The 263,332-nt window shown below is 52.2% G+C and overlaps 25 protein-coding genes, 3 long non-coding RNA genes and 2 other non-coding genes across 71 annotated transcripts in view; 17 read left to right on the top strand and 13 right to left on the bottom strand.

The window, feature by feature from the left end:
- CADM3 (cell adhesion molecule 3) overlaps nucleotides 1-9,010 on the bottom strand; it is a 15,988-nt gene extending 6,978 nt beyond the window's left edge. For 3 of the 5 annotated variants that reach the window (XM_085210067.1, XM_085210068.1, XM_085210070.1), the window contains exons 1-3: nucleotides 8,852-9,009; nucleotides 549-689; nucleotides 280-432 (exon numbers count right to left, since the gene is read on the bottom strand). In XM_085210067.1, coding sequence (XP_085066193.1) covers nucleotides 280-432; nucleotides 549-689; nucleotides 8,852-8,930 — 373 coding nt within the window. In that variant the 5' untranslated portion in view covers nucleotides 8,931-9,009. Of the gene's footprint in view, nucleotides 1-279; nucleotides 433-548; nucleotides 690-8,851 lie in introns of all 5 variants that reach the window. The other 2 variants (XM_085210065.1, XM_085210066.1) reach the window with 1 other exon arrangement.
- On the top strand, nucleotides 684-2,939 carry LOC146542652 (uncharacterized). The gene is made up of 2 exons (XR_014879864.1): nucleotides 684-2,018; nucleotides 2,350-2,939. It is a non-coding gene; the product is annotated as an uncharacterized LOC146542652 (long non-coding RNA).
- A 64,139-nt stretch (nucleotides 9,011-73,149) lies between the features above and the next one.
- Nucleotides 73,150-82,646, top strand: LOC100538808 (Fc receptor-like protein 4). Of its 16 annotated transcripts, XM_085209727.1 has the most exons (13): nucleotides 74,290-74,624; nucleotides 77,339-77,684; nucleotides 77,766-77,877; nucleotides 77,947-78,030; nucleotides 78,365-78,396; nucleotides 78,909-79,009; nucleotides 79,501-79,521; nucleotides 79,667-79,924; nucleotides 80,418-80,687; nucleotides 81,013-81,297; nucleotides 81,519-81,788; nucleotides 82,093-82,289; nucleotides 82,429-82,646. In XM_085209727.1, exons 4-13 carry the CDS (start codon nucleotides 77,998-78,000, stop codon nucleotides 82,501-82,503), a joined length of 1,542 nt encoding a protein of 513 aa, XP_085065853.1. In that variant the 5' UTR covers nucleotides 74,290-74,624; nucleotides 77,339-77,684; nucleotides 77,766-77,877; nucleotides 77,947-77,997; the 3' UTR covers nucleotides 82,504-82,646. The 16 variants fall into 16 exon arrangements, 15 of the variants coding, with proteins under 15 accessions (XP_085065857.1, XP_085065853.1, XP_085065846.1 ...); XM_085209720.1 differs by having other exon boundaries at nucleotides 77,766-78,030; XM_085209726.1 differs by having other exon boundaries at nucleotides 77,339-77,877; nucleotides 77,950-78,030.
- TRNAR-UCU (transfer RNA arginine (anticodon UCU)) lies at nucleotides 77,796-77,869 on the top strand. Its single transcript has one exon. It is a non-coding gene; the product is annotated as a tRNA-Arg (tRNA).
- Nucleotides 82,647-84,222: 1,576 nt separating the features above from the next.
- On the bottom strand, nucleotides 84,223-87,500 carry LOC146542651 (uncharacterized). Of its 2 annotated transcripts, none has more exons than XM_085209746.1 (4): nucleotides 87,306-87,500; nucleotides 85,974-86,036; nucleotides 85,656-85,742; nucleotides 84,223-84,964 (listed from the first exon to the last, which is right to left on the bottom strand). In XM_085209746.1, the coding sequence occupies exons 1-4, from the start codon at nucleotides 87,352-87,354 to the stop codon at nucleotides 84,834-84,836; spliced, it is 330 nt and encodes a 109-aa protein (XP_085065872.1). In that variant the 5' UTR covers nucleotides 87,355-87,500; the 3' UTR covers nucleotides 84,223-84,833. The 2 variants fall into 2 exon arrangements, with proteins under 2 accessions (XP_085065872.1, XP_085065873.1); XM_085209747.1 differs by having other exon boundaries at nucleotides 85,651-85,742; nucleotides 87,306-87,484.
- Nucleotides 87,501-90,646: 3,146 nt separating this feature from the next.
- LOC116217461 (uncharacterized) lies at nucleotides 90,647-95,615 on the bottom strand. 4 transcript variants are annotated; one of them, XM_085209715.1, is made up of 6 exons: nucleotides 95,090-95,615; nucleotides 93,492-93,830; nucleotides 93,075-93,380; nucleotides 92,433-92,602; nucleotides 91,667-91,792; nucleotides 90,647-90,832 (listed from the first exon to the last, which is right to left on the bottom strand). In XM_085209715.1, the coding sequence occupies exons 1-6, from the start codon at nucleotides 95,613-95,615 to the stop codon at nucleotides 90,674-90,676; spliced, it is 1,626 nt and encodes a 541-aa protein (XP_085065841.1). In that variant the 3' UTR covers nucleotides 90,647-90,673. The 4 variants fall into 4 exon arrangements, with proteins under 4 accessions (XP_085065841.1, XP_085065843.1, XP_085065842.1 ...); XM_085209717.1 differs by lacking the exon at nucleotides 95,090-95,615 and adding an exon at nucleotides 94,309-94,621; XM_085209716.1 differs by lacking the exons at nucleotides 90,647-90,832; nucleotides 91,667-91,792 and adding an exon at nucleotides 91,009-91,633.
- Nucleotides 95,616-96,105: 490 nt separating this feature from the next.
- Nucleotides 96,106-98,660, top strand: LOC116217463 (uncharacterized). Of its 2 annotated transcripts, none has more exons than XM_031556931.2 (6): nucleotides 96,106-96,239; nucleotides 96,314-96,640; nucleotides 97,055-97,321; nucleotides 97,600-97,704; nucleotides 97,856-97,929; nucleotides 98,533-98,660. In XM_031556931.2, exons 1-6 carry the CDS (start codon nucleotides 96,173-96,175, stop codon nucleotides 98,581-98,583), a joined length of 891 nt encoding a protein of 296 aa, XP_031412791.2. In that variant the 5' UTR covers nucleotides 96,106-96,172; the 3' UTR covers nucleotides 98,584-98,660. The 2 variants fall into 2 exon arrangements, with proteins under 2 accessions (XP_031412791.2, XP_031412792.2); XM_031556932.2 differs by having other exon boundaries at nucleotides 96,116-96,239; nucleotides 96,323-96,640.
- Nucleotides 98,661-98,829: 169 nt separating this feature from the next.
- APH1A (aph-1A gamma-secretase subunit) lies at nucleotides 98,830-102,715 on the top strand. The gene is made up of 7 exons (XM_031556912.2): nucleotides 98,830-98,986; nucleotides 99,910-100,080; nucleotides 100,361-100,434; nucleotides 100,524-100,646; nucleotides 100,736-100,863; nucleotides 101,328-101,451; nucleotides 101,872-102,715. The coding sequence occupies exons 1-7, from the start codon at nucleotides 98,874-98,876 to the stop codon at nucleotides 101,934-101,936; spliced, it is 798 nt and encodes a 265-aa protein (XP_031412772.2). The 5' UTR covers nucleotides 98,830-98,873; the 3' UTR covers nucleotides 101,937-102,715.
- Nucleotides 102,710-106,135, bottom strand: CA14 (carbonic anhydrase 14). Its single transcript, XM_085209748.1, has 11 exons — nucleotides 106,078-106,135; nucleotides 105,881-105,988; nucleotides 104,939-105,118; nucleotides 104,707-104,849; nucleotides 103,971-104,066; nucleotides 103,817-103,883; nucleotides 103,570-103,727; nucleotides 103,373-103,499; nucleotides 103,273-103,293; nucleotides 103,101-103,185; nucleotides 102,710-102,971 (listed from the first exon to the last, which is right to left on the bottom strand). Exons 1-11 carry the CDS (start codon nucleotides 106,133-106,135, stop codon nucleotides 102,890-102,892), a joined length of 1,125 nt encoding a protein of 374 aa, XP_085065874.1. The 3' UTR covers nucleotides 102,710-102,889.
- Nucleotides 106,136-106,788: 653 nt separating this feature from the next.
- On the top strand, nucleotides 106,789-109,547 carry CIART (circadian associated repressor of transcription). Its single transcript, XM_085209741.1, has 5 exons — nucleotides 106,789-107,318; nucleotides 107,706-107,944; nucleotides 108,120-108,195; nucleotides 108,582-108,660; nucleotides 108,779-109,547. Exons 1-5 carry the CDS (start codon nucleotides 106,976-106,978, stop codon nucleotides 109,065-109,067), a joined length of 1,026 nt encoding a protein of 341 aa, XP_085065867.1. The 5' UTR covers nucleotides 106,789-106,975; the 3' UTR covers nucleotides 109,068-109,547.
- On the bottom strand, nucleotides 109,130-112,407 carry LOC146542650 (uncharacterized). Its single transcript, XR_014879800.1, has 2 exons — nucleotides 112,273-112,407; nucleotides 109,130-111,623 (listed from the first exon to the last, which is right to left on the bottom strand). It is a non-coding gene; the product is annotated as an uncharacterized LOC146542650 (long non-coding RNA).
- Nucleotides 110,352-111,477, top strand: MRPS21 (mitochondrial ribosomal protein S21). The gene is made up of 2 exons (XM_010723919.4): nucleotides 110,352-110,574; nucleotides 111,214-111,477. The coding sequence occupies exons 1-2, from the start codon at nucleotides 110,492-110,494 to the stop codon at nucleotides 111,392-111,394; spliced, it is 264 nt and encodes an 87-aa protein (XP_010722221.1). The 5' UTR covers nucleotides 110,352-110,491; the 3' UTR covers nucleotides 111,395-111,477.
- Nucleotides 112,408-112,417: 10 nt separating the features above from the next.
- Nucleotides 112,418-125,493, top strand: PRPF3 (pre-mRNA processing factor 3). Of its 3 annotated transcripts, none has more exons than XM_085209707.1 (16): nucleotides 112,418-112,561; nucleotides 114,649-114,830; nucleotides 115,681-115,811; nucleotides 119,029-119,175; nucleotides 119,665-119,748; nucleotides 119,858-120,078; nucleotides 120,442-120,748; nucleotides 121,437-121,603; nucleotides 122,170-122,252; nucleotides 122,532-122,675; nucleotides 122,837-122,936; nucleotides 123,428-123,541; nucleotides 123,748-123,866; nucleotides 124,315-124,398; nucleotides 124,514-124,575; nucleotides 124,899-125,493. In XM_085209707.1, exons 2-16 carry the CDS (start codon nucleotides 114,686-114,688, stop codon nucleotides 125,043-125,045), a joined length of 2,055 nt encoding a protein of 684 aa, XP_085065833.1. In that variant the 5' UTR covers nucleotides 112,418-112,561; nucleotides 114,649-114,685; the 3' UTR covers nucleotides 125,046-125,493. The 3 variants fall into 3 exon arrangements, with proteins under 3 accessions (XP_085065833.1, XP_010722222.1, XP_085065834.1); XM_085209708.1 differs by lacking the exons at nucleotides 112,418-112,561; nucleotides 114,649-114,830 and adding exons at nucleotides 116,514-116,607; nucleotides 118,086-118,181 and having other exon boundaries at nucleotides 115,679-115,811; XM_010723920.3 differs by lacking the exons at nucleotides 112,418-112,561; nucleotides 114,649-114,830 and adding an exon at nucleotides 118,086-118,181 and having other exon boundaries at nucleotides 115,675-115,811.
- Nucleotides 125,494-125,842: 349 nt separating this feature from the next.
- On the top strand, nucleotides 125,843-143,086 carry RPRD2 (regulation of nuclear pre-mRNA domain containing 2). Its single transcript, XM_085209701.1, is given in 12 exon segments — nucleotides 125,843-126,475; nucleotides 132,211-132,340; nucleotides 132,660-132,760; nucleotides 133,985-134,062; nucleotides 135,324-135,376; nucleotides 136,025-136,151; nucleotides 136,464-136,639; nucleotides 137,116-137,401; nucleotides 137,755-138,021; nucleotides 138,299-138,502; nucleotides 139,169-141,799; nucleotides 141,802-143,086. Coding segments are annotated over 12 exon segments (4,362 nt in total). The 5' UTR covers nucleotides 125,843-126,270; the 3' UTR covers nucleotides 141,906-143,086.
- A 2,396-nt stretch (nucleotides 143,087-145,482) lies between these two features.
- Nucleotides 145,483-150,714, top strand: TARS2 (threonyl-tRNA synthetase 2, mitochondrial). Of its 3 annotated transcripts, XM_085209704.1 has the most exons (18): nucleotides 145,483-145,627; nucleotides 145,723-145,919; nucleotides 145,991-146,105; nucleotides 146,519-146,640; nucleotides 146,712-146,829; nucleotides 146,961-147,025; nucleotides 147,100-147,178; nucleotides 147,250-147,396; nucleotides 147,470-147,568; nucleotides 147,718-147,884; nucleotides 147,963-148,125; nucleotides 148,201-148,338; nucleotides 148,505-148,582; nucleotides 148,719-148,819; nucleotides 149,085-149,186; nucleotides 149,450-149,522; nucleotides 149,594-149,708; nucleotides 150,477-150,714. In XM_085209704.1, exons 1-18 carry the CDS (start codon nucleotides 145,562-145,564, stop codon nucleotides 150,623-150,625), a joined length of 2,094 nt encoding a protein of 697 aa, XP_085065830.1. In that variant the 5' UTR covers nucleotides 145,483-145,561; the 3' UTR covers nucleotides 150,626-150,714. The 3 variants fall into 3 exon arrangements, with proteins under 3 accessions (XP_085065830.1, XP_085065831.1, XP_085065832.1); XM_085209705.1 differs by lacking the exon at nucleotides 150,477-150,714 and having other exon boundaries at nucleotides 149,436-149,522; XM_085209706.1 differs by lacking the exons at nucleotides 145,483-145,627; nucleotides 146,961-147,025 and having other exon boundaries at nucleotides 145,780-145,919.
- A 1,100-nt stretch (nucleotides 150,715-151,814) lies between these two features.
- ECM1 (extracellular matrix protein 1) lies at nucleotides 151,815-155,929 on the top strand. The gene is made up of 7 exons (XM_019623122.3): nucleotides 151,815-151,969; nucleotides 152,542-152,601; nucleotides 152,981-153,303; nucleotides 153,753-154,103; nucleotides 154,907-155,127; nucleotides 155,537-155,624; nucleotides 155,721-155,929. The coding sequence occupies exons 1-7, from the start codon at nucleotides 151,927-151,929 to the stop codon at nucleotides 155,892-155,894; spliced, it is 1,260 nt and encodes a 419-aa protein (XP_019478667.2). The 5' UTR covers nucleotides 151,815-151,926; the 3' UTR covers nucleotides 155,895-155,929.
- Nucleotides 155,930-157,544: 1,615 nt separating this feature from the next.
- MCL1 (MCL1 apoptosis regulator, BCL2 family member) lies at nucleotides 157,545-162,488 on the bottom strand. Its single transcript, XM_085209742.1, has 3 exons — nucleotides 161,799-162,488; nucleotides 159,508-159,755; nucleotides 157,545-159,090 (listed from the first exon to the last, which is right to left on the bottom strand). The coding sequence occupies exons 1-3, from the start codon at nucleotides 162,430-162,432 to the stop codon at nucleotides 158,974-158,976; spliced, it is 999 nt and encodes a 332-aa protein (XP_085065868.1). The 5' UTR covers nucleotides 162,433-162,488; the 3' UTR covers nucleotides 157,545-158,973.
- Nucleotides 162,489-162,523: 35 nt separating this feature from the next.
- LOC146542649 (uncharacterized) lies at nucleotides 162,524-165,778 on the top strand. Its single transcript, XR_014879801.1, has 2 exons — nucleotides 162,524-162,616; nucleotides 162,923-165,778. It is a non-coding gene; the product is annotated as an uncharacterized LOC146542649 (long non-coding RNA).
- On the bottom strand, nucleotides 165,108-169,327 carry ENSA (endosulfine alpha). The gene is made up of 3 exons (XM_010723923.4): nucleotides 169,128-169,327; nucleotides 168,703-168,828; nucleotides 165,108-166,702 (listed from the first exon to the last, which is right to left on the bottom strand). The coding sequence occupies exons 1-3, from the start codon at nucleotides 169,182-169,184 to the stop codon at nucleotides 166,532-166,534; spliced, it is 354 nt and encodes a 117-aa protein (XP_010722225.1). The 5' UTR covers nucleotides 169,185-169,327; the 3' UTR covers nucleotides 165,108-166,531.
- A 543-nt stretch (nucleotides 169,328-169,870) lies between these two features.
- GOLPH3L (golgi phosphoprotein 3 like) lies at nucleotides 169,871-173,093 on the bottom strand. 3 transcript variants are annotated; one of them, XM_010723928.4, is made up of 5 exons: nucleotides 172,822-173,093; nucleotides 172,550-172,742; nucleotides 171,084-171,215; nucleotides 170,786-170,900; nucleotides 169,871-170,521 (listed from the first exon to the last, which is right to left on the bottom strand). In XM_010723928.4, the coding sequence occupies exons 2-5, from the start codon at nucleotides 172,712-172,714 to the stop codon at nucleotides 170,094-170,096; spliced, it is 840 nt and encodes a 279-aa protein (XP_010722230.1). In that variant the 5' UTR covers nucleotides 172,715-172,742; nucleotides 172,822-173,093; the 3' UTR covers nucleotides 169,871-170,093. The 3 variants fall into 3 exon arrangements, with proteins under 3 accessions (XP_010722230.1, XP_010722232.1, XP_010722231.1); XM_010723930.4 differs by having other exon boundaries at nucleotides 172,550-172,720; XM_010723929.4 differs by having other exon boundaries at nucleotides 172,550-172,720; nucleotides 172,840-173,093.
- A 164-nt stretch (nucleotides 173,094-173,257) lies between these two features.
- Nucleotides 173,258-179,025, bottom strand: HORMAD1 (HORMA domain containing 1). The gene is made up of 13 exons (XM_003212788.5): nucleotides 178,891-179,025; nucleotides 178,237-178,381; nucleotides 177,878-177,941; nucleotides 177,459-177,495; nucleotides 177,094-177,114; nucleotides 176,966-176,992; nucleotides 176,611-176,678; nucleotides 176,268-176,419; nucleotides 175,548-175,801; nucleotides 175,101-175,164; nucleotides 174,713-174,783; nucleotides 174,467-174,550; nucleotides 173,258-174,002 (listed from the first exon to the last, which is right to left on the bottom strand). The coding sequence occupies exons 1-13, from the start codon at nucleotides 178,921-178,923 to the stop codon at nucleotides 173,922-173,924; spliced, it is 1,101 nt and encodes a 366-aa protein (XP_003212836.2). The 5' UTR covers nucleotides 178,924-179,025; the 3' UTR covers nucleotides 173,258-173,921.
- Nucleotides 179,026-180,901: 1,876 nt separating this feature from the next.
- EFCAB12 (EF-hand calcium binding domain 12) lies at nucleotides 180,902-188,619 on the bottom strand. The gene is made up of 14 exons (XM_031556930.2): nucleotides 187,514-188,619; nucleotides 187,237-187,298; nucleotides 186,641-186,800; nucleotides 186,205-186,461; nucleotides 185,548-185,621; nucleotides 184,907-184,977; nucleotides 184,426-184,522; nucleotides 183,582-183,864; nucleotides 183,240-183,419; nucleotides 182,653-182,806; nucleotides 182,215-182,453; nucleotides 181,884-182,097; nucleotides 181,158-181,356; nucleotides 180,902-181,058 (listed from the first exon to the last, which is right to left on the bottom strand). The coding sequence occupies exons 1-14, from the start codon at nucleotides 187,611-187,613 to the stop codon at nucleotides 180,902-180,904; spliced, it is 2,247 nt and encodes a 748-aa protein (XP_031412790.2). The 5' UTR covers nucleotides 187,614-188,619.
- A 154-nt stretch (nucleotides 188,620-188,773) lies between these two features.
- On the top strand, nucleotides 188,774-197,627 carry KHDC4 (KH domain containing 4, pre-mRNA splicing factor). Of its 4 annotated transcripts, none has more exons than XR_014879797.1 (14): nucleotides 188,774-188,912; nucleotides 189,037-189,274; nucleotides 189,989-190,117; nucleotides 190,460-190,539; nucleotides 190,631-190,683; nucleotides 191,392-191,555; nucleotides 191,884-192,095; nucleotides 192,210-192,270; nucleotides 192,856-192,913; nucleotides 193,117-193,370; nucleotides 193,870-194,028; nucleotides 195,041-195,125; nucleotides 195,283-195,374; nucleotides 196,292-196,356. XR_014879797.1 is itself a non-coding variant. In XM_085209710.1 (14 exons), exons 1-14 carry the CDS (start codon nucleotides 188,821-188,823, stop codon nucleotides 196,489-196,491), a joined length of 1,899 nt encoding a protein of 632 aa, XP_085065836.1. In that variant the 5' UTR covers nucleotides 188,774-188,820; the 3' UTR covers nucleotides 196,492-197,627. The 4 variants fall into 4 exon arrangements, 3 of the variants coding, with proteins under 3 accessions (XP_085065836.1, XP_085065835.1, XP_085065837.1); XM_085209710.1 differs by having other exon boundaries at nucleotides 189,995-190,117; nucleotides 195,013-195,125; nucleotides 196,292-197,627; XM_085209709.1 differs by having other exon boundaries at nucleotides 195,013-195,125; nucleotides 196,292-197,627.
- Nucleotides 191,655-191,783, top strand: LOC116217465 (small Cajal body-specific RNA 4). The gene has a single exon (XR_004162053.1).
- Nucleotides 197,628-197,722: 95 nt separating the features above from the next.
- Nucleotides 197,723-203,056, top strand: RIT1 (Ras like without CAAX 1). 2 transcript variants are annotated; one of them, XM_085209743.1, is made up of 6 exons: nucleotides 197,723-197,878; nucleotides 197,965-198,083; nucleotides 198,200-198,256; nucleotides 198,421-198,494; nucleotides 199,402-199,593; nucleotides 200,583-203,056. In XM_085209743.1, the coding sequence occupies exons 2-6, from the start codon at nucleotides 197,996-197,998 to the stop codon at nucleotides 200,811-200,813; spliced, it is 642 nt and encodes a 213-aa protein (XP_085065869.1). In that variant the 5' UTR covers nucleotides 197,723-197,878; nucleotides 197,965-197,995; the 3' UTR covers nucleotides 200,814-203,056. The 2 variants fall into 2 exon arrangements, with proteins under 2 accessions (XP_085065869.1, XP_085065870.1); XM_085209744.1 differs by lacking the exon at nucleotides 197,965-198,083 and having other exon boundaries at nucleotides 197,794-197,878.
- A 3,719-nt stretch (nucleotides 203,057-206,775) lies between these two features.
- Nucleotides 206,776-217,270, bottom strand: SYT11 (synaptotagmin 11). Of its 2 annotated transcripts, none has more exons than XM_085209737.1 (4): nucleotides 216,812-217,270; nucleotides 212,800-213,623; nucleotides 210,872-210,992; nucleotides 206,776-209,699 (listed from the first exon to the last, which is right to left on the bottom strand). In XM_085209737.1, the coding sequence occupies exons 1-4, from the start codon at nucleotides 216,843-216,845 to the stop codon at nucleotides 209,389-209,391; spliced, it is 1,290 nt and encodes a 429-aa protein (XP_085065863.1). In that variant the 5' UTR covers nucleotides 216,846-217,270; the 3' UTR covers nucleotides 206,776-209,388. The 2 variants fall into 2 exon arrangements, with proteins under 2 accessions (XP_085065863.1, XP_085065862.1); XM_085209736.1 differs by having other exon boundaries at nucleotides 210,869-210,992; nucleotides 216,812-217,269.
- Nucleotides 217,271-217,490: 220 nt separating this feature from the next.
- LOC100541272 (GON-4-like protein) lies at nucleotides 217,491-238,404 on the top strand. Of its 2 annotated transcripts, XM_085209699.1 has the most exons (31): nucleotides 217,491-217,935; nucleotides 219,414-219,575; nucleotides 220,271-220,467; nucleotides 220,595-220,669; nucleotides 220,987-221,037; nucleotides 221,409-221,459; nucleotides 221,636-221,731; nucleotides 221,961-222,065; nucleotides 223,168-223,338; nucleotides 223,969-224,161; nucleotides 224,357-224,458; nucleotides 224,998-225,038; nucleotides 225,317-225,420; nucleotides 226,067-226,265; nucleotides 226,599-226,685; nucleotides 227,220-227,391; nucleotides 227,903-228,047; nucleotides 228,226-228,376; nucleotides 228,668-228,784; nucleotides 228,874-230,613; nucleotides 231,117-231,360; nucleotides 232,119-232,300; nucleotides 232,816-233,013; nucleotides 233,396-233,539; nucleotides 233,829-233,972; nucleotides 234,270-234,389; nucleotides 234,528-234,641; nucleotides 235,103-235,310; nucleotides 236,094-236,865; nucleotides 237,309-237,411; nucleotides 237,741-238,404. In XM_085209699.1, the coding sequence occupies exons 1-31, from the start codon at nucleotides 217,626-217,628 to the stop codon at nucleotides 237,888-237,890; spliced, it is 6,648 nt and encodes a 2,215-aa protein (XP_085065825.1). In that variant the 5' UTR covers nucleotides 217,491-217,625; the 3' UTR covers nucleotides 237,891-238,404. The 2 variants fall into 2 exon arrangements, with proteins under 2 accessions (XP_085065825.1, XP_085065826.1); XM_085209700.1 differs by lacking the exons at nucleotides 237,309-237,411; nucleotides 237,741-238,404 and having other exon boundaries at nucleotides 217,502-217,935; nucleotides 236,094-236,591; nucleotides 236,708-236,860.
- MSTO1 (misato mitochondrial distribution and morphology regulator 1) lies at nucleotides 238,352-242,148 on the bottom strand. Of its 3 annotated transcripts, XM_085209713.1 has the most exons (15): nucleotides 242,049-242,148; nucleotides 241,830-241,980; nucleotides 241,652-241,748; nucleotides 241,534-241,588; nucleotides 241,393-241,462; nucleotides 241,217-241,265; nucleotides 240,861-240,966; nucleotides 240,609-240,726; nucleotides 240,386-240,520; nucleotides 240,132-240,284; nucleotides 239,744-239,875; nucleotides 239,449-239,633; nucleotides 239,134-239,232; nucleotides 238,932-239,050; nucleotides 238,352-238,722 (listed from the first exon to the last, which is right to left on the bottom strand). In XM_085209713.1, the coding sequence occupies exons 2-15, from the start codon at nucleotides 241,902-241,904 to the stop codon at nucleotides 238,484-238,486; spliced, it is 1,632 nt and encodes a 543-aa protein (XP_085065839.1). In that variant the 5' UTR covers nucleotides 241,905-241,980; nucleotides 242,049-242,148; the 3' UTR covers nucleotides 238,352-238,483. The 3 variants fall into 3 exon arrangements, with proteins under 3 accessions (XP_085065839.1, XP_085065840.1, XP_085065838.1); XM_085209714.1 differs by lacking the exon at nucleotides 242,049-242,148 and having other exon boundaries at nucleotides 241,417-241,462; nucleotides 241,830-242,022; XM_085209712.1 differs by lacking the exon at nucleotides 242,049-242,148 and having other exon boundaries at nucleotides 241,830-242,021.
- DAP3 (death associated protein 3) lies at nucleotides 242,055-250,802 on the bottom strand. 2 transcript variants are annotated; one of them, XM_085209738.1, is made up of 13 exons: nucleotides 250,631-250,802; nucleotides 250,130-250,176; nucleotides 246,966-247,088; nucleotides 245,366-245,467; nucleotides 245,047-245,155; nucleotides 244,516-244,608; nucleotides 244,166-244,296; nucleotides 243,788-243,868; nucleotides 243,451-243,609; nucleotides 242,989-243,048; nucleotides 242,503-242,592; nucleotides 242,246-242,363; nucleotides 242,055-242,165 (listed from the first exon to the last, which is right to left on the bottom strand). In XM_085209738.1, exons 2-13 carry the CDS (start codon nucleotides 250,169-250,171, stop codon nucleotides 242,080-242,082), a joined length of 1,194 nt encoding a protein of 397 aa, XP_085065864.1. In that variant the 5' UTR covers nucleotides 250,172-250,176; nucleotides 250,631-250,802; the 3' UTR covers nucleotides 242,055-242,079. The 2 variants fall into 2 exon arrangements, with proteins under 2 accessions (XP_085065864.1, XP_010722238.2); XM_010723936.2 differs by lacking the exon at nucleotides 250,631-250,802 and adding an exon at nucleotides 250,403-250,623.
- A 32-nt stretch (nucleotides 250,803-250,834) lies between these two features.
- Nucleotides 250,835-263,332, top strand: part of ASH1L (ASH1 like histone lysine methyltransferase) — a 41,852-nt gene continuing 29,354 nt past the window's right edge. For 2 of the 3 annotated variants that reach the window (XM_085209697.1, XM_085209696.1), the window contains exons 1-3: nucleotides 250,835-251,039; nucleotides 255,645-256,164; nucleotides 259,413-263,332. The exon at nucleotides 259,413-263,332 is cut by the window's right edge and continues 830 nt beyond it. In XM_085209697.1, coding sequence (XP_085065823.1) covers nucleotides 255,745-256,164; nucleotides 259,413-263,332 — 4,340 coding nt within the window. In that variant the 5' untranslated portion in view covers nucleotides 250,835-251,039; nucleotides 255,645-255,744. The remainder of the gene's footprint in view (nucleotides 251,040-255,644; nucleotides 256,165-259,412) is intronic. The other variant, XM_085209698.1, reaches the window with a different exon arrangement.

Here is a 263,332-nt window from a genome sequence, read left to right as displayed (position 1 = left end):
TACTGATGGATGGAGAGACAGAAGTTGAGCGGCACGGTGGTGGGAATGGGTTGAAAGTTGGACTTGATGACCTTGGGGGTCTTTTCCAACCGTAACGATTCTATGGGTGGGAACGGGTTGATGGTTGGCCTTTGATGGGACTTCTCCAACCGTAATGATTCGATGACGAGGATGCGTTACAGGGTGGGGATGTGGGATAGAAGAGATAAAGGGCCATATGGAGGGCATCCCGCAGATGGGGCAGACACAGAGAGGAGGTCAGTGGGTGCCTTTGCTTACCCAGCACGGTGACGAGGGCCTTGGCGGTCCGCACGGGCATGGTGAAGATGGAGCAGGTGTATTCCCCCTCATCCGACAGCACCACGTCGCTGATGCTGATGGTCAGCTCGTTGGGTGTGGACCTCTCCAGCTGGATCCTGTTGTCTCGTAGGGCTGGGGGACAAAGGGACGGCGGGGTGAGTGAAAATGCCACCACCCTCCCCGTAGGTGGGGACGGATGACCGGCTTCTCCCCAGTCCACCTCCCCTCTGCCCACCCTGCACACACACCTCGTTTCTCCCCAAAGTAGAGGGTCTGCTGGGCAGGGTTGGACCACTGCAGCGAGGAGTCATCGGGGTCCTCCACCTGGCACTTCAGCACCACTGTGCCACCAGCCACCACCGTCTCATCCGACGTCGTGGGTTGGCTCACTGCAAGCAAGAAAGGAGAGCTCGAGGAGGGGGGCACTTCGGTCTCTCACCCTCAAATTTGGGCCCTAAATCCATCCCACGGGCTCCTGAGCTCCGCACATCCCTCCCAACCCACGTTTCCTTCGCACAGACGTCGCTGCCAAGCAGCCCAAGGGCAGAGAGGAGCAGCAGGAGGATCAGATAACCCCACCTGCCCCAAGGACGGCTATTTTGGGACGGCCGCCGCGCCGTGCTGCCCCACGGGGAAGGGAGATGTCAGCTTGCCCAGCCTGGAGGTCGGACACAACCTCCATCACATGCTGGATGTGGAGCTCCATGGAGCGTCGTCTTACATCTCAGCACTCGTGTTTAGGGCTCAAGACTCAACCTCAAGGCTGGTCCTGCCCTGTGAGCCCGCACTGCAATCCTCATTTCGCGGCCCCATTTCCCCGCACGACGCTTGCTGGCTGGGAGAAGCTCCACTTAGCAGAAGCAGACTGAATTTCTCCATTTTCTGCCCAGAAGGACGGAGGGAAGTGTTTTCTTTTGCTGACATTGTAAATTCCACAAAGCTGTCGCAGGAGGGGATGGAGAGGGCCGAGCAGGGCAGGGGGACGAGGACGCTGAGCTTCCCAGACTTGTGTTGAACTGATGGGTCTGTGGTTGGAGATGGGTCGGTTGTTGGACTGGATGACCTCGTTGCTCTTTTCCAACCACAGTGACCCTATAAGTGGGCGTAGAGGAGGTGGGCTGATGGTTGGACTTGATGATCTTAGTGGTCTTTTCCAACCTTAACGATTCTATGAACTCCAGGCTGGAAAGCGCGTGAATCCCACAGCAGCTTTGGAACACACGAGAACTTCAATATTCCAAAGACACCAAACCTGGATGAAAACCATTCCCAGGGTTCAAGGCTCCATCCCTGGGTTGCTGATGCTCCTACATCACGCTGATGGAACTCTGCTTCTCTCCACTCACTGGGGTTATCAGCTGCTGAAGGGCCTCTGCTTCCCACCTCATCCTCGTGGACCTTTATTGGTGCTGTTGCTCATCCTCCCTCCATCTGCAGCCAGTTTGGCTCCAGCTCACTTGAGTGCAGTCCTCAGGAGTTTCTCCAGCCCCAACCCTGGGGATACGGCCTGGGACAACAGCACTGCTGCTCCTCTGGGCACGGTGATGGCTGTCGGCTTGTTTTAATTTGTTAATTAAGGGATTAGGCCGCTGTTATCCAAACTCAAAGCGCTCCGACTCCGATCGAGGACGGGGCGTAACACCCACACAGCAGACTGCAGACCCAACCTTTCAATTAACGCAATTACCATCAGCTGCCACAGCGCCGGCCTCGTTAAGGTATTAACCTGGGGAAGGGTCACCACGATGGCACCAGGATCCCCGTGATGACACCGGGGTCACCGCGACGCTTTGTCCCTGGGGAGCAACAGGAGAGCCCCTCTGCTCCTCCCCTCCACCCCAGCGTCGGGACTCCCGCCCCGAGCATGGGACCCCCCTTTGGATTTCCATTGGGTGCCCCGGGGGGGGCTCCCCCGCTGTCCCCCACCCCACAGAGAGCTGCAGTGCCCCACATCCCCTCTCGCCTCCGCACCGACAGCTTGGCGCAGCAGATGGGCACGGCTCGCTTTAATTAAAACCCGCACGGCTGCAACCCGTTGGCCCTTGACAGAACAGGGACACCGATGCCGTGGGGACCCGCGAGCTTCTCCCCGTCCTGATCCAACGCAATGGGGACAAAGCTTTGTCCCCACCCCTCAGCTCCGCCATCCCTGGGAGCGCACGGGGACACCGAGCGTCAGGAGGACGCCGAAATCGCACCCGAATCCAGCAGCTCTCAGCGCAGCGCAGCGCATCCCCACCCCGACAGCTGCAAGCGTTCCGCTCCGGGTCCCGACAGCTCCCCCCCAAAAAAAACCCGGTCCGATTTTGGGGTGGAAAGACGCACGGATGCGACGTCGCCCGTTCGCCCCGCGCTGCCCATCACCGGCACCGAGCAGCGCTCCTCTCCCACATCTCCAGGAGGGGGAAGCAGATCCTCAGCTCCACGTTTCCTCCTCTGCCCGACTGCGGTGGGAGACGCAGTTTTGCGGCAATAGAGGCGTTCCGACAGCCAGATGGGACCCTCGGGGAGGAGAGGGCAGCCCGGCTGCGCCCCCAGAGCACCGCAGTGCTGTTGGCCGAGAGCCGCTGCGCCCATTCCAGCGCACCAAAGCCCGGAGAAGCGCTCCAGGAAAAATAAAATAAAATAAAATAAAATCAGCGCTTCGTTAATGAAACCTCTGCACTTCTGCAGGGCGCTGCCATCCCGGCTACGAGCGGCAAAAGCAGCGATCCCACCTCTCTTAGCTCCCCAAAAATCCACCCCAAACCGCTCAGCTCTGACATCTGCTGCGCAGGTTGGTTGGAGCTGAGTGCGAATCCACAGTCTGGGATGCCCACAGCCCGGCTTCCAGGCTGCTCCACACACTCCAGCTTTTGTTATGGGAGGAGGAAAAGCTGCTCCGGTTTCGATGCATCTGCTCAGCGCCGCTCCTCCTCTTCCTCCTCGCAGCCTTCCTCCTGCACCAGGAGCTCAGCTCCCTCGGTGCCTTTGCTGAGGGCTGTCCCCATCCCCGCTCGCTCCACGGTGCCACCGCCAACCCCCGTTTGCTCCACGCACGGCCTCAGCGCCACCCCGGCACGCATCGCCCGGCGCTGTTCTGCCGGCAGCGATGCTCTGATGGCGCTCAGACCCCTCACACACCGACGTGAGGCTCCGTGCCGTGCGGGCAGCGGGAGGGGAGGAAGCAGATGGAGCTCCGGGCTCAGAGCGGTGCCGGCAGTTCGGGACCGTCCCCACGTGCTGCTGCAGGAGCTCCGGCACGCAGGTGCTTTGGGAAGGCTCCCAAGTTTGCAGCGAAAGGGACGGATCCATCCCGGTTTGCATCTCTTGGTGCCAAACTGTCCCTCTGGCAGCTTCCTTCCCATCCCAGCCTCGCACGGAGCGGGGGATTCAATGGAACATCATTGGAATGGAGGCAAACAGCCCCTGAAAGGCAGCTTGGAACCGTAGGGCACATAGACGGGGCTGTGCACAATTCCCAGCTCTGCAACGGGTGAGTCCTTGTGGCGCAGGGTGAGATCCAGCAGTGACACAGAGGCAGAGGTGAGCAGACCCAGCGTCCGCACGAGCAAACACAGAACCACAGCGCCTTCAAGTGCGACCCGAACCAACCTGACCCCAAACGCTGTGATTTCTATCCTTCCTCTGAAGGCGGACACGCACAGACTCAGCTTCCAGCAAAGGGCAAAGCAAAGGAGAGCCCAAATCCCAACAGGTGGAAGCTCGGAGCTCGGCAGGGCTGCTCACAGCACTGAGAGCTGCAGGGCAGAGCCGGGTCGTGCTGTGGGCACTGCGGGGCCCCTCTGCTGCGGTGGGGAGGTGGGAGCCGTTGGCCGTGTGTGACTTCAGGTCAAGGTTAAGTAGCTGAAATGCATCCACAGATCGATGCGGGAGCAGCAGAAGAGGAAAGCAGCTGGAGCTGTGGGACCATAGGAGGCTCCTCTCATCACCACCCCACGGCACCAGGGCTCTTCCTGAGGGTCAGCAGCCCAACCTGCCCCACAGCCCCAAAGGCTGATGTAGGCTCTGGGACAATGTGGCCCCACAGTGACAGCTGTTTCATGGGTCACCACAGCAGCCCCCTCCCCGTTTTTGCACACAACGGAGCGCAGGGTGGGTTGGAAGCAGCCCTAACACCCCCTGCCCCACACCCAGCCCCAAGCACTGCCCAAACGGACCTCATGGGCTTCCAACCAAAGCACCCTTCTCTTCCTTCCCCATTTCCAACCAAATCTCTCCCCCCAAACACTCCACTGGAAGGATCCCACCGCCCCTCCAGCCTCCCACAACCCCCATTCCGCCCCCATACGTGGGGAGGGGTGACCTCCCCCCCCCCCCAGGTGTTCTCCTTCCCATTTGCCAACAAACAGCCAAAAACCACTCGGCCCGAGGGGCAGGAGCTAAAAAACAACACTCCCATCTCCGACTGTTGCCAAGGAAACGAGCTCTTTGCTTTGACAGTTCTGTTTTAAGGATCTCTGCTGCCCAGCGAGCGAAGTGCCGCGGCAGTGGGATCGCTCTGAGCAGTGCAGCGTTGGTGACACCGAGGGCTTCTGCCTCTGCAAGACAGATCTGTGGGGCTGCAGTGCCCCACGGGGGTCCCACACTGCGCTGTGGGACGCGCTCCAAAAGCATGGTGAGAAGTGTGACGGTCCCTGCTGGCAGCTGGGTGAAGAAGGGCAGCGGGGAGCTGCTGCTCGCCGTCCCCATCCTGGGGTGCAGCGTTAAAGCAGAGACCCTGAGATGGGGTTGGGTGTGGGGGTGCAAAGGGAGGCACAGAGATGGGGGTCTCACGGAGCAGGTGCCCACATAGGGGGCACAGCTCTCCCCATTGCATCTGCGTGATCGCGCCGTGCCCTACAACCACCGGGACTGGGATGCAGAGCCCACCACCCCAAGCACCGCAGGTCCTGCACCACCACCTCCACGCTCTCTCTGGGGTCATTTCTTTCCTGCCAGGACCCGGATGGCTGCGCGGTGCTCCGCATTGGGGTAAAACCGGGTTAGAAGCAACCCAGCACAAACAAACAGCAGCGTGAGCCTTAATGCACATTCCTCCATCTGGCAGAGGGCCCTGCCAGCACCAGGGGACTCCCAGATGTAGCCACCCCCATCCCTCCAACACCCCTGGAGAGGCGAGAACACGAGCAGGGAATCCTGGGCAGCCATCCCTTCCTCTTGCATCCCTTCCAAAGCGGTTTGGGATGGAGATGCTCCAAGCACAGCACCCTGGGTCGCCCCTCCAGCACATCCAACCCTACGCAGATGCACCCCCACCTCACCCCACGTTTTGGACAGTGCCAAAAAGGAGGGATTATGGCATCCCCTCACTGTCTGGGTATGCAGCAGAGCAGTTCTGCAGCCTTTAATCCCGGGGCATTGTCTCCAAATCCGCTGAGCGGTGCCTTTTCCCCTCCGCTCAGATGCTCCGCTACGGGTGGTTGGGTTCCACTCATCTCCAGCCCTGCACCCTCAGGGAACCATCCGTAACGGGGCCGACAGGAGTTGTTCTGCTCCCAATTTGGGAAGGGATGGGGAGCACACGGTGAGCCCCAATGGCATCCATGCACACCCCAGCGAACGGCGCTGCCTCACCAAGGGATCCCATCATCCTCCGACTGTTGGAGCACCCGGTGATGGGGCTCCATCCCCATCCACGCATCCCAGGGGTCCCACACGGGATGCCGACACCACCACGCTCCCACTGTCCCACCTCCAGGGTCATCCTGGTGCCTGCATAAAGCAGCATCGACATCCGTCCCCAAAAGAGTGGGACCCACAGCCACCAAACCAAGGGGTGCCAACAGGCGCCGTGCAACGCGGTGCGCCCCAGGGTGGAAAAACCCCAAGCCTGGTGTTGGCACACAGCATCTCCCACGGGTGAATGCAGGGCGTTGTGCAAACAAAGGCTCACACAGCTCCAGAGAGTGGAATGACTGCGGGGGAGAACTCAGCCCAGCCCCGGAGGGCAGCGATGTGAGAGCAGCCCCAGTGGGAGATCCATGCGGGAGCAGCGCGACGGCTCCGGTGTGTGGTCAGGTTTGGGGGTCGTTATTTTGGTGTTGGGGAATGGAGAGCTCCGAGAGAAATCCTGCAGTGTCATCAGCCCCAAAACCCCCGGATTGCGGGGGACCTGGACCCCACTGGGGCTCTCACTCGGCCCCATTGAAGCTCCCACTCAACCCCATTGCATCACCACGCTGAGGCTTCCGATGCTCCCATGCAGTCATTGTTTGGGTTCTCACGGGATGGGAACGGAGCCATTGCCCCCCCCCCAGCCCCCCCCCACGCCATGGTGATGCTGCAGGTAACAGCCACCCCCCCACAGCCCAGGGACTGCGTGGGACCTTAACCCCACTCAGCCCCAGCCACCACCCCATGCCCAACACTGGGATGAGGCCGTGCCCCATTCGGGGTCTCATGCGATGGGAACAGAACCACAGACCCCCCCTCCCCTTTAACCCCCCCCCTCCAGTGATGCTGCTGGTGACAGCTGCCCCCCCCACAGCCCAGGGAGCGCGTGGAACCTCAGCCCCAATCATCCCCAACACCGGGATGAAGCCGTGCCCAAACCCCGACAATTTGGTTTGGGGTCTCACGCGATGGGAAAGGAGCCACAGACCCCCCCTCCCCCCCCCATGATGATGCTGCTGCAGGTGACAGCCACCCCCTACAGCCCAGGGACAGCAGTGGGGACACAACACGGACCCCCCCCCCATCCCCAGACCCCTCCCACCTCCCCAAAGACGCAGCAGCAGTGATTGCACCCAAAACGGGGATCAAAAAAAAACCCCCAAAGCGCCGCCTGGCTCCAAAACAAAGAGAGGGGGGAAAAAAAAACAAAAAAACAAAAAAAAACAAACCCCAAAAAGCACCGCCCCGTATAAACCCCCCCTCCGTGACCCCAAACATTGCTCTCCTCATTGCCAACGGGGGCAAACAGCCTTTGTCTGAGGGCACCCCTGGGGTGGTTGGATGGGATGCGCGGATTCCATCACAGCGGCCATCCCTGCCGTGTGCCTCACCCCAAAACAGCAGATCTTAGCCCCCCCGACCCCAAAATGAGGATGGGCTCTTCTTTTTTTTTTTTGGAGGGGGTCCCATCCTTAAGAATGGGGGAAGATCTGCCCCACCCATGGGGTGTCATTGTCACCCCACCCCCCCCCCCCCAAAAGCAGAGGGGTGACATTGCCATCCTGCCCACCCCACAGCATTGTTATTGTTCCCCCCCCCCCCCCACTGTCCCCCCAGTCCCACCCCAAGGGGTTCTCACCCCCCCCCCTCCCCAATAACCACAGAATGTCACCGCCATCACTGTGCCCTCTGGACGGAGCTGCCATCATCGTGTCCCCCCCCAAACTCTGAGCTTGTCACCATCATCCTCTGTCCCCAGAGGCTGCCACCATCACCCCGCATTGGGGTGGGGGGGGGGGAGGGAGGGACACCATCATTTGTCCCCCTCCATCTGCAGATGTCCCTGCTATCATTTTGCCCCCATTTTGCCCCATAAGGCTGCCAATATTGTCCCCCCCCCCTCCAAACACAGCCCATGAGTGTCACCATCAGCCCGCCAGACAGCCCCCCCTCCCCCCAATCTCCAGAGGATGTCACCATTATCACCCCTCCCCACCCCACGGGGGGGGTGTCACCATCATCTGTCCCTTCCCCCCCACCCCTAGAAGATGCCATCACCATCACCCCCCACCCCATAGGAGTATCAATATTACCACCTCCCCCCCCCCATAGGAGTGTCACCATCATTCTACAGACACCCCCCCCCCCCCCCCCAGTTCCTATACGATGCCACCATCACCCCCCCCAACCCCCCCCCCACGGCGGTCACCATCATCTGCCCCCCTCCCCTCCCCCCCCCAGAAGATGCCATCACCCCCCACCCCACAGGCTATCAATATTGCCACCTCCCCCCCAGCCCCCCCCCATAGAGTGTCACCATCATTCTACCAACCCCCCTCCCCCCCCAATTCCCAGACGATGCCACCACCATCACCGCCCCCCCCTCCCCACCGTCTGCCCCCCCCCATCCCTAGACGATGCCATCACCCCCCCATACACACACGGGGGGGGGGGGGAAGGGGGGTCCTCCATCACCCCCAGACGATGTCACCCCTAAAGGCAGCGGGGGGGAGGAGGAGGGGGGGGGGTCCACCCCGCCGTGCCCCCCCCCCCCCCCCCCGCAGCCCCACCCGCCCCGGGAGGGGCTGTCTGGAACCTTCCGCCGCCCCGGCCCCGCCCCGGGCGGTACGCGGTGATGGAGATGGGGGGGTTAGAAGAGGGGGGGGGGGGGGTTAACGGACAGCACCGTGCGGCAGCACCGTGACCTTGAGCCCCCCCCCAACCCCCCACCCCACGGGGCAGCACCGGCGCTCCCGCGGGTGGCGGGGCTGTTTGTGGGGCGGGGCTGTGGGGCGGAGCGCACCTGCGGGGCTGACCCATATAACGGAGCCGTTCCGTTATTTCCCCCCCCCCCCCAGTAACCCCCCACTCCACCCTTCCTTCCTCCCCAACCCCCCCATTAGAGCCCCCATCCCCCCAAACCCCCCCTACTCACCATCTCGGGACAGATTCCCTTCGGCAGCCCCGAGGATGAGCAGCAGGACGATGCCGATGGGGGGGGCGGTGGGCGGCATAGCGGGGAGGGGGGGGGAGGGTGGGGGGAAAATATCCCGCACCGACCCGGAGCGCAGCGCTCAGCACCACCCGCACCGGGCGCTGCTCGCGGACTGGCGGCGGTGCGGCACCGCGCGGCTTAAATAGAGCGCAGGGAGAGACCATTCGGCCCCGCCGGGGGGGGGGTGGAAGTCGGGGGGGGGGGATGTGTGTCTGTGAGCCCCCCCCCCACCCCCCCAAATCACCTCCCCGCTCTACGGGTAAACGTGACCGTGCTGGAAGGGCTGCCTCCATCAGCATCACCACCACCCCCCCCCCACCACCACTGCGATCCGGGGGCTGAAGGTGAGGGGGGGGGTCCCGGGGTGAGGGGGGGGTCTGATATAGGGATGGTCCTGGTTCTGGTGGTGGTGCTGATCCGGATCCTGGTCTTGGTTCTGGTTCTGATTCTGGTTCTGGTGCTGATCCTGGGTCTGATCCTGGTCCTGGTCCCGGTCCTGGTTCTGATCCTGATCCTGGTCTTGGTCCTGGTTCTGGTCCTGGTTCTGGTTCTGATCTGGGACCTGATGCTGATTCTGAGTCTGATCCTCATTCTGGTCCTGGTTCTGTTTCTGATCTGGGACCTGATGCTGATTCTGAGTCTGATCCTCATTCTGGTCCCAGTTCTGATTCTGGTCCTGGTCCAATCTGACGGGGTCTTGGCCCATCTGAAGGAATCCCAGCCCCAACCTGAAGAGATGAGGGTCCTGGTCCCGGTCTCAGGAGGTCCCGGTCCCATTCTGAGAGGTTCTGGTCCCATTCTGAGAGGTTCTGTCCCATTCTGAGGGGATCTCAGCCCAATCCAAGGGGGTCCTGCAGCTGAGGGGGGTCTCAGGGTTGAGGAGACCCCAGCCCCACTCTGAAGGAGCTCCCAGTCCCAATTTCTGTCTGCGAGGATCCCGGTCCAGTTCCTGATCTGGGGTGGTTCTGGATATGAAGGGATCCCAGGTCCAGACTGAGGGGTTCCCAGTCCTGTTTAAGGGGTCCCACATCCCACCACCCCAACACAGCCCCAAATCTCCCACACCTCACAGCCTCCAGCAGAACCCCCTCCCAACCCTCTCTGGACCCAGATGCTGTTTTAGGGCCCCTCAACCCCCCCCCAGTTGGGGGGCATTGGGGCTATGGGTGGTTTTGGGGTTGGGGACCCCATGGGGGGGGGGGGGGGGGGCCCCGAGCCATAACTGACCTTTTTTTTGGGAACCTCAGCAAACTGTTGGGATGGATGGAGATTTTTGTTCTGCTGCTTCTGGGGGGATGTAGGATTAGGGGGCAGAGCATTGGGCTGGGGGGCGAGGGGGGTAAGAAGGGGTGCTGGTGCTATTTAGGGCAGTTTCACCCTATTGGGATCATCCTTTGTGGGATGGTCCGTTGGGTGCTGTGGTCAGAAGGAGCGTTGAGCTGTGACCCTACAGGGCATCAAATCCACCTGACGGCCCCGCGGGAGCTCAGCCTCAAACCTGCAGCTGATTCGCTTTTGGGGTGAAAAAAATCCTATTTTCTACCCTATGGCATCTCCTGTACCCTCCGCTATCTGTGTTACCTCCACCAGAGGGTAAAACCCAGCGCAGCCCTGGAGGACAAATTCACCCTTTTGGCCACGGTTGGTCCTAAGGGACGGATGGAGCAAACCCTGACGAGCTGCGTGCTTTCGTGCTGAGCTTTCCTACACCCTGATGCCATCCTGCAGGGATGCTGAGGGCTGTCTCTGAGTCATCTCCTCCGTGGGAAGGGGTTGTGGGTGGAACAGCTTTTCTGGTGGTGGTCACGGAGCTGCTCGGCCCGAATCTTCGTCCCCTGTTTGGATGCAGCCCTCGGGGTGATGTCCATCTCCTGTCGGTGGGGTGGATTTCGGGGATGGTTGGGGGTAGGTGAGGATGTTGGTTGTCATCACAAACAGCTGTGGCGCTCTGTGAGGTGCTGTGGGGTGCTGTGGGGTGCTGCGAGGTGCTGTAGGGAGCTGTAGGGTGCTGTAGGATACTGTGGGGAGGTGGGAGAGCAGTTCGTTCCCCAGGAGAAATTCACTACGAGCTCCGGTGGGAGTTTGGGATGGGGCAGAGAAATGGGGGGCATGGGGTCCTATGGGATGGGGCTCTGGGGGGTGTGGGTGGCTCCAGCCCCGTTGGCAGCGCTCAGGGAGGCAGTTTCCTTTGGAGAGGAGGGTCTCATGTGGCACTGGGTCTCTTTGATGGCCCCCCACCCCCTCCTTGTGATGTCTGCCCTAGAGGAGGACGTGGAGCATCGCATCCCTCCTCCCACATCCCTCTGTCAGTGGAGGTGATGGGAGTTGTCCCCGTGCCCCATCCCGGAGGCTGTGTGAACTCCAGGCTGCATTTAGAGCTTGTTCTGCCCCACGCAAAGCGAAGGGGCTTCTCAGAACACACCTCCATCCCCCTCCCCGGTGGGTGCAGCACCCCAGCTGTGCGCGTGGCTGCCGTGGGGCGACGGCCCACGGATGGAGGCAGAGGGTGGGGAGGATGCAGCCCAGGCGATGCTGTGATTCAGCCCCAGAGCATCTGCCACCAGCCGGGACTGAATGCTCACGAGGGATGCTGTCACGCTGCCGTGGCACCTCGGGGGTTCCCAGGAACGGTATCTCCTCTAAACAGACCCGTGGTGCCTGGGAAGGGCGGTGCTCCTCAGCTCTGCTCCGTCCCCAAGGCCTCCCCACATCCCCACCAGCCCAAATCTTTCTGCTGCTCCGTTGCTGGTGACAACGCCGGGCTGGGAAGGTGGGTGTTGTGTTCAGAGTGCTGTTGGCCTCTGGGTCTCCTTCTTCACCTTGCACGTGTGCCAGCAGAGACCTGAGAGCGTGCTGCAGCATCCTGCAGTGTCCTACAGTATCCTACAGCTTCCTACTGCACCCCACAGCATCCTACAGTGTCCTACAGCATCCTACAGTGTCCTACAGCACCCCACAGCATCCTACAGTGTCCTGCAGCATCCTATAGTATTCAGCAGTGTCCTACAGCACCCCACAGCACCCCACAGCACCCTACAGCACCTTACAGTGTCCTACAGTACCCTACAGCACCCTACAGCTTCCTACAGCACCTTGCAGCACCCCACAGCATCCTAGAGCATCCTTGTGTCCTACAGCATCCTACCGTATTCAGCAGTGTCCTACAGCACCCTACAGCACCTTACAGTGTCCTACAATATCCTACAGCACCCTACAGCTTCCTACAGCACCTTGCAGCACCCCACAGCCTCCTAGAGCATCCTTGTGTCCTATAGCATCCTACCGTATTCAGCAGTGTCCTACAGCACCCTACAGCACCCTACAGCACCCTACAGCACCCCACAGCACCCTACAGCATCCTACAGCACCCCACTGAATCCTACAGCATCCTACAGCACCCTACAACACCCTGCAACACCCTACCGTGTGCTACAGCACCCTACAGGGCTTCCCCAATCACCTTAGCAATGCCAGTTGTCATTTGGCCCCCTCTGACATAAAACATTCCATCTGGCATCTCTGAAAAAGGATTTCCCCCTTTGGGCTGACTGAATTTGGCTTTTTCAACCTTTAGGATGCCTTTCCCTGGGGGTGTGGATGGGGGATGGGGTGGGATCAGATGGGAGTGATCAGGGAGTGATCAGATGGGCTCAGCGTTGTGTTTCCCTCTCAGTTTTCCCAGCCCATGTCCAACCAGTGCAAAAAAAACCCTCAGAGGCCACAGAAGGCACCGAAATATGCAGGGAAGGCGCTGCAGATGGAAGAAGGGTCCTTTGGTGATATCCTCACCGACCGTCATTTGTGCTGCTCCATCCCTTTGTGCCACTTAAAACGAAGTCCTGAGCATCCTCACTTCTCCCCTCTCCTCTCCATCCTCCAGGATCGCTCCTGCACTGAGCGCCGTGGAGCTGCTCTGCCTCCACGCTCCGTATTTACACGCATGCAGTCCGAACCCCTCGTTATCACCTGCTGTTATCAAACCCTCTTCCAGGAGTTTGGTGCCATTTTGATCTCTCCCATCAAAGAGTTCGATCTCACTGCCTCCCTGCAGCCATCTGGGCATGGAGGTTGGGTCCTGCAGGGGTGTTGTTTGCAGCCAGGCTTTCACCTGCTGCTCCTTGCAGCTCTGCAGAGCTTGCAGACAGATGTTCTGCTGTTTCCTTGACTCGTGCATCTCCTCTTACATCAAGATGAAGGTCCAAGCACGTTCCTGTATTGCCTGGCTGTTTGTAATGCTTGTTCCAGACAAGTGCAGGCTTTCATCGAACCCAACCTGCAGCCGAGCTGATTTTACAGAAATATTCTGTACAGAAATATCTTGTCCTTGATTTGCTTCTGTTAAGGCTTTGGTAGTTACTCCTGCGTCACGCTGCTGTGAGTCAGATCTCAGCTCTGCTGTGTGTCAGGAGCCAGAACCCCATGGGGTGTCAGGAACCAGAACCCCATGGCAATGGGTTGGGTGGTGGGTTTGGGGAGTGGCTACAAAACCCCAAATGCAATGGATTGGGTGGTGGGTTTGGGGAGTGGCTACAAAACCCCAAATGCAATGGGTTGGGTGATGGGTTTGGGGAGTGCCTACAAAACCCCAAATGCAATGGGTTGGGTGTGGAGATGAGGGAGTGCCTACAAAACCCCAAATGCAATGGGTTGGGTGGTGGATTTGGGGAATGGCTACAAAACCCCAAATGCAATGGGTTGGGTGGTGGATTTGGGGAATGGCTACAAAACCCCAAATGCAATGGGTTGGGTGGTGGATTTGGGGAATGGCTACAAAACCCCAAATGCAATGGGTTGGGTGATGGGTTTGGGGAGTGGCTACAAAACCCCAAATGCAATGGGTTGGGTGATGGGTTTGGGGAGTGCCTACAAAACCCCAAATGCAATGGGTTGGGTGGTGGGTTTGGGGAGTGCCTACAAAACCCCAAATGCAATGGGTTGGGTGTGGAGATGAGGGAGTGGCTACAAAACCCCAAATGCAACAGGAAGGTCCCTGTTGCGCCGTGCAGATGTTGGAATGGCTGGAAGGCAAAGCAAGCTGCAAGAAATGCTTGAAATACGCCATCAGCTTTGAGGGGTGAACGGTGGATGGCGCTGTTCTGAAGACACAGTGACCAGAGAGGACTGGGAGGTCACCGGAGCACCAGCTGACCTTTATCTGCCTCCTCTGTTGAATTGCTAAGAGCATTAAGGGCTTGACTCCATCACGGCACCCAAGCATCCGAGCTCCGTTAGCAGCTCTTCCCGCCAGGAGCACGAAAACAACCTGTGGATGGAGGAGGACACCTGAGATGGAGCGACGTCCCTTGGCTGGCTCGACCCATTCAGGTGATTTCTTATACATATATATTTTTTAATTTAAATTACAAATGCCCTTCGTCCCCAGCATCCATTCTCATTCATGCTGGAGCGCGGCGAGGTGTTGCGGCCGCTCCGCTCCGACTGATGGCCAAAGTCCAAATGGCTGTTTCTAATCTACTCAGTGACATTTATTAGCTCCCGGCTTGCAGCACAGCCCTGAGCTGACTCCAAATCCAGGCTGGAAATTCACTCTTTGTGGGCTGTAGAGGTGGAGCAGAGCTTGGGATCCTCTTCAAGACCCACCCCAAGACTCTCCATCCTTGTTTTGAGGGCTTACGATGGGTTTGCTTCGCTTTGGGTGTAGGAAATGCTGCAAACGCTGCAGGATCTCATCCTGGAGGATTTTATTTTATTTTATTTTATTTTATTGCAAAGGAATGGAATTCGCCCCAATTAATGATGTATTGAGTCTAAATGCGCGCCGTGTCAAAACAATGCGTTCAAACAGCTACAAACAAAACAATGCAAAGTGCCAATCAAAAAAAAAAAAAAAAAGGAAAACGTTCTTAGAGAAAGCTGGTGTAAAAAAAAAAAAAGACATAAATGAGAAAAAAAAAAAAAAAAAAGGCCAATGTGGCAGAATTTTCTCCTTGGCAACTCTGGAACTTCAGAGCAGATAGCAAAGGCGCTGTTGCAATAACAGCTCCAGAACCCCCCCTTACTGGAAACTGCTTAATCACCCGCGGATGCAGAGAGCTGAGTTAATTTCTGGTTAAAATGCTTTGATTCTTGGAACGTCGACATTTGAGATATCGGGTTTTGCAATCCTCAGTTTCCTCACTCCACATGGAAGTGGTGGAGTCACCACCCCCAGAGATGTGGAACCTGGGGATGTGGTCAGCGATGGTGGGGCGATGGGTTGGGGGTCTTGGGGGTCTTTTCTGACCTTAACGGTTCTATGAGTGGGAATGAGGAGACTGGGGATTGGTTGGGCTTGGAGGGTCATCTCCAACCTTAATGATCCCACGACTGCATGAGTGGGCATGGTGGGGTTGGGTTGGGTTGAGGTTGGGTTTGGTCATCTAAGAGCTCTTTTCCAACCTTAAACGTTCTGTGGTTCTACAGACAGGGGAGTTTTTGTCATCGTATGGAAACGAATATCTGGACAAATCTGCTTCTGTTTGGATGAGAAAATGAGTTTTAGGCACCACAGGTGACTCATTTCCAAAGCAACCGGTGAATGACCTTGCAAGGGGAAAGGGAACTCTTGATTTATCCTACAATAACACACAGGACCTGCATCTATACATGAATGCACCGAATTGAAGGCGAAGGACTCTGCAAGGACACGGCGGCAGGAGGTGTGTTTGTTTCAGGTCCTTCTTCAGGTCTCCTCTTCTCTCCTTGTTGGTCTCAGCTGCCCCTTGCTCTGCCATTGCTATCTACACCTTTGGGATTCCATGCACCTTCCTCACCTTTCCACTGCAGCGCCAACCCAAAAAGGTTCCTGCATTTGCACCCAGGGGAAGAGGAGCTCCAGGGATGCTCTGCAAGTTGGTAGGGGGCATTTAGGAGCACACTGCAGAGGCTGAATGCAGGTGGCCGAAGGAGAGCAGTGTTGGAGTTATTCCTCTGCAAACAGGTTGGTGTTTTACTGCCTGAAGTCAAAGGAGTCCTGCACAGGTACAGCAACCAAGTTAGCGCTCCAACAGCCTCTGATGGTTAGAAACAATGGTGTAGAATAATTATATTAGATGCTCGAATGAATACAGATTGGGGAAGGCTTCGATTTGGTTCTTAGAGAGGGAAATCAAAGATCGGAGACGCATCCGAAGTGGAAATGATCTGCAGTTATAAGACAGCAGTGCATGGAGGGTGGTGTGTTGGGAGGGGATTCCCACGTTGGTGACCTGCAAAGAAACTTCCTGAAGGGGGAAGAGGCATAACGTGAGGGCAGAATCCATTTTCACAGTGGCTGTGGGTGGTTTTGGAACCTCTGTGCTGGTGTTCGTTGCGATCGTTGCGTTCATATCGGCTCCAGAAAGGGCTGTGAAGACTGAGCTGCCCCATTCATAGGGAGAAATGATTCAGGAGAGCCAAATCCGGGGCTGAATGCAAGAAATTGAAGAGGGTCCCATGATACTCGTGTGTTAAACGGCAGATGACATTCCATTCAAAGAGATGCAAAGCAGAATTCAGGGGAAGCAGAGCGGTGTGGATGGGGCGTGGATGGTGCAGCTGGCAAGGAGGGCAGGGCTGGCTTCTCAATACAGAACAGCTTATGGGGCAGATGTGGTGGGTTGAAGGGAGAGTGGCAGACATCTGTGATAGAGGGAGAGAGGGAATCTTTTGCTTTTTTTCCTTTCTTTCTCTCTTTTTTTTTTTTTTTTTCTTTTTTGCCATTTTCCGCAGCGTGAGGAGCGGGCGCATCGATGGATGCGGTCCGTGGGATCCATCTTCTTGTAACATGGATCAAAACAGGGTGAGAATCGGGGTCAAAAGATCAATCCAGGATGGAGATTTGTCCGTTTCCAGTCCCCAAAGAGTCAGAACGTCCCCGTGTGTCCTACCCAGGTCTACGAAATCAGTGTAAAGACACTGCAGTATCTATGGAGAAGGTGGGCGCATAGAGCTAAGTTGGAGCCATCCGAGGGTCCCCAGCGTCGTCTGGATGACTGATGAGGAAAGGAACCTCATGGAGAGACCAGGGGAGCAGTGGAGGAGCATCTCTGGTGCAGTTGGATGGGAGCTGCGCCTGCAGCTCCTGCGTGTGAGAGCAGAATCTCCTTCCACTGCACTGGAGCTGCTGCCCGTAGGCTCGTGACAAAGGGGCAGGAAGAGGGAGCGTGGCGTGTTTTATTCCTGAGTGACTGAGCCTGTGACACGAGACAAACACCAAGCCACTGAACAGGCAAATCTGCATCTCAGTTTTGCTTTCCTGTGAAATGAGATAGTTGGTTGTTTGGTTGTTTTGTTTTTGTTTTGTTTTTTTTACATGCCAGCTCTGCTTGTTGTAACATCTTCTGCATGGTTAAATCTGCTGCATCCCCAGCAGCTCTACCAGAAAACGAGCCAACAGAGCTCCCCGGGGACGAGAATTCACATTTTTCTCCACTCGATGGGTCTGAACAATAAGCTGCCCCATTCCTGGTGATGCTGGTGGCCTTACCAAGGCACGGTGCTGTCCCATCTGCACTGCAGAGGGATGCCACACACACCAAAGCACACGGCAGTGCTGGATGCAGAGCTCTGAGCTGCTGACCTGAGGTTGTGCCCCACCTGTGACATATGCTGGAGCTCTGGGAAGAGCAATTGCAGCAGATTATGGATTGCTCGCTGCCAGTTCTGCTCCGCGGAAAAGAAGTTTCGCCCTGCAGACCTGAGTGGGAACTCTTGGTTGGATTGCAGATGGAAAGAAACGTGATGGTGCTGTGCATTGAAATCTTCTGTGGGAGATGTGGGCTCCTCACCTTCACAGAGTGAGCCTCAGTTGCATAAGCTAGAAGAAAGCTCTGAAATTCAGGTGTGTTCTAGATTCCAAGACCCTTTGGAAACGGGATGGTGGGGGTGGCAGGTCCTAAATGAAGTCTTGAACGTATGAGAATGAAGTCAGAGGTGTATTTGGGAACATGGGAATGGCAGGCAGACCTCGAGGCACCACGAGCTGAGTGATTTTGTACTCAGAAAGGATGCAAACCAAAGGAAGAGGGCAAAGTAGATGGCAAATCCCAGAGGAACCTCGTGGGGAGGAAGGCCAGACCCATGGCAGTGCTGGATCCCACTGGGGGTTTGTACCACCGAGCTCCTGGCCTGAACAGCAAGCTGACAGCATCTGAGAAACAGCCACAGGAGAGAAGAGTCAACGTTTTATTCTGAAATCTATCAGAAATGAGGCGTGTGCCAAGGAGTTGGCGGAGGCAGCGCATGATCAGAGTATGAAAGGAGCAATTAGGAGAGACGAGCCCATTGCAAGAGGAACCGAAGCAATTGTTTGCATTGTTGTTGATTGTAGGAGAAAGCATGGAGATTCCTGTGCTGTAATTAACCTTCGTGGAGGCTCATCAGAGGATGTGTCCAATGCTGAAAAGCCTGGAGGAGAGATTATGGATCCAACTGACAAAATGGACAATGATGAGCCATCAGGGCTGGGATGTCTCGATTCAGACTTCCTAAGAAAGCCACAACAGAGGATGCTCAATGAGAAATGCTGCTCTGTAAGTGCTCCCTCCAACTGCCGTGCATCTGAAGGCTGAAATGCAGCAAATGTGAAAAAAGAGCTCCAGAAAAGATCTGGAGAAGCGTACGTTGGTATTGGTTTGCTCCCTCATACAGGAGAATGGTATTTGTAAGCAAATGGATGCCCAGGATTCACTGGGGGAGAGGAAGCAGAGCTCTCCGAAGGGCCAAAGGAGAGCAGTTTGTTTAATAGACTCTACTGGGATTCCCAAAATGCTTTTGATAATGCCCTTCACCAAAGGAAAAGAAGCAGCCATGGGATGGGGACAAAAAAAAAAAATGCTGGGGAGCATAAATAATTGTCAGAAAGGTCAGGAATGAGGTGGGAGGAAATAGCTCCAGAGATGGAGTCCTGCTGAGGCCGTGGGCTCCGTGGGAGACAAATTAATGCAGCAGAGGGGATTGCAGGGTTGCAAGTGCACGGGAAGAGTGGCTGGATGGAAAGGTGTTGGGAAACGTGGTGCACCCACCTGCCTTGTCCTCACTGGAGCGTTGGAGCTCATTGAGCCAGCGAGCTGCAGCTGCTCCCATCGTGGTTTTGCGCCCTAATTATTGGTGAGTACAAACCTCAGAGCTGCTTTCTCTACATCTCGTGTGGACGATAACCAGCAGAGCACCAAGGAGGTGGCTGATGGGGAGGGATGCTGAGCAAGATGCTGAGCAGGATGCTGAGCAGGATGCTGAGCAGGATGCATCCAGTGAGTGCAGCTCATTGCAAAATATCAGACGTTGATGTAACGGGGGCTGCTGTTTAGCAGAAGACACAGAAGAGAGCTGAGGGTCCTGAAGGATGAGTGACCAATCTGGGGTGGGAGCTGGTGGGTGTTAGAAGGGCATCTGTGCAGTGAAATCCTGACTGAGAGCAGAAAGGGAAACTGTCTCTTCATTCATTCCCATCCCGCAGATGCTGCATCCAGCTGCACTGCTTCTCCATTGAAAAATCCTGTTTGCAAAGGGCAGGGAAAGTAGAATTCAGAAGCTGGAAAGTCTGCTTTGAGAGAAGGCTCTGAGAGCCCGACATGTTTCCAAAAAGGACCAAAAAGTGTCCTGATTTTCATCTGCTATTCAGAGCACGGGTGGAAGGTTTCTGACAGTGGAAGACTGAGTAATCCCAGCTAGAGACTCAGCAAGGTCAAGTGGCTGAAGGGAAGTGGGGGTTCAAGCAAGAAAAAGGGTTCAAAATTGGAGATGTGCCGAGGGTTAACCATTGGGATGCTGGAGCTAAATGATGAGCGTGGGGCTCCAGCATCACAAAACTCCTAATGATAGTCCTGAGTTGTACTCTTTGCTTAGCAGGTATCTGGTTGTCCCAAAATGAGGGCGGGTTGGCTCTCCCTCATTGCCTTGATCTCCTCCTTGGCCATCAGGAATCGTTATCACAGAGAACTCGTTGCCAAGCCGTCTGCAGAGAAGACGTCTCTTGGACTGGAGGCTCTCCTCTCTCCTCCTTCCATCTCCTATTTTGCCAAAATTCTGCTCTGGCCACAGATAACGCCTGTGAAATTCAACTGTAAAGATGGTTTTCTGGAGAAATGTAGGCTGTGAAATCGGGCTTAGAAGTGAGCGCAAACTACACCCTTAACTGTGGAGTCCTTAGCTGGGCTTAGAAGGATGCTAATCCCCATCTGCCATAGAGGTAAATGGCCTGAGGAGGCTCGGGCTGCTCCGCTGCCGCTGGGATCTGTGTGGTAGTGCTGAAATAATTTCCTTCTCTTTTAATTAATGACTCACCCTTGTGTCTGCTCAGTGCGCCTTTGCTGCTTCGTATGAAAAATGCCCTTCATCCTCCACCAGCCCTGGACTTACTGGAAGTGTTTGGGATCAACCAGAGGCAGATGGGGGTCCGGGGTGGTTGGTGACAGCCTGCAAACAAAATGCTTTTCTCTTTCCCCTGTGTGAGCCCTGGAGACCTGCAAGGTAGGGGATTAATTTGGGAACTTGCTCAGTTTTCCAGCAATTTTGCTTTCCTCAACTCCATTGCGCAGCTCTTTGTGAGACCTCATCTCCAAGAGCTGGCCATAGCGGGTTGCACCAACCCCTCTGCTTCCTCCCCCCAAGCTCTGCTGGGTGATGCTGGGTTGGACCCAGCACAGCTCCGAGCTCTGAAATCCTCATTTCCACATTCAGCATCAACCAGAAAGCCAACGGCACGCTGGGCATCCCCCCATGTACAGCTGACAGCATTTGCAGCCCTCGTGCACCTCCTGTCGCTCTGCCCTCTGCAAGCAGAACCACAGAGTCATAGAATGGTAGAATTTCAAGTTTCGTCCCGCTTCCTTTTGGCCACATCATCATTTATTTTGGGGGGGAGCCCACCAAGGGCTGAGTGCTGTGCAAAGCACCAAGCAAAGAACATCTCTGCTCCAAGAAATGCATCGTAACTCACACGTGGCAACCAAAATCTGCTCCACTGGCAAAGTATTTTAGATTGCATTGATCCCAGAAGCACAGCTCTCACTGAAGCTGATGATTTCCGAGTATCTTTGTGGCCATCACATGTTCTAGGTGGCATTGAAAAGAATTGGAGAACTTGAGACCAATCTCAGCTTTCCTTCTGCTCGCCCTCAAGGCGCTTTGCAACACGATGATGGCTTCTTCCTTACAGTTCATCTTCTTTGCCAAGTTGGTTGACCCTCCAAAACTGGGGCAGCATTCAACTGCAGGATGTGGGGACCCTCCCTTGGGCTTGAATTTTTCTTTATTTTTCAAAACACCAGGAAAAAGCACGCAGTTTAATGTCACTGCAAAACACAGCGGGGTTTAGTATTCACAGCCACCCAAATCCCACCCTGAGCAGCAGCCAGATGCAGCATCCCCATCACAGTTCGCTTTTGGCAACCCTGCCCATGGCAGAGGGGTTACAACCAGGTGCTTTCTGAGGTCCCTTCCAACCCAAGTTGGAGTTGCTTGAGTTGGAGAGGATCTCCAAAAGCCATCCAGCCCAACTTGTCCGCTTGCTGTAGACCTCCCTGTTCATTTCTGACCCCTAATCCCCCATCCCTGTGCAATTATAGTTTTGATTTCCAGTTAGAAAGAGGTGTTGAGAAGCAGCAAAAGTGGTCAAGGGGATGAAACAGCTGCTGCAGGAGACTGAGAGGGCCTGGACCCCCATTTGCACAGATGGTGGTCAGAGGGGGAGCGTGGCTGAGGTTTCCCCCTCCATGGAGGTGCACAGCACAAATCCCACAGCCCAGAGCAACGTGCACTGTGGTGAATCTGGGAGGAGAGTGGCTTAAAGCAGAAGAAAGGAGTTCATCTTCACCCCACGGGGAGTAAAATGGATAAATTGGAGCCGGAGGGGGGAAAGGAAGCACAGTGCCAGGGTCAGAACGCTTCAGAGTCAATGGGACCATGAGTAGAGACCAAAGAACTCATCTTCATCAACACCATCCCAAAGAATTTACGGCTGCCTCCATCCTGGCACCACTCTGCAGCTCACGGAGGGGAAAAGCAAGATTTGCTGGGAATGCTTTGAGCAGAACGCGCCGACCCCTGGATGAGGACAGACACTGCTTTCTCACTGGAGTAGTCACAGTTGGAAAGCCAGCACCAAAATATTTATCAGTGACTAAAACTTTGGATCCTTGCTTTTTGAAAGGGTACCTTTTTAGATGGCAAACTTCTGCATGGAAAATAAAACCATCTGGGAGAGCTCCAGAGCCTTTCAGTGCTGTGTTTTGGAGGGAGAGCATTCCCAGCTTCTCTCCATGGGTAAACATGCTCCGCAAAACATCGCTGGATAGGCTTGCTGGGTGGCAGATCATTGCTCCATGCATGTGGTCACAGCCATCTCCATCAGTGAGCCCTTTTGGGGATGCTCCCCATGAGGCTGCGTTGCTGTGATGCTGAGTAATGGCTCTGTGTGGGGCTTTACTGGAAGAACCCACTGCTCTGCTGTGAGCATCGTGGTGGGCAGAGGCTGAGAGCAAAGGAAGAAGGTTCAAAGAGGAGGAATTACATCAGAAAAGGCGTTTACTTGGCTGATTTTAGTGCCTTTTGATGCGTTCCTGACGTTCCCCAGAGAGACACCCTTTGCATTTTGCCCCCACCCGGAGGGCTGTGAGCTCTGGGGAGAGGAGAGGGCTCCACTGGCTCCTTGCCTGAGGGGCAGAGCTTTCATTCCATGCTGTGACCCTCACCATCCACACATCCCATAGCAGAAGGTTCGGCCCTCGTTAATGTGGCTCTGATCGCCGTGTGTAACTCACATGGCTGCTTTCTGCATTGAACTGCAGCTCAGGCACTGCATCAAAGCAAGGGAGAGAGTGAGTGCGTCCTCCCACGGCGTGGGCTCTCAGGGGATGCCTGGGGTTGGGGATGCAGGGCCGAGCAGCGTGTGGATCTGACAGCAGTGAGAAGGTGGGGTTCCCTTGGTGCATTCCTCACTGCTGTGCAAGCATCCCAGCCCCACACTCCGAGCTCCTGGAGCTCAGATCAAGATCAGACCCATAGGATAAGTCAGGTGCGGAGGGTCCTCAGGAGGCCGTCGGGTCCGTGGCTGCAGCCGCACACACGAGGATGCCCCCATCTCAGCCCATTCCTCTGCTCCAATCCCATCTCCTGAGCTCCCAAAGCTTCAGCTGAGGGCCCCTCCTCCCTGCAGGACTCCCAGGAAATACTTTACTTCCCAAAAGTTCCATCCCTGTGCTGTCCGAGAGCTGCCCATCGCCTCCAAGCACATCAAGGACAAAGGCAGAGTTATGAACCCGCTCTAGCTCTGAGATAAGACTCAGTATAATTAGAAACTTTTTTATGTGAAGAAATGAATCAAGGCTCCTTCCACTCCTGGGACATTTTAACTCTTCACAGCTTCTATTATTAGTTGCCAAGCCATTTCTTTTCTCTTGGTTTCAGGCTAGAGAAACCTGGAATAAGAGAGCAGCCCACGCTGGATCCCGTTGAGCTGCTTGACCCCCTGGGTGAACGGATGGAGCATGGAGACATCCAAGGGCACCTCTGTGCTGTCCTATGGAGGAGTGCAGAGTGAGGTGGGACTGCAAAGCAGTGGTGTCTTACAGCCTTATGGGTGGGCAGGGGGAGGGAGACCACAGGGTGGGATAGTAGTGTGACTTGTGCCATAAGTAGAGGCATTTGGTGGCTGCAGCTGATGGTGGGATGCGGCACAGAGCAGGAGGGAGGTGGTGGTCCCTCCGGTGCCGAACTGAAGCTGAAGTGAAGGTGTTCCAACGGAAGTTTCATAGGTGGGAAAAAGAGAGTAAAGTAGAAAGAAGCAAACAAAGGAACAGATTTGGGACACTTTGATGCAGCCTCCTGTGGTGCACGGGGTTGGCTTTCAGCCCTGGGGAGCAGCCTCATGGAATCCTTAGGGTTGAAAGGGACTTTAATGGTCATGGAGCCCAACTCCCCTGCTCTGAGCAGAGGCACTCCCAGCTCCATCATGTTGCCCACAGCCTGAGGCAGCCTGGCCTTGAAAGTCTCCAGGGAGGGGGAATCCCCCGCTGCATCATTCCATCTTCCTATTGCCTTTATTGCAGAAGCCCCGGGGTTTTGCACTGAGCAGACAGCACAAAGCCTTCGGGCTCCTTCGGGCTCAGCTGCTTTGTGTTGCCCACTGATCAGCGGCCATCGCGTGAGCTCCCCGAGCACGCACTGCAGGGCTGGGAACAGCAAACAACCACTCTTTGTGCTGAGAGGGGCTGGAGGAGGTACTGGGAGGCTTCCAGGGTTCCCAGGAAGAAGGCAGCATTAGCAAATGGCTTGGGGGGATAAAGGGAGGGGAAGGATTCACTGCTGCAATGGAGTCTCTCCATTTGTGGGATACGGATATGGGTGATGAGTGGGGAAAGCACGTGGAGAGCGGGGAGGTGAAAGGGGATCTCCTCTTCTCTTGTGCTGCTCATGGAGAGGCACGGAGAGCCTTCTCACAGCTGGGCACTGCTAGGAACAAAGGTCCTTCTGCTTGGTTTTAAGGGAGAGGTGCTCCCTATGAGGGCAGAGCTGTGGTCCCTCCGCCTGCAGAGCCATTCTGCACCGAGTCCACAACGCTTGGAGTGCTGTTGCTCAGCTCTGCTCTGATCTGTGGTCAGAATAGGGACCAGAATGTGTCTATGGGTTTTGTGTTGGTGCACTTGAGTGGGAGAGCGTAGTAGGATGTGACACATCCCGCTCCTTTTGATAGCTGGGATGTCTGATAAGAGCCCTCCCCCCGCTACAGGCGCCCTGAGAGGGCTGTACGACAAGAATGGAGATCTTAGGAGGCACCAGAAAGAAGAGAACTCATCTTTGCCCGTGGCAAACAAGCTGTATTATTCGTGCTCTAATTTCCAGGACAACTTCTAGGAACACCTGCTGCGTTCTGCAGGGAGCAGAGGGGCTGAGCATCATCATGGCTGTGTTAAATCTGATGTGGGGGACCACCTTATGGAGAGGGCTCCTTTGGAGCAGATTACAGGAGGAGAACATCAGAGGGCACCAGGAGAATCTGTCCCCTCCCCGATGCTTCTTAGCGCTGCTGCTCCGGGTGATGAGCTCAATAGATAAAACGCAAAAGGAAGGAAATATTCCCTATTCAGAAGAGGGTTTGATGCGTGGTAAACAAGCCCTGAGGCTGCACGCTGAGTGATGAAGATATAAACTCCAGCAAACGGTGTGGAAACATAGCACAAAAGGAGGGGATGTGTATCTGTCCGGAAAAGAGTGGTTAATCTGTCTGGAAATGGAGAGCACTGAGTGGAATTGGGGAGTGCTGCAGGTGCTGAGCTCCTGGTGGGAGCTGAAAGAGGGGCAGGGTGGGCAAGGCTCTGCTCAGAGCTGCATTCAAGCCTAGGAAAACAGGGGAGCAAATGTGAAAGGATGCACATGGGCTGGATGTCTGCAATACATGGGGACAGGGCTGTGCCCACCCAGGGCTGGGACAGGACTGTGCCCACCTGGGGTCTCTGCAATACATGGGGACAGGGCTGTGCCCACCCAGGGCTGGGACAGGACTGTGCCCACCTGGGGTCTCTGCAATACATGGGGACAGGGCTGTGCCCACCCAGGGCTGGGACAGGACTGTGCCCACCTGGGGTCTCTGCAATACATGGGGACGGGGCTGTGCCCACCTGGGGTCTTGCAATACATGGGGACAGGGCTGTGCCCACCCAGGGCTGGGATAGAGCTGTGCCCACCTGGGGTCTTGCAATACATGGGGACGGGGCTGTGCCCACCCAGAGCCCTTCTCTTTCTTCAGGACCACCTGTGGCTCTGCAATGCCCCGGAGATGTTTGGAGAACACTGAATCTTTGGAAATTGCAGATCCCTCTCAGTGTTCTCACACCCTGGCAGGTTGTGTGAGGACGCTTCCAGTTCACGCAGTGTGCAAAGTGCTCTCTGTAGCTCCCCACCCCTTGGACAAACACTGGGAAGTGTGAGACTGAGAAAGACACCGGGTTTCCTTACCAGTCAGTTGGTACACCTGTACATACTGATATTAATTAGCTCTTTGCCTTTCCTAGCAGCCTCAGGACTGCTGGAATTGGCTTTGGCTGAAGGGATTGCATGGCACGACCCCACTGATACCCAACGGATATGAAGGTTTGTCTGAGCAGAGCATCCAGGAGCAGCTCCATGTCTGCATCAGCAGAATCGAGCCATGACCCAGCCTGCTTCCTGCCCAGCAGCTCTGCCTATTTACCATTTAGCTCTGAAATTGCAATAATGAGATTACTTGATATAAAGCAAAGCTCCACGAGCTTTTCCGCTCCATCTCTCCTCCTCCCGTTCTGCACAGGGCTCTCTCTCCCAGGAGGAGTCAGCAGTGGATTTGCTGTTAGCAATTGCTTTCGCTCTGGCTTTGCCTGTATCCTTCAAAGAGAATCGCTGCTCGGGAGGAAGAGCTGTGAGTTTAATCAGGCTGTTTATCCCTTCAAAGTGAGCCCTTCGCTAGGAGTAAATAGGAGAGCTCAGTGGGCTCAGCCAGGCAGGGCTCAGCCCAGAGACCTTCTGCTAACAGAGCAGAGGGAGAGGTGGGGGAGAGAGGTACAGAGCAGGGGTCTGGGTTAAGGTTTGGGTTTGGTTTGGGTTTGGGTTGGTTTGGGTTTGGGTTTAGGTTTGGGTTTGGTTTGGGTTTGGATTGGTTTGGGTTTAAGGTTTGGGTATGGGTTTGGGTTTAGGTTTGGGTACGGGTTCGGTTTGGATTGGTTTGGGTTTAAGGTTTGGGTATGGGTTTGGGTTTAGGTTTGGGTATGGGTTGGGTTTGGATTGGTTTGGGTTTAAGGTTTGGGTATGGGTTTGGGTTTAGGTTTGGGTATGGGTTGGGTTTGGATTGGTTTGGGTTTAAGGTTTGGGTATGGGTTTGGGTTTGGTTTGGGTTTGGGTTTAGGTTTGTGTTTGGTTTGGGTTTAAGGTTTGGGTATGGGTTTTGGTTTAGGTTTGGGTTTGGGTTGGGTTTAGGTTTGGGTTTGGGTTGGGTTTGGTTTGGGTTGGGTTTGGGTTTGGGTTTAGTTTTGTGTTTGGTTTGCGTTTGGATTGGTTTGGGTTTGGGTTGGAATTTACTTCAGGTTTGTGTTTGAGTTTGAGCATGGCTTTGAGTTTGGGTTGGGGTTTGGTGTTTGTGTTAAGGTTTGTGTTAAGGCTCTGTGTAACTGCAGAGATGCACTCAGAGAGGAGCCCGGCGCTGGAGGTGCAGGAGAGCATCCAGGAGAAAAGTACAAATGGACCCCAGGAGGCAACGATCATCCGTGGGACCAACAGTGATCAGACTGTGTGAATCGGGGCTCCCTGCAGGGATGGCTGCAGCAGCAGTGGGATGAGGGGCTGTGGGTCAGCAGGGTCTGCTTCCCGTGGCCTCAACACGCATGGGGAAGGGCTGATGGCTCCATGCTGCATGAGCTGCCCTATGGGAAAGGACTGAATGCAGCCTTAGGGTGGCTGAGGGTAAAGCTGGGGTGGGCGGGAGGGCTTTGGGGAGGCGCTCTGTCCATCTGTCCTCCCCCCTTGCTCTGTGCCCTGTGCTGATGGAGTCAGGGTGCAGTGCTTAAACTGCTGATGCTGACGCTTGCGCAGGATCCTGTGTATTAACTGCACTGTTGTTTTGTTGCAGACGTGTGTGAAAAATTACCCTGCTGAAGCTACACTAACGGCAGCCTGCAGTGTGTATACCTGCAAGCACAGAATGCAAAGTCTGACCCTGCCAGGTAGGGATGTGGCACAGTTCTCTCCCACTATTTAGAGCCTGAACAGCAGCAGCGTTGGTGAACCCCATTTATATGCTGGGACTTAATGGTGTTAGGACTGTGGAAAGAAACAGAAGTGCTCCTTAGCCCTAAAGGGCTGAAGATGGGGCTGTGGGGCACCCACAGTCCATAATATCCTCCTCTTTGTGTCTCTTTAGACTTCATGCCATTTGCACTCTACAGATCATTAACACGAATGCGTTGATCAAATCTCTGTGACTAACTGGAAATTGAGGTTTTATTCCTCCCTCCCCTCCAGTAAGAGCTAATAGACCCCATGCCTAAAGCTTATTATGGATCCAGATTGCACCTGTAGGGTCCTCGGGGAGCTCCTGGTGTGAGCTGTGTGCGTGTGCTGATGAATTTATAAACCTCCTGACCACAGATGAACCCTCAGGCGCAGTCACTTCAGCTGACCTGAGAAACCAACACCGACAAACACCTCTCAAACCCATCCTACCCTCACTCAACCTATGGCTCTCCACATCTCCACGTGAGAGCTCTGTGTCAGAGAACACATCAGTGGCAAAATTAACAGGGAGAACAGTTTAATTGCTTCCTCTCTGAGATCGTTCCCGGTTGATGATGTACTCCTGGCAGAGGTCTGAGCTGCACACCAGGTAGGCACTCCGGTCTCTGGTGCCACTGCCTTCCCTATGGGCTGTTTTCCTCCTGCAGAAATGGGGCGCATCCCATAGGATGGCATTGGGAGCAGCCCCAGATTTTGGGCTGCTGTGACGTGGCAGAGCTTTGCCTGCAGCCGTTGGATTTGTCACTTATCTGCCAGCAGCAAGAGGCTTTGGAAGGCTGGAACAGGAACTTGAGGTTGGGATATTCTGGCACGTGCCCTTGCCAGCAGTGATGTTCTTGTGTTTTCTTTGCTGTGTTGCTCTTGCTGAGGGCCCAGGCCAGGTTTCCATCTGCTGCTGTGATATCCCCTGCATTGATGTCTCCTTGTGAGCCCACGCGCTGCCTGCAGTCACAGCATCCCAGAGCATCGTCCAGCAACGCTCTGTGCCACCTCGACTTTCTGAAGAGCAAATTTCCATGGCAGCCTATGACACCGTGCCTCGAGGAGCTGCTTTCCAACCAATTCTTCCCCGAGGCCACCTTGGAAGCAGAAAAAAAAACCTTCCTGCAGTCCCTGTGCCCTGCAAAGCCAGATTCCCTCGGAGCGCTCCAAATGCACCGTCACGTGGAGCTGAGAAAATATGTGTGCAATATCCCAGAGCTTTGAATACGTGCCCAGGAAGAGGGATACCTGCAGGCTGCTCTGCCTACAGGAGATAGGAGAGGCTGCCTGGCACAGCACTGTGCCATGTGTGCATCTCTGCAGGGAGCTGGGCAGTCTGATCCACCCCTGCTCTGTGCCCAGCACGGATCCCCCCGCACTGATGGGCAATGTGCACGCATCCCAGTCCTGCACACTTGGGTTGCAATGGATGTAGGTGGCTAACATCGCTTTTTTTCCTTTGAAATTCAGCAAGGAAAGTGGTAGCTGGTTCCACTGCTCTGAGCAACAGCTGCATTTCATGTTCCCATCAGCTCCTGCAGCTGTGGCTGACACAAGAGGATGCTGGAAACGTGCAAAGCCTGCTGTGGGGTTCTGCAGTGGGCTGTGCTGGGGTTTTGCTTGCCCGGAATGAGAACCCCAGGGATGTGAGAGGTCCTGGGGTACAAACAGGTCACCCCAAGGATGGAGGCTCTGATGCAGACCTGCAGGAGTTCTGTGCTGGAGGCAAAGTGCGTCACAGACATCAGCGTGGGGGACAGAACTGTATGTGGATTGGGGAGCAGATGTGGCTTTGCTCCAATCGCTCACCCCACCTCGAGGGCTCAGTTTTATTCCCTTCACACCAACATCTGAGTTCAGGTTGCAATGTCTGGCTATGAGTCTCCCATAGACCTCCTGTTCGATCTGCCAGCGCCGTGGGGACGCCTGCGAGACCCCAAAACATCCGAAGCCGCTCCATTGTGCAGCTGAACCTCAGTGCTGGCACAACACCGAGCACCCCTCTCCCTCCTGGATCCGAGCAGAGCCCCTCCACGTGCTCTCCATGTCACGCCTGGATGCAATCTGCTCCCAAACAGAGTCCGAGGTGACAGCCGAGATGCCGGCGCTGGATGCGGTCACGGTTGGCTGAGACGAATCCCAGGGATGCGATTGAGGGTTGTTTCCATGCTGTTTGCTCAGCACGGAGCTGTGTGTGCTGGAGATGCTCTGGGGACCTCCTGGTGGTGGCACGTGCAGGGCGGGTGGGGACCCAGAGGTCGTGCTGCTCCCAGCCCGTTCTGTTGGGGCTGACGTTGGTTTTATCGCTGGAATTTCACGGTCTCGACGTCACGCACGAAACGCTCTTCACATCTAATTATCGTTAAATCATCGGTTTATCACCCAGATCTATCGTTCCATCAGGATTACGGGCCGCGGTGGTGAAATCTGCCTCCCGTGAACTCCAATGGAACGGCCAACTGCTCCCCGTCCGACTGACAGCCCTGTAATTACCCAACTCTTCTCATTTACCTTTCTAAATATTGGCACCGAAATATTTTTCTTCCCATCTGCTGGACCTCCTGGCTCCGTTCTCACTTCCTCACTTCCCCCCCTAGATCTGCCTTGGCAGCCCCAAGCAGTCTGCTCAGCTTTCTATCTTCCATCAGGACAGGGATTCCCACTTATCTCCAGCATTTCTCGCTGGAAGGGATTTGTGTTTCTTTCCATCCTGAAGGTTTGGAAGCCTCCCCTGGGTTTCTTCTTTCTTTTCTGCGAAGCAAAGGCTGCCCTCCTTACAGACAGCAGCAATCCGGGTCGTAAGATCACTCCAAAAGGAGCTGCCAATATTTTGGTGACATGTTTTGCAGGGTATAAAACATCTCTTTGGTCTCACAGTGGCAGCTGAGATGTTTTCCAGCCCTTCTGCATAGGCACCACTGAGGTCCATTCATGCTGATGGTGTGACATCAGGACTCACAGGGCCTCAGTTTCCCTGGGCTGCTGTGCACTCCTAAGGCTCTGTGCTGGCACCTCCTCATCCATCGCCTCCATTCTTGCCTTGCTGGAAAGCAAGCAAGCTGGGAGGAGGCACCCAGCTAAGAGGGGTGAAGGCAGGGCATGTCTTAGAGGGAATCCTTCCTGCTTTTGGAGATGTCTGTTGGCCTGAGAGCTGCTCTCTGCTGACAGAGGTCCGCGTGGGGTTGATGTCACCTTCTGGAGGTGGTGGCACTGCTGTCAGAGAGACCCCAACAGGTCTCTGCGCCATGGGATTAAACAGTGGTGCTTTAACCCACTCGTTGCCCTTTGGCACACAAGAAATAATTGGCTTCAGAACCTCTCCAGCTCTCCACTGCCTGCCCTGCAGAAGGGTCGCAGCATTTCAGTGCAGGGGAACTGGAAAGCACTGATAGCTTCTCCTTAGGAAAACATGATAAATGGGTATTTACATCAAAATGGAATCAGGGAAAGCTAACAAGTGTTAAATACCAACTCTGGAGGCTCTGATATGAAGGGAGGCACGGAGTATCAGGAACAGATGGGTCTGAAAGCTTGCAGAAAGACTCATCAGAGCAGTTCCAGCTGCCTGAAATCGTGTGGATGGCAAAAAGGAAGAGGTGGCCAGAAAGCATCACCAGCCTTGAGGGATGGGTGGTGTTGGCAGGGATTTCACCCAATGCGCTCCTGCAGCATCCCAAAGGCATCAGCAGCTGTTTGACAAGTGGTGTCCAGGTGACAGCGGGCATTTGGATTTGCAGCAGTGTGGGGAAAGCTCTTCTGTAGCAGCTCCGAAGGAAATTTAGCGGCTGTGGTTTAAGGGGAAAAGTGTTTGCAGGGTGTAATAACACGCTAAAGAGCAGGGAGTGGAGACGAGAGTGGTTTTCACAGGGAAGAATTAAGTGCAGAGTGGTGTGAAGATCTGTGCTGGAGCTGACAGAGCTCAACACATCTGCAGGAAAAGGAAGTAAGCTGGGAGGGTCGGTTCTTCCCAGTGGTGCAGTGCTGTTTGGGATGGTCCCACATAACCCTGTCTGCGGAGCTCTGCTCAGTTCCAGCTTCCTGGGGCTGCATCCAGAGCCCTGAAGAGGTCCTACAGGTCTTCTGGTCTTTTTGTCCTTGGCACGATGCCCTGCACCCCAAAATTGGCATTGTGGGACATAAAGGCACTGCAAGGAGACCCTCGTGGAGATCTGCAAGGAGATCATCAATGAGACCCTCGTGGAGATCTGCAAGGAGGCCCTCAAGGAGGTCAGGGTCTGTAGGAAGGTGAATCCTCATCACATGTCCTGAGGTTCTGCTGGGCTCGTGTTTGCTCTGGAGAAACTTCACCAGGTCCAAACTCCAGCAGTACTGCTGAGTTGGCTCAGGGTGGCTTTAAGCACCTGGATAAGCATCAGATGCTGAATTAAACAGACCAAAATCTTGAAGGCTGTGCTGAGGGTGGGACTCACCCCCAGACCCGGGTCTCCTGCACTGCACCGTGGCCTCAGAGATGGTTGGTGGCACCTGAAGCCTTGCAGATGCTCCTTTCTGTCTTGCTTTGCATTTTCCTGCATGCTTTTTGTATTTAATACACCTTAAAGGCTCACGTGTATGGCAGCACCTTATTGCTGTGATGAGCTCCAGGACCAAAAATGGTGCATGGGTACCACGAGTGATACTTGGACTGATCTGCATCCCATCTTCCATCTTTTCCCTCCATGTTTTGGGGAAATCACTCCCAGGATCTTAAAGATGAAGGATTCCTCTTCTCTGCAGTATTGCAGGAGGCACAAAAAAAGTCTTTGAAATATGTTGCAGATTTAATGCTGAGGAGGAATGCTTAATTTGGTCTCCCTAAGACACCCTTCACCGGATAAATGATGAAGGGCTGCAGCCCTTCACAAGGGGACACAAATGCTTGACCAAGAGTTGGAGAGAGCTGGGAAAAAAAAAAAAAAAAAAAATCCTCCCCAGCCACTAAATCTTCAGAACAGCAAAATAGACAAAGCTGAGCCAAAAAGCCAAGAAACCAAACCAGAGGGTCCTGTGCAGTGACATATGAATTTGCCAAAACTGCAATAAATAGACGAGCAGAGCTGAAGTGTGAAGTGTGGAGGTGTTCTCCCGCTTGTAATTATAGAGAAACAAACACACTTTGTCATCCCTGTGGGAGAAAGCATCCTTATGAAGTGCCTCGCATCCACCTTGTAGCTGAGATTAATATGGTGTTATTTACATGTTAATGCGACGCATCTCTGCTCAGACCATCACAATGCCATTAAAAATAAGTCAGTGCATCCCAAGGATTATTCAGAGGAAAATTACTAGGAGTGGAGAACGAAGAGCCCTGCAGAACGATGGCCAGGCTAAATGGAGAAGGGGAGAGGCAGTGGGTGCAGAACACATTCTAGAGATGAGCCACAAAGAAGCTCTTACCCAAAAGTAGGGCCCAGGGAAGGAGCATTCCTTGCAGATGTTTGCCTGATCCCACCTGGCAAGCAGGTTTAGATGCTCTTGCATGATGCAATTTGCAGGAGCACAGCACGGCTGCCTCCCATGTGGGGTGGTCCCACCTATGGCCACGTTACCCTGGAGCTGTCACCACTCAGTTCGTCCCCCAGTCCGTACTCCTGAAAGGGGCTGTTCTTACCCAGGCGCAGGAACCTGCACGCATCCCTCCCAAACTGCAGCCTATTTATTGATTTAACTCGATTTTTATTTTTTATTTTTGAACAAATTTCTCACAGTTTGTCAAGGCTGGATTCTTAATGCTGGCTTTTAGGTTGATCCACCCGCAGATTTAATAAGGAATGCCTTTATGCTGTCCTGAAAGCCAGCTATGAAAACACCGAATTACGCTAAGCTCAGGCCAGATTTCCACTTGATATATTTTCCTATTCTGAGCTCAACGATCTCCTGAGTAGATTTTCCAGCTGGTTTTGCACTTGATTTAGAGGAGCTTAACTTAGATGCCTTTCTCCACCTCGTTTATAGGAATGTCATACGAGATGGTGTCAAAAGCTTTATGGAAATCCCTGCAAGCGGCATCTTCCCTGTGGTGCTGAGATGGTTCTTGGAGGCTGCACGCTCCGGATCTACAAGGTCAGGAGCTCTCCAACCCCAAACCCAACTCATCCAGGGACTTCCAATCTATTCCTTCCTCCTGTCATCTCCTTGAAGATTTCACACTTCTATCCCCGGAGCTCGCGGGAGTAATTCCCTTTTTAGCAAAGGCAAAAAGCAAAGGGAGCCTCGTGCTCGTGACTGTCGCTTCCCAACACCATTTTGGCACCGCCGCCCTCCATCTGTTGTCAGCAGTTGCTGGGGAGTCTGAGGTTGTGGCTCATCTTGAGGGGCCCTCAGGCTTTGTCCATCATTCCTTGATTTCCTCTTAACCATCCAGCCCAAATCCCATGCAGCACTTTTCCCTTCCTATGTTTCAGCTCCATACAAACTCGGTGATGTTGAAAAATCAGTGTCCTCATTAGCATCCATGGTGTGCACCGTGGAAAGTTTGCCTCCCGTGGGCTCATCCTCACTGATTTCACCCATTTCCAAGGCTGTTTTTCTCCTGTCAGCCTTCCCTTTTGGCCAGAAGCAAACACAGACAGCTTTAAGGTTTTCATTTGTCTGTTTTACCTCCTGTTCTACCAACACAGTCATTAAATCTGCCGAGCAATGCGTGCTGTACAGGATCCCTGTCAAGCAACCCCAGGCAGCTGAACTCCCTCGCTGCCACCACCTTCCATCTTCCAGATGATGCTGCAAACCTCCCATTAGAATGGCTGCTCTGTTTCCTTTGCCTCATTTTCTGCCTCTGCTCCAGCAGCGCCCGCTTTTCCTCCTCCAATTCCTATTCAGAGACCATTTCCTCCTGCAGTACACACCCAGGGGACGTACCTGTGCTCCCCATCACCTCCTTTTTCTCCTCGTTTGCCCTTTCCCAACAAGCTCTGCCTCTGGATATTAATATTCCAGACAGAACTTATCCCAACAAGCCCCTGTTATGCCAATTAAATCAGAATTTTGCTTTGTAGGAAGAATTCGAGCTCCTCCTGTTTGTTCTGCTTCCACTGTTTGTATATACAGATTTCTAAGGCATTAAACACGTTGTCCACTACTGCCCTTGTCCTCTGGTGAACTACGAATGGCTCGAAAGCCATCCCAAAATCAGTACGGCTCCTTGCTTGTCAGAAGGTTGTTTCAGCACACCGCTTCTCTGGTGGTTAGAATCCCATTAATTTTCAGCCTACGTTCATGGCGAATTTATATTTATTTATTCTTGTGCCAATTTGCGCTTTGGATTAAATAGGTCTTCTCCCTCCATGGTGTTTGCTTCCCCGCCGTATTTATAGCGAGCATTTCCATCTCAGCGCTTTGTAGCACTGAACAAAGAGAGTTGTGTCACTTCCAGCTGATGGACTCCTCCTTTGGAGCAGAAATCCTTCGGATCAGCACCGGATCACGTTGGTTTTCTCCATTCGGTGACTTTGGAGCGACGGCACTCGGCACCACCAGCCCTCCTGGTGCAGTGACTCTGCTCCCCTTTGGATCAGGGTTGCTTTGACTTTAGGCCAGCAGATTTGGTGGTAATTCCTGCTGGAAGGGCTCAGTGCAGCTCCTGCAGAGCTGCTGCCTACGTGACCCATTGGGTCCCAATGGAAATCCAGTGCTGAGGACGAGCTTTGTCCGAATAACAGTGCCCCCCTCTACCAACCAAGAGCATTAGGGATCAACAAGCTGAAAAAGGGTCAAAAATGAATCAGCACAGCGACGGAAGAGTCTCCTCGAGGGGGGGATCCGTCCCCCAGGTGTGGCACAGGGCTGGCGAGGTGAATCCACTCCAGGCTGAGCTGCTGTGTGTAGGTGTGCATGGATAGACAGATCTGTGGGCGCTCAGAAAGATGCCTTGACTTCTTTTACAATCACTGGAGGCTGAAAAGAGTTTCTGCTTGCTCTGGGCACCTCTCACTTGACAGGTGAATTGCTCTGGTTCAAATAAATGGGAAGGCAGAGCTGGCCAGAGCTTTGAGACGATCTGTCTTGATCTGCCCTCCTTCCAAAGAAACCAAGAGGCTTTTAAACCCAACGCAAGCCAAGCTGTGTTGTGACACGGACTAAAATGCTGAGCTGAGATATCTCGAAGAGACAGCTCAGATGGAAGAGAAATAAAAGGGTTTTATTTAACTCCCTCCTGCAGAAAAGGGTATCACCTCCAGCTTTGCCTTCGGCCATCCAGAAGCGCACAGATGCTGCGTGATCTCTCTGGGTCCGTGGTTACATTTTCCTCTTCCTCAGCTCTGCTCCCCACTCACTGTGTCCAACCCCACCGCATCCTGCTTTGTGGGGAAGAAGGGAGAGCAGTAAGTGTTTTTGGGACTGATATTGGCAGGAACTTTGGCATCACGGAGCATCCTTGGGGCTGTACCAGCTGGGACTCCCCAGCCCCCAGGGAGCACCGTGGCTGTTCTCAGAACTGGGGACCTTTCTTGGAGGACCCAGGCAGGGACCTCCCTGCCTCCCTTCTGTACTCTTTACCCTCTCTTCTTAGGCACTGATAGAAGGACCCACAGAAGGGATGCTGTGAGTGCTCTGCGTGGTGCCAAGCCGTCCGTGCAGGGCAGGTCCCCTTGAGCTGGCATGGAGAAACCGAAACCAAAACAACCATCCTGGCACAGCAGGAGCTGGGAAGGAAGAAAAGTGCTGTGAAGGGAGGAAGGTGGTGATAAGAGCTTCCCATCAGTGGTGAGAGCAGAGCAGTGCTGGGAATCAGTGAGTTGTGAAGTTCTCCAAAGGCCAGAGCTGGTGTCGGCCCTGGGTGCTTTGCCACCTACATGCTGCTGGCACAGGGAGTTTCGGTTTGGTCTCACTCTGGTGTCTTGCAGAGGGTAGGAAACAAACAGTGCTCTGCAAAGCATCCACTGTGAGGATGGAGAAGCAGCCTGGATTAAAAAAAAAAAATGAGTGGCTTTCCTTCAAATGCAGAATATCTAAAAGCACAGCTCCTCTCTGAGGAGAGCATGCTCCATGGGAATGCACATTGCCCAATGGCACAACCTTCCTGCCTCCAGCTCACCGAGCTGCCATGCCCTGACCTACTGGGAGCATCCTGTGCCCCTGGGGGTCTGTGCCTTCCTCCCTGCAAGCAGAAGGCACCGCACTCAGGGGCAGGGGGTGGTTATTCTGATTTCTCCTTGCAGATAAAGAAGCCAAATGCCTGCTGGAGTGAGCTGACTGAGGGATTTGCTGCTGGATGGGCCACAGCACCGTCTCCAGGTGGGTTTGGTTACAGCTGAACGGTGCTCCCTGGTTGAGCACACGGAGTTTTTGTGCTCAGGAGCACAGTTGTGCGCTGGGTTTGGCTGCAAAGGATGCAGAAGTGTTTGATGGCGATGGGTCGAGTGATGCCAGCAGGTATCAGTGCTGCAGAACAGCCTCAGCCACATCTAATTTCCTGGGACAGAGAGATGTCCTGGCTGGGAGAGCTGCAGAGCCAGCAGACAGCCGGGTGCCAGCAGTGGGATGGGAGCAAGGATGCGTGGAGGAAGGCGTGCTCAGAGCAGCCGTGGGGAGGGATTGTGCCTGGGATGCACTCGGGGAAGGTTTTGGTCACACATGCGGCTCCAGGCGTCCGTGTCCCCTAAGGACACACATCCAGTGTCCTTGCGGGGAGCATGAGCTGTCACGCTCACAGCTCTGAGCACGCCATGGGGATGGGGGTGAATGGGGGTGATGCTTCCTGAGAGGAGCAGGGGACAAGCAGGGGACAAGAGGGGACCGATTCGGTTCAGCAGCAGCCCCTGAGCTGAGCATTGCTGGCTCGAGGGCAGCAGTTCTGCTGCTTGGCTGTTTCTCTGCAATGGGCTGAAGCCATGTGTGCTCCTCCCCGATTCCGGGAAGAGGATGGTGCCTTTGCAGCTGTTTGTTCTTGGGAACTGACAGTCCCAGGAATGCTGCCAAATCTCCAGCTGATGGATGAGCCCCTCTCAGAGCCTGAAAACCTTTCAGACAAACAGAGCGGAGCTCTTTCGGGAGCTGCATGTGGGGATAATGCAGAGCGAGGGGGCAGAGCTGGGAAAGGGAACGTTAGGGACAGTGGGGACAAAAATGCGTGGAAGTCCCCAGAATTTTGCTGGGAAGAGAGAGCAGGAAGCTGGGATTGCTGGGCTGAGACAGGGAACATAGGAGAGGCATTAAGACACAGCGACAGCGTGAGCTCCTGATGAGATGGAGAAACAAAGTGCCTTAAGAAGCGGGGATTTTCAGCAGCTCTAAAAGGAGCAATTTTGGAACAAATGATCTCTGTAACAGCTGCAGATCTGGGAAACTCCTGGCAACAGTGTGCTATTATACAGAGATGCCCTGGGAGCCAAACGTCTCCTCTGACACTGTTGGTGGATCCACAGTTCCAACACTCCTCTCTCAAATGAGCATTGCCTTAAAGGGAAGTCAAATTCCCCAGGGTTTGTGACCTTCCTTGCTTCCTTCCACAGGCTGCATGCCCTGTTGGTGGCACCATGAGAACCTCCGTCCTCGGCTGGAAATGTCAATGTGATGGCAAGCAGGAAAGAAGACGCCTGAAGGGAACCTTTTTGGCTCATATTTTTGGTGCTCGGGCATCCCCACAGCACTCTATATGCCCTGGGCATGCAGGCTTTCAGTCTTTCTTTCCCCATCATGGCCCACGGTCAACCATTGTTGGTCAGCTGTTGGTCACTGGCCTTCTTGGCTACAAGGGCACACTGCTGGCTTGGGTCAACTGTTGTTCAACCACTGGTCACCTGGGACCTCCAGGTCCTTCTCCACGGAGCTGCTCAGCAGGATCTCCTCACCAGGATCTCATGGAAGAGCCCTGTGGGTCTGCTCTGATCTCCACAGATCCAGGACCAAGTCTCTCGGATGGCTGTGGCCAAGCTGGTGCCTATGAACATCATTCCCAGGGAGCAGCAGCCGGGGAACAGCAGGAGAGAGAACCCAGCAAGCTGGAAAACCGAGGCCAGAAGCAGGGGGAGATGGGAACAGGCGGATGGAAGCCGGGTGGTGGGTGGGCTGGCAGGAACCCAGGGCTCAGGGACCCGCTGTGCCGGGGCTTTGCATCCGCTCCATGCATCCACATGGAGCAAAGTGTGCCTGAGCCACGCTGCACGCAACCTGGGCGTTCTGGAGGATGGTAATTGAGCTAATGAAATGACCAGAGAGGGGAAGAGGTGCAGCGTGGCTGTGCCCTCATTTGTGTCCTGGTGGGGACAGCTGGCTGGGGAGCAGCGTGGCAGCACTCTAACATCACCCAAACCCCTTGGCTGGTGGGCTTCAGTAGCTCTGTCTTCATCTTGCCAGTCCTTGTTTATGTGCATTCCCAGTTAACGAATAGGAAAGGTAATTACTGCAGCTAATTACTGATGGCACTATTTATAGCAGCCTAGCCCTCCCTAATAGGTCTGCTCGCTGCTCCCTGCTTGCATGCTGCTTTGATATAAATAGAGAGCCAGGGAGGTTGTAAGGCTGGAAGATACAGTGTGCAAAAGGAAATATGGGGTAAGAGGGTGAATCCATCCCCCCTATCCCAGGTGTGAGCCCCCCGTCCTGCTGCTTTGTTGCAGCCTCATCCAAGCCTGCTATGAGGGGAGGACCAGTGGGAGGTCGGACTTGATCCTTGTGGGGTCCCTTCCTACTTCAGATATTCCATGGTTCCAAGATTCTAGGATTCATGATTCCAAGGTTCTAGGATTTTGTAAAGTGCTCACAGACCTGACTATGCCTCACTCTGGGATGAAATCTCTGCAGAAATGATCTGCTTGGTGTCCTACCATGACCACAAGCCTGGACCAAGAGCAAACCAAGAGCTCCAGAGATGCACATTATGAGGATAACTGAGGATGTGGGTGATCCAACCCCACTGGAGCTCTAGAGCAGCATGGCCTGAGGCTGAGGATGGGACAAAGTTGAGCATTTCTGCAGTTGCTTTGCGTTTCCTCGCATTGCCTCTGCTTGGCTGGATCCCATCCCTTGTGCATCCAGCACACTCCTCAACTGGAACCTAGAAAGAATTCCAAGGAGAAAAGGGCAACTCAGGGTTTCCAACGTTGTCCCAGTTTTGTGAACAACCCGAAGGAAATACCCAGCATGGGGTTAGGTGAGGACAGTGGATGCTACCAGCCTGCGTGGGCTCAACAGCAGCTGGATGAATTAATGGACGAGAAATGCATCAAGGGCCATTAAACCTGGAGATACCATCTTGGGCATGGGGAATCCCCGAGCCACCGCCTGGTGGGGGCTGGGAAAGATGCTTTCCTGCTCTTATGCCCTTCCTTTGCTGCCTGCTGTTAAGATGGTGATGAATGGACCAGGGATGGCTGGTTTTAAGTTCTTCAATTAATCACCACAAGTGGGCATCTCTGCTTAGTCTCACCGTGCTTGGGTCACTTCTAGCCTCTTTCTTCCACCATTGCAGAACCTCTCATTGCCTAGAGACCAAAAAAAATGGAGCTTTGCTGCGTGCGGGCAACCCAAATTATGGTCCCACCGGTAATAGGAAAAGATATAAATGGAAGAGTGACTCCAGCAATGTGCTGTAAGACATTCTGGCGTGTTCCTCTTTGCTATACTTGAAGGTCTGGGACAGCAGCTGCACTCCATCCCTGACAAAGAGTCTTTTTTGATTTCCACAGATCAGGAGCATATGATGCCCTATCAGCAACGATAATTAACTGCTCTCAGATCAAAATGCAAACGGAGCTGTTCCACAGAGCTGTTTGCAGAAGGAATCAAAGAGCTGAGCAGAAGTTCGCAGCTCTGGCTCAGCAGTGGCAGAAGATTCAGTAGTGGCTGAAGTTGGAGCATTTGGTGCTGATTCCTACATCATCAGCTCGGGCTCAGAGTGCTGCCAGGTCTGGCTAAAGTCCGGCTGCTGTCCAAGCAATGACGAGTGGCTCATGTTCCATATTCCCGTGCCAAAGTTTTCTAGAGCTCTGCAAAGTTGAGGTGATGCTTTTCCCCCTCCCCGATCCGCAGACTTTGGGCATTCCTCATGGCTGGGGTCAGGATGGCACCAAGCCATGCAATGTCTTTGGGTCACAGCTGGGTCTGATTGCTGCTCCGTTGGTTGGTAGAGCTGTGAGAAGCCACGGCAGTGGGCAGCTTTTCCTCCTCTGCACCACCTGGAGCTGCATTTAAGCCCAGGCTCTTGCTCGAGGGGAGCAGGAAAGCGGTGAAGATGGAGCAGGTCAGAGTGAGCAGAGCACGATGAGATGGAGGGTGAGTTTCCTCCATATTTCTGGTGCTTTCCTTGGAGGAGAGGGGACGCAGAGCCCCTGGGGACAGAACAGGAGAGGTGGGGACAGTGGAGGACGCAGTGGTGGCACCCAGGGATGGACGGGAATCGCAGCACAATGAGCACAACCCCATTACCACATCATCTCAGCCTAAAATTAGCCCTTAATGCAGGAAAGGGGAAGGGCTTCGCGACGCGGAGCGGAATCGATAAGAGCTCCTCTGCGTCGCGCCGGAGCGACATGCCATGCTGCACTCCCCTTTTGGCAAAGCAATGTCAGCCTTTGGCCACTGGGATCGATACTCACCAGGATTTATGGTCTGTCATACAGCAGAGAAAAGAATGCCATTCCTCTGCCCGGAGACAGACGGTACGACCTGATGGAGGAGGATGGGGAGAAAACGGGCTGTTGGGCTCTAGCAAAATGGCCCAAGGTTGGGTGTTTACATCAAAAGGATGCTGCCCCACGGGCACCAGCTGAGCAAAATCCCCCTGAACCTCTTTGCAGGGTGAGGTTTGCTACAATCCACATCCATCCCTTGCTTTGGAGAGGTGACATCCCCTCCCCGCAGCCCCCAGCACATTTCGCTCTCATTGCTCAGCATTTATCTGAGATTTATGACCCTCTTTAGGAGTGCTCTCCCATTGACACGAGAGGTAAAGCCCTTCAAGGAGCGTCTGCTTTCTCCCATAAGCAGGAGAGGAATTATTGCTGTAAGCTGCAGAGAAATGGGTTTTAGGGAGAAGCCTGGCTCTCGTCTGAGACCACCTCCAGCTTCTGCCTCCTCCAGCATCAGGTCCTCAGGGCAGATCCTTGCACTGAATGAAATATTCAATGGTGCTTCATAAATCCCAGCGGGTGGTGAGGGCTGAAGTCAGCAGCTCAGTCCCAGAAGAATCCTTCAGATGGGGAGGAATGGTGGCAGGAGGGGCAGCTCTTCCCCCAGCTCTTCTCTTGGAGGCACCGGGGCTGGAGGAGCGCCAGGGCTGACTCATTGCCCTCACCTGCCCTGCAGCTCCAAGTGCTGCTATTGCAATGAAAGGCAGCATGCAATGAAAGGGGTTTTCTCTCCATCATCTCCCTTTGCTTCCTCCCTGCACTGGATTTTCAGGCACAGCACTCCCTATCAACGTTACGGGGCAGGAGATGCAGCGTCTGGGAGCTGCTTGGGGTCCTGGTGGCATTCCTGAGTGTCCCACCTGTCCCTGTCTGCACGTGCCCTGCTCTGATTCAGTCCCTTCCAATTAATTCCTACACCATCCGTGTGCGAGCGCACGCTCTGCACTATTCGAATGGTGGGAAGACGGGAAAGTCTCTGAATATTTACATTGGAAACGACGGAATTTAATCAGCAATATTAACCAGCGAAGAACCCTGCTGAGACTCTCAGTGAATAAAAAGGTTTTGACAGAGAAAAAACGAATAACCTGACAGCAGCAGATACAGAACGCAGAGTAAAAGAGCTTCAAAGGGTCCAAAGGGACGTGGCAGAGATCTTTCCCTTTGCAGTGCCTTCAAACTACAGAGCCCTAGGAATAGGGGTGGCCATATCCATCATCCTCTATGGGAACAGTGCACGGAGATCCCAGCTGTGACCTGGGGGTGGGACGCCGTGGGGTCTTTGTGGATGCTACACGTGGGTTCCCACACTGCATGGCTCAGGATTTCAGAGCAGTGCCACGTGTCAACATGCTGAGTGCTTCGGGAGTAGATCGTGCAGAATAAGAGATATGGAGAGGGTGGAGACACTGGGATGGAACTGGTGTGACTCTGGGTCTGCACTGCCCAAGCTTTCCTCTGCTCATAGGTCCTCCTTGACTCATCACCAGGCACTGCAGTGCCATTTGGCTGCCAGTTAGAGCCTTCGGCACTGCCAGCACCATCCCCAGATGTAACACAACGGAAAGCACGGCAGAACAACAAGGCTGCAACAAGTGAGGGTTTGCTCAAATGGGCAGAGAAAGAAAGAAAAGAAGCTGCTTACCTTCAGAAGGCCTCAGGTGTGCAGGGATGTCCATAAGATACCCTCACCTCCACTGCCAACCCTTAAATGAGGTCTGGGAAGGGACTCTGGGCACTCTGATCTGGTGCCCAAATTATTGGTTGGCAACACTGCCCAGGGCAGGGGGCTTGGAATTAGATTCCAACCCAACCATTCTATGGTTGTAAGGTTCCATCAAGCTGCTGTGGGCCTACAGATGTGTGTAAACGAGGGACATCTCCAGCATGGCAGAGTTGGAGCTGTGGAGCATTTGGGGACCATGGAGGAGTTCGGGTGCATGTGTTCATCAGTGCAATGCAGGCCCTCTCTCTCCTGGGTGGGAGATTACCAGAGTGCAGCTACCAAGGCAGCCCCTGATCTCCCCATTTAGCTGGGAACTGTGCAAGACACTGAGCAGACATCTCCATTCTGGCTCCGGGTGTCCCCTGTATGCAGCAACCAGGATGGGGAAGAACCGTCCTCATTCAGAAGCGCTCATCTCATCTCAATGTCTCCATCAGGCACAGCACACCGCATTTGCCAGAATTTTTGTTTGTTTTTACCCCTTTGCAGAGTGTGCACACGCTCTGTGTGTCAGGAGCAGCATCTCAGTATCAGAGCAGCATAACCCAGGATGATGAAATTGGCTTCTCCTCCAGGAAGCGAACCATAAACCTCACCTTTACCCTGGAGAGGCTCATTAACAAATATGTAAAGGAACAAGGACTGGGCAGAATGCTTGTCTGCATCATAGACTTTTAAATAGCCTTTAACTCAATCTCCTGCTCCGAGCTGAACATTAAATGGCTGCAAATGGAACTGGTGGGAAAACACGACCTCATTAAATCCACGCTCCATCCATCTCGGGTTGGAGGGAAGCAAACCGCGCACAGAGAGGACTCGAAGCAAAAAAATAGGGAATAACAGAGAGATGCAGTCTCAGCCCAACAAAGGTCATCATCTCCGGTCCATCAATTAATCTCCATCCTGCCTGGAACAGCCTGACTCCACCAGATGGGATCTCTGGGTCAGCCTGGAAGAAACAAAAAGTGGTGGTAGTTTAGAAAGAGCCCCAAACCGACCAAAAGAGTAAATTTTTTATTACTAAAGCAGGAAAATTAAACATATCCTAAATTATACATACATGGGGCTCATTACACAGACATCAGGGAGCTCTGGGCTGGCTATAAACACATTACAAGGGAAAGCTCTGCAGGTTTGTATGCTGTAAAGAAACCACTGAATAGAGCAAAATCCCAGCAAAACTGCTGCTAAAAGTGCTCAGAGGTAGAGCTCTGCTCCTTCTGTTTGGGTACGATGTCTGAATTAAGGAGCATCGCTTTCCCATCGCCCCAATGGGCTCAACGTCACACAAAGCTCAGAGGTTTGGACTCCTCCACCTCTCCTCTGTGGGATGCAGCCCTGGATAAGGAGATGAGAAACATCTGATACAGCAAAATGTGGATAAATGGGGCTGGAAGGAGCAGTCCCGTGGTGTGACAGCACTGAGCCACCATGGCACGCAGAAGCGGAGCAGACGGTCACATCCATGGTTAGGTGGGATCGAGTGTGGGGGTGCGTTGCTCTTAAACTCTTTTAATGCAACCTGGTGCAATTTCACACCTGGGCACTCCGTAGCAAAAGGTGAATTCCTACGGGCAGCCATTATTTGCTGCATCCCAAGCAAAATCCATAATTTGTGCATAGCTATGGCTGAGGATCGGGAACACAGGTGAGACACTCAGACCTGGGAAGGGCTGGATGTGCTGGAAGCCCAGTAAAGGCATCAGCAAGCAAACCCCAAACAGCAGAGAGCGATTCCAGCAGCTGTACAGAGCAACTCTGCAGAAAGAGATAATGACCAGCGCTGGGGCTGGAGGATGGAGCGCGAGAGCTCTGTGGCACAGAGCATCTTCTGCTGAGCCCCCTGTGGACCTTTGCTGGGCGAAGGTCAGGAGTGCCTCTGACACCAGTTTGTGTGGTTGATGCTTTGATTTGGCATTGCCATGCTGGTAACGAAGCTGAGTGCAGCGCATTTCTGCTCTCCTGTGTTGCGGGGAGAAGTTTTTCCATGACTCATTCCCATTCTATTCCTCCGACTGTTTGTGAAAAACACAGCAGATGCGTGCAGAGAGGTGAAGGCTCTCGTGTTTTGCATTGGAGGAGGAGTTCATCGCGTTAAGTGCCAGCAACTGACGTGTGGATGTCTTAAATTCCCTTTGGAATCCATTGAGATCTGCGGGGACATTCAGTTTACAGGGTGAAGAAAGTGATAATCAGTCTGCAGTGGGGCTGGGGCTGAACGCCGGGGGTCTCAGCACCTCGAGGCAGTCAAGAGATGAAGCCCATCAGTGCTTCAGCCCGACCTGGTTTGTATCCACGGGTCAGTGTTCAGGGCTGGGAGTTCTATTAGCAGGGGCATTTAGAGCCATTTGGAACAATCTGGGTGTGTGATCTCAAAGATCAGCACGGACCCCACGGGCAGTGTGCTGGGAGGAGCCCCCAGGCCCTCGTTTGGGTGCGTGGATCAGTGAGAAGAAAGCAGTAACCGCATCTCCACACCACCGACTTGGATCTGACGTTGAAGTCCATAAGAAACTCCGAATCTGGAGGGCATAGGCATGCAGTGCTGCAACAGTACGTCCAAAACGTGGGGGGGGAAAAAGAAAAATAACATTTCCAAATTCACATCCCAAACTGCAGAGCGTTTTGTGTCCTGGGACACCCACCCAGGAGATGCTGTGAATGATACGGGCTGATTCCTGCTGCTCAATGACCGCTTCCTCATCCCAGAAGGTTTTTTTCTCCCTTGCTGGTGATTCCTCTTCCTGACAGAGGCCAAATTAGTGCAAGCTGCATGTTGCCTTCCCGGACAGCACCAGCAAACTCAGTCCTTAAAGCCCAGCGCTAATTGAGCTGCTAATTTACCCCCCCACATACCCCCCCATGACTCACTCTCTGGACGCTGCCTCTTTGCTCTGCTCCCATTCTGCTTTCTAAAGGACTTTGGCTGAGCACAGGAACTCCAGCACCCCACGTCTGACCCCATTCACACCACTCAGTGGGGTGATGTGAGAGGCATTGCCTCGAGCGTGCGTTGGTTGCCATGAGCTCAGAGCAGAGCCGGAGTTCCATCACGCTCACAATCCAGGTCAGTGGTAAAGCGAATGCTGATTCTGCTGCCCTATAAAGCATCCGTGCGTGTGCCTGGGAGCACAGTGTGCCCCGTGCTCTGTGTGTTGTTCTCTAATGTGATAAGTGTTGCCTCATCCCCTAATAGCTCCCGGCCATAGGATGCAGACAGCGCTCCTCTCCTCCCTCCCTGCTTTCCTTCAGGGCCCATAAAAGCACCACAAACAGACACCAAGGGAGCGTTTGGACTTTTCTTTTGTTGAGTTTGGCTGCTCCTTAGAAGCTGCAGCGCATTACACCGACACAACCGCAAGCACAGGGCACTGTGTACCCCTCCCCACGCTCCTGTTCTCGTGGGGCAGTGGGAGGAAGAGGATGGAGGGCCCCGTGGTGGTGGCACAGGAACAAGGGCAGCGGATGGTCCATGCACGGACTTCTTTCCAGCATGACTTGTTGCTGGTATCTCATAAATTAAGCCAAAGGATTTCGGTTTTTTAGAAGGACGTGGTTAATGGCCATGATGGGGGTGGATTGGGGATCTTGAAATCCTTTTCTGACCTTTATGGCTCTGTGAGTGGGAATAGGGGGACGAGCTGATGGTCGGACTTGGTGGATCTTCTCCAACCTTAATAATTCAAGGATTCTATGAGTGAGCATAGCGGGGAGGCTTGGGCTTGGTGGCCTCAGAGGTCTTTTCCAACCTCATTGGTACTATGATTTGACGAATAATGAAAATTTCCATGAGGAGCATCCCTGCCTCTGGCCTGGGAGCTCAGCCTGGTATCAAAAACCCATCAGGCGCTGCCTGGGACAACTCTGATGTGGTTGCCTTTGGAAACCACTGCTGAGTGACAAGCTGACAGCTCTGCGGAGCAGCATCTGTCTGGAGGAATGGAGAGAGATCACTGTTTTATTATTATTTATTTCTACCAGGAATAATAGGCATACTAGATGCGGCACAGCCTCACTCCCACATGGAAACAGTTAATTTGGTGATCCCAGCGGAGCAAGCCAGGCACTGTGAGAGGTACTGCTGCTCCGCATTTAAAAAGCAGCAGGAAGATGCTTCCTGATAACGAGGTAATGGAACGCTCTCTGCTCCTCGAGTGGCAATGACTGAAGATGAACTTCTCCAACCCAACGAGAGCCTCCAATGGGGACATCTCCCAACAATTAACGCTGAGCGGCGCCGGGGCCGCGTCCCAGTCCATCTGCATTCCTGCACACCTCTGCTTCGCGCTGTCAGCTGCTCGCCGTCTCTCTGGTGGATGGATGTGATTACATTTCTGTAACTAATTTGGCAGCATGCGCTCAAAATCTCAGCTGACGGAGCGCGTGGCCCCGCGGTCGCGTTGCGGCAGATGGCACCGATTGGCGGCCGCCGCGGTGACACGGGGACCCAGCTCTGCCCTCAACCCCGGGCAGTTCCAGCAGTTTTCCTTCTGGATGGTGGCACGGGGCCAGGAGTCAGACGGACAGGAGGTGAGAGGATCAGATCTGTGCTGCCGTCAGCCCTCGCCCCGTTTTGCACCGCTGCGGATTGCCATGGGCGGATGCGCAAGGAGGACGCGTTTGCTGGGAAAACCCCCATGGGACACATGGAGAGGTGGAGGGATCCCTGTGACTCCATCCAGGCTCTCTTCACTGGGTCTTTTCCCCGCTGATGTGACAGAGTTGCCCTTTGGTCCTTGAATACGGGATGACCAACAGAAAAGTCCCTTTTGGGGTCACCATTCCAGCACACCAATTTGCTGTGGGTCTCAAAGCAGGGGTCACCTCGTGGGCACTGTGGGGTTGAAGTGTTGCCCAGTCCAGCAGGCACGAAGCATTTTTAATTGAAAATGAGTTGTGAGTAGCTCTGTAGGCTGCACCACACACGGGCAGGCTGAACTGTGACCTTGGGTGCTGCCCTATTGCTTGGGGCAGGGTAAATCCTGCCCCGTGGGTGACACAAAGGTGAGCTGCGTGAGGGAGACGGGGGCAGAAGCCCAGCCCTTCCCTCCTGCAGCAGGTTTTCCTACATGAATGTCCCTTAGCAACCAAAGCAGTTCCTGAAGTGCTCGTGTTCCTGGTTCTCCTCCATGAGAGGTTTATTCTGGGGAGAGCAGCTCTCCGGATTATATTGTTCCCACTCGGGCAGAGTCTACAGCATCATCATGTGCTGCCACGAGGAGCACCACGAAATGCCCTGGTGCACGTAGGCAAGATTCATAGAACCACAGAACATCCCAAGTTGGATGGAATCAAGTCCACACCCTGTCCCTACCCAGCACCCAAAATCCAAACCCAAGGTCTGAGAGCGGTGTCCCAGTGTTCCATGCTCACCATCCTCTGCTGCAGAACCTTTTCTTAATGCTCAGCTGACCCTCCCTTGATGCATCTCTGTGCCAAGCTGCTGGTAGGCAATGAGTTGGCCATAGGCCACCACGATGGAGCTGTAGGCCACCCCGAGCTTTTTTGCCTACCCAGTGCGAACCCTTTGTGTTCCAGATGATCTTTGAACTCTCTCTGCCTGGGAACTTCATTAAATAAAATTTAAATTAAAAAAAAATATGTCTGCTTAGCAATTTGAGAACGATTGAAGCGCTGTGATTGGAAAAAAGTAAAATAAAAATACCCAATTCCCCAGCCCAAAAAAAAAAAAAAAAAAAAGTAGCTTAGACAATATAAATGGGTTTAGACTTATCATCTCAACCTCTGAGGACGTGTTCAGCATGGCACAGAAATGAACAATTCCTTGCAGAGAAATCCCAGCGCTGCTGTCGCGTTGTCACCTCTGTGATGCTGCACCACAACAGCATCTTGCCGCGGTGCAACCGGTGCCGATGATGTGGATTCTGCTGTAACCAAAGGGAAAATATCTGCTGAAATCTCTGGGGTTGGCTGCCGGCCCTTCGCAGTGCTGAGGTCGGGAGGGGGGGTGATGATCTCTGCAATCCCAGGAGGGATTTTCGGCTGCTTCAGGGAGGAAAAGGCTTTGGATTAAGCTCCTCCATGGGGAAACTCGATGCCTCCGGGCACTGCGTTGCTCATTTGTTCCTCTGAGCTGCACATTTACCCACTGCTGTTTGGGTGAGTGCAGCCGTGCCCGAAGAAAGCACTCTTTGGAAAGCCTTTGGAAAACAAATCTGTTCTTTATCAGTAGGCATTTTTAGGCTGATTCCAAAATTAACCAGTTCGTTAACTGATATCCGGCATTTGGCTGGGCTGGGCAGCACATGGACGCTGAGAGAAATCACCATTCTATGACTCTATGAAACCCCTTTGGTTTCCTTTTTCACCATTCCTCCTCACGGGATTCTCCAGCCAACAGAACACAAAAGTGTTTCGGTGTTTGGCTGCAGCCATGGCAGAGCTTCAGCCATTTCCACCCAGGGGTTGCGTGAGATGAAATGTGTGCCTACAAACCGTGACTTTTTTTTCTTTTTTTTTTCCCTGCTTGTTTCAGTTTTAGGGGTTGAGGAAATAAAGCAAAGTGCCCTCGGTTCTCCTCACCAAGCTGAGAGGCTGTTTGTTTTATGTACAGTGTTTTTTTCCCTGAATCAAATTGTACACTCATCAGAAAACGGACCTTGCTGTTTGATGTATGCTGGAAAGTGCCACGCGCGTTTATTGTGCTGTATAAATAAAATATAATAATGCTGAGACTCAAGGACTCCCATGGAGTCATTCAGAAAGGAGGCAGAGGGCCAGGGAATGGATTTGGACAAGATTCAGGGGAGGGAAAGATTGTTGGTTTTGTTTATTTTAAGCAGGAAAAGATGAGAAAGAGAGCGAAACCTGCCCCAAAAACGGGTCCTGAGCTGCCAGTGCTCAGCACTACACCTTGGGGCTGACGAATGGGAATTTCCATCAGCCTTCATTCATCATCTGAGCAAAAAAACCACCATAATATGGCGAGTTTATTTAGGTATAAGAATAAAATAAGTGTGTTTGGTTGAATTCAGTGAGGCCGTGGGGTCTGTGATCTTTGTGATGTGCACAAAGCTTGACACGCACGGTCCTGGGCTCCCTGCTTGGAGCAGAATGGGTGACCTCCAGCCTCAGCCATTCTGGGTTTCTGTGTTCCTGCAGGGATAGGAAAAAAAAGAACAATCACAGGTCAGAGCTATCAACAGAGAGGAAGGAGAGAATGAGCAGATGGCAGCTTTGACCCATATACAGGGAGGTGAGGAGTGGTGGGAGCAGGGGGTCGGCGGCACCTCGGGTTTGGAGCACAGCTCCCTGTGACCCCACTGCAGAGGAGAGAACTGCCAAAATCACACCAGTATGCAGCAGGCTTTCAATAGGACACGGTGGGTCTGGGGGTTCTGTGAGCAGCACCGTTGCTCCACGCTGGGGGTTTGCATTTTCAACACCGTGTTGCTTTTTTGCTGTCGGGTCCTCTTGCTTCACACGAGCCCCCTTCTCCAGCTCAGACACAGCAGCAGTGAGATCTATGCTGATGGGCCACGTTAATGCGAAACTTCCCTGTTTGCACCTTTTTCTGGAGCAACTCCAAGGCTGATGCAAACACAAAGGGATTCATCACTCTCCAGCTGTCTGCAGACAGCAAACCAAGAGCAATGTTTGACAGTGAGGAATAATTACCTTGCCAGCTTTGCTTTATCCACATTTCAAATCCAGAAGGGAGATAAAGGAGGGGTACCCACGGCTCAGGAGGAGCACTGAGCTCAGCTGGGAGCTTCTCATCCCAGAATGATGCAGCACTGAAGTGCCACCTCGCCCACAGCGTCCTCTGCCTTCGGTCTTCCTTCTCCAATCCATCCCACCAATGGATCCTTTTGCCTACGGATGACCCTACAAATGGCACGTGGATACCCAACCGAAGCCCATCCTCAAGAATCCCTGATTCACGCCTGAGCAACGGCGTGAATCAGTGCCAATTGATTTTGCATTTCCTTTCCATCTCTTTAATTCAATTAGCTCGAATAAGAAGGGCTGCTTGACCCTGATAGGGTTAAATGAGCCTGTCTCCATGGCAACCGGCTTCCGAGGTGTGACATCTCTCTGTGTTTCCTCCAAACCCTTCTGTGTTCCTCAGTTTGGTCCCTCTTTGCACGTAGCTTAAAGCACGGCATAGGGATGTGACTGGGCTGCCCCACTGCTGTGGGGTGACTGCAGGCTCTGCTGCCGTTACGATGTGTTTTCCATTCAGATCATCTCTGGGCTGAGTCGGGACTTACAGAAAGCATCACCTTTTGGTAATCCTCGCAGAAATAAACCCGACTCTCACTTACAACACTGAGCAGAAATAGTCCCGCTGTCTCCAGTCTGATTTATCTCTGGCTGCGCTCACCTTGGAGTGGAAATCTGAAGTGCTCACCCAGCCCAAACCAAGGGCAGATGCCAAAAAATGCACAAATGGCACCAGAATGATGGGCGCACCAAGTGCCTGGAGATGCTGACACAGGATGAGACAGAAGGCCTCAGACTTAATTAGACTGTGGCTCTGCAGGAAGACCCCTTAGGCCTCCTTTGCTTTATATCCACCAGTAAATTCTTGCAAAAACAAAGGTGTTGGGCATTCTACAGTGTAAGGTCTAGGGCAAATTTTCCTTCTGGTGCCCATTCAGTCCAAATCCCAGTGGCTAAAACCTCCAAAAGTTGAGTCTGGAGCCTCCTTCCCCATTTCCGTTTTGTCTCTTCCAATGTGAAAAAAGTAAAAATAAAAAGCTAAAGAACATGGTAATAGAAGAAGGGTTCCAGGCATCGTCTTCTCAATAGGATTCGGCATAAATATGAAAGGAGGTAATGAAAGGGAAAGGCTGGGAAGTTACTTGGCTGCGCACTCCATTTATGTACCTGGCGGAGAATATGAATGGAGGAATATTTAATGCAGCAGGCAGAGATGTACTGAGACTCAAGGATGAAGGATTTTAAGCAATTTCAGGCTCAAAATAGGCTTCAAACATTTAACGAGGAGGGGAATCTATCAGGAGAGCACATCCTAAAGGAAGCAATAGATTTTGCTATCTTTTTACATCTTCAAATTGCATTTGGGAGCGGAGCTCGTTTAAGGTTCGTCAAAACTATTTTAGACACGTGTTTTGGGATGGCGTGACCTGCACCCATTGCTGCGAAGGAGATGTGGGTGCCCGGGTGAAGCACAGCTGGCTGTGTTTAAGCATCTGCAAACAGTGAACGGAGTCCCTCCCTGGGGTCCCTCTCTAAAATAGCTGCTTCAGACGAGCCGTGATAAACGCCTGGTTTAGGAGCGACTTGGGAAGCTCCTCTACAACGGGATTACAGAGGCGACCCCACAACGGGGTTGAAAATTGTCTGGCTCTAAAGTGACAAATTTATGGGCAAAATGAAGTGTGCACGCCCAGCCTCAGCTCCAGCCTCGTCAGATGCACAGACATAAATATCAGAACATTTTTTTCCTCCGGATCGCACTCTGTTCCCCAGCTGAGCCTATCTGTGATGAAATGTCTCAATAGGCTTAAGCAGATCTATCTTGCCTCTCCTATCACAGAGAATGCCAGGCAGCGCTGCTGAAAACCAGCGACGTGAGTGTTTGATGAGCTCTGCTTTCACAACATACTGGGGAAAAAATGGGTAAAACGCTATCCCCGTGTAAAAGAGACGTGCATGTCTGGTGTCACCCTACTTGATTTGGTGCAAGTGACCTCTTTTCCACCAGCTCCCCCAAACCAGGACCTGTTTCTGGGCACTGCACCCCTGCTTGAGCAATCCTGGAGAAGCACTGATCTCCAGCTCAGCCTCAGCAATGGTTTCTCCTGGCCGTGGAAACGCCACTACCAACTTGCCCAGCATCCTTAGAACCACCGAATCATTAAGGCTGGAATCAAGACCAACCATCAGCCCATTGCCACAGAGCCTTGAAGTTGGGTTGGAAGGCTCCCCAGTAAATCCGTCCCCAAATGAACACCACGGGGAGCTCCACACCAATGCATCCCAATGGCTGCCGCAGCGTTGCCATCTTTTGACATTTCCATTCTCTTTCCTTGTTGAAACTGCAGCCTTGCACACTTTGAAATGTTTGGACGATTTGATGAATTTCCAGAAGGTGCTTCCCTGGGCGTCACGTGACTGCAGAACTGGGGCACCAGCAATGCTGCTGTGAGCCCAGTGAATTGTCGGGTCTCAGTGTAATTATAAGTGAGGAATTATCGGGAGATGAACGTGTTTCTACTGGTGTGTCTCAGGGATATCTCTGCTTCTGAGATCTCACGCTCCATCCCCCCTCACCCACACGTGGCTACAGCAAAAAAAAAAAAAAAAGAAGAAGAAGAAGAAAAAGTTTTGTGCCTTTTTTCCTGTGTCCCAAATTGTCCTTTTGCTCCAACACTTCCAGTCACTGGGGGTCTCTGTGGAGCCCATCTCCTAAAGCTGAAGGAGGATAAATGCTATAGGAAGGGTAAAGGACAGCCTTCCCTCAGCTTTCCCTGAACAGGGAAAAGTTGGCACATGCACACAGTGCTGGGGGGAGGTCTCAGAGGGAGGAGGAGCACTTTGAAGTCCGCCAGTTCTCCTCTTATCCATGTGGGGTTTGATCCTCTGCAGATGACCACCTCTGTTTTTCAGACAAAACACCCACAGATGCCCTTTTTCACTTGACTCACGTGGGGAGATTTTTGTTTGTTTTGTTTCTTCCTATCCTGTCCCCCTCTTCCCTGCTCCTTTTCAGGCACGGATCAGCTGGGGGAAGGCTTCCCCCCATTGCCCACAGCCCAGGAAGATGCCCCAGAAAATCCCCCTCTTGGTTTTCATATTGCTTACGCGCTCCCGCATATTATTTCAATTAATTATTATAAAACAGGATAATGAGAAGCCCCTGGTCATCCTCTTGGAATATTTTGCTGGTTTATTGCCTCTGAGCTCTTTCTTGCATTCCTGAGGGAGACCCCATAACTCTTCCTGTTGACCTTACGGAGCAGCTGTGGTCTGTGTCACTGCTGCTCTGAACAGAAGAGCAGAGATGATGGCACCGTGCTTCCCCCCACAGCAGAACCTCATTGCACACATCCAGGAGACCTCGTAACAGTGATGTTGCCTTTGGCTGGGTCTTACTCCTTTCGTTTGCTTACGAGGACATCAGTGTGGCAGTGACAGAGACCTCACAGCAGCGGTGATTTATCACGACGGCCTCTCCCTCTCCATTCTCTTTCTTGTCAGGGGAGAAATTAGACCATGAGTTTTGGCCTTTGTGTCCAGAGGGCACCGCCTGCTTTCTGGGGGAGTTATGCACAAGTCAGGAGCTGCTCTAATGCCTAAAAGACATTTCTCTCCAAGCACTGGCTTCTCTCTCAGGTGTTTTATCGGTGTGCCTGTAGCCCAGACCTGCCCACACATTCAGCTTCGTCTCATCCCAGTGCATGAGGGCGTTTTCTGCTGTCCCGGAGGCAGCACGATCCTCTCCTTGCCTCGGTGCTCCTCTTGGCAGATGGCATCCAGCACACAAACAGGAGCTGCGACCCTCCTGGCAGAGGTTACCCACTCCTATAGGAGCTCAGAGCCAAGAGGGGCTGCGGGTGGGTGCTCAAAATGAGGTCCTCTGAATATGCAAAGTGCAGTGCATCATTAATTGTGTCCCTACACACTGTTACTACCCCCCCAAAAGCTTCAACCTGAGGCTGTAATAGCTCCTAATTACGTCGAAGCTCTGCCTGATGATTGAGCCCGGCTCATCTCTGCACAGACAACTTGCAGGTGCTGCACACACAGCTCAGGGCAATGGAGCGTGCAGCAGGAGCGGGCTGCTCTGTCACAATTGTCCAAGGAAAAGACATCTCCATCTGTGCAAGCACACCCTGTGGCAGCTGAGAGAAGTGGGGAACACTGAGCCCCACTATCCAAAGTGCAGTACTTGGACCAGAGGAGCACAGCTGCTCTGCTGATGGCTGCTCGCCACGTGCCCTACCGGCTGGTTAGGAATCAGCCATAGAATCACTGAGGTTGGAAGAGAACATTAAGATCATCAATTCCAACCATCAGCCCATCCCCACTGTGAAGATGGTGATGATCTGACGGCCTTTGGTCTTGGAGCTCTGCACAGAGGGAATGCTCCAATGGTTCCAGGCGTTGGGTCTCAGCAGCTCGCCTGTGATCTTATGGCAGGAGCACCCAGAAATGCTTCTCGAACCTCTCCCAGTTGCTGTGGTTTCTGTGCCTCGTGGTTGTTTTTTTTTCTTTGGAGCCAGATGCTCAAGAAGAGCCTATTGCCACTTGGGTGCTGTTATTCCAGCCCCACTTCTGGGTGTCAGCGGAGCTGTGGGGTTTTGTGGCCATCAGTGCCTGGTGCAGCCCAGGTTGGACTGCCATTGAGCAGAGAACTGAGAACACATTGCAAGTGCCCCATTTCCCTGGCTGTAGGCATGGATCTGCTTTGGTGACCAGCTGTGATTCCTTGTATAGAGCCAGAGGAGAGGTGAGTGACATCGGGTGCGATGCTGTTAAGAAATGCCTTCAGAATGCCTCCCCATTTCCAGCACCCGAGCTGCTTCCCTGCAATCTGCCGTGTCTGGGAGCACCTGGGGAGAGGCAGATGTTCTGTCAGTCGATGAAACAATTCCAGGTCAAAGTCACAAGGACTTCTCACCCGCTCGGAAAGCCGGAAAACTGAAAGAGCTCACACTGTGCTCTACCTCCATGTAATGGCAGCTGAGGAGCAGGCAGGATGCTCCCATCTCAGCCATATCAGAGCTGCACTGTGGGGGCTGGGTGACCTTCCAGCACTTCCACGTGTTGAGGATGCCCAGCCTGGGTCAGGAAACGCTCCCAGCAGAACAGGCTGAGGTCCTCTTCTATGAGAAGGTGTGGGATCCATGGTGACACAGCGTGAGACCCCATGGAGACGCGGTGTAGGATCCCATGGAGACACGCGATGGAACCACTTCATTTTAACATTTGACACGACTTTTCAGACTTTTCGCCGCAGTTTCCAAGAGCAACTGCAGCTATGCCCCCCTGCACCCTTTTCTTTCAGGTTTGGGGTGGTTTTTTTTTTTTCATTTTGAGCTCATTCTTCCACTGGACGCTCCCAGAGAGAATTGTTTGGTTAGCACAGCTGCCTGAGGGCCGCAGGCTTTGCTGTTTCCCCTCCATCACCGTGGGAGCAGTCGTTGTTTTCTTTTCTCTTTTCCCCCACCAGCTGCATTCCACTAAAACCAGAGGGCAGAGGCATCTGGGAGGCAGAGCTGCTCCTGGCAGCCCAGGCAGACACACAGCAGTTCTATTTGCTTCCACAAATAGTTTTGCTAATATATCAGAATTTTGCTTTTCACTTTCCACCTTTTTCTTTCTTTCTTCTGTTCCTTCCCCCTCTAGGCACTGAATACAATTAATAGGGTGATGTCCGAAGTTGCTTATTCCGGAATATTTTTCTACTTCTTTTTCCTCTCCTTATGTCCTCCTCCATTTCAGAGGAGCTCCAGTTGTTCAAAAATCACTGGGGTCACAATTCAGAGCTTGAAAAGCAAAAAAAAAAAAAAAAAAAGGGGGGGGCAAAGACTGAGTTCTCATCATTCACAAAACTCCCTACAGCAGCCAAACCCTCCCGCCCTGTCCCCATCCACCCTACCATGGGCAGCACATCCTGGACAGATGGAATCAGAGAATCACGGAATCAAGGAAGAGTTGGGTTGGAAGGAACCTTAAACATCACAGAACCATGGAATCACAGCGTGGTTGGGTCAGAAGGGACCCCCATTGCCCTTCTGCCATGGGTTGGATGCCCCACACCAGCTCAGGCTGCCCAGGGCCCCATCCATGGCCTTGGGCACCTCCAGGGATGGAGCACCCACACTTCTCTGGGCAGCGGCCCAGGGTCTCAGTGCTTTTGGGGAAGGAATTCCTCACACCTGATCCAAATCTCCCCTCTTTTAGTTAATACCATCCTCCCCCATCCCACAGCTATCTGCCTATGTCCAAAGCTGCTCTCTGCCTGTTGGATGGACGTCTCTTCTATGCAGCCACGGCAATTAAAACCCCCGCACCCAGAGCTCCAGAGCCGCCCATGGAGCAGCAGCTGAGAGGCACAAGTGCGACTGCAGGATCTGGTGAGGACCCAAGAAAGGCAGAAAGACAAAGAATTTGGACCCGTCTGCTCACATGAAGTCATCTTATCTCCTGATTGCGAAGCCAGAGAGCTGGGAGAGCATCTGAATGGCTGCTGCCTCTGCCGCAGTGATAAATTAGATCACTTTGAGAGCACTTTAGAGCTGGACGGAAAATTCAGTGGCTCTCCTGCCAATTTCATCCTGTAAGTGGAATTAACGCTTGCTTTCGCTGCACTCTCCAGCCACAAACAAGTCCCCCTGTGCAGCACTGCGAGGGACTTTGCTCCCAGGAGTTTTGTCCATCTGAACCAGCAGAAAGTGGGGAAAAGGAGAGACCTCACTGCACTCGCAGCCCCAAAGGAGTTGAAGCTCCTCCTGCTGGGTCTTTGTGCCTCAGATCGTTCAGAGGTGGGTCTGCAGAGCAAGGCTTGAGCCAACAGTGAGGAACTGCCTTGAATGCGGTGTTTTCCATTTGGGTGAAGAGCATCTGCCTGGGGAGTTTCAGAAAGCTGAGGGGGAGATTCAGCATCAGGAACAGTGGAGAGAGAGAAAAGGGAGTGTTGCCCACCACGGCAGGATCTCCATCCGTGGACGTGCCAGGTGCAGGAAGAGAAGTCCCCGAATGAACTAGAAAACAGAAGGGGAATCGCTTTAGGAAGCAACCTGACACACCAAGCCTGCTGTCTGTGCTGCCAACACGTCAACGTGGGCTCCCGACGGCAGGTCAGACATCAGCTGAGCACTGTGTTTGCAGAGGTTAATAGCATTGATGGAGTCGTGCAACACTCCTGGAGGCATTCGGGTGAGCAAAGGCTGTTGAAAATAGAGAGAGGATCTCAACATGTTCGGATCAAATCTTTTTTTCCCTCACGAAGCTGGAGTGGCCCAAGGGCAGGTGCTGGGTCTGGAAGAAGAGCTGGGAGCGTGGAGCAGAGCAGAGCCCCTTTTTGGGCAGAGTTTTCCCATCCAGTGCTTGGTGAAGCTTTCAGGAATAGGGAACCCTGCTGGGCCCCAGCACTGCAGGCTCAGGCACTGCTCTGTGAGCAGGATCTGGGTTACAAGGACGTGGTGGCAAAGGTGCAAAGGCTCTGCTGAGAGCCACCCGTGTTGAGACTGAGTGCCATTGACACGTAGGGTGAGGTAGGACAGATCTGGTGGCTCCAGCCCACTGACGTGACATGGTTTGGGGCACCCCACTAGTTTGGGGGTGACCCTGGCATCTCAAGGTCAGTGGTATTTAATCATAAAACCACAGAATGTGCCAAGTTGGAAGGGAACCACAAGGATCATCTCCTGGGACCATTGGCTGAGACCTTCCCCCGTCGCTGCAGGGACAGTCCCCCACCTCCACCGCCATGCAGCCCCCTGTGTTAACCCCAAAACCATCCCCTACCCAACGTGAAAGCTGCTCCAGGACTTTGCTAGAACCCTCTTCCAGATTTATATACCCTACGTACATCCATCAGCTCATTTGGCTTTGAAACATTTCTCCCATCTGAGAGCTGTGTATGAGGCACCTGCTTAACTTCAGGCAGTGTAAGAAGCACCAATCCATTTGATAATTAAATGTTTGCTGCCACCTAATTGTCCCTTATTACACGTATTCTTTGAGCCGAAAGCCTGTCTGCTGGCACTGTCCCCGGAGCGCTGAGCTTCAAAGAGCTCTGGAGAAGAGTTTCTTTTCTTAAAGCACAGTGTATATTTAAAATGGAGCCATCTCCAAATCTGTCAGGAAACAGATAAAGAAACAGAGAGAATAGCAGACCCAGCGGGCTAATTATAAGCAGTCAAATATAGGAAAAAGCAGATTGCAGTGAGCTGATAAAGTGACAACAGCAAGAACAGAGGAAGAGGCAGCACTTACCTATGAGCAGAGCACTCCACTGAGCACGGGCTCAGCTCTAATCACCATTTCTGTTTGCAGATCTGAAAGCCCGACCGCTTTCTGCTGGCGGAGCAGCTCAGATCTGCATCCAGAGCTCAGCTGCAGGCACCAGCACGACTTCAGCCCGAGCTGCAGCCTCACCAAGGAGTTTCCAACCACCTCTCAGGCTGCTCTGCCCTGGTTTTGAAAGCCATGCTGTGGGCTGTTCTCTGTTTGGAGCACTGATCCCGGTAGGGTTGGTTCCAACCTGCCCTTTCTGCTGCTCAGATCACCCACGTGCAGAAATCCCAGCAGGATCCCAAAGGGATGAGTGAGCTGAGTCCGTTCTTCTCCATCCAACGTCCTGAGCAAACTATTTCATTTGCACAGGCTGTCAGTGAGGAAGTGCAAATGCATTCAAGGCACTCGAGGTTATTTCTTAAGCAGAGCAGCCCATGTGTGCACGCAGCCCTACTTCCAGTTGCACCAGTTCAGGATGGTTCTATCACGCTTTTGGTTGAATTTTGCCACTGCTGTATTTTTAGCTTAGCTTTTAGCTTGTCCTGAGAAGATCAAGCTTTTGCACATAGACGGGGAGTGTGAGTGGGGGAGGTCATTGTGAGAGCAGTAAGCTCTGGTTATGGGATGGATGGGATATCGGTGGGAACGATCCCAAGACTTCCCAGGATGTGAGCAGCCTGCAGTCCTGGGACGCAGAATCATGGGATCATTAAGGCTGGAGAAGATCCATCAAGTCCAACCCTCAACCCATCCACCTATTCCCACTCACAGAGCCATTAAGATTAGAAAAGACCTGCAGGATCCCCAAGCCAACTCACATCCACCATGGCCGCTAACCGTGTCCCCAGGTGCCACACCTCCATCTTCCTTGAACACCTCCAGGAACTCCAGCACCTCCCCGGGCAGCCTGTGCCAATGCCTGACCATTCTTTTGGAGAAGAATTTTTTCCTAAAATCCAACCTGACATCTTGCTCTAGGGAACGAGATGCATCTTGAATCCAGCATCAGGGCAGTGCTTGAGCAGGGCTGGCCGGTGGAGAGCCATGGCCACCTCCTGGAGGTGACTCAGCTGTGCCAGCACAGCTGTCCAGGGCGGTGTGACTCACTCCTGCTTCTTGCCACTGGCTATAAAGGACTCACAAAGCGATGAGCTCATGGAGACACCTACCTTGTAGGCTGCTGAATGTGGGTGGATGACTCTCACTAGTAGGCTTGGCAGCCCAGCAGAGCTCCTGCATCCCTACAGGAGCAGTGGCAAGAGGCTTCGAGGCACTGAAATTGATCAGAATCACAGCAGTCCTGAGGATGGGCACAAGGACTTGGTGGTGTAACACACCTATATCAGAAAATTAAGCATGCCTGGGACCAGGCTGAGGTATGGAGGTTAAACTGCAAGTATGGAGTTCATCTTTACACCATTAAACCCTCTTCAGAGTAAAATGCCCACAAGCAGAGCTTCTTGGAACAGTCCCTCACCCATACCTGGAAATCATTCAATCATGCCACGACCAAAGCCACACTGAAAGTTGTACAGGGGGTGACACAGGGGGATGTGCAGGTGCAAAAGATGAGATATTTAGAAATTAAGCTGATGCTATCTGTGGTCTTCTGAAGTCAGGAGAGCCGGTGGTGGGAAGCTGGGTGCATCACTGTGAGATTTGGGACTCCTGGGCCATGACACTGTGAGCAGAAGGGGCTGTGAAACCAGCACTGCTCTCTAGGATTAACCTTTTTAAGGTCAGACTGTCTTACATGTAACAAGAGATGATGTGACGGCAACACCTTCCCCCCGTTGACAAACTCTGCAGCTCACATCAGCTCTCCTTGGATAAAGCCAATGGAGACACGGTTCAGCACGGTCTGCACGTTCCTCAGCCACGAGCTCTGGGGTCAGAACACGAGGATGCCTGTCAGAACCATTGCTGAGCATCACCAGTGGCACCAACGTCACCAAAACAGAGCAACGTTGTGACCCCAATGGATGCTTCACCACCAAGGCTTGGCCATGGGCAGCAGTTGGGAGTGGGTGGATGCGTCTCAAGGCACCAACACACAGCATCACCACCTGAGCACCAGCTGCATGATGCCTCATGGTCATCTTCCAGCAGCATCTGATGGAAGCAGAGTGTGGCTTTGGGGTTCTGCTCCAAATTCTGCGAGTTTTTCTTGAGCAACGTGAGTCGGTTCTTGCTCCAGATCATCACAACAAAACAGCCCCAAATGGAGACCTCACGCTCCTCTTCCTACCTGCTTCCCTTTCCTGCAAAAGGAGCGTTTTGCTGCCCTCTCCTGACCGTAAGGCGGGCTGGAAAGGCTCTGGACTGCTTGGAAATACGCCTTCAGGTGGAGAGGGGGAAATCGTGTCATTTTGCCTTCACTTCAATGCATCTCTTGTAAGCATCCCCACGCTGCCCGAGCTGCCATCCTCAGCCCACCTGGGATCAAACATCGCAGCTGGAACGTGGAGCAGCCCCTAAAGTTGCACTGGGGAGGAAAATCCAATTTTCCTGCATCTGAGGAAGCGCTGTGATAAAGCCGTTCCCGCGACGCCTGCCCCCGCTGTGCTCTGAGGAGGAGGCTGAAGCATCGTATTGATTGGAGAAAAGGCCAGATAAAGGCTTTATCTGGGATGTCTCAGTCTGAGAAGAGAAATTGAAGCATGCTTCTGTCTGGACATCCCACTCTGGTCCTTGGGGGCTGCCTGGCTGCATCCCCTGGCAGCGCACGCCGTTATCAGCACTGCCTTGCTATCAAGTTCTGTGGGTGACAATCTCCTCCAGCAGCTGCAGAACAAGAAAGAAATTGCTTATCAGCTCAGACCTGTCACATCACACCTCTGCTGTGGGGAAATTCCATTGCTTCGGTGCTTCCAGGATGGGATGCAGCTGTGCCTCATCCCGAGGATATCCAGCCCTGTGTTGAGTGCTGCTTGGCAGACGTTGGGAGATTGCTCCAGAAGGTCTTTAGGAAAAACAGCAACAGAGTGAGAAAGTGCAGGGAGAGGTGGATAGACACAGAGAAAGGACCCATTGGAAGAGCCACCCTACTTGCACCATTGGAAGAGCCCTTCCACTTCTCTCCAGCACTGGGGATGAGCTGGGTGACATCAGGCATTAAACGCAACGCCGTGCATAAAACAAGCCAGAGATTTTTACAGAGTTTTAATAACACAATAACTTGCTTTTGTTCGTGCCCTCTCCAGAAGGGCATCGTGTGCCTCTGTCAGAAGATAAAGGCTGCTTTGCTTCCCGGGTAATTTATCCTAATAGATAATCATCTTCGCCGTAGGTTGTCTAAGCCACATTTCCAGCTCCTCTCTCTCCATCTTCCAGCCGTTGCATCCCACTATGTTTTCACATATTAGAATAAAGAGCCTCTCGGCACCTCTTATTTTCTTCCTGTTAAGGTATTTACACACTGTAATGAAAGTTACTGCACAACCCTCAAGCTTTACCTCTGCACGTCCAGCATTTTCTCAGCCCTCAAAATCATCCCGGCTCCATCCTGCACCTTCATAATTTTTCTGTCTCCATCAGCATACACGCTCCCTGTGATTTGTGACCCACAGCTGTGACCCCCATCCCACGTAGCTGTGCCCTACAGCTGCCATTAGGACCTCACAGGTGGGAAATGTGGGGGAAAGGAAGGCTCCCACCCTTCAGTCCCACCACGATGTCTACTTCTATCCCAATTCTGTGTTCAGTCAGCTCTATCTTGAAGCTGATTTGCCTTAAACCACTGCCGAGTTCAGCACTTGAGTGTTCTCCAGGCCCGAGGATGTTTGTATGGTTTGATACCATCCAACGAGCTCATCCACAGCAGATGCTGTTGAATATTAGACACGAGAAAAGAAAATCCCTCTATTAGCCCTGGGGTGCTTTACATCCCTCCAACACAGCACTGCTGCAGGTTTGTACCCATGGAAGATGCTGAGGCGGTGGGTGAGAAAGTTGCATCCCTCTTCCTCCAGAGTTGTTCCAACATTCAACTTCTGATATCTTTCAGCAGCACCATAAAAGACGATTTTTCACATGTCAAGATGCCAGGAAACTCCATCACGTCGCTAATGGGCCGGGATGTAGCTAGTTGGCATCTGCTATCAGGACAGAATTACATTTCATTCCAACTCCCAAATAGAAATAAATTATTGAATGCTCCTATCTATTTTATGGCATTATTTAGACTCGTGGAAGAATTTGGGCTGGGTTTTGCAGGATGCTGATAAAGCCCTGCAGAGTTGGCCCCGATCCGGGTCGCCCGTGGCCATTCAGCTTTCCTTATCTCCACGCAGGATGTCCCACAGCCACCAGATGTGACCCCATAGGCACACAGCCCAAGCAGTGCCCCATGGATGACGCGCCCTCCTCACCATTTCAGCATCATTTCACAGCTGAGAGTCCGGCAGCAAACAGATTTCCTTCCTCCAGATGTATATATTTTTCAGGATAATTGCCCATATATCTTCAAACCATTTCTTTCCCATTCCTATCAGACCCGCTGCTGGCTTTCAGCCTTCCCTAACTTTATTACATTTTGAATTTGTTCCTCTTTTTACCCTTTATTTTGCTGCAGTGATTTACATTTCTGCTGGCTGACACTGAAGCAGAGCGGGACCTTAACCGTGGAATAACGTTGCTTTTTTTCCTTTTTTGGGCTGTGCAGAGGAACACTTAACTTAACTTTAGCACATTAATATTTTCTGCTTGCAGCAGCACAGTCAGCTTGTCTGATTTCCAGGAAAAAGGCTCAAGCTTGAAGAAACAGGATCGAACTTCTTAGCAAATGTCTGTAAATTGCCATTGCTTCATTGTGTTGCAATACTGGGAGCACTTTAGGTCAGAAAGAGATTTTTTTTCTCACACAAGAAACCCTTTGGAAAATAAAGGAAAAAAAAAAAAGAAAAGAAAGGAAAAAAAAGAAAAAAAAATTGAGTCTTTTCTGAGAGAGACAATGGAGGAAGAGATGCTTTCATTTAAAAACAAAATAATTTTTAAAAAACTTTTTTTTGTCGTCCCAGTTTTATCTCAGATCTCTGACAAATGGCTGCGTTTGTGCACAGTCCCTGATGAGATAATTCTCTTTGGCACTTTGCAATCTATTCATTTTTTAGAGTTTCGAGTTGACGCGTTGGCCATCCCACGCTCAATTCAGCCCCAACCACCCCTGAGTCACTTTATACCCCACAAAGCCCAAGTCAGCCCCACGTGTGCTGGGTGCTGGCCAATGGGGACACCTCCCCGACCAACATCTGGAAGCAGAACGGCCCCAAAAGGTCACAGCTGCGTTGGGGAACTCAATGAGGAGCTCCTCTGACCCCATGGGTTGAGCGAATTCTCCATCGCCGTTGTTGGCCATCGTTCACAAAGTGCTCAGATTCCATTTCAGATAGCTGAGTGCATCGTAAGAGGCTCTGAAGGAGGTCCTGCAGCCCATGCTGCTGTCAGCATTTATCCTTTTAATCCGCTCTGACCGAAGGCATCTCTCTCCAGAAGATGGAAAGGTTGAAGCTGTTCTGGGATTTAAGAGGATCGTCTCAATTTCCCCTCCCACGCCCCTCACTGCGCCTTCCCAGGGGATGCAGATGTTGGACGAGGGTCCCACCTGGAATCCCTGAGCGGGAAATGTCCACCTGCAGCAGCAGCAGCCATGGGAGCAAGGCAAAAGCAAGGAAGCCTTCTGCAGAATAAGGTGTGATTAAACATCGGTCTCCCTATGGAGATACGTCCTCTGCTTTCTCTCTCTTCTAAGGCCGTTTCTCTCTGTCATATAACCTTATGTCCTCTGCATTTCCACCCTTCCAGTAATATCTTGTTTACCAGGCTCACGGTTTTACTCTCCCTTGGGTACTTCTGGAATTGAAATGCCATCAACCAACTCCAAGCCAGCAGCTGAGCTGGAAGAGAACTTCACATTTCCCCCACGGAGACGCTGACTGAGGATTCCTGCAGGTTCAGATGTTACGGTTTTAGCTACACCTGAGCCACCACGGCGATGTTTTCCTTACAAAAGTATATCCTAAAAAACCCTGCCTGTGTTCCTGGTGCCACATGCTGCCCCTTCTGGGATTTGGGGCCAGAATGTGGTCTTGTGTGCAGCGTCAGAGTTTGGGATTTTGGAGGCCTAGGCCCTGATAAAGCCACGGATCTGGAATTGTAGTGATGCTTTCCCTCGTTCCTTGGTTGTCTTGAGGTTTAGACCTTCCTTTGAGGCAGAAATCGTGAATTTGTTCGCATTGCATCTCAGGCTTGACCAGGGTGAAATGCACAAAATGGGGCTTTCTGTCGTTGGGCTCACATGGGAAGGCTGAAGAAAATCATCCCACAATAATTTTCCAGGATCTCTAGGGCAGAAAAGTGGGGTTTGTTTTATGCAGAGTTATCCCCATGCCACGGTTGGACTGTTCCCATACCTTCGTGTGCCGGTCACTTCTCTACAGATTTATTGCTTGATATCCAAAGAAACCTCCATTTCACACAGAAATGCAAAGCAGGATGGTGGATCTGCCCCAGCACGGTGCTGTCCCAACGCCCTGCGCCCACACACACTGTTCCTTTGTTGCAGACCAGCTCACATTTCAGCTTGTAAAACCCGACAGCTGCTTTTCCATGGCTACAGCTTGTGCTGCAGAAGGTGCTCGTGCCCATACCTTGTGATGATGCTGAGTATTAATTGACTAATTTCTCTCTGGGTCATCAGAGAGCCTCGGTAGGGTTCATTTGCGCGAGGACAGATGTCTGCAGCAGCAGCCTGCAATCACCAGGAGCAGCTGATCCCTCTCCAAGCATCTGAAATACATCCATAGGATGCTCGTGTACATCAGTAGATAGGAAAGAGCAACGGGGAACCGATCAAGAACAGACATCCACAGGGTTGCACAAACCCAGGGTGGAATTTTTCTCCTGCGATGTTACAGAAGAGCTGGATGCTACACTTTTGGCTCTGCCACTTGGCATCGCCTCCTTGGAGGCCAACATAGGGCTTTAGATGCCATTATCTTCACAATCCAACCCGAAAAAAAGACACTGCAAAGTGTGCTCGCACCAGGACCGAGTCAAGGGCTGATGGGGTGAGTGGGAAAAGCCATGGGAGGACGGCTCTGCCCCTCTGGTGTGGGCCGTGCTCCAATTTACAAAGCACGTGGCCGGCCTACATCCACCCCCCATTCACAAACATCCCGTGGAAGATGAATCCTCTCTGGGTACGTCAATAATTGGGTTTACAAATCCTTTTCCCATCTGAAGGCAAATGTGTTTTTAAAGGGTTTAAAGCTCGTTGGTGGCAGTCCAAGTGAAATCCATGTCAAGGTCGAACTCATCAGAGACGCAAATCGTTCCCATCATTACCACGCATCACCAAATGATCTCGGGGTAGAATTAATAACACCTCACTCTACTGCAAGGCTGAATGTCTCAGCCAGTCACCCTGCATGCTGCTGAAGAGAAAAAGGCTCCTGGCTTGGGCAGCCCTCTTTGAGAGAAATTAATCCCCCTTCACCAGGTGGTTCGGATCTGAATTCCCAGTGTGTTGCACTTGGGTCTGCCTATGGAGCTGGTTTGGTGTCAGAAACCACCTCTACAGGTAAATACCTGTTGTTGGGAGCACCTGGCATCCTTCCACTTCCAGGCCAGAACAGCAAATGCTCAGCAAAAAATCAGGGTTCAGACAGCACAGAAATGCAAGAATCACAGCTGTGATTGCAGTGATTGATCTCATCGGTCTGTTGGTCCTTCCCCTCCTCTTGCCAACTCAAGAGGATGCCCAACCGATGCCACCTGAAGTCCGTTTGCACCAGCTGGGCTCCTCCTGTGCTCCCACATCATGGGATGTGCACACTCTGCATCACCTCCTGGCGTTCTCTACGTGATAAATTATCCTGCGGTGATGGGCTCAGTGAGGAGCCTGTGGGATTTGTTGCTGCCCACATCTCCCACGGGCACAGAACTCCAGCTCGGGCTTATTGCAGAATTCTTCACCCAAGTGTATTTGGGGTCCTGGTTCCCTAATGCTCCAAAAGTAATGGGAAAGAGAGGTGTTAAGCTGAGGTGGAGCCCGGCATTGACATTCCTGAGGCTGATGTCACCTCCAAGACATGGAGAACATCAACCCATCCTGAGAGACCCCACCGAATGCAGCGCTGTTAATGCTTTGGAAGCACTGCATGTGTCCAGAGCAGCTTGCAAGACCCCAGAGCAGGTGGTGAGCCCAGAGTTGCTCATTCTATAGATCGGTCTGAGATGGGGTTACGCCAACACAGAAACTCAAGGAGGAGCCTACGAGCCCAGATCATCCCTGTGCTTAATTGCACAGCCCAACCAAACCTCGTGCCCACAGTTCCCCACCGCTGATAACATTGCTGCAACTCTGAGCTACGGCGTCCTCCTCCGCAGCCACCTGCCTCTCCTGCAATATATCGTAATTATTCAAAGTGCTCCCCAATTTGCCCTTTATTATGGGGTTGATCAATCCCTCCGGTGCTGATTTGACACGCTGTGCTCAGCTCGGGCTGTTCTCACCCTCTGCTCACTGGCTTTTTGCCATTGCCGATGGAACCTGCAAAACAGAACGAGGATTTTCATCCTGTGCCCTCCCTTGGTACGTTTTGCACCTGACTGATGCCATGCCTGGGTCTTTATTACTACAAAACACTTCCTTTAACGAGGTTACTGCTCCTCTCTGGAGCAGCACAGGATTTGTTTGGAGTTTTGTTTTTTTCTCGCCGCTAAGAGCAAATTCCCATCAGGACACTCCATGCTCATCATTTATAATAAACTTCTGCAGTCCCCTGCCAGGCTGCACGGCTCTGCATCACCTGCTGACAGCAGCCCTTTGCCTGGCTAAGAGATTGATTCCTCAGGAGCCAGAGCAGCAATCAACCATCGCAGGACCTGCTCCTATGGCACCCGGACAGCTTTCACTGCTTTGTTCCTTGGGGTTGATTTCATAGGAATTCACTGATTCTGCACTGATTTACAACATTGCAGTGGTGCCTCTGTACCAGTGTGGATTAAGCACACGGGGATTAGAGTGGGAGGGATGAGACAGAAAGCACTGTTTCTGTCAGGGCTGTGCTCAGTGATGCGTTGACAGCCCGGCATCAAGCTGCTCTACGTCTCATCTGAGGATTGTGTGCACTAGAAGAGTTAATTTATGTGGCTTATTATTTTTAATAAAGCAGGAACCTGTTGGATGCGTGCGCTCTGGGCACAGTAGAGCCTGATGTGAGCCCTCTTTCCTCCTCTTGCTCCCATCTCCCAGGGCAGGACAGGCTTTTGCCATGCAGCTCACAGATGGCACTCAGTATCTCATTCTGCCTTAGTGCTTCCCCTCACAGCTGCTCCCTCATTTCCTGAGCAAAGACCTTCTACACGGCAGCAGGACATTATTTTGTCTTAATGCCATCATTAAGGGCTTGGCAAAGGTTCTCAGTCATGCACCACCAAAGAAAAATGGGATGTTGGAAGGAGGAGGTCGGGAGCCTTGCTGGAGGATGCTCTGATATTTATACTGAAGAAGAGGAACCCGCTGCAGGGATTGTGAGGTTTACCCACATCCATGATGGTGGAGAAGGAGGTGCCGAACTCTGCCTTGAACAGCCCTGCTGCTTCCAGATGCAAAGCCCAGCTCTGCGTGCAACAGGAATGACAACAAACATCAAGGGTCGATAAAACCAGAATGCACCAAAAGGGATGACAAAGACGCTGGGAGGGCTGCACGCACCCCACCCCAACAGACAGCTCCAACTTCTGCACAGACCCAACAGCCAGCCATGGGATGTGATGAAAAACAGCAGGATCTTGGAACTGGGACCAAACAGAGCAAAATGGGGGAAACTTGTGGTCAGCCACCAGCAGCGGTGCCAGTGCTGGAGAGCCAAACCCCAGAAGAACATCTCCATCTCCCCAACGGAGGTGACAGGAAAGGCCATGTTTGTCCCTCTGGCTCATGGAGGGCTCCCAGATGTGTTGTCTGCTTTTTTAATTATTTTATTTTGGAAATCATTGTCTTTAATCAAGATTGCAGCCCCCCTGCAGCTCGTGATTTCACCTCGGATGTTTGCAGATGGTTGATAGCTGTTGGCTTTCCACTCCGAGCGACAACACAGCTGGTTCGTTTCATAAGGTCCATTCAAACGTTGGGTTTTTGAAGGATGGAAGAAAAGGGCCCCTAAGAAGGAAGGAAAGGAGAGCAGAAAAGGACTGGAAGAGAATTTAGATGAGGAAGAAGATGAAGAAAGGGAGACAGGGAGATGGGCACGAGATCCAAGAAAGCCCACGTGTGCAATGATTGCAGCAATTAGCAAAGAAGGAGCTGCAGGGCCGAATGCATTCATGACAGACAGTCCTGGAGAAAAGGTGTAAAAACATTTGGTGCATTTGATCTCACATACTGGAGGGCATAGCAGTGTCTGATCGCTTCCTCAAAAGAAATTGGGGTGGAAGCATCAAAGGAAGGTGCTTGAGCCACAGGACAGCGCTCACAAATGTGGGCCTCATACAAAGCAGTCAGGGCTCATTGATGCTGGAAATTGAATTTACTTTCCTGGTCTGATGCTCCAAAGTGTCTTCTCACAGGCAGTGGGCACAGGGGACAAGGATAATGTGAAGGTAAAGGCAGACAGGTTCACGAAATGAATTACTTGATGTGGAGCCTGCAACAGCCAACGGCTCAACGCAGTGGGTGGGAGGTGGGATCCACAGCAGAGCATCCACAGCTGACATCCATGGCTCCGTGGCTCCCAAAGAGGCACAAACCCCCTACAAGGCAGCGTGGAGTCACCTGGGGGCATATAGATCATGGAGACGAATGCAAAGTCCCCATCTGATGCTCCAGAGGGGTTTGTATTTTCAGTGTTGGGACACTGAAGAGTTGCACCCATGCCCTAAGGGATGAACCACAGCATTGCCCACATCTTGCAGGCAGCCCCCACTGCCCGACTCCTGCTCTGCGGTTCTCCTGATGCCTTCCCCACTCTTTGTTTCTGTTTCTGTCTCAGCTTTCGCATGTGAATGTTTGAGCTTGTTTATCTGTTTCAGCTGAAAAAACTCCAAAAAGCTCCAGCAAAATGCTAATAGGAAGCATTAGCTGCAGCTAATTGAACTGCTTCTGTGATCCTCCATAATTATCTCCTGGTACGGCACCCCGCAAACGGCTCTCTAAGAAAGGCAGGACGGGTGCCAGCCATAATCAGATACCAGATCCGCGAGAAGCATTTTGTTTTCTTATCCAAATGAAGATTTTGGGGGGGGGGGGGTGTGGGGAGGGGGGGATTGATTACCTCGCTAAATATTTGCTGTCGAGAGCAAACTGAGCCAGTTCTGGTGGGAACCGCGAAGGGAACGCCGGGTGCTCAATTATTTACAGACTTGCTTGGCTAGCTGAGCGTGCGCCAGGAATGCAAAGAGAGCCGTCAAAGGGAATCTCGTTGGAGATTTTTCATTGAGAGTAAAAAGCAAGCAATGACAAGGGGGAATGTTCTCCGGAGTCAGAACGTTGGAGCTCGCATGGTGATAAATTGAGCTGTCATTGAGGCTTGATTATCATATCCGCAGCACGCCGTCCCCCAATTGCTCCCCAAACTCGGGGAGTTTGTAGACATGGAGCGCCTATGGGGCTGGCACTGATCTTTGAGGTCAACAGGTGTGACTGCTTGAGATCACCTTTAGAAATCATTCTTAATTCAGGCACTGGTGTTGTCCGAACCCAACCAGTGGGTCTTGAATAGAATCGTAGACTGGCATTGGTTGGAAGGGACCTCAAAGACCTTCATCCATTGCTGAGCAGCAGCCCTGTTTGCCTTGTCCAAACTTTCCATAAATCTCTGTAATTCACAGAGATGGAGGCAGCTCGTAACAATTAAAGGCCAGATTGATAAGCTGCGCGTAGATGATGAAAGTTATCACAACACTTAACGAGCTCAGTCCAGGAGAGCTGCCATAGAAGTCAGGAGAACTGCCATAGAAGCCATAAAATTGTCTTACAGGACAACCAGAATTCATGCGTGGGCTTTTTTTTTTTTTCCCAAATGGGAGAAGTTGGCAGCAGTGGCTATTAATAAGCTGTGAAGGATGGGCTGCTGTTTGGGAAGCTCAAATATCAATGAGAAGCTCTACAGCCCAGCAGCACTGGCGGTGTGATGGGGTTTTATACAGAGATATATATCAAAAAGAAAAGGAATCCTCGCAGTGGCATTGCATATCTCATTGGTTGCAGACGCTTAAACTGTCGGTAAAGATCTAGAAAATCTTAGGGGGCTGAAACCATCTCTTTAGGAGGAAGCAAGGTGATGAAATCTTCCATTCCCTGTAAAGCAGGAACCATACAAAGCCCGGGTTTAGGAGGGCTGTGGGGGAGACCTGATGGCTCTATTTATTCTGTTGTAACATTCACTGGGCCAGACGCCAAAAAGCCATCAGCTAATATCCAGCACCTCGCTATGACAGCCGTACGACTGCAAGTTCAGCTCTGTGCGCTGCTACGAGACGGCGCTCGTCTGCCTGGCAAAGGCAGCTCTGATGACACGCTGCGTGCAAAAAACTTCTTTCAGGCCTTACTGACACCATCAGTCACCGAAGGGACCTCCGCATACACACGTGTATTTTCCAGTTATGAGCTTTCACTGTGAGCAGATGGAGAGGAGAGCAGGATGGGACCAGCAGTGCTGCAGCAACACCTGGGGCAATCACAGAGCCGTTAAGGTTGGAGAAGACCAGTAGGGACCATCAATTCCAACCATCAGCCCATCGTCACCGTGCCCAACAAAGCTCTGCTGGCTGCAGGAGCTCACTGCTTGCTCCTAATCCATGCATCGCACTCCTGAGCCTCGGCTCCTTCTCTGCTAAGCCAACCATTCAGCAGGGACAAGCAACATTTCAGAACGCTCTGGGGGCAAAATCAAATCACACCTGTACGTAGCATCACGCACCGGGTAGCTGGGGATCCTCTGAATAAGAATGGGAAATTTAGAAAAGCCTTCAAACTTGCTTATGGGGGGGAAAAAGGCACTAAGAGCCCTCAAGCCTCAGCAGGTCCCCCACCCCACACCCCACACCCCACACCACGTCCCCACGGGCTCAGGATTCCCCATTTCTGCTCAATCACGGCAGTGAGTCTCTGCCTGAATTGCAAGAAAAAGGGTCTAGCTGCAGGAAATGTCTGCAGTAACGGATTCCAGCCCCGTTCTGCTTTGCTGAACTATGCTTGCCTTGTCCTGACCCTCCTCTCCTGCCCCTTCCCACTCTGCTGCTCCACTACTGGGAACAAATGCAGAACAACAGTGGCACCAAGTGGGAATCTATAGGAACACAGCAGCTGAAGCACAACGTGTACAGTGTTGGGAAGGAGCCTTTAGAATCCTGGAAGTGCTCTCCTTCGGGTCTTCACGACTTCAATATCTAGAGCATAATTTTTCCCCCTAAAATCAGCATTCCTCCAAAGCCATTTCCCTTATCAGCTCTGGAATCTCAGATAGCAGGTTTTCCCCTCTTTTCTTGCTCCCAGCCTGCACAAGAAAGACCACATCCACTTCACTCCCCCCAGATAAATACCCAGGGCTGGAATTTAAGTCTTCAGATTCCACCCTGCAGCAACGAGTTTCACATATGGAGATTCATGTCACAGGTAAAGCCCACAAAAAGCTTGCAGTCCCCTTCCTCCTCGAGTCGTTCCCTAGATGGAGGTCTGCCCTTCTGTAGCACCGCCTTGCTCTGAGGAATCATTTGGCCCAATCCTACGCAAAGTAGATGCTATTTTTTGTGGCTTTTAGCCTGGCAAACTGAACCAGCAAAATTCTATTCTGGAAAGCACTGCTGCAGCATCGGGGGATTGGTACAGTTCAGAAGAGCTTCTTCCATCCAACATCCCCTCCATGCTCCTATGGAGTTCTACCAGTAGAGTTCTACCAGTAGAGTTCAGCCCTACTCATGAGCTCTCCTACAGCAGCATAAAGTTGGTGTAACAGATAATGTGAGCTGGAAGTGAGGTAAGACTTCGGGGTGCAAAGGAGGGAAGGATCCGTCCTTTCCAGTGCCTTCCAGCCTCTGTGCTCTCCGTGAGTCTTATGAGCAGTTAGCCTAGTTTTGTTTGACTAATTAATAGAAAAGTGAAATCCTAACAGATTAAAGCTAACAACTGTGACACGCTGTTAGAATTAAGTGTAAAATCAATGATTGTCGTCTTATAATTACAACTTGTTTGATTTTTAATGGTTTTAATGCATTCTGGTGTCCTGACATGAATCTTGTGCCTTTCCAGATTAAAAGCCCTTCTGTTACAGGCTGTAACCTTGCAGGCTGTAATTCAGATCCACCTCCTACAGCCTCCCTGTCAGGTGCATGAGAGCCAAATGAACGTGGCAAGAACCAAAGCCACTGCAGGCAAGGACGGAGCATGGATGGGATGAGCAGACTGCAAAAAGGTGAGGGGAAACTGGAGCTAAGCACCTTTACAAACACACACAGTTCGATACAGCTGATCAGCATCAAGAGATAAAATAGTTAGTATGCATGAGGGAGGTGTGACGTGGATTGGTTGTGGCTGCAAACCCTACTCAGCCTCCAGAAACATTGGCTTCACCCAATCTTTCCTCTTCGCTTCAGGAACTGGTGACACTGGAATCATCCCGGCGTCCCCATTGGGTGGTGGTGGCAGCGCCCTGTTGGGGCTATAACAAAGAACAGGATGGACTCTTAGCAGGGTCTGTGTGATAGGACAAGTGGAAATGGTTTCGGGGAGGAAAATTTAGGCTGGATAGATGGAAAAAGTCGATTATAGTAAGGGCAGTGAGGCACTGGCACATGTTCCCCAGATAGGTGGTGGTGCCCCATCCCTGGAGACACCCAATGTTGGGCCAGATGGGGCTCTGAGCACCTGATGGAGCTTCAGGTTTCCCTGTTCTTTGCAGAGAGGTTGGGCCCTTTAAGGGTCCCTTCCAACTCAAAAGATTCTGTGATTCAACAGTGGCCTCCCATTGGGTGGCAGCAGCACCCACTGGGTGACATCCATTGGGTGGCAGCCCATTATTTCCCACGGGATGGAGTCGATCTGGGCGTGCTGATGGAGATGCCCATGAGGTCAGACAGCATTTCAGTGCTCTTTGCTTGCTTTGCGTGACCCAAACCACATCTCCCACCCTCCCCAACCTCCGATGTAAGCGTGGAGGAGCAGATCCGGAACAACCACCACATCTTTCTGGTTACTTTTAACAACTTTTTCTTTCCTTTTCCTACACGGCCCATTAGTGTTCCTCCAGAAAGAAAGGAGCACGAGGCCAGAAGTATGAATTAAAACAAAAAGTGGGGTTGCAGTGGTGGGAGCGCGGTACCCCCGAGCCCACACGGCTCTTTGTGCCACGTCCCCACTGCCCCCTCCCCTTCCCCCCACCTCCCCCTCCTCCACCCCCCCATCGTCTTTGTGTTTTTCCTGCAACCACCGCCTCCATCCCCATGGAAACTCTGGGGCCACCCCCCCGGGCGGAAAGGGCAGGACGAGAGGGGACAAAGGGAGTCGGGACGGAAAGGGAGAGCGGGGTCGGATCCCAAAGAAAGGGCAGGAAAAGCGGGGGGAGAAATGGGGCAAAAGTTGGAGGGAGAAGGGGAGAGGATGGGGAAAGGGTCTGGGGAGCCCGGAGGTGGAAAAAAAAATGTTTTTCTTTTCTACTTTCATTTTCTCGAAACACGGGGGAAAGTCCCGGAGTGTCGGGAGGAGACGGCGGAGCTGAGAGCATCGCACTGAGAGCGAGTGAGTGATGGGGAAAGCCTTTGGGAAGAGCTGGAGCATCGATGGTGGCACCAACGCGTCCCACCACGATGCGTTGGGGACGGCGGGGACACCGGGGGGGCGGGCAGGCTGAGCCCACACGGCCAAGTGGGGATGGGAAACTGAGGCACAGCCCTCTCTGCTCCACGTGGAGCTGGGGACGAGGTGGGAGGTGCTGCTGGTAAGGTTGATTTGGAGAGAAAACGTGATAAAACGTGATGTGGTGAGGACAGGATGCTGAGACTGATCAATATTCCTTGGAGGAGAGATCCCAGCTCCTTACAGCAGCCTTCAAAATGTGCCGTGAATTTATGAATCATAAATGGCACTGTCCTCCTGGAGGCATCAATCTCCATCATAGGCAGAGGTGTTTGTGGATCCCACGGTGTCGGGGGCATGCAGAGATTGCTGATACTGCTCTTCTGCAAGGAGCAAAGGCAGAGGGACTTTTTGCTTTCTGGCTGCTTGAAAACCAAGTGTCATTGCTGCAGAGCACTGGGTGCTCAGAAACCTCATGAGGTTGGCATGAATGTGCCTAGAACTGTACAGCTGTGCTTGGGTAACGGTGGGGTGCAGGTTTAGATGCATTCTGGCAGACTTTGAGTGTTAATGTGATCAGGCGTGCAGAGAGGATGCCGTGAGCCCCAGACACTCCAGCAGTGCCTCGTTGACTTTGTCATCACTCAAGGCATAACATTAAACTTTGGAAAGCCCTTGTGGGGGAGAAAAGGGGAGTTTTATCCTGGATTCTTGTGTTCCCAGCTCTGAGGTCTGGAAGGTTGCAGCTCCTCAGCTCGTGCTCTGCAGTACCACCAACCAATAGAGGAAAGCTGGGCAACCCCATCTCCAGCAGCTGCTGAGCTCTGTGCTGTCCCACCCAGGGTTAGGTTCATCTTTTCCCCTCAGCTATGCCAAGGCAGTAGGTGCCAACCAGAGCCATGTTGTCCTCCAGGAACTGGGTTGCATTGCTGGAGGTGGTGACCTTGCGTTGGATGCCCCAGTAATGCTTCCAACATCCTGCACCACCTGAGCAGCGGGCTCAAGGGGGGCTGGGGAGCACCTCTCTGAACTCTGCTCTGCAGCCAAAGGGGTTTGGATGTGGGGATCTCTACTTGGAGTCTTTCTTATCACCACCGTGGTGACTTCTGGCTCTGTCTCATAATGAGATGTTAATGACGAAGGGGAGACAAATGCAGGCATTGCTGATGAATGTCTTTGAGACACAAAGACGTTGCAGTTTTGAGGATGTGGTGGTCAAACCAAGGGGCTGTGCTTGGGGTGTTCGATGGCTGGCGAGAGAAGGAAGGGAAAAAAATCATTACGGTTAGGAAAAAGAAAATAGGCAGCAAGTTGGAAGGATTTGGAGAAATTTGGAGCTGTCTGTAAGGTGGGCAGCTCTTTTGGTTCCCTGGTATCATTGCACATGGTGTGCGTTCTTCCCATTTACAGCAAGCTGGGGCTGAGCTGGGGGATGATTTGCACTTTGTTTGGATATTTCTGCAGCTCTTTCATCCCCGTAACATTTTTGTGCACTGGGGACGTGTTGTAAACACCTGACAGCATTGTAACTCATGTTGGACAACCTCATCTCTTCATCTAAATGGAGATGTGGCTTTGGTCTCAAAGCAGCTGATCGAGTCTCATCGTCATCTTCTCCTACAAATGGCTCTGTTGGCATTTCTTGGCATCAAAAATAGTTGACCTGCAGGTGTGCTGGTTGCTCCAGTCTCTGCTTTTCAGGTTGGAAGTAACAGAGGGACAGTCAACAGCTTGGGGAAGGCTAGAAGAGACAGATTCTTCCCTGTCCCCATCCCCCGACCTGTGAGGCCTCCCAAATTGCTTGGTGCCCTCTCTTCCAGTGTGAAACACGCGGTGCAGTCATGAGGTGTGTGAAATTTGTTTCTCCTTTTCTGCTCAACCTCAGCTCTTTATTACTTGGTCAAAGATTTATTAGGTGGCAGTCTTTAAGCTCAGCCCTTATTCACCCTGCTGGTAGGCGTTTTCTTCGTGCATTCTCAAGGCGTAGGTGGGGTTGTGGCACTACAGTTGTTCACGCAGCCATTTATCTCAAGGGCTGTTGATTTACTGGACACCACTTGCAGCAGAAAGGGTTTTGTCTGATAGAAGTTCAACCCTTGCCTTCCTCTCCTCTCTTTGCAGCCTTCTTCCAAGGAAAAGCAGAGCAGAGAGGAGGGGAGAAACTCTGCTTCCGATTTCCCACTTGCCCTACTGATGTTCTGCAGCATTGCCTTTCAGAGCACAAACCCTCAGCGCCCACTGAAAACCCATTTGCCCATTGAAAAACAGGCGTCAAGACAATGGAAAACCCTCCTCGGAATCACCAAGGGTGGAACCCAGTGCTTTGGTTTCACCTGGGATGCACTGAGGCCACTGGTGCTGCGTTTCTGCATCGCCTGACTGCCCCATTTCTCCCTCTTTTTGGGAGTAAGCATTGCTCCAGGAACTGTGGGGTTTAGAAATGCAGAATGTGGGTCAACACAGCAAGGAAGCACATGCAGAGCTTCACCTGTTGTGTAGTAGCTCGGAGGATGTAAAAGGTTTTCCTCTTGTTTTGACACCTAAATTTTTTCTGACAGAAGATGCACTTAGAGAAGAATTAGAAACCCTTGATTGACAGCTTGCTTAAAATAAAACACGATGGCTGCATTTTCTTTATTTCTCCGCTTAAACCACAGGTTTCTTTGTTCTTCGTCGTGACAAACAGAGCTTTCTTCCTTATTGTCACTGTTTGGCACCGTAAGCGAAATCTTCTTTCGTCTTTTCTCCTGCGATGAGGATGCTGCGGTGACGCTCTGGGAGAGGCAGCGATTCACTCTGCTCCAGGATTTAGCTCTGCCCTCAGCTGAGCCACAGATGCTGCGGAGAGGTTGCCAGGGATGCAGACACAATCCTACCTCCAGGTTTTTGCTGCATCCCCGCCGCTGAGCGAGATATGGATCATACCCAGGATTATCGCCCATCCGAATGGGAGGAAGGGATGCTGAGATGTCGGGTTGCAAGGGGGATGGATCTGGGTGCCAGGTTTTTGTGCTGTCTCGGTGCCGTGGGGTGGGAGTGGGGTGCGGGGACCCCCCCAGTGATGCGGGGTGCGGGATTTTTCAGTTCTGGTGCCGATGCTGTGCTCATGGTGAGGTCTCTGTGGCGCAATGGACGAGCGCGCTGGACTTCTAATCCAGAGGTTCCGGGTTCGAGTCCCGGCAGAGATGATCTCCAGGCAGGTGTCTCTTTTATTTTATGTGTATTCCTCCATAAATCCCAATCCCACTCATTAATTACACCCCAGAAGGCTTGAGGTGGGAGATGGTGACTTTTCACGGCGTCGTCTCGGCCGCTGATGCTCGCAGTGGTTGTGTGCTCCCCATCCAAGGTGTGTTTCTTCCACCATATTCCCCTTCCCTCGTTCCTTTTGGTAGCTGCTGGATGCTTTGGGTTTTAACCCTATTTGTTCCCCCAGTTCTGCTTGTCAGACCTGTCTGATGCTTTAAGAAAACTGCTGTGTTTCCAGTAGAAATCTGGTGGTCAGGCAGTGGTTTGGAACCTTGTGTTGATATTTTGTTTGATAAGTATGGCTTGCCTTTCAAATCTATGGACAAAGGAAAAACAGCAGTAGGTCAATATTCTGAGTTCTTACCTTATAGAAATCTTTTGCAAATGCTCTTGTTTTTCATGTTTTCATGTTGATGATGCACGTTTGCTGGCAGCCACCTCCATATCCCTACGGAGGTTCATCTTTGTAAGTAGTAAACATTGACGAAAGACAAAGATCCTGACCCTACAGCAGAGCTTCTTCCACCTCTGTGACCTTTGACGACTTTTCTCCACTTGAAAAGTGGGTTTCTTTCCATTGGTGTCAGCATAGAATCTCTTTCTGGGAAGGCTAAAAAAAAGTCCAAAGAAATAATGTGCGTGACCTCAGGAGTTGGATGTAGATGGAGCCCAGAACAGTGGGGAAGGAGGGCAGCAAACGCTTTACATGAGAAGGTTCCATCACGATCCCATTCCTCTGGATGGAGGGGGGAAAGAAAAAAAGGCAACAAGTGCCAACAGCAACCCGTGAGGGATGGAGTTTCCCTAGGACACGGAAGGCATCTCAGTGGGGTTGCAGAGGTTGTGGGTTTGAGGAACATTTGCTATAAAGGGTAAAAAAGGTGTCCTCAGGCATGGCCATTAGGGCAGCACAGAGATTTCCGGTTAGTCTTTGTGAAATATTAGTTAAACAAACCCATTTCCTTCCTTTGTTCTCAGAAGAGCATCTCCGCACAGGGGACATCACCTCTGTGCGGGGGCATCCAAAGCTAGATGTGTGGATGTCAGGATGGCGGTGAGCAGAGCCCTGCTCCTCCTGGGTGAGTGCAGCCACAGGGTGAGCAGGAGCCCCAAAAAGCCCCAATGGTCTTCAGGGAGATGGATGGAGGGCCAAGGAGGCTCCATCTCCAGCGTAGGGTCTGTGGGGCGCTTGCGCTTTGAGTTGCTTTGGGATATGCCTGGAGAAGGGTTAGCTCTGTTTGGGGAAGGAGGGAGGTTAGTTTATCCTGTGTGGTTGTGGGGATTGGGATGGAGCAGTGGTCACTACATCATGTTACAGGCACAGGGCTTCCTCTGTAGGGTGGTCCCAGGCATTGCTGGGTAGGAAGGAAACGAGGGTCCAGCAAGGCTGGTGGGAGTGAGCACCAGCTGAGGGTGGGGAAGCTGTGCTATGGGGTGGTTGGGGGTGCTAGGAGGTGTTCAGGAACCTGGCAGACCTCTCCAAGCCCCAACGAAGGCTCACTTCCAAGGGCAGACAACTGCAGAAGAGCTGCCTGGGGCTTCTCACCCCATCTTTTCCTCCTCCTTGCAGCTCAAGCCCTCGGCCTTGCTGGTGAGTCTCTGTGCTTGCAGCATCATGATGTGTGAGGAGGTGTGCTGGGGCATCCCCTCCAGCGTCCCTCTTCTTTCCCCATCCCAATGCTTTGGTGCCCAAAGCAATGCTTTGCTGCTCTGCCCCAATTTCCCCTCTTCCCCAGTTGCAGAGATGGCCCTGCTGACCACGGACCCCCCCTGGAGTGTGATATTCCAAGGGGAAAGTGTCACCCTGCGGTGCCAGGGACCCCGTGTGCATGGGCAGCAGCCCACAGCCTGGTACCACAATAACAAACTGCTGGAGCACACAAAAACCAACACGTACAGGATCCAGAATGCCAGGTATAAAGAGAATGGCAGATACAAGTGCCAGAGCTCAGGCTCCACGTCCAGCAACTCCATCACCCTGAGCGTCTCCTACGGTGAGTGCTGAGAACTGCTCTGTGCTGTTCTGGACCTGCCCTGGGACAAACACAGCCCCGTGCATAAGGGAGACAGAACTGTTGGCTTTGGGTTACTGTGGGCTGAGCTTTGGGGGGGGAGCTTCTTGCATCCATATCTCTGCAAAGTGCATCTTTAGTTGGAGTGGGTTGGGTTGGAACGGACCCTAAAGGCCACCTCGTTCCAAGCCCTGCAATGGGCAAGGCTGCTTTCAACTAGGTCAGGTTGCCCAAAGGCCCATCTAGCCTGACCCTAATGATGGAAAATCTACGGCTTCTCATGAGCAGCCCAGGATACGATTGGCTTTCAGGGCTGCAGTCACACTGCTGCCTCACACCGAATTTTTCATCCATCAGTGCTACCACAAAACCCTTTCCTCTAGGGCAGCATTCATCCCCCGCTCTGTGTTGAGGTTTGGGATAACCCCAAGCCAAGTGCAGGACCTTCAGCAGAGGCCCTTGGGTTCTCTTGCAGACCTGCTGATCCTCCAGGTCCCATCGCATGCAGTGTTTGAAGGGGAGCTGCTGCAGATGCGGTGCCGGGGATGGAAGGCGGGCAGTTTGGCTGCAATGCGGTACTACAAGGATGGAGCTGACATCACCAAACTCTACACCTCAGCAGAGCAGCTCTCCATCCCCCATGCCGAAACCCACCACAGCGGCAGATATCACTGCAGTGCAGACATGCACTCCTATTTGTCATTAAAGAAAAGGGAATCTCAGCATTTATACGTTTCCATCAAAGGTAAGAAATCCCCGTTAGCCTTTGGGCTTTCCATCGTCCCCATGTGGGAGCTGCAGGACAAAGGGTGAGGGTTGAGCTCAGTACCCTGCAGCCCATTGCTCAACTCTCCCACAGTGGGATTGGGGAGAGAATTTGGGGGGAAAGGTGGAAGTCACGGGTTGAGATTGATTGGGTCAGCCATCCTGGTTCTGCTTCTTGTGCACGCTCAGCTCCTTGCTGGCAGAGTTCCTCCAAGGAAGATGTGCCCTGACAACTTCCAGGGGAACTCGTATACGCCTTTGAATCAAAATCAAGAAGAAAAAACCAATTTCCTTTTCCTTTCCAGAGCTCTTCACCTCCCCAGTGCTGAGCGTAGCCAGCTCAACGGAGCTTCTCGAAGGAAGTCCCCTCAACCTGAGCTGCACCACACAGCTCAGCCCATACAGACCCCACGCTGTCCTCTGGTACCTCTTCTATGGGAACAGCACAGTCCTTCGAGGTCCCACGACCTCCTCCGAGTACCAGATGCCAACAGTGGGGCTGATGGACACTGGGTTCTACTCCTGTGTGGTGCGGACAAAAAGCTCCGGTGTCCGGAAATGGAGTCCTCAGGTCCTCATCACCATCAAACGTGAGTGTTTGGGGTGCTGGGGAGGAGCAGCCCTTGGGTTCTGCCACCTGCAGAGATGTGCAGGGTGGTTCCATCAATGCCCGCCTCTCTACCACCACTTCTTCCTTCCTGACATCCAATGAGTGTCCCCACTCATTCACTATTTGGGAAAAACGAGCGTTTCATTGGGAGTGTCTACATTATAAACCAGCGTTTCTGTTTTCTCCCCCCACATCTCACAGGAGTCCCCATTTCGGGGGTGTCCCTGGAGGTTTGGCCCCAGGAGGGACAGGTGATGGAGGGGCAGCGCCTGGTGTTGCACTGCTCCGTGGCCGTGGGCACCGGCTCCATCTCCTTCTCCTGGCACCGAGAGGGCTCTGCAGAAGTGCTTGGGAGGGACAGAAGCTACGAGATCACATCGACCCAACAGAGTGACAACGGGCAGTATTACTGCATGGCCTCGAATGGGGACAGCCCAGCCCGGAGCCTGCTGGTGAAGGTCACTGTAGTGGGTGAGCAGCATCACGGCATGGTTGGGGCTCATGTGGGTATTGGCACTACAGGGTTGATATTGAGGGGACATCGGGGCTGTCCTGGTGCTGCTGAAGTGGGGGGAGACCCGAAGTGATCCCCAAAGGGCACCATAAAAGGGGATGGCTGCAGAAACGGATTTTGCAGGGTCCTCCTGTAGTAGGGTGGGCGTCGGGGCGTTTATTTGTTGGACATCTGAAGTCCTGTGGCTGTGCACCAGCTCCTGCTGAGGTCTGAGCTGCTGCTGACAGCTGAGAAAGCTTCAACCCGAGCTGCTCTGTGTAGATCGGCCCCACGCGGCCGTGCAATGGCCAGGAGATGGATGCAGGTTTGGGGACGGCGGTTCATCCACGCCCTGCAGCCTTTGCTCGAATCTTACACCTCTTCCTGCATCCTTCCAGCTGCTGCCACCAGAACCTGGCAACGTCCTGATGGCAGCAGCTGGGAGAAAGGCAGAATCCAACTTCCGTGTGGTTTTTCAGGTGAGCCCTGAGGGTTTGCTTGTTTCCCAGGTGCCTCCTCACTCTTCTGCAACTCTGTCAGAGCGCTGCTGCTGCTGGCAGTGCTGGGGATCCTATTGCTGGGGGTGGTTGTTGTCCATGTCCTCACTGCACGGAGCAGAGAGCCGAAAGGAATGGAGCTCCGAACGCTCATGGAAGCATCCGCATCAGTCGTGCTCCAGGAGAGGATGTTTGAGGCTGTCCCTGCAAGGGCACCCAGGAAGTGAGCAGAATGAGTGTCCCCATGTCCTTCCCCCAACCTGACCTGTCCGTGTTGCAGCAAACAGATGCTTCTGTTGGTTTTACTGTGTACATTGCCCAATAAAGCATTGCTGAGCATGGAGAGTACCAGGCCCCTTGACACCCCCAGTACAACTAAAGATCCCAGCACTCTTACCCTATCGGTTCGGCACTTCTTCTGAGCCCTTTTCCCCTCCGCACTGAGCCGAGAACGCACCCGCTTGGGCCTCCCAGCGGCCCTTTCGTGCTCCCGGGTGCGTCTGATTGGTGCAGCGCTGCAATAGATTTGCATGGCCACGCCCTTTAGCCTCGCCCGTCCATCCCGGCCACCCGGAAGTCGCTTTCTTCCCGCTGGAGCCGCTCTGCGCTGCCGCTCTCTATGGTCAGCGGTCCTCCACGTGGCTCTACTTGGGCAGCTGTGTTCTGGGGGACCCCTGGAGGCCCACCAGGACCTCCCCACTGTTTCTGGGGATTCCTCCATGGGTGGGACACCCACACTGCTCTGGGCAGCAGTTCCAGGGCCTCACTGCCCTCTGGGTAAAGAATTTAAGGTTCCTTCCGACCCAACCCCTTCTATTGTTCCATGGTTCTGTGATCTCTAAGGCCGTTCCAACCCAACCATTCTGTGATTCCACGGATCTGTGATCTTCCAGATCTCTTCCAACCCAACTGTGCTGTGATTCCGTGTCTTTAAAGTCCCCTCCAACCCAAACTCTTCTGTATTTCCATGCTTCTATGATCCTTAAAGGTCCCTTCCAAGGGAGGAACGTTGTGGAGCTCCTGCAGTAGCTGCACATCACTGCTCTGCTGTATTGGCTGATATTCACCCTCTGGAGCCTAGCAGCTGCAGGTGAAGCTGTGCTGTCAGTCACTGCAAGCCAAGGCAGTGCCAGTGGGGATATCCTGCTCTGCTCCATGCTCTTTGGGCCATACTTGGAATGGTGGTCTCACTTTTTGCCGTTCAGAAAGGCTGGAGATGGACTGGAGAGGATCCAAAGCAGAACCATAGGATGCCCCAAGGGCTGGTGAGGGGCTGGACTTGTTCAGCCTGGAGAAAAGGCTCAGGAGACCTCATCTGTGTGTCCCAGTATTTGATGGCTGGCTGCAAAGGAGTCGGACGCTCCTCGTTTACAAGGAGCCATGCACAAAAAAATGCGGAAATGGGCACCAGTGGCACTGGAGGAGATTCCAGTTGGTCCCAAGAGGACAATTTTGTCACTGTGATAACATTCAGACGCTGCAACAACTCCCCAGGGACATGGTGGAAACTGTAATACTCGAGAATTTAAGGTTTGGATACACAAAGTGTAGGATGCTCTGCTATGGGATGTGCTTTTGTCGCAAAATTGATTGGACCAGTTGACCTCTGAGGTCCCCTCCAACCTGAGCTCTGATTTCTGTAATTTCTATTAAACCTCACAGTGTTGACTCCTGGCATCTCAAAACAACCATCCTTTGGGCTGTACCAAAGCATCTCCACTAATGTGATGATCTACAGAGCTGGGAAGTGGCAAAAATCTGCTCCTAGCCCCAGAGCTGCTGAGATTTTGCTACTTAGAGAAAGAAGTGGAGCCGGGCAGGTTCACCCCACTGGGATAACAATGCTGTGCTTTCCGTGCAGGCATTGCAATCAGCACTGTGCTTCCACGCTGTCACACACAACTGAGACAGAAAGTCAATTGTTAGTCACTTTATTGGCAGGAGTTCATATTTACAACAGAATAATAGGAAGTAGGAAAGAAGCTAGTCATTACAAAGCTCCTCAGTGTTTGCACAGCTTTAATGGCTTGGGATGGCATCGTCCATCTGCTGGGGGGAAAAAAAAAAATAATCTGTGTATAAAATCACAGCAGTACTAAAAACAGAGATGACTGCTTTGTGCAGAGGATGTAACTTCCAATGCAGTGACGGTGTTCTTTTCTTCGTCTCAGCTGTCGTGTCTGCAAAGAGGGGAAGAGGTTAGGAAGTGATTCCCATGTCCTCCCATTGTGTGCTGGATGGACTTGAGGCCGTGTGGGAATTCAGAGCACACCTGGATGCCAACAGGGTTTGGGCTCTGGGATTGCGGAGTTCCCCATGCTGGAGGCTGCATGCAGAGTGTTGGATGGATGGGTGCTTTGGGAAACACCCTAAAAGTCCCTTTGGCTTTTTGTTTTTTACACAGTTCCTGTGGTGATTCATGCTTCTTCGGCTGTGGTTAGCGCAGAGCTGGGTGCCCAGAGGTCTGATGGTTGTGGAAAGGTGCTTCAGAGTGCTGCTGCTTTGGAGGCATTGCGTTTTGCTGGCTTAAAGGGGTGCTTGGAGTGAGTGCTTGGCTTTGTACCTTCGGTGCGTCATAGCAGGAGGTGCAGGAGGCTGAGGAGGAGGAGCAAAGGCAGATGGCACTGCAGGGGTAATCCCACCGAGTCCAAAAACTCCTGGGAAGTCAACGAAAAGAAATGGGTCAAAACCAGCATGGTTTGGAGCTGTAAAATGGTGGCAGAATTCATGCTCTGCCCAACTCCTCTACCTTCGTGCTGTCCCCTTGCTTAACCTTGGGGAAAATAAATGTGCCCAGGAGTATCTTTGTTGGGATAATCCCTGGTGGGAGTGTCCCTATGGGGAGCATCCCAGCTGGGAGCATCACTATTGGGAGCATCCCAGTTGGGACAGTTTCCATTGGGAGCATCCCAGTTGGGATAATGCCCATAGGGAACGTCCCAGTTGGGATCATTTGCATTGGGAGCATCCCAGCTGGGGCAATCTCCATTGATAACATCCCAGTTGGGATCATTTCCATTGGGAGCATCCCTCGAGGGACTCTCCCTGTCAGAAGCTTAGCAAAGCAAAGACCTTCAGTTTCCTTCGAATATGGGGAAGTAACACCATCTTTTCCAAATCCCTTCCCCAAAGCAACATGGTGCTCAAAGGGGTGTTCAGGAAGAATAATAGCCTGCACCGTGACAGCGCATCACAGCTGTGGTGTGGATGCCCTCTGTCCAAACACTTTTGTGTTGCCCAACAGTTGGAAGCCAACATTTCAAATCCATTTCTCACTGCAGTGGAAGAACCCTTTCTATTTTTCACTTTTTTTTCAGAAATACAAAGAGGAAGTCCGACTCACCTCACCTTCATAATATCTGTACATCATGTATACTGTGGGTATTAGCGTGGTGTTGTCATAATAGTATTCTGCAGTTGTATATAAGTAATCACCTGGAACGAAAGCACGGTCCCATGAGCCCATTTTGCATCCACATCCAGTGTAACCCCATTGGCTTGGGGGGATGCAGTCTCAGGGGCTGATGAGAACTGCTGGGGCCAGAGCAGCTCCATCAAAACAGCTCTGGGTTGTCCTTTGAATCCTCTTTCCTACCAACCCCCCCACCCCACCCCGCATTTATCACTCAATTTGCACAGAATTCGCCCAAAACAAAGATTGCTTACTGTAGTAAGATGCGTAGTCATATAAAAACTTGGTCATTTCCTCATCTCCTATCTCAGCATTTCCTAAAAAACAAAAAAAAGAAACGGTTTGCTTTCCCTCGGCGCGAGCGGAGCTTTGCACAGGGCCCTATGGGATGTGGTTTTGCGGGAACGGTTTCGCTGATTTATTGGCTTTTTGTGCAAAAGTTGCTCCCCCCGTGGGAGTAACGGATTCCCAATCTGGTCCGTAATTAAATCAAGGACGTGGAACAAAAGATATCAAGTTACGGGCTGGCCGCGGCATTGCGTTTTCCTGTATTTTAGGAATGGATTTGCAGGAAGGGAGCGGAGTAATGGGGGCTGTGGAGCTCATCCCCACTGCCCACATCCATTCCTGGGTGCCCTCGGGGTGCTGCGAGCGCTCAGCTGCCGTTTCCTCCATGCCAAGCCACTATAAATAGATGAACACACAGCTCAATCCAAACCATGGCAAGCCCCGCTCATTTCCCTTCTCCACATTGGACTTTTGTATACAGAGAGCCCATTGGGAATGAACAATTTGACTCTGTCACGTTAAGGTTGCATCGGGGCTGGTAGCACCCATGGGTGCCCCTCTCTGCCCCATGGATCACAGCCTCCCCAGCCTGGACCCAATGGTTCTCAGCCTCACACCCCACCGTTAAGGAGCACGAGGACTCTGGAGCCCATTTCCCTGCCTCTAAAGCCGCTCACATGCCACCAATCTCAGTTTTTGGAGCTCCGTGTCACCTCATATCCACCCAGCCGACATCCTACGGCCATGGGAAAAGCTCTGCTCCTTCTGTCCAGTTGGACAAACTCCCAGCACTTTCTCCCCACGCATTCTGAGAAAGCTATTTGCTGTATTTACGCTGGAGCCACGCTAAGAATAATACGGGAAATAATACGGGAGTCACAGCGAGGAACTTTCAGCCAAAAATCCCATTTAACCCCTCAAAGGACGCTCAGCTCCGTTCTTTTGCTGCCTGGGAAGCAGGAGCAGCTCCGGGTGCTGTCACTGCCCAACAGTTCTGCCTTCCCAAAGCACAACTGGAGCAATCCTGCTTCTTCCCTCGCCCCGTTTGTACCTCTCTTACAGTACACAGAGTATTAATTGGAGTGCAATACGAAAACATTGCAATGTATCAAACTCTGAGCACACGCTTTGCTGTGACCCAGAGCTCCCAGCTGTGCTCAGGTTGCTTTTGCCCCCCACTTGCTGAGAAAACACCCCCAAAACCCTTCAGCCCCACACAGCATCTCAGCACCACGACCACCCCGAGCCACAAAGCAGCAAATAGGAAGGAAAAAAAAAAAAAAAAAGTGCCTTTTTACCCAATGTAAAATGAAGAAGGATGAGTGACGCCCATACAAAGTTCATCATCCTGTACGTCCCGGCGTCGCCTTCGGACGCTGCTCCGCTCTGCTCAGTTCCTTCAGACGTCCCAGAGCTGCAGCCCAGAGGCAGGAAATGACACTGAGGGGGGTTGGACGAGCTGCCCCCGCACTGGGATATAGGATGTGGGACACTGGGACCCCCACACCACGCAAGGTCAGGTTGGGCTGTGGGCTGTGCTGCTGAGAGCTGATGCTTTCAGGGCCGGAGCTCCCAGATTCGATTCCCCCTCCCTTCAACTCTTTGGGGATTTTTTTTTATTATTATTTTTTTTCTCCAGCTGTAATTTCACTTTCTGCCTCAGTTTCCCTATCAGAAAGAAGAAACATGACCAGCTGCAGGGTGACGTTATCTGAGTCCTGTAGCACAGAAGGATGCCCTATTTTGGGGAGGCACTTTGCGCATCCACGGTGATCAGATAAGTATTGGTATCAGTTCCTTTTTTCCTCTCTTGTCTCTAAAAACAAAAACCAAAACAGGAGGAAAAAAAAAAAAAAGAAAAAAAAAAACAATATTTTTTCAGAGAGAGAAATATGGGGGGAAGCAAAATGCTGCTGCTCTGAGGTGGAGGGTTCAGAGCTTTCTCCAAAATGACAACGGAGCGCAGGATGGACTCAGGTGGAGGGGAAAGGAGGTGAGTGCATGGGGTGGAGGTGATGGAGAGCACGTTGGGGGCTCCCAGAGCAACCTCTGTGTGTTACACAGTGGGGAGAAGTTGGGTTTGATGAGAAAAAGATGCAGTTCTCGTTGCTTGTGCCCTCATTGGGATGGGCACGGCGGTGGGTGCTGCGCTGCGCTGGCTCTCAGTGTTGCACCAGGTTTGGGGGTGCAATGGGAAGCATCTCCAAATCCCCCATACATCCCCAAACACCCCCACCAGCACCCCCAAACCACCCCCAAGTATCCTCAAACCCCCCCCCCAAGCATCCCTGCACCCCCCAAGCATCCCCAAATCCTCCCACACAGCCCCAACCCCCTCTTTCATCCTCAACCCCCCTCCCCCCCACCAAACCTCCCCACATCCCAACCCCCTCGCACCCAAAGATCCCAACTCCCCCTCCAAACACCCCCAACCCCCTCACTAAGCATCCCGACCCCCCCCCTAAATATCCCAGCTCCCCTCCCAAACGTCCCAAACCTCCACCCTCAACAGCATCACAACCAAAACTTCAGCCGTGGCCAAAATTTGATATCGGATTCCAACAGGGAGGAATCCCAGCAGGATGGGGCTGGGAGCTGTGTCAGCAGCGTGGGAGTCAGAAAAGAGTTAAAACGTTGTGTTTTTAGAGCTGGTGGGAGGCACATCCGCAAGGATTCTGGTAGCTTTCATCAGAAGGACTGATGGGGTGGGAAGGAGGGTCCCTGGCAAAGCCTCAAGGCTGGATTCCGAGGGATTTTTGCTGGCTTGGAGCTGGGGTTGTTACAATCTGAGGATGTCACGATCACAACTCAACGTGCAGCACAGTGCTGATGGGGGAGTTGATGAAATTGGGATTTCTTTGGGGCAACAGGGCAGCGCAGTAGGGCGAGCAGAGCCTCGGCACCACATTTGTTTTGGGGCTGGGTGCATCGCTTTCCCTGCACACGTGTAGATGCAGAAGGAGCTCTGTGCCCAGGCCTTGCACACACGGCTTGCACTCAGCTGCTTCCAGTGCCCCATATGAGAACAAAGCCCACCGAGCTCCGGATCTGCTGCCTCCCACCCAACACCATTTCTGCTTACAACACTCACGCAGGATTTCTGGCTGGAGGAATACAGCACTCCCTCCGTGCTTTGGGTTTTAGCTTCTTCCCTTGAGGTTCATTCTTACCCAATTGTAACAGAGAACCTCAGCATCATCCAAAGGGCAGCCAAGAAATGTGGCCAAACCCAACATTTTCCCCATTCCCATTTTATGTAAGCTGTGCACTTTTAGGTCTTTTTGTGCAGTAAAGCTCCTCTGCTCCAAGCAATCTGCAAAAGATTGAGGGGTGGAGAGGCACCCAATGGTGGGAGCAATGTTTTGTAAGGGACCCCCCAGGACCAATGGTTTGGGTTGTGGTTGGGGCTCTTTGCTGCAGATGGAGCAGGAAGGTGTGGATGATCCCATCCTCTGCTTGAAGCATTGCATCATTTCCCACCTTCCGTAGGAGGAAGCAAAATTCGAAGGGAAATTAAAATCACGGGCAAATGAGGCCGTCCTGCTCACAATGAGGTTAGCAGGATTCCTAAGGAAACAGCCACTGTGGGGTGAGGTGGATGGATGGAGCTGCTCCTATGGGACGCAGCAGGGAGGAAACCCGGAGCCCAGCAGTGATGGGATGGGGATGGGATGGAGGTGGGGTTGGGATGGGGATGGAATGGGGATGGGATGGAGGTGGGGACGGGGACATGGGAATGGGGATGGGGATGGGGATGGGATGGGGATGGGGATGGGGATGGGATGGGGATGGGGATGGGGATGGGGATGGGGATGGGGATGGGTGTGGGGATGGATGTTAGGATGGGGATGGGATGGGGATGGGGATGGGGATGGGGATGGGTGTGGGGATGGGTGTGGGGATGGGGATGGGATGGGGATGAGGATGGGGATGGGTGTGGGGATGGATGTTAGGATGGGGATGGGATGGGGATGGGGATGGGGATGGGGATGGGTGTGGGGATGGGGATGGGATGGGGATGAGGATGGGGATGGGTGTGGGGATGGATGTTAGGATGGGGATGGGATGGGGATGGGGATGGGGATGGGGATGGGTGTGGGGATGGGGATGGGATGGGGATGAGGATGGGGATGGGGATGGGGATGAGGATGGGGATGGGAAGGGGATGGGGACATGGGGATGGGGACATGGGGATGGGGATGGGGATGGGGACATGGGGATGGGGACATGGCGATGGTGACACGGCGATGGTGACACGGTGTGACCAGGACCAGTGGGCACAGAGCTGAGCACTCTTCCCACTGCATTTCCCAGGGATTTCTGTTCTTTCTGCAGGAATTTCTCTCCTAAACAGAGCTTTTCTGCCCTTTCCTGCTGCTTTGTAAACAGTGTTTGCTTTGGGCTGGGCTGAGCGGGGCGAGTGCAGACGTTGGGAGTGAAAAAAAAGCCATTTTAAATGGTGATTCAACCAACCACCAAACCCAACACGCTGCAGGTTCCCACTTTCCGTGCCCACATCCGCTGCACTCGGAGCACCGTCTCCACTCCACGCTGCTCTGCGACAGCTTTTAGGGTCAGATGGCACTGAGAGCAGCCCTGCACCACGGGGGCTCAGATCTGAAACCACACATTGGAGCCATTTGCTTTGCAAGCTTTGTCTGTTCTCTTAATTAAACACAGCCCTGCTCACTCCCGGGTGGTTTCCAGGCTGGAATGCGTTCGTTTCCCTTCTTCTCCCCCAGGAGCAGCTGCTCAGAGTCGCACGGAAGCACTCAGGGTTTTCCCACAGCTCCACAATTCGGCCCCAATGTTTGGGAACAGCTTCCTATTCAGGAATGGGAAAGCAGGGAGGAAGTGGGATGCACTCAGCACAGAGCTGAGTGTTTGGGGCAAAGGAGAAATAGGGAACCTGAGGATGGGGAGCACTGTGAGCATCCCCACTGTGTGCCATGGGAGCTCTGTGCTGCTGCACAGAGAGCAAAAGGTGGAGAGAAATGGAGCTTTGCTTCGTTCCTGAGATTTAAAAGGACTTTTTCCCTGTTTAATAGCATTTGCATTTAATAGCTGTCATATGGGGCAGCACAAGGTGGTGGTGGGGATGGGCTGAAGGTTGGACTGGGAAGCAGCACATTGCCACCCATTGCAGACCCCCATAGGGATCTGAGGGGGGTGAAGGGGGTCCGTGGCTGCTCAGGGCGTGCTGGGCAATGGCACTGCGTGGGGAGCACAGTTCTTTCCCAGAGCACTTTCACTTTGGGCTGAGAAAAGCCTGAAATGGGTTTTTCCAGAGGTCTGCGTGGTGGCAATGCTGTCAACCCCATCGTTCACTTGGGATGTGCCAGAAGAGGAACACGTTTTTCAGCTGAAATTTCTCCCCACACAGCGAGGAAACAACAGTGGGGAACTCAGCCCTGAAATCCCCTCAGTGGAGATTTCCCCCAAATCCTCTTTTTTTTTTTTTTTTTTTGCAGAGATCCCATAGAGCTGCAGACCCCCACAGTGCAGAGCTGCTGCCCGCCGGGCTCCCATCGCCCTGAGCCGTTCTCTGCGGTCTCCCTTTTCTTGCTTTTTTTCCTCATTGCACACGTGGGGAAAGGGATCTCAGTGCCACCGCTGCATATTCGGTCTGCAACACAGGGGGGGAGGTGTTAAAACTCACCTGGGGGCTCCGCTGGGTCTTTGCTTGGGGAGAAGTGGGTGACCCCATATCCCATAGGAACGGCAGCCCTGTGCACACAGCTGCACTTCGGGGGGGTTCTGGGGTGTAAGAGGAGGAAGAGTGGGGCTGGGAGAGGGGGAAAAGGGCGGAAAGGGCAAAAGGAGGAAAAGAAAAGGAGCAAAAAGGGTTAAAAGGGGGGGGGGAGGAGAAAAAAAGAAAAATAAGAGGGAAAAAAAAAAGAGAAAAAGGAGGAGAAAAAAAAGGAGGGGAAAAAAAGAGAAAAAGAAAGCAAAAAGAGGCAGGCAAAAAAAGAGCAAAAAAGAAACAAAGAGAAAAAAGAGGGAAGAAAGGAAAAAGAAGGAAAAGGAAAAGGAAGGAAAAAAAGAGCAAGAAAGGAGAAAGAAAGGGGAAAAGAGGAAAAAGCAAAAAGAGCAAAAAAGAGGAAAAAGATGAAAAAGAAAAAACAAAAAGGGGGAAAAAAAGATGGGAAAAAAAAAAGCAGAAAAAAAAAAAAGGAGCAAAAAGTGCCAATAGAGAAAAAAGAGCAAAAAGAGAAAAAAGGGCAAAAAAGAGGGGAAAATTGGCAAAAAAAAAAAAAGAGAGGGGAAAAGAGCAAAAGAGAAGGGGAAAAAGAGTAAAAATAGAAAAATAGAAAAAAGGCACAAAAGAGGAAAAAAAAGAGAAAAATAAAGACAAAAAGAGGGGAAAAAAAGAGCCATAAATCAGTCAGCCTGGGCTGGGGGGAGGAGAGGGGGGGGCAGCTCACCTCACGTCCTGCAGCTCCATGGGATGGCAGAGGGGGTCTGCGCTGCTGGGGGGGCTGTGGGGCTCCGGGACCCCCGATGTGGGGCTTTTTGCAGAGCTGCAGCATCAGCTGGATGGTGATGGTGAGGACTGAGGGCAGCAGAACCGCCGGCAGCCACTGCAGGCACTGCGCTGTGAGGGGGGGGGGGGGACATGGGGGTAAATTTTGTAGTGGTCACGTAGGGGTTGTGTTGAGTGTAATGGAGGGATGGGAGGAGAGGAGCGTGGGGGGAGCGTGGGGTCGTGCAGCCAAGGGCACAGCATTGAGGGATTTCAGCACGTGGGGATGTGAGGAGATGGGGAAAAGGGGTCCCCAGAGCGCAGCCGATGGGGAACAGCTGGCAGGATTGGGATGGGATGGGCTGATAGGGGCTGGGATCTGCTGGGAGGGGGAACGATGGGCTCGGTGCCCTCCCCACATCCTTCGCTGGGTGGATTTTGCTACGGGGTGCAGAGCTGAAGCAACGGAATGGGAGCATCGGGAGCTCGGATCTGCGGCCGCGCATCCCTGGAGCCGGTGAGCACAGAGCAAAGCTGCACCAGCGATACCCAAAATTCTTCTATCCGTGCATGCAGGGGATGGAGCAGAGCAAAGGGAGCTGACCTGTGCTGCCTGGCTGGCTGGTGGTCACACTGATGCTCCTGCCTGTGCTGCTCTGCGTGGCTGTGCACCCCACGGTGCCGTCCCACTGCTCGGCTGTGAGCCAGGTGAGGCTCCAGGCACTGAGGATGCCACGTTCGTCCATGGAGGTGGCCGTCACCAAGCTGGCATTGCTGTGCTGCCAGCCAACCACGTCCCATCCCTCGGGCACATCATAGAGGTGGCAGAGCAGAGGGATGGCAGCCGAGGGTGGCTCACGCAGATCCGCATCCACGGGCAGCAGGATGGAGAGAGTGGGCTCTACGGCATCTGCAGGCAGCGGGGACAAGGGTGGGGTGGTGGCAGTGCCAGAGCCCAGCAGCACAGAGCTGTGTCCTCATCCCTCGCCTGCTTTGTCCCCAACGATGTCCCGATGCTCACCTGTGACCACCAACCTGGTGCTGTCCCCAAACTCAAAGGGATGAGTGGTGGAAGCGCAGTAATAAAAGCCGGAGTCCTCCTTCTGCACAGAGCTGATGTGAAGGGAAAACAACCCATTTGCTCTCCTCATCCCGGAGTATTTTCCATCTGAACGTGAGGAATTTGAGCTCTGGTAGATGAATTGCAATCTGCTGCCCGGCTGCTCCCGGTACCAATTCACAGCCCGGTGCTGATCCACATTCCAGCCACTATCAGTGCAGTTCAGCTCTGCTGTGTGCCCGGGGCGAACCCAAAGCCGTGCTGGGCTCTGCCGGATCTGCAGCTGTGCCAGAGCAGCTCCTGTGGGGTGAGAGGGTCTGAGTGTGGGGCAGTCTCAAATCTGGGCCTTTTGGGGTTTTATTGGGATGTGGCAGCCGGATGCTGGCTGCTGCCCAGAGCACGGCACTGCTTCAACCCCAGCATAGATCCTATGGGAAAAGGGAATTTTGTGGCTCAGAGCGACCCGTGGGTGCTACGCAGAGCTGCCCTGCACTGGGTGAGGGGTGTCGTCCCCATGTGGGGGGGCACAGAAGATGGGACACGGGGAGGAAAGGCAGCGGTGCGCAGTGGGGTTTGGATGGGATCATCAGAAGGGATTTTGCCATTGCATTCAAACTGCAAGAGAATTTAAGGGTCAAAGAAAACATGGTAGGATTTGGTGGAGAAACCAAATCCTACAGCAAATTGCATCAATGTGAGCCCTCTTCCCTCTGCTCGGACCGCTCAGCCAATGCCAAGAGCTACAGGGAGAGGAAAGTGGGGCTGGGGCAGCACATACCGGGCAGCAGCAGCAGCAGAATGGCATCAGCCGGGCTGCAGGTCATGCTTGGATGGCGCTGAGCAAAGCTGCACGGCTTCAGGCTGCTCTCAGGTCTTGCAGAACGCTCTGAGGGGGGGGTTTGGGGTGGGACGGGGCGCTGGGGCCGAGGAGGAGCCTTCCTGTGCCGCATCCTGCAGCCGAGGTTGTGGCTGAGATGACAGCAGTGATGGGACGATGCGCCCGGGTGGCATTTGGGGGCACAAAGAGGGGAGGGGGGAACTTTGGGAAGGGGTCAGAGGTTGGGAAATGAGAGCAGCAATGCAGCCCCATCACCCCCAGCCCATGTGCTTGGTGGGGCCGCGTGCTCCGCAATCCTTGCCAAAATGGAACTGAACCACAGCTTGGTGATGCATGGGGGATTTTTTTCCCTGCGTTCTGTCTGTACCCCCACCACCCCCCAGCCCCCTCCTCCAGGGCTTCAACCCTGCGCTGCTCCCCCCCAGTGCAGCCACAAGGCTGACAGAGGATTTGGGACCAAACTCCCTGCGCCCAGCCTGAGCGCAGCACATGGATGGGGGCACACAGAGCACAGCTCCGACGCTGAGATGCCGCCCATGGGCCGTGCAGGACATCAGGGGATGGGGGATGCAGAGGGACACGGGCTGCTGGGGGCCACGGGGGGGTGAGGGCAGCTCATGTGGGCTCCGCGTGGTTCCTGCAGCCGGAGCAGCGCTGCGGTTGCGCTCGCATCGCTCTTTTTATCACCCCCCCCCTCCGCCCCCCTTTGTTGTTTTGTCACCTTGCTGTTGTTTGCTCGCACGCAGCCCCTGTCTTTGCCGTCCCCCCACCCTGCTTGCTGCCCTCAGGCCGTCGGGTTCGCAGCATTTCGTCGTCTTTGCTCGACCGCAACAGCAGAGCGGGGCGGGCAGCGCTGGGGGAGCAAAACTGCCTTCGCTCCTTTGTCCTTTGAAGGTCACTTTGGTGAGAGCCCGAGGCGAGGATGGCAGTGGGGAGGTGATGTCCGTCCCCGGAAGGTCTTTGGCACCGCAGCGCTGTAGTTTGCAGTGCTGGGCGCTGGGACTGCCTTCTCCTCCACCCCGTAGGGGAGGCAGAGGGTCCTTGAGGGGCCGCCTCCAGCCCTGAGCATTGCAGGAGTGGTTAAAAACCCAAATATTTGTGTTTTCAGCCCCAAATGTGAGTCCCACACAGCAAGTGGGTTGGGAGCCAGGGTGCGATCCTGCAGACCCAGAGCAGGATGTGATCCTCATGGGGACACCGCTGTCCTCACAGGGACACTGCTGCACTCCTGGGGTCACCACTTCCATGTGGGGTCACCATCCTCCTCCTGGAGAGACCACAGCACTTGTGGGGACACCAGGAACCTCATGGGGACGCTGAGACCCACATGGGAACACTGAGAACCTCACTGGGGCATTGAGATCATCATGGGGACATTGAGACCCACATGGGGACACAGACCCTCATGGGGACCCTGAGACCCTCATGGGGACACTGAGACCCCCATGGGGACGCTGAGACTCTCATGGGGACACTGGGACCCTCATGGGGACACTGAGACCCTCATGGGGACATTGAGACTCTCATGGGGACACTGAAACCCTCATGAGGCCACTGTGACACTTCTGGGGACGTTGATTCCTTTGTGGGACACCATATTCCTTATACAGACACTCCATCCCTTACGGGGACATCCAAGCCGTGTGGGGACACCACGACCCTCAGAGAGACCCTCCTGGGGACCCCGTGGCCCTTATAGGGAAAAAGTGACTGTGATGGGGACGTGGTGTCCACGTGGCCAGGAAGCGTTGCTGCCAGGGCCAACGCTTTGAGCAGCGCCCTGCAGAAGGGCTGTGCCGCACCGATGGCACCGGGGGGTTCCTCCTGCAATCCAGTGCTGGTGGCCGTGGGGCTGCTGCCGCTGTGCACGGGTGTGTGTTGGGGCTGGGGGGGCTTCGTGCTAACGGGGTGCTGGGGGTTGGGGCTGGCAGTGACCTCGGCTCAGTCCCCGCAGCGCTGCTGGAGCTGTGGCAGCCGGATCCCGTCCTCTTTGTGGAACCTGGGGCTGCGGTGAGCATCCGATGTATGGCAAATGAGAGGATGGATGGAGCAGGCAAAGTGCTGTGGTACCGACACAGACCCGGAGAGCCGCCCCGACTGCTTCTGACCTGCATAGATGAAAGGTGGGATGTGTTCTCCTGTGAGTATCAGAATTATTTCGCTGTGCTGCACATCCAGGCTGCTCAGCCCAAGGACGCCGCTCTGTACCTCTGTGCAAACTCCATCGTCTCCAAGTTGCAGTTCAGCAATGGCACCGTGCTGCTGGTGGGAGGTAGGAAGGCATGGGGGGACCCCGAGGCTCCATTGGATGGGAACCCCACCATACCCACTGAACGGGACCCCTCGGTCTGCCCCATCTCACACAGCCCCCTGCTTCCTCTCCTCCGGAGAGCATCCCAGTGGGTTGGGACCCCCACGTCCCTCCATTGGTTGGGACTCTCCATGCTGCCCTCACTGGCTGGGACAACCCCCATCTCACCCCACTGGATGAGACCCCCCACGGACCTCTGCTTAGTGTGCCCCCAAAGATCCCCCATTGCTTGTTGTCCGCCATCCATGTCCTCCCCATTGAAATGGACCCTCATGCCTCCCCCAGTGCTTGTGACTCCCACATCCCTCCCCTGAACAGACCCCCCCCCACCCACTGGCACTATGTGGGGGTCCCTACTGTGCTCCCTTTCTGCAGACAGCTGGAGGACCCACAGCTGGGTGCAGGTTCTGGCCACCCGCTGGTCCACTCGGTCTCCCCTCAGCCCAGTCTGTGCTGTGGGTGCCTCTGGTGGCCCCGTCCTCATCTCCTGGCTGGGGGGGGACCGTCCCCAGCAGGTGCTGGGGCTGGGGAACAGCACAGAGCTGCTGCTCAGCCCTTGGGGGGCTGGGGAGCTCTGTGAGGTTCGCTTCAATGCTTCCGGGCCCCACATCCAGAGGAGCACAGAGCTGCATGAGGCTGTGGGTAAGCACAGGGCTGGGAGGATGGGGGGAAAGGAGGGTGGGGTGACCCCCCTTTGTGGCTCCTTCCTGCTGGGATGGACAGGGAGATGGTGCAATGCTGGGGTGAGGATCAGAGCAGAGTGGTGTCAGGGTCAGTGGGGTCATGGTGGCTGTGGTGGAGGCATGAGGGGAGGCCATGGGGTCATTGTAGTGTTGATGGATGCTGCTGGGGGTCCACGGGAGGATCCTGGGGGACAGTGGGGTCTGTGTGGCAGTGATGGGACACAGACTGGTCCCCAGGTGGCTGCCCATTGCCCAGCGCTGTGGGAATGGCTGTGGCTGGGATATTGCTGCTGCTGCTCAGCCTCTGCCTCAGTGCCCGTTGTCTTCTCCCTGCACGGACAGGTAAGGAGTGGGGCAGGGATGGGGTGTCTTCGTGCACCTGCTGACCCCCACTGTCCTGTGCCCCCCTTTGGGGCTGCTCCATCCCACTCTGCCATCCTCAGTTCCCCCCAGTCTCAATGCCCCCCCATCCTCCACCTCCCTGTCACCGCAGCCCAATGCTGGGACCGCGTTCCTGTCCCATCTTCAAGCCATCAGCCAACGGTCCTGGAGCCTCCAGAATCACAGGTGGGGGTCCTGGTGGGGGCAGTGAGGTGGACAGTGGTGGACAATGGGAGGATGTGGGGGACAATGGGGGGCAATGGGGAGCAATGGGTGGCGCTGGGTGGATGTGGGGAATGATGGGGAGCAATGGGGCGGCAATGAGGGGCAATGGGTGGCAATGGGTGGCAATGGGGGGATGTGGGGAACAGTGGGGACGATGGGGGGCAATGAAGGGCAATGGGTAGCAATGGGGGGATGTGGGGGATGATGGGGAGCAATGGGGTGGCAATGAGGGGCAATAGGTGGCAATGGGGGGATGATGGGGAGCAATGGGGGGCAGTGAGCGGCAATGAGGGGCAGTGGGGAAATGTGGGGGATGATGGGGGCAAAGGGGGGCAATGGAGAGATGTGGAAGACAATGGGGTGTCAATGGGGGCAATGGGTGGCAATGGGAGGATACGGGGGATGATGGGGAGCAATGGGGGTCAATGGGTGGCAATGGGGAGTTGGATGGGTGGTGGGGGTCTGCTGGGGGGGGACAATGAGGCCGTTATGGGGATGGTGGGGGGTGCCGGGGTCAGTGGAGGCGGTGGGGCCGGAGCCGCAGCGATGGTGTCGGTGCCACAGGGGGAGCTGCTGTATGCAGACCTCACCCTATCCGGACCCACAGCGCCATGACACCACCAGACCCCAAAGCCAACACCGTGCTGGGGTTTCCCAGCCCGCTTTGCCTAAAGATGAACAAATAAAGGCCTTTAAGCTTTAAAAACGGCCCGGCCCACAGCGTGCTGCTCACCTTCCCTCCCCGCACCGCCTCCAAAATGTCCCCGACGACCCCACGCTTTGCGAGTCCTCCCACCGCCAAGGGGGCGCTGTTCGCTCCTCGCTCTCTCCCGGCCTACAACTCCCGTCGTGCCCCGCGGTCGCTCCGCCCCCTTCCCTTCCCCTCCCCTTCCCCCCCCGCCGCCATGGGGGCCGCCGTCTTCTTCGGTTGTGCCGGGATCGCCTTCGGCCCCGCGCTCGCCCTCGTGCTGCTGACGGTGGCTGCCGAACCGCTGCGGGTCATTATCCTGGTGGCGGGGTGAGAGATGACCCGGGGGGGGGGGGGCTTTAGGGCCCATAGGGAGGCGCTTAGGGGGCTGCCACGGGGGTCGTTTGGGGGACCGGGAGCCTTTAAGGGGGGGTTTAAGGCCTGCTGGGGGGGATTGGGGCCGAGTGGGCCTTTAGGGCGCGTTGGGGTGGGTGTGGGGGGGTCGGGGGGTCGTGAGGGGGTCCGAGGTGCTGTTTGGTGGGGCTGGAGAGGGGCTGGGGGGTGTTGGTGGCTCTGGGGGTCTTTGGGGGAGTGTGAGGGGACGGGCGGGGACACAGCAGGGAGGCAAAGCCTCCCCTCCATGGGATACAGGAGCCTGGATTGGCTCCGACCTGCCCTCTTATCAGGCCTGGTGCTGTTATTGGGGCAGGGCTGGTGGCACAGCCCTTTGAGCCCCCCCTCCAGGGGAAGTGCTGTCTGTCGTGGTGCTGCTGGTCCCCACGTCATGGCTCCTGCCAGGGCTTCGCTGCTGCCATGGGTTAATGCAGGGTTCTCTGTCTGGGAAGGAGACAGGAGTGGATCTGAGCCGTCCCTTTCTCACTGCGCTCATCTTTCCAAGGACAGGCCCTCGACTGAGCCTTCCTGAGGTGCAGGACCGAGCAGCTTTCCCTGCTTCCTAGGGCAGCAGCTGTCTGCAGAAAAGGTTGATGTGGCCCTAAGAGAGAAAGGCAGATTTCTGTCTCCAAATCTGTTTGATTTTCAGCTGTGCGCTTCCTCAGGCAGATTGTCACGTCTCACATGACAGTGATCAAACAGCAAACTCTGCCACCAAAAACTTCCCATGCTGACCTGGAGCCAAGACAAACCACAGCAGCAGCTGATGGCTCAGCGTGTCCCAGCTGCATGATCCTTAACCTCCAGATGCTGAGTGCTGCCGGGGTTCCCTGTCTCAGCTCGCTGTTCTCTCTCTGCAGGGCGTTTTTCTGGCTGGTGTCACTGCTCCTGGCCTCTCTCATCTGGTTCATTTCGGTCCATCTCAGCGACCAGGGCAATGCCAGACTTCAGTATGGCCTCCTTGTCTTTGGGGCCGCTGTCTCCGTCCTGCTGCAGGAGGCTTTCAGATTTGCCTACTTCAAGCTGCTCAAGTAAGGGCCCGTCCATGGGCAGCGCTCCCTACTCCCTCACCCTGGGTCCTCTCAAGCTGTGTCCTGAGTGACTTTCTGGTAGCTGTGGTCACTGCTGAGCTCTGATTTTTATCCACGAGTTTCTTCCTCTTAGATCCCACACTGGAGCTGTTCTCCTTCACTCCAAACTTGTTTATAACCACCTCTCCATCCTGTTTGACACAGCTCCCTTTGCAGGGCAGATCCCCACGCAGGCCCTGTTTCTCCCCACCTCCTCATGCTTTCCCTTCTGCCCAAGCAGGAAAGCAGATGAAGGCCTGGCGACGATCAGCGAGGACGGCCGGTCGCCCATCTCTCTCAAGCAGATGGCGTATGGTGAGCGCAGAACCAGGCAGGCATCAGGTGGGCACAGCATACGACACAGTCACGGTTGGTCGCAGCTGGTGTCCTTGTCCCCTCTGCAGTGTCAGGTCTGTCCTTTGGCATCATCAGCGGCGTGTTCTCAGTCATTAATATCCTGGCAGACTCCATCGGGCCGGGCATCGTCGGGATCCATGGGGACTCACCGTACTACTTCATCACCTCGGGTGAGGCTGGGGGCTGGCTTGGATCTGCCCCACCTTAGCAGGGAGGTGTGGGGGGCTCTGAGGGGTTCTGTGTCACCCTCTTCCCACAGCATTCCTTACCATGGCTGTTGTTTTGCTCCACACCTTCTGGGGAGTGATTTTCTTCGACGCCTGCGAAAAACGCCGCTACTGGTGCTTGGGGCTGGTTGTCATCAGTCACCTCGTTACGTCGGGGCTGGTGAGTTTGGTGCACTGGAGCAGACTACCTCTGCACCTAAAGCTGTCCCCCCCAAGTAAAGCAGATGTCACCATATGCCCATCTGGGGGCAGCGAGGGGATTGTAGGGACCCCCACTGGGGTCTCAAGCTCCCTCTCTGCCACAGAGGCGTTGGGCAAGTCCTGTCCCTCTTGTGCACCTCGTGGCCAGGGCAGCCTGTTCTGCTGTGCCTTGGGGACGTGGGATTTAAGCAGAGTTAGTGGAGGGCTGCGGGTCAGCTGGGGGATTATTTGCTAAGCCCTTGGTGGGAAACTTGTAGACAGGAATTTTAGCCAGGCTTACCGGAGCACTGCCATGTTTGGAGGCAGCTACATAAAAGGAGGGCTCCCGTTTCCTCACACCCTGCAGCCATTTCACAAGGGCCTTGGAGGCGCCTGGCGTGGCTGGCAGCTGGTGACGTTCCTAACTGTTCTCTGTCTCTGCAGACATTCCTGAACCCCTGGTACGTGGCCAGCCTGGTCCCCATTTACATCATCACCTTCTGTATGGGCATCTGGGCCTTCTTCACAGCTGGGGGCTCCTTGCACAACATCCTCAAGTGCCTCTCCTGTAAGAAGTGGGCTGGGCAGGGAGGGGCATCTGATATGGGGGTGTCACTATGGCCAAGTGGGGTTGTTTGTGGTCTGATTTTTGTTTGGAGCCAGGAGCTGGACTCGGTGATCCTTATGGGCTCTTTCCAGCTTGGGATCTTGTATGGTTCTGTGCCCTGCGGGCATTTTGGTGGGTCGACCTCAGCTGCCAGAGTGCAGGGAGGTCTGTGGGCTTTGGGTGTCTGCAGCATCAGCTGAGGGGATGTGAGAGGATGGGTGTCACCCAGACCTGCCTGTCTGTCCCCAAGCAGCAGCTGCATCTCCTGGCTTTTGGGGGACTTATATCAAGCCACAAGCAAGCCCCATTCCAAAACAGCCCTGCTCCCTCTGTTGTTAAACACTCACCCTCTTCTTCCTTTCTTTCTGGGACTCTCCCCAGGCAAGCAGGAGGATGACAGCAGAGTGATGATGTACTCAGCACTGCAGGTGCCTTTTGAGGACTGAGCAGCGATGGCAGCCCTGCCCGCCTGCGCCGCCTCGATACCCAAGTGCCCTGTTTTTGGCAGCTGGGAGGTCTCAGTGCTGCCTTCACTTACGCTGAGGCTGCGGGGCTCCAAGCGGTGCCAGGGCAGCCTGGGGAAGGTTTGCTCCTCTGGAGCTCCCGGACGGCTCTGCTGGGCTCAGCTCAGCCCCATTGCAGCCCCACTGAACGACCCTCTCGCCCACCCTGACCTGGAGCTGTGGCACAAACTCTGCTCCAAGTCCCGTCCCTTCCCTGCCGCCCACACTGGGCACCTTTTGGGGCAGTTTCTGCCTGGTGCCATGCTGTAGCCTCGTGGGCACCTCTGGCCATAGTGCTCCCGTTAGCTTCGTTAATGACTTTCCATTAGTCTCTCACAGGGTCTCTGCGGGGTGAGCGCTGGGAGAAGATCCAGGTGCCACTGGGGCTGCTGTGGTGCCCCCCAGGCATGGGAGAGGACCCCCTTCCCTCACCTTCCCCAGTGAGGGGCTCTGGGCTGTGACTCTGGGACCACCCCTCTCCCCAGTGTTCGCTCCTATGCTCCCATTCCCCTTTTGTTTTTGGGACGATATCTGTTGTTTTGGGGCCACGGAGCCCCCCCATAACCAGCAAGGGGTGGGGGCTGCTCTGCCCTCCCCATTTTGCTGCTCTCCCATTCTGTTTTATTGTTTTTTCCAAGTGTCTGGGAGCTGCTGTGTGAGCGGGGGAGGGAACGAGTCTTAAATTATTTTTTTGATTCAGAGTAAAACCCTTTTAATAGTGATGAGCGTTCATGGCACCGAGATTTTATGGGATGGGGTGAAGTGGGGGGGGAAGTGGGGTCAGTGCTCTGCAACCTGCTCTGCCTGTTGGGGTTGGGAAGGGGCTTTACTTCCAGTGGGGCCCCTGCTGTAGGGCTGAGCCCCACCACACTCTTCCTGGGGGGGCCCTTCCTGGCTCAGGGTCGGTGGCTCTCATCTGAAGCCGCGCGCCGGGAGGAGGCCTTGAAAACGACGTCCTGCTCCCGTGTCCTCCGGGCACTGCCTTACAGGAGAAGGGATGGGCTGAGACCCTCCGTGAGGATTTGGGGGGGGGGGGTCCCAGTACACCCCCAGCCCTCCCTTTTGGTGGTGAGGATTCTTCAGGGGGGAAGGGAGGCTCTGACTCACCGAAGTCGTTTGTTCACGAAGTGAACGGTGAGGAAGAGGCCAAGGCTGCCGAGGACGGTGCCGAAAACGATGGCGATGACTTCACCTGTGTGACCCCCACAGAGGGCTCAGGGCGGGCAGGGGGTGTCCCCATGTCCCCACCCCCCCCAGAGCTGCCGTGGTTGTGCTTTACCTGTTGAATACCCCTGGGGACCTGCAAGAGAAGAGCCAACACTGAGCTCTGAGGGCCTTTGTGGGGTCCCCCTGCATCCGTCCCAGAGCTCAGTTCTCACTGCTGGTGAAGGACGCCAGCACTGGACGCTGGTTGAGGTCCTGGGGGTCCCGAAAATTGTCCTCCAGGCGCTCAGCTGAGGGCTCATCAACAGCTGTGGCGTACAGAGAACCCTGCAGCTGCTCCAGCTGCAAAGGGAAGGGGACAACTGCGACCTCTGTCCTCACCCCGACAGCCCCAAAAGCCCCAAAGCTTTACCTGCGCCACGCTGATGCGAACGGGCTGCTGGAAAACGGTCCAGAGCACGCTCTGCAAGCATGGTGGGGTGGTCAGGGACCCGTTGTAGCGGTAGTAGCGGTCCAGGCGCTCGGGCAGCAGCTCCTGCACGCTGAAGGAGGGGATGGACGTTGTCTGCCCTGCAGAGGACAGCAGCGTGGGGTTCCCCCTGCCTCACCCTCCCCTTTGTCTCCCACGCGCTGCCCTCTCGCTCGCGCAGCCGTCTCACCGGCGTAGCGGATGCTGCCCAGATGGTTCAGGATGTTGGCGTAGGCGGCGTTGGGCTCATCGCCAACCTGGGGGGGTGGGGGATGAGGAGGGGCTCAGGGCCGTGCTGTAAGGCTGGGGGGTGGCGGGGGGTGGCCCCGTCCCCCACCCCGTACCTCCAGCAGGATGCCGAGCACGGCCAGCCCGGCTGCGTGGTGCTGTGCCTCGCTGGCGTTGGCGTAGCGCTCCGCGTCGTAGTGCACCAAGTGCATCTGCGGCACCGTGGGGCTGGGACCCCCGGCCGTGCCCTGTGCCCCACACCTTCCCCCAGCCCCACACCCTGCCCCTGTCCTGGGCCCATTCTGTATTGATTTCTGCAGCTGGATCTGTTCGTGCACCTGATTCCCTCGCCTGTACCCATCCCCACGCCCATTTCCATGCTGCTTCTTGCACCCAAATCTATTCTTGCACCCATTTCCCATGCCCACACTCATTGCCATATGGATTCCCATGCCATTTCCCAGACCCAGAGCCATTCACCTACCCATTCCTTTGCTGATTCCTGCACCCAGACCCACCCCTGTGCCCATTTCCCATATCCATTCCTACACCATTCCCATGCCATTTCCCAGACCCCTTACCATTCCCATGCTGATCCCCTCACCCAGACCCATCCCTGTGCCCAGTTCCCTCACTTGGGACACATTCCTGTACCTGTTCCCATACCATTTCCCACACCCAGACCCATTCCTGTGCCAGTTCCCATACCTTTTCCCACACCTCTACCCATTCCCATGCCATTTCCCACACCCAAACCCATTCCCACTCCTGTTCCCATACCATTTCCCACATCCATACCCATTCCTGAGCCCATTTCCCACACCCGAACCCATTCCAACACACCCCCTATACCTCTGCGGGTGCCCGGCGCCCATCTAGGAGGTGCTCAGCCCCCTCAGGATGACCACTGTGACCCCAATGGAAATGGAGCTGTGCAGCAGCAAAGCTTCGGGGCAGCCCCTCCAGGTGTAGGGTGGGTGGCAGTGCCAGCACCACTGCAGGGAATACCATGGAAAGGGGGGGAGGCTGAGCGGGGCTGTGACACAGAGACCCCCACCACCACCCCCCCAGACCCCATTCTCACCAGTGTGGCCGTTGTTGGTGAGGCTGAAGGTGGGGACGAGGGGGTGGTCGTACCCCATGGGGCGGATGGGGGGCAGCGAGGGGTCGGGCAGCACCCGCTGCGTTGCGATGTCAATGGGGGATTGGGATCGGCCCCCGCATGCTGGGTGTCCCTCAGGCCAGTGGTGCTGCCCATGGGGACCTGTGGGGTGACAGCATGGGGACCCATAGGGACAACTCTCCCCAGCCCTATAACACACCTGGAGCACCACGTGGACCTAAACGCTATTGTTTTCCCCCAAAAGCCATTGTTTTGACCCCCTAAAAACCGGCCCCGTGGGGACATCGGTGACGTTCCCAGCCTGGTGCCACCACTAATCTGGGGACATTTTTCCAGCTGGTGAAGCAGGGACAAAGGCAGCCGCTCAGACGACCTGCGCTGACCCCACAGCGGTGGCACCCGTGGGGTCCCCATCCCCACAGAGGGGTTTAGCGGGGATTTGGCCGTGGATGGACCCTAATTGGATTTGGCAGCCGAAGCGGGGCTCTGTGCCTTATGTAAAGGAATACAATGGGCCCATTGGGGTCTTGGTATTGGGGGGAGGGTGTGGGGGCCCTACTGCCCATCCGACAGCCTCCTGGGGAGCGGGGGATGTTGGTTATGGGGGTGGTCGCCCACTGAGCACCTTCCCATTTAGGGGGACCCCTCCTCTCTGTGGCAGCACTGGGATCGGAGCCTGGGTTAGAGTGAGGTGTTGGGAGGGGGGGGGGCAGTGGGGAATTGGGATGGGGGTGACCCCAGGTTCCATTGAGGTGTCTGGAGGGGGGCAATGGGGATTTGGGGTAGGAATGAGGTGCTCAAAGTGAGGGCAATGGGGAATTGGGGTGGGGGCGACCCCGGGTTCCACTGAGGTGCCTTGGGGGGGGGGGCTCACCCCAGTGCTCCTGCACGGACCCCACTCACCCTCATACGTCCAGTGGGGACCTGTGAAGGAAGCAGAGCTGTTGGGGGACTCTGGGAGGGGAGTACAGGGCTTTGAGGGGGTCCCCCAACCCAGGGGATCCCCCAACCCTTCCCCATGGCCACGGGGAGGGGGGTGACATCAATGGAGGGAGCTGCGAATTGGGGTGAATTCCTGCAGAAATGGGCAATGAGGGGGCACTCACCAGCAGGCAGCGCAGGGCACAGAGCCCCCAGCAGCAGGAGGGCGCGCAGCATGGCAGGGGGAGCTGCTGGGTGCCGCTGCCCGCCCTTAAATACCCCCCCTGGGAATTCCTCCCCCCCCAAACCCCGGGGAGGGGAGAATGGGGATGGGAAAGGATGGAGGAGGGGAGCTGGGGGTGGGGGGAGAGGGTGAGGGGTCCCGCAGGGATGAAAAGGGGGCGGGGGGAAGGAGAGGGGACACTGAGGCGCTGGGGTGGCGGAGTAGGGAGTGACCGTTATGGGGGGGGGGGGGGGCTTGGGGGGCTCTCCGTGCTGGAGGGGTGTAGGGCTTCCTATCTGGGGGGCACATAGGGAGCACATTGGGAGGCACCGGGGGGCACTTATGGGGCAGCTGGTGGGGAACTGGGAGGCAGTGGGGGGCACTCAGAAGGTCGTGGGGGAGCAACGGGCGATACTGGGAGGGACGCACGGGGGGATGGGGGGAGGGGCTCAGACAAAGCCCCGCCCATCACCGCGCGCGTTCCCGCGCCCCCCACGCGCGTTCCCACGCCCGCGCACGGCCAGCCCCGCCCCCACGTGGGCGCACACGCGCCTGCCCCCCCCGCGAGCCATTATGTAACGGCGCTGAGGCGACGCCGCGCTCCCGTTGGCTGAGCCGCCCGCGAGCCGGCACGGAGCCGTCGCCCATTGGCTGAACGGGAAGTGGGCGGTGCTGAGCTCCGTCCCGTACTGCCGGCGGGACGCGGCCGCGGATCTGCGCTCACCGAGGGCTCCCGTAGGTTGGCCCGGCCCGGCCCGGTTCCACCGAGACCTGCCCCGCTCCCCGCCAACCCCGGCGTTGTGACCGCCGCCCGGTAGGGGGCGCTGTGTCGCGCCGCACGACCGCCTCGCCACATGGAGGGGCGTGGCCACGGCCCCACCCTCCCAACCAATCGCCTCGGGGCAGCGTCCGCATTGGGCACGGCGTGCGGAGGCAGCAACCAATCAGGTATAAGGGGCGTGGAGGCGAGAGGCGGCTCCGCCCACTACCGGGCGTGCGACAGCCAATGGGAGCGCAGGGGGCGGGGCGGCGGCGGAGGCACGTGCGGCCGCGCACGTGTACGCGTGGGGCAGCCGCAGCCGGGGCGGAACCGGCGCCGGTGCCGGGACAGCGCAACCGGGAGCGGGACGGGGACGGAGGGACGGGGAGAGCGGCACCGGGCGGGCACGGCCCCGCCGCAGCGGCTGCCGCCGGCAGGTGGGTGGGTGCGGGGCGGCGAGAGGTGGGGTGGGGGGGTATCCGTACCGAGGGAGGGGAACCGGGAACAGGGGAGGGGGAGGGGGAGGGGGAGATAAGGGCATAAGGGGCGGGGGTGCTGGGGGGGGAGGACTGGAAGCGCTCGGCAGGGAAGGGGAAAATGATAAATAATAATAATGATAATAAAAAATAAAAGATGAATGGGAAAACGACCGGAAAAAAAAAAAAGGTTTTAAAAAAAAAAAAAGATAAAAAGCGTAGAAGAAGAAAAGGTGAAGAAAAGAGGAAGAAGGTTAAAGAAAAAAAAAAAAAAGATTTGTAAGAAGGGCAAAATGAAAGGATGCAAATTCCCATCCTCACATTGATTTCCCCATTCCCCGTTTCCAGGTGACCCCATGGAACCCTCCCAGCGCTCCCCCAGTTCTGGTGATGGCGTTGGGACTGAGACCCCCCCCAAAGCCCCCCCAGCGCCCCCCCGGTCTGAGCGGAGCCGTAAGAGGAGGGCAGGGGGGGACCCGGAGCCGCCCCCGGTGCTGCGTGGTGCGAAGCGGCCAAAGGATGGGGATGGGGGTCCCCGGCACAACACCACCCCCCCCAGCGACGGCGACCGCCTCTTTGCCCAAAAAGTGAGGTTTTGGACGAAAAAAACCAGTGCGTTGCGGTGTGGGTTGGAGAGAGCGTTCCTGATTGGGTGGTTTCGGGGTGTCTTTGTGGAGGGGGGTGTTGGGGGTCTCATAGGGATGGTGGTCTTCATCCTCCTCCTCCTCCTCCTCCTCCTCCTGCTCCTCCTCCTCCTTGCAGTGCCGGGAGCTGCGGGGTTTCATCCGCCCTCTGACAGAGCTGCTCAATGGGCTGCGCATGGGGAGATACGACAAAGGTGGGTGCCCCACGATCCCAAAAACCACAGCATAGGGATTTATGGCATGGGAAATCCTCCACCACATCCCAATAGTGTCTCCAATGCTCCCCTCCCCCCCATGGGGTGGGGACTTACAGCACAATGGTTCCATCCCCATGGCCCCCTTTACAGTGACCCCAAAACTTTTCCATAGCACTGAGATTTATGATATGGGGTCTCATCCCTACGTTCCTATGTCCACCTCATGGGACAGGGATTTATGGCACAGTGGTTCTGTCCCCACGGTGTCGCCAGCATTGTCCCATGGGATGGGGATTTATGGAAGGGAGCTCCGTCCCCACGGTGTCCCCAAACTCACCCCATGGGACGGGCATTTATGGCACGGGGGGGATCCCACCCCACAGGGCTCAGCAGCTTCCAGCAGAGCGTGGCCATGGACAGAATCCAGCGGATTATCGGCGTCCTGCAAAAACCCGAAATGGGGTGAGTACCCAAAAAACCCCAAACACCCCGAGCATCTCCTCTCTATCAGGGGCTCCGCAGCCCCCAAACGCTCCCATCGTGGGGCTGAGGGCTGATGGGGGCCCCCTCCGCCTTGCAGCGCACGCTACCTGGGGACCCTGCTGCAGGTGGAGGTGATGCTCAAAGTCTGGTTCCCCCACGTCGCCCCTAAAGCCGGCCCTGAACCCGACCCCGTCGGGGTCCTCCTGCTGCTCCGAGACCGCCGCAGCGCACACGGGGACGGCGCCACGTCGGGGACATCGGGGGGGACATCGGGGACAGCATCGGGGGTGACATCAGAAACGACACCAACAGGGACAACACACCCCAAGTGCCCCCTCCCCACCCGGACTGGGGCCCCCACGCCCCCCGCAGCACCTGATGTGTGACCGTCCCCAGCACAGGATTTTCTTCTTCTTCATTTTGGTTTTTGGGTTTATTTTTTTCAGCCTTTTTTTTTTTTTTTTCCTGGTTTATTTTTTAATTGTTTGTTTGATTTTCTTTTGTTTGTTTGTTTGTTTGTTTTTCTTTTTTTATTATTATTATTTTGAAAGTGGGGGCAGGAGGCAGCGCCCCGTCCCCGGACTGCGAGAACAACCTCAAACGAAGTGGATTTTTGGGGTCCCTTTCCCCCCTCCCCCAAACCCCACAGACACGCAGCAGAGCCGCCCCCCCCCCCAACCCCGAGCGCGGTGCCTTGGGGCCTCGCTGCAACGCCGGGGGGGCACAAGGGGACAGGAGGATGGGGGTGGGGGGCGGGCCCCCCCGCAGCAGCACAGCCACCCCCCCAGCCTCGTGCCTTCCCCGCAGGGTTTTGGGGCGCGACGCGTTCCCCCCGTGGGAGCAATAAATGGCAGCGGAGCGGCTGGGCTGGGCTGTGATGGTGTCCTCTGTACTCGCTGGGGGTGTGACGTGGGGGTGGAGGGGCTGTTTTGTCTCCTTGGGTCCTGGTGTTCCCTCAACCTGGCCCCCACTGGGTCCTGGTGTCACCCCTGGGCTTGGTGTCCTTTGGATCCAGTGCTCTTCCCCCCCCCCCCATGTGGCCCAGTGGCCCTCCTGAAACTGCTGTCCCCTAAACCTGGCATCTCCACCCATGGTACATGATGTCCCCTGGGATCACTGTCCTCTGGATTTGTTGTCCTCTTTGAACCTGGTGTCCCCACTTGGAGTCCTAGTGTCATCCCTGAGCCCTGTGTCCCCTGGGGCTGCTGTCCCTTGGATCCGCTGCTTCCCCCCAAGTGGTCCAGTTCCCCCCCAGTGCTTCTGTCACCCTGTGGCCTGGTGTCACCCCTGGACCCTGTGTCACCTGCAGTTCTGCTGTGTCCATACCCACTGTCCCTTGGAGCAGCGTCCCTCCTGGACTTGTTCTGATGTCCCCCATGGGGGGGCCAGTGTCCCCCCTTTGGGCCCAGTGCCCTTTACCAGGACTTGTGTCTCTTCCTGGGCCCGGTGTCCTTTGGACCCCATAACCCCCAGTCCAATGTCTCCCCTGGTACCAGGATCCCCTGGTGCTGTTCCCAGCCCCACACGGTGACCCCTACCCAGGACCCCATAAGGATACCCGGAGGCGGAGCCTCTCTCCTGGCTCCGCCTCCTTCATTCACGCCACGCCCCCATTGACCTGCAATGTCACGCCCCTTCTAGCCCCGCCCATCGCATTAAGCCCCGCCCCTCGGCCTGGGGCCGGTGGCAATTTCCGGTTCCGGGGCACACGGAGGTGAGTGGCGGCGTCGCCGCTTCGCGAGGTCCCGGAGGTTCATGGGGTAAGGGGAGATCCCGGGGCGGTTCTGTCCTTCAGCGGAGCCCCTCGGCCATGGCGAATCATCTCCGTTTCATCGGCCGCACCGTCATGGTGCAAAATGGCAACGTGGATGCGGCCTATGGGGCGCTGAGCAGGTGAGGGGCTGCGGCTGGGCCCGGTGAGCATCGCAGGGGGTTGGGGCAGAAAGGACTTCACGGCCCCCCCTGCCTCGGGTCCGCCCTCTGATGTGAGTTGGCTGCTCCGCACAAGGGTCCCATCTCTTTTCCTGTGCAGCTCTGGGTCCTGATCCCTCTCCTTTCAGAGCAGCACCTTCCTCCTTTTTGCAGCCCATTTTTGGTTGTGTTCTTGTGGAATCAGGTGCACTCCCAGAGCTGCAGTGACTTTGGGTTCCTGCATCTCTTCAAGTCCTTGCAACCTCCCAGGTGCAGCAAGGAAGAAGCAATGTCTGGAACGCACCAGCTGTAAAGTTTGGGAGCTGACAGCAGATCTTTGCATTCCACTCAAAGATCTCTGCAGGGCTCAGCATCAGGGAAAAAGCTCATTTATTGTGAAGTGAGTTTCATGTGGTGAGCGAGCAGGGGGGACAATAAGCAGTGTGAGCTTTGATCTTGAAATGCAAAGGCTCAGCAGGCACAGGGTTCGGTGAAAGGGGAGATAAAGGCTGTCAGGACGTTACAAGCTGCTGGGCTGCGGGCAGTGCAGGAAGTGGCAATGAGGTCACAGCGGTGGGAGGAGGATGTGATCATGGTTCTCTGGTGTCCCCTTCCCCACAGGATCCTCTCACAGGATGGCATCACTGAGTCGGTGAAGCAGCGGCGTTACTACGAGAAGCCGTGCCGCAAAAGGCAGCGCTTGGCCTATGAGGCGTGCCGGCGTGTCTACAACAATGAGATGGCACGCAAGATCTCCTTCCTCTCCCGCAAGAGCCGCACAGACCCCTGGCTGGGCTGCTAGCAGGGCTGCAGCCATCTGCCTGTATGGCTGTCTGTCCATTGGGCGCTGCTTCTGTTAATAAAAGCTGTTCTGGTTCAGCCACACTTGGGTGTTGCTGTCAGAGGGGTGGGGGGAGTGGAGAAGCACTGATGGGCGTGGGTTGGAGGATTGCAGGTAAGGTTAATTAGCCGGGGTGGCTCCGTGTCCGGGTGCCGGTGGCCCTGTCTGCCCTCTTGTGGTTGTTTCCCTCCTTTTCACAGAATCACAGAACGGTTTGGGTTAGAAGGGACCTCAAGGATCACGAAGCTCCAACCCCACACCAATGCAGGGCCACCAACCTCCACGTCTCACAGCAGCCCAGGCTGCCCAGGGCCCCATCCTTGCTGCCCTTGAACACCTCCAGGGATGGACAGGGATCCACAGCCTCTCTGGGCAGCTGTTCCAGCACCTCCCTACTCTCACAGCAAACAACTTCCCCCTGACAGCCAGCTGAAAGCTGCCCTCCTTCCACTTCCAGCCATTCCCCTCATCCTGCTCTCATCCCCCCTTCCCCAGAGCTGCCTCCCCTCCTGTTTGTGGCTCCCTTGAGGTCCTGCAGGCTGCACTCAGCTCCCCCCCAGCCTCCTCTTCTCCAGCTGAACGAGCCCAGCTCCCCCAGCCTGGCTTTGCAGGGAGGTGCTGCAGCCCCCCGCTCATCTCTGTGCTCCTCTGGACCCTCTCCAACAGCTCCCTGTCTCTCTTGTCCTGGGTGCCCCAGCCCTGGGCGCAGTGCTGCAGATGGGGCCTCACAAAGCAGAGCAGAGAGGGACGATCCCCTCCCTGTCCCTGCTGCAACCCTCTGCTGCTGGAGCCCAGGATCCCGTTTGCTTTCAGAGCTGTAATCACACACTGCGGCTCACGTTCAGCCTTTCATCCCTCAGGACCCCCAGGTCCATCTCAGCAGCGCTGCTCTCCACAATCACTCCTCCTCCTTTTCCGCAGGCGGTTTCCCGCGCTCCCGTGCCACGTGATGAGGGCGCTCGGCCTCGCTTCCTCCTCTCGTTTCCTTCCCGGCAGCCCTCGGGCGGGCGGGCGCGCATGCGCAGCGCTTCCTCCGCAGACGTTTCCGCTTCCGCCCCGACGTGCCGTCGCCGTCAGGCCCGCAATCGCCGTTCGGGCCGGGGCCTGCGGGGGCCGCGCCCCGCCGCGGTGAGGGACCGGGGGGAGGCGGGAAGGCCGCGGCCGAGGGGGGCGGGACGGGGCGGGAAGGCCGCAGCCGAGCGGCTGTGAGGGAACGCGGGGCCCGGCCGTGACGCGCGGTGGCGGAGCGAGGCGAGGCCCCTCCGCCTGGCCCAGAGCCGGCCGGAACGCCGAGTTTGTGCGCTCAAATCCGGGGCTGCGGGTGGGGCTGAGGCAACGAACGCCGCGGGGTTGGGTTATATTCACAACGTTCATCGGAACCGCTAATTTCAACGGTCCCTTCGGGCGTGTGGGAGCTGCGGGGCACCGAACGGCTCCGTTTGTTGCGGCCGCAGTGCTGTGGGAGCGGCAGTTTCACGTTAGGAAGCACCGAAGGGACCCGGGTCGGTGGGTGCCTCCATGTGGGCGTTTACAGCCCGTTTTCTGCGCTTCTCGTGCTCTCGAAGTCCCACAGAGCTCCCAGCATTGACGGCGGCAGGATTGGTGCTGATTTGGGGGGGGGAGGAATGCCATTGGAGCTGCTGCTTTTCTTTCTCGGTCCTCACTGATTGCAGGAGTTGAACAGGAATGCAAAGTTTAAGCCAAGTGCAAATTAATTCGGTTTAGCCTTTCTGAGCAAGCATGCAGAAAGCTGTGATGCATCAGCACCGCTGTTGTGTCGTAGTTATCACTTATCTTGATGCTTCTTAACTCTCAATTAAGTTCGCCCTGAAGTATTACGTGCTTCCAAGTCTGGACTTAATGATGAAATGCTGTAATGATGTTCCTTTGGACTGTATCCGATGCTGCTTTTTAATGTATCTCAGTGATACTCACTGTCAAAAATGCAGGACTGCAGGCTGTGTCCAACCTCCTCCCTGCGGGTCATTAGGAGCTCTCCAGCTGAAGCTTCACCCTTTTTGTTGCTCTTTCAGACCTGTAGGTTTACTTCTCTTGGCTGTTTTTCAGTCTCTAACTTGAGAAGCACTTTATTACCACATCCAGGATCTTTGTTCTCAGTTTTAGGAGTGATAACTGTATTTTAGGTGCTGTTAGCTCTCATTTTAAGTGGCTCTAGGTTAAGGTAAAGGCTCTGCAAGGTTTTTCCTGTGGGCAAGAAATGTTGAGGTCAAACATATTTCCTTAAGAAGATTTTCTCCTGTTTCCAGATAAAGGAGACTTGGTTTCCAAATCAGATTAGTGCCTGGCTGAGTAATTAAACATTATTGCACCCGCTTTGTTGCAGCTTATGTTAAAGAACTACTAATGATTAATGGTGAGAAATTACTGTCTTGAATCTGCGATTTGGAATCGGGCTCAAAAAGATCCAACAGGGAAGGGCAGCACTGCTGATCTGCTGCTTCATTTAAGCAGCAAACACAGAGGCAGTCAGGCGTGTGCTGGTGGTTAAGTATCAGTAAACCTAGATGAGATTGCTGAGTTCCCCCTGGGCATTGCAGGGAGGCAGCCTGCAGCGAGGAGCTGGGAATGTGCTCAGAGTTGTTTGGGAAGCTCATGGGAATGGGAAGAACCAGTGGGTGACCCAAGTGTGTGTGAGGTGTTGCTGTATGTGTTTGAGGCGTTGCTTAGCAGGTGCTGTACATGAAAAGCTTTTAGTTCCTGAAACTGGTTTGTGGAGCATCTGTAAGTAGGCTGGCATGCGTGTAGCTGACAGCTGATCCAGGCTGTGTTAGCAGGAGAAACCAAGGGCTGAAGCAACACCAAGACCAAGCTTTTCTCCTTGTGTTTGTGAGAAACTGTGTGTGGAAGTGGGTCCTGATTTACAACAACTGGAACACGCTTGCCTTGCATTCTCCCAGCTCCCTTAAGGGAAGGGTGGTTTTGTGCTGGTGGGATTTAGGAGGTTCTGGACTTCACTGTGGCCATCTGCACAAAATCTGAGAGGAGTTTCTCACAGTTGGACGCTGCATCTTGTCTGTTCTTTTCTCCTGAGACCTCTGTGTTGCTCAGACAATTTTAGCTCTTGTTTTAAAAATCAGGGAGTAAAAATAACCTCTTGGAGTTTTCACCAGCTTCGAGCTCTGTCTTTAATGCACCAAAATAACAATAATCTTTGTTTTATTGAGCTCTGGTTGTCTTGTTTGCTTTCTTTACAGGTACAAGCAAGATAACTGAGATCAGCTACTAGCAAAAATGTCGCTCTCCAAAAGGGAATTGGATGAGCTGAAACCATGGATCGAGAAGACAGTGAAAAGGGTGCTGGGTTTCTCCGAGCCCACTGTGGTCACTGCAGCACTGAACTGTGTTGGGAAGGGCATGGACAAGAAGAAAGCAGCTGGTATGTCACACAACCCTGAGCTTGTATTAGAAGCAGTCAGGCCCTTTGCAGAAGGAAACATATACAGCATACACACAAGAAATGGATTATGTACTGAAATGAAAGAGCCTGTGTTGGCATCACCCATTTCTAGTCATTGTGTTGTGTTTGAAGCAGCCTCAGATCAAGTTTAAGCTCTTTCCCTCCATCTCAGGGAGGCTGAGCTTGTGCTGCTGGTGCACAGCTGCATGGCAGGTTGTGGTTTCATTGCCACTCGAGGCTGTCAGTGTTTGGGAGATGGATGCCATCCGTGTAGATCTGAAGGCAGATTTGTTCAACACGAGCTTTTGTGCTTAAAACCAAAGCTAACCAAACCCTGGAGCTCATGTCCACCTCTGTGCACAGTGATAGGGATAATGTCTGGCAGCCTCGATGAGGCACAGGTAGGTACGTGCAGGTGAGACAAGTTCAAAAGCTTTGGGATGTATTGCAGAAACGGATAAAATGAATTTAAAATCTATTTTTTCACCTAAAGGAATTTAAAATTACAATTTAATCTCTATTGTTTTGTTTGGTTGTTTTGTGCTTATTTTTTTAATCTAGTGGAAGTCTGGACTCCAGTACAGTGAGTTTAAACTCCTTACTGCAAGATGTCCTTTTTTGCTTGTCCTTTTTCTTAACTCCAGATGTCTGCATCTGCAGATCCCAGAGGCTTCCTGAGCCCTGGCTGCAGCCCCCACTGCATTAATTGGGTTGAAGCTGCATTTAAAAAGTGTTTTGTGGCTTTGCAGAAGTCTCTGTGAGTTCTGTGCTCTCCCACTCATCCTGAGCAGTGAATTCTGCCACTGACACAACTCCTCTTCTTTCTCAGACCATCTCAAGCCCTTTCTCGATGACTCCACGCTGCGATTTGTGGACAAACTCTTTGAAGCAGTGGAGGAAGGGCGAAGCTCCAGGCACTCAAAATCCAACAGTGACCGGAATCGAAAGCGAGAGCTAAAGGTGAGCCAAGGACTGATTATTGATTGTGGTTTTCTGTTGTTTGGTGGCTTTGGAGGCAGCACTGGTACTCTGTCACACTTTCCTCTTCCAGAGAGGTACATCTTGTAACGCTTAAAGTTCAAGAGAAAAGACCCTTCTCCATGATGAAGTGTGTGAGCCTTTACCTTTCAGTTCTCTTTACCTTCTGATGAGGAAGCTGAATGCTGTCCTAGGTGGTGTCCAAGGTGGAAGCCTGGGCTTTTGGTTTCTTGAACAATCTCTGCTAGGCTCGTCAACAAAGTAACTCAGATGGCAGGGCTCCATCTCTGCTTCCTCTCCTACTCACGACTGTTGCATTTGGCAGTACTGACTCTTGACTGCCTTGCAAGCTGGCAACCTGGGGTAGTGTGTCCCACCTCACAGTAACTTCTTGTTCCTCTTCCTTGCTCTGAGGAGCTGTATTTCAGTCTCTGCCAGTTGATGGTGCCCTTTTGCAAGTGAATGGGTCTTTCTGTGGTGAGTGATCTGGTGGGTTTTCGTTCTCTTTTCCATCTGGAATCCACAGAGGGCAATTGTTGGCAACCTCTTCTCCCTCACCGTAGCACAAGGTTGATTACAGCAGGGATGTAGTAGTTCTCTGGTGTTTCTCCCACCTAACACTTGTCTGGGATGGGGAAGGCTCGTGCATCCAAACCTGTTTTCACCTCCTTTGTTCTCTTGAAGACTTTACTCGCCACCTTCTGGAAATCCATTTTTTTCATCACTCGCATACTGAGTTTAAAAGTGGCTACTCTACATGCTGCTCCCTGCTTACAAAGTAAGTTTCCTTTGACTTTTTTTTCTGAGGTTCCTGTGTTATGGTAAACTGTATTGCTCTGTAAGTTTGTTTAGTCAGCACCTAACCTCAGTTATCTACAATAATCCTTTTCAGATTTCAGTTTTTCCCTCCTCAGATGTGTTGGGGAAACAGCTGCCTTCGCTCCCCATTTTCCCATTTTCAGAAACTGTTGCTTTTTCTCTCGCTCTCTGGAAGAGGTTTTAATACCTGCCAGAGAAGGGACTCCTCCAGACCTCAGATACATTCATCCTTTAAAGAACAGTGTGTTTAAGCAGTTTCCATTCTGCCTGTTTCAGTACGGCCTGAGCAGCAGTAGTGCAACCTCATTTAGTGATCTGCAGAGGTCTGAATTTTGGGTGTCCCAGTGAATGTTGTAGCTTAAAGGGCTACAGCTTTATGCAGCTTTCTTGATCAGAACAGCGGTGCCAATAAGCATCTGCCAAATATTTCTGTTCTGTGGTTCCACTTTAATTTGGGCTTTAGCCTGGCACACACTTGTCATGCCACACTGCCACTAGAAAGCAAGATTTTGACTAGGCTGTTTTCTCCTAGCTGTGCCCCCTCAATGCTTTTGCTTTTGACCTCTTGTGGAGATGGCAGAGAGAGAGTAACATCACGTATTGTATTGCTGTGTGGTACCTGTGGTGGTAAGACTTCAGGCCACAGTGTTGAAGGGAGATTTGTACCATCCTGTGGCACTGCTAACATGCACAGATCCCACACTTCTTCAGAAGTTAAATTCAGAATTGCCTGTTATTGCAGCTGGCTTCAAACTGTCTTGTCCTCTTATCTTCCTTGTGGCGGTGGCCAGTGCACTGCAGAACAGAGGGAGGGGAGGGAGCAGCATCCTGTTGCAGCCTGGCAAGCTGTCTCACACTGCACACTGAGGCAGGGATGTGGCTGGGTGTGGGGTTGGTGACTTTTCTCCAGTGAAACATCTGCGTGGGTGTCCTACATGACCACAGATGATTGATGGTGTTCTTGGCTTCTAAACTGACCCAAAGCAGGCCTGGGATGCAGCAGAGCAGACCTGTCCTCATCTCTTGGCTCCTGGTATGGAGACAGGCATCCAGCTTGCCTTCTCATCAACCTCTGTCTCTGGAATTACATCTTGGAGATCCTTCATCAAGATCTGTCCTCACACAGCTGTAAAGCGAAATGGTTGAGTGAGGCTGTCAGATCCTGATCCTGTGTAGAATGACTTTTCCCACCCCCACTGCAGGTTTCAGAGTTGAATTTATACTTACACACTTAGCTCTGTAGCATCAGGAAGTGAATTAATTCAGGATGCTACTTACTTGGTCATATTAGCTGTCTTCAGCATTCTGGCTGGCCTTCCTTCTCTCTCTTTGGTTAACTCTTGTGGGGTAGGTCATTGCTTGGGAAGTTTCAGGAACTAAAACGTAATGGTTTACACACTTTATACTATGGGCAAGTCCTTTCTCTTGAACTTGTAGGTTTTCCAAGAAGTACCTGTGTCTGGATGAGGATGTGTCCTTGTAGGATATGAACCATTATAGTGAAGAAGGGATTTCAACTAACGCTTACAACCGGTTTGTATATTTTTATTTCCAATAATGCTCTCGCACACAATACAGGAACACAATTGCATGGACAAATCCAGTTCACCATACATCAAACTGGCACTGACCAAATGAAATCCGTGACCACCAACACACAGAGCTGGGGAGCGCTTGAATGGCACCTTTTCCCAGTTCCCCAGGCACGGAGTTCTGTGTGAAGCACACTTTTGTTCTGGGAGATGGACACTTAATGCAAGTCCGTGGTATGATCAGTGCTCCACTTGCTCTCTGAGCTGTGCTTCTTAAAAGCATCTCAGCGTCAGGCTCAGAGCTGGAGCCTGCTGGGTCAGGCTGTGAGGAAATGCAGGTATGTCCCTGCCTACAGGGTCCGGAACCCTGTTCTCCCTTTGGTCAGAACACCGTAGGATGGAGCAGCTTTCACTTTCACTCCCTGTGAAGTTGACTGAAGATACAGGCACCCTTGGGGCCTGGTCACACTAACTTGTGTGCAGGCTTTCTCCATCTCTCTGAGTAGCTGAGTGAGATCTTACATCTCCTCAATTCCAAAAATCCCATGACCACCTAAGAAAGCAATGGTGGCTTTTACACAGGCGTGTCCCTGGAGTGCCTCCTGTCCTTTAAGCTGCTGGATGGATCATCATCGATGCTTCTTTTGTGAGGAACCAGGGCACAGACTTCATATAGGACAACCAGTTAGGGCAGCCTGTGAGTGCCACCCTGCAAACTCACACACAGTGCAGTGCTGACCTTTCAGTGCTGGATTTAATTCTCACGGTGGTTTCTTATCCTGAAACAGTGTTCATGATAGAAGTTCTTAGCTCTTAATCAGTTTTGTTTTTCTCTCCTTTTACCTCAGGATGTGTTCGGTGATGACTCTGAGGTATCCAAAGAATCTTCTGGTGTCAAGAAACGGCGCATACCACGATTTGAGGAGGTTGAGGATGAGCCTGAGGTTATTCCAGGCCCGCCATCAGAAAGCCCTGGAATGCTGACCAAGCTGCAGGTCAGTCTGACTGGGCTGTGTTACATCAGCTCTGTCTCCAGAACAGCGCTGTCTGCCTCTGAGATCTTGAATCCTGGTACAGCGTAATGTTTGTTTTATCCCATCCACAAGCTGTGCAAGCAAATGGCAAGCTGCTTTTGGCCATCCTTTGTTTGCTGCAGTTGCTGCCCGTATTCTTTTCGCAGAGCTCACTGCCTCTTGTGCACTGGGCTAATGACAACATGGAGTCTTCAGGTGGTGAAAGTTTGGATATTTTCTTATAACCTGCAGTAACCAAGAGGAGAAAGTCTTAGCAGACGGTGCCTGCACTGTTAGATTCCTTCACTGCAGCTGGCAGTCATCAGTTAAAGTAGCTTGATACAGTTCTATTCCCATTAAGCTGGCTTGAGCTCATTTGCAACTGTAAAGGGGTGTGAAAAGGTACTGGTGATCCTTTCTCTCCTTCCAGTAAAGTGGAGAAAAATTCACCATCCAATTTTGTTTCCACAGATCAAACAGATGATGGAAGCAGCCACCCGGCAGATCGAAGAGAGGAAAAAGCAGCTGAGCTTCATCAGTCCTCCAACACCACAGGTAGCTGCTGGAATTAGCAGGCTGCTTTGTAGCACGCAGCTATGATGTGTTGACCCGTGTTGGGTGTATTAGAACAGCTGTGTAACAAAAGTCATTTCTCTGTCAACAGCCAAAAATTTCTTCTTCGTCCCAGTCGGAACGTCTCCCCATCGGCAACACGATCCAGCCCTCCCAGGCAGCAACCTTCATGAATGATGCCATTGAGAAGGCCAGGAAAGCTGCCGAGCTGCAGGCCCGAATTCAGGCTCAGCTGGCCTTGAAACCAGGGCTTATTGGCAATGCCAACATGGTGGGGCTGGCCAATCTGCACGCCATGGGGATCGCACCGCCGTGAGTAGCTGCTGTTATTCTGAACGCTAATCCTGACAGTGGAAGTTCCAGAGTGTTAACAGAGGGTGTAGCCAAAGGGTTTCCCCTGTGCATCATCAGCTCTAGCAGCTCTTTAGTGGCTGCTGAAGGAATGAATATGTTGCAGAGATGAAATGGAGGTTACTCCTTCCCTGAGAAACACTCGACTTCTGTACACGAGATTCGAGTCCTTTCTGGCCATATAGATGAGACCTGAACAGTACAAAGAAGCCATTCGCAGAACTTTCACAAGTTATAGGTCTGGTGCTCGCGGTGGGAATATGGTTCTCAATTCCCTTGAATTAATGCTATAATCACACCTTAATGTGTTTGTTTTGCCACCAGGAAGGTGGAATTGAAGGATCAGACAAAGCCTACGCCACTGATCTTGGATGAACAAGGCCGAACTGTTGATGCGACTGGTAAAGAGATTGAATTGACTCACCGCATGCCAACCCTAAAAGCAAACATCAGAGCTGTGAAGAGAGAGCAGTTCAAACAACAGCTTAAAGAAAAGCCCTCGGAAGATATGGAATCCAACACTTACTTTGACCCCCGGGTCTCCATAACCCCAGCCCAGCGTCAGAAACGCACCTTTAAGTTCCATGAAAAAGGCAAATTTGAGAAAATTGCCCAGAGGTTGCGAACGAAGGTATTTGAGGTCTTGCCATGCTAACTGACAGCACAGAAATGAGGGTTTGGTTCAGGATGGGAATTGATTCTCCTCTCCTGGGATGTGAAGGGAGCTGTGTTCACTTGAGTAAGAAGCTTTTTGGTAAAATCACACATTGCTTTTTTTGTCAACATCGTTCATGTTGAAAAGGCAGACTCCCAGATAAGAATATATTTGTGGAGGGCGCTTCCTCACTTGACAGAAGACAAAATCTGGTGGTTTGTTGTTCTGGTTTGTTGGCTTTTTTGACAAAGGATTGAAAAATTCCAAAGGGAATAGATAGTTCTATGGCCACGTCATCCTTCTACAGAAGCAATCACCTTAGAGGTGCAGATTTAAAAGAATCTTGGTAAACTGCCCAGATTTGTGAGGAAAATGGGAGAGAAGAGCTTCATTAGACAGAAAGTCCCAGGGATGTGATGCCCAGAGAGGCATTATTTGGGGATCATTCCGTGCTCCAGGAAGGCTCAGTAATAACACCAAGTTTTTAGCAAGTTTGTTAGAAAAAGCGCTTCATCATCTTGTGTTGTGAGGTTTCCTCTGCGGTTTGCTTCAGATTTAAGCATATACATTTACATATGAGAAGATGCCTACATACTTTGCTTTTCCTGAAGTTGTGCTATTTTGGAATGACTTTTATGTGCCACTTTCCTCTCCTTGTTCTCAGGCTCAACTAGAAAAGCTGCAGGCAGAGATCTCTCAGGCTGCCAGAAAGACAGGGATACACACTTCTACCAAGTTGGCTCTTATTACCCCTAAAAAGGAGCTGAAAGAAGGGGAGATCCCAGAGATAGAGTGGTGGGACTCCTACATCATCCCTAACGGCCTTGATCTGTAAGTGTTTTATGTACCAGGCTTTGATTGTTCTCCTCCAGGAGGAAACTGGGAGTTTCTTGGGGATAATATGGGGCTCTGTGGAGCAGTGTGGCAAATTAGGCTGGGCGCATCTGCTTGTGCTGCTGAATTCTGCCACAGTCCCTGAGATACAGACAGGCGCTGGGTTTGCTCCCAGGTCTCTCCAAGGGTGTTGGTAGGCAGCTGCCCTTCTCCTTTTTTGGAGACAGTGTTCCTCCAGGGGCTGAGCAGGTGGCTGCCTGGCAGTCAGGGTGATTGTTTGGCCCCAGGTTGGTTGCGTGCTTTCTCAAGCACAAGTGCAGTTTACTCACAATTCTCAGTTGAGTTGTGGCATGCCTGTCTCCTAACTGAAATGTGTGTGGATTGGGGAACTCGTCTATGCTGCATGCCTCTGTTTTATGCTTTGGGTAGAGGTTTGTGCATGTCAAATACCTGCTGTGATTTGTCCAAGGGAAGTGTTATTTTTTTTCCATGGCTTGTGTTTAAGGGAATGCAGGAATCCAGGCTGGGAGGTTTGCAATGATGCCCAACTCTCTCCTTTCTAGAAAAGGCGGAACGTCTTCAAAAAAAGATGAATACTTTGGAATCACAAACCTCGTGGAGCACCCAGCACAGCTTAACCCACCAGGTACTGCCCTGTAGCACTCTGGTCTCAGATTTTGCCCAATTTGATTGACTAGATACAAAATATTCCAGAATGTTGACACTTGGCAAGGTGAACCAGCATGCATGCCCCAAGCTGTGGTATCACTGACTGGTGTGTCTCTATCCCTGTGAGGTAAAGGAATCATGAAAGTAAATATGAAGCTTCTGCAAAAACAGCCAGAATTGGAAGGGAGAGTCTCTGCCCAGTTTTCAGAAAGTTGGCATAACATTTGTTTTTATCTTGCCTTGTTTCTCTTTGCAGTGGACAGTGACACACCAGTGACCTTGGGTGTTTATTTAACTAAGAAAGAGCAGAAGAAGTTACGGCGACAGACTCGGAGAGAAGCCCAGAAGGAGCTACAGGAGAAAGTCAGGCTGGGCCTGATGCCACCTCCAGAGCCCAAAGGTAAGAAGAAACAGCTACAGCGTGCAGAGAGCTGGGCTGATGCAGGCCGTTAGCTGTCAAACTGAATGTGGTTGGGAATTGCAGCAGGAGTGCATGTAAGCCTGTGAACATGCTGGGTGTTTCTGTGAAATGTGGCAGTTCTTCTCTCATTTTCCATACAGTAAGAATTTCAAACTTGATGCGAGTACTGGGGACGGAAGCTGTTCAGGACCCAACGAAAGTCGAAGCTCATGTTAGAGCACAGATGGCAAAGAGACAGAAGTAGGTGGCACGCTGTGCTATTTCTTTGTTTGTCTTTTCTGGGTGGACTTTGTGGTGGTGCTGCATTCGTTCCTAGAGAAGAAAGTTCCAGAACTGACATAGCAAAGCAAGAGCAGTTTGATTTGTATGTGTGTTTGTGTGTGCTGCTCTTGCAGTTTATTTCTACTGCCTTGAATGAACCTCTCAAGGCCCAGAGCGGGGATTTGGGGCTGAGTGATCAATTTTTGGCATTGGAAAGTGGCTTTGTGCCCTGTGTTAAATGATTTTCCTACTGTGATGATGATTGACAGGATGGTTTTTATCAGTTAACACATTTAGGGAAGAATTGGACTGGTGACTGAATTAAAAGAGCCTGTGTGCTCAATTCAGGCATCTGGGTACAATTTAGAGCTGTTTTGGAATCCATTCTGTACTTAAGGATCTGTTTCAGTGTGGTAACAGGTAAACTGTAGGCTGTGTTTTTGCTTATTGCTGTGTCTTTTTGTATCCAGAGCTCACGAAGAAGCAAATGCTGCAAGAAAACTGACAGCAGAACAACGAAAAGCAAAGAAGATTAAAAAGCTGAAAGAAGATGTTTCACAGGGAGTTCACATAGCTGTGTATAGGTGAGTGCTGGGACGTGTGCTCTTGATGGATGCTTTTACTTATGTCAGTTTATAAATGGCCCACGAAATGCTCTGTAGAAACACGTGCCACTAAAGAGGAGCGTCCTTTAGCCTACTTGATAGATTGATGTGCAGAAATCAGTTTCAAGATCTTAAACAATAGCTCTGTTCTTCCACAAACAGCTGTTTTTTTATCTTGTCCATAGAGTCAGAAACTTGAGCAATCCAGCAAAAAAATTCAAAATCGAGGCGAATGCTGGCCAGCTGTACTTAACAGGCGTGGTGGTTCTACACAAAGATGTCAACGTGGTCGTGGTAGAAGGAGGTGAGGATTTCTGAGGCAGGTTTTGGTCGCGGCATAATGTTCAAAAGTTTGCTTTTGCAAAAATTACCTGCGTATGAAAATTAACAGCCAGAGGGGTACGGAAGAACAAGGAAGTAAGGAGGCACTTTGAAACTTCTTTTGTTATGGTTTTAGCGGTGCTAGTACTGAGTATTGTAGAGCACTGTAAGCCAGATAGGGAAAAAAAACAGTACGTTTGATTTTGTTGGAAAATGCATTTGATTTAAATCATTGCATCCATTCAGAGTCCAATGCAGTTACTCACAGTTTGGCTGGAAGGGCCTGGCTGTGCTGTACTTGTGTCTGATCAGCTGAGCATGCTCTGAAAGGCTTAGCTGTGTGTTTGTGGGTGGTGTTCTGCTGCCTTTTAAAACCTCCTAAAGCATGAAGGTTAAGGAACTTTGTGAATGTGAGTCTCAATTCTCCCCAGGCCCCAAAGCACAGAAGAAATTCAAACGTCTTATGCTTCATCGAATAAAATGGGATGAACAAACATCAAACACCAAGGGAGAGGGTAAGTGTAAGACCCTGTGGGGAAGGAGGTGGTAACAGATCGTATTGTAGCCATTTGACTGGTGGAGCAGTGGTGGGGGGTTCTGCAGGACTAGAATTTGTTGTTGTTTTTCCAGATGATGACGAGTCTGATGAGGAGTCTGTTAAGAAAACAAACAAATGCTCTCTGGTTTGGGAGGTGAGTGGCAGTTCTGGTTTGGTGGGAGTTCTGGGGGCTTAGGCAACGCACAAGTTAACCCTGCCTAACAGAATGGCTGATGTTCTGCAGCTTTGTATGAAATGGAAGTCTACTGGTCTGACTCAAGCTGTAACCATTTCTTAAACTATAGCAGAATTACACAGCATAGGGTGGACACTGGTGACCCATGCTTCTGCAACAGTCAGGTTAATTGCTTGCTAACCTGTAAAAACTTTTATTCTCAGGTTCCCCCGAGTCGTTCAGTTTTATTTCAGCTACTTTCTCCCACACACTTGTTGAAATGAGTCCCTTTTCTCTTCCAGGGCACAGCAAAGGATCGCAGCTTTGGCGAAATGAAATTTAAGCAGTGCCCCACTGAAAACATGGCACGGGAGCACTTTAAAAAGCACGGAGCAGAGCACTACTGGGACCTGGCTCTGAGCGAGTCCGTGCTGGAATCCACAGACTGAGGGTGCTGCTGCCCCGGCACCCCTCTTGGTTTGAGAACAATACCTCGTGGGAACTTGGACGAACCCTTCCTCCCCTCCGCTCTCTCCGCAGTACAGCGAGTATGATTAAAGAAATATTTTTTAAAACGAATCAGTTAACATTTGTTTTCTGGATACATTCAGCTCTTGGAGGTGCCGGTGCAAACCTGCTGGCTGCCACCCGCCTGTGCTGTGGGGTCTCTGAGCTCCTCTGGAAAGAATTGTTTTGGAGCAGAGGGGGAGAAATTGTTTTTAAAGTTGTTTTTGACCCCTCAGGAGCCCGAGGTACAACGGCCTGGGAGGTGTGGGGGGCACCACGGGGTCGGTGTGGGGCAGGGAGGAGCACTTGGTGTTTGTAAAGCAGAGTAGGAGACGGGGACTTAGCCCACATCCTATATTTACATAATAAACTTTTTTTGTAAAAGCTGAAGCCGCCTTCAGTTTGTGTGTGTGTTTCTGGCAGGGTTTGGAAGAGCGCCGACTGGGGGCGGGGGGGGGAATTTGGTGCTTTAACCGAAGCTTGATCTCAGGGCAGCGCGCCCTGGGAAGGGCAGCTCTGTGGGGCTGGGTCAGGCGGAACGGCTCCGTTACTTCAGGGCCCGCCTCGCTCTCCCGTCCCCGCCAAAGTGCAGGCGGCCGCCATCTTCACCGCGGGGCAGGCCGGGAGCAAAGCGTATCGCTGAGGGGAAAGGAGGGGGGTGCAGCGCAAAGCGCAGGCGCGAAGAGGAGGGAGGGCGGCGGGGCGGGGCGGCGCATGCGCATTGACTGGGAGGGCGGGCGGCGGCGCATGCGCGGCGCAGAGGCGGCGGTGTTTGGGGGGGCGCCGCCGAGGCCGTGTGAGGGAGCCTGGCACAAAATGGCGGCGGGGGGGCGGGCGCTGCGCGCGGAGGGGGCCGGCAAGTGACCGCGGCACCACCGCACCTCATCCGCCGCCCGGGGCGGGGGGGGCGAAGCGGAGACGGCCCCCTGCGGCCGCCGAACCGAGCTCGGAACGCGGCCGCCTCTCGCTGTGGGGTCGCCTCGTTCTCCACACACCCCACACCCGCCCCCCCCCGCTCTGTTTCTCCTCCCCACCCCCCCCGGGGCCGGCGCAGCGCGACGCGGCGGAGCCGTCAGGGCGGGCGGCGGCCGCGGCCCCGCGGGGCTGTGAAGGCCGTGAGCGCCGCCGCCGTCCGCGCGGCCCCGCCTGGGAGAGCAGGGCAGGAAGATGGCGGCGGGCGGCGGAGGCGGCGGCAGGGCCTCCTCCTCGGCCGCGTCCTCCTCGGCCGGAGCGCTGGAGGCCTCGCTCGACAGGAAGCTGCAGGCGGTGACCAACACCATGGAGTCCATCCAGGGCCTCTCCTCGTGGTGTCTGGAGAACAAACGGCACCACAGCACCATCGTCTACCACTGGATGAAGTGGCTGCGGCGCTGTGAGTGCGGGCGGCGATCGGGCCGGGCCGCCCCTTTCCCTTCCCGTCCTTCTGTCAGCGTTCGGTGCGCGGCCGGCCTGGAGCCGGGCCCGGGGCTCCGTGCTGGGCTGCCCGGGTGGTTGAGGGCAGCTCCTGGGAAATGGTTCCCGTTGCTGGAGGGGCTCCTTTCCTCTCCGACACTTTGGAAACTGAGATTGGGTTTCGTATTCTGTGCTCCAAAAGCTTTTCCAGCTGCGTTGTTGGGGTGGTCCGCGTCGGTGTGCTTGGAAAGGAGCAGCTTCATGGCAGCCTTGGCTGTATGCTGCCAAAGCTCAGGGCTGGCTCTGGGGCTCAGCGCGGCGCCTGCAGCCCAGCAGTAGAGTTGTGATGGTGGTGCTGGTGTTGAGCCAAAGCTGCCCAGCTCAACTTCATGGAGCGCTCAGATCTGACGTGCTTCGAGGCGTGATTTCCCAGAGGCCTTTCAGCTCCTGGGCAGGCTTTCAGCTTAGTGTCGCCGCTCTGTGCTTTGGAATAAATAAATGGAGTTGTTGCAGCCAAGCTGTGGTGCTATTGGGCCTCTGGAATTGTGCTTTGTGCTTTGCTTGAGTTGTTACAGCGCATCGTTTTGAGAGGTTGGAGGAAAGATGTGTTCAGTGGTGTGGAGTGGGGGATTGTGACCGTCCTGTTCCACAGGAAACACAGCCTGACATCAATAAGAAGGAAACGTGTTGGGTGCCAAAACTCGGATTTGGTGAATGCCAGCAACAGCACAAGAGTGGAAAAGTTGCTGTTTTCCCAAGTCTAAGCAAGGCTGAGTTAGAGCTGCTGCCTTGCTGATGTGTGAAGGTTTTGTGTGTTGGAGGAGCTAAAGTAAGCTCTGTAGTAGCATGGAGATAATATTGTCGTTCTGTGGTGTTGCTCTGCTTTGTGCTGAACCTTTTGTAAAGCTGTGCTGCAGTGGCTCGGTGACCCATGTGCATTTTGGCAGGACTTGAGTTAGTGTGGGGTGGGGGGTGAGGAGGTGCTGCATGTGCTCTGAGGGTTGTTTTGGTGATGCTTGGTAGTGAGTCAGGCAGTCTGTCAGCTGTCAGCCCTGAAAGGTACAGCTGAACAGTGCATGGGATCCAGAATCCACAAGGATGCTCCAGAGGATGGAGAACTTCTGCTATGGAGAGAGGCTGAGAGCTGAGGGTGTTCATCGAGGAGAAGAGAAAGTTCATTCTGGCGTTCCAATATCTAAAGGGAGCTTATAAACAGTAGGTAAACCAACTTATGTGTGTGGTCTGATAGGACAAGGGGGAACGGCTTTAAATTAAAAAAGGAGAGACTTAGATTAGATGATAGGAAATTCTTTAGCCAGAGGCACTGCAGTGCTGGCACTGCTGCCCAGAGGAGTGTGGGTGAACATCCATGGAGGTGCCCCAGGCCATGGATGGAGCCCTGAGCAGCCTGAGCTGGTGTGGTACCCAGCCCACAGGGGGCTGTGAGGTCCCTTCTGACCCAACCATGGGGTGATTCCATGTGCCACAAGCTCAGATGTCTGCCAGTGGTCACTGGAGTTTGTCTTATGTTGATCTGATTGGAGAAAAATCACACTGAACTTACTGAAATGTTCACTTATTTCTTGCTAATGCTTTGAGTGATTAAAGAGTGATGTAAGAACCTGTTTGTTCCCAAGGAATAGCTTTGCCTGGGCTCTGGCTGTCAGTGCTATAAATTCACACAAGGCACAACGTTGTGTGTTTATCTTCTTCAGAGCTCATCTCTGGAGCCCTGCATTCGCTGTGGTCACAGCATTTGTCTTTTTACTCCTGGCAGAGGTGGTTCTGCTTTACTCCTCCACTCCAGGGAGCTGCCAAAGTCCCTTTTCAAGCACATTCCTTGACTCTGCCCCTTCCTACTCATTTGAATGCCTTCATTAGTCCTCTTCTTGTTCCAAGGTTCATCAGAAGACGTTGCTCTCTCTTTGGGAGCCATGGATGCTCTGCTTCTGTCCTGCCAGCCCCTGTTGGCTGTGAGCTGTCAGTACCAGCCAGGACTTCTGTTTGGTTTGGTTTTCCACCAGCGATTCCGAGGTTGCCCTGGTGCATCCCCCGTGTTTGTGAGGGTTGCTTTGCACCTCACAGCCCTCTCCAGTAACGTGACTGAAGAGCCAAGAGCTTATTGTGTTCTTTGGAAGAATCCCAGAACCACAGGGGTTGAAGGGGACTTCTGGAGCTCTTCCACTCCACCCCTCCTAAGTGGGTTCCTTACAGCAGGTAGCTCAGGAAAGTGTCCAGGTGGGTCTGTGGGTCTCCAAAGAAAGAGACTCTCTGGGCAGCTTGGGCCAAAGCTCTGCCACTCAAATGTGCAGCAGTTCTTTCTCACGTTCTGGTTTGTGCCCTGTGCCCTTTTCCTGTCGCTGGGCACCACCAAACAGAGCCCAACCCCATCCTCCTGACCCCATCCTTCAGCTACTGATCAGATGCCTCTCAGCCTTTTCTTCCCCTGGCAAACAGCCCCAGGGCTCTCAGCCTTTCCCTACTGGAAGGTGCTCCAGGCTCCCACTATCTCTGCAGTTCTCTGTCTGCATAGAATTGAGGAGCTGGGCCCAGTGCTGCAGCTGTGTCCTCCCCAGAGCAGAACAGAGGGGATGAGCACCTCCCTCAGCACGCTGCCCACCCTCTTGGAGGTGCACCCCAAGGTTCTGCTGGCCACCAGGACACACTGCTGGATCTCGGTCAGCCCTTTGGCCACCAGGAGCTCCTGAAGACAACTCGGTGGTGGTGGGTACACCTCTGTTGGATGTTAGCTCCAAGCTGCCCCTGGTGCTGGCAGTGCAGCTGGAGGAGATGCACGCACCTCTGTTGTCAGTCATCCTTTGCTGCTGTTTCCCATTTGAGCCAAGGCAGCCTGAAGCGTGACAGAGGAGGAGGAGGAGCTGCTCACCCCTCAGATGTGGCTGGGATTGCCTTGTACAAAGTGCACCTTGGGGCCAAAGGAACGTTGTTTCCTTCACACAGCTTTCCTGCAGAGGTTTGCAGCGTGCTGCTAGGTTGTACCTGGGAGTGGATTCTGTGTGTTGTGCCACGTGGGTGGTTTGGTTACAAAAAGCTCCATGCTGATGGGATAACATTAATTATGCTGAGGTTCAGCACAAGCAGGGGAGTTAATGATTCTAGGCGTTAGCTGTGTGTGATGTTTGTCTTAAAGCTGGTTCTGAGTTTGCTGTGTTTGAAGGCTGTGCATGGATTGAACTGTTTAAATCTTGGTGTGTCTGCAGCACCTGCTTGAATTATGATGTGAAGTTAGTGAGATCTGCTGGAGAGCAACGTGTGAGGTGAGAGCATCCATTGACCAGAGGCTGACATAGCAATGGGGTGCTGCATTTTAATTATGTCGCAGGGCAAACTTTGCTTTGATGCATTGATTATCTGATAGGTGATTGAAGCCATAGCTGCTCAGAATTGTTTCAGAAATGGGGGGTGTGCAGCTGTGGTTGGATTTCAGCAGGGAGGGCAGCACTGTGTGCTGAGAATGTTTGTCAAAACAACCCCACTTTGCCTCGTAAGCACTTCTAAGATGAAAGCTGGGAATCACCGTTTCTGTTACCAAATCCTTGGGCTCTCCATGTTTGTTGCTATCAAAGTTTGTTCTGGAGCATCAGTACTTCAGCTACACGGCTGCACCTGCAGCAGCACTGTTGGATCCCTGCACCAGACAGGCAGCTGTGTGCCAGCGCTCCCAAATCGTCGTGTTTGGTGCTGTTTCCTTAGGCACAGTTGAGGCCCTTTTGCCAGCAGTGTGTGATTTGGGGTGAGTGGTGCATGGAGGGGACTTCACAGGGGCACAGCTTTTCATGTGTGAATGTGCTGTGTCATTCACAAGCAGAGACTGTCTGCTCTACAATAAGGCCATTGCAATAGCTGCATTCAATATGCTAAAAGTGAGCTATGCCCATATTTCTGCAGGTACACTGCTTGCAGTAAATACACTGGTGGCCATGGATACCTCTGTGTGTGTGAGATGAACACAGGAGGAGAGATGCGTTCTGTTTATCGTTCAGTTTCCAATCAAATTGTGCAAGTATGTTGTTGTCAGCTGCCAAACACAAACACAGTGTGTGCATGAGAGGTTTTCTCAGGTGTGATGTGAGGTGTGAGTGCAAGTGTGGCTTCCTTTCTTGGAGCTGGAAAGGGCTGGATGTTGCAGAGGGCCAGCAGGAGTCTGAGTTACCACTGTGGGTTTTTTGGTTGGCTTGTGTTGTGGGTTCGGGTTTTTGTGTGGTAAAAAGCTGCATGTTGCAGGTCAGGGGTTGTGCTGAGAGCATCACTTTCCTCTGCCCTGAATGCTTCCCAGCTGGAAACCTGGAGATGGGAGCAGTGGGAACACAGCCTCACTGCTGGAGGAGGCCGGAATCATTCATGAGGATGGGGTTCAGCACAGCATCAGGCTGCCTCTGCCCCAAATTGCCCAGGTGCTGAAGAGGCAGAGCAGTCAGAGAAACGTGCTGATGGGCAGCACAGCCAGGGTGCAGCCCACAGGGACACCCAAGGAGGGTGGAAGTCTGCTCCACGCTCCCACGAGCTCCAGCAAAGCAGGATATTGTCACCGTTCCTATATTTAAATCCTAACGTGATGTAGTTAAATTAAGTGAAATTAAATTAATTGGCATGTAGATCAGCTTACTGAGCGACAAGCGCTGTTACTGCTCCATTTAAGAGAAGATTTGATAGAAGAACTGAATTTGGAACTGGATATAAGTAAGATAAAAGAGGAGTTTGGTGTAGATGTTTCAAGTGAGAGCAGCAGTGCAGGTTTGTTGTCGTCTGGGGATGCAGTGACAGGAGGTTCAGGGAGCAAATCTGGTGCCAGCACAGCGGGAACAGGGGAGGCTGTTTGGAGAAGGGACTCAGATCTGAGTCCTTTGTGCTCTGCACGAGAGCTGGTGTTAAATTGTGCTTCAGGAAGGGCTGTTTGAGCAGCTCTTTTTCGGAGAAGATGCAGCACGTTGAACTCTTGTGCTGCTGAGGACTTGCTTTGAGCCAGATGCATTGAAATGATGGGGCTGGGGCCAGGAGGGAGCACTTCTATGGGGTCCATGGTTTCCTTAGGGGACAGAGAAGTGGTGTGGAAAATGTCGCTCCCCCCACGTCCTGGGTTGGGGCAACAGCAGAGGTAGTTGTGGGGCTGGAAAAGCCTCCCTGGTAAAGCTGCAAGATGTAGAGACTGTTATAGAGTGTTACAGCGCTGTGAAAAATAAGGGAGAGTGGATTTAAACACGATTATTCTTAGAAAATATGGATAAATGACTCTGGAGTTGTTATCAGAAGCCGAACAGCGCAGTGCTGGAGCTTGAGAGGCTGGGTTGGACTCGGGCTCAGAGCATTCACTGCTGTTCTTCTGCAGAACATAGTGCCGTGGTGTGTTTGACCTCACAGATGGGCCACTGCTGCTCTGCCCGGTCGTAGGTTCCTTCTGTAGCACGGAGGGCATGGCAGCAGCAGCACAGGCCCAGCAGTGCTTTGTGGTCTCTCTGAGCCCAAGTCAGAAAGGAGGCCTGGCATTACGAGGGAATGGCACCGAGTTATGGGGAGCTCTGAGTCGCCCTCTCAAGCCCCCAAGTTTTGATCACTGTTCTGAGCTTGCTGTTGCACACAGCATCGATGGGAATGCTGAACAAAACCCCAAAAGCAGGCCCCTACCTTATGTCAGAAATGCTGCAGACGTCTCTTCTCCTACCTGATAACAGACCTAAATCTTCTTTTTGTCCTCAGCTGCCTTTCCTCATCGATTGAATCTCTTTTACTTGGCCAACGATGTCATACAGAACTGCAAGAGAAAAAACGCGATTGTGTTCCGTGATACGTTTGCAGAAGTGCTTCCTGAAGCAGCTTCTTTAGTGAAGTAAGTAACTGTGAGGTTTAACATCTCAGAAAAGTGATGTTTCTTTTCCTCCTCCACACTGCAGACATCTCAAACCCTCCAGAAACAGGAGCAAAATTTCATATTGTGTTCATTACTTCACTCTTCTTAACAACAATGTGTGGCTTGAATTTCACTCAGATGCCTTGCAGTGGGAATTAGTCTTCATCTGGGCAGATAGCCACTGTCTGAAGGCTCTTTTCTTGATTTAGATGTACAATTGCTTATATTATTATTCATTTTAGAATCATGAGAAGTTACTGTCTATGTGGCAGATAAAAGCCAATGTGCTCTTTTTTAGGGATCCGTCGGTTTCCAAATCTATAGAAAGAATCTTCAAAATCTGGGAGGACAGAAACGTGTACCCTGAGGAGACCATTTTGGCACTAAAAGAAGCTCTGAGTAAGTGATTTGCCTTTCACGTTTCTTAACTTACGAACTTATAGGTGAGTCCAGTGAGAAGTTTTCTGAGATGGCTGAACAGAATGCATTTGTTGTGCACGTGTGCACTTCCCACGTTTGTGTGGGGCAAAAAAAAAAAACAGTGAGAGGTTGTGAGAAGCACTGAATGTGTTTCCTGCACCTTCCTAAAGACAATTCTGAATCCTCCAATGCAAGCTGGGGTTGTTCCAGCTAATAGTAAAGTCATCACGAGTGCGAAGTCCTCTTGGAAATGCTGAAATGTCCTGGCAGAGGAGCTGAGGCTCTGGCTTTTCCTTTGAGATGTGAGCTGAGTCTCACTGTGGGCTGAGGAACTACGGTGGCTTTGTTCCTTTCTTTCTCAGTATTAATATTAAGTTGGTTTTGCTGTTAATGTTTGTTGTGTAGGGAACAGGCTGCAAGCAAAGCTGCATGTATGTCCCTGAGTACTTAATAAGAGAACTCTGCTTAAAACCTGAAATCACTCTCACTGACTATAAGCATGTGTGGTCACTTAGGGCCAGAAATTAGCCAGCACTGAGGTCCTTAACTTGAAGGAAACCAGTCTGTGTTTCTGCTTCATTTGGTTACCTCACTGACAGCCAAAGGAGCTTCAGGAAATCCTCATCTTCGGTTCTGAAAAGCCAGTTGTAGTCACTGCAGGAGAGATGCAATATCATGGGCTCAGAGTTTGGCACACGAAAAGGCTTCAGTTGAGCATTGCATGTCGAGAAATGAAGTTTATGCATTTGTCCTGAAATCTCTCTTAGCTGCTGTAATTTTAAAGCAAACCTATTTCAGATCATTTGCAAATTAGGTGTTGTGGCTGTTTTTCCAACTTGCATTACATGTCTGTTGAATGCTCATTTCCTGCAAGCCTGTCTAAGGAGACACGTGGTGTAGTTTTGTTGTCAGATGCCTTGTGTTTTTCCTTCTTATTTTGGTTATGACTGTGATTTTTGAACTGTCTTAGTGCAAGGGCAAACAGAAACTTGATTTAAAAATGGAAGACCATCCCACAAGTTGCTGTATCCCTGAGTAAACTTAGGTTCTCTTGGGCATCCAGCAGCTCATCGAAGGAATTTGGTCTAGGTATTTTAAAACAAATTTCTGTTCACTCTTCTACCATACAACCATATGGCACCAAAACCAGATTCTTAAAGGAATCCCATAATGCCAGACTGCAAAAAATGAAATGTTTTCCAGGTACCACTTTCAAAACTCAGAAGCAGCTGAAAGAAACTCTGAACAAACAACCGAATAAGCCGTGGAAGAAATCACAAAGTAAGGAAACAATGTGAACTCTCTGAACTAATATAAAAATTGCCTTCTTGAGGAAGAAAGGCTATAGCCCAAAATGGGCAGAGTACCTGGACTAAAATACGAGCCAGCATGCACCTTCCAGGCTTGTAAAGCTCCTTACAGACTAATGTGTAAAGCACCAAGGAGTTGTTGCTAGAGAACCACTTTTTAAAGGAATGAAGTATGGAAAAAAAAAAAGTCTTTGAGAGCAGAGGTTATGAACAGTAGAGGTGAAACCTCTTGGAAACTGGCATTAGACTATGCAGAGATGGAGAGAAGACAGACAGAACCTTGTACTTTGGCAGCAGGAAGGCATGGTGAACACTACCTGCATGCTCAGGAACACATCTTCAACAGCAAAGTAGATGATAGGATAAAAGAGAACTGGAAGCTGGCAGTACAGATAATGAACTTTGCCATCCAACATTATCAGAATGCGTTTGTAATACAGCGATCTTATTGATCTTGCTATACACCAAAGCCTTGAATGCTCAATAAAGCAGGATGGTGGGATGTTAGGTGTAAGATGCAGCATGCGTCTGAGTGCTGAGATCAGAAGGTTAACAAAAGAGCTTGGAAGCTTTTATTACTTGGCTAACATCAGGAGCTGCTTTCCCAAACAAAAGTGCACTGTAAATTCAGCATGGATGAAGGATTTGTGTCATTTCACTTCTTATCAGATGTTTCTCCTGTTTTGTCCAGAAACAAATGGATTTAGTGTCTCCTGATGGTGGGATTCCACCCCTCCTCACCACTGCTGAGGGATTAGTAACATAAGGGAGTGATCAGAATAGGAGTAGGAATTTGTTTTTAAGGTTGAGAACTTGGCTAAACTTTGTAAGTAACAAAGAGGGACCACATCACAAGGAAATAATGAGCTGTGTGTCTGGCATTTAGGAAACACTTTTACCTTCCTTTGTAGAGAGGTATAAACTGTCATCCAATGGGGCTGCCAGGCGAACCTTGTGTAGACCAACTGCAGAGCTGAAAAAGGTGAACTTTTATAGCACACAAAAGCTATAAAGCAGTGGTATAATTTGTTGGCCTCAGTCAAAGACAATCTAGCTAATGGAAAGCTAGAGCACTGAGGGATGTGTGTGGTGGGAGAGCTGCAATGAGTAACAACAGCCTGTGAGTTCTTCGTTATGTTGAAATACTTTAATTAGGGCTGCCTTTCTTGACTTTTGCTTAGCATCAGTATGTCATTCCTTGGTTTCTTTATACTTTCTCTTTATTCCAGCAGCATCTGCAAACCCAAAAGCTGCTTTGAAGTCCAAGATCGTTGCTGAATTCAGAGTAAGTTTGCTAGTAGAAATGCTCTGTTGCACTAACCTCTGTCCTTAGACTGTAACTTTTGTGTAGCTTACAACCACCAGCAGCATAAGCTTGGTCAGAAGCTCTACTATTCAGTCTCCTTTTGTTCCTTGGTGTATAGTGGCTGCTAGATGTCTCAGTTGCAATTTCTATTAGAGCTGTGACCCCTTCTGTGAACTGTTATGGACAGTGGGGCAGCTGGAAAGCATTGTGAGCTGCATGGAGACTCCCTGCAGAAGTAGTGATTTTCCTTTGGAACAACCTGGTGCAACAGTTCAGCTTCTCAGGAGCAGTGTGAAATCCAAATGCTGCACTTGGAAGAGCTGGCTGCACAGACTGAGGAACCGATCACCAAGGCAGATCACCTCGGTGAGATGCAGCTTAGGGTGGCTGAGGAGTTTTTGGCAATACATTTATCTTAACTGGGTGCCCAGAACGTGTGAGATATATGACTGAAAAGCAAGCTGACTAACAAAGGCAATGATTTATTCAAAAATAAAAATAGAAAAGGTCCATCCCTGCTTTTAATTGTCAACAATTGCAGTGTTTGGTCTGTGGTGGTTGCTTTGCAAAGCGGGGTTTCTCTTCTGCAGAATGTGATGAGGATGCTTTTCTTACTTGATCTTTCAGCCACAATCTCTCATTGATGAACTGCTATTATATAAGCGCTCAGAAGACCAGATAGAACTGAAAGAGAAGCAGCTTTCCACCATGAGAGTGGATGTGTGCAGCACTGAAACACTTAAATGCTTAAAAGGTAAAGGCAGTCTAATGTATAAAAACTGATATAATGTACCCTTAACAGTCCTGGGAACTCACCATTTTTGTTGAGCCTTAAACCAGAAATTGGATTCTGGGCAGTTAAGAACCAGAAAACTGGTGCCTAAAATACTTAATTTGAAACTGTGTTTAGAAACTAGCTGATACAGGCATAAACAGTGAGACTCCAGTGTGTACCATTCACAGATGCCCTCATGTCCTTAGAGCATGCATTCTTGACCTGTTCAGTCCACCTTAAACGCTGGTTGGTGGGTGACAGGTTACTCACGTGGTGTTCATCTCCTTCTAGACAAAACAGGCGGAAAGAAGTTCTCCAAGGAGTTTGAAGAAGCAAGCTCAAAGCTGGAAGAGTTTGTGAACGGCTTAGACAAGCAAGTGAAAAATGGCCCCTCTCTAACTGAAGCCCTGGAGAATGCTGGGATATTTTATGAAGCACAGTATAAGGAAGTCAAGGTGGTAGCAAACGTAAGTAGGAGTTTCCTTCATCTTCTTCGGGCGGACTGATGTTTGTTTGTTCTGCTAGGCATGGTAGAGGCTGGAAAATGCATCATCTGTTCGTGAAAAGGAATAAAATATAAAAATTAATGGGTCAGAAGCTGAGTTACTTCCTTGCTGAAGTTCTGTAGCACTTCTGCATTTTTAAATGTGGAGAGAATTGCACTTTTTCTGAGAAATCCTAAATTCTGGAAGCCATACTAGGTGTAATCAGTGCAAGAAACAGATGAGCAAACTGAGAGGATCTGTTAGAAAATGGTTTCTATGAAAGTTTGGTCCTTGCTCTGCCAGTCAGACTGAAGACCCAAGTTCTGACTGTGGTGTATTCAGTGCAGGGTGCAGATAATTGAGAACTAAGATGATTTTCTAAGGATGTGTTCTACTCTTGTTATGTTGAGGCTTGTTGCATTCTTGTTAAGTAAATGCTAATGTCCTTTCTGTCTCAGGCTTATAAAACATTTGCTAATAGAGTGAGCAATCTGAAGAAAAAGCTGGATCAACTGAAAGCAACGCTTCCTGATCCGGAGGAGTCTCCTGTCCCTTCTCCAAGTATGGATGCCCCATCTCCAACGGGCTCTGAGTCCCCCTTCCAGGGAATGGGGGAAGAGGATAACTCTCATTCTCCAGCAGTTGGAAGCCATAAGCCGGGATCTCCGGAGCCCGTGACAGATAATCGGGATGTGGAGGACATGGAGCTCTCTGATGTGGAGGATGATACGTCTAAAATCATTGGTATGTTCTGTGGGAGCAGCAGAGTAATTGTGTGGGAATTACATCCAGACAGAACGCCTTTCTTGGGCCTCCCTTGGGACGTAGCATTTGTGTAAAACCCTGACTGGACTCTGGATGGAGCACTTGGGTTTCAGTCCTCACCCCAGCTGGGAAATCACAGTCTGACTGTGACCATCCCATCTCCCAAGCTAACCACAAAAATGCCTTTTTTTAACATATCCTACTGGAATCACTTGAGTTCTCTAACTGGGGTTAAATAAGGCTCACATTGAAAACCCTGTACCTGGAGTAATCCTTCAAAGACAGAGTGATAACCCAGGTCTCGTTTCCCCCCCTCATTCTCCCCAATGCAGTGGAAGAAAGGAAAGAAAAGCAAGCTGCTCCAACTTCAGCACCTGCGAAGACTGAAAATACCCCCAAAGTGGTGCCATGTACCACTGCCACAGCCACGACCTCAGTGACAGTGACAGCACCTGCCCCAACTCCTCCAGCTCCAAAACCAGTGAGCTCAGCTCCCATCTCTTCGTCACCAGCTCTTGCGTTGCCCAACCTCGCCAATGTTGACCTGGCAAAGATCAGCTCCATTCTTAGCAGTTTAACTTCAGTAATGAAAAACACAGGTGAGTGCTGAAGTGGTACTGGCACAGGTGTTTGGCTTTGAGGTGCTGATAATGGAGTTTTGTTTTGTAATCTTTTATTAAAGGAAAGTGGTTGCGAAATAAACGTGAATTAGTTGTTACTTAAAGGCCTGGTTGAGTTTCTCTAACGCGATTGTTGGCTTCGTGAGCCTCTCTGTGTGCATGGAACTCTGTTGCAGTTGTGCGTGTGGAAAACATGAGCCAAAAGAGCACCTGTTAAGAAATCAACATACGTGAGTGGTGTGTGCTTCCATCCTAGGTGTCAGTCCTGCATCAAGACCTTCTCCAGGAACCCCAACAAGCCCCACAAGTCTTACTAGCGGCCTGAAAACTCCTGCCATGGGGACTCCATCTGCTCCTTCCAATCCTTTAGCAAATATTCTCTCCAAAGTGGAAATAACTCCTGAAAGTATTCTGTCTGCTCTCTCCAAAACCCAGACTCAGACTGCACCAGCACTGCAAGGTACTGGAGTGAATTTTGAGTGAATGTCTGACTGTCCACTGGATGGCAATGTCAGTACTGACACGTGCTGCTGTGCAGTCCTGCAGCAGAGATGAAGGGAGAAAAAACTTATTTGGAATGTATTCCACTTTTGGCAAATGCAGGCGACTTTTTTAGATAACAAGGGTCAGTGAGGCAGTTTTATTGTCTTGGTGTACATCTTTGTATTTTTGACATGAGCTAAGGGCATTTATCCAGAGCACTTAATGGAAGAATGCTGAACGTGACAGGAGACCAAATGAGGTCTTTGTAGTTTCTTTGTGCTTCTGAGAGAGCTTTTTTTAAAATTAGAGCAGAAAAACTTCTTGAAAGTGCTATTGCTGCCTCTGCAACAGTGGTCAGTCCTGCAGCATGTGTGCCTCTGAGCCACAAAGCCAGGACGAGTTATTACCTGACCTATTCAGTTGTGTATTCTAATAGGTTAATTTAAACCTCTGGCAAAGGTTTGTGCCTCTGTGGGTATTAACATTAATATTAAAGCAACAAAATCCAGTCATTTTCCTGGCTAAAACATGAAGTAGTTTTAAGGAACATCTGTATTGAAAACACAGAAATCTTTCCCTTGACAGTAGTTGAAGTTATCTTGCCTCATACCTGAATATCTGAACGCAGCATTCTCTTTTCCAGGTTTGTCGTCTTTACTTCAGAGTGTTGCTGGAAATACCATTCAGTCAAGTGAAACTGCATCACAGAGCACTTCAGCATCACCAGCCAACACAACTGTTCCTTGCTTGAAGGGAAGAAATATTCCTTCCAACACTCAGTCTTTCATATCCAAAAATTTTGGTTACTCTCCAAATTCATCAGCTGCTGAGGTTTCCTCAACTTCAGTTAATAAGGCTCCTGTTGGACATACCGCAGGGCTTTCAAGTTCTGGTTTTAAGCCACCCACCAATTCCCTGGGATTTTCCAGTTCCCATCCTCCCAGTCCTTCTTCCCTTTTAACAACAGACACTTCAATGAGTCAACCCTCTGAAATTTCAAAGGCGAAGCTGGAATCAGAGCCCCCTTCTCCAAGCCTGGAGATGAAGATTCACAATTTCTTGAAGGGAAATCCTGGCTTCAGTGGTCTAAACTTGAATATTCCAATTTTAAGCAGCTTAGGGTCCAACATCGCACCAGAAAGTCACTCCTCTGACTTTCAGCGTGGTCCTACCAGCACTTCCATGGACAACGTGGATGGAACACCAGTCCGCGACGAGCGAAGTGGGACACCCACCCAGGATGAGATGATGGACAAACCGACCTCCAGTAACGTTGACACTATTTCTTTGCTCTCAAAAATCATGAGCCCCGGTTCTTCTACTCCCAGCAGCACGAGGTCACCTCTTCAGAGCAGAGATGATGGATATCCCCAAGAACTTTCCAATTCTGTGCATACTTACCGGCCCTTCAGCCTCGGCAGAGATTCTCCGGCCGGAATGTACAAGCAGTCTGCAGACAGCATGGAAATACCCTCCTCTTTAATGGACTCCTCTCAGGAGAAGTTTTATCCAGACACATCTTTTCAGGAAGATGAAGATTACCGTGACTTCGATTACTCCGGGCCACCGCCGTCTGCCATGTTAAACCTGGAGAAGAAGCCAGCCAAGTCTATTTTGAAATCAAGTAAACTATCTGAAGGTGCAGAGTATCAGCCAGTCCTGCCGAGCTATGGTCAAAGATCGCAGGATTTTAGTGTGAAGTCGTCGTTTCCTCAGTCAATGAGGTCTATTCTCGATCAGAGCGAGAGCTGCGACACGCTGTCAACGTCTCCGGGGATGTACGGGAGCTACAGCCTCAGGGGAAACGACTCCACCTCGGATGGGTCCCCGTCGCCCAGTAAGAACGACGTTTTTTTCACACCAGACTCCAATCATAACAACTTGCCCAAACCCGTGGTGCACTCTGGCCTCTCACAGAAGCAGTACCCGGACTCACCCCACTCGATTCCCCACCGGTCACTTTTCTCTTCTCAGAGCACTCTTCCCAGCCCCGCAGGCAGACCGCCCGCACCAGGTGTGGACAAGTCCCTGGGCTCTTCCATTTCTGCCACATCCACCATCGAATTCAAGAACATGCTTAAAAATGCCTCTCGTAAACCCTCCGAGGAGAAGCATTTCAGCCAGATTCCTAAAAGCAGTTCAAATGAAGGGGTCAGCCACAGCCAGGCTGGTGCTTCTAAAGGAGAGCAGCAGCAGCAGCAGCAGCAGCAAGAGGAGCACTACCGCATAGAGACCAGAGTGTCGTCATCGTGCTTGGATTTGCCTGACAGCACTGAGGAGAAAGGAGCCCCTATCGAGACGCTGGGCTACCACAATGCATCGAGCAGGGGAATGTCCGGGGAGCCCATCCAGACGGTGGAGTCCATCCGGGTGCTGGGGAAAGGAAGCAGAGGACACGGACGAGAGGCGAGCAGGTCAGGGTGGTTTGAGATAAGCAACACGGGGAGCGCCTTTGACAACGGGCCCTCGAGTGCGTCTGAGCTGCCAGGCATGGGTGGCTTCCAGGCGCAGTACAAGGAGCGCGTGCCGCCGTTTCAGGAGAGCGTCAACAATTTCAGAACAAACAACTTCAGCCCTGCTTTCGACCACCACATGCCGCCTCCCATCGCGCCGCCTCCCATCGAGCACGGGACTCCTTTCCCAAGGGATCCGGTCGGTCCCCCCGCCGGTCCCCCAGCCGCGCCACCCAAGGATCACGGCAGCCTCTTCCCGAGGGATCACTCGGTCCCTCCCCACATGCCGCCCGTGGATCACGCCAACCCCTTCTCGAAAGAAACCTCCTCTCCTCTCTCGCTGCCCCACGGCGTGCCCCCACCTCCCTCCGTGGAGCACACCGGGGTCCCCTTCCCCACACCCCCACCACCCCCCGTCCCTGGGGAGCACGCCGGCGTCCCCTTCCCATCGCAGCCACCGCCAGCCGGGGAGCACGGCGGCGTGCCCTTCCCCGCTCCCCCCCTCGCCGTGGAGCACGGCGGCGGCGCCTTCCCTAAGGAGCAGCACGGTACCGTTCACCAAGGGACGATGAAAGAGCATTTCAGTGTGCACGCGGGACCCAGGGAGCCAACCCAGCCCCAGCGGGACCACGGCGGCGCGCCCCTGGGCCGTGTCCGCGAAGGGGTGGGCATGGCCTCCCTGGGCAGGGAGCAGCTGGGGCCGACCCGCAGCGTCACCCCCATCGCTCACAGAGACGGTGCGAACCGCGGCGGGATGATGGTCAGAACCCCGCGGGCAGAGTTCAGGCCCCGGGAGCCCTTCATGAACAGAGACCCCTTTCACAGCCTGAAGAGGCCGCGGCCGACTTTTGGAAGGGGTTCCCCTTTCTTTGCACCAAAACGCCCCTTCTTCCCCCCCAGGTACTGAAGCAGACGCCGATCTCTTGAGCGAAGGTATTGGGACGTTGTAGGAGCAGTGGAGTAGCGCTTTCACTTGATTTTTCTTTTTATTTTTTTCTCCCCCCTCCTCGACTCCCCTCCAGCCCCCCCAGCCCCTCCCCCCCTCCAAAAAAAAGTCCCGTATAACACTTTCCTAAATTAAATGTTCTGTATTTTTTGGTTGTTTATTTCCTAAGCCACCCCCTTGGTGCGAGACTAGAGAAAATGTTTTAACGAAAAGAAGTATTGCTGTTGTAATAAAACTTCCAGTAGTAGTTTAAAAAAAAACAAAAAAAAAACAAAAAAAAGAAAGATCAAATGCGCGACGTTGGGATGTTCTTTTAGCTGATTACCAAATTGCTTTGCCTCCCGAGTCCTCAGCCCGTGTCAGACACGAGGAGAGGTCGGGGCAGGAGCTCGGCTGCTGGGAGGGATGAATAAAGGGTCCAAGCGCTTCGTGCTGTGACAAACACCAACCCTTCCTGTGCCTTTCTTGGGGACGAGCCACCTTTTCCCCCTTCTCCCGGCGCCTGCAGCTCTGTCCCTTCCTGGGGGGGCAGCTGGGAGCGTTGGGCATTGCAGAAACACCCCACGCCGTGCCCCAAAGCTGCCCCAGGCCACGCTCACCCCAGGAACCTCAGTCCGGCTGCAAACTGACCCACGTGCTCCCCAGCTCCCTGCAGCTTTCTGCCCCCAAAAGAGCAGGGAATTCGGCGTGGTGCGGCACCAGGGCCAGCATGCATCCCCTACACCCACCCCAGCACCGCGTCCTCAGCTCCGTCGTGGGCCCTCCTGTAGATCTTAACCACGTTTGGGAAAAATCCATTTGTCTGTCGTTTGTTTGGGTTTTTTATTTTATTTTATTTTGTTCTGGGAACACTGTTGACTTTGTATGTGTGTATATAATCACTTTTTAATGACATCTCTTTGATTGTTGACAAACTCACAGACTGTACAAGAGAGATCCTGCATGCAGAGCGATGGGGCGATGTCAGCTCCCCCCTCCTGCACACGGCATGGGGACGGCGCTGCGGCCGCACGCAGGGGGCTTTTATATGAAGTTGGAATTTTACTTGATTATTTTATTTTATTATTATATATATTTTTTTTTTTAGTTGGTAGAACTCATTATATATGTTTGATAAGGGTGTAGGGTTAAATATCTACATAAAGATTACAAAACCAGAAAATGGCAGATCATTTCTTTGCTGTGTGTGCTGGGGGCTGTGTTCGGTTCCATCCACGCGGTGTGTGTGGCTGTGAGGTGCTCAGCATGGGGAGCTCGGGGCTGATCGTCCTTTCCCTGTGCCTCGAAGCACTGAATCACAGCTCTGAATGTCCTTGGCTGCGGGTCTGGATGGGAAACCCAGAGCTTGGTTTGCTCATTTTGAAGCGTGGAGCCCCATCGCATCCCTTGAGCGCTCACCCAACCCACCTTTCCCCCTGGATACAACAATGTGAATGACTTTGCTGCTGCTTTTGTTCCAAGCAATGATTTCCACATCCAACATAGGAGATTGACTGCTGCTGGTATCCCCGTGGCGCTGAGGCTGGGAGGAACACGAGGACTCGTGAGGAGGGAAACCATCCTGTAAAGAAAAGCCAAAAGAAATGAGGTATTTTAACAGTGGAAGCTGCGTGGTTCTTTGTCTGGTTTCTCACGTTGCTCTGTGCTGTTGCTTTAAAACTGCATTAACGATGGCACCACTGTGCACAGTAAAACCCACGCAGTGATTTGGAGACATGAAGGCATTTTGGGGGTGTTGTTTTGTTTTTTTTTTTTCCTTTCTCCCTGTGTTTGTGATTTCAATCCTCAGCGATACTTTTTGTATTTCACCTGATGAGGAAAGCAAAAGAAAAATAAAACACCTATTTTTTACATAGAGTAATGATAAATAAAGCGTGTCTCGTGGTTCCCAAAGTGGAGCCGGAGGGGAATGTGGACACATGGATGGACGCACAGGTGGATGGACGGACACACGGATGGACACACGGACGCCAGGCAGCTCTCAGTGCTCACCACCGCCTGCCGGATGATGTGCATTATGGGGGTTTTCATGTTTGCTTTTGTGCGTTTTAACCCTGCAGAACAACCAGGCTGCAGGAGGGCGAGCTGCTGTTGTTCCCAAAGCGCTGTAAATAGGGCTGTTTGCTTTTCCCTGTTCAGCAGAGCCGGGTTTGGCGGGGCGACGCTCGCAGGGTCGGTGCGAGAGGGCAGCACGTGTTGGAGGAAGCGGCGGTGGAACTTGCAGAGCGTTCTGAAACGTGTATTCCTCCATTAATAAAACACCCGTTGGATTGGTGTCATCCTCTCTGTAACCCTCCTTCTGCTATGGCTGCACCCCTGGGGCCTGGCAGCTGCTGCTCTCCTCCTCCTCCTCCTCCCAGAGCAGCCCCACCGCTCTCCATCCCCACCAGCGCTGCTCTCCCACCCAGAAAGGAGCAATGCTTTCTCCCGATCAGCATCTCAGGGTTTTGTTTACATCTGACCCCAGTTTTTCCTTCTTTGTGCTCTTCTGGCTCCTTTTCCTTCAGCTGAACGTTGCTTCAGCACTCTGGCACCGCCATCTGAGGGCTGCAGATGGAGCACGGCTGCTCCAAAGGACCAAATGGCACCGAGATGTGGGTCTGAAGCCCGATGTGGGTCTGAAGCCCGACATGGACATTGCTGCTGCCCCAGGGTCAGCCTGGGGGATGGCAAAACCCAATGTTTATGGGGAAAGTGAAGACCCTATCCTTACAATGGGGGTATTGTTGACTCCCAGTGCTGCTGGTGGGGTTGTGAAGCAGAGGTTGGGGGGCAGAAGAGCAAAATTGTGGCGGCGTTGTGGGGCCCGGAGGGTTTGGGATGTCCGTGTGGGGCAGCGGCCAAAGGAGCACAAAATGGCGGCATTGGAGCCCACAGCATTGGGGTGGTCTTTGTGAGCGGCCATCTGTAGGATCGCAGAACGGCAATTTCAATATTTGGGGTGTTTTGTGGGGTGGGTGACTGCAGGAGTGTAAAACGATGGCACTGAGGGGATTTGGGGCATTTTGCACGATGCTAGGAGCCGCTGTGGGAGCACAAAATGGCGGCATGTGGGGGTCCGCAGCGCTGTGGGGCTCAGACCACAGGAGGACAAAATGGCAACATTGAGACCCACAGCGTTGGGGTCGTTTTTGTGGACATAGGACCACAGAACGGCAGCGTTCCGATATTCGGGGCGTTCTGTGGGGGGCAGCTGTAGGAGCACCCCATGGCTGCATTTTGGGGCCATTTGGGACATTGATCCAGGAGAGCAGCCCTCAGGAGCACAAAATGGCGACGGCGGGGTCTGAAGCGTTTGGGTGGGACGTTGCGTGGGGCCGATTTCTGGGGCACAAAGTGACGGCGCTGAGGGGGATTCGGGGCTTTTCAGATGATGTTCAGAGCGGCTGTGGGCACACAAGATGGCGGCACGCGGGGGTCCGCAGCGCTGGGGGGGCGCAGACCGCAGGAGGACAAAATGGCGGCGCTTTGGGGAACCAAAAGCGGGGGGGTTCAGCAGCCTCCCGAAAGCTTTTGGGGGGCGATTTGAGGTCGGAGGGGCGGATCCCGTCACCCCCGAGGCCACAATCGCGGAGCTCCGCCCCGGGAAGGACCGCAGCGTCCGCCCGGTGCCGGAAGGGGCGGTTCCGACCCCGCGATGCCCGCGGCGCTGCGCGGGGGGCGGCGGCTGCTGCTGCTGGGGGGGTGGCAGCGGCGGTACCGGGTGCGCTGAGCCCCCCTCCCTCTCCCCTCCCCACCGCAACCCCCTCCTCGCTATTTTGGGGTCCGCACCCCTTGACCCCTTTTCTCCGCCTTCAGCCCCACTTCGCCGAACGGCTGCGGCTCTTCGAGCGGCTGAAAGCGGACCGCGAGCAGCGGGACGGGAACGGCCGTGGAAGCGGACGCGGAATCGGCCCCGCAGAAGGGACCCCGATCCGCATCTCGCTGCCCGGAGGCCGCTTCCTTCCCGGCCGGGCGCTGCGCAGCACCCCGCTCCACGTGGCCGAGCAGTTGGGGTACGGCCCGGCCCCCCCCCCTCCCCCGCCGGCTCCCGGCACCCCGCGCTGTCCCCGCGCTGTCCCCGCAGGCGCCGCTCGGCGGTGGTGGCCCGGGTGAACGGGGAGCTGCGGGACCTGAAGCGGCCCCTGGAGAGCGATGCGGAGTTGGAGCTGCTCGACTTCTCCGCGCCGGAGGGCCGCGCTGTGAGTCTCACTGCGCCCTGTGCTCCGCGTGTCCCCACGTCTCCGTTTGCCCCCCCAGTGCCCCTCCGTGCTCCTCGTGTCATTGAATCAATGAGGCTGGAAAAGACCTTCGGGTCCAACTGCAGCCAATCCCCACCGTGCTCACCAGTCCGTGTCCCTGAGCGCCACGGCCCCAGTGTCCCCTACAGCCCCACGTCCCCACTCCCCCCCGCCATCCCAGACATCCTCTATCCCCCGTATTTCTGATGTCAACCATGTCTCCTGTATTCCCAGTGCCCCCCTGTTGTCCTCTAAGTGTCCTTCAGATCCAAGGTGTCCCCTGTCCTGCTATGGTCCCACGTTTCCCCAGTGTCTTCTATGCTTTTTGTGTCCCCCCCACCTCTGCTGTGTCCCCACGTCTTCTGTGTCCTCAGGCTTTCTGGCAGTCCAGCGCCTTCATCCTGGGAGCAGCAGTGGAGCAGTTCTATGGAGCCACGATCTCCAGTACGGTTGCCACTGAGGATGGCTTCTTCTGCGACGCCCACATGGGTGACAGGTACAGGGCTATGGGGACGCTGCCCCATGGAGCCCCTCGCCCACATCCCCAGCATGTCCCTGCACCTGCAGGACGGTGCAGCGCAGTGAGCTGCCAGTGCTGGAGGATGCCTGCATGGCCTTCGCCCATTCCCAGCACCCCTTTGAGCGCCTTGAGGCCACCCGTGAGGAGCTGCTGGAGCTCTTCAAGGTGAGACTTTGGTTGTCCCCTCCCTGAGGGCAGTGGCACCCTCCCAGTTGGACCATCGCTGGTGTCACCTGTGCTGGTGTCACTTAGGCTGATGTCACCCATGTCATCGTCACCTGCCTCACTCCTCACAGCACAACAGCTTCCAGCTGCAGCGAATTGAGGAGGAGGTGACATCCCCAATGGCCACGGTTTATAGGTGAGCGCAGTGGCCCCAGCGTGGGCTGTGTGAGGCAGAATGGTGACTCAGCCCCCCCATATCCATCCCTGCAGGTGTGGCCCACTGCTCCAGCTGTGCCGCGGTCCCCTCCTCCCTCACACAGGGCTGATCGGGGCACTGCGCATCCTGACAGTAGGTGCAGCACAGGGAATGCGGGCTGAGGGGATGTGGGCATCCCGTAACCCCGTCTGTCCCTCCTGCAGAGCTCAGCTGCATTCTGGCAGGGTCCCTCAGGCCGCCTCTCATTGCAGCGCATCGCTGCCATCGCCTTCCCCAGCACACAGGAGCTGGAGGCCTGGCAGCAGGCTCAGGATGCAGCTGCACTTCGTGACCATCGTCGCATCGGGAAGGTGAGTCCTGCGTAGGACAATTCTTGGGAATCGACTACTAATGGCCTCTGCAGTGACGTGTCCCACTTCACAGGAACAGGAACTGTTCTTCTTCCACGCACTCAGCCCTGGCAGCTGTTTCTTCCTGCCCCGTGGTGCCCACATTTACAACACCCTCATTGACTTCATCAGGGTATGGCCCCAAAGCCCCTTGAGCTGCTCCAGTGTTGTCACCCTCCTCTGCAAACTTCTGGGGACAGTGCTGTGCCCCATTGCCCCTCAGACCCCACCGTGGGGTGCACGCAGCTCCCTGGGGATAGGCTGATGTCCCCATCCCCACAGAGCGAGTACCAGGCGAGGGGCTTCAGTGAGGTGGTGACCCCCAACATCTTCAGCCCACGCCTCTGGGAGCTCTCGGGGCACTGGCAGCACTACAGCGCCCACATGTTCTCCTTCACCGCCGGCACCGAGACACTCTCACTCAAACCCATGAACTGCCCGGCCCACTGGTGAGCTGAGCACACTGATGGGGGGTGATGGGGGGCTCAGCAGTGCTGACGTCCATCCATCTGTCCGTCTTTTGGCAGCCTCATGTTCGCCCACCGGCCACGATCGTGGCGGGAGCTGCCGCTGCGCCTGGCTGACTTTGGGGTGCTGCATCGCAATGAGCCCCCCGGCTCCCTGACCGGCCTGACACGTGTGAGGCGCTTCCAGCAGGACGATGCACACATCTTCTGTGCACTGGAGCAGGTGGGTGTCCCCTCTGTGTCCCCTCTGTGTCCCTTCTGTGTCCCCCGTTTCCCTGCTCACAGCGTTGTCCCACAGCTGGAGGCAGAGATCGGTGCCTGCCTGGACTTTGTGCGTTCCGTCTACGCCACGCTGGGCTTCTCCTTCCAAATGGCTCTGGCCACGCGCCCCGATGGCTTCCTGGGGGATGCTGCAACCTGGGACCGTGCTGAGCAGGTGGGACGGTGTTGGCATTGCATCTCCTGCACATCACATCCCACGTGTCTTTCCTTTGCAACACACCCTGTCCCGGTTTTGCCCCTCCACCTCCAAGCATCACATCTATGCATCGCATCCAGAGCATCACATCATGTCCCCTCCCCCTTCCCGTTTGCTCTTGCAGCAATTGGAGAAGAGCCTTCAAGATTTTGGAGAGCCCTGGGAGCTGAGTCAGGGTGACGGTGCTTTTTACGGCCCCAAGGTGAGTTTGGTTTTGCATCACATTGCAGGGGAGTGGGGGGAGTCCCTAAAGACCCATTATTCCTGTCCCTCTGGGGCTGTTGTGTCCTGTATGTCAGGGTGGGAAGAGCTACCCCTGCTGCCTTCCTTTTTTGCAGATCGATATCCGGATCCAGGATGCGCTGGGGAGGCATCACCAGTGTGGCACCATTCAGCTGGATTTCCAGATGCCCGAGAGGTTTGGGCTGGAGTATGCCAGGTAGGGGAAGGGGAGCGGGTTTAAAGATTGAGGAAGCAGGGAAGGGATGGGGATGGGATGGTGGGTGGAGATAGGATCAGGGACCAAGGGACAGGAATAGAAACCTAGAGGGCATAGAGTTGGGGTCATTGGAAAGATTGGGGCTAGGGGGGTTCAAGGGGGCAGGGGCAAGATTGGGGCCGTATGTAGGACTGGGGGATTGAGAGATGGGCCGTGCTGGGAGGTGCAGTGCCTGCCAACAGCTCCCCACACTGTGCCCCCACAGTGCAGCTGGAGGCACGGCGCGGCCGGTGCTGATCCACCGCGCGGTGCTGGGCTCCGTTGAGCGCATGGTGGCTGTGATGGCCGAGAGCTGCGGCGGCAAATGGTGAGGGACCAAAGCACCCCCAGTCCTTGGGGACATCCTGAGGGCACCCCCGTCCCCAGATACCCTCAATTCACAGGGGTACCTCTGTATCCCCACGCAACCCCCTTTCATTTCCAGGAGCATCCCACAAAGCATCTCCAATTCTTTGAGCACCCTCAGTCCTGGGTGCACCCCAGTCCCACATAGCCCCGTCTCCAGGAGACCCCAAACCCAGGGACACCCCAAACCCCTTCCCTCTCTTACCCCCAGCTGCCTCCCTGCAGGCCGCTCTGGCTCTCCCCACTGCAGGCGATGGTGATCCCGCAGGCACCTGACACTGAGGGCTATGCTCGTGAGGTGAGTGTGTCCCCAATGGCCCTGCGTGTCCCCTTTTGTCCCCCATGTCCCTGCTGACCTGATGTTGGCAGGTCCATGCCATGCTGCGGCGGGACGGCGTGATGGCCGACCTGGATGCCGATGCAGGTGCCACACTGGGCAGGAAGATCCGCCGGGCACAGCTCACCCACTACAACTTCCAGCTGGGTAAGGGGGAAAGGGTCATCCCCAGGCTCCTTGTCAACCCCAGTCCCCCCCCAGCTATGTGTCCCCCCCGGGCATGGGAGTGGCAGCACTGAGTCAGTGGTTCCCGGCTGCCTGCCCACCTCCGCATCCGCATCCCGACGGGAACTGGGATTTGTGGGGTGAGAGCATCAGGAAGTGGCTGGGAACACCCGCAGAGCCTCCCTGGGAACCCTCTGGGATCCCCTGGGAATCCTTTGAAACCCCACCAGGGACCCACTGCCTGAGGGGTGCTGCTCGGGACCGTGCACGTAGGGCTGCAAATGAACACCTGGGGGCTGCCGTGGGTGTGCTTGGGAACACGTGTGGGTGTGCACACATAATGGGGGGACATGGGTGGGTGTGGACGCCCTGGGGGGGTTCCCATGAGAGTGTGTGATTCACAGTCTGAGTGTGCCCACACGAGGGTGCATAGGTGCAGCACAGGTGTGGGTGTGCACAGCGTGGGCGTGGGTGTGCATAGACTGGGTGTGTGTGTGTGCACAGGGGGGTGTGGGTGTGCACAGCACACGGCTGCACCCACATGTTTGGGTGCCACGCAGGGCTGCTCCCCCCAAAACAACCTTATTTTCCATCAAACCAACCCATTTCTCCCGAAACCAAAGTTTTCCTTGCAAGCCTGTTCTCCCCCCACCAAAACCAGACTGTTCTCCCCCTCAAACCGGCCTATTCTCCCCCAAACCCAACCTTTTCTCCCCCCCCCAACCCCCAAACCACGCTGTCCCCCCACAGTGGTCGGCCGCAGGGAACAGGAACACGGCACCGTCAGCGTCCGCACGCGGGACAACCGGCAGCTGGGGGAGCACAGCCTGGGCCAGGTGCTGCAGCGGCTGCGGGAGCTGCGGGACGCCCGTGTCCCCAACGCTGAGGAACTCTTCTGACCCTCCCCCCAATGCACACACCCTGTATCCTCTCTGTTTCCCCCCCCCCACCCCTCCATCACGCACTCATTAAAGTGCTGGGAAATGGTGCTTGGCTGTGCCTCTGCTGGGAACAAAGCACTCTCTCCAGACCCTTTCTGCTGCCAAGAGTACCTGCAAGTGTTGGAAATAGGACCCCCCCCCTCCTCCCCCCACAACTGTGTCCTCCCCATGTTGGTACCTATTTACACCCAATGCTTCCCCCCACCTGAACACCAATTCCTCCCCAACACCCTTTCCTAACCCCACCTGGGTCCCCATTTACCCCGTATTTCTGCACCCCCCTCCCCAGACACCAGACTCCTTCCCCCTCCCCCCAAGACGCACAGGTTCCCCCCCCTGACGCCTGTGCTCCCCCCGCTGTGTTGTCTGGGTTTTTCCCTACTTGAGGGGGGGTTGCGCAAACCCGCGTCAGCCGGCACCTTGGGCAATAGCCCGGGGGGGGGGGGCTGGGGCTGCCCCTGTGGGAACCAACCCCAAGTTTTGCTCTCATCCCCCCCCCCCATCTCTCATTGTGAATGGGGTTTAGTGCCCCTCGGGGTGCAGCTGTGCTGGGGGGGCTCCTTGGGCCTTCCTCACCAGACAGTCCTTGTGCCCCCTCCTTCCCCCCCCCCCACCCCCCCCACGTTGCTGGGTGTAAGGGACGTGACCAGGACCATGTCAGTGTCACGCTCCACTTGTGCTCAGTGTCCCATGGGGGTCACCTCCTTTATCCTTGTTATTTGTGGCAATGGGATAAGACCGTGCCAAGGGAGGAGGAGGGTCCCCCTGCAGGCTCCCCCCATCCCCATCACCCCGCCAGCAATGGGGTGACTCACTGGGTGGGGCAGGCCCCAAAATGGGGCAAAAACCACAAAAATTCACTACGCTTTCACTGGTCGTGATGCAAGTGGAGGGGGGGGAGGGAGGGGTGGTTTGGGGGACCACCATGACGGGTTTGGGGTCACCCTGGTGGTAATGTGATGGTTTTGGGGCCACTGCGATGGTGCTGAGGCCCATTGGTGTCGTGGTGCCCCAGGACCGGCCGGGCCGGTTGTGCTGAGGCATGGGGCCCACCTGCAGGCCGCAGTTGGGCCCAGCCCAGGGGTGCAGGCTGCACTGGGTGCCCGCAGCCCCCCCTGCCCCCCCTGTGGTCTCCCCCCCCCCCCCCTCCGGATCCGCTCCGACGTCAGGCTGTGACTCAGCCTCGGGATGAGGCCCCGCACCGCCCCGGCCCTTCATAAGGCAGCAGAACCGCCGGTGGCTCCACAGCGCCCGACACCATGGCCGCCCTCGGCCTCCTCCTCCTCCTCCTCGGCACGGCTGGTGAGTTCCCCATCGCGTCCCCTGCAGCCCTGGGGCACAGCTCAGCCCTCCTGGGCGACCTGGGCCCCTCCTGCATGCCTGGACCCCTCCCTGTACACCTGGGCCACCGCCCCGCCATGTTCCCTCCCGGGTGTTTGGGTTCCCTTCCATGGCCACTTGTGTCCCCTCCATGGCTTCTTCGTGTCTGCTTGCCCACCCGGGTCCCCTTCCCACACACCTGCATCCCCTCCCAGCCTTCTGCATCCCCCTCCCTGCAGAGCTGGGTCACTGCTCAGTCCTGCCGTCCCCTCTTTGGGTGCTCAGGTCCCTGTTTGGTCTCTTCAGTCCCTCCCTGACACTTTGTGTCCCCTCCCCACATTCCTGAGCTCCTTCCTGAACTGCCTTACCACCACCTGTGTCCCCTCCCGGCTGTCCCTGTCCTGTCCCTGTCACAGCCTGCCACGCTCCCCCCAATATCTGGGGGATGGATCCCTATTTGTCCCCCCACCTCAGCACTGGGACAGGAGGAGGGGAGGGTATCTGTGGGGTCTGAGCCGGGGGTGAGCGTTGTGCCCTCTGTCCCCATGTCACAGTGGCAGACCTGAAGCCCCAGCATGAGCAACTGATCCAGCAATCCCATGAGATCCAGCAGTGTGAGAATGGGGACGGGATGGCATGGAGGGAGCAGGGGGAAACCCAGAAGGGAGGAGGGGGGTTGGAGGGGTGTGCCCAGGGATGGGGGGGACACACAAGGGATGGAGGAGGTGTAGGGGCAGGGTGTAAGTGGGAATGTGGATGAAGGGGACATGGGGACAGGGGTGGACATATATAGGGATTGGAGGGCAAGGGGACAGCCAGGGGTGGGGATAACGGGGAGGGGGGGAACAGGAGGACGTGGGGACAGGGCTGTAGGGCTCACACAAGTCTGGGTGAGCAAGGGGACACCCGGGACCATGGAACGGGGACCCTCCTGGAATGATGTGGGACCTGCAGGGTGGGGAAAAGTAGGCTCACCCTGCTATCTCCCCACAGTGCAGCAGGAGGAGCAGGACTTCCATCTGTCCCCCAACATCGTCCCATCAGCAGGGGCTGATGACATCCCGTACCCGCGGGCGCCGTCACACGCCTCCACCTGGGGCAGCATCCTGGAGGGCTTCCCTCCCGCCTGGCCCCTGCCTGACGACCTCAGCCGTTACTGCCGCAGCCCCTCGCTGATCCCCCGTGCACCCCGGCCCTCGCTGCCCCCTGCTGCCTTTGCCCACCTCCGCAGGCAGGTGGCTGCACTCGACAGCTTCTGGCCTCGCCTGGACAGCTGCTGCCAGCACCATACCCCGCTGCCCTGCGCCCGGCGGGCGGTGAGTCTGGGGTCATGTCACCAAGGGGGAGCACACAGAGCTGGGGTGACTCGTGGGGGGTGATGTGTGTAGGGGTGATGCAGGTATCCCAGAGGAGGACGCAGGTGTCCTGTAGAGATCACAGATGTGTTGGGTGGGAGGCGGGGTTTGAAGCAGGCATCTGGGAGGGGTGTGCCAGGGGATGATACAGATGTTCAGGGGGTGATGGATGTGCCTGGGGAGGGCCCCATATGTCCTTGAAGGGTGACCCGGATATTTGTGGGGGTGTTCCAGGGAGTGACAATGACAATGAAGGGAACAGGTGTCCAGGAGTGTGTCCCAGGGAGCAATGCAGGTGTCCCAGGGAGATAACAGAAGTGTCTTGGGAGACGACGCAGGTGTCCAGGAGGGGGGTGACACAGATGTGGAGACATTTTGATGGTAACCTGGGTGTCCCTTTGTCCCTGCAGTGGACCGATGTCCTGGACACGTTCTGCGAGGATGAATTTGGGGTGAAAACACGTCAGTTCCACTGCTGCCACCGGCACGGGGCTGCGCGACGCCGCTGCTTCGCCGACGCCACCATGGGCACCGCTGAGATCACCGAGATCACCGAGATCACCGTCTTCGAGCCCGTGCTCGTGCCATCCTTCCCACCTGGCGAGCCCAACGCCGCCAACATAGAGAACATCTGCCGCCTGCGGGGGCTGCGGCCCAGCCCCAAAGGCCTCCCTGGGCCCCGGGCACGCTTCCACAGCCGCCTGGAGCGTGACTTCGGCCGCTGCTGTCACAACAGCAGTCTGGAGTGCGCCCACGCTGCCGTGAGTTGGAGATGGGAGGGGACCTGGAGGTGGGACGGAGCTGTGGGGGGGACACAGAGGTGTGTGGGGGTGACAGGAGTGGTCTAGGGGTGGCCAAGTTGTCATGGAGGTGAGACAGGTGTTGGGAGGGTGATACAGAGATCATAAAGGTCCAGGGGGTGGCAAAGAGGTACAGGGGGTGGCATAGTGGTCCTAGGGGTGACACAGGTAGCCAGAGGGTGACATAGAGGTCCAAGGGCTTAACACAGATGTCCCAGGTGTTGATGTAGACATCCCAGAGTGTGATTTAGGTGCCTGTGGGGCACACAGGTGTCTTGAGGGGGTGACGCAAGTGTCACTTGGGATGACCCAGGTGTCTTAGAGCATGATCCAGGTGTTCGGGAGGATGATGACGGTGTTTCCTGGGGAGTGACTTAAGTGTCCCATGAAGGTGTTTGGGAGGACATGGGTGTCTTTAGGTGTGACCGCACCCTGTCTAGGAGGTGCTGCCGGTGTCCCAAAGGGATGACACAAGTGTCCCTTAGGATATCCCGGGGGAGGTGGGGGGGTGAAGTGTCTGTACGGTAATGCAGGGATGTGGGAAGGGCCCTGCATGTCCCTGGGTGTGACACAGGTGTCCCTTGGACGGGGGGGTGACAGAGCTGTCAGGAGGACAGAGGTGACCCAGCGAGTGACGCAGTGTCTCAGGAAGGCCCCACCTATCTCAAGGGGTGACAGAGGTGTCAGGGGGTGATGGCAGTGGCCGGGGACAGGGTGGGGACAGCCGCTGACAGCCGTGTTCGGGGCCCCGCGTGTCTCTGCAGTGGCAGAGGGGATTGGAGCGCTTCTGCCGGGAGGAGGGGGCTGTGAAGACCCGGCAGCACCGCTGCTGCAAGAGAGGGTTGGGCCAAGCCCGGAGCCGCTGCTTCGCCACCGCCGCCCCCCACCCTGCCTACGACCAAGAAGTGCACAACATCAGCCTGGCCCGGCCCGGCCCCGCCATGCTGCGCACCCTCTGCGGACCCATCCGGCTGCTCAGCAAGCGGTGGGTGCTGGGGGGGGGTGCCCTGAGCACGGGATGGCAGCCCCTGGGACCCCCCCCACAATGTGTCCTTGGGAATAACGACCCCCCAAAGCCTCTGGGACCCTCCTCCCCTCCGTCTCCCTGGGGTTCCTGGCAATATCACTCCTGGGACATACCTCCATCTCCCCAGCCTCTCAGAGCCCCTGGGACCCCCCGACCTTCCCTGGGACCCTCTCCCATCTCTCAGTTTCCCCCAAAGCCCCCAGCCCACCCCCTCATTGTCCCCTTAGGACCCCCCACCCTGGTGCCACCCGACACTCAGGCTCGGGTGGGAGGCACGCGGCACACGTGCTCAGATCCCTCAGACCCTGGGATCGGCAGAACCCCCCCCCCCCCCAGACCCCCCATTCCTGACCCCCACATCCCACAGACGCCCGGTGCCAGAGCTGCTGGAAGCGGTGACCACAACGTGCTGCGCGCTGCCCCAGGATGAGCAGAGCCCCTGCGCCGAGGAGCAGGTGGGTAATGGGGGGACACTGGGGGGGTTCGGGGCACGAGAACGCGTGGTCGATGCTCCTGACCCCCCCCCCAACCTCTTCTCCCCTTCGCCGCAGCTCTCTCAGCAAATCGATGTCCTCTGCGCTGCCCCACGCAGCTCCTGGCGCGACCCCCGTGGCTGCTGTGCGTGGGGGGGCAACGAGAGGCTGCGGTGCTTTGAGGAGGAATACCTGGAGGGGGTGACGCTGGGAGCTGCCATTCCTCCCCCCCCCTTCGGCCAGCAGCCTTAATATCCCAGTAATAAAGGTGCTTTGGTGTCACACTGTTCTGCGTCCCCCCTCCTCTCAGTGTGGGTGTTTTGGGGGAGGAAAAGGGGGGGGGGGGTGTTGGGTTGTGTTTTTGGCTGTGAGATTTTGTCTGTGTGTTTTTGGGGTGTTGCAGCTGTGTCACTGTTTGTGGATCGGGGTGCGCCCTGTCTGGCACCCACGCGTGTCCGGGGCAGTCTGTGGACTGCGGGTGCTGCGTGCTGCACATGGCTTCGTGTCCCCACGGTGTGCACAGTGCATCCCCACGTGTGGACAACAGCGGGTCTTTGCCCCTTCCCACCGTGTGGTCCCCCTCTCCCGCTGATCCCTTGAGCTGCATTCCCACTCGTGCCTTTATTATTCCTCGTGGGATGCTGGAAGGTTCTGAAATGGAGTGGGGGGGATTTCCCGTTTCCCCGCAGCCCCCCCCCCCCAGTAGTCCCCGCGTTGCGCAGCGCCCTCTGCTGCAGGACCTCCCCGCCCGCGCCCCCCCCCCCACTCGTTCCGACGGCTCCACGCGTGACTCCGACCCACGCCCCCCGCGGGCGCCCCGGAGTGGGCGGAGCTACGCTGAATGTTCCTGGAAGCGGTCACGTTACCGACCGAGCGCCATTGGCGGGCGCTGTTGCTGGGCGGGGTCAGAGCGAAGAGGCAGAAATAAGAGAAGGGGGCGGGGCTACGACACCAACCGGAAGTGACGCGAATTTCATGGAAATGGGGCGCGGGGTCGCGGGTGGCTGCGTGCGAACCGGACTGAACCGCACGACCCGGGCCGATGCCCTCCCCTCACTCACAACGGAGCCTTTGTATTAAAACTGACATTTATTGAGGTCACCTGTGAGGAAGAAGTTCCTTACCTGGAGCCCACGTGGCTGCCGGCGCTGCTGCCCGGTTCTTCGGGTGCCCCAATCCCCGGGGGAGCCCGAAGCTGTGGATGGGGTCCTGGGCTGGGGGCACACAGTGAGGGGAGAGGATGGGGGAATCCCTTCCGGCCCAATCATTCTATGGCAGCCCAGAACCGTGGGGCCGCTCAGCCCGGCTCTGAGCTCCCCATCACACGGAGGCTCCCACTGTTCCCCTCCCCCCGTTCCCCCTCCCCCCCCTTTGCCAGCCGCCCCCTCCCCCCCGGGCCCCACACGGCCGCGACTTCCGCTGCTGCTTCGCGGAACGCGGCGCCGCTTCTTCGAAAAGCCGCGGGGCGGAGGAAGCTGAGCCGTATCAGCTGCCCCAGCGGCCGCGCCTTATCAGCACCGCGGCTTCCAGGAAGCGCAGGTGGCCGCGACCGCCTTTTGCATGTTGCCATGGCACAGCCGGCCCAAAACAGCCCTGAAAACCCAACGGCGGTGCGGGGAGAGCAGCCCGCAGCTGGGGGACGGAGCAATGAGGTGTGCGCAGGCAACGGGTGCCCACGGGGGGGGAATCCCACCGTGGATGAGGGACTTCCCCACAGCCCCGCTGCCCCGCTCGCTTCCTCCTTCTTCAGCTTCACAGGAATTGAAACCGAGAGGCAGCAGTTGGGGTTTCAGCCACGGCCAAAGTGCAGAGGCAGGCAGCAGCAGCAGCAGCACAGGGCTGGGGTGCTCACAGCTGAGCCTTCAGCTCCCCATCCTGCTACAGGAAATTTTGTGCTAGCCATTGAGAACAGGAGACATTTATTGACAAAACTAAGTGCTTCTCCAGCACCCAGGCAGGCCACACAACAGCCCTGCCTTTAGCTTTAGCTTTCTTCCCACTGGGCATTGCTTGGGCTGCAGTTGGGCGGGTTCCTCACCACGCTCAGCCCCGTTCTGCAGGGGTCCTCAGCCCCAACCACAGCACAGCCCAAAGCCCACGAGGAGCCCAGGGCTGGGTGCTGTGCTTGGGGTTGGCACGAGCTGCAGAGCCGAGGCACTGAGTTCTACACAGCTGCAGAACGCTTACATTCAAGTATCAGCTTTGCTGTGCTCACTGCTTACAGAGTCAAAATTAAAGGGGAAGAGAAGGAAGTAACCAACACCAACTTCCACAACCTCCTAACTGCAAGAGCTCGGAAAACCAAAAAGATTAAAAATAAACAGCAGTGTCAGCTGCTGCCAGCAGGCAGTGAGTGCAGCAGCCACCGATCCCCACTACAGTCCCTGGCACTTCTGCTCGAGCACAGTGAAAGGTTTGCTCAAAGCCACCACAGAAGCTTTGCTACAAAAACTCCACGCAAGGGATGAAGTACAGCAAATCCATCAGCAGCTCAACCACATTCAACCTTCGCTTTTGTGTCGGTAGCTCTGTCAAGATGCACACATTCTGCAGCTGTACAGATATTTGCAGGCTCTCTGCAGCCTCCCCGCCCTGTGTGGGGTTTTACCTACTTACAAATGTACTCCCTATTTTTAAACTGCTGGCGTGGCAGGGCGGTGAGAGCAGTCAGACGGGCCGGCTCTGCCGGGCTGCAGCTGGCTGCGGTTCCCACAGTGCCAGCTCAAACTGCAGGACTGCTCACAGGGCCGCCCGCGGCCTGAGCAAACCCTGCTGGAAGGCAGGGGACAGAAATCACCCCGAGTTCCAGCACGGGCTGCACGCCTCAGCCTTGCACAGCACCGCTGCCTAAAGCTGCGACAGCAGAGCTGTGAGTTCAGCCAGCGGCGTGGCAGCTGAAGACACCATTTCCAAAAACCCACAACCACAGCTCTGAAGCATCGGCTCCGCAACAGCTGCCACACCAAAGCCACGAGGATCAGTCCAGGCAGGAGCTGCTGGTGCACACTGGCTCACGAAATAGGTCTGTTTCCTCCGGGATAAAACTGAAGCTGTCCACTTTGCCCTTCTCTCCTCATGCTCTTGAACGAAGCAGAGTATCAGTCAACTCCTCCACTTTCTGTTCCCAAAGCAATAAATCCTCATTGGTACCCACAATCTGAGTGGAGCATACCCTCTTTCTTTGGAAAGAATTGCTCAGGGGATGCCTAGATATTCTCCTGGGATCAACACAAGTCTAGCTGCATCAATATGCACAGGAGGAGGTGATCGGCTCGCCAGCTCCCAGCGGAGTTGGTCCGCCCTGAGCTCTGCCCCTCTGCAGCACTGCAGCTCACCGGATCATGTAGGCCAAGCTCGCCCCCAGGCCGGCCACTCCTGCAAAGGCCATCAGCACATTCCTGATGCTGCTTTCCAGGTCCTCAACTCGGAAGAAGTCGACAAAGCCCTCCTAAGAGAAAGAAGAGGCAGTTATTCCTGTGCCAGCCGCCTCTTTCCATGGGAAGGAGCAACCAAGAGCGATGGGTTCCTCACCCCACAGCTCCTGGAGACCTGCTGCAGCCACAGCCCAACACCTGGCAGCCACACAACTGCAGGCGAGCTCGGGGCACCCCAATATGTTTTGCTTTAGGGATGCCACCACTTCCTTAGCAGGCAGGGGCGCATGTGTTTTTTTTGGGCCAAAGGCTGCTTCAAGCAGCTGGGTCAAATGCTCTGCATGCCACTGGCTAGGTGCTTTCAGATAGTGGTTTTAACTGGAACAGTGACTCATCTGCACTTCGCTGACACAGGCAGCTGACACCCAGTGGGTTACGGAAATGGGAAACACTGAATCGTTCCGAAAGCCTCGTGGTGGGCAGTGACTCACCCAGCCTCCCTGGCTCATCAGCCACTCGCGCTTGGATGAGACCAAAGCGTCTGTGATGATCCCCGCCAGCGAGCTGATGCATTTCTCTTGGTTGATGCTTTTCAGGTGTTTTGCAACGAAGGCACCAAATGAGATGAGTGTGACAACTCGGCCCCAGTTTGTTACTCCATCACTGAAAACGTGAGCAGCCACCTCACACACCGCCTGCAGATCTTCTTCTTTTTTGATTTCCAGCTTCCGAAGCATTCCTGAAAAGAGATTCCAGCTTAGAGACGGGCTGAGCCATGCCAAGCCACCAGTGAGAGGACACAGCCTCTGTACCTGGGGTCTGAAAGCTGTGACAGAGCAGCTGCTGCTGCAGGCCCTGCCACAGAATGAGCAGAGCAGGGACCCCACCTCCATCCCATGCTGCCCACTGAGATCTCTGAGGACCCTGGGGAGCCTGGAGGGCAGCAGGAGGCCGGGAGCAGCCTGGCAGCCCTGCCTCTGAGCAGCCACCTGGAACAGCCTGACCCACAGTGCCCCCTCATGAATAAGCAACAAGACAAGTCTTTACGAAACTGAAAGGCACTGCTTGTTATTGCTCAAACCAAGAGGAAGCCTCCCAGAAGTCAGTTCCTCCTCTGTACACAGAGCTGCCAGCTCTGCAGAAGCCTCAGTTGCTAACAGCAGCTTGGGTCAATCTGCACACCCTGAGCTCAGCTCGTTCAGCAGCACACCCTCCAATTTAATTGGGGCAGGGCAGTTAACCCCTGGGCTTTTCCAAACAGTGCAATGCAGGAAGCGAGGAACAAATTGAATCCCTTTGCATTTAGAAGAAAAAAACAACAAACAAACAACAAACTCGAACATGGAAGGTGTTCACCACAAACTGGCTTGGGGGGGGGAGGGATGCCAACACTGCCCCTCTGTGCCCTGACCTGGCAGCAGATGCTCCCAACAGAGCCCAAGGAATCACTTCTGAGTTACACAAATCCAACCCAAAACGGTCACATCCTGCAGGACCCCATGGGCTGGCCTTGGAATTACAAAAAACCAAGCCAAGAATGTTGGTTCTCACTGGTCCCCTTCCCCCCCCGCCAAGGAGTCACTTCCGAGTTACACAAAAATAGCCAAAAAGGGTCAGTTCCTGCTGGTCCCCAAGGGCTGGCCTTGGAAATACATAAAACCAAGCCAAAACGGTTGGTTCTCACTGTTCCCTCCCCTCCCCCCACCCCACCCTCAAAAGGAGCTGCTTCCAAGTTACACAAAAACAGCCAAAAATGGTCAGTTCCCGCTGGTCCCCAAGGATTCAGTTCTGAATGACACCAATTCAACCCAAAATGGTTGGCTCTCACCGGCCCCCAAGGACTCACTTCCAAGTTACATAAGACCAGCCTAAAATGGCCGGTTCTCCCTTCCAGTCCATTCCAGCACATCCAAACCTACAGCCTCCCCAACCACCCCATCTGCTCAGCCCAGCCCAGGCACCGGGGCTATTTTAGGACCGGTCAGGATCAGCATCTTAAAGCAGCCATACTACAAGCTGAGGGCTGAGGGGGGTGGGGGGTCTCCTACCTGAGTCAAAGCTGCAGGGACCCGATCTCATGGCCCAGCCCCAAACCCCACAGCAGTGCAGCCCCAGAGCTCCCTCGGCTTCAGAAGCCCCGAAAAGCTGTAATACAGCAGCAGGAGAGCCCCCAACCCCCTCAGCGGGGCAACTCCAGAACTCCCCACTGCTTTAGAGGAATTCTGAACCCTCCTCTCAGCGAGGAGACCCCAAACTTCCTCCAAACCCCAACCTCTCCGTACAGCACCAAGAGGGAGCCCCAAAGCCTGCAGCAAGGCAGCCTCAAGCTCCTTTGTATGGCAGCAATGTGAACCCCAAACCCCTCATACCACACCGGGGAGCCCCCAAAACCCCTCATACCACACCGGGGAGCCCCCAAAACCCCTCATACCACACCGGGGAGCCCCCAAAACCCCTCATACCACACCGGGGAGCCGCTCCAAAGCCCCTTCACAGCATTAGAGCAGCCCCAGACCCCCCAGTACAACAGCAGAAGGATCCCCCACCCCTCCACACCGCATTAAGGATCCCCCAAACCCCACACAGGGGGGACTCCCAGAGCCCCATCAGCACCGCGAGGAGACCCAGCAGCACCCCAGCACAGGGACGGCCGCCCTTCAGCCCCGGGGCGCGGCGTGGCCCAGCCCAGCCGCCCCCAGCCCTTCCCAGCACAAAGTCCGCTTTCGTTTTCACCCCACGGCCATTCCCTCCCCCCCCCCTCCCGTTTCCCGTTTCCACGCACCCTGGAAGGCCAATTCGTGTTTCTGCATCACTCCGTCCCCGACCCTCCGCAGCGTTTCCAGCGCTTTCTCCATGACGGCTCCGCCCGTCCTGCCGGGCCGCCCCGGCCCTCCCAAGAGCCCCGGAAAAAACTTCTTAACGCCGGGTTCGGCCTCTCCCGCCGCCTCCCGGAGGTACCGGAGGATGAGCTCCAAGGAGTCCCGCCGCAGCTCGTCGGGCAGCTCGGGCGGCGTGCCGGGCAACGAATCGCCTCCTGGGCCGCGTTCGGACTCGGGCTCGCAGCCGTCCAACTCCTCCTCGGGGCTCCACAGCGCGACCGGCCGCGGCGCGGAGTCCGGCGGCACCCGGCGGGCAGCGGCGGAACCAATCGGAACGCGGGGGGCCGCCTCGGAGCCAATCGGAGCGCGGGGGGCTTCGGCGTGGACGGCGGTGGCCCACAGCCCCGCGGAACCAATCAGAGGCCGCGGTACCTCAGCGGCGGTGGCGGCGGTGGTGGTGGCGGTGGTGGCGGCCGGAGTGGCGGCGGCTGGCGGCGGGGTTTGATCTCCTGCTGGTGAAGCGGGCACCAGGCCCGGGCCTCCACCGCCGCAGTAGAGGTTGAAGCCGATGACGGCGTTCCGCTTGACTGCAAACATGGCGCCCGACGAGCACCGCCGGCGGATGGCGCGGGAGGGCGAAGCCGGGTCTTTTATAGCCGCGGTGACGACACGGGGGGGGGAGGGGGGCGGTTCCGCTTCCGGTGCGGGCCCGCGGGGCGGGGCGGGGCGCGGCTGCTGTGCGCTGCGGGTGTCCTCAGGGAGCGGGAAGTGGAATTTTGGGGTGAATATTGGGGTGAAAAAGGGCCGTTCCGCTGCTGGATGTGGGGTTGACCCCCCCCGTGCCGGCTGAGGGCGGGGAAATGAGGCGGAGTGCCGTGGAAAGGGCGGCTGAAAGGAGATGTCAGCGCTCCTTGAGAGGTTTGGGATGGATAACGGGGATCTTCTCCAAAGGAGTTGGAAGGGGCTGCCGGGGAGCTGGGGGTGGAGCTCGCCGCACCTCGAGGTGCTCAAGAAAGTGGTGATGAGTTCACCTGATGCATCGTTGAGGTCTTTTCCAACCTTAACGACTGTGATTCTTTGTCCGTAGGGAGCTGCTGTGCATTCATCTCATTACCGGCCGAGTCCTCACCTCCACCTGCTGCAGTCACGGCCCCACTGGGCACCACGCTGAGAACCACAGCTGCCACCCGAGGCAATGGTGCCAGCCCACAGCACAGATTGGGGCTGTAAGGTTCTTTCCAACCCGCAGCACAGATTGGGGCTGTAAGGTTCTTTCCAACCCACAGCACAGGTTGGGGCCGTAGGGTTCCTTCCAACCCAAGCTGTTGTAGGAGTCGAGATTCTTTACCCCCAGATCTCCAGCTCCACCTTCACCATTGTGAAAGGCCCAGGAGCAATGGCAAGGTGCTGGAGTGAGGCAAAGCTCCTGGTGCAGTTCAACCAGCTCCACACTCAATGGATTTTTGTGCCCGAAGATGGGCAGGATGCTGGAAATCAGACCTCTGAGGAATCATTCACTCTGGTTGCCCCCTAAGGAAGGTTTCCCTGCAGGAAGGGCTGTGGTGCTGCTCAGTCCAAAGGCCACTGAATGCCCAGAGTGGGTGCAGCTGTGGACTAAAGGAAAATGATATCAGCCTGAGGCAGCTATGGGGGCTGGACCAAAAACCTTGAGGAGAGGGAAAGTGGAAAGCAAACGGCCCCACAAAAGGGACAAGGGAAACACCTGAAAGCCCTGCCCAACCCATCAGGATGGTGGTGTGTGGGATGGAGGGAAACTCCAGCTGTGGAGATAAAATACCAGATGGGAAACCCCACAGAGCCCCTAAGACAGATCTTCCTCCTCCAGAGAGGCAGCGAGGACCTGGGGAGTTGCCAATGTGAAGAACTCAATGTGAAACTGATTTGGGGGGGCCTGAAAGCACTGCAAACTCACATCTCTGTCACCATCCGGAGTGTCACCACCCACTGGCAGAGGAGGAGGCTGTGGTGAGCTCAGGGTGCAGCCCTGTCCCGAATGTTCCCAATGCCCTTTTGCCTCAGACTGTAACAGAACAGGGTCATGCATGAACTCCACACATCCTTTGCCCTGCTGCCTACTTCTTCAAGCAGGACCAGGCAACACCAGGGTCTGGAAGGAGAAATCCCACTCCAGAGCCTTCCCTGTGGCCTCAAGGAATGCGTCCTCGTTGGGAAACGATCTCTTGGCATTGGGAGCAATAACAGAAGCGAGCTCAGCTCGCTCCAGCAGCTCAGGGCAGCGCCCAGCACATATTTCCCCAGCAGTGCCAAGCTCTAAAGCACAAACAAACACCAGCACATACTTGGCACCCAGCTGGAACAGCATGTTCCTGTGCAAACACCCGGCTCCTGCTTTGAAGTGGACTGAGGGGATGACGAAATGGCTGATTTGGGGTGGGGGAAAGGGGGCAGGATGTCTGATGATGGGATGACGGGGCTGTGGGGAGGGTCGGCGCAATGCTTTGAACCCCAGTGACGCCAGCAGCCGGAGGAAGCAAAGTATGACATCAGGGTTGATAACGTGGGCAAGTAAAGGCTGCAGGCTCAGTGCCAGCAGCACAGCCCTGGTGAGGGGAGACGTCACCACGGGGCAGCTCTGTCTTCTGGAGGACACCAGGAGCCCCTGGTGCAGGGCAAGGAAAGGAATCGAGATTTCTTTTGAAAGAGGGGAAAACCCCTCCCCTCCTGTGCCTCCCACGAGGTCAGCTGAGACACAGCGTGGTGGGGCCCAGGAGCACAGCCTCTGCTGCCCTTCACACTTCAAAGAAACCCCGTTGGGTTCACAGAGCACCAAAAACACCCTTGGATACCTGGTGCTGAACACAAGACTTTTCTCCTGTTGGCTCACCCCGACCTGCCAGCCTCATCCTTGCAATACTTACACGGGAGCAGAGGACAAAGGTGCAAACACCCCTAAAAGCAAAGGCAGATTCTGTCATGCAATGGACGTGCAGACACTGCTCTGCTGCTTCAGGGACAGAACAGACGTCACCCACAGCACATTATGGTCATTTTAGGGAACTTGTGTTGCTGGTTCTCATCCTGTGTTGTCACAATCGCTTCCTCCCGCTGTGCAAACATGCCTGGCATTTCCAGCAAAGCAAGGAAGACGTGGTCAGAGTCAGTCGTTCCCTCCCTGCCCCCAGCGGGTGCAGGCAGCAGCACAGGGGCAGCCCAAAGCTGCCAACGCTGCTTTGCATTTTTCACTATTTTTCTCTTGTTTTAAAGCATAGCACACTACAAATGAGGACAAATGAAGATGTAAAAAATTATATATATATTTGTATATATGATTCGTATCTATTTACAATGCAGCTGGGACCAACAGCAGAGCATCCTAGCAGGCAGCGCGGGGCTGGGTGAGGAGCTGAGCATGAGGCACACTGCCTATCCCTGCCACACTCAGAGCAAAGTCCATGGCTGTAGGGCCACAGCTCCTCGCCCAGGGTCACTGATGAACCACTTGACAGCAGATGTGAGTGTTTGAGCACAGCCTCGCTCCCTGCTCAGAGCAGCAGCATAGGAGCACAATAAAGTGCAGCTCTGTGAGCGACCCAGCCAGGATCACATGTGAGGAAAGCTGTGCAGCGCATCACCCGCTGCCTCCCTCCTTTGTTTTCTCCTGATCCAATACAGCTCCCCAAAACCCACACGGCCTGCTCGACCTCTACAACTGGGCTTAAATCTTGGACTCGGTGCTGCCCTAGCACAAACCTCAGCCCCACCAAATGCCCCACACCTGGAGCTGCTTCAGCAGCACCAAGTGGGCACTGAGTGCGCCCCACTCTGCTGCAGCCACCACACTGACTTCATTGTTTGCTTTTTTTCAAGCCTGAAACAAAAAGGCAAGAGAGAAAAGAAGAAAAAAAAAAAAAAAAAAGAATCCCAAGCCAGGGGTGCATAACATTGCCAACACACTTTTGCCTCTATAATCTTCTCTTTCTCCTCCCTGGGGTGCCACTCTGTCCTGTTGCTCTCACAGCTCACACCTTTCCCAACACCACCAGCCCTGTGCACGACTCCAGGCTCTGAGCAGGGCCATGTGGGGCGCAGGGATGAGCTCCAGCCACGCTCTGCAGCTCCCACCACGCTCCATTCACAGCTGCAGGCATCCTTGGCAGAGAGGACAGAGCAGGAGGAGAGAAACTGCCTGCAGAGCCTCCAAAGCTGCTGCCTCCATTGCAGTCACACTCCCAACTCAACCACTTAATTAAGAACTCACACACACACACACACACACACCTAACTAGACTGCAGGCCACGAATCAGCTTTGCCACTTCCCCCTCTGCGTCTTCCCCTACAGACACCTGAAGAACACAACACGATGGCACCACACAACTCCTCTCAGTGCTCCTCACGTCCCTCAGGGCCACTGCACTGCAGGGAGGGATGCAGCACTGCAGTGACTGGGAGCAGGGATGGTTCTGAGCAGTGTGAGAGTTAAGGCAGCAAACCTGCTCACAAAAAGCAAATATGCAACCAACTCCACCAAAGGTCTGCCTGCGTGGCCTGGGCTACCACCATCTCATGTTCTTCTTGATTGTGGTGTGTGTTTGCTATAAATACTCGTGTAACTATGTGGATTCTGGTGCTCCCAGCTCTATGGTACGGTGAAGTTCAATCCAATTAACCAAAAGAAAAAAGAAAATAGGAAAAAAACCAGCCCGTGAGTGTGGGCTACCCTGCCAGTTTGCTGGCGACGAGTGAGGATTTTCTCTGCGGGAGGTCCTGAGGTTTGGGGATGTGGTCTCCTGTCACCAGATTCTTGTCCGGCCCCGCAGTCGGCAGCTGTTTGTTCTTCATCTTCGCCTTGGCCATGTTGTAGTCACCAGAATCAAAGTATTTTTGCTGAAAGAGAAAAAGGAGTTCAGCTTACTCTGAAGCACTTTGCAGGAGGGATGGCGAAGCTGCACAAACCGGGCTACAAACACACACCTTTAAGAAGCTGTGACACCCAAAACTTATCACCGAAACAACACGCAAGGGGAAAGTCCAAGGCAGCTGTAGAGCCTTTATTTAGCAGCTCCCACAACGCCCAGCACGGCTCAGGTGTCTCAACCCAGCCAGCAGCCTACATCCCCATCCCCTCTCCTTCCAGCACTCGAAGGGAGCTTATTAACACACGGGAGAGTGACTTCTTATACATGCAGACAGTAAAAGGACAAGAGGGAAGGGCTTTAAGCTAAACGAGGGGAGATTTAAGTCAGATATCAAGCGTAAATTCTTTACCTAGAGGCGGTGCAGTGCTGGCACTGCTGCCCACAGAAGTGTGGATCCCCCATGCTGGACAGCCTGAGCTGATGGGGGAGCACACAGCCCACGGCAGGAGTGGAGCTGCGGGTCCCTTCCAACCCATTCTATGATTCTGTGATTCTATCAGTGACTGTGGGGCAGACGCTGCATCAGCAGCCTCCTCCAGACAGGCTCAGCTACAGCAGCACAGCTGGGGGACATTTGCTGATTTAGTTTATTCCAGTTTGGCAAACAGATGAGCCTCTGGGTCAAAGGCAGGACATTCTCCCCAGTGAGCACAGCCCAGCCCACAGCACACAGCCCAGACAGACTCCTGCAACTGAAACCAAGAGGCCAAATGCCTGCAGAGACGTGGCCCTGAGACACCTCCCAGCAATGCTGAGCTGTGGTGCGAAGGGCATTCCGCTCCCTCGCCATGACTCTGTGCACCCCACAGTGCTGCTCTGCCCTGCTGACAGCAGAGCAAAGGGCAAAAGGAGAAGCAGAGTTTGGACAATGCCCTGAGAAACGCTGCTTGAACATTGGGTGGTCCTGTGTGGAGAAAGGATTTGGACTTGGTGATCCCTGTGGCTCCCTTCCACCTCAGGATATTTGGTGACACTGTGGTGCTGCAAACAGCTTTTGAAGGCCCCACAAAGCCCAGCCCAGCCCTAAAGCCCCTTCCCGCTTGGTGCCAAATAATTAAACCCTCATTTCTGTGCTTGCTTTAGGATCTGGTACCTAAAACATCACCAACATTCCTGTCACCAATGCAGCACACACAGCGACTGCTCGGGCAGCTACCCCAGGACCAGCAATACAGGGTGGCTGAGGCATTCAGCCATGCACACAATGGCTTAAAGGGATTTCTGCATCATCCTGTGCAAAGAGAAGAGCCTTCAGCAGCAACCCAAGCAGCTGCAGAGGCTCTTGGGGAAGGATTTAATTACTTTACCAGGGAGTACAGCCATAGATTGGCTTTTTCTGCTGACTTGCTGACATCCCCCGTGCCCTCTGCACCAGCCCAGAACACGAGCAAAACACACAGCAGAGAGAAACACCTGGACACTGCAGAAGGCAGTGGGGATCTGAACGTTTCTCCCCTTAACATTCCTTAACCCACATGCTCAACAGGATTTAGCTCAGGGAGAGCTCTACAGAGAAGGACTCAGGTGTCCCAGTGGCCACAAGCCAGCAGTGTGCCCTATGGGCCAAAAGGGCCAGTGGGACCCTGGGTGCAATGCCCAGAACATGGCCAGCAGGGCAGGGCAGTGCTCCTCGCCTCTGCTCTGCCGTGGGGAGGGCACAATTGGAGTTCTGGGCTCAGTGCTGGGCTCCCCAGTTCCAAGCAGACTGGGAAGTGCTGGGAGAGTCCCACTTTGGGCACTGAACGTTGCCTGATGGGGACTGGCTGAGAGCTCTGGGGCTGTTCTCCTGGAGAAGGCTGAGAGGGCTGTGAGCAGTATCTGAAGGGCGGGGGCAGGAGGATGGGGCAGTGCCAGGACAAGGGGGGGGCACAGGGCAGCCCCCACGGCTCTGTGATGCTGCGAGTGCTGACGTGACACCCCGGCCCCACTGCATGGAGAGCACGGAGCCCACAGCTGAGCGATAAGTACCCCTTTCTGCAGCCTCTTCATGAGGAAGTCGGAGCCGCCGGGCTTCTGGCCCAGGTTGGGGTATTTGGCCTTCAGCTTCGCCTCCTCGGCCCGCTCCGGGATGACGGTTTCTTTTTCCTGCGAGTCCTGAAAGACAGCGGTGGATGTAAAAGCTTCGGCCCCATGGCAGACCAACCCTCAGCCCCCACACGCAGCCCGAAGGAGGGCACCGGGCGCTGCGGGCACCCGGCCCGCACGGAGCCCCGCAACCCCAGCGTCCCACAAGCCCCCGCCGCCGCTCCCGGAAGTCCCGCCTCCGCGACAGCACCGCAGCCAATGAGAGGCTAGAACAACGACGGCTAGAGCCAACCGGTGAGCGGGACAAGGAAGAGTGGCGCGCTGCCGAGCCAACGGGAAGCGGGAAGGCCCGCCACGCTGTTCCTCACCTGTTTCTCCTGCCCGGAGTCCTCCGCGCGGGCGCCGGTACCCAACTGGGCGGCCATAGCGGGGAGTGGCGGCCTTGCGGCTCCGCGCTGCCTCCGCGCTCCCTGCGCGCCGTTCGGCCCTGCGCTCTTCTCCAAAATGGCCACCACCGCCCCCTGACGCCCCGGCTGCGTGACGGACAGGCTCGTGCCCAATGGGCGCAGTGAGGCGGCAGTGGTGACGTCACGCACGACCAATGAGGGCCCACGGAGGGCGGGGAAAAGGGCCGGGCTCGGTCACTCAGTGTGATGCTACCGGGACCAATGGGAAGTGAGAAAGCACCTTGTGGGCGGGAAACTGTGGGCTATTGAGCTTGATGGATAGTGAGAAGATCCAATAGGCAGAGCGGTCAGGAGAAGGGGCGTGGTCACAGCCTGGGTGCTGGGAAGGCTCTGGAAGCGGGCGCTCCCTGGTGGGCAGGAGGAGCACAGCAGAACCCGTAGCACCGCCTACTCCCAGCGCCCCTCCGGTCCTCACCCCCACCCCATACCGCGACAGCCCCCGCAATGCTCCCAAAGCGCCGCGTAGCCCAATGCGGGCGCTGCCCCCGCTTCTCCCACCCCCAAATCCACGGGAAAGCGGGGCTGAGCCACCATGGAGGCAGAGCACTGAGGGAACTGCTGCAGGAACAAAGGAACACGTTCACACTGCCCGGGAGGGGAAGCGGAGGAGAACAACAAGTAAAAAAAAAAACACAAAACAGTGATAAAAAAACCACTGTAAACTTTTCCCTTCCTCTCTGACACAGAGACCCTTGAGCTCCCCCCTGCACCCACAGCCCCAAAAGCACCAGGTCCGAATCCCAATACAGCAGGGTGGAGGAGGCGGCTCTGCACGCAGCCCCAAGGGGCGCAGGGCTCTTCCCAGGGGAGCAGCTCCACACGTGGACCCACAGCCCTCGGCCACCTCCCCTGGGCCCACCACGGGACCTAGGCCCTGCTGAAGGCTGCCAGCACAGCCCAGATCACCTCTGTCCCTCTGCCCTGGGCCGCCTCCAGCTCCGCATCGGCCTCCAGCACATCCTTGGCTCTGCTCATGGCCATCTCATACTGCGTGTCCTCCAGGCTGCCCAAAGCCTTCTCCAGCACATCCGAGGCGTGGGCCAGCACCAGCAGCGCCAGCAGCCTGCGGTCCATGCGGCGCGGGTCCCCCATCCAGCGCTCCAATACGCTGTCCTGCAGCTTCCTCAGCAGCCGTTGCTTCTCAGTGGTGTCACAGACGGGGTGGGTGGTCATGTCGAAGAGAAGGAAGCTCTGCTTCCCCGTGGTGAGGATCCCCTTCTCCACCAGGCCCTTGGCGACACGCTCACGCACGTTCCGCAGCTGATATTGCAGCTTGAAGGGGTTCCAGGTCTCGCCTGGGGAGAATCACAGAATCATGGGATCACAACAGAGTTGGGGTGCAGTGGATAAGCGGAATGGCTTTAAGCTAAAAGAGGGGAGATTTAGGTCAGATGTGAGGTGGAAATGCAACTCAGAGCAGTGTGGGTGCCCCATCCCTGGAGGTGCTCAGGGCCAAGCATCCGTGCTCATGGCAGGGAAAGGAACTGCACTGTCTGTAAGGTACGTTCCAACCCAAGTCCTTCCAGGAATCTGCTCCTTCTTTCCCCCTGTGGACCAACCTGTGAGCAGCTCTATCCAGGTCTGCACCGTTTCCGTGGACTCAGAGGCTTTGATGTGCCGGAGGGTCTCATCCAGGAGGACATCACCAGTGGGAGCAGCCGACTTCAGCAGCACCTGTGAGAACCAACCAGAAACTGTAAGGCCCAGATGTGGGCAGACAGGTGAGATGTGCCACAAGGTGGGCAAAACCACGAGCCAAAGGCATCCAGCACAGCACAGCACCACGGGGAAACAACCATGGGGGGCACACAGCAGCTGGGACTCATTAAACCACCCCCTGAGCCCCACTGCCATCACCTTCCTGTCCAGCAGCCGCTTCTTCCTGGCTGTCAGTGGCTCCAGATGGATGCGGCCCCGCAGCGCCAGCTCGATGAGGATGCCACCACGCAGACCAGGGGACAGGCAGTCGTTCCAGAAGGATGGGTAGCCCTGCAAGCAAGGGGACAGGCAGGGAGCTGGGGACAGGAGGGACGAGAGAGATCCTCCCTAACACTGTATGCCCAACATCCCGCTCCAGCCAAGAACATTTTCCTCCTTGGAGCCTCTGTCACAGTGTGAGCAGTGCAAGCCAACGCCATCCTGCCCTGTAGCATCCACAGTGCTGCCCTCAGGACCAGCAGTGACTCCTCTCTCCTCAGCATCGGTCAATTCCCCACCGTGTCTGTTTGCAGAGGGCCTATAAACACTGTGTTGTTCAGCTGGCGTAGCTGAGAGAACCATAAAGTAGAGATTTTAACTTTATTTGCTTTCTTCATTTCCTGGTGAGTAAAGACAAAGCAACTCTTTATGCTTGCACAACATGCCCCGCTTCCTTCCATCATGGCAGATGCAAAGGATTTGTTTGTTTTTTTTTTAGCAGGTGGAGTTAAGGAATAAATTTCCCAAGGAAAAAGGGTACAGATGTCACCAAAGGTTTTGATTTGTTGAGCTGGAGGGTGTATTCCCACCCTGAATTTTAGGGCTAAGTTGAAAGCTCATGTCAGAATCATGACAGCTTGGTGCTTACAAGAATGAAACTGCATTGTCTGTTTTTTTTCCACCAGTCCAACCATGAGCCCACAGGAGAGCTGGGGCAGCGCAGTGCCATGGAGCCCAGCTGGCTGCCAGGCTTCTGCTGCCCCATGGAGGAATGTGAAAGGACAGGAAGGGGAAAAAAAAACCCACCAAAACTAAAGCAAGCATGTGAAAAGTCTTTTTTTTTTTTTTTTCTTATCTATTGTGCTCACTTAATTTCCTGCTGGCCAAAGATCCATTCCCAGGAACACATTAACCACACAGAGAATGTTTAACGTAGCCCAGGGAGAATGTAAACTGCACCACACTCCCATGCTGCTCTCAAATATTTGCTCCAAGGTTCCTGCACAGCATTCTGCTCTCCTGTGCCTCCTGCTCAGCCTATGAGCCCTATTCTTACCCCGGCTCCCCAGGCAGGGCAGTCACCAGCCCAGAGCTGCAGGCTGAGAGCACGAAGCCAATGGTCTGAGCTGAGCACTGTGCACAGAAAACAACTGCAAAGCTCAGGAACCCCCAGAATAAGTGCTCTGCAAACAGCAATACCACAACCGTGCACAGCCACTGTGGCTTCCCACCCCCCCCAGGGCAGAGCTGCTGCTGGGCAGAGCTTGCATGCAACCCTCAGCTGCTCCACCGAGCCCCACAGCTCCCTCTGAGCCACTGGTGGGGGCGTTTGGGGGTTGTCTGAGCTGAGGAGGACTCGGGGTTAGAACTCAAACAACCCTTTCGGCCGCTGGAGCTTCACTCACCTCCTTGTCCTGCAGCCCCAGGAGCAGCACCTCCTCCATCAGTGTGAGGCGGGGGGCTTTGGAGTTGTCAGAGTCATCGTCAGGCAGCTCCCTGTCCGCAGCCGCGTCCTCCTCAGGCTCAGTCCTTTTGTCCCCACGCCATCCCCGACGTGTGAGCGTCGTCATCCCCACCTGGAGATAAAGAACAGAGGAGCTGAGAGTGAGGAGTGCAGCAACGGCCCGACTCGGAGCATGGCCTCAGGGGAGGACAGGGGACACTCTGCCCCTCTTACCCAGAGCTCTCAGCTCACCTGGCCCTGGGAGCGGCCGCTGCCACGCGGTGACGTGTTGATTCAGATGACTGCACCTCCAGGAAGGGAACCAGGAATCGCAGCCACTACGGGGACATGCTGCCCTGAGGGCTTCCGGGCTGAGAGGGCTCGAGGACCTGGGTCGGGTTTTGCACACCTGGAGCTTCTGCCAAGCCCTCACGCCCACAGAGCTGCAGAGCCCACAGCCATCCCACGCCTGCACCACCACTGCTCAGCACAGAGAAGCACTGCGAGCACCGGGCCACACAACTGCCTTTTTTTGGCCCTCTTTGCTCTGACCATCCCAGATGAGGTCAGAGACAAGAACATAAACTCCACTACCACCCACAACAGTCCCTGTGTTTTATTAACGGCTCTAAATGCGCTCAAAGCATAAAAGAAAGACAGCGGCCAAGTGTTGAAGAACAGTGTTTTAATACGATCAAATGGGACAAATTCAAACGTGTCAAGAAACGTTCAGCTACCCACACCAAAACAGAGCAGCAGCTCTGAGCAATAGACAGCATCTCTCCAGTTCTACGGCACATCCAAAATCAACCATCGCTTTGGTGGAATAAAGGTGGCACCTCCTCCAACTCTTGCAATTAATCATTCCACCTGAACACGTTTCTTTTTTAAATCATCTCACGCCATTCTAACAAACAGCTGCCAACAATTAATGATATGCATGCAGCCGTCCAGCTGCCTGCATTTGGCATGAAATATGTAATTAATGGTATGAAGAATGACTATACTTTAGTCTGGAAGAAATGCAAAGAATCAGAGACCTCTAACAGTTCCAGCTCTGCTTTTTTCACAAGAAAAACAAAAACTTTAACACCAGAAATCTGATCAGAATTGCAGCAGCATTCTGTGTGCGTTTCTTGACAGGGATGCAACTCACTGCTCATTTCTCCATCTGGGCTTCCTGATAAACTTCCTCTCCTTAAATCCACTATGCTACGACCACCAATAGCACAAGAAATCCCCCAGAGGTATTTCAGTATTAACATTCACATTAAACACAAGGAGGAAGCAGTGTGGAGAAGCACCCTGCGAGGCAGACAGCAAGGGATGGGTGCCTAGAACTGCTCCTTCGGCTCGCTTATCTTCCTCCTTTTTGGCAGCACATCCTGACTTGAGGAGAGCTCGGCCTGGTGAATCTGCAACAGAACAGGACCTGCATTCCAGTGCTGTCACTGAGCTGAGCACAGGAAGAACCGCCCTGCAGGAAGGCAGCTGTGCAGCGCACCAAGCGCTGGGGGTGGGGGGGCCCGATGCTGCCTCCCAAGGGCAGATTGCAGCAGACACCACTGCTCCACCTGCAGGCCCAGGGGAACCCGGCTCCCTCCCAGCAGCGGGCTGAGACAGCAGTGAGCTTTGCTATCTCTGTTCTCTAGAAAATATCAATCAATCCTAATGAGCTTTTCCTCAACCTGTGCTCAGCTTTCAGCTCTTTGGAACAGACTTGGTTTGACACCAAGGATCAGAACGTGCTGGTGTTCATCAATCAAGGCAATGAGAATTCCATTATTTCAGCATAAAGTGTAGTAAGGCTGACAGTTTTATTCACTGGAGCAGAAAACATCTCAAAGAAGTAAAGAAAAACTGAAAAACTGACACTCACAATGTAGGCTTGGAATAATTTCCCACTCCTCGTCCTGCTTTCCGACACATTAAGTTCAGAGGTCTTCCTTGCCAGATGATCAACCTAAAAAAAACAATCAGAAAATAAATGCTGCAAGCTTCAGTGCAAAGCACTTCATAAAGCACTCAGGTATCTGAGGCTGTTCTGCCTTAAGAACCTTCAGCACCTGCATCTGAAGTCATCCTCTACATTTAAAGGAGGTTTTCCCATTTTCAGCTTTCATACCTGAGGATTGGAGATGTGCTGATTTCTGTTCTCCTTCAAAACTTCATCCCTTCCACAAGGAAAATCCTCCTCTGTAAGAAAGCAAAGCCCCTGTTTTGGAATTGTTTTTGATCTGTATGGTAGAAAGGGGCTTTGTGAGCCCAGCCTCCCAGCCTCACATCACTGCAGTGCTCTGAGCTGGGGGAGGAATCGTGCAGCACAGAAACAGGGAATGGGTGCTTCCTCCTGTTTCCAATCCAGTTTTCCCTACAATCTCAGATCAGCACAAACTGTTCCAGCAGTGCTGCTCTTCAGCCATGCTAAACAAGCCAAGGATTGCAGGATGACAGCAGCATTATTTCAGACAGCTTTGTAAACCTCTTATATTAAAATAAAACACAAGATCTACCTTGAGCTTCCAAAGCATCTGCATGATCACCATCTCCCCCTTTGTTATCCAACGCAGGATTTTCCTGGAATGAGAAAGAGGCCCAATTACTGCAGACAGAAGCAAAGAGCTCCTGCGCACAGGAGTCAGATCTCCTCAGCTGGATTCTAAGTGAAACAAAACGTATTTATAAAGTTATTGATACGAGATGTCCAGCCCAGCTCAGTGCTACTTCCCCATCAATGCAAGCAGGCAGAGATGGAACTCAAATAGGCAGAGCATCCGTCTGAAATAACTGCAATACTAGAAAAAAACTTTGAGCATGTAACATCTTCCTTAGAGCTACACAGAAATACTGCATTCCTTATTAATAATACCACACTAATAGATTCAGAAGAATTAATGGCCCCTTTCTACCATACGGATCAAAAACAGTTCCAAAAGCTGCAACAGCACTTGAGTTCTCACCTTGATGTGCTGGCTTTCTTCTGCTTCATCTCCATCCACCGTGAGCACCGGCAGGGGCAGACTGGGCTCTCTTTGCTTCAGAATGCTTTCATCGCAGCCTTCTACCCTCTGTTTGTCAGTTGTGACTTTCACTTTCAGCATGTGGAACGGCGTTGGCACCTCACCCATGTTCAGATACATGGGCTCTCCCTCGAATATCATCCCCTCGCATTCGCCCTCCTTGAAGCCAGGGGGCTGATAATCAGGTGGTGTAACTGTAGGAGAAAACCAGCTCAGCTTACGGGGCTAAGAGACTTTTCTGCCTTAAATATAAAGCTGTTAAAAAAACGTGTGTGGGAGGAATTACTAATATTCCACTCGTACTAAATGAAGCTCTTTCCCTCTACGACAACTGTTTGAAACTGTTCAAGCAAATGAGCTAGAAATTCCTCTAACAAGCAGCAGCTACTGTCAGACATTTGCAGGGCAGCACCAACTGGCACACAGCACTTCCTAATGCACTCAGAACAACCCAGTTTCTCCTTAAAACTCTCACTGCAATGAAGTCAGCTGTAAGGCCGTATTCCTGCCGTGAGATCAGAGCAGCACCCCCTGCACTTTAGAAACTGCGCTAATAATTAAGTCCCAGCAATTGTAAAGATTACACATGAAATTCTTTCTTTTAATCACTCTCAAGGATCTCAGCACAGCACGTCAGACAAAGCGATGGGGAAACACCACCTTCATCATAGTAGAAGAGCTTCATTGTCAGGCAGACGTTGTTTGGGAGCGGGCCCAGGTTCTGCATCAGGACGTAGATCTTGCGGATGAGGAGGATGCTTGCCTTCTTGGTGTCTGCACAGCTGATGGGGGAATCGCTCTGTTTGTTCTTACTGCAAACAGAGAACACGCAGCTTTCATACAGACTGAAGGGCTGCTGTTTTAAGACACACAACCACGGACTGTGCAAGTGAAAATGCTAAAATCATTCGTTGTGTTTTAAAAATAAGGCTAAATAATGGACCACGCAGATCTAGAATTAAAGACAGACCATAGAACTCCTGGCAGGGCAGGCTGACAGTACCTGCTGAAGTTCAGGATCGGCCCGTTGGGGGTGTACTTGAATTTGAAGTGGTAACATTCTGTAATTGTCTGCAAACAAATGCAGTAATTATTAAATTATCAGTTGTCAAGGAAGCCAATACTGCTGCTGCTTTCATCCAGTCCCCACGACTAACCTTTATTTAAATCACAGTCCTTAACTCTTGTCCAATGCATTTCAAACACTGCATTCGAATCCTTACCAGTTTTAACACACACAAAGTCACCAAAGCTCAACGAAGCTGAGCCAGGGGCTGCCAGGATGAATTCACGTGAAAGGAACTCCAAGTTTTAGTCTGGAGTTTTCTATCCAAACATTCCTGCTCTACCAGATTTACCTGAGGATCATCCGGGTGGGTGTAGACCTGGAGGTTTGAAAGGAAGGACAGGGAACAGATTAAGACCCACACACACACCTAAGCACCAACCTTTAGGTACAAGGGCTTTACTCTTCCACCACACTTACCGCCAGGACAACCATTCTTAGCTGTGAGAAGCAAAGAGAACAACGTCAGATGTGCTCAGCCCACTTCTGCTGTTTTGTTTCTTCAGCTCTCAAAACCAATTATGACCACTCTAGGCCTACTCAAAGCAATCAAGCTCTTCGTATGTTCAGCTCATCTCTTTGAGAAAGGATTTGCTTATATGGCCTCAAGAGATCGAGCACACAACAAACATTACCCTGAACTCCCATACTTTAGCTGTTTCAGTGCATCAAAGAACAGTTATCCTGTAACCAGAGACTCCTCTGGCTGCAGTGGCAAGCACTGGAATCACATACATGAATATTTAAATGCACTTCAAATAGCTGAATAACACTGGAAGACTTACGTATTTCTTCTGCAAGGCGTCGTAGCATCCCAACATCCTGCAAAAAGCAAACAACGTTGCCCAGCTAGTCCTAACTCCTATTAGCTTCACCTCTAAGGACAGTCTGCAAATACACCTCTTCCTTACAGTTCTTTTGAATGCATTCAACCCTCAGGAATTCTCTGTGGTGTGTACACGATGCTGTCCTGTGGCTGCAACCATCCAGGTGTTCACAGCACTGTTTCTGACTGTGTGTTATTACAGATAAAAGCATGACGAGAACTGAGCCACAGCCAGATAGTGAAGATCAGGCACTCAGAAGACAAGCTGGGCACTTGCTTGCTTCCACAAGGTGAAGTTTTCCTTACAGTTGCTAACTAGAGAGCTACCTTTCAGAATTCACACACTGTAACTGCTGTGTGAGTGCGTGGTCAACGTACCATTTCACCAGCTGAGTTGAGCCGGGGCAGTTTTTGTCTTCCCTTAAGATTTTGACACAGAGATCTCAAAAGAAAATGAAAAAGCCATCTTTAAGGACAAAAACCAACAACACTGAAGTGAAGCTCATTCTCCAGACACTCTGTTAAGCATAGATTAAAGTGCAAATGCTCTAATTGCTCAATCAGCATCACTGCCATCTTTAGTAGCATTCAATAATGACCATAACAGTAAAGTTTCAATACGGTCATAGGAAAGAGCTACTGCCTTTAATTAAATGGATGAAGTGGCTTTAAGAACAAACTCAACAACAACCCCGAGCCCATCTGCTATGCAAAAAAGCTCGAGAACGGTCTGTTACCATCCAGGTATCTGGTCCCATAGGCGCTTTCAGGGAAGATCCCTCTCAGGTAGGTGATGCAGGACACTGCCACAGCCAGCAGCCTCTTCACCAGAGTCAGGGACTGCTGTTCTGTGTATATCTTATTGGGAAACACAACTGCACTCTGCAAGAGAGAAATCAGACATCTTTCAACATCAAGTCTGTATGGATTACACCCTGCCTACCAAACACTTTAAACGGTGGACGTGAATTTCAGCACCTACAAAGCCAGGTGTGTTCATAGCATCACTGAGGGTGAAGAAAACCTCTAAGTGAACTGCCTGGGATCATTGGACAGGGCTGCCCAGAGCTGTGGGAGCCCCACACAGGAATGCCTCCCACAAACAGCTTTTCCAGCCTTAATGATTCCATGAAGTCCAGCTATCAACCCACAGCCCCCACCTGTAATGTTTGATGTGACGATGCTTCAAGACATCACCGATTTACACCAAATACACTGCACTCTGGAGCTTTAACCCTATTTTGCCACGGAACACCTTTATTTGGAGTTAAAGACAGAATCAGTCCCCAATGTTCTAGCGCAGAAAGCTTACAACACAGCTGGATGTTTTATTTAAGCTAAGATTCGCTATTTTTTACTTCAATAAGAGCTGTGATGGAACTAAACCGTACCACACAGTTCTTGGGCTTTTGAGCAGTCGCCATCGCTCTCCTTCAGCGCAGCACCTGCAGCACCTCGGCTGCAGCCCGGCACGGATCCCGCCCAGGCAGCCCGGCCTGAGAGCCGCCTGTGCTGAGGTAATTTCGGGCCGTGCGCAAAACGTGGTGGAGGGGGGGGGGGAGGCGGTTCGAAGGTCTGGCACGCGGCTCTTCGTGCTGTGTGCAAAAAAAAAAGGGGGGGGGGGGAGAGGGGGAAGAGGGGGCGTCGTTTCCCGCCAATTTTCACCTGAGTGGCGTTGATTTTATTCATGCTTACCTCGAGCTGGAAAAGCTCTGAAGAACAATAAAGTTATGAATTTCGGGTAGAAAAATACCTGAAGACCTTTTTTTAAAATTCCTTTTGGGTTTCCAGCACAGCATTTGCCTATTTAAATGATACAAATCTACAGACAGCCCTGCCCCAAAGAAATGCCAAGAGATCAGCGCCTGCTGTGCTCTGATCAGAACATGAGTGATATTAATTATGGCTTTTCCTTAATAAAAAACGCAGTGAGAAAGAGAGAACAAACTTTGTTGCTAAATGCATAGTGAATTCAGTGTAAACTGAAAACAAGTTGGGTTTTTTCAGCAGAAAGTCTTAAAAATAAGAACTAAATTCCCCTATGTGAGATATTAAAGCATTCAGCAAAGTTGCAGATTCAAAACAGGCTATAAAGAGGAACCTCCCCATGCATAATGAATGACTTTCAGGTCATTTTGGAGCCCACAGATCTGGGACTTCTCCCATTTTATTTTTTCTCCCCGGTTTCGCTTTGATTTGTTGTATTTGTTACCACATTACAGCTGTAATACTGATAGCGCAGAACTATCAGTCAAAAAGCAGCATGGATTGATAAAATATGTAGAACATTTTTAGATGCAAGACGAACTTTTTGAAAGTATTACAGCTTTTAACAACCAATATTGATATGCAACCTATTGGAACAAAGCATTCTAAGAAACAGATGATAAAAGAGCCACCAATGGGTCAGTAATGGCTGGTTTACCTGTGTGAACCTGACCAGACTGACATCCCTGCTCTGCCCCTCCAGCACGAGGTCCTGTCTTGGTTCACACTCTTGGTTGAACCTGGCTTCAAACCCAGGTGAATGGGCTGTGGCTGATGTGGAGCATTCTTTCCTCTCTCAGCTGCAGCCCACTGATGGAAGTGCTGATCCTGGCAGCATTATCTGCCATGGCCGTCTAAGGGCTGCAAGCACTCTCCATCTGCAGCTCCTCGCCCTGTACAGTGCTCATGCTTCCGGGCATGGGAGGAGACAGGAGCTTGTCACATTTAGTGTGCCACATGCTTGGCCTTTGCATTACCTTCTTGGTAATTTGAATGATAGAATGGCTTGGGTTGGAAGGGACCTCAAAGATCATCAGGCTCCAACCCCCTGCCACAGACAGGGCAGACAACCTCCATATCTAATTTGAACTGTTCAGAAAATGAGCGGTGGTTTTCTCACTGGAGTTATTTGTAGGTAACATGAAAGGACACCAAATGTGCCCCACATTGCAGTCACCAGAGATGGTTCTCTGCTCTCTGTGTATGGAAAGCTCTTCTTGCTGCCTTCTGAACGTGAGGTGCAGCAGAGAGCGCTCCTCTGGGAGCACAGCACTGGTCAGGAATGGCAGTCCAAGTGAACGCCGCTGTGCTTTCCATTGGCGCAGTGTTGTTGCTTATCTCTATGTCTATTTCTCCATTTATAGAATGCAAGTAGTCCTGAGAATAGGATGGATAATGTTTTTTATTTGGTTTTGAAGTGTTGGACTAGATGACTCCTGTGGGTCCATTCCAGCTCAGGGTATTCTGTGTCTGTGCTTTAACAGAACGGCTCAGGTCTCTTGAGCTGATGATGAAATGCAATGTTCTGCGCACATCGTGTGCTGCTAGAAGACCTTCAGGTGCAATGAGACTTGGATGCCATGTCTCTGGTGGACACAGACAATGTTTGTGGATTGGCTGGTGCTGGTTGTGGTTTTAGATAATCCTGTACACAGGCCGGGTCGGGCGAACACAGCTGAACAAGGGGTGCGCCCTGTTGGTCTTCTCTTCTGGAATGCAGAGGCGCATCTTGTCCAGAAGGTGACCTGGCCAGAACTTATTGCTCTTTTCTTTCCGATTCCTCTGACGAGAGCTGAGAAGAAAAAAAGGAAAAAAGAAAATAAAATGAGAATAAGAAAGAATAAAGCCTGTTTTGTGAGCATAAACTTCTAGGCAATATGACCACTCTTACTCGTAATGGCAAAACTCCTCTGAAGCCCTCTTGTTTTTGCCTTCTTTGCCCAGGTTTGCAGCTGTACTTTTTGATGACTCAGACATGCTCAGAGGTGAGGACACATCCGCAAGTCCTACGTTGTAATATCCTCCAGGCTGCCTGATCTTGCTCAGATATCGTCCTTTTCTGATGATTTTGTCTCCTGGGTGCAGGAGGCCTGTTGGCAAAGCACATCCATCCAGGTCACCTCTGGTTTACGTCTGTGATGCTGCCCTGGAGTGGTTACAGCTACTGTGTAAGGGAGGAAGGCGTGGATGATGGCCCAGCGTGTGCTGAGAGGCCTCAGTGGCCCTAAGCAGCTTTGTGTGGGGCTTCTGACTGCCCTCTGTGCCCTGGGATCAGGAGCCCCATTTCAGTTGAGACCTCAGCTCAGCCATAGCCATGGCTCTGCCTGGCCATGCACCCGCTGAACCTGACAGGGGCCTGACTTCCCAGTTTTGCCTTCCCTGTACCACTGCCGTGAGCTTGCCTCATCATTTGTGCTCTTAGCTGAACCTGGCCCCGATTGATCTGGAGCACTCTGTGCTCTCATCTGCGCTGATGGGATTGCTGATCCTAACCAATCCTCCAAGGGCTGCAAGTATTCTCCCAAAGCAGCTCCCCTCCCCGTACATTGGTCATGTTTCTGGGCTGGGGAAGAGACGAGCTTGTCAGATTCATCTCAGGCCCTGGGGGTTGCATTACCTTTCTGCAGCGCTGGCTCGGTGAGATGAATGTCACGCTCTTTGCACAGCTTGGAGGAATTCAGGTAACTCGCAGCCGCCTTGCTGCGGTATTGGTCGACCAGTGCACCTATGTCACTGCCTGTAGTTGATGGGAAGCAGTGCTCTTCAACAGTTAGCTCCCCAGATCTCTCCTGCTGAGACGTTTCGTTCCACTTGATTGGGCTGCCCTTGTCCTGAAAGCAAAAGAAAGGCTCTGATTAGCATTCAGCATTGCACTGAAGTTGCTCCATTTTCTTCAGAGAAGCTCCAGACGGGGATTAATCTCAAAAAGGTTGCCACATGAACAGTACCTTCTTCACCTCTCGTCTCTTGATAGTTTTTTGTGTCCCGTCTCCAGATGGTTTTGGAGTGTCTTTCTTTTCATGGACTGTTTGATGTCCTTGTGCTGGCTCAGCATGGACCGGGGTAACTTCTAAGGGTGTTAACTTCACTGTGGGCTTGGTAGGATCCATCTCTTTGGCTCTGCCCTCAGCAGAACGTGGAGATGTGGCAGATTTGCATGTGGCTTTATGGGGCTGAGTCTTTGCACCTGGAAAAGTTCAAAAAGAAAGCCCAGAGAAACCATGTTAGACAGTAGTAGAAGGACACATCAGGGCTGACCAATGCTTATAAGGCAAAGGACTTTGGCATTTTATGCATTGGAGCACCCAGCAAATGCATCTCATGGAGACATTCCATAGTCTGAAAAGATACAGAGGGAGTTTCCCAGCCCAGTGTTCTCATCTTACTCCCTTTGGTCTGTCTGGATTCTTTTTTCTTCATTTCCAGCCACTCATTTTGACATTCCATTAGCTTTTCCATGGTAGTATATTTCCCACGTTTAGGGGCAGTCAAAAAGATGATCACATCCTCCAGGTCCTTTTCGCTGATGGGAATGTTTGCCTGACAACCAAAACAGAAAATGGCAGTGTGATCAATAAAACAACAAACAAGGCTGTCCCCTTGCAGGAGGCCACCAGGTGAGCTTTATGTGGGGATACCAAACACTGACAAATGGACTGCTCTGCTGCTGCCCTCTGAATCGTAGAATAGCTTGGGTTGGAAGGGACCTCAGGGATCATCGAGTTCCAACTGCCCTGCCACAGGCAGGGTTGCCAACTGCTAGCCCTGCTGAGCTCTCAGCTTTTACAGTTCTAAACTTCTCAGCCCTCTGGGTATCAAGAATATGTTTTGTCGTGGGGCAGATTATCAGAAAGCGTCTGAAGTGCTAAGCCCTAATTGACCTGAATGTGATCCTGACAGCTCTTTACTACTGAAGCCTGTGGAAGGTGAGGGTCAGCATGAGCTGTTTATTACTTTCCTGTGCCCTCCATACCTGCTTGATGATTTTAATGAAATCTGCTTTCTTGATATCTCTGCCTTCCATGCCAGCTTTCTTGAAGATATTCACCAGTGTCGTCTTCCGTTTGCGCAGGAGGTTATGCAGTGCAATGAGAGCCTCGGGGTACGGTATGCAAAGAGGGGGCTGAGGCTGGCTGCTTGCTGGTGGTGTGTCCTGAAAAGGAATTGGAAAATACCCTGACATCCCCATTGCCCAGAAACACCATGCCAGGAGACGCGGAAGTGGCTGGGATAGAGCAGCATCACTCTGCTGATTAAGGCCACAGAAGACGCAGTGCAGTGATCCCAAGGCTGAAGTAACACAATATCTACTTACGGCCAGGTTATCAGTCACAGCTGGTTTGCTTTTAGCCCTTCTCTCTGCTCTGCGTGACTTTATGCGTTCCCAGACTCTCCCTTCCACATAGCTCCGGGACGATTTATTTCTCAGCCATTTCTCAATGTCTCCAAAGCTTTCTAGCTGAGAAATGAATTGCTTCCTCTCCTGGATCCAAGCCGACAGGTTATATGGATCATCTTCAGGATGAGAAGTGACCACTGGAAAGGTGGGACTTTCTTTGTCCTGCCTTCCTTCTGTGCCTGGCATTTGTGGGAGAGGTCTAAAAAAACAACAGACCAAGGTGAGTCAGTCTGAGTGCAGGAGGAATTTCTTCTCCACCCAGTTCTGTCCTATTCCTCTCTTCACCCAACTGTCTTCCCAACAGCAGATGGGAGAGAACAGCTCTGAGCTGTAATGCTCAGATGTGCCACCAAAGGAATGAGGGTTTTCTCGAAGGAAAGTTCAGGTCACATAGCTCTTTGTCCCTCTTGATGGAGTGAGGAACTGTGCCTTGTGCAGTGACAGGCAATGCTGGTATCCCCCCTTCCTGTGATGTGGTCTCAAATACTGCATTACTTAGTGAAGGAAAAGGGGTTGTTACTGCCAAAGGCAGAAAAGATGGGCTAGAGCCACGAAGCCTGTTCTTGTCCCCAGTGTTATCAATGAAGAGGCTTTTCAGGAACTAAAGGAAGCATGAAGAAGCACCACAGACAGATACTGCTCTGCCTCTTTGGGACAGGTTGATTGGAATGATGCTTTGCTGAAAGAGCAGCATCAGTGTCAGTATCACACAGGCGCAAGAGCAACAGACCGCTCCACTCAAATCCTTGACGATTATCACCTGTCAGCAGACTCCTCTTCTTCGTCTATCTCAGCTGTGGTTAATGTGCTGAGAGAAATGGTCCTTCGTAGTCTGAGTAGCTTGCAGAGAAGAGACCCTGTAAACAAGAAAGGAGAAAGGCTCTCAGACTAGAGGCACAGATCTGCATAACAGCACTCTTATTTCAGGAGGTATTCTGATCCCCTGTTCTCCCAGAACTCAAGACAGAGTTTGTAATTCCCAATGCTGGACTTCCTGGAAGTTTACTCTCTCCAGCACAAACTCATGAAGTAGAAGAGATGCACTGTGGGGCACGGAATGCAGGTGGGAAACATGTCCCATCTTGTTCAAAATGTGTCTCTTGAGGTTTACCAGAAGTTGTGGACAGAGGCACACAGAGTGCCTCCGCTGCCCCAGGCATCTCATTGTACCACAGCTGTATGCAGCCACTAGGAAGGACTACAGGGAGAGGCACAAACCTCTCTCAAGGATCAGTCATTACCTTTTCTTTCAAGTAGCTTTTCCTCTGGTAGTGGCATCGTAGCAAGTTGAGGAACCTCCTTGATCTCAAACCTGGAAATAGGAAGAAGGTACCGTTCTGTGAAAAGGGCTCCTTTGCCAGATCAGTGCCAGGTATTTGTAAAGACTGAATTATGTGCCCTAAACCATGATAGGAGCCAGCGAACAGTGCTGGCCTCAGGAACAGCTCTGCAGCCCCTCTTGACACAAGAAGGCATTTCAGAGGTACTGAGATTGATGTGACTTTCACAACAAACATGTTGAAAAGGCAGAGGACATGCATACATCTACTTTTGTTCCACGTTTTAAGAAATGCTTTCCATGTTGTGTTGAAAACGACAGCAATATTAGGATCTGACTTTTATTCAATGTTTTGGCAGTCTCGAGTGCAGAAAAGAAGTGGAGAAACATCAGGAGCATTCCTTAAATGTCTCTGCAGAGCAACCCAGTTCCCCCTGATTGGATGAATGGTAAAATGCAGAGCACAATCAGGAACATTAAGTCCAAGCTTAGCAAAAGCAAGGAAAAAATGAGCTGCCAAACAGTTTGAAAGAGCACAACCAAATGTGAGCTGAGCACATCCAAACTTGCCCAGATAAGTTCTGCAGGAACAAATATACTCACTCTGGCAACAGGTGGACTTGGCCAAATTGGCTCGGCAGGAGAGCAGTTTCTTTGTCCGAGATGACCCATCTTTTCTGCAAGCGACAGAAACACCTGATGTGACTCCAAGGAAAGAATCTCAGCGCTCACAAAGGCTTTTCTACACGTCTAAGAATTCACTGCCTCTCAGCAAACTTCTTGACGAGCGCTCAGCCTCTTTCCAAAGCAAGCTGCATGGCTCATATTCTGTTAGGATGAGGAATGTTGCCAGCCTTATTGCAAGGATGGCAGTTAGCAGCTCAGCCAGGAGAGTGACCACTTGTTTACCACTGAACACGGCAATGGAGCAAACACAATGGAAGGTCTGTGATGAGTCCGGGTTTCTGGCTGCTGCTTTCATCATCAAACATCATTGGCCCTGCCACTGCTTTGGCCTTTTTCCTCTTTGTGGTGAGGCTTTTCCAGGGCTATGCCCTGCCCAGCAAAAATAAGACTGTGTTCATTCCCTGCACCTCTGAACTAGCGCAAATACAAGAAAGAACAGAGAGACAGTTTTCACAGCTGCATGCCTAGCTCCAATGGCCTGGCAGCTCACGGCTGGCAGCAGAGCTTGGTTCCCTGCCTTTGTACAGGACTTCAAACCTGCTGTAAGAAGTGCAGGAAAAACAAAACACTTACACTGAGAAGCTTTTGTACCACGTATGTAGACTTGTTAAGATGCAGTAAAAAGTCTTCACAAAACGTCATTTCCACCTGCTCCCCTCGGATAGCAAGAGTGCCGATGTCCTTAAATGTGAAGTCTGCATCTTCTCCATTTGTTAGGATGTGGTAGAAATACTGCAAGGTCTCCAACAGACAGCCCTGCACTGTTTGCTGAGAATAGGTGCTGTGCAAGCGTATGGTCTCACAGTTCAGCTCCACTATCTCACTGTCATCTGGAAAAGAGGGACAAGGTGACTGAGTCGCACGGCAGCTGAGCAGATTCAGATAACACACCAGGAGCTTCTGGTTTAAGTGCACTGCTAGAGTGCTCTCTTAACCACCAAGGATTGCTAATTGGGATAAGTGAGCAAATGTATTTAAGCCAAATTTTTTGCTTCGTTGGTCTTCTTACCAGGCAAGTATATAGGAAAGTGTTTGAGATCACGAATCTGTGCAACAGCCTTGGACAGCAAAAACAGCGGTCTCTGAAACGTGAGTGTCTCACCATCCTCAAGGGCTTGCCATTTTTGAATACAAAATGTCCCCAGTCCGGTTATGCTGACAGCTGAAGGCTGGAACAAAAAGGAGAAGGACAGAGTGAGGACTTGTGGCAGCTTGCAAAGGGGTGTCCCATGGCTTGCCCACTGCTAATGCAGAACACTGAGATGGGGGAGCTGGAAAAGACAACGTACTCGGGACACATTCTCCCCCTTTCCTTTGCTCTCCAAACATCCCCAGTTGTGTGTGTGTTCTCCACTCTGGGAGCGAGGAACAGAGAAGCAAATTCTGAATGCTTTTGGATGCTATTATTTGTATTACTGTATTTGGCATAGGTACTGTACTATTTTAATATTTTCGGTGATTGAAGAAAGTGGTCTTTGGCACATTTGTGGCACGTCTGTATGTGGAAGAGCAAGGGCATTTGTTGGCCCAGGGCTACCTGGACTACTGCAGCCATTGGGCAAGGGGAGGCCATTGGGCAAGGGGAAGGGTAGGGTGCAGTCCCACCTTTTTCAGCAGGAGCAATTGGTGAACACGCTTGAACACATTGTTCCAAATGTTAGTGACATCTGCAATGCAAGAAAAGACACAGAATGCTTTAAGTCAGCAAGTTCGTGGCCTGTTAGCTCGTGATCAAGGAGATGGTAAGTGTGATTACCACAGCTCCTGGGGTAAATTCATCATGACAGGGACTGAATTTTGGATAGACTTCAGACTAGAAGTACTGGGAGAGGCCTACAGCTCAGGAGCGAATACATCTCCTGCGTGGTCCCAAGTGCCTTACCATTGATGGAAAGCTTCTCGAGTGTGGGAAACATGACTGTGCTGCAGCCAGTCTCACTCCAGCGCTCGATGTTAGCAATCAGTTCTAGCAGGCTGACCATGCTCTTGCTTCAGGTGGGTACGTGAAGCTAAAGAACAAAAGGTTTCTGATGTTTCCTACTAGGAAACCCTTCTGATACCCTTCTCTGTCCTTCGCCGAATAGCTCTCTCCTCCTTTATCCTCTGAGGTACAAGAGACTCCTTGTGTCCTCTAGAGAAAACTGGACGCAAGAGCAACTCTGCGACTGCCAGGAAGCACTGGGATGGGCCTGAGCCAATGCTGATGTAGAGGCTTCTGTCCCTCTGTGATGTCAGATGATAACACAGAGGGGAACATGGCGTGCCATGGAACGCTGTGAGCTGGGCAGCACCTGTCCATGGGCTGCAGGCTGGAGCTGCAGCCAACAGAAATCCCCTCAGTCAGGGCCATTTTTGAGGATGGACTGAGCCACATGTTTTCCTTTGTGTGCATTCTGGGGTCAGATTATGACCTTCAGAGTGAGCAGCGTTAGGATTTGTCCTGGTCCAGGTGATGAGGGCACACCTCATAACTCTAAGCTGTTACTGATGAAGATCTGTGCTGTGCCGATTCTGATTATTGACATCCTGCGCTGCGCTGCTTACAAAAGTCTGCGAAATAATAAAGCCCTCATTACAGCTCCATCTGCGTGGCACTCATTGCGTCTGCGACTCCTAACTACCCCACGGTCCGTCCCAGGGGGTCAGACGACACCTGAGACTCTCACGAAACGAATCGACGGCATTTGGTCCCACTCGGAGAAAAAGTAAAGACGCCAGGAAACAGCAAACAGAGAACTGGGCGCTGTGAGGATGGCTGAGGCGGGGCGAGGAGCAGCGCTGGGCGGGAAACCAGCTCTGACTGGAAACGAAAGTAGAGCGCATGCGCAGCTCGCCCAGAGGCGGGGCCCTGTGCTAGCGGGAGTGAGAAGTGCGCATGCGTGAACGCACCCAGCGGGCGCCCGCGTCTTCCGCTGCCGGTGACGTTACTGCTGCCGCCCGTCCGCCTTCGTCCCGCGCTCGTTGCCTCGGCCGGGCCGCGTTCGTAGCCCTGAAGTGGGCGGCCCGCCACGGCTCTGGTCCCGCCCTGCTCCTCCTCGCTTGCCCGCTGTCGGTTCTCGGCCTTTCCCTCCCGTCTGTCCGTGAAGGGCCTGGTCAGTCTGGCGTGACATAAATGGCAGGGTGCCGAGCGTGCGCCGTCGTTATGGCAACGTCCGGAAGTGACGTTGGGGCGCCGCGCGTTGGCCGGAAATGACGCTGCGGTTCGCGCGGAGGCGGTGGAGCCGGGCCGGAGCCATGTCAGCGGGAGGCGGCGGGCAGCGCGACGCTGGGACCGCGGGCGGGTGAGGCCGGGGGCTGCGGGCGCTGCGGCGGGGAGGCCTCGGGGCGGCGGTTCCGCGGAGCGACGGGTGCCGGGCCTCCGATGGGCGGGCGTTGAAGGCTCTCCTCGATCTGCTCCCCTCGCAGGCGGCGCAGCAAATGGGATCAGCCCGGCCCGGCCCCCGCCTTCCTTCTCTCTGGCGCGGCCCCGCTGCCCGGCCGGCCTTTCCCCGGCGGCGGAGATGGCGGCACCGCTGTGGGGGTCTCCGAGAGCTCCGCGGCTCCGTCGGGGGCCCTGGATGCGGCCGCGGCTGTGGCAGCGAAGATCAACGCGATGTTAATGGCCAAAGGGAAGCTGAAGCCGGCGCCCAACGCGGCGGATAAGGTGGGAGAAGGGCGGGGGGAGCCCCGGGCGGGGTTGGGGCGATCTGCTGTTTTCTCAAATAGCTTTCAGAAATACGTGGGAAAGGTGGAGTGAGGTGTAACGAAACAACGGGGGAGGTTATTTATGTTTTCAGACTGATAGAGTGGCACAGCTGCGTGTTCTGAGAGTTCCGCATTTGAGGCGGTCTGAAAACAAGCGGCGGTTTTCTCATTGCAGTTATTTGTAGGTAACATGAAAGGACACCAAATGTGCCCCACATTGCAGTCACCAGAGATGGTTCTCTGCTCTCTGTGTATGGAAAGCACTTCTTGCTGCCTTCTGAACGTGAGGTGCAGCAGTGAGTGCTCCTCTGGGAGCACAGCACTGGTCAGGAATGGCAGTCCAAGTGAACGACGCTGTGCTTTCCATTGGCGCAGTGTTGTTGCTTATCTCTATGTCTATTTCTCCTTTTGCAGAGCTCCATAACTAATTATTACATCAAAATCTCCTGAAAGTCAACCTAATAATGTTTGTCACTTGATTTTTAAGCTGTGCAGCACTAAATGATTAAGTGGTAGTTTTAAAGCACTTTCTGTGAATAATTTTATGGATTTGAGGGTTCAACAGATGTAACAGGAAGTTAAAAAGGCTGCTCACCCAACCTGGGCCTGTAGGCTCTGTTTGCTTATTACTCAGTTTTCCAACCACCGGTCTTTGCAACAATTGTTTTTGAAGCTGCAGGCTCTGGGGAAAGGCCCGGCTACAAATAAAAGCAAAGATGACCTCGTGGTGGCAGAGGTGGAAATCAACGATGTGCCCCTCACATGCAGAAACCTCCTGACGAGGGGGCAGACCCAGGATGAGGTACGTTCAGGAGTTACATCTGCATTCTTTGGCTTGGCAGCTTGAGGTCTGCTTCTTTGTGAGGTTAAAAGAGTTTGTAGCAAAGTATGTTCAGCTTTCTGTTACGAAAACAATGCTTTCTAAGGTGCTTTGTTCAGTGGTTGGTTGGTTTGTTCAATAATACAGCTTGTGATGAGGTAAGGTAGCACAGCCAGTGTCCTTTAGCAGCACTATTTGTTCTCTTACTACCTTCATAACATTTTCTGGTCTCTTTATGAGACAACTTAACTTCAACCACTTTGAAGCTATGTGTGTTCTGTTTGTTATCACTAAACTTCTCTCTGTTTTCTTAATTGCTTGCAGATAAGTCGACTGAGTGGAGCTGCTGTCTCTACTCGAGGGCGGTTCATGACTGCAGAGGAGAAAGCAAAAGTGGGACCTGGGTTTGTATTTCTGCTTTCTTTGTAGTTGGGTGTTTAAGTGCCGAGGTTCTCACTCTGTTATGTCATGGGATATTTGATGTTTTCTTCCTAGAGATCGCCCTTTGTATCTTCATGTCCAGGGTCAGACAAGGGAGCTGGTTGACAGTAAGTGTGCCAAGCATTCACTTCTAATTCTCATTATTTGCAGGGTGTTCAGACAGTCTTGTAGTACTGATGGGTTTTGTTGTGACTGATCGGGATTTGTGCTGTAAATAATCTGTGTTGATAAGTGTAATGCAAAGGCACCGGTGCTTCAGTGTAAAGCTTATGGATCCTGAAGGGAGTAGACAGAGGGAAGTTAACAGTCATCAGTTTAATGGGGAGCTGCTCGTATTTCTGGGGGTGGCTGACCACTGAGATGTCCACTAACCCCCTTCAGATCCATGGCCATATACTTAACAGCAGAAAGTAACTCATCACATATCAGGATACAGCAACAGAGCAGTTTCTCACAAGGAAGTTCCTTCTCCACGCAGAAGCTAAAGGCATTTTGCTCGTGTTCCCAAGCTAACCATAGAGCTGCCCACATGTATTTACCTCCTACGGCCAGCAGGCAGTTTTTCTTACCTTGCTCATTCATGCAGATGTGAATTCTGTGCAGGGTTAAGAATGTTTTTATCACGTTTTCTCCACAATTGGGCATGAGGACATCTCTTATATGCTGGCATGGTGAACTGCATCTGTTGTGTTTACCAAAAGATCAATATTTGTGTGGCTATCCTATCAGCACAGATTATTTTGTGGGGAGCACTGGGGGCTGTTGGTAACTTCCCACTGCTGAAATATAAATGGATTTCGTATCCTGTCAACTAGGAGCTGTTAATCGTATTAAAGAGATAATTACTAACGGAGTAGTGAAGGCTGCCACAGGTTCTAGTCCAACATTCAATGGAGCTACAGTGACTGTGTACCACCAGCCAGCCCCCATCGCTCAGATGTCTCCAGCAGTTGGTCAGAAACCTCCATTCCAGTCAGGGGTGAGTGATTGGTTTGTGACTTTCATTTGTTAATTACAAAGTATGCGTGTCATGTGCTATTTATTGAGAGAAATAAACACTTACATAGCTGTGGTGAGAACTGGAGGACTAATCAGACTGAGTCTGAAGAGTGAGGCTCAGGTGACAGTGATCTCCTAGAAGAAAAGGGGTGGAGAGAGCAGTCCTGTGCAGAGGAAAGCAAAGGGCCCACTGTGCCATCCAACACTGAACGTTCTGACTGTCATAGAAAGATGATTTCTGGCCTCTAGCGAAACGAACATCCTAATTGTAAGAGTGAAACAATGAGCTTTTACTTTTACATTTACAGATGCATTACGTTCAGGACAAATTATTTGTTGGTCTGGAACACGCTGTACCTACCTTTAATGTGAAGGAGAAGGTGGAAGGGCCTGGTTGCTCCTATTTGCAGCATATTCAGATTGAAACAGGTGCCAAAGTCTTTCTTCGTGGAAAAGGCTCGGGCTGCATAGAACCAGCATCAGGCAGAGAAGCTTTTGAACCCATGTACATCTACATCAGGTATGACGAGGCTCCTTAAAACACAAACATCTGACAGCAGGTTGCTGCCGAAAGAAGTAGCTCCCCAGGTCAGTACAAATGTTTGTGCTTATGAATTTTTCTGTTTGTTTTCAGTCACCCAAAGCCAGAAGGTTTGGCAGCTGCTAAAAAGCTGTGTGAAAATCTGTTGCAAACTGTGAGTAGCTCTTACAAATTTATCTCGCTTGAGCTTTAAACGATGTCCAGAGGCACCCAGTCTCTTTCTCCTAAAGAGATTGTTATGTTTGGCACCAAAAGAATGTTCATGATCTCTCACACATCCAAAATTCATTTCTCAGTCTTTTTAACTTGAATGCAACAAAGCAGAGTCTTCAAAAGAGAGTAAAATCCTGTCAGACAGAGCCTTTCTGTAGCCCATATCCAAGTACAAATATTAACAAATATGCCTGGGAGCTTTTAGGTGCTTTAAGTGTTTTGTTTTTAACAAAGTAACTCCTTTGCCGTGCTGTGTATCCCATGAAAGGTGTTCCTGTATTTTACACAACTCTGTGACTCAGAGGATTAGTGGTTCATTCCTCAGGGTTTTGATAAGTTTTGCTTCGAATTCCTGATTTTTTTTCAGTTTTCATGTTTGGATTCTTGCTATGCCTTTGTGTGCAGCGTGTTCTGTAGCTGAAGTTCCCTTATGGCTTTATGAGGATGAATAGTTAGCTGCCCTTCCCCTGCTAGAGAGCAGTGCAGGAAACATGCTTACTTTCTCACCTTTGAACATCCTTTGCAGGTTCATGCTGAATACTCTCGGTTTGTGAATCAGATAACTACAGCTGTACCTTTAGCAGGTAATGTTGGCAATACTGAAACCTTTGGTGCTGTGTTTTGTGGAGCTCAGTTTGGTGGAATGCCTTTATCGGTGGGAGTCTTTGTTTTGCTCCTTGTGTCGAAGAGCAGTCGTGTTTCTTTCACACTTGGTAGTTAATTCACTATTTTTGTGATGCTTGGCTGCATTAATGATGAACCTTTTTTCCTCCTCTTCTCTTTCCAGGCTTTGCACAGCCTGCTGCTATGAATAGTGTTCCTTCTCAGCCATCATATTACCCTTCCAATGGATATCAGTCTGGTTATCCTGTCGTTCCCCCTCCTCAGCAACCAGTTCAGCCTCCATATGGTGTACCAGGCATAGTTCCACCTGCAGTGCCCATGGCACCAGGGGTCCTAACGACACTACCTACAGGAGTTCCACCTGTGCCAACACAGTATCCAATATCTCAAGTACAGCCTCCAGCCAGCACTGGGCAGGTACTGCTAAGATGAAGAATTTGCCTTATAGCTGTCAACTTCCTCAGCTGTTTCTTTGCTAACAGTAACATACTTGAAGTACTTCAGATGGAGAACTGTTTAGGGCACACAAAGGCAATTTCTGGGGTTGCTGATTTGATGCTTTTGGCCAAGCATCTTATTTATTTGTATGACAGTTTCAGGCTGCATTTCTTTTCATATTGTACCCTGCTAACATGAGGGGTGCTTGCAGGGAGGTGTCACCCATTCACAAAAAACATCACTGTAGGCACTGTGGGGGCAGGGAGTCTGAACTACAGACAGTGATTACTTAGAGCTGGGAGCATTCTGCAATTCAGGTACTTGTCTTTTAAATTATGCATTTCCTTTTCACCTCTCAGGTTCTGCAAAGAGAAACCGGTTGTGTTTTCTGATCCTCTGTGTGAAACTGTACATGGAATTAAGTTGATAATATCCATATGAAGCATTATCTTCTTTGTTTTTAATTTCTGCGTGCCAGAGTCCACTGAGTGCTCCTTTCCTTCCTGCTGCTGCCCCGGTCAAAACAACCCTGCCAGCTGGTACACAGCCACAAGTCCAACCCCATCCCCAGGGCCAAAAGAGGCGCTTCACCGAGGAACTGCCCGATGAGAGGGAGTCAGGACTGCTGGGATATCAGGTGGAATAAAATCAGCAATTTTACTTCATTCAACAAAATGGAACTTGGCTGGAGAGAGGGATGGTTATTAGCACAGTCTATTTGAGAAAATTCAGACAGGCCCTTTGGCAGGCAGCAGTGATGGTTGCAAAACATCGAGACCACGCTTCCATTTCTTTGAGCTGATGCATTGACAGCTTGCTTTCCATGCCTGTGTTCTTTCGTGAAGAGCAGCAGTGCATTCAGGTCAAAGAGATGGCAACAGCGTGTGCCTGGTTAGTTGAAAGCGAGATGATTTGTTATTGTTTTTTTTTTTTTTTATCCCTATTTGCTTTATTGTGGGTCTTTTGGATGGGCTTCTTTAGAGGGAGGGAAAGTGGTTATAACGTCCGTGTTTTCCCATTTCCCTTTCTTGCAGGCAGCACTTGGGAGGATTTCTAGAAGCCTAGTTTTGAGAGTGGTTGTTTATTCATCTTAGACAGCAAAAGTTACTGAGTTTGTTATACATAACTTTGAGCTTTTCATCAGGCTTCTGTGTGAGAAAATGCAGGTTCTGCAAATGCTCATAGGCAGAACCCATTAATAAAAGCTTGGTCTAGAGAAAATACAGATCTGCTTAAGCATCAGATCTTATTAATATACATCAAGCAGTTTACTGTGGCATGAGGCCTCTAAGTATTCAGAATTAGCTGATTGAGGAGGTAATGAGTCAATCCAGGAATAAACAGCTATCATCACTGTCCTGGAGTACTGGGATGGTGGACTGGGTGCTGAAGTGACTTCTACAGTGCTGTCAGGAATGTTTTTTTTACAACTTTACCCTCAGTATTTTTAGGGAGGAAAAAAAAAAAAAAAAGCATTTTATTGAACAGTGGTGATTAGTGGCTGCTCCTAATAGTTGGCAATATACTCTGAAAAGTTGGGTTTCCTATCAGTATCATTAAGGAGCTGTAGCTTGTGTTGTAGTTGTAGATTTGCTAATGCCGTGTGTTTTTCTGCTCATAGCATGGACCCATTCATATGACTAATTTAGGTACAGGCTTCTCCAGTCAGAGTGAAATCGATGGAGCCGGGTCGAAGTCAGCAAGTTCCTCAGGAAAGGAGAGAGAGAGGGACAGGTATGGAACGAACCCTGTGTTGTATTTGCTGTTACCTTTGTTCATTTTCATCCTTTTTAAGTGGCAAGGACTGCGTTGTGAATTTGGCTGCTGTTATCTGTGTGCTGGCTCTTAAAAATAAATAGAAGGTAATGAAGGTTTGCTTTTGTTTGAGCAGGCAGTTGATGCCTCCACCAGCTTTTCCTGTCACTGGGATGAAATCAGAATCTGAAGAAAGAAACGGTGTGGGGTCTTTACCAGGCAGCCATGGTGAGTGCAATGAGTAGAACCTGTTTGTCAGTCGAGTTTGCAGTGGTCTTAATGCTCATATAGGCTGGTGATTGTTTTTTGTGTCCTTTTTACTGCATTCAGTAAAAGGGAGGTCATTGCTCAGTGATTTTAGAACAGATTGTACACGTGATGCTTTAATAAATACCTCTGTGAATGATGAGGGCGTGATGAAGGCAGAAGGGCTGAGCTTTGACCCACAGTCAGCACAGAATCTCATGGGATTGCTCTGTAACAGATGTCATGTGGCTTTACGTTGTGTACAGCTACCTCTAGGAGCACTGAGGAGTTTCAGTGGCAGTTATGGTTCAGGTGTGTATTTACAGACACGAGTTCTGTCAACCCTGTCTGCAAACAGAAGCGTTGTTAGATTTCATCCTCTCGTAGGGCTGTCACACATCGGGTGTTTGCAGCTTGGTAAAACATGGGATCACTTTAACTCTCCTGGTAGTTTAGTGCCTTCCATACCAGGTCTGCAGGTACATCATGTTAGTTTGTCTAACCTTAGTTTTTCTGCAGTATTGCTCCCAGAGATTGTTCTTCTGCTAGCTTTCTTTTGAGCAAAAATTCTACTTTTCTTTACGTATTGATCTCTAAAACGGTGCGATTGCCATCGCTTTGACCCATTTGCTAACTTTACCTTTCTTGTGTGTTTCTTTCTTCTTTCTCTGTTCTCTTACATGGTTCTGATGGATCACATGTGCTGTTGCTGCTGCTGTTTCGTGTGGCCTTCGACCTTGGATGACCATTGGCCTTGTGACCTCAAAATGGTGTCCAACTAACGATTTACAATTAACATCTTTTTTTATTAACTTGTTTTGGGGCATTTTATCTCTCTCTATTTTTATTTTTCCTTCTTGGGGGCTGGGGGGATTGTTCTATTTTCCCCCCCTGCCTAGATCATCAAGCAAAGAAGATGAAAACATCCGAGAAGGGCTTTGGATTGGTGGCATATGCTGGAGATTCATCAGATGAAGAGGAGGAACACGGTGGCCATAAAAATGCAAGTACTTTTTCACAGGGGTGGAGTTTGGGATACCAGTATCCTTCCTCACAACAGCGAGCCAAACAACAGATGCCATTTTGGATGGCACCGTAAAAGCTACAGAACTGTCTTCATTCATCTCTTATTTTTTTTTTTTTTCCTCTAGCAATAATGCATGTATATTACAAAAAGAACTTTGCAAATATGCATTGTTTTTACATTTGCAGAAGCTAAAGGTTTCAGTATTCCGCCTTGAAAGGGCTCCATTATTTTTAAACTCTTTATTTCTGCAGTGAATTTGTCATCTATGAAAACCATTTGAAATAGCATTTGGACAGGGCCGGTCCCTCACGGCGTGGGGGAGGTTCTGGAAAGAGAAACCTGGCGCTCTGTTTTCCATTTTTCCAGGGTAACTTAAAAAAAAAAAAAAAAAAAAAAAAAAAAGAAGCTGTCAGCCACGCTGACTTCACCACCCATCTGGTGTTGTATTTTATTTAGTGCTTCTGCTGTCAGCCTGTGCTCACGGTCCCATTAAGGGTGACTGTGGATTCAATGTTTGGACTTTCAACAAAGGAAAGCAGCATCCAATAGTTCAGAGAAATTTTGCTGGATTGCGTTTCTTGAAGTTGATAATTTTGCTTTTACTTTAAGCATCTCCTCGTTGTAACTCCACGTTGTGTTTTCTTTGCAATGTGGTTTCTCTAACCCCACGACTTCTGGTTCCAGCCAAGTGCTGGGGGGGGGGGGATGGGGGTCGTTTTGTCCTTCGTGGGTTCATCCTGCTGCTGCCCCCAGCTGCCGTGCTGCTGTCACACAGATGCTCCCCCACCTCCAGCAATCCCCGCCTCCTTCATTCTGCTCAGCAGTTCGTATGGGACCTCTTCTCCGGGTTCTCCAAGCTTCTCCCACTCTTTAACTCACTTTGATTCCACCCCGTTCTGTTTCACGGTGCTCAACAAACAAGGAGAGAGAGGGACAGGGCTGTGCCTGCAGGCGCTGCTCCCACTGTGAAGCACTGGAAGTGGTGTGGATGTATCTTTATGGACACACAGCACAACGTGGGCGTTGGTGGCAGGGCAGGTGCTGCAGAGCTGGAGGGCTGTGGGCCGTCCTCAGCTCCTGGGACAGCACTGATAGCTCCCTGGCCTGGGCGTGGCTGGCACCTTTGTACAAACATTGACTTTCCTCTGTCTTGTAAATAATTAAGACCCGTGCTTTCATTATAAATAAATGTATAAATGATGTATAAAGGCGCTGCTGCGCGTCTCGGCTTTGTTTCGGTGAGCTGCGCCTTTAATTCCCGTTTCGCAATCGGGAATGATTCCAAGTCAGGGAGGGGCGGGGCCAAGGAGGCTCGCGGTCATGTGGCCGCGGGGCGTGGTTTTCGGCGGGGGCGTGGCTTCTTTGGCGCGGCCCCGCCGCCATTTTGGGGTCGCCGCCTGAGCTCGGCGCCGGGCTGCGCGGTTGCGGCGGCGCGAAACGCGTCACGGAGCGGCCTGAGGTGAGCGTGGAGCGGAGCGGAGCGGCGGGGCCGCGCTTAAGGGCTGCCGGGCTCACGCTGCCTCGCGCTGCTTTCCTCACCCTCAGAAGCGGCGGCGGTTCGATCGGCGCTGAGGAGATGGACGCCGGGGCCCGGCCGGGCGGCGCGGGGCAGCCCCGCGAGTACAAACTGGTGATGTTGGGCGCCGGCGGCGTCGGGAAGAGCGGTGCGTGCGGGGCGGGGCGGTGCGGGGCCGGGCGCTTCCCGCGCTGTGAGGGCGGAGCTCCGCGCTGTGCCCGTCGGGGCCGCGTTGCCCCGCGCTCAGCGCCGTTCCTTTTGCAGCCATGACGATGCAGTTCATCAGCCATCGCTTTCCCGAGGACCACGATCCGACCATCGGTAAGAACGGCCCGCCCCGCTCCGCCCCCCCCCCGCTCCGATGCTTTGAAGCCGTTACCGCATCGGGCTCCCTTTGTGTAACGCTCCCTTTGTGTGTCGGTGATTAACGGCTGTTCGCAATGGCGTTGACCATTTGTTCTCCCCGAATTGTGCTGCCAATGCAGAGGATGCTTATAAGATCCGGATACGCATCGACGATGAGCCTGCCAACCTGGATATCTTGGACACAGCAGGACAGGTTGGTGAGCACCACTGAGAGCGTGGGAGGTTGCAGGGGGCAGAGACAGAGAGAACTCCAGGGCACTGTGCCTTTCTGTTCTTCTGAACGGCCTTTAGAGCTGTCTTAATTCATCTGCGTGCTCACAGCTTCGCTCCCATGCTGTGTTTTGGCACCCAGGCAGCTCTCTTACTTCATGTGTTGCTCTCTCCGTTGCTTCTCGCTGCTCACGCTCAGCAAGTGATGTGTAGTGGCTTAAGAAATACACGGAGCCTTTAGATTGGTTGGAGACTGGGAGGTTTAGGTTGGATATGAGGAGGAAGTTTTTCAGCCAGAGGGTGGGGAGGCACTGGAACAGGTTGCCCAAGGAGGCTGTGGATCCCCATCCCTGCAGGCATTCGAGGCCAGGCTGGATGTGGCTCTGGGCAGCCTGGGCTGCTGGTTGGTGACCCTGCACACAGCAGAGGGTTGGAACTGATGGCCATCGTGGTCCTTTGCAACCCAGGCCATTCTGTGATCCTATGATTCCATGACTCCCTTCTTAAGCCTAATGGAAATCTCCCCTCTTTTAGTTTGATACCGTTTCCCTCAGTCTCATCACAGCAGACTCTGCTAATGAGTCTGTCCTCACCTTAATTACAGTCTCTTTAGAAACTGAAAAGCTGCTCTCAGCTCTCCATGCTGAGCAGCCCCGGCTCTCCCAGCCTGTTCTCCTAGCGAAGGTTTCGTCCCTTGGATCGTTCTACAAATACAAAATATGTATTTATGTTTACCAAGGGAAAGATGGTGTTGATCCCACAGAGTTTTGTCTTGTGTGTAAAAGGATGAGATGCCAAGTTTGCACAGCATTCCTCCACCGCCGATTTTGGAATGCATCTCTTGTTTCCAATTAGAAACTGGTTGTGTTTGTGTCACGTTCTGTTTGTAGGCAGAGTTCACGGCCATGAGGGACCAGTACATGAGGGCTGGAGAGGGATTTATCATCTGCTACTCCATCACAGATCGACGCAGCTTCCACGAAGTGCGTGAATTCAAGCAGCTCATCTATCGTGTGCGGCGCACTGACGACACTCCTGTGGTTCTGGTGGGGAACAAATCCGACCTGACGCAGCTGCGGCAGGTGTGTGGCTCCCAAACAGGCTCCCCTTTCTGCTTCTGCTTCAAAATGCAGTCGTAGAAGAGATCAGGTTCTTTTGGGTTCACTCTGTAATAAGTTGAACACGAGAGCAGTATGAATTTAAGCTGGAGTGCTGAATAACCAAATGCATTTAACCACCGTGGGAGTGAAATTTTCCAGTTGATGCTTAGAGTTCAGCTGCTCTTAGGCTTTTTCTGTCTTTATTTCCTGAAAAGAGATACTTTTAATGGAGGTACAGCACTGCACATAGCAGGGGGGTTGAAACTAGATGATCATTGTGGTCCTTTTCAACCCAGGCCGTTCTATGATGGTATGATAAACCACTTGTAAATATTACAAATCAGAGGATGCAAGTCTGCTAAGAAAGGAGGTGTAATTAATAATGGGGGTAAGAATGCACAGAAAGGAAAGTGAGCTTCAGCTTAAGGCAATGGTAACTCTTGTCTGTGGGAAACAATTTGAAGCAAAGCTTCAGAGTAACGAGGAAAACAAATTGCAGAGGTGTTTGTGTGCCTGCAGTGAGGTGGTTTCTCAGTGTGTGTTGTGGCAGCAGTGTTACTGAGGTGGAAGCCAAACTGAGGTGTGGAGCAGAAGACAGGGAGTGGGCACAGCTTTAGTGACCAGGGGAAGGAATCCCCCAAACTGACAAACGCTCATCCTGGGGTGAGGGCTGCTGCATCAGGCAGGCCAGGATTACGTTCTGAGAAGGGAATTCTCTCTGAAAGGCTTTTCTTGTTTTATGAATGATCAGAGCTGCTGTGTCTGGAGAGTCTCTTTCAGATGGTTACGTTGCTTGTGAAATGATGGATGAAAGAGAAGGGGATTTGTAGAGAAAGATGCAGACATCAGGGAGGTGGGCAGTTCTGGAACTGGGAGGGTGCACACGCAGCTCCGGGCTGGGCAGAACAAGAAGAGAGAAAGGAAGAAACCTCTCTGGTTTTGGCTTTCTTGACAAATGTGGTTTTTTTCAGGTCTCTAAAGAAGAAGGCTCTGCTTTAGCACGAGAATTCAACTGTCCTTTCTTTGAAACTTCTGCTGCATACCGTTATTACATTGATGACGTGTTCCACGCTCTGGTGCGAGAAATCCGCAGGAAAGAAAAAGAAGCAGTGATGGCAATGGAAAAAAAATCCAAACCCAAAAGCAGCGTTTGGAAAAGACTGAAATCCCCATTCAGGAGGAAGAAGGATTCGGTCACTTGAAGAGAAGGAATTCCTCTGTAAGAGAAAACCTGGGAGCAGCCACTCGTAACCAAAGCGGTTGAATGACAACATTTCAGCAGTAGGTTTAAAGACTGATGGGACTTCTGTGAGGGGGAGCATCACTTTTACCCATTATTTTTGCTTAAAACGGTATTCTCTTAGTTCTGGATATTTAATTTGAGACACAGTAACAATTTGACTTCTGTTCGTTGTCATTTTTAGATCGGATTCTCCAAATACTGCTTGTGTGTTGGTTACAGATGCTGGTGGGTTTCTGACGATGCACTTTTAAAGGTTTGGTCACTGCATACTGGAAGTTGAGTTGTTTTAAGAGGAAAAAAGATGCTGTATTTCTACCCAGCTTAACTTAATTCACTCTGTTTCTCAGTTGTTTGCACAACAAAACGTTGCTGCATTCCCAGACGGTCACTCCCATCACCAGAGGAGGATTTTGTTGAGGTTGTGCTGGAAGGTGCTCAGCAAAGTGTGTGGCACCACAGCCCGGGCTGCGTGCGGATGGCAGTGAGGGGAGATGTGTGCTTTGTCCTCATGGAAAAGGATTTTTCTAGCAAAAAGTTCACCTGAATGAGCAGCGAACCCACAGCGTGGTGGTTGGGATCCTCAACAAGTCAGAAACAGCAAATTGTTGTTCCTCTGGCAGCTACAACTTGGCAGCAGTGCGTGGATGTGTAGCACTGCCCTCCATTTAGCATTGATGGCGTTGTTGGAGCGTTTGTAGCTGATGCTGTGGATGCTCTGCAAACTGCAGCTTTGGATTTTTCTGACTTGTTTGTTGAAACTGTAGCTGTGATGGTGCAGTGGCATATTTATTTACGTTCAGTTTGATGTGGTTGTCGTAAAGGAGACAGTATTATTGAGTAGGAGTCTCTAACGTAGTCATTTCAGATTAATCTATGATAACTGCTTTGTAAAGAAGACTGAAAGCGAGGCACTGGGGCCTGAACTGATATCCCTACTGCTGGTGAGGTTCTTCAGTGCTGCCTTAAAGGTGGGATCAGCAGAAGGGAGCAGTGAGTGGGGCACAGCAGCACAGCTGGGCGTTCCCACCCAACCATCAGCACATCCTTCCTCCTCGGGGATGATCTGACGAGTAACTGCTTACAGGATTTAAATCCAGAGCTGTCGTTGCAATACAAAAAGCTCGTGGAGAGATGGATGTCCAGGGTTGTTTTTCAAATGATACAGAAAATCGTAGGTGACTCGGATGGGTTTAAAAGGCCTTTCTCAGAGAACGAAGTGCCTCTCTGTGTAGTGATGAGAGAGCTTAGCAGACTCTTAAGTGCAGTATTACTCAAATGCTTCTCTTAATCTTCGAACCTCTGTGTCAGTAGCTGTTAATCTCACTGACCCAAAGGCCTTGTGGTGCCTCTCAGTGTGCTGCCATCAGAACTGAAACAGGGGTTGTTGGATGTGTAAAAAAAAAAAAAAAAAATCCAGCACAAAAAATGAAGATAACGAATATACAGACCCTAATTTAGGCTTTCTTCTTTCTACGCTCCTTACTGTGTAAGATATCACTGGAACTTCTGTGCCTGGTGCTTCTAAGGGTATTTTCTTTGTGTAAGGTTTTAAGAAAAAAAGAATCTTTCATAGGAAGTGGGGAGGGGTGAAAGGTTTGATGTTGTGTTTGTAGCCAAGCTCAGCATTGGGGTGGATTTCTGTTTCTCACTTCCTTCCAGAAGTGCAGTGTTTGGCTGTGCTGGTAATCATCGCTGATTGCAGAGCAGGGAGAATAATTGGGGCTATTGGGAATGGAAGAGCTCTCCTCAACTCACCATGCCTGCCTTTGTGCTGTCTTTACTGCAGTCACTGCTCTGGAACTGCAGCTCTGTTAGTCACTCCTCGTTGGATTAAATGCCATCTAAAACGGATAGATAGAACCCAGGGCCAGCAGCAGGGTTAGGAGCAGCTCTGAGTGCTCTGTGGCAATGATTACTTCCATCTCAGGCATTGTGCTGGGAGCTGTGCGAGCCCAGTCCTCCCCATCCCGTCTGTAATGTCTGTAATGTGCCTTACATGATCCCTTCAATGCAACATATATGTTTACTAATGCCTTTTATGAGCCTGTTGCTTCTAGAATTACTAAATCAGAACAGCAGCAAGCACTTTTTTTTTTTTTACAGTGTTATTCAAAAGAAAAACAAAGTTTTATTTTTGTCATGTATAAATTTGTACACGGGATTTTGTTTTATTTGACACAATATAGAATTTTTAATACAAAATTGGTGTTGGGTGTTTTGTTGTTGCGTGGTGTGGAACTTCCCCCCCCATTGTGCTACACACATGAGACTGAGGTAGGGCAGGAAAACTCATGGGGTGCTTTTAAGTGAGCTTGGAAAGTGCTCATCTTACTGTTGGGAGTCTTGGAAGTGAAAAAGGAATAAGAAATGTAAAAAAAAAAAAAAAAAAAAAGATGTTTATGGTTAAAACTTAACAGTTTGGATGCTTTGTCTCCTTAGGAGCGACGTGACGGACGCTGAGTTCTGCTGCTCCATGGCTTGGATCAGTTCATCCACAGCGAACAAGTTAAGTGTATTCAGAGACAGGGAGCTCTTCACTTTGCTTTGTCCCCATCATTTTTCTCTAATTGCAGGACGTGGAGCTCAGCCCAAAGGAAAAGGCTCTTCTTGCTTTGGGTTGGTTTTGGCTACGTGGCTTTTGAGTGTAGGGCAGAACACATTTCCTGGCTGATATTCATACTAAAGGTTTGTAAGTATGTAGGTACTATGCTAAGATCTAGAGCCAAATTAGGGGGAAATTCCAATTAGGTTGGAGGCAGACAGCTCAGGGCTTTGCTTTCAGGTTCATCCTTGGAATTTGGAAGCCATTAAGGACTGGTTCCAGTGCTGGCCCTTTTGTAACCAGCACGAAAATATCTGTGGAATGAAAAAAACGAACACCACAGCGTTCCCTGAAGTCCAGTGTGATTGTCAGGTGCCATTTATCTGCCATCTGAATAACTGCAGGAGTATTTTGTGTGCAACAGCTGGTCCCGATGGAGGCTTTGACCTTCGAGGCAGTCTGTGCTACTGTACCACCGTGTGCCATCCTCTGAGCCCCCAGCAGCTGGGAGAGGCAGCAAATATGTTCTGCATGGCAACAGAGGAGAGTTTCATTGCTTCGTCCCCCCCCCCAGGCCACCCTTGGAGGTGTTTAAGGCAGAAATTACTGCCATCAGTTCACAAACATCCCCAGGAATGAAGAAGTCACAGCTCAGGTGGGCCCAACGCTGCCACGCTGTGTGCAGCTGAGCAGATTTTATTGTTTATTGTTTGCTTGGATTCCACTAAGAAAAGCTTTGCTGTGTTCTGTTGTGCTGATACAGCTTTACTTTCCTGCTTCTATTGCAGGAATGCAGAACCACAGCACCTTCTTGCTGCGGATAAAGGTTGCTGACATAATAAAAAGTTGTTTACAAGTATGCAAAATCGGTAACGTTTCAAAACGTGGATGTTAATTACACGTAACTGAGAGCAGAACAAAAAAACCCTGCAGATGAAGGTGGGTATCTGGGTCAGGGGAGCGTGCTGCCATGCCTGCTCCTTTACACACCCATAAATGTGGCTGCCAGGAACGGTGGGAGATGTGAGATCTTCCTTCTCCTCCAGCACAAACGTTCTGGTTTGCATTTTGCCACAGCAGATGAGTGACACGGGAATGTTTCATAGGCTGAGGTCATTCCTTGCAGTGAGGCTGCGTGGAAACACGTGATGGGGATTTGCATTGGAGCAGCTGAGCCACTAGATGGCTGATGGTGGAAGAGGTGATCAGCATCGTTCTGGGTGGGAAGGTTAGAACTGACACGCGTTTCTCTGCTAAATCCTGCAGACAACTTGAATCCTCTATGAAGAGAGAAACCGTAGGAGTACAGGGAAGCTGGATTTCTGGCTGTGAGAACTAAGGTTTGAGGTATGTTATGTGAGGATGACTTGGAAAGGATGAAAACATACAAAGCTTATTATGTGGCTGAAACACGAAGCTTGCTGAGTGGAACCAAACCCACATGAGACCATGCCTGCCCATTCTCATCCCGTTAAGGAGAGTTCCTCTCCGGAATCTTCCTCCTTGTGTATTTTAGGGAAGTCTATCGATTTTAAGACCAAAAAGAGAGTACTAAAAGGAGCAGAACTAAACTTGCTGAAAATTAAACCAAACCCAAATGAAATGACTCAGGGAGTGTTTGCCCGCTCACTGCGCTGCCTCCCTCCCTTTCCTGGCATTTCCCTCTCTGTACTTCCTTACTTTCTCTTCCATATTTCTTAGCACGTGTTTCCCTTTCCATCCCTATTCCTGATGAGCCTGGTAGGCAGGTAAGGCATCTTCTGAAGGACCGCAGGAGTTCAGACAACACACGTGAAAGAAACCAGGAATGTGTCACGTCCCGATCCTGCACAGGTACCCCAGCTTTCTGTGCTGTGGGTTCTGAGTGAGAGCACATCTGTGAGCACATCAGTGACAGTGCCTGCATGGGGGGCAGTGGAATGACTTTCTAAATGATCGGTATCCAAAGGCTGCTCGTAAACAGGGTGGGAGAGGAGGACTGAAGCATCAGGCGCTGCTGGGGATGGAGGAGCTGCTATTTCTGACTGCCTGTTAAAGGAAATACCAGCAGATCCCGTCTGTCATCAAAAAGTAACTCGCATTGCCATGGTAACTGGTCTTGCTCCTGTGTTGAATTAGGAGAGGTAGAAGCTGCTGGAGAAGGAGGGGCCCAATTAATGCTGCCAGAGAAAGATGGCAAAAATCCTATTGATTTCATTGGCATCAGCAGCCAGAGCCAGAGAAGGTGGGAAGAGCCTCTGAGCAGAGCTTCCATGCTTTCCCTGAAACGTTTCTCTTTTCATGGTTTGTCAGACCCATTCTGTTTGCTTCTTTTCTTTTTCTTATGCAAATCCTTTTGTTTCTGCTTCAGCTGAATGGTGTAAGAACCTGAAATGGGACGTTTGTGAAAGCCGTGCCCTGTTAGAGGTAGAAGCCAAGCACAGAAGGGTGAGGAGAGGTTTTCTTTCACATCTTGCACAGTGCAAAGCTGCCACTCTGCCAACTGCAGTCATTACAGTAATAAATAAGTGACAGTGCTTGAACACTGTGATCAACTGCAGTGTGGGCAGCAAGGAAAGGACGGGTGAAGGCGTTTTGTGCTCAGGATGGAGGGCAGCACTTTGGAGTATCCTTACCTCCTGGATGTGGTGCTTTCTCCCTCCTGAATGAACCGTTCCCTTCTGGTGGAAAATGGTGTCTGAGGAGCAAATGGTGGCATTTGACTGCATTCCATTTTCTGGGACGCTGGAAGATCTTTATGGGCTGAAAGCTGAAACCACCAAGATCTTAAAGAGACCCAAAGTTCCCATGAAGCTTATTTCAGGTGTTCAGATCTCTCAGCCACCTCTGGATCCCCATCCTTTGTTGCAGGGGAGGCTATCAGGCCGTGCTGGAGAGTTTCTGTAGCCACGTTGCTGTGGAAACACGGTTTGGCATCCTGCACAATTTGGTGTTTTCTAAAGCCGTGGCTTTGTGCCCAGCAGTGCTGTGCTCTGTGGCAGCGATGGGAGCTGCAGGAGCTGCACTACAGAGCGCTGCGCCTCGGGACGCACCATTGTATCTCACAGTGACACGGACAAAAGCGTTCCTGAAAAAAGCTGCTCTGCCTGGGAATCCAGGAATGTGTCTGAACCACAGATAAAAGAATCAAATTCTGCTTTTCTTCAGAAATTCTTTCACCGACCAGATTCTTTTTGCCCATTTATCCCCCTTAGGTGCCCGTTCACGTGAAATTACAGCCGTGGAGAGGCTCAGTGATGACACAGTTCTCAATGTGCTGATGTTTAAGTGACAGCATTAAGTGACTTCATTTGCTGGGGTTTTGCTCTCCCTGTATTTTTGAGGTATGCTCTGTGCGGGTTTGTTTCTGCCTGCGCTCCAACACAGCACAGCCACCATCTAAAGTGATTTAAGTTTTATTTCCACGCTCAATGTGCGTTAACAAATTCAACATACAAGATAGCATTACATAATGTCAAGTAGCTTCTAGCATTATGCAGTTTCACACATGTTGAGTTAGGTTTTTTGCCTTTTTTTTTCCACACAACGCTGTAACTGTCCAAGTTAATTTTACAATAGAAGACACAAGGTAAAGAATAACCACATCTGGGAGATTTTACAGTGAGTCCGCTGTCACTTACTGTCTATTTTACGTTTTAAAAAATATATATCTGCACATCTTCAGTTTCCTATTATTCCAGAAGCGTTGGAGCTATTCCTATCTGCCCGATAGCCTAAGACTATTTACCCTGAGCATGTTTCCTTGACAAGAAGTTCATCTTTCCTTCTCAACTAAAGGAATCTTATAGAGATCATCTAGGCTTACGCATGCTTCTCACACTGAAGGGAAAAAAAAGGGAACTTTGCGTTGCTTTGTTCTGTTCTGGTGATTGGATTTTCTTAGAAAGAAAAAGTTGTGGTGATTCCTAAACTTGCTTAGTGCAAAAAGCAGGACTGGAATAAACCCATGGCTGTTTCTGAAGGAGAGCTCTGGTTTGTGGCTGTAAGGGACAAAGATAAAGTCTGCTGTAACCTCAGGCAGTAACACTTGTAATTGGGACTGACTGAACACAAACAGAAGTCCGTGCTCCCATCTGCCACGCGGGGCTGAGAAACAGAGCTGCAGCTTCAGTGTGACTTCTCTTCTGAAAGGACATTTTGCCTAGAAGGAATTTCAATGAGAAAGTGGCTACGAGAGAAAATTCAGCTTTCTAAGAGCAATTTCTAAGGGAGAGATGCAAAGGGCTGCCAATGGACCAAGCACTGACTGCGACCAGCCACCCCAGCAGCAATGCTTTACTCTGTGGTTGGAAAGGAAACCGAGTAAGTCTTGCTCAATGACTCTACTTTTGTTAGGAAGAAGATGGAATGGCTCATTTTTCCATCAGGGCTCCAAAGCTCGATAGCCAAGTCCTGCAAATAGTTCAGCTATCTCAGAAGTGTTTAATTACAACACACTATTTACATCCCACGTGGCACAGAACAGACGGGCTGCCTGGAAGCAACCACACAAACGCTGCAACCTCGCAGTGCCTCCCTGCAAGCTCAGTTCTGCTTTGTGTTTCCACTGCAGAGCACAGAAATGCTTTGAATTTCTGCTGCTTGTTAGGACTATTTACTCTCCGCTCAACAACAATGCTTACAACTAATTACTTGCTGCTAATTATCATCCTTTTGTCTTTCCTGGCTTGAATGGAGGAAGAAGCCCAGTCGAGTTACCAAGATCCTCCTGGCTAATAACATCTTGGTGAATGTTGTCTCGCTATAAAGCGAGATTGAATGCAGCTGTTTCCAAACTTCAGTTACATATTGGTGGAACTTTGTGAGCTTCAGCTCAGAACTGCTGAGTGTTGGGGCTGGCAGCCTGAAGTGCTGCAGGCCACATTTATGGAGCAGCATTGTTGCATTTCAGAGGTGACAGAATGCACATCCCAAGTCTCAGAAGTCGTGTCCACAATTTCAGAGCTAACTCGAGCTGCTCTGAAATTCTAAAGCTTAACTGCTTGCCCAGTTTGACTTTGTGTCAGAACAGACTTTGCCCTGTTACTCTTTTTGGAGAGCTGTCCCAGATCGTGTAAATTGACTCACTTTGAACCTAAGGGAAGCTCTAGGAAGTTTTCGCTTCACGCCTCTCTCCCCAGGCTATTCTCCAATCCCATCACATGCTGCTATTACAGAACTTACCAATCCTGTGGAATTTCAGATTTAATGTTCAAAAGAACCAGCAAGAGTTTCCTTAACAAACAGCGCCGTGCCAGGTTTTGTTGGGCCCTTCACACACAGGGTTAAATAAAATGCAGCACAGTGGAATTCCCCCAGTTCTGACAGTCTGTAGGATCGTGTCTGTGCTAATTTCCACGTGGCAAAAGCAAAGTGATCCATTTGTTGGTGTATGAATTTAGATGCGAATCTTTGAGGCTGTGGCTTACAGCTCCAAAGCAGTGATACCACAATTTAAGTCTTTCAGTACCTGATAAAGAAATTTTTTTTTGTCTCTGAAGGAAAGTGCCATTTTCCCCTGTATTTTCCTTTTGCATTAGTGCAGAATTCTAAACCACCTTCAATGGAAACGCAGTTGGTACTCCCAAACCAGCAAAGAAGAGAACTGCAAGAACCAATGGGCAGGCAAACTAACAAGAAACTAGAGGTTAAACAGCAGAATCCAGAAACTTTGGGAGAAGCCTAATAAAGACAGGCCAATTTTGGTGAATACCAGCAAAGACAGTTCGGCACAAACACAACTTCCATAGTGACAGATAATTGTATTAAAATCTGCGACTTGATATTGGTAGTTATACTAATTTCAGTTTGTATTAGGCATGCAATAGCGTGATTACACTGTTATATATATTTGTGGTATTTTTTTTTTTTTAATTTAATGCTCTTTAGAATCGTAGTGCCCTGCAAAATCACATCACTAGAGAACCCATCAGCTGCTGCTTCTTACGAAAGTTTAGTTCTACAGCTAAAACAAGGTGTGAGTCTGTTCTATGATCAGCTGCCACAACCTCTGCTAGTATTCGCTCAGGCTGTGCCATTTGGCCACCGGCTTTCTAGGATTCTCACAAACCTCTCTCCAGTGCTCCACACCAGCTGCAGTGATGCTGTGAGCTCCCAAAATCAGCCGTCCCACCACTTCGTTTTTTGTGGTACGGTCGAAATCGATGACCAGGAATTCGATGCTGATGTCAGGAAGGAGATCAACAGGGATGTCATAAATGAAGGATTCGTTGAAGACGGGGTTCAAAGTGCACTTCTTCACGTGGGTCTTCTTTTTTGCTATGCGCTTTCTTCCGTAATAAACATTCACCTTAACGTAGGGATCTGTCAGAGAAGAGAGAAATGAACTAATAACACAGTCCAGCAATGCTCTGGAGCCCCTTGAACAAGAGAGACAGGGAGCTGTTGGAGAGGGTCCAGAGGAGCACAGAGATGAGCGGGGGGCTGCAGCACCTCCCTGCAAAGCCAGGCTGGGGGAGCTGGGCTCGTTCAGCTGGAGAAGAGGAGGCTGGGGGTGAGCTGAGTGCAGCCTGCAGGACCTCAAGGGAGCCACAAACAGGAGGGGAGGCAGCTCTTGGGAAGGGGAGATGAGAGCAGGACGAGGGGAATGGCTGGAAGTGGAGGGAGGGCAGCTTTCAGCTGGCTGTCAGGGGGAAGTTGTTTGCTGGGAGAGTGGGGAGGTGCTGGAACAGCTGCCCAGAGAGGCTGTGGATCCCCGTCCATCCCTGGAGGTGTTGGAGGGCAGCAAGGATGGGGCCCTGGGCAGCCTGGGCTGCTGTGAGACGTGGAGGTTGGTGGCCCTGCCTGTGGCAGGGAGTTGGAGATTTGTGATCCTTGAGGTCCCTTCCAACCCGGGCCATTCTGTGGTTCTGGGAAGGGGTTCAGCTCGCTGATCCAGGCAGAAGTGAACTGTGCACATCTAGGTTCACACTTCAGCTCCCAAAGGATTCTCCCATTGCAGAGCGACCAGCTGACATCAGCAGCTGGAGTTCTTAACAGGCTTCAACGCTGCGTGGGGAAATGGGGGAAGCAGCTGCAACAACTACTCCTAGCAGTACCACATGGGGAGCTTTCTGGTGAGGTCAGGGCCAACTTGTCAAAGCTTTCATTTTTGCTGTCATTTGTAAAAAGAAATATTTTACCTAATTTCACGGAATGGTCCCACAAAGTGTCAGAATAGTTTAAGATGGGGAATGGTTGCAGTGAAAGGTATCGAAACTGAGAAAAGATGAAAATTAAGCCTTCATTCTTCCACCAGCCTCAAACCAATTTACTCCTTATGCCAGCATTGGGATTAAATTAATACACGTGGCATAGGGTGCATGCCCAGCCTGCATTTTACTACACTACACGTTCTTTCAGATGGACACAACAGTTGCTGGAGCACCCCTGGGTTGTTGAGGTGTCCAGCACTTCACCAATCTATGAACTGCCTTCTGTGTGGCTTTACGTGGCAGAGTACAAACACATTCAGGGTTGGAGAAAATAGCTTCTACCTGAGAGGCCAGTGATATCCATCTTTGGCAAATGTCTGGCTTTCAGCACCACAACAGTCATTCTCTGCGCCACGGGTTGGTAAGATAGTGAGACCTGCAGCTCTCCTCTGCTAATGCATTTCTGTGAACAAGAAACAGCAGTAATTTATTAGGAAACGTGGTCTTACAAACACAGGCAAATGTTGGGGGTCACCAGGATTTTCCTTTTCTTAGGCTGAAGGACCAAGAAGTTGGAAAATTATCTGTGTTTCATTCTAAATACACGTTTAGCCTTAGCCACGTGAGGTCTCCAGAAGGAGAGCGAGTTGCTGAAGGTAAATCATCCTCTGCTCTACATCCCGTGCCTGCTGAGCAAAGTAAGCATCACGACAGCCTTCAGTTTCTCTGGGAGCAAAGCTGGGGCCACGCTCAGAGAAATCAGCACCTCAGGGTTCCTCTGAGGGCTCCTCTGGAGATGCTGCGGTTTCTAGGAGCTCTAAGTTCACTGACTTCTTCTGGAGCTTACACTGGTGAGCACCTCGAGCTCCCAGGGCAATTTTTGGAAGCTCCACCATCAGTCAAGTCTGCATCGGAAAAGGATGAAGACGAAAAAGAAACTGTTCTATTAAACCTGTTGTACATCCTTCCGAAGAGTAACACTATTAAGATTATTAGCTTTGGTTTCCAGTCGGTACTCATTAACTTTCAGTGAGATGGCACTAATTTAGATTAAGTTTATTTGCTATCAAGGGAAATGGCATTAGCAGTGGGCATGAGATCGTGTGGTGTAGGAGCACAGCAGTGACAGCAGTGCAAAGCTCAGCCATAGCACCCTGCCCTGCCCCCTCTGTTAGCATCTGCTCCTTTGAACCCCACGGTGCAGATGGGGAAGGAGGTCACAAATGGAGGATTTGCTTTGTTTCCAATAGAAACATCACCACAATAAATGTGAAATCTGGTTTTGGAATGCCTTTGCTTAAATTAGTTGGAGAAAATCGTGTGCGCAGCCGACACCAAGTATGCTACTAAATCTACTTTTAATTACTGTTGCATGCTAAATAATTTGCATCCTTGATTATATCTATTTTTTAGTGTGACCACTTTGCTCAGCTTTTAATCTATTACTTGTAAAACTTAGAGAACATGCAGTCAAAGCATTGAAAGGAATACTTTAAAAAACGCAGCCAGTGAACAGAACGTAAAGCAGCCCATCAAGGTGAGACTTCATCTTTTCTGTGGGCTGCTTATCTTTCCAGAGTACAGCAGTGAGAAATGAGAGTGGGATTCACTTCACTCAGGTTTGTCTACACTGGGCAAAACCACGGCAGATACCCTTCATCCTCACGTGGGAAAAAGAGGGTCGTTGGGGGTGGGATTGCTGTGAGCTGCTCCAGACCTCTCCCCATGTTTTGTGGCAGCCTCTGCTGGGGATGCTGATATATTTTCACTGGCTTACAGCCTACGGTTACAAATCAGGTAATTACAAATGGAGGTGTCCAGAACTGTCAGATGAATCCTTCTCTAAGTGAGATTTGTCTTTGCAGAGCAGGATATACTGTTACTCAGAAGTGGTATAAAAGGTATTCAGAGTAACTGTATCTCTGGCTATTCCACATGAACGGCCTGGACAGGGATGGATGTCCCTTTGTCACTCTGCTCTTTTAATGGGAGGGGGACTTGGCCTTTTTTTTGGCATAATTGGTTAAATCATTCCTCATTTCTATGCCTCTGCAGTGACCGTGTTACCAAAACTCTATGACCACACAGCAGAGAACTACAGAACTAAAAGAGCACGGTCAGGCTTTACTAAAATAACACATCTGTGGAAAAAATGGGTTTCGTAACTGAGAATATTGCAGCACTCCTGCTCAGCAAGGCTCCCGATCCAGAAGAACTGGGATCAAATGCAATGCAAGGAATCCTCCACGACACGAGATGAGTTTATTTACCTGTATGTTCCTTTTGAGGATCTCCCTGGTCAGCTGGACCTTCCCAGTGCTCGGATCCACTCCTGCCAGGGGCACCATGACTTCTCCAATCACATCATCTCGAGAAAAGCGATCGAAACTCAACACGAGGAAGTGAAGCACCAAATCCTGGAGCTGGCTGTAGGGGATCCCATAGAAGGTGAAGGTTTCATCAAAGACTGGATCCAACGTCTTGCGAAGCACGCGAGTCTTCACGCGATGCCTCTTGTCGGGAAGAATGGTCATCTTGATGTACGGGTCAGAGCTCTGAGTGTGCTCATCCATAACTGGCAGCCCGTGGGCCTCCTGAATGGTAACCACCAGTGCTTTTTTAGGGAAGTTGTAGTCCACTGAGAAAGTCAGCTCACCCAACAGGACGTCCTCTCCTGGAGAAGATGGTGAGGAGGTTTTACTTCCTCCTGGAGTGAGGCTTTGATCTGGGCTTAGTTCATCTCCGTAATCTACTTTGATCGGAAGCTGATCAATGTGGGGAGCTGCATTTGGCCCATCTGGAGCCTTATCAGAGCCTACCAAGCCAGATTCAGCAGCATTCACCAAAAGGTTTCCCCTCCCAGTCTCCTTAGGAGCGCCATTCTTGTCTCTCCGGATTCGGTTGACTTTCTTCTTGTTACTCAAGGTCTCCGGATAGATGCTGATGCCTTTCAACATGTGAATGAATTTATACGGTGGGGTTTTGTGCTTTTTTTCTGCTTGCTGGTGACAGCATGTCCACACAAAAACTGTTACTGAGACAGAAATCACCAGGACAGTAGCACCAATGAGGCCTGCCACAACTGGAGAGACATCTGTAGGGGAGAAAGGCAGTCAAGAAAGAGCTGGAACCTCTGTGAGTGAGCACGCCTGGGCAGGGACTCTACAGCATGCTATACAATAAGCCTGGTATCAAGGTTTCCCTTAAATAAAAAGTTAACTTGTATCTCATAACTGGTATTTCTATGGACACAACATTGGACTGGGAGTTGTCCCTTACGAACAATTTAAACCTTGGCTACATTACAGTTATTTTTTTGTGGTGGGCCCTGTCCCACATTCACAAGGGGCCACACAACACAGCAGCAATTTGAATCACACGGAGATTCATTCTCCTCCCCTTACTGTTCTGTTTCCCCCAGCTCCCCTGGGGAATCATGTCATGCACACACAACCCACTCTGCGTCTCACCCAAAAGCTGACGTTGTTCTCTTTGACTGTTCCCCTGTGTTGCATTCTCTGCTTTTTCACCCCAGCATTACTATTTATGTTCATTCAGATTTTGATGAGCAGCTGCTGACAAAATGTTGTCCACCCCACGGTTACCAAGACTTTCTCGTGTGGAAATCTGACGTTCGAAAGCGATGGACAGAATATCCTCTTTTTGTATTGAGGGATTATTTGATATTTTCCTGAGTTTATGTCAATTGGGTTCTTCAGCTGTGTCAGGCCAGAACAAAAAGGCACAGTACTCATTTTTAGCAACCAAGCTCGTTATTTTCTATTTATAACCCTTGCTTTGGAGATGTATTATCAAACACCGAATGAAACCAGTAGTTTCGAGCTCCCCAGTACATTATATTGACATATTCAAGCAATTTAGTCAAGGGCCACCAAGATAATTAAAGAGCTGGAGCAGATGGAGGGTGGAGAACGGTGAGCAGATGGAATATGAGGACAGCTTGAGGGAGCTGGCTCTGCTCAGCCTTAAAAGAGAAGGAAAAGGGAGAGATCTTCTTCTTGTGCCATGAGACGTTCACGCTGTGGTCGTATCATAACAGAGAAGGAAGGGATCCTGAGCCCCAGCACTCCACAGAATGCTCACAGAACTGCTCCTTCTGAAGCTCGTTCCCTACACTCAGGATTTGAAATTCTTCCCGATTCTCACAACGTTCCTATTTGCTGTTGGACAGTCGCCTTCTGCAACACGTTCCCGTGGGCCCTCAGAGGTGAGAAGCAATGAGAAGGAGCGTGAAATTCAGTTTATTTAAGAAGTAAACAAGTGGATGTTTCTGCAGCGTTTTCTCTACAGCCTAAGCATCTTAACACTGGAATGCTACTTGTCACTTAAAGCAATGGTATCTTGAAGTTTATTAAGGTACTGGTCTCATTATAATTGTATTATAATCATTTTTCTCTTTTTTTTTTCCTCTCTTTTTAAAGCAAACTAAATCCCTCCGCCCCATCTTTTTCCTCACAAGCTGCACACACTGCTTGCTTCCATAGGAGCGTGGAACGCCAAAAATTCATCAGTTACAGACAACACCCGAATTTGGCACTTTCTCTGCCCTTCCTATGTTATCATTCATCAACGCTGCGAGGCAAGAGGAGAAGACTGACAGGCTACGGATCTGATAGGCTCAGGGAAATCTGATTTTCCCATAACAATAAATCTCCTTCTCACAAGAATCCCTTTGGGTTGGATGGAAGCCTTCCCTTCCTGCACCAGGATGTCTTTCAGGTGGCCGCTGCCTTCACAGATGCACATCTTTGGGCCCACAGCTGCACTCAGCCCAGCGACCAAAGCAAGAGGCACTCCTGACAAATACTAACACACATCTCTGCTTTATTATTTCACATTCCCTCTTTGAAATGACCCAAGTGGTCTTTAAGAGCCAATCTGAACGCAGTACAATTCAGCCACATGCAGATCTTAAAAGCTTCAGAGCACATGCAGGAAAGGACAAAAGCCCAAACTCTTTTCTTATTCTGACCTCATGTTTTCTTGTGTTTTGTTCCTATTGTGCCCTCAGAGAATCAGCTCTTGTACCTTTATTTTCCAATAAACAATTTCAGCAGTCACATCAGAAAGCACCAAACAAGCCCTTTCTCCCCTCTCTAAATCTCCAAGCTCTTCAGTTGGCTCTCGCAGCTTCTCGTGGCAAAGAGTCTCCCAGCTTAATTAAACATGGTGGCAAAAAACCAACAGCTTTTATTTCGAGCCCTCCCCACCTTCTTTTGCTGGATGCTTCTTTCTCCATAAAAGAAAGAGCACGGAACGACCAGCCCTGCTCTGCCCGCTGCACCTCTCCTCTCCTGCCTGGAGACTCCCACTTTACGTAATCCTTCCATACATCCATGAATTCTCTTTCTGTAGTTCCTCACAGCTGTGAGCCGCCTCCCAGACTCCTGGGGTTGAGGTTCTGTGAGTTCATGAACAGAGAAGTGCTTTGGATGTCTGTTTTAAACAACTCATTTTGTCTCTTCTTTCCAATAAAACCCAATTCTTTACAAAAAAAACCGCACCATTTGTAGGAGGTATCTTTGCTTTGACACAATGCAATGATCTAACTGAAACCCAAATCGATTTCTGGGCTACGGAATTATGGTTTTGGTTAACGAGATATCATTGAAAACTTCTTTTTAATACCAACATTTGCTGATTACACCCTGATGGCCACTGCTGGCCAGTGATGGCAGCCCAGAAACGACACGGAACGTGCAAGTGGAATGCAGACGTTGTATGTAAGGGATGCGATGCAGGATGGATCCGTGTTATTAAGAGCTTGAGAACGTAAAGTTAACGCGGTAACCACGCGTTCGCCACAGGCCCCGGCCCCGACGGAAGGTCGGTCGGTGCTGGAGGACAGAAGGAGCAGCGATCGGGTTCTTAAGAGCTGCGGGGACCCAACGGACAGGCGCCAATCGACGGATGATGCCCCGCCGCTCCCCCCAACCCCTCGGCCAGCCGCGGCCCCGCCGAACGCTGCTGAGGGAATGGGGGGGGGGGTGGCTGTGTAACGGCCCGCCCCGCCCCGCTCGGCCTTCGGTGGCGGCGCCGCAGCCCCGCGGCCCCCGGGGAGGCGCGAACAAAGGGCGGGCCGGGCGCGGCGCAGGCAGCGCGTCAAGGGGGCGCTCGGTACCGCGGTCGGGCCTCCAACACCGCCCTCCGCATCCACCCGCGGCCTGCTCCGGTACCGCCGAAATGAGGGGAGAGGGGGGGTTGGGAAGCAGTGGAAAGGGCGGCGGAACGGGGCTCTCCGCGCGGCCTGGCCCCACTCACCGAAGCCGGGGTGGACGCTGGTGATCTCCGCCATGGTCCGCGCTGAGGCGGAATGCGGCACCCGGTGCGGAGGCGCCGCGGTACGGCCCCCGCCCGGAGGATGCTCCGCGCCCGGGATGCAGGAGCCGCCGACTGGTCCCGATCGGCGCAGGCCCCGCCCGGCCCCGCCCCGCCGCTCCGCCCCGGAGCCGCCCGGCGGTGACTCGGCAGTGGCGGCGCTGCGGCCGCGCCTCCGGGCGGCGCTGCGGGTTGCGGGGCGCGGGCGGCGGCCCTGAAGGGCTGCGGTGTGTTTGTATGGAGCCCGCGCCCCGCTCTGAGGGGTGGGCGCTAACCGAGCTGTTTGTGACGGGTTCTCCCCTCACAGCTCAGCCCCGGAGTCGAGCGGCGGATTCTGCCGCCCTCAGCGCGGTGGCCGCGTTAAGATGGCGGCACTCGGTTCCCCCCCACCTCGGGCGGCGCGGCGGGCGGCCCTCGCCCCCCAACATGGCGGTGTCTCCCCCTCCCCCCCAACATGGTGGTGTCTTCCCCCCCAAACATGGCAGACGTTCCCCCCTCAACATGGCGGTGTCTCCCCTCCCAACATGGCTGCCGTTCCCCCCCAACATGGCGGCTGTTTCCCCCCCCCCCTCCCCGTCCCATCCCCCCAACATGGCGGCCGCTCCTCAGCGCCCCAAGATGGCGGCGCGGCGCCTGCGCGCGGTCTCCGCGGTGCTTCCGCTTCCTGAGGAGCCGCAACGGGACGGAACGCGGCGGGGCCGGCGGGCGCTGCGCCGCCTTCAGCCGCTTTCCTCCCCTCTCGCAGGTGGGCGGTGGGATGGCGCTGTCGCTGAAGATGCTGCCCTGCAAGAAGAGGAGAGCGGCGGCCGCGGGGCCGCACAGCCCGCGGGAGCGGAGCGGCAGCGGGGAGGACGGGGAACCGCCACCGCCGCAACCACCGCCGCCTCCCGCAGCCGTCTCCTCAGCGGCGTCCGCCGCCGTGTGGAGAACCCCAACAGAGGCGCTGCCCAGAGGCGGGAGGCGGCCGCCTCAGGAGGGAAACGAGGGCCGACCCGGAGCCGCGGAGCCTTGCGCTGCTCCCCCGGAGAGCGGGGAGGAAGCGAAGCGCCTGGAAGGGGGGAAGGAAGGTGAGGAGGTGCCGTAAGGCGGGGGGTCCCGCGGGGCTGCCCGCTGTGAGGCCTCGGCCGCGAGGGAGAGCCGGGAGACCTCCTCGTCTCTGCCCGCCCTTCGCTTTTGTCCTCCTTCGCGCTGCGCTGTGGCAGCTCTCCGGGTGTTTCTGTCTCAGAAGTTGTTTTTCTCCCTGAAAATGTCTGAAAGCGAACGGGGAACAGCAGCAGCTCCGCCACACAGAGCTTCTCCAGACCTCCAAGCGCTCTGCTCTGCAGACCCCACACTTCCCCCGGCCCATCTTTGGGTTTCCTCTCCTACAGGCCTCGGGTAGCAATCGCTCCCTATAATAACTTCCAAAAAAGAGATTTTTTTGTGCTGTGTGCAGTGCGTGACTTAGAGGCAGCTGTCCAAAGGCAGGCCTCAGCTTGGGACAGCTGTCTCGCCTTTTGTTTTTCAAAATAAATGGTCTGTGATGAACAGTGAGGCAGCACTTGTCTGACAGAGGGTTCTTTTTGCCTCTCAGGCAGCTTGGAGTGTTTTAGGGAGCAGTTGGCTCAGCTGCTGTGAGCTCTGAGAGGCATTTCTGGTTACGGCGGTGCTATTTTGTATCTCCAGTCTTTGTATGCTGACATAAATGCTTGGCATCTGCTTTCCCACAATGACTGTTCTGTTGTTTTCTTGCCCTGTCATACATTTCTGCCTCTGGGTTCAGTGAGGCTGAGGATCTGAGCCCAAAAAGAAAAGGAATTGGAGTTGTTGGTTTCTCCTCTGCTCCTGAGCTGATGGCAGTGCCAACACAGAGCTGTTCTGTGGGAGGTTTTATCACATGCGCACACGTTTCCCATTCTGCCTCCAGGTGTTCAGAAAGCTCCAGCTGCTCGCTGTAAGCTCATCTGCTGCAAAACCTGACAGTGCTCCCTCATGGCTTTGTGCAAAGCGTTGTCCTCACTTTTGCTGCTCTGTGTGTCGCTCTCTGGTTTGACTGAGCTGATTTCACACTGGGGGTGGCACGGCAGTCAGCTCACAGCTGCTGTCCCATTAAGTCCCAGAGCTGTGCAGGACAGCAATGGCAGGGGAATGGAATCGACCCTTCCAGCAGCAGAATAACCTTAAATGAGCCCAGGGGTGGCTGGGGTTGCAGTCAGCTGTGCTGTGCTGGCTGGTGAAGGAGTGTCTGCCCCTCACTTTTACTTTCTGTTGGTGCAGCTGTTTGTTAACATGTTTAAGGCAGGTTTAAGGCTTACTGTTTAAGGCAGGGAAAAAGACAGATGGCTGGAGGTGAGGCTCGCTTCGCTTCGCTGTGTTTCTGGCAGGAGAAATCATGTGCTGCTGAAGCACTTGGGTCATTTTCACTGCCTGGGTGGCAGAGTGTGACTCAGTACCATTGATTTAATGGATTTGAATGGATTCTGGTGAACTTTCTTAACGTAGCGGCCTGTTAACCTTGCTCACCTGTCTCTGTGTCTGACTGCAACCTGGTGAACACTGTTCACAGGGAAAACTCCTAAGCTGCATGCAGAGGTGGAAGCAAATGTGCAGAGAGATCTGTGTCTGACCGACAACCCATCTGCAGTGCAGGAATCTCCATCGAGGAGCAGTTTGCAGCTAGCTGTTAGAAGTCCTGCTGCAATGAAGCTGTTGAAGAGCACCAGACCTGGTGAGTGGCCCCAGCAGACTGATGGGGAAAAGGAGCGTTTGGGGCAATTTGTTCCTTTGGGTAAGCTTTGTGCAAGGAACAGACTTGATGTGACGGACCCAGAACTTTGGAGGCGTGTATGCCGTGCTGAGGGCTTTTCAAGTGCAAGTTTTTTAAATCTTTCATCCCATGCTCTGTAACTTAGTGGCTAAATAAACCACGAGCATTCAAGTGAAGCCTGCTGGAGATGATCTCTGTGTTTTTCAGTTACTGAAAGTACTGTTTTCCTTCAGAGGAAGTTTCGATTGCTTTCTTTTTCCCGAGTCAGCAAAACAACACCAGTTGGGAAACACTTTAAGTCCTGGAAATTGTAACCTGCTCTTGCTGTATCGTGTCTGGGAGTTTTGATTGTTTTAATCTTGACTGCATGCTTGAAACAGCTCCTCCTGGAAGAGCATTAAAGGGCTGCTGAGACACGCCGTAAAATCTGATGTAGAAATATCAAATGCATCGCCTTTATTTGCTTGACTGGTGTGACTCAGTGAGCTCCTACAGAATTGGAATCCTCTGGAGTTCTTATGGCCATTTCCATTTGGAAGATTGCATTATCAGCTGCTGGCAAGCTGCTACCACTTTAATATCTACAGGATTAGTGTGCTTTGTTTCTTTTGTAAGTCGTACTGTCTGAAGCATCCAATTTTGTTGTTAATTTTCAGAGGAGCAAGATGGAGAAGATATTGAGAGGAGGAAGAGGAGGAGGAAGGCCAACAAACGGAAAAGGGAAGGGAAAAGTCACGAAGAAGAGAGGTCTCTGTCTTGTGATATCAAGCTAGATGATACCCTCGATCGCACCTTAGAAGATGGTGCCAAACAGCATAACCTGACAGTGGTCAATGTGAGAAATATCCTGCATGTGAGTGCCTGCAATTACTGCGCATTCGTTATTTCTGCCTCATGATTCCAGCTTTCACCAAAAGTCTGCATCCTTTGAACTAACAGAATGTGATGGTGACCTTTTGTTTTGGTGTGTGTTCCTGTAGGAAGTGATCACCAACGAGCACGTGGTTGCCATGATGAAAGCAGCAATCAGTGAAACAGAGGATATACCTTTGTTTGTAAGTAAAAAGAGCTTTTTCAGTTTTTTTTTTCTCTTGGTCTACCCAAACACACAAATTCTCCAGTCTACCCTCTTGATTTATGGTGTAGGGAGGGTGGGTAGCATCATCTCATCCATTTCACTACCAGATTTGGCACCTGGGTGAAGCAAGTCACATCTGTGAGCATGAATTATGGTACAAAATTATTGAATTATTTTTACTTTACTCAGATCGTATCTAAAAGGGAGAAAAGTACTGTAGATAATAATTGCTGGGGTAAAGTTTGCAGTTGAAGGAGCTGAACACAGATGGTGGTTTTCTGTTTTTAAACCTAGGAACCCAAAATGACTCGTTCCAAACTGAAGGAAGTTGTGGAGAAGGGAGTGGTAAGTTCATCACCTGCTTTCATTTTTACACCTGATGCCTTTGATTGCTGGGAATTCTAAAGGAAGTGTCAGGGGTGCTTTCCAGATGGGGTTGACATAGAAGTTGTGTGTGTGTGTGTTTTTGATACAACTGTGTAAAACCAATTCATTTTAGATGAGCAGAGTCAGGTCAGAGTCATATAATCATATGTAATAAAATGAGTTGTATACATTATATAAATATAAGTTATTGCCTGCAGAGATTCCAGGGGTGGTTTATAAAGCATTTGTCCAAAGTCTGTTGTTATTTGGCTACGATGGAGAGCGAGACTCCAGCTCACTCACTCACCTGATGTAATTGGTTGAATAAGGGGTGTTTTTACTCTCTTCAGGTGATTCCAACATGGAATATTTCTCCAATTAAGAAGGCAAACGAGGTGAAGGTAAGTGAACTACTGCTGGGAGGTTGCAGTCTGTGCTGAGGCACTTTGCTTAGCAGGGAATCTTTTGGCTGGCCTCTAGGATGCTGTTAGAAAGGTTCATCTGACAGTGTAGCATTGGAGTGCACTGCTTTACCTTGCCTGATAAAAGCTGCCACGTTTCTTCTGTTGTGTTGCAGCCACCTCAGTTCGTGGACATCCCTCTTGAGGAGGATGATTCGTCTGATGAAGAATACCAGCCTGATGATGAAGATGAAGATGAGACTGCAGAAGAGGTGAATGTCACTTGTGCTGAGATCTGTCCAGCACGGCGCTGTCTGCATCGTGAGGCTGCAGAACATTCTGATTTACCAAGTGAATGCTTGTAAATTACCAAGAACTTCTAATAATCTTTGTTGAATTCTGTATTATTCCCTTGGGTAAAAAAGTATCTTTGGGAATATTAGTTGAAGTGAGGTTTGATTGTGGCATGACTGATTGCATTCTGTATCTCTTGCATGGCAGAGCTTACTGGAAAGTGATGTGGAGAGCACTGCTTCCTCTCCTCGGGGAGCAAAGCGGTCCAGGACTCGGCGATCTTCTGATGAAGAGGGAGGAGCACTCTGTGAGGTGAGCTTACAAGAGAGTTGCTGCTTTTTTTAGAAAGAGCCTTCAGTGATTATTCCTGAATTATTAATGGAAAAGCAAAATTACATTCCTTACACACCCTGCATACCAGAGCCTGAAGCCGTGGTGGTGTTACAGGTGCTGTGTAGATTTGGGTCCCGCTGCAATGGTTCCTGCGTAAGGAACTCCCCCTCTACTCAGCTCTTTTCCCCCTCTGCTCGGCTCTTGTGAGGCCCCACCTGCAGTACTGCATCCAGGCCTGGGGCCCCCAGTACAAGAAGGACATGGAGCTCTTGGAGTGGGTCCAGAGGAGGCACTGAGATGCTCAGAGAGGGCTGGAGCAGCTCTCCTATGAGGAAAGGCTGAGGGAACTGGGCTTGTTGAGCTTGGAGAAGAGAAGGCTGCAGGGAGACCTGATTGTGGCCTTCAGTGCTTGAAGGGAGAGGATAAACAGGAGGGGAACGGCTGTTTGTGAGGGTGGGTGGTGATAGGACAAGGGGAATGGTTTGAAACTGAGACAGGGGAGGCTTAAGTTGGGTATGAGGAGGAAGTTTTTCCCCCAGAGGGTGGGGAGGCACTGGGACAGGTTGCCCAAGGAGGCTGTGGATCCCCATCCCTGCAGGCATTCGAGGCCAGGCTGGATGTGGCTCTGGGCAGCCTGGGCTGCTGGTTGGTGACCTGCACACAGCAGGGGGTTGAAGCCATATGACCACTGTGGTCCTTTTCAACCCAGGCTATTCTGTGATAAGCAGATAAATGCAACCTTGGCAGAAAAAGCTTTGTCTAAAATAGAAGTGCTTAAAAAAGGCCCTGGCAATGGAATCAGTCTGCTCTTCTTCAGATAACCATTATTCCTCTGATTATTCTTGGGAGGAGTGCAGGGAGTAAGGCTTTCTGTGCTTGGCTCTGGGAGGAATATTTACAATATGGTAGGGACTGGGTATCACCAGACCTGCATCAGCAACAAGCTGTGAGAACTGAAGCATCTCCCATGTTTCTGTTGTGCTAAACTGTGCTCAAACGGGAATAAAAACCCAACATCTTATTTTGTCCTTGGAAATCTGTTCTAAATGAATCCTTTTAACGCAGAGGCCTTTTTAATTAGGTGGAGAAGGTTCCTACGCCTGTTGTTAGACATATCAGTGCTGAAGTAGTTCCCATGGGACCTCCACCTCCTCCTAAACCAAAGCAAAGCAAAGACAGCACGTTCATGGAGAAGCTGCATGCAGTGGATGAAGAACTGGCTTCCAGCCCAGTGTGCATGGACTCCTACCAGGTACCCTATTTTGGGATGCTATGGGAGTATTTTTTCCTTTTGAATGAAGATTTGCTAAAAAAGAGGAAGCTCTCTGGTGTTCTCTGCTATTTTTACTGCATTCTGCTCCCAGTGTGTACATTTAAATGAGAGGAATGTGTTTGGTGTGTAGGACAGGAGCGCTGTGTGGAAGTGGTGGCAGCTGTTAGCAAAGCACTATTAATGACACACGCTTCTCACTTCTTGTATCATAACCACACTTGCTTTTCGTGCACACAAGCTTCTCATTTTCATTGTTAAATGTAATTCTGTGGCAGGTCAGAATGCTATGAATACACAGGAAAGCTTGCTTGTAAAGAGAAGAGCTATTTCATATTAATATTGAGAAAAATACTGCTGTGTTGTGCAGGGGTGAGGAGTGATGAAGAAACAGGGCTGTGCTGCAGCTTCAGGTTAATGACAGGTAGTGGGAAGGGAGAGCAGAGTGGAATGTGTGTGGAGGAGCATTGCAACAGTTTATAAAGACTAACAACTGAATAGCAAGAGTAATAAGAGCTTTCTGATACTTTTGGCATTGGATTCTTCTTACTGTGGTGAAAATCTTCATGTCAGAGAAACTGTAATTCCTTCGTGCTTTTCCTAACTCTTCAGCCTCTGGAAGACAGCCTCATTGCCTTCAGAACCCGATCCAAGAGACCCCTGAAGGATGTTCCCCTGGGTCAGCTGGAGGCTGAGCTCCGAGCCCCAGATATCACACCTGATATGTATGATCCCAACACTGCAGATGATGAGGAGTGGAAAAGGTGGCTTGGAGGGCTCATGAATGATGATGTGGAGAATGAAGGTGTGTACGGCATGTTGGTGTTTGTTGGAACTGATGGAGCCTGAGCTTGCTTTTCTTCTTCTTCTTGACTGCTTTTTCCTCCTGTTGTTCATGATCTTGGCTGCAGCCGTTGTCTTGTTTTGTAACACAAATGTTGTACACACTGATTTGGTCCTGGGGCAGAGTAATGACATTTCACAACATACTTCCCATTAGATGAATTGGACGACGATGATGACCCCGAGTACAACTTCCTGGAAGATCTGGATGAGCCAGACACAGAGGACTTCAGAAATGATCGTGCTGTGAGAATTACCAGTGAGTCCTTTGGGAATCCTGCTGCCTTTCCTGTTAGGATTAGTAATTTGTCTTGAAAAGTGTTCTGTTGCAAAGGCTTTGCAGTGTAGGCTAATAAATACAAAAAATAAGAGGAAAAAGAACGTCCTGCATACTGATTTGACAAGCTTTTCTATGCAGAACTGGCTTTCCCTGAATACAAGGAGGTATCTAGCCAGAGCTGCTGTGCTGTCAGACACAACTTGCTAATCAGTGACTGAGCTCAGGCACTGGTTGACCAGGGAGGCTGTGCAGTCCTTGGAGATGCTCAGAAGCCACCTGGGTGTTTAACAAACAGCTGTAGGTGATTCTGCTTGAGGAGCAGATGGCATCCAGAGGTCACTTCCAGCCTCAGCCATTCTGTGTGTATCAGAGGCCCTTCCTTCTTGGGCCTCCTTGTTTCCCAGAGGAGGGTGGTTGTGCTTTGCAGGAGAGATTCATTCGATGGCTTGAAGTTATGACAGGATTGCTAGGTGTCTTGCAGGAGGAATCTTCAAACTTCTTTTTAATTTTGCTTGCAGAAAAGGAAGTGAATGAGCTGATGGAGGAGCTGTTTGAGACAGTAAGTGGTAGCACTGAAGAACAGATCATTCTCAAATCTGGCATGAAAACTCTGCAGTCGTAAGAGGGTTCTCTGTAAGATGTTCCATGCTGAGTATGTGCAAAAATCTGTCACAAAAGTGTAATTTGTAACCTTGGGAAGGAACTAGCATAGCTCCAGAAACCTCTGCAGAGATGGATGCTCAGAGGAACATCGTGGGCTTTGTTAACTACAAACACTGGGGTAAATGTCATTCTTAAGCTTTCTTTTCCTCACTGTTACTGTGTGTTTGTTGGCAGTTTCAGGATGAGATGGGTTTCTCAAACATGGAAGATGAAGGCCCAGAAGATGAAGATAACGTTACAGAGTCACGGCCAAATTTTAATACACCACAGGCACTGAGGTGAGACCATCTGTTTGTTGTCATACAACTAATTATTAATAATTGCTGTGGCAAAAAGCCCACCATCACCTGCAGCTGTGCTGTGCCATCCATCAGGGCACAGTGACTCTTCAGCAAAGGCCATTACTTTGAAGGCTATAATCCATTTTTTTTCCTGTGATATTGAACGGGTTTGAGTGTGTGGTGTTTTATCTTTTAAGCAGATAACTTGAATGTAATAGTAGCATTTCCTAAGGAAAAGAATGCATAAAACTGCTGAGGCTCAGGTCTGAAAAGACTAAAGTGTGCAAATAAACTGATGATTTTTGGTATGAGTTTCACTCGTAGCTCAGAGAGAAAAGGCTCCAAAGCGTTTTTTTCCGGGCAATATCAGTTTGTTTAAGAAATTACAGAAACTGCCTGAAGGTGAACTGCAGTAAGGGTGGTGTCTCCTTATTTATGGGGCAGATCAGCTCCAGATGAAGCTGTATCTGTTTGGGAAAGGAGCTAAAATGAAGGCTGGAGTTTCTCAGTACTCTTCTCTGGATGAGCAGTACCAGAGGAGAGCTCAGCAATTCCTAAACCAGCTACAGAGTAAAACATTCTAATTGAATACAGGTGATTATTGGTCGTATGCTTATGTTCTGGTCTGCCTGGTCTCAAACAGGTTTGAAGAGCCTTTGGCCAATTTACTGAATGAACAGCACCGCACTGTGAAGGAACAACTTGAGCAGTTGAGAATGAAGAAGTCATCTATCAAACCACCACAAGAGACAGAGAAATCAAAGCCTCAGAGTGAGAAGCCCCTCCAGAGCCTTGTTCTGGACTGTGCACAAAGGAAAAGGCTGCAGCAACAAATGCAGCAGGTAATAAAATATTATCAGGCTTGACCTAATGAATATTCACTGTGTGCTGCTTTGGGTGGAGGGAAGCCAATGGTACAGCAAACAGTTTGATGCATTTCATTCTATAAATTAATTTAAAAAGCTGCATTTGAAGTTGGATCCTAAGAAGGTATTCAAGTTTTCTCCTCAATTTCCTATTGTTTAAAAGGCTTTTTTTGAGGTCTGCCTGTTTTGTTTATTACTATTTGTTTGTGGTTCTCAGGAGATATTTCTTGCTCCTTTCTATTATGCTTTTGGGTTTCTTGGATTACTGATACACTGACAATTCCCATTTGTCTCATTTTATTTTACAAGCACGTTCAGCTTCTGACTCAAATCCATCTTCTTGCAAGTTCCAACCCCGCTTTAAGTTCAGAAGCAAGTACCACGAAGATGTTTTTGGTAAGGATATGTCTAAAAACAGAGCTGCACCACTCGTAATGATTGATGGTCACTGGAGATGTTGTAGAGAGCTCGATTTGTTTAATTGATCCCATTAAACTGAGTGAGATCACCTCTCAGTAAAGGAGGGATGTTGTCAGCTGATTAGTGAGTTCAGTACTTGAAGAAATAATTCCCACTGTGCTGGGAGCAGAGCTTTGGGTTGGCTGGTCAGTGTAGTTTTGTGCTGTTTCCTTGGAAACACAGAAAACAAAGCTCAACAAATACAACTTTTGTAACTAGTGAACTTCTAGTGACCTTGAAAGATTCCAAAAAGTTGGGGATTTCACATGGTCAGACAAAGCTAAGTCTTAAAAAAAAAACAGCTGAGATTCGTAGAGCTGAGAAACAGGACAGAAAATCTGTAGTAGTGCATTTTCTACGCCTGCCACTTGGCCAGCTTTTACTGGTTGCATGATTGCATTGACACACATGCTGTTAAAAATGCCTTTGGAGACTTTTCAAAATCTTTTCTTGATTTGTGTGGCTTTGCAGAGCGAGCTGGGGAACTTTGCTCAGAGCTCCACACTCCTTCGTCAGTCGTTCTATCCGAAGTTTCAGACGATGTTCCAGCCCTGTAACTTGAAGGGAGCCTTGCAGCTCGTTGAGGATTTCCATGCCCAAGTCCAGGTTGACTGCAGCCCTCGCAAAGCTGCGAAGAAGAGCGGTATGTTTGTGAGGGGAGAGGTGAGGGGGGGGTGTTTAGAGTGGGAATCACACGCTGCTGAAATGAGGTGAAGTCCAGGCAGTTTGAAATGGAAATTTCTTTGATAATTTTCCTGTATCCTTAGGTAAAGCCTTAGTTTTGTTGACTATCTTTTCACTTTGTAAACTTGTAACCCAGTGAAGCGTGCAATGAGAGTTGCTGAGTTCTGTTCAGCTTCATAATCCTGCTATTCGTTGTTCTGTAGATGGTATTTATGAGCTGCAGAGCTCCATCAGGAAAGCTGTAACTGGAAAGAATTGTTCCAGATGTGCTGCTTAACACACACGAGGAATTCCCTTTCAAAGCAGAAGCTGGGCAACGTGCAAATTCTGAAAACTGGGGGGAAGTAACACTTTTTTTTCAGTGAAAGTGGAAAGATCCACAGAAAGGAATAAAAGAAACACACTTTTCAAGAAGTCAGTAGTGAGTAGCAGTGTTTGCCATTCGTGCATCTGTGCTCATCTCTTCACAGCCAATGATTTTCCATGTTTGCCAAAGCAAGTGGCCTGGATTTTGGCAACAAGGAGAGTCTTTATGTATCCAGAGCTACTGCCAGTTTGTTCCTTGAAAGCAAACCCTCCTCGGGACAAGATTATCTTCACCAAGGCAGAGGACAAGTAAGTGCTTAGAATTACTGAACAGCACAGACACGTGTGAACTTTCTTTGTGTGGAGAGTTTCTAGGATGCAAACTGAAGGATACCTGTCTGTGTGGAACAGCACATCCAAATAGCATTCCAGAGTACTGTTAAAAGACTGCTTTTTTTTCTTTTTTTCCCTCTCCTTCCTTCTTCAGTTTATTAGCTTTGGGTCTGAAACATTTTGAAGGGACAGAGTTTCCAAAGCCTTTGATCAGCAAGTATCTCTTGCCAACAAAAACTGCCCACCAGCTGACAGTGCGAATCAAGAATCTCAATATGAATCGAGCCCCGGATAACATCATCAGAGTAAGTGCTGTGTTATGGATCGGTGTCTCCCGATTCAGTTCCTATTTGGCATGCAGTGAGAGGTGTGCTGTTTGCTCTGAGGACCTTTTCGTGTACGTGCTGACAGCTTCCTAAGAGCAAACGTGACTTTGTTCAGCTTTTATTATTACTGTTACCTTTACGTACCTTTCTGTAGTGGTTTTAATTATTTAATTCCAATGAATGCTTTTACTCAGTGCAGTTCTTAGCCTGCATGCCACCAGTTATCAGACAGGTGTTCTGACCGCAGTTGCCTTGCATTTCTCTGCATAGCACTATAAAAAGACAAAGCAGTTGCCTGTTCTGTTCAAGTGCTGTGATGAAATCCAACCTAATGAGTGGAAGCCACCTGTGGAAAGGGAAGAGCATCGCCTGCCATTTTGGCTGAAGGTACAATTGCTGCTGCTGCTTTTACAGTTTGTGGGTAGGAAGAGCCTTTGGACTGGACTGAAAACCTCTTGTTTTTTTTTATTTTTTAGGCAAGCTTGCCTTCCATTCAGGGGGAATTGAAGCAATTAGCAGAAGATGCCAGGGAGGTGCCAGGCTCAACCGGTGAGGAGTCAGACCTCTTGGGCACAGAAAAGGAATCCTCAGACACAGAATGTGGTGAAAAATACCCTCTGCTCATGCCGAAGGGACTGGTCCTGACCTTGAAGCCTCTTGCCAATCGATTCTCTAGGAGAGCATGGAGAAGACAGAAGTCTTCAGCCCTGAAGCCTGTCCTCATCCGACCGAGTCCTTGCCTGCAGCCCGGTTCCAACACCGTTAACATTCAGAAAACTGTGAAGTTATCCCAGTCAGAAGCTCCTCCTGGCAAAGTGATGGTTCAGATTCCTCAGTTAATCCAACCAGCTACGGTTGTGCAGACAGTTCCAGGAGTGCAGCCTTTGAATGTGCCAGCAGTGGTAGGAAGTGGGGATGGCTTGGAATTTCAGAATGTGCTCTCTGCTTCGCATCCGGACTCCAGGCAAGGTTTCTCGGGTGCTGTGCCACCAGCTCTGGTGTCCTCAAATCCTGTCACTTTTCAGCCCAAACTGATGTTGCCAGATTTGGCTGGAACAAAAATACGCAAACCTTGTGTTCGTAAGGGATACCAAAAGAAGAAAGGGACAAAAGCTGCCCCACTGATAAAGGCTCCACCTTTGATTCAGCCATCTCCTGTCATCCTTACTGTGCCTGCTACCACTGTGAAAGTGGTTAACATTGGCAATGGTTGCAATATGATTCAGTCCATAAATACAGCTGTTGGTAGAGGCACTCAAGCTATTCCAGTTACAACCTTACTGGTAAATCCTTCCACTTTCCCATGTCCATTAAATCAACCTCTGGTGACGTCTTCAATTCCTTCGTTGATTGTCTCTCCTAACCCTGTTGGTCTTTCTGCATCATCTGTTGGTGAAAGTGAAGAGCAGCTGAATCTGATTCCTTCGTGCACTGCTGGAAACAACAAGAATTCCTGTCCTGTGGTGGAGCCCAAGGCTGAACCCCAGGAGCTGTGTGTTCCGTGCTCAGCTGCCTCCCCCAAGAAGGACTGCAGTGCAAACCCCACTGCTTCAAATAATGGCAGTCAGGAAAAGGTAAACAAAAGTGACTGCTGTAGCTGGACTGTGGTAAAAGCAGAAGAGAACGGTTCAGAGCCGTTGTCTGTGGACCTTTTGCCTCGTTTAGAAGATGCAGATAAAACAGTGAAAACTGAAGCTGAAGATTCAAATGATGCTGTCAAGGAAGTAAATCCAGTACAGAAGAGGAATCTGCTGTGTGCTGAGGTTAAGGAGGAGTTCATGCTGGGGCTTGGCCAGGAGCTGAACATGGAGGCTGCGTGCTCGTGTGTTAATGAGCTGAAAGAAATTAAAAAGGAGCACGCTTTGTGTGAGGAGAAGGGAGAAGAAGAAAGGAGGGCTTTGCAGTCTTCTCCCCGTGATGAAGCACAGAGGGAAGCGGGTGCCGTTGGTGGAGCACAAGCAAGCAGTGAGTCTCCAAAGAATCATTCATCCACAGCAGATATTGAAACAGAATTTAGCAGCCCTCTGGGAAGACCAGAGGATTCATCCAGCATGGATGGGCAGTCTGTTGGGACACCCGCTGGCCCTGAAGCTGGAGGAGAAAGGGAAGGGCAGGAGGAGGAAGAGGACGATGACTTTGATGATTTTACACAAGATGAAGACGAGGAGATGTCGTCAGCCTCGGAAGAATCCATCCTTTCAGTGCCTGAACTTCAGGTGAGAGCAAACTAAGCTTTAAAAAATGTTGGTGTTCCAAAACACCTCAGTGAAGTAAGGAAAAATCACAGTTTGCGCCTGATCAGAAGGATGGAATGTTAACCATGTATTATTGTAGTACTTGTGCTGGTTTGGGAGAAATGGTGCACTGCATTTTTCTGAGGAGATTTTGAGTCTAAACTTAAAGGAATGCTTTGCAAAATCCCAGATTTGAACTCCGCTGAGTTGTAAGGAGATTCTCAAGCGAGGCTGTTTGTTAGTCCAAAATGCTTTAGTTGAAAAGTAGTTTCTGAGACAAAGTTCCAGATATAAAATCTTTAAGGATTGTTTGGCGCAGTCCTCCCAAACTTGAGGCTTCTATAAACTTCAGATTCTGACACTGAGGTTTGTGCACAACCGCTCAAAGATGTGTGGTTCTGGTTCTTGCTGAGATGAGTGAGCTGGTTGCTGAACGACAGACAGACACTAAAAGAAATGATTTGGCATTTTGTCGTTTCTTTTAGGAGACAATGGAAAAGCTGACCTGGCTTGCAACAGAGAGACGTTTAAGCCAAGAAGGAGATTCTGAAGAAGAGAATTCTCAGGAAGAGAACTCTGAGCCGGAGGAAGAGGAGGAGGAGGAAGGGGAGGGAATAGAGAGCTCACAGAAAGATGATGAAGTGTGTGGAGATGTGTCAGAGGAACCTAAGTCAGCCTTCACGCTGACCAGCATGGCCCCGCAGGTGGAAGCCCACAGAATGCCACCAGGTAAGCTGGTCAGTTTCTTTTGACACAGGCATGGGGAAATATAACTGCTGCCTGCATTAAAAGTGACAAATGGGGACACTCTGTGTCACATCTTTGCTGAGTTGAATTTCATGTTACAAAGGCATGCTGGGGAGCAGTAAGGGACAGCTGTGTAGCAGCTAAGGCCAGAGATGGGTTTCTGGCTGTTTCCAGAGATTTTTCTCATTGACTGCTATAAGTAACTAATTTATATCATTAGCCAGCCTGACTAATTGTAGTGGAAATGCTAAATCACAGGTGATTGAGCACCTGCTGGGAAGGCAGGGCTAGCTAACACAGGGGAGCTCAGCTGCAAGCAGTGCACCTGAGTGACTGGAAGGGGTAGAGCCAGGAGCCACCTCTTCCCAGACCTCGTTTAAGGGTTGGCAGTGAAGGTGAGAGCTCTCTTGCTGGAGATCTGTGCCTGCTGGAGCCCTTCCAAAGGTAAGCAGCTCTCTTCCTTCATGTCTGTGTCTGCTGCTGCTGCATTTGGGCTTGTTGCCAAAGGCTTTGCCACCCCCTACTGTTGCAGTACTTTCCATTCCATTATGGCATTATATTAATGAAAAGTGTGTTACTCATATGCTTAGAGGAAGGTGTAAACTGATCACTATGAAAACCTCAACTCTGAAAAAGCTGCTTCTGTATTGTGCTGTTAGTATAGAGCAATAGTTGTCTGCCAGCCAAGAGGATGTTTGAAAAATGGGAGTATGACTGACTGACTTGGTGTTTCTTCACAGGAGAGAACATGAAAGCCCCTGGGAAAAGCAGGAGCTCTCATAGAGCCAGAAATAAGAGGGGCCGGGCACGAGCAAGCAAAGACACATCAAAGCTGCTCCTCTTGTATGATGAAAACATCCTGGAGAGGGACCCCCTGAGGGAGCAGAAGGATCTGGCGTTTGCACAGGCGTATCTGACCAGGGTAAGGCAGAGCAGTTGTTCATGTTTGGGGTTACATCAGACTCTTTGAATCCTCAAACACAGTTCAGTTCTGAGCAGCACAACTGCCATTTCTAACTGTGGGTACTGCTGCTGGCCTGGATGGCGTTGCCATTCTTCATAGCACACCACCTGGTGCTCCTTTACTTACTAAATCCTTTGTCTTGGCCCAGGAATTTTCTTCTCTCTGCTCTTCCTATTCTCTCCCCTGCCCTGCTCAGGGGGAGTGGGGAGAGAGTGACTGTGGGGATGCTCAGCTGTTGTCTGGGATCAACCCACAAGACTGAGCCTGTTTTAAATTCAGAATTACACATTCTTGGGTTTGGTTCCCTTCTCCCTTGCGGTCTGCTTTTACCTTTGAAGAAAGAGATTTTGTTGGCCCAGCAAAGCTGGGAGCACTGTAAGAAAGCTGAGCAGCAAGAGATCAAGAGATTCCTACATCTACTTTTTCCTTCCTGGGTGTCAGGCAGTCCTACAAAGGTCTGTTGTTCTTTGCAGGTGCGTGAAGCACTGCAGCACATTCCTGGAAAGTATGAAGACTTCCTTCGTGTTATCTACGAGTTTGAGATCAGCATGGACAAGCAAACAGCTGTGGATCTATATTTCACTTTACAGAAACTGTTGCATGACTGGCCACAGTTGCTCACAGACTTTGCTGCCTTTCTTTTGCCAGAACAAGCTTTGGAGTGCGGGCTGGTAGGTAGAGTGAAAGAAGCAGACAGTGTGAATGCTTATGGGAGTGAAAGAATGAGGAGTTTTCCCCAGGGCAACAGGAAAAACAGGTGGTAAATCATTTGTTTACCTTCTGTTTAATTAGTTGGAATTGAGAAGTCTAGTGTCTGTTATGAGGCTTATCCTGGGTGTGACTGTGGAGAATCAATCAGCCTTTCCCCCTGGAGTCCCAGAACCCGACCACAGAGAGACATGGGCAGATACAGCCAGTGGAATGGTTTCCTTGTCTCAAAAGTCAGCCTTCCACTTCTCCCATCAGCGAGGCAGAGGTTTCACCCTTTAGATTGCTTCTGAGGTTGTTGTTTTTTTTTTTTCATGAGGGGTGAATCTTTTTTCTTTTGATAAGTTTGAGGAGCAGCAAGCATTTGAGAAGAGCCGGAAGTTCCTCAGGCAGCTGGAGATCTGCTTTGCTGAAAATCCTGCCCACCATCAAAAGATCATCAAAGTTCTGCAGAGTTCTGTGGACTGCCTCCCCCAGGAGATTGCAGAGGTAAGGAGGCATCCAGGGATCTTTCTCTAAATATCCCTGAGAAGCAGTGAGAGATCCTCCTTCTCAGTTTCCACGTGCAGTATTTTGTAAGGATATTTCTTTGCTAATTTGATATCTGCACATGGAATGATCTCAAAATATTCTTGAGCTAATACCAACATGACATAAACTTCCACACTGGAGTTGTACTAAGCTTTGATATTCTGCCTGCCCTGAGAAAATCCTGCTCAGAAGAATGCGATGGCGTGGAACGAAACACTCATTTTTTCTCTGGATTTCTCTCTTTCAGCTGAAGACCCAAATGTGGCAACTGCTGAAAGGACACGACCACTTGCAGGATGAGTTCTCTGTGTTCTTTGACCACTTACGGCCCTCAGCCAGCCGCATGGGGGATTTTGAGGAAATCAACTGGACAGAAGAGAAGGAATATGAGGTGCAGTGATGTTTTCACAGGACCGGGAAAGATAAGAAAATATAATAAAAATGTTTGAACCTGAAAGGCTCCAATCATGGCTGCATTTCCAGAGCAATGGAGGCAGCAGGGTGGGATTATTGCTGGACTGGGGCAAACCTTTAAAGCCTCTTTATACAGCATTTATCTCTTCTAACACAGCTGGGCTGGTGGGGCACTGGAACTGATCTCAGTATTTAGAAATTCACAGGGAAGATGAAGGGGTTTTTTTTGAGAGCTATGGTGGTAGAGCAGTTCTTTGTTGTTGTTTTCTTTTAGTTTGATGGCTTTGAAGAGGTGTCTTTGCCAGATGTAGAAGAAGAGGATGAACCACCCAAGATTCATTCAGCCCCCAAAAATAAGAAACGTAAAGAAATCGGAGGCCAGAACAACGACAAGGTGGGCCTGGGGCATCTCATTAGTCCTTGTATTTGGACTCTAGGCAAATGCATGTCCACGAAAATAAATGTCTGTGTAGGAGATCTGTCATCTCTGTGTGCAGTGCACACTGAGCAGCTGCAGTCTGTCTGTTTGCAGGAGGCTGAGTGGGGAGATGGGATGAAGGAATGCTCGTGTTCCTGCCATGAAGGGAGTGGTGAACTCAAGCTGAAGAAGAGCAAAAGGAGGAGCTGCAGCCATTGTAGCAGTAAGGTGAGGTGGAGCTGTTGGTGTGGTGGGTGCAGGTTCTGCCATGAGCCTCACTGAGAGCTTTTCAGACACAGGTCTACTGTCTCTGAAGTATCACGTGTTGGGGAAGAGAGTAGAGATAACCAGTCCTGTCTTCCTCTTCAGCGTTTTGTCTGCCCTTCCTGGCCTTCTCTGGTCAATCTCCTGCTCACGTTCAATTAGTACAGCAAAGAAGGACAAATTTCATCAGTTTTGGTGTTTCTCTGAGTTAAAAATAAGCTTTTTTGTGTGTGTTTCTGAAAGTGGTTTCTGTGTGAGAACTGTGCCTATTGGTAGTGGAAAAGATTTGGCTTCCTAGATGCAAACATACTGCCAAACTGAAGCCTTAGTTTGGATCAAGTAATGCTTTGGAAGCAAAGGCTGAGGTGTTGGATCCAACCAGACCCAACACATCTGTAATTAGATGCCTGTTCACTGATTTGCAGGTGTGTGAAAACAAATTTTATAAAAATAAAGATTCTCAAGAGCTGAGTGCCAGCATTGCTCAGCAAGAATCCAGTCCTCAGCCTGAAGGGAAGGATTCTGGAACATCGAAGGAACCTGCAGAAGAAAACTTGGAGAACAGAGATGAGGGGGAGGATGTTCAGAGCAGAACAAAAACTGCATTGAGGAAAGGGGATCCTCTGCCTGCAGGTATGTGAACATCCTCTATACAGATGCTTACTAGCATTTATCTCCAAACCTTTTTCCACAGATGAAAACAAGCGTGGAACTTCCTAATGGAGATCCATTGAGATGCTTTAAATGTGATAAATCCAAAGCATGCACTTCAAGAAAAGCTCTCCTGACTGGAAATATTATCCCTTTTTTAAAGTTACTGATACATTTAAGCTTGTTGCCAATGTATGAACTCTATTCCCAGCACCACCACTACATGATACTGCTTTTTTTCCCCCAGTTTTGATATTAGCACAGCAACTCAAAATCTCTTTAATCCTCCTTTAAATAATCCCCATCACATCACTCCTGTCTTCTTCAGTGCAGCACAGAGAAGGGGAAACAAATTTATTGCAGGATAAACAAACTGAAAGGAATCTCTGGGTGACCATTCAGAATTTAAATACAGGGGTTTAAATTTACGGTGTGGTTTTTTTGAGTAGGGCACTGAAAGCATCAACACCTGTTTCACCTGAAAGCTTTGTTCTGGGCAGTGCACGTAAGGTTTTTCCATGTGCTCACTTCCCCACACAGCAGTAGTTGTAGGATCTCACAGTGCTGAAGGAAATGGACTGCAGAGTGCTTTCTTGGAAGTGCAATATGAATAAAGTGCAGCTGCATTACAGACTGCTCCCAGACAGCTCTCAGTTATTGCTTGATCCTCTAGAATCCAAAAACCTCTTTAAAATGAATTCATGAAACCTCCAGAAGCTTTTTCATACAGGAACTGAGCTCAGGTTGTTTGGGTTTCTTTACCAGGATCTCACCCAGAAGGAAGAGCAGCCTGCAGCAGACACACATCTCCAGACAAAGCTGCATTGCCTGAACGCCGGCTCCAGGAAGGAGCTGTGAGTGCTGCCAAGGACAGTCACTCTTTCATTGCTGCACCTGGATGGACACGCATGCAGAAAGCTGCCCCAAAACTACCTCAAGAAACCAAAGGCAGCCCTCGCAGTGCAGGGAGCGGCAGTGAAGGACTGAAGCAGCAGCAGCAGCAAGGAGGTGTGGATGCTTCCCTTGAGCTGAGCAGAGATCTGCTCTTGTCGTCTTGTTCTGCCACGCTGAAAGGCTCCGTGCGACCCGGCTCCTCCAAAAACAGTTTGTGTCAGACTGAAGGGCTTCCCTCAGATTCATCAGATAAGTTCGGTCATTCTTCAAAATTAAATGCAAGAGAATTTGAGGGACCACCTTTGGCTCTGGAAGGAAAATCTGAAGCAAAGCAGAGTTGGATAACACCAGCTAGAAAACCAGCACTGGGTAAGAGCTGCTGCTCGCCGTCCCCCAGTAATTGTGCTTTGGAAGCAGATAAAATGGGCTGCACTGGAAGTGTTCCTGAGAACAGATTAAAGTCAAATGCAAACAACTGCTTCCAGGTGCACCAGCATTCTGAGGAGCTGGAATACAGAGTGTGCACTGCCTCCCTGGGGCAGAAGGAAGAGGAGCAGCAACAGCAGCGAGTCACGGAAGCAACGGTGTGTGCCAAGAACAGCAAAGTCAGCTCTACTGGGGAGAAGGTTGTTCTCTGGACCAGGTACATCTTGAACTGTATCTTACATCCTTAGTGCGCTCGGTGTTTGGATTTACCCGTGGTATTTTGAGAGAGTTCTTAATTTTCATCCTCTTTTCCCATTTTCTAATGTCTTCTGCCCCCCTCTCCCCTCTTTGATTATTGTCTTGTTTCCTCTGACCACATCTACCATAGCCTTTGCTGTGGCAGTGTAATTGCTGCAGTACTCCAAGCTGGGGGGGGAAGGGAAAAAAGCACCTTTTTCCCTACAAAAAGATAAAAACAGGGTAACAGCAGTTCTGCCCAGAGAGATTTCTTCTGGGTAGTGAAGGAACAGATCTGCTGTGCTGTGTTGAGGCTGTGAAGTTTGATCTTCACTTGGGAACGGAGCTCTTAGGTTGGCGTTGGCAGCAGCATTGTTAGCTCATGGCTTTGGCTGCTCTGATAACCATCCTGCTGCTTCACAGGGAGGCAGACAGAGTCATCCTCACCACCTGCCAGGAGAAAGGAGCCCACCTGGAAACCTTCCAGGCCATCTCACAGAAATTGGGCAACAAGACAGCTGCTGAGGTAAGGGTGGTGTGGAAATGCTGTGTGTGTTGAACAGGGAAAGGGGTTGGGAAGGAAGGAGGGGTGTGGAGCTGCTGTTGTACGTGCAGCCCAAGCTTAATTTTCAATATGATGCTGCATCAGAGAATAAGAATCCTCAGCAGCGCAGCTCCATGCTCTCATTTTAATTTGCCTTTAGGATTGAGTCTGGCATAAGATCTCGTCATATTTTTATGCTTAAAAAAATACAAATAAAGCCTGACCTTCCTCACAGGATGTTTCTATTTGAAACTCTTCTTTCCTATCACCTTTCAGGCCCCTGCTCACTTTGGCTTTCCCTTCTCCCTCAGGTATCCCACAGGTTCAGGGAACTGATGAAGCTGTTCCACACCTCCTGTGATGGGAGCTCAGAAGATGAGGAGGATGCAACGAGCACCAGCAATGCAGACCAGCTGTCAGACAAAGACCTCCTGCTTTCTGAGGAGGAACCCGACGACTGAGGCTTTCCTGACTGCAGCAGGAGAGCTGTTTGCTGCAGATAACAGAGGAAAAATGCTTCTGCACGTACTTGGTGGCACCTTTCTTTTGGTTCACTTGGGTTTCTGCCAAGCAGCACTTTTCCATCTGCATTGAATTAAGGGAACAAAGAGGAATATCCTCCTTTAGGAACAGGGTGAGGCACTTCAGAAGCGGGGTGACAGAAGCGATGGTTCTGGCTGCGGTAAAGATTTGGGCCGTTCTACCTTTGCATGTAAATACTGTATCATAAGATGTCTGTTTTCATGTGGAACACAAGACTTTTTGTAAATTTTCTTCCCTTGTGTTGATTGTATATGGGAAAGTTAACAGAATTCAGATGGTATTTATTATGTGGTCTTACTCTAAAGCACACGAGTTGGGTGCAAAGTCAAGGAAAGCAGCTTTCCTCCTTGAGAACACAAGTGCAAGTAGACTGCACAACTCGAGCCAGCCTTTTAATAGTCTAAAATAAAAAAGAAAGTCACAGTTGGGCCATTTTCAGAGCCATTCCCTTTATTTTGAAAGCGATCTCAAGAATTTCCTTCCTTTCCCTGTCTCCTGTAATAAAACTCCATCAGTCCGAGTCGCTTTCATCCTCAGAGTTACCAGCTTCAAAACCCATTTCGTAGCACTGTGCCAGAGTTCTCAGCTCCTGGAAGGCCTCATGGAAGTCATCCTCTTCAACTCCTGCAGCAAAGAAGCTGGCACAGCGCCGAGTGCCCAACTTCTGGAGGTCCTTGCAGAGATCAGAGAGGAGTGTGCGCAGAGCTGGTGAGGACTGCAGCGATGTCAGCACAGGGATGCTTTCAACAGCTGCAGGAGAAAACGTTTTTATTTAAGCATAGGAATCAAAACTTGGTTTCCCAGTCCTACTCCACAGTGCTGTCGATAAGCGGATGTTTTGCTTGCTGCTCGTCATTTTCTGCCCTGCAAACTCAGAAAAGGATCCTGTACCTTTGTTAGGCCCTTCTGCCCCACAGGATTGCTTTCTATCGCAAAATAATTGTAAGGGGCCACATTACCTGCTGCAGAATAACTGGAAAGATTGTCTGGGAGGAAGCCTTGTCTGCTCAGAAGAGAAGAAAAAATGCGGGGATATGGAGGTAGAGTAACGCACGGCTGCTCGAGAACGTGGGATGCGCTGCCAGGAAGAAGTTGAACGAAGTTACCCCAAACTCTGTCTTCCATTTCCATGCAGTGTTCCCTAAGGAGCTTCTTACCAACCTGAATGCCCCAGGAAACACAGTGTGTAAATAATACTGCAGCACCTGCTCGGCTGTCTCACAGGCGTGGAGCGGAGAAGGCGGCTGCTGTCCTGGGCAGCTGCAGCAGAGAACAAACTCATGGTTTTCAGGAGGACGTGAATGAAGATATTGGTGACTCAGCTGCTTTTTAACTGCTCTGCTATGCAGCTAATAGCAAATACTATCACTGGACTCTGAATCTGACTGACACTCCTGATGGACAATAACTGGAAGAGATTTTTTCTAACAGAAGTGCCAGAGTGCTGACGGAAGGCTTAGTTTAAGTGTTCATTACCTGGTTGGGTTTTCTTTGCAAATTCCTCTTAGCACAACAGACTGAGCAAAACAGCGGCTGACCTTTTGCTCCCCACATGAGGACAGAAGCTTCCAGGGCACGTCCTGCTGATGTGCACACAAAGCATCTGGGAGTGAGTGGCCACGCACAGCGGGGAAGGGAACTGCAGCCCACGCAGCCACAACCTGATTGGAGAGAGGTGACAAACTCAGGGTCTGCATCACGCTCCTCATCCTCCTGCCGTAGGTCCTGTAGGGCTGAAGGAGTTTGAGGCTGCTGTGTTCACAGCCCTTACTTTTCTCCCAGAGAAATTGAGCATCTCAGCAAGGTGCATCATGGAGCCTCGAGAGGAACAGAGGCGGTACGGAACCGTGAGGGTATCGAGTGCTGCTGCCAGAACTGCACTGCTGTGGTAGTTCAGGGACGCCTGCAGAAGGGGCAAAGGGCAGTGCTGAAGGACAAGTTCAATCCTTCTGTTCCTTAAGTAACGTGTATAAAAATCAGTGAACTTTGACATCAAATACAAAAATGGTAAATCAGCCATTCGGGCTCTGCTAACAGGGGAAAAGGCATTATTGTTTCTTTGCTGAGCAAAATGTCAAATACATCACTGAAACATACAGCTGCAGAGAATAACTTTAGTGGTACATCTGCTCTTAGGGGAGAGGTGGCACAGGACGTACGTCGTAGTTTAGGTAGGGGAACGCAGTGGGAGGTTGGGGTTTGATTCCTAAACTGCCGCTGAGTGACAGAGGGCAGAACAGGGAGCTGTGAGCGGAGAGGTGCGCGATGCCAAGGGCTGTGTTCAGCACTCTGTAAAAGTTCTTCTGAGGATCCTGGGGGGGAAATGGAAAAAAAGATGCAGAGAAATAATGTGATTTGGTTGAACAGAATAGCTTCACCTGTTCTTGTGGGTTTTTTTTCTCCCTTTACTTACTCCCACGTTATGAGTGACTGGAGTCAAGCCCCAGGTCAGGATTCCTTTTCTTGAATACTCATCGTGCAGCAGTTCTGTCACTTTGGCACCAACTCCAGAGAACCCATCGTGGAGGTCACAGAGGACCTGAAATCCCTGTGCAAAGTGAGGGCCGAGCTGTGAACTGCCGCTTAATGCTAAAGCAGGGAAAACTAAATGGAGAGCTTGGACTATGCTGTCACACCTGCAGGTAATCACACTCCTCAACATAGAAGTGCAGGCGATCTTCCAGCTCTTCCATACAGCCAACATCTTGCAGGAGCTTTTCTCCTTGCCCAAAGGCTTCTAGACGACCAGAATCCCTAGAAAAGAAAATAAGAAAGCAGGATCAGCTCTTATTCCACTCTTTTATATTTACGTGAAGGCAAAGCGAAGATCCTGTTCTGGGTAACAGAGCCATGGGCAAAAGGCTGTGGGTCTCTGTGCTCAGCCGTACCCATCGTGGTTGTATTGCTGGAGGACATAAATGCTCCTGGGGTGCAGCTGAACGCTGAGATAATCGGACCAGAGCTGCGTGCTGCTGCCTGGGGCTGGAGCTGCATCTGGAGAGAGAAGGAAGAACCAAGAAGGTCTTTTCCACTCTCAATATCCCCTCGAATGGAGAAAAGGAGAAGGAAAAGCTCCTCCCGCAGTTGGTTAGGATGGTTGAAGCTCTTTGCTTCTTTTCTACCACTTCTGTATGCGAGGAGATGTTACTCTGTGCCCTCCCTTATGCTGCTGGTTCTTCCACCTTCACCAACTGAACCACAGCCGCACGGACAGCGCAAGCCGCGGAACAGAGGCGCAACGCACCTTGAACGGAAGCGCTGGAGCTGCCGTCTCCGTCAGCTGAAGCGTCTCCCTACAGAAAAAGCCCAGGAGCGGCGGTTACGGATGGGAACCTCGCCCGTCCCACGGCGAGGCCGGAGCCCGGCAGGGAGCATCGGGGCTGCAGCGCTTCCCCCGCCCGTTCCCCGCCGTTCCCTCACCGGCCGCTGCCCGCCATCCCGCACCTCTGTCTCGGTTTCCAGCTCCGCGTAGTTGGCCACATCCCCGCGCCTGCAAACGACGCACAGTGGCGGCGGCGGCTGCCGGCAGCGCCGCTCCTTCCCGCACCCCCCGCTACTCACCACGCAGCCAGCGGCTCCGGTCGGACCCCGCCGCGCCCCAGCGGGCCCACACCGCCTGCAAGAGACGGCGGTCACCGGGAGCGGGGCGGCCACCGGGAGGGGTCCGCAGCCGCCGTACCTTTCAGCTCCAACGCGATCAGACGCGGCGTGCAGCCCTCCCGCCCGGCCCGCAGCAGCGCGGCGGGGCTCAGCTCGGTGCCCGGCGGGGGACGGCGCTGCGGGGGAAGGACGGAGAGAAGTGAGCGCGGAGCTCCCCCCGCCCCGCCCCGGGAGCGGCCCCGGCCGCGCGGTCCCACCTGCAGCCCCCACCAGTGGGCGCCCACGCAGCCCGCGTAGTGCCCGAGCTGCAGCGTCACCGCCTCGCCCGCCATCGCGCGCCGCCGTCCTGCGCCTTCCTCATTGGCGGCGCCACCGGAAGTACGTTACGTAGCACGCCGCCCCCTCCGCCTATCGCATCAAAGCGCCATCAGCGAAATGCCCCGCCCCTTCCCGAGGCCCCGCCCCCAAGGACACACGTGCTGTGCAGCGCAGCGCAGCCTTTATTCACTACAGCGGCGCCGCCAGCCGCTCCAGCTGCCACGGGTTGCGGCCGCTCAGGAAGCGCAGCTCCTCTTTGCCGTCCTCCGTGCGCGCTGCAAGAGAGAGGAGGCACTGAGAGGGGACGGGGGGAGACCCCGGGCTGCAGCCCCCAGCCCCTGAGGCGGGCACTCACCCTTGTCGTGCTGCAGCCAGCGGCAGTGCAGGTAGTAGCGGTAGCAGCTCTCGAACTCCCGCTCTGTGTAGTTGGGCACGAGGATGGGGACAAAGGGATCCAGCGCATCGAACCCCTCCTGGAATGCCAAAGGGAACGAAGGTGCGTTTGAGCTCAAGGAAAAGCAGAGCATAGACTGCAGCCTTGGGGCTGAGCGCAGCTCCAGACTGAGGTTTTGTTTCCCAACGTAAAGGAGAGAAGAGGCCGTGGCTGCTCACCTTTCCCAGCAGCTCGTGGGGCAGATGGGCAGAGCTGGGCTTGAAGAGGGAACCGGTCTGGCTGAGTGTGGTCACAACGGCACCACCGTTCTGAAACAGAGGGGCAGAGCACCCTGTGAAATGGGCACGGCTTCCACAAAGCATCCCATGGCAGCTCAGAGGCACCTGAGTTCCAAAATGCTGCGCTGTGGAACAACTGTAACTATAAGGAATCCAAGAAGTTCTCCTTAGTTCAACAAAATCAACTGCAGCATCATTACCAGTCGGTGAATCCTGGGCTCTCAGGAAGTGAGTTACAAACTATTCAAGGAAGGCATGGCTGCCTATGTGAGCTGCTGTTACATTCTTACATCTGCTGCCAAACGTCAACCAGATGCTGACCCCAAGCAGTTGCACTGTGCTCTCCTTTACTGAAGGAAGAGTAGGACAGCTGCAGCTTCACGCTTCTCAGCAGGAGCTTTAATCGACAGCTGAAGTAAAACTCACCCAATTATTCATCATCATCTTCCTTAGGTTGTACACCAATGTCAGCTCCTCTGGAGAAACCTGACGAAGAGGGGATGGTATGACTTCTTTTTGTCAGCAGTTTCTACATGAGGAATACATTCCTCTCCCCCCCTTTAAATTACTCTGGAAGTATCATTTGTATGCATCATTCAGGTGCATTCCTTCTTTGCTCTTACTTAGCATTACTGGGGCTGAATAGGGCTACAGAGAAGCGCCCAAACCTTCCCTGCCATAACTGCATCTGAATCTTTTCCCTCTTGAGACAACTTCCTTCAGTTAAAACTGCCTGAAGCCCAGGCTTTATTTCACACATCCCTCCATGCTGGCAGAGCCAAACATGCATTTCAGTATGTATGACTTCACAGCAGGGGTTACTCCTGAACCTAAATTAAAACAACGCGTCCCCCCTGCTCTCCACACACATTCACACTCTCTTCTTACAGGGCTTTTGTCTTCTTTCTTTAACGTTGTCCTTCCCCAGAGTGCATTGACTCCATCCACCGCCACCAGGACTCTGAATGAACCCAGACAGCACTGCTGCTTGATCTCTTTCAGCACCACCCCAACCACGTCGCTGGCGTTCTTCACTCGAGTTAAGCCCTTCAGGGAGGAAAAGGAAGATAACTCAGGTTGTTCTTGTTAATGCAGATTGCTGGGGCACTGTCTGCCCTCCCAAAGGGGTGGGGAAGGTCTGACAGACTTCTGAAGCAATCCTATTTTACAAAAGCAACGACGCAACGTTCTGATAGAAGCTGAGACAAAGCAGGCAGCTCCTTACCTGCTCCACCACCTCTCCCAGCGGCCTGCCCTGCTCTGTGCTGTCTCGTTTGCTCCACACGTATTTTTGTTGTGTTTTTATCTGTGTCAGAGAAAACAGCAATTCAACCAATGCAGTAACGCAGAGGCAGCCATTCCCACAGAGGGATTTAAATCACTTCTTTTAAAAAAAACTGCATTCTAGCAATAGAGAGGTTTTATGTGTGCAGTACGAGTGCATGCATCACCACACGAAGCACTTCTCATCAGTGGGCACACACAGGCTTCACCTCGAGGTGCTGACAGAACAGGAGCACACAAACACGTGGTCCCAGAGAGGCGATCCTGTGGTGATGATCTCTCGTGGCTACAAACCAACAACCTGGCAGCCCCTACAAACCTCCTTTAGGAAGCTCTCATTTGTGGTTCTGAAGTTCCGGAGCCAGAAGGATGCCTGCAGGGGCTGATCGAGCCTCTCCTTGTTGTAGGAGGACTGCATGAGCTCCTTGCAGTTCTTCACCCAAAGATGAGCTGCAAGCAAAGGAAAGCAGTTGCTATTTTGAGTCAAAATGTACGACGTGGGTGCACCACTCATCCTCATTCTGCTGCATTTATGAGGAGTCTGCCAGCATTAATGGACAAAGCTCTGCGAGGACAGAGGTGACACAGACCCATCATTTTCAGTGTGCTGCCCTAAAGCTCTGCATCTTCCCTATCAGGGACAGATGTGAGCACCTGACACAGCCTTACCATCCGGGATGTGCAGCACCAGCCAGCCCTGCCGTGCACAGAAGTGAACCACGTGGCACAGCGTCATGGTTTTCCCAGTTCCTCTCTCACCATCTTCACCACAGTCTGTCAAGGAAAATCTCCAACAGAACGCTTCATACGTAGCATTAAGTGGCTGTAAATTGTTTGGCAAAAAGAATAAAGGGAGACAAAGGTCGTAAAAGCGAGGATGGAGTTCCATCCAGCAGCAAAGCAAGGCTGAAGAATTCCTTCTCCCCACGTTCCCCCTCTCTCTTCAGGACTTCAGGGCTGCGATTCCTATTCCCTCAGTTGTGCTGATACCACCGTTGGTGGAACTGTGCCTACACCCAACAAGGACTATCAGCTCTGGGAACCTCTCAGGGTGACTTTGCTGACAACAGATGGGGCAGAGGCAGCTCCCGAAGGATGAAGGAGTGCTCAGCATACAGCAAAACACTGCCCTCACGTGCTCACATTCACCTGCTTGTATTTAACCCGTGTTCCATCACCAAGTCGAGTGATAAAAGATACAAATCACATATCTGACGACGGGGTGGGCAAAGTTGGAGTTCTTCAGGTATGTGAAAAGTTCTAGAGCAGGTTTTCGCACCATGATGCAGGCTTCTTTGAAGGTCTTAATCTGAGAATAGGACAAGAATAAGGAGCCATATGTAGCACACCACAGCTCTTCCTAGCATGAGTCCATCTCTGACTGGAACCATCAAAGGCCTTTCCTGGATGGCACCAGCCAGGGAAATCACCGTTATGCCTCAGTCCATCACATCTTTGCTGCTGTTTGATACAATCATCTCTAAAGCACTCACACAAATGTGCTTTGATGCAGAATTACCTGCTGCTGGAAGCGATGGGGCAGTCCATGTGGGAGGACAGCCTTCACCTCCTCCAGAGGAATGCTGTAATGGTGACCCTCGTGCTGCTCACTGTGCCTGGCCTGGGAAGGCAAAGAGCAAACTGTAACACTCTGAAGTCTGACTCTGTTCTGCACGCAGGGACCCTCAGTCAACACAAGCATCTGTTTACTGACAGTCAGAAGGACCAGCACAGTAAAGCCAGGCAGGAATTGTGGCATCAGAGAATTACTGCCATAGAATTCTCCAGCCTACCTGAGCTTGTGCACAACCGCTGTGTTTCACAGGCATTGTGCCCTATGCTTTATGGAAGTATCTAATCCTTCACTGCTCCACTTCTCCTGATCACCACTCCACCTTAACAGCACTGTGGTCGCCCTCAGAGTTGCCTGCTAGACTCAAACGTACTTTTTTTTTTTTAAGCCCATGAGTGGATAATTTCCACCCATCTATTATTTGAATAAGGCATGGTTTGACAGAGACTACCAGCAGCTGTGTTTCTGCATGGCACTGCTCCAGAGATCAGTTTTATTCTCAGTTTCATCACTGCTGCATAACCTCAGGCAAATTCCTTCACCCTCAGCCGCCACACCTGCAAAGTGGTTCCTGCCTTTAGCACCGTGTTTAAGTCACTCTGAGTTCTGCTAACAGCAAGGTGTATAAAAGCAAAGTCTTATTAAAAATTTAGCTTTCACCTGGCCTTCTTAATCCATTTTTAATGGGGTTTTACTGCACACTGTAGGAGCCCGGTTGCAATGATGAGGATTGGTGCCGAAGCAACCCAGCAGCGCCGCTCTGCTCCCCACGCAGCCTGAAGTGCTGCACCTCGAGGAACTGAGCAGAGAAATGAAGAAGAGATGCTGGTTGTCACCCAACATCAGGCACGTGAAGTCAGAATGCCAAAGCCAGTTGCCCAGCAACGTGGATTGTAGGCACAGGACAGCAGAGACAATTCTTGCCATCTGGACCCTTCTGTGCGATCTATAGAGACACTCAGACCACGTGAGCGAGATCATCTGCATGCTGCTGTTTCCATAGAGACCCCTGAGGAATCGGTATTGAAAGACTCCAATTACAGAGGCAGCAGCAAAGCATCTCAAAGGCTTCTTCCATTCATTTATCCCACTTTATTTTGTGCTCGAGACGAAGAGCATCGGGCTGGAATGATGCTGCTGGAGAGCTGCGCTGCGCTGAGGTGCTGCGGGGTGTGCTTTTCATCCCCCCTCACATCCAATTTGGGGAGGTTAGTCAGGGAAGAATCACCCCGGAGTTGAATTAATGGTGTCTGATGACAAGCTAAGCCACATCTGAGCCTGTACAATACATTAGTCTATTTCATCTGTGCAACTACAAAGAAGGAATCAATATTTGTTCCCAGGAGATTTGAGGCAGCAGAGCAGCCCTGCCTTGCTTAAATCCAGGTCTTGTTTTAAACTGCACGGCCACAGCCTGCTTTCCTCTGGGCTGGGGGTCACCACTTTCCCTTCTGCGGCCCAGAAGCCATCCCAGGAAGCACTCCTGGCTCCACACACGCACACACTGCTGGAATGTGGGCACCTCTCTCTGGCAGCAGGGACTCACCGGGTCGCTCTCGTTGGTATAGAAAATTGCTCTTGGTTTTTCTGCTGGGATTTGGACATCCTGGCTGACAACGGAACTGAAGCAATCCTTGGCTGCCGTGTGGAGAGCAAACCCACGGTCCAACTGAGGAGAGAAAAGTACAATCAGACAACAGCGCAGAGCAGAAGTCTGCTTCTTAGAAGTGGAATCTGCCATGAGAACGTAAACTCAACACGAAAATCCACGTTGCACTTTTCAATGCCTGCTGTTAAGCCATTTCCACCCACCTCACTCACCCAGAGAGCCAAGCTGCTCCCTAACTGAGTTATCCTCCTGGAGACGTGGCTGTGCTGGGCCACATTTCTGCCCACACTGATGCATAGCAGCGAGTGCCTCGATAATCCAAGCTGTGTAGTAATCCAGAACCACCTCAATTATGGAGAGATGAGTGCAGAGCTGCCCACTATTGGATATTTCTAATTACACTCCCCAAACTGATTTTTCCTGGCTGCGTCCCTGCATCCAGGCTCTTTCGTTACAACGCTGAGAAACTGAAACGGGCAGCTAAGCTGATTAGTTCTTCTCTCCATAGGCAGACTGCTGAAGCACACCCATGAAGCCCAGCCAACACAGCAAGAAAGAGAGGAGCAGGAGGACAAGCACTTCATTATGCGATGGCGAAAGAAAATATGAGCGAAATGAGATGCATTTGTCAATGAATCAAACATTTGTATACGCCAGAGGCTGAGAGCAAAGCAAGCAAAACCGAAAGCCACCCTCCCTGTTATGGACTGGAACAGTTGCAGGCTCTGGCTATAAACAGAGCGAGTGTTTTCCTGGCCTGTCTGCGTGGATGAGGGCGGTCAGAAACTGAAGGTTAGAGACAAGAACAGCTGTTTCCATTCCACACTGCATGATGCAATTCTGCTGTCATCCCCATCTTCCTCTGGGGGCCATTTGAGCACCACAAGGGCTCAGAAGGAAACATCAGGTCAGGTTTTACCCCACAACCCACATTAACCACACGACGATGGGGTCTTCAATCAGTGCTTCAACACCTTTTTAACACCATCTTTTGTTCCTTCAGTGCTTTTTTCCTCCTTGAGTACAAATGATCAATTAGGAAGTCTCACTTGGCTACCCCTAATCCTTGGAGGTGAGTTAACGTACAGCCTGGAGCAAGGCACAAGGATGTTCATTTAAGAGGTGAGCACAGCATGCAACCATTGCCACCTGTTCACCAAAACACGTCAATCCTGGCCCAGAATTCCAGCCCTTCTCATTGTCTTTGAGCATCTCACCTCCTCAAACCTGCAGCAAAGCACACAGCGTGAGCTGTGTTGGCTGGGGAGGAGAGGAAAGGTTACTGCTCTAGGGATGCCTTCATCTGGGGGACCCCAGCTCTGTTCCACGGAATGAAAACTAACCAAGGGTTAACTTCAGGCTCTGCCTGTGGTTTTCTTCACGTGCATCTGGATGCAGCTCAAGAATCGGTTTGAATAAAGCTTAATGAAACCACCTTTGAGAAAGGACAGTCTCAGATCAGCAGAAGTCGGGTTCCCTGTGCTACAAAAGCCAGCAGCTGCTCAGCTCTGCAGAATGAGCTCCTCTTGGCTTTGCACGGAACGCCAGAATCATAAGCACGCTCCTCTGGGACTCACTGCAGGGCTCTGCACGATCCTAACATGCACCTTAAGTTCTCACGTCCCCATGTCATCCTTTAACACAGTTGATCCAAGCAACACAGAGAAGATTTCACAGCAAGTTCCCATCTGTGGAAGGGCTGCAGTTTAACTCGGATCCCTGAAATGGCAGCAAAGCATCACGTGGTGCAGGGAGATTAATCATAAAGTCATGTGCCGTAAGGTGGAGCTGTTCCTACACAGCTGGGTCTCCTGAAAAGGCTGCTCACTGCGTGCAGGCTGCCATGATCAACACTGTGACACCAGAATCTTCCCTCTGGGAAGGAGGAGTTACACTCTTCCTCTTAGAGAGGTTCATAATCACTAAGTTCTAATGGAAAAGCATTTAAAAGACAACAGCAAACCAAACAACTGTCGTTCCTGACCACTGAGAAATCATTCCAGGCTGCAGTATGGACTGATTACACCGTGCATGACATAAGGAAGCTTTGCTGGTAGCAGAGTGCTGCTGCACTGCTGGGCCAACGTTCCTGCACCCACCTGAAGCTCTGGGAAGCTCACCTTTCCACCTGCAGCACAGGCTTTGGGAAGGGCTGTTTTTTTTCCTTTTACCTTTTCCAGCAGTGCAGAGCAAACAGATTCTTCACCTTCTGAGAAGCACCAGTAGTGAAGAAGGAGAATTCTTGCATTCTGTGCATTATGGGATGCCCAATTTCGGGCTTTTAACAGTTGTCCCATTCAAGCCCTCTGCCCAGGCACGCTCAGATATTTGCTGTCTCACATTTATACCAAGGGAGGGAAACGTAGAAGGAGGAACACAAACAAGCTGCCTCTCTTCCCATAAAGGGAGACACCACATTTTCACACAACTGATGCGAGATGAAAGCAATTGCACTTCTTATCACAGAATGGTTCAGGTTGGAAGGGAACTCGAGGATCATGAAGCTTCAACCCCCCCCCATTGCATGCAGGGCCACAACCTCCACATTTAACACCAACCCAGGCTGCCCAGAAATTACTTTTGAACCCTAGGAAGTCCCTAAAGGAGGATTTGTGGGGACCATTGGCGTCAGCAGCGTCAGGGAGTGCAGGGCTGGAGATGCCTCCAAGGACCCCAAATGGATGCAGTGCTCCCGACCCCCATCTCTGCTGCTGCACTCTGTGCTCCACGTGGCCAAGCAGCACAGAATCACAGAACGGTTTGGGTTGGGACCTCAAGGATCACGAAGCTCCAACCCCACACCAATGCAGAGCCACCAACCTCCACGTCTCACAGCAGCCCAGGCTGCCCAGGGCCCCATCCTTGCTGCCCTCCAACACCTCCAGGGATGGACGGGGATCCACAGCCTCTCTGGGCAGCTGTTCCAGCACCTCCCCACTCTCCCAGCAAACAACTTCCCCCTGACAGCCAGCTGAAAGCTGCCCTCCCTCCACTTCCAGCCATTCCCCTCGTCCTGCTGTCCTGCTTATAAACGGCCATTCCGGGTCCCTTCAGGCACAGCTGCAATGGGTGAAGCAGCACCGTGCTGTCACACTGCTTACCTTCAGAGGGCGGCAGATGAATCCTTTCACACTTCTCAGCATTCTGTCTGCAGGGAAAGGAGGAGGCCGTTCAGTTTTTTCCTTGTTTTCTATATTTTCCCCCAGATCAGAAGCGCTGCTTCCCAGACAGCTTAAATTCACTCTGACACCACATCGCAGCGGCAGGGCTGATCCCAGCCAGCTCCAATGGCTACAGAGGTAAGAAGCACCACGGAGCAAAGCAGCGCCGGGCTGCACAGCGCAGCCGTTACCGCCAGGACCGCAGCCGCGCACCAAGGAGCGACGATGAGGAAACTCTGCGTTCTTTCCCCTCACAGCCCGCACAGCTCCGCTTCCCCAGCAGATTTCCGAAGGATTTCACAGCCCGGCTGCACCCGCACCCCGCCGCTCCCTCCCCTCAGCCCGAACCGCCGGCACGGAGCCTCCTCACGGCGGGGCCGCGGCCCGGAGGCAGTGTGCGGCCTGCAGGCCCCGGGCGGCTGCCCTCAGCCCGGCACTCACCGCCGCGCCGCGAGGCGCGCCGCGAGGCTCCCCGCGAGAGCGGGCCGAGCGCGGCGTTACTGCTGCCGTGAAGGGACAAAAAGATCAGCGCGATCCAACCCGAGACCTCCGGCCGCTTCTCGTTTTATCCCCCCCGCCACTCAGGCTGCTGAGAGGGGGCGTGGCCTGGCGCGGTGGGTGTGGCCCCGGAGGGGGCGGGGCCTGGCGCGGGGTGGGGGCGGGGCGCCGGGCGCTCGCTCGCGGTGGAGCAGGAGCCGCCGCCATTTTGGTTTCGCCGCCTCGGTCGGAGCAGGGCCGAAGCGGCGGCCGCTCGGTCCGGGTCCCGCCCTGGCTCCGTCCCTGAGGACGGCCGGGAGGATGCGGCGAGGAGGAGCCCGTCCTCGGTCCCGGCCGTGCTGTCGCTGACACGGTGAGGAGCGGGAGGGCGGGAGAGCGAGCGGGAGAGGGCGGCGGGCGGGGACTGGGGACCGCCTCGGGCCCGGAGCCCGGGGGGAGGGGAGCGGAGCGGGGCCGGGAGGGCCGCACCGCACCGCGCCGTACCGCACCGCGCCGCATCGCAGCCCGCCCGGAGCGCTCGGGCGCGGCCTGCGGGGTGCGATCCCGCCAACGGCGGCGGCGGAGCTCTCCGGTCGGCGGAGCGGGGCCGTGCGCGGGCGGGGCGGGCGCTCCGTGACAGCCGGGAGGGGCGGAGGATCGCTGACAGCGGGAGGGGAGCGGCGGGCCGAGAGCTGAACCCGCTGACAGCGGCGCGGCCTGCAAACGAGGCCCCGCTCCGGCCGGACCCGGCGCTGACAGCCGCCTTCAGAGCGGGGCGGAGCGGCGGCGGCACCGCGGGACCTCCGGGCGTTCCGATCCGTGGGGCTGTAGGGAAGTTTCCCGGTGAGTTTTGTTTTTTTATGGGGGGGGGAGACCGAGTTTCCTTGGCTTTGGGTGGCCGGGGGTCTGCAGGGAGGATGGGGGCGGTTACACGGTCGTAGAATCAGAGAATCAGAAAATGGCCTGGGTTGAAAAGGACCACAGTGATCATCAGTTCCAACCTCCTGCTGTGTGCAGGGTCACCAAGAGGCACATAGGGACCCACAGATCCCCCATAGGGACCCACAGATCCCCATAGGGACCCATTGAGACTCATAGAGACCTACAGAATAGCCTGGGTTGCAAAGAACCACGATGGCCATCAGTTCCAACCTCCTGCTGTGTGCAGGGTCACCAAGAGACCCATAGGGACCCCATAGGGACCCACAGATCCCCTGTAGGGACACATGGAGACTCAATGAGACTCAGAGAGACCCATAGAATCATAGAATGGCCTGGGTGGAAAAGAACCACGATGCCCATCAGTTTCAACCCTTTGCTGTGTGTAGGTCACCAACCAGCAGCCCAGGCTGCCCAGAGCCACATCCAGCCTGGCCTCGAATGCCTGCAGGAATGGGGATCCACAGCCTCCTTGGGCAACCTGTTCCAGTGCCTCCCCACCCTCTGAATGAAGCCACGTAGGGGTGGTTTGCTGCACGTTGGGGGGGTATGCTGGGTTGGCTCAACACCTCGTGGGTCTCTGTGTTTGTGTGCTGTCCCCCCCTACCACAAATCATGCTTTGGAAGTTGCCCTTCTGTTGTGGTTTTGGTCCCGTTTATGAGCTCAGATGTGATGGCTTAGCCTCATGGTTCTCAGCTTGACCCGTTTCTCAGCTCAGAAGCCAAAACGTGTTGCTGTCCTTTACTTTGTACTGTGTGATGCGTGCAGTGTGTGCCCCTCCCGTAGGGATCCTGCCTTGCCCAGAAGTTGGATGAGGTGATTTCCCCTTCCAGCCCCTTGAACTCCACGATAATGTGAATCTCCAGCCTCAGTAATTTCTGTTTCTCATCCTTGGTTTGTGGTTCCTTCACCCCGTTAATTACTCTGCAGAGAAGTAGAAAGAGCCTGGAATGTGGGTTTCCATCCATGGCCTCAGGGCATGTATTCCTTTCCTTGGGAGCTGTGTGCTGTCAGGAGCTGAACAAGAAGCACAGCAATGGGTTCCTGCTCCGGCTTCCTCGTGCCATGGGGAGATGCAGGGTGCTGGAACTGCAGGGCTTGCTGCTGAGATGTGTCTGCTTTGACTTCACACACTTAAATACACAGCAGAGAACCTCTTTGCTTGTTTGTTTTGGTTGCTCTCCTGAGTGCACCTGCATTGAGAATGTGGGAAGTGATGTAAAGGGTGAAAGCCAGGGAGCTGTGCTGCACGTGGTCATCCGTGAGGACCCGGAGGCTGTCCCTGGTGCTGCTGCCTCAGTGTGAATGGGGAAGTTTTGGCAGCTGGCTGAACATATGGGTGGAGATGGGCTCTAAAATCATCATCTGTTTGTCTACTTGAGTTCTGGAGAAGCATTCTTACTCGAAAACGAAAGCTTTGGTGGCTGCTCTGAGCTCTGTGATGCTGGGAGATGCTGGGGGGGGTGGGGAGGATTTTGTATATCGTGTTTTCCAAACCAAAATAATCCAACTTTTTGGTTTTCAGTTACGTTTGGTTGCCACAGACAGTCAGCAGTCATCTGAAAAGCTCAGCGTGTTGTAGCAATAATGAACTGCAAACAAAAATTAAGTCATAATTGACAAAAGGAAGAGACTTGTTTTAAGGAGTTTAAAGCCGTCCGTGAGGGTGATGGGGGGGGGTTTAAATGCTGGGTTTGTGAGGCAACCTCATGGGTAGAAACTACAAGCAGTGTCACAGGAGAAAGGTGGACGTAGCCCATATGCTTACATAGCAGCTGCTTTAAGGAGGTGGTGCTGCTGTATGGATTGCTGACTTTAATTGTCTTCTGTAATCTGTGCTGAGTTGGATGTGCCAACACAGCAATGAGAATGAATGAGAGAACCGTGGTTCTGCTCAGCCTTCAGCCCCAGACAGCACAAGTCTGAGAAGGTGTGAAAATGCTTCTGTTTGGTGTGGAGGGATTTGAGATCTGTGGGGTAAGTGGCTGAAAGTTCAGTGTGTTTCACTTTGGGGAGGTGGTGAGGATGGTGGTCTGTATGGCCACGCAGATATTTGGTGCTAGAGGGTCCCTGGTGTAGCAAAATCTGCATTAACCAAAGGTCCTGTGGGTGAAAGCTGGTAGGATGTCTTGGGATAGAGTGGGAGATGGAGTTTGTCACACTGTAAGTGAAACGTGTGGGTGTTGCTATGGGAAGAGCTGTGGGTCTGCAGAATGTGAGCCCTGGGGGAGGAATGGCTGAGCAGCACTGCTGGCCTGGTGCACAAAGGTGTAATGAAGCTCATTCACAGTGAGGATCTCCTCTGGGAGCAGCGCTTTGTGGGTCCATGGTCCTCTTCTCTGAGCTGATGGTGTAACGATGAGGGTCCGTGTGCTGATGGAACACACGTGGGAAGGGAAGGCATCCTTCAGGTCTATAGGATCATCTTTTGTCCTGAAAGTACCAAATCTTGGGTGTTTTTGGGGTAGATTCATTGCAAGCTGCTCCAGCTGCCTCTGGGCTGTGGTTTTGCCATCCAGCTGCTCCACTGCACTGCATCCATGAGAAGATCTGAAGGCACTGAGCTGCTGGAGGAACCATAAAGGTCCCATGGGCGGATGTGTGGGGAGCATCTGGAGAGTGAAGGGTGCCACAGAGAATGGCATAACTCAGGAAAAAGCTGAAAAAAGGCCAAAAAAGAACACACACAGTGGTGCAGCAGAAGACACTGAGGTATAGGAGCAGTTCAGGAACCACAGTGCTGTTCTGCGCAGCGATGGGAAGCCTGAACTTGGAGGGGTGGGGAAGAAAAAACGTTATTGGGATTGAAAGGGATGAGATGCAATCAGTCCATGGTTATGAAAACGATCAAATTGGCAGCCACATTCTGTATGAATTAGAGTGGGATAATTGGAGAGTCAGAGAGAAGAAGATTACAGTGATCAAGGCAAAATGATGATTAGGTCCAGGATTAGCATTTTTGTTGTCTGTGCAGAGTAGAATTAATGGCTAAATGAAATGACCTGCTACGTGTTGGTGAGAGCCGTGGATGTGGGGACTTTGGGATGGTTCTGGGTCCCCTTAGGGTGCATTGAAATGGACCACCTTGCAGCCTCAGGCTCTGAAGGCACTCTTTGCCTTGGTCCTGCAGCTGATGGAGCTGCTGCGTGGGTATCATTCCTCATCTGGGCAAAGGAAATGTGCAGCCAGGTGCAGCAGTGCCGGTGCTGCTGCTTTGATTCAACTCGCTTTCAGATTTTAAGCTCATTAATTAATTGTGTTTGTAGGAACGTGACTGAAGGGTTGTGGCTGCTCTGGGCTGCAGTTACCAGACTGGAGATGGAAACATTTGTGTGGACAAAGATCTGGGATTTAAATTGCATCACAAACTGTAGGAATCACTTCAAGACAAATAATTCTGAGCTAATCCACGAGTTGTTATTATTTAAGTGCTGGCCAGTTTTCCTTGGTGTGCCAGCATGTGGATCCCACGTCCATTGGCACCAGGTTGCCCAATGGCCTCTGCCTGGGACCTGGTACTGATTTGCTTTTAGTCCCCTGTGTCACCCCGCTGGTTTTTTAATTATTTTAATCTGGTTGCAAGATGGAGATTTCACCCAATTACCTCCAATCTCCTGAGCAATAGTAGCATTTTTGATTATTTGGGGATGTTCTTATTGGAAGGTGACAGCTGTAGGCGCAGCCCTTGCGTTGGTTTGTTCCCATCGCCTTCTGCTTTACTTCTTGGGGAAGCTGAGAAAGTCCCCTCTGCTGTCTCATGGTAGGTAGGTTAAATATACACACATCAGTGTCCCAGTGATGGACAGAAGTGTGGACTTTTCTCTTCCCGCATTCCTGGAAGTTCAAATGAAAGTGAGTTTATTTATTTGTCGTGTTCTCCCTCGTTCCCAGTCACTGCAAAGTGCTTGGCTGCTCAGCAGGCGTTGCAGCCCATCTCAGAACTTCCTGACATACAGTTGCTTTCTGATGACTTTTACCATTCAGTTCCCTTCTGCTCTCAAACTGGACCTCACCTCTGCCTTCGTTTTCCTTTTGCAGAGTAAAAGATGCTGGCTGCCAGTCATAGAACTGATCTTCTGTGGAACAGCTCGCCGTAAATCTTCCCTACAGTTACCCGAAGGCTTGGACTCCTTCTGTGATGGACCCTCGGAATACTGCTATGTTAGGCTTGGGCTCTGATTCTGAAGGGTTTTCTGGGAAAAGCCCCTCTTTGGTAAACATTGGCACGTTGGTGGGAAAGGGAGACGTAGACCTGGAAAGCTGCACCAAGGAAGAGGAGGACGGTGAGAAGAATCGGGAGGGGAACGGTGTGGAGAATGGGAAGAAGGAGGCTCTGGTTGATGCACAGCAACAGTTTTCAGTGAAAGAAACAAACTTTTCGGAGGGAAACTTGAAACTGAAGATTGGTCTCCAAGCAAAGAGAACAAAAAAGCCTCCTAAGAACCTCGAGAATTATGTGTGCCGGCCTGCCATAAAAACCAGCATCAAGCAACCACGAAGGCCACCAAAGAGTGGGAAGATGACAGATGAGAAGAATGAGCACTGTCCTTCAAAACAAGTGAGTAGTTTGTTTCTGCAATGCTCCTTGCCTGGTCAGTAACCCAAATGCATAGCCTAGGGGAGCTCCAGTCTGTCTCTGCAATCCAAATTCTCCCTGCTTAAAACAGTTTCAGGTCCCTCTCTGATGGTCATGCACTCCAGATGCTCTGCTCTCTCTCTGACACTGTGCTGAAATGTTGTGTAAGTTGTTGAACTCCGTTCGCTGATGGTTGGAGCGATGGTTTACAGCATCCTGCTGTGATTTCCAGCACGAGATAAAATTTGGTTTTCTAGAAACAAGTGGTAAACAGTTTAAAAACCACCTCATGTTTTGAATATTACACCAGAGGGTTTTTTTTTTTTTTTTTCTTACTGTGATGAAATAAAGCGAGTTGTAATGCTGGAAATCACGCTTCAGAAAATGAAATTGATCCCTTAATTTTTCCTTTCTGTGGAGAGGAGGCGAGGAGAAGCAATTCTGTGACCCATTCAGAGCAAGCTGTGACAATCTTTGTAGCTGTAAGACTGAACTGTCCGTGCTTTTGAAGGAGGAATTGAGTGGGAATTCAGTACATGCAGTGTGCTCGGTTAACTGCCAAGGCACAAAGGGATGTAGTAGAAATCCTTCTCTTGGAATACCAGTGTAAAAAATAATAGGAAAGTGCTTTGCACTCCCATCTCTGGATGGGATCTCAAGGTTATTGTTGAAGGGACTCCTAAAACTTGGGCAGCATCTTCAGCTGTGCCAACAGATGGTTCGTCTCCATTCACAAAGATGAGTGGTGGGTGAGTTTGTTTGGTTTGTCTTCCAGAAATGTGAAGGTAATAAAGCTAACAGCCTTCTAAAGAGGGGGGGGGGGAAAAAAAAAAAAAAAAAAAAAAAAAACAGAAAAAGTGACAGAGATTCTGTTTTTCCATTCCGTATTTACAGATAAATACAAACTTAGCTTCTGTTGGTTTGAGATGAGTGGTTCACTGATGTGTACGTGGTGAAGACATACAGAGGCACTGCAGAGTTGCATTGCTGAAGTTCTAGAAAATGGGAAGGCAAGAAGTGATAGTAACATAGCTACAGTCTGCTGTAACTCTGAAATAGGGTGAGCAGGCTGGGACATGCCTTTCTGCTTCATCTTATTTCTTTGTAAAACTGCTGAGTGCAGCACTCTGTCCTCCTGTATCTTGCCTTTGGTTAGGCAGGGAGGGCTGCTGATGAGATCACAGCCACCAAGAGAAAAACTCTGGGCAAAAAGGTAACAAAGCAGAGTAAATGTTTTGGTTCTTCTTTGGAGTGGCTCAGGAGCGTTCTCTGCAGGATCTGGGACGTGAGTTCTTGTTTTAGACTGATTGCACAAAGTCATGCCGTGCCAAATGAGCTTCGTGTAAGGCAGCTTCCAGCACCAGGGACAGAATGAAAGCGTGGGACCAGACACCATTTGCAGAGCTGCATGTGAACAGGGCCAAACGCTGAAGCTTTCAAGTGCTGCGCTCATCGAAAGCACTCTGTAATATATTTTGGACTTCAGATTACGCCTTCCCTGTCGTGCAGTGAGTGTTTGCACAACAGAAGTCATTTCAGGAAAGCCTGGCACACTTTTGTCCCCGTGCTTTAGGGTATGGGGCTGCTCCCCGCCCCCAGCTGTGGGTTTGGTGAGTTTGAGGGTGGGTGAGCAGGGGGAAGTTCCTGAAATGTGACGCTCCAGCAGAATTTACATAAGATTGCAGCTGCCACAGAAAAGCTGGGCTAAGTGCCAAACTATTCTCTGTAGACCACAGTCTCTTTTTCCACCACTGCTAAAATCAGTAGCCCATATGACTGGTGGGTTTTGTTCTGTTGCTGCGTTTGGAGGCATCCAGCCTCTACCCGTGCTCCTATCCACCCTTCCCCAAGAGGAGGACTTTGATCAGAGATGCATCACTGCTCTTGGGAAACCTTGTTTGTTTCCTGAAAACGCACTCAGCCTGGTAGGCAGTGGTGGTAACATCAGTGACATTTTGCTTCTGGTGCATGAAGGATTTTAGTGTGAGCCCAGCAGAGATCCGGGCAGTGGTCAGGGCTCATCTCAAGGGTGGAGTGACCTGCTTTGATCAGCTTTTGGATAACTTACTTTAAAATCCTTACAGCTGGTATGTGCAAGCATTGTGACTGGTGCTGGTACAGTGGTACTGATGCTGTTAAGCTGAAAGAGTTGCTTGATTTCCTCAGTGCGTGAGCACTGTGTTCAAATGTTTTCTTCACTGTTGCTTTCCATACTTGTTATTCCCAAAGTTCCTGGCTGTGCACTCCTTAAGTTTAATTTTCAGTGCCACTTTAAAACAATCTTGTTCCTTCTGTGCGATACGCCTTAGTGATAGCAGCACCTGCCATTAACAGAAGCTTTTGATAATGCAGAACTACAAGAAGGAACTCTGTGACTAAGGATGATCAAAAAGTTTCCTTCAATACTTTTTATTGAAGATCTCTGGGACTCGCAGTCTCCCTGTATCTACAGCATGTTTGAGAGCCCTGATTGCAATGGCTGGATTTCAGGCTTGGAACCATGTTGTGGGTCATGCTGACTCAGTAGCTTCCATTGAGTGCCAGCAAGCAGAACCTCTGGCTCTGGCCCTGCAGAAAAGTGGCAGGTCAGCACGTCTGTGCACTGCAGAGGCTCTGATAGCTTGGGCAACACGTGTTACCCAAGCAACTATTTCCCATCTCTAGGAAATAAAGGCAGACTGAATCCAGCTTGCAGTCTTCTGCTGGGATCGTGCTGGTATAGCTTGCTGAGGAAATACTTCATTCGTGAGCAGCACCAAAGTTTGCCGTTTGCCAGATGATTTCAAAGGAATCCGGGCTGTATCTTTCTTCAATGTAATTAGGTATTTGCCTGCCATAGTTAGGGTTTTCTATAAGGTAATCCATCCAGTGCTGGCTGTAATTAAGTACAGTAAGTACCAAGCAATTGTCTTACTTGTCTCTATTGGAGAGGGATGGATGAGTGTGACACTGATGCCTTTCCCTCTCCATTTAATGCTTGAGATGAGATATTCTTCACTGTTTTGAAATTGTGTGTACATGTAATTATAAGGGATGGGAATCTTCCATTCTTAGGCCCAGATTGGAGTGAATATATCTCCGTGCATCTCAAAGATGTGTTGGGAGCTCTATGTGAAGAGGATGTCCTTCGAAACGAGGAAGAATTATTGACAGGTTCCTAATAGAGTTTGTTGAGGTAGTGAGTCTTTGTGATCTATTCCTAAAGAACTTCTCTTTTTATTAACTTGTAGGACCCTTCAAAGTCGTACAAGAAAGCTGGAGAAGTTACAACAGTTGAATTACATGTGGAAGAAGGTATACAAGTAGAAACAAATCCCTTACCTAAGAAAGTTTCCCCATTGCACACTGAAATGACAGATTATATAAAGTCATCTCCTCCGACTCTTATCAGTAGCCATAATTCTGACTTAAAGGATAGAACACAGATTAATGGAGCAACAACTGTAACAGAGAAATTGGCTCAACTTATTGCAACTTGTCCTCCTTCAAAGTCTTCCAAAACGAAGCAGAAGAAGCCTGGAAGCGGAACTGCATCTGGTTTGGTTAAAGACTCTGGGAAGAAGCTGCCGGGAACCATTCCTGCAAGTGGGATAGTTAATAAAGATTTGGTAAAGAAATTGCCAGGATCTGGTATTGCTGTTGGATTGGTCAGTAAGGACTCAGGGAAGAAGCCATTAGGGATTGGTAGCGCAGCCATATTGGTCAACAAAGACTCTGGGAAGAAGCCACAAGGGATCGGCCCGTTAATAGGATTGGTTAACAAGGACTCTGGAAAGAGGCTGGCAGGGATCAGCACTCCACCTGGGTTAGTTAGCAAGGACTCTGGAAAGAAACAGCCAGTGACCAGCTCTGCAGTTGGATTAATTAACAAAGATGCTGGGAGGAAGTTTCCAGGTATCAGCACTCCAACCGGATTGACTAATAAGGAGTCTGCAAAGAAGCCAGCGGGGATCAGCGCTCCAGCTGGACTGATTAACAAGGATGCTGGGAAGAAGTTGCTGGGAATAAGTAGTCCTGCAGGATTGGTTAGCAAGGATACTGGGAGGAAAATGCCGGGGACTGGCAATGCCACGGCCCTGGCTAACAAAGACTCTGGTAGGAAGACACCAGGGATTGGCAGCCCAGTGGGCCCGGTTAACAAGGACTCTGGGAGGAAGATAGTAGGCATTAGCAGTCCAGTGGGATTGGTTAACAAGGACTCTGGAAAGAAGCCAACGGGAATCAGCACTCCGGTGGGTTTGGTTAACAAGGACTCCGGAACTCTGAAAGCAGACTCCCTCATGCCTGCCTCAGAGCCCTTTAAGCTTCCTTGCAATTCAAACCTTAGCAGCCTTGAAAGCCACGATACTACGGATTTACTGAAAGAAAATACTAGCAGCAAAACATTTGAGAAGCATATTGTGAGGCAGAGCAAAGAAAGTATCTTGGAAAAATTTTCAATTCGGAAAGAAATCGCTGATGTAGGTAAAGAAATGTTTAATGAAGGAATCTGCGTCCCACAGGATGGTTACACAGCCAGTGAGAAAGGGATTTATGAAACATCTAAGCACGAAAAACAGCCTCCAGTCTATTGCACTTCACCAGACTTCAGGACAGGAGGTGCTTCAGACGTGTCCACAGCCAAGTCCCCATTTAGTGCAGTAGGAGAGGGGAATCTCCCGTCGCCTTCACCCACAGTGTCTGTTACCACCTTAAACAGGAGCCTCTCAGCAGCATCTTCACAGTTAGCGTCCAACACGCTGCATCTGAGTTCCACGGCTGATCTCCTAGAAGGTATTTCAGATCAGATTGGCAAGACTCAGTTTTCTCCCGACAGCACGCTTCTAAATATAAACAGAACGTTGAACCATAGTCTGAGCACCGATTTTAAAGGTGCTGATAAAGACCTAGGTGATTCAAAAGCTTCTTACGTAGAAACTTCAAGAACTAGCCCTTCTATAGGGAAAAAACCCATTTTGGCAGCTGAAACAAGCATTCATGCTACTGTCACCCCTTCGGTAGTGAGTTTTACAAGCTTGTTTAGTAGCAAGCAGTTCCTAAAGATCGGTGCAATAGCTGCATCAGATAAATCCTGCCAAGGAGCAAAAAATCTGAGCACCAGTCAGCAATCCAAACCTTTAAAGAAAAGAAAAGGAAGGAAGCCACGATGGACTAAAGTGGTGTCGAGAAGCACATGCCGGCCTCCAAAGGGTCTAGAACTAGAAAGGTCAGAGCTTTTTAAAAACATTTCATACAGTGCACTATCCAGCAGTAATTTGGAGCAGGCCAAATTCTTAAAAAACATCGGATCGTCTTCGTTTGTGGAGCACGAATTTGTTAAGCATCAGCTGCCAAAACTGAATGAGGGCAGTGGGCAGCCTCTTGCACTGCTCAGTGAGTCTGACAAGCAGACTCAAAAGTTCTACAGTGCTCACAAACAACCTTCGAGTTTGTGCATGTCGGATGATTTCTTACCTGACATGTATAAACCCAAAAGAGGAAGACCTAAATCCAAGGAGATGCCGGAGCTTGAAGGTCCCCCCAAAAGAACTCTGAAGATCCCAGCATCAAAAGTCTTTTCAGTGCAGTCAAAAGAAGAGCAAGAACCTCCCATTTTGCAGCCTGAGGTGGAAATTCCTTCCCTAAAGCAGAGTTTATCGGGACAAGCTTTTCCTAAAAAGAGAGGGAGACCTAAAAGGCAGATGAGGTCATCGATTAAAATGAAGCCACCGATTCTTTCTGTGGCACCTTTTGTTGGAACAGAGAGCTCAAGCAAGATAGAGTCTGAAAGCGATCAGCATCGGAGCGGGGATTTTTATGAGAGAAAGGACCAGCTCCGAGGGCCAGAAGAAGTCCAAAAACCTAATATTTGTAGCATGAGTGATTTGGAAGTAGACTCAGACAGAAAAGTTGCCAAGAGAAACAACGGGCAGTTAATGAAAACAATTATTCGAAAAATAAATAAAATGAAAACTTTGAAGAGAAAGAAACTTTTGAATCAGATTCTCTCGAGTACGGTGGAACCAAATAACAAAGGGAAAGTGCAATCCAAGCTCCACAACACGGTGTCAACTCTTGCTGCCACTTTTGGTTCAAAATTAGGCCAGCAAATAAATGTCAGCAAGAAAGGAACGATTTATATAGGAAAAAGGAGAGGAAGGAAACCCAAAGCTGTCCTGAACGGTATTTTAACTAGCAATTCTGCCAGCCTGACAGTTCTTGAGAAGTCTTCTCAGCAAACTCCCGGGACGTCGTTTGGCCAAGTACTTCCCCACCTGCTGCCTTCAGCAGCTAATAGTTCCGAGATCCTCCCGTCCCCCGTTTGCTCTCAGTCCTCTGCAGTCAGTGGGGGGCAGAGCCCCGTCAGCAGCGACGCAGGGTTCATTGAGCCCAGCTCGGTGCCGTACTTGCACATCCACTCCAGGCAAGGAAGCGTTGTTCAGACACTCGCAATGAAGAAAGCTGCTAAGGGAAGGAGGAGATTATCTCCACCCACATTGTTGCCAAACTCTCCTTCTCACTTGAGCGAGCTGACATCGCTGAAAGAAGCCACTCCTTCCCCCGTGAGCGAATCTCACAGCGATGAGACCATTCCCAGTGACAGTGGAATAGGAACAGATAACAACAGCACTTCAGATCGAGCTGAGAAATTCTGTGGGCAGAAGAAAAAGAGGCATTCCTTCGATCACGTTTCCCTCATTGCACCCGAAGCTTCCACGGTTTTAAGTAACCTCAAAGAAAAGCATAAACACAAATGCAAGCGCCGGAGTCACGATTACCTCAGTTACGACAAAATGAAGAGGCAGAAGCGAAAAAGGAAAAAGAAATATCCTCAGCTTCGAGGTAGGCAGGACCCGGATTTCCTGGCTGAATTGGAAGAATTAATCAGTCGACTAAGCGAAATTAGAATCACCCACAGAAGTCACCATTTTATACCCCGCGATCTCCTGCCTACCATTTTCCGAATCAATTTCAACAGTTTCTATACTCACCCTACTTTTCCTTTAGATCCGTTGCACTACATTAGGAAACCCGATTTAAAGAAGAAGAGAGGCAGGCCTCCGAAAATGCGGGAGGCTATGGCAGAAATGCCTTTCATGCACAGCCTCAGCTTCCCTCTCTCCAGCACCGGGTTCTATCCCTCCTACGGCATGCCTTACTCTCCTTCCCC

This window comes from Meleagris gallopavo, chromosome 27 (genome assembly GCF_905368555.1).
Source record: "Meleagris gallopavo chromosome 27, MGAL_WU_HG_1.1, whole genome shotgun sequence".
Taxonomy (NCBI): Eukaryota; Metazoa; Chordata; class Aves; order Galliformes; family Phasianidae; genus Meleagris; species Meleagris gallopavo.
The sequence above is the reverse complement of the archived record's forward strand: the minus strand, read 5'-3'. Positions and strand labels throughout refer to the sequence as shown.

Coding starts and splice junctions, on each gene's coding strand:
- APH1A (XM_031556912.2), top strand. CDS start 98,874: ATGGGGGCCGCCGTCTTCTTCGGTTGTGCCGGGATCGCCTTCGGCCCC. Junction 98,987..99,909: donor GTCATTATCCTGGTGGCGGG/GTGAGAGATGAC, acceptor CTCTCTCTGCAG/GGCGTTTTTCTGGCTGGTGT. Junction 100,864..101,327: donor ACCTCGTTACGTCGGGGCTG/GTGAGTTTGGTG, acceptor CTGTCTCTGCAG/ACATTCCTGAACCCCTGGTA.
- MCL1 (XM_085209742.1), bottom strand. CDS start 162,432: ATGTTTGCAGTCAAGCGGAACGCCGTCATCGGCTTCAACCTCTACTGC. Junction 159,756..161,798: donor ACACGAATTGGCCTTCCAGG/GTGCGTGGAAAC, acceptor ATCTCTTTTCAG/GAATGCTTCGGAAGCTGGAA. Junction 159,091..159,507: donor TGATGAGCCAGGGAGGCTGG/GTGAGTCACTGC, acceptor TCTTTCTCTTAG/GAGGGCTTTGTCGACTTCTT.
- LOC100541272 (XM_085209699.1), top strand. CDS start 217,626: ATGGCGCTGTCGCTGAAGATGCTGCCCTGCAAGAAGAGGAGAGCGGCG. Junction 220,670..220,986: donor CAGAGGATATACCTTTGTTT/GTAAGTAAAAAG, acceptor TTTTAAACCTAG/GAACCCAAAATGACTCGTTC. Junction 225,039..225,316: donor TGGAGGAGCTGTTTGAGACA/GTAAGTGGTAGC, acceptor GTTTGTTGGCAG/TTTCAGGATGAGATGGGTTT.
- MRPS21 (XM_010723919.4), top strand. CDS start 110,492: ATGGCGAATCATCTCCGTTTCATCGGCCGCACCGTCATGGTGCAAAAT. Junction 110,575..111,213: donor GCCTATGGGGCGCTGAGCAG/GTGAGGGGCTGC, acceptor CCTTCCCCACAG/GATCCTCTCACAGGATGGCA.
- RIT1 (XM_085209743.1), top strand. CDS start 197,996: ATGGACGCCGGGGCCCGGCCGGGCGGCGCGGGGCAGCCCCGCGAGTAC. Junction 198,084..198,199: donor CGGCGGCGTCGGGAAGAGCG/GTGCGTGCGGGG, acceptor TTCCTTTTGCAG/CCATGACGATGCAGTTCATC. Junction 198,257..198,420: donor GGACCACGATCCGACCATCG/GTAAGAACGGCC, acceptor CTGCCAATGCAG/AGGATGCTTATAAGATCCGG.
- KHDC4 (XM_085209709.1), top strand. CDS start 188,821: ATGACGCTGCGGTTCGCGCGGAGGCGGTGGAGCCGGGCCGGAGCCATG. Junction 188,913..189,036: donor GACGCTGGGACCGCGGGCGG/GTGAGGCCGGGG, acceptor CTCCCCTCGCAG/GCGGCGCAGCAAATGGGATC. Junction 194,029..195,012: donor CAGGACTGCTGGGATATCAG/GTGGAATAAAAT, acceptor TTCTGCTCATAG/CATGGACCCATTCATATGAC.
- TARS2 (XM_085209704.1), top strand. CDS start 145,562: ATGCCCGCGGCGCTGCGCGGGGGGCGGCGGCTGCTGCTGCTGGGGGGG. Junction 146,830..146,960: donor AGCTGCTGGAGCTCTTCAAG/GTGAGACTTTGG, acceptor CACTCCTCACAG/CACAACAGCTTCCAGCTGCA. Junction 149,709..150,476: donor CCACTACAACTTCCAGCTGG/GTAAGGGGGAAA, acceptor GTCCCCCCACAG/TGGTCGGCCGCAGGGAACAG.
- GOLPH3L (XM_010723928.4), bottom strand. CDS start 172,714: ATGACGACGCTCACACGTCGGGGATGGCGTGGGGACAAAAGGACTGAG. Junction 171,216..172,549: donor TGGGGCTGCAGGACAAGGAG/GTGAGTGAAGCT, acceptor CCTTGCTTGCAG/GGCTACCCATCCTTCTGGAA. Junction 170,901..171,083: donor AGCGGCTGCTGGACAGGAAG/GTGATGGCAGTG, acceptor TGGTTCTCACAG/GTGCTGCTGAAGTCGGCTGC.
- HORMAD1 (XM_003212788.5), bottom strand. CDS start 178,923: ATGGCGACTGCTCAAAAGCCCAAGAACTGTGTG. Junction 177,496..177,877: donor TCAACTCAGCTGGTGAAATG/GTACGTTGACCA, acceptor TGCTTTTTGCAG/GATGTTGGGATGCTACGACG. Junction 176,679..176,965: donor CCCACCCGGATGATCCTCAG/GTAAATCTGGTA, acceptor ATTTGTTTGCAG/ACAATTACAGAATGTTACCA.
- CA14 (XM_085209748.1), bottom strand. CDS start 106,135: ATGCTGCGCGCCCTCCTGCTGCTGGGGGCTCTGTGCCCTGCGCTGCCT. Junction 103,884..103,970: donor TGCTCGGCATCCTGCTGGAG/GTACGGGGTGGG, acceptor CCACCCCCCCAG/GTTGGCGATGAGCCCAACGC. Junction 102,972..103,100: donor TTCGTGAACAAACGACTTCG/GTGAGTCAGAGC, acceptor CCTGTAAGGCAG/TGCCCGGAGGACACGGGAGC.
- CIART (XM_085209741.1), top strand. CDS start 106,976: ATGGAGGGGCGTGGCCACGGCCCCACCCTCCCAACCAATCGCCTCGGG. Junction 107,945..108,119: donor ACCGCCTCTTTGCCCAAAAA/GTGAGGTTTTGG, acceptor TCCTCCTTGCAG/TGCCGGGAGCTGCGGGGTTT. Junction 108,196..108,581: donor CATGGGGAGATACGACAAAG/GTGGGTGCCCCA, acceptor CCCACCCCACAG/GGCTCAGCAGCTTCCAGCAG.
- LOC100538808 (XM_085209734.1), top strand. CDS start 74,330: ATGGAAACTCTGGGGCCACCCCCCCGGGCGGAAAGGGCAGGACGAGAG. Junction 79,925..80,417: donor CACCCTGAGCGTCTCCTACG/GTGAGTGCTGAG, acceptor GTTCTCTTGCAG/ACCTGCTGATCCTCCAGGTC. Junction 82,290..82,428: donor ACTTCCGTGTGGTTTTTCAG/GTGAGCCCTGAG, acceptor TGCACGGAGCAG/AGAGCCGAAAGGAATGGAGC.
- ENSA (XM_010723923.4), bottom strand. CDS start 169,184: ATGGCCGCCCAGTTGGGTACCGGCGCCCGCGCGGAGGACTCCGGGCAG. Junction 168,829..169,127: donor ACTCCGGGCAGGAGAAACAG/GTGAGGAACAGC, acceptor GCTGTCTTTCAG/GACTCGCAGGAAAAAGAAAC. Junction 166,703..168,702: donor TGAAGAGGCTGCAGAAAGGG/GTACTTATCGCT, acceptor TTTCTCTTTCAG/CAAAAATACTTTGATTCTGG.
- ECM1 (XM_019623122.3), top strand. CDS start 151,927: ATGGCCGCCCTCGGCCTCCTCCTCCTCCTCCTCGGCACGGCTG. Junction 153,304..153,752: donor TGCCCTGCGCCCGGCGGGCG/GTGAGTCTGGGG, acceptor TTGTCCCTGCAG/TGGACCGATGTCCTGGACAC. Junction 155,625..155,720: donor GCCCCTGCGCCGAGGAGCAG/GTGGGTAATGGG, acceptor CCTTCGCCGCAG/CTCTCTCAGCAAATCGATGT.
- PRPF3 (XM_085209707.1), top strand. CDS start 114,686: ATGTCGCTCTCCAAAAGGGAATTGGATGAGCTGAAACCATGGATCGAG. Junction 122,253..122,531: donor AGCACAGCTTAACCCACCAG/GTACTGCCCTGT, acceptor TTCTCTTTGCAG/TGGACAGTGACACACCAGTG. Junction 123,542..123,747: donor GTTCACATAGCTGTGTATAG/GTGAGTGCTGGG, acceptor TCTTGTCCATAG/AGTCAGAAACTTGAGCAATC.
- LOC116217463 (XM_031556931.2), top strand. CDS start 96,173: ATGGCACCGGGGGGTTCCTCCTGCAATCCAGTGCTGGTGGCCGTGGGG. Junction 96,240..96,313: donor GCTGCTGCCGCTGTGCACGG/GTGTGTGTTGGG, acceptor ACCTCGGCTCAG/TCCCCGCAGCGCTGCTGGAG. Junction 97,930..98,532: donor TGGAGCCTCCAGAATCACAG/GTGGGGGTCCTG, acceptor TCGGTGCCACAG/GGGGAGCTGCTGTATGCAGA.
- SYT11 (XM_085209736.1), bottom strand. CDS start 216,845: ATGGCGGAGATCACCAGCGTCCACCCCGGCTTCG. Junction 213,624..216,811: donor CAGCGTCCACCCCGGCTTCG/GTGAGTGGGGCC, acceptor TCTCCCCTACAG/ATGTCTCTCCAGTTGTGGCA. Junction 209,700..210,868: donor TATCACTGGCCTCTCAGGTA/GAAGCTATTTTC, acceptor CTTCTCTGACAG/ATCCCTACGTTAAGGTGAAT.
- MSTO1 (XM_085209713.1), bottom strand. CDS start 241,904: ATGGCGGGCGAGGCGGTGACGCTGCAGCTCGGGCACTACGCGGGCTGC. Junction 241,589..241,651: donor GATCGCGTTGGAGCTGAAAG/GTACGGCGGCTG, acceptor CGTCTCTTGCAG/GCGGTGTGGGCCCGCTGGGG. Junction 239,634..239,743: donor TCAATTTCTCTGGGAGAAAA/GTAAGGGCTGTG, acceptor CTCTCCAATCAG/GTTGTGGCTGCGTGGGCTGC.
- DAP3 (XM_085209738.1), bottom strand. CDS start 250,171: ATGCTGAGAAGTGTGAAAGGATTCATCTGCCGCCCTCTGAAG. Junction 243,049..243,450: donor AGAAAGAAGACAAAAGCCCT/GTAAGAAGAGAG, acceptor CCTCTTCGTCAG/GTTTCTCCAGAGGAGCTGAC. Junction 242,593..242,988: donor AGATGATGATGAATAATTGG/GTGAGTTTTACT, acceptor CCTCTGTTTCAG/AACGGTGGTGCCGTTGTGAC.
- EFCAB12 (XM_031556930.2), bottom strand. CDS start 187,613: ATGGTCAGCCTGCTAGAACTGATTGCTAACATCGAGCGCTGGAGTGAG. Junction 184,978..185,547: donor CAAGTCCACCTGTTGCCAGA/GTGAGTATATTT, acceptor TCCTATTTCCAG/GTTTGAGATCAAGGAGGTTC. Junction 182,454..182,652: donor ATCCAGACAGACCAAAGGGA/GTAAGATGAGAA, acceptor GAACTTTTCCAG/GTGCAAAGACTCAGCCCCAT.
- LOC146542651 (XM_085209746.1), bottom strand. CDS start 87,354: ATGATGAACTTTGTATGGGCGTCACTCATCCTTCTTCATTTTACATTG. Junction 86,037..87,305: donor CCTTCTTCATTTTACATTGG/GTAAAAAGGCAC, acceptor TTTGTTTTTTAG/GAAATGCTGAGATAGGAGAT. Junction 84,965..85,655: donor GATGTACAGATATTATGAAG/GTGAGGTGAGTC, acceptor TTGACTTCCCAG/GAGTTTTTGGACTCGGTGGG.
- LOC116217461 (XM_085209715.1), bottom strand. CDS start 95,615: ATGGAAGTGGTGACCCCAGGAGTGCAGCAGTGTCCCTGTGAGGACAGC. Junction 93,831..95,089: donor TGCGAGCAAACAACAGCAAG/GTGACAAAACAA, acceptor CTCACCCCACAG/GAGCTGCTCTGGCACAGCTG. Junction 93,381..93,491: donor CACCAGGTTGGTGGTCACAG/GTGAGCATCGGG, acceptor CGCTGCCTGCAG/ATGCCGTAGAGCCCACTCTC.